Here is a 288358-nt window from a genome sequence, read left to right on the forward strand (position 1 = left end):
ACAGCAGGGCGCCTGGGTGGCTCAGTCAGTTAAGCATCCGACTCTTGATTTCAGCGCGGGTCATGATCTTGGGGTTGTGAGGCTGAGCCCCGAGTTGGGCTCTGCACTGGGTGTGGAGCCTGCGTAGGATTCTCTCTCTCCCTCTCCCTTTGCCCCTGCCTCCTCTAAAAAATTAAATAAATAATAAAATAAATAATAGGCACAGCTGTGAACATGGCGCTGCCAGCGGTGTGTGGAGCAGGCTGGCTGGGGCGGGCAGCCTCACCGGAGGCCTCCGCGCCCGCTGGGCCCTGCCTGCCTTGGCCCTGGGGGCTAAGGGCAGACGCCCACCGGACGCTGCGCACCGGCTGGGCTCCGCTCTCCCAGTGTAAATTCACAGACAAACATGAATGGATAACAATAGAAAAGGGTATTGGATCAGTGCGCACCAGCAGTTTTGCACAGGAGACTTTGGGATATGTTGTATACTGTAGTCTGCCTGAAGTTGGGACAAAACTGAACGAAAAGATGAGTTTGGTGCTTTGGAAAGTGTGAAAGCTGCTAGTGAACTCTCTTCTCCTCTATCAGGAGAAGTAACTGAAATTAATGGAACTCTTGCAGAAAATCCAGGACTTGTCAACAAATCTTGTTATGAAGATGGTTGGCTGATCAAGATAGCACTCAGTAATCCTTCAGACCTGGATGAATTAATGAGTGAAGAAGCATATGAGAAATACATTGAGGAGTCAAAATGGAACCCCTAAATAAACTAGTATATAACAACTTAATCTAGCATAGTTGTCTTAAATTAGTGGTACACAGAGGATTTAAAATAGCAACTGTTAGCAATACCAGTGGAAAAAGAAACTACTTACAACAATGCTAATGGAAGAAAATACCCCTGAACTTTATAACGAATGCAGAAAAACACAATATGCACCTGTTTTGCAACACCCTCTGATTTTTATGCTCCAGTTATGATATTCAGACTCCTGAAATGATCTGTGGTTAAAAACTAGCTATAAAAATTTTGTCATTCAGGGATGACATTGTTACCTTAAGCCTTGGGGACTATTGTAACTTGCTTACATCTATCCCTGGATGGGAGTCAAAATACTTAATTTTTCCATTGGAAATAACTGGCCGTAGAGAAATGTTTGTTAGTTGTATAGTGTCTGATAAAAAAACAATACTACCTTGGGCGCCTGGGTGGCTCAGATGGTTAAGCGTCTGCCTTCGGCTCAGGTCATGATCCCAGGTCCTGGGATCGAGTCCCGCATCGGGCTTCCTGCTCCTTGGGAGCCTGTTTCTCCCTCTGCTTCTCTCTCTCTCTCTCTCTCTCTGTCTCTCATGAATAAATAAATAAAATCTTAAAAAAAAAAACAATACTACCTTAATTTTGCAATATACTGCACTTGCTGGTGCTATTTTTATACAATGAAGCAACAGCTTTGCAGGAAGATAAATAGTTTAATAATAAAACCTTCAACTTCTTTGCTAAAAATAGTAATAATAAAAAATAAAATAAATAAAAATATGCATAGCAAACGTTTATTAAGAAATGTATCAGAAGTTACCTATACTCTCTCTTTTTTTTAGAGAGAGAGAGTGAGAGAGAGAGCAGGGGGAGGAGAGGCAGAGGGAGAGAGAGAATCTTAAGCAGACTCCTCACTGAGCACAGAGCCTGAGGCAGGTCTTGATCCTGTGACCCTGAGATCATGAACCTGAGCTGAAATCAAAAGTTGGACAATTAACTGACTGAGCCACACAGGCGCCCCCAGTTTTAGAACATTTTTATCACCTCAGAAAGAAACCCTATACTCATTAGCATTTATTTTCCATTGTCCCCCAAACTCCCACACTCCGGAGCCCGAGGAAACCATGAATCTACATGTCTCTGTAGATTTGCCTATTCTGGATATTTCATATAAATGGAATCACACAAAATGTGGTCTTTTGAGACTGGCTTCTTTCACACAGCATTATGTTTCTGAGGTTCATCCATGTAGGAGCACATATCTGTACTTCATTGCTTTCTATTGTTGAATAATACTCCATTGTACAGACATGCCACATTTTCTGTATCCATTCATCAGTTGATGGATCTGGGGTTGTTTTCATCTTTTGACAGTTATAAAGAATGTTACTATGTGCATTCATGTACGTGCTTTTGTATGGATATGTTTTAATTTCTCTTGGGTATATACCTAAGAAGTGCTAAGAATGGTAACTCTATGTTGTATATTTTGAATGACTGCCAAATTGTTTTCCACAGTGACTGTACAATTTTAATTCTCACCAGCAATGTACTAAGGTTCCAATTTCTTCACTTCCTTGTCTCACTCGTTATTGTCCATTTTGTTTATTATAGCCATCCTAGTAGGTGTGAAGTGGTATCTTATGGTGGTTTTGATTTGAATTTCCCTCCCTTTTTAAAGATTTATTTATTTATTTGAGAGAGAAGGGGGTGGGGGGCAAAGAGAGAGAGGGAGAATCTTAAGCAGACTCCCCACTGCCCAATATGGGGCTCAGTCTCACAACCCTGGAATCACGGCCTGAGCTGAAACCAAGAGTCAGATGCTTAACTGACTGTGCCACCCAGGTGCCCTGATTTGAATTTTCCTGATGACTAATGCTGTTGAGCATATTTTCATGATGTGATATTCATGGGTGATCTGTATATCTTCTTTGGGGGAATGTCTATTCAGACCGTTTGCCCATTTATAATTGGGTTAGTTTTTTTTTTTATTATTGAGTTGCAAAAGTTCTTTATATATTTTGAATACAAGTCTCTCTCTCTCTTTTTAAAGATTTTATTGATTTATTAGACAGAGAGAGACACAGCGAGAGAGGGAACACAAGCAGGGGGAGTGGGGAGGGAGAAGCAGGCCTCCTGTGGAGCAGGGAGCCCGATGTGGGGCTCGATCCCAGGACCCTGGGATCATGACCTGAGCTGAAGGCAGATGCTTACCAACTGAGACACCCAGGCGCCCCTGAATACAAGTCTCTTATGGAATTTGTGATTTAAAAGATTTTCTTGGGCTAACTGCCTCCTAGATTAGCTCTGATGTAAAAAATGTAATAGCTGCTATCACTACCCACATTTCTAGGGTAATCTGTGAGTTTTTTTCTCACAACAATTCTGTCACCAAATGCTTGGGTTTTCCCCCAATACCAGTGAATTCTCCAACTCTCTGGACACCAAGTTGGTGTCCTACAGTTCAATTCAGTTCTGCCACGAATCACCCAGAGTCCCACAGGTTAAGGACTCGGTCCCACAAGTCTGCCCTCACTCTAGCTTGTCACCTATACTTCTGACCAATCAGCTATAGATGGGAAGTTCTTTTTTTTAAAAGATTTTATTTATTTATTTGAGAGAGAGAGAGAGTAGGGTGGGGGCAGAGGGAGAGGGAGAGAAAGAATCTCAAACAGACTCTGCACTCAGCATGGAGTCCCACACAGGGCTCAATCTCACAAGGCTGAGCTCATGACCTGAGCTGAAATCAAGATTTGGACACTTAACTGACAGAGCCATCCAGGCGCCCCTAGATGGGAGGTTCTAACGACCCCTTCCTCAGGCTCAGTTAATTTGCTAGAGCAGCTCACAGAACTCAAAGAAATATTTTACTTACTAGATTACTGGTTTATTATGAAAGGATATAACTCCGGAGCGGCCAGATGGAAGAGATGCATAGGGCAAGGTGTGGGGAAAGGGTGTGGAGCTTCCGTTCCTCTTTGGAGCATACCACTCTCCCTGATCTCCGTGTGTTCAACAACCTGAAAACTCTCCAAACTCCAACTTTTTGGGTTTTTATGGAAGCTTCGTTATCTGGGCATGATTGATTAGATCATTGGCCATAGGTGATTACCTCAACCCCCAGCCTCTCTCCCCGCCCTGGAGTTTGGAAGTGGGACTGAAAGTTCCAAACCCTCAAATCAAGTCTTGGCCTGAAGCTATGGAGGGGCCCACCAAAAGTCATTTCATCAGACAAAAGGGGTGACTCCTACTACTCAGGAAATTCTAAAGGATTTAGAAGCTCTGTTTCAGGAACTGGGGACAAAGACCAAATATATATCTTAGCGTAACACAGACCTAGATTGGATTGAAGAGGAGTGGAAGAAAGAAAACAGATTCCAGGTTGATTATCAATTCAATTTAATTCATTTCCCATATTAACAACAATTATCTGTGTGAAAGCTACTCTCAGTGTAGGGAAACCTCAAGAAGCTTATGGTCAGGACATAAATGAGTGGAATGGTGACTGCTAAAACTGTGAAATACTAGAAGCAGAAGGGTCTCCAAGGTCTAGCAAGTGTTTGGCACAGGAGTGGCTCCACAAACATTTGCTCAATATAACTGAACTGAGGAGGTAAGAACAGAACTAAAAGATATGGCAGAATGTAGAAAGTGACACAAAAGTACGGTCATCTCCTGCTATGGCTATGTCAGTCCTTGAGTTTTAATTGGGGCAGAAAATGGAAAAAGTGAAGGCAAATGTGAAAGAAATAAAGATAATTGAGAAGAAAGACTTTAAGAACAGATCAAGGAGACCAGTGGTCGGGAAGAAAACCTGGAGGGGAAAGCCTGTAGGTACCTGCCCTAAAAATTTAGAATTTTTAAAAGCACTCCCCTAAGAGCTAATCAGGCTGAGCTCTTTCTGCATCAACCATTAAGGCTTCAGTAGATTTGAAATTTTTACATCAGCTGCACTGTTCTGTGCCACACAATGTGTGAAATAGAGCCAAGAACAGGGAACACCGAGGGGTATAAAGGGCCGAAATAGCTGAAGGGAAAGCAGCAGAAACCACGCCGCAAAGTGAGAACAAAAGTATTTAGGTAATTTTTAGTTATATTTTCTTTTCTGCTCCCATGAGTGAGGGGTGGACACGCTTAGGTCCCCTGGGATTTTCTGATCGTGGCCAACTTTGCATGCATTACAGTATTTGCTTGATGTAATTTCCTTTTTTTATTTTTAAAGATTTTATTTATTTATTTGACAGAGAGAGACAGCGAGAGAAGGAACACAAGCAGGGGGAGTGGGAGAGGGAGAAGAAGGCTTCCTGCTGGGCAGATAACCTGATGTGGGGCTCGATCCCAGGACCTTGGGATCATGACCTGAGCTGAAGGCAGACGCTTAATGGCTGAGCCACCCAGGTGCCCCTTTATTTATTTTTTTTAAAAGACCTTATTTATTTATTTGACAGAGAGCGAGAGAGTACAAGCAGGGGGAGCAGCAGAGGGAGAGACAGAAGCAGGCTTTCTGCTGAGCTGGGAGCCTGATGCGGGACTCGATCTCAGGACCCCGAGATCATGACCTGAGCCGAAGGCAAACGCTTAACCAACTGAGCCACCCAGGTGCCTCAAGGATATTACAATTTCAACAAAAATCCACCTCCTGTGGAGGTCTGGGGAATGGCAGACATAACTAAATGAACGAATGGGTAAACATCCTATGTGCTGATCCACGCTTTGAAGATGGGAATGGGCAAGGGGTAGAGGAGAGGGAGACCCACTGTGGAGTAACCAGAGACCTGCAGGACAGGCGACAGTGGTCCCCTGAGCTGTATCCAGTAGAGACCAGAGTGGCAGAGCAGAGCTGCCCGGGGACAGTGGATGAGGGTCAGTGGAGAAGCCAGGCATAAGCATTTAACATCGTTTCCATTAACCCAACACATTTCCTATTCCCAGCTTCCTTTCTGTTTTATTTTATGCTTTCTGTGATACGTTTTATTGATAGGTTTGAGCTTTCCAACCACGTACTAGTATGTTTGTAATTCCTCCAACATGCTGTATTTTGAAGAGATGACTTGCATTTTCCATGGAAGTCTGGCCCTCTAAATCTCGTGCCACAGATTCAGATTTTTTAAAAAAAATTATTCTTTTAGGAAAAGCGATTCAAAGATGTGTAGTAGCTACCATGTGGCCTAGCACTTCGACTTGTAGGTATATATTCAAAATAATGAGAACGCAAATCCACACAAAAACTTGTACCTGAACATTTATAGCAGCATTCTTCGTGTTAGCCCCAAATGTCCTAACCTAGATGTCCATCAGCTGATGAAAGAATAAACAAAACCTTGTACCCACCGTCTTAAAAAAATTGAAAATGCAGAATGGAACTTCATAAAACATACGAAAGCAATCAGTTGTTTGCAATAAATGTCAAAAACTTGTTTTCTCGCCGCAGAGTAGTCCAAGGGTAGATGTACCTCCTTACATGACGGCAGCCTTCCAGGAGGCAGGACATGCAAGCTGCCAGTCCTCTAAAAGTCTAGGAATTGAGACAATGTTGCTTCCCTGTATTTTAGTTGTTAACGCAGTCATAGGCCAGCCCAGATTCAAGGGTGTGCAGAAATAGACTCTACCCTTGATAGGGCAACAGCATGTGAGTACAGGAAGGGAAGAATTGGAGATAAGCTATCATAAAGATAGAATTGGTTGGGAACTAGAAAACAGATTTAAAATGTCAGAAGCCACTAACAACTAAAGAGCAATCTACATTTTAAGTAATTAAAATTCAGATAATATACACTTGTCTGATGCCGAGTAAACTTCTCTTGTCTCTTGACTTTGGGCTTAGGCATGTGTCTTATTTATCTATTGTTGCATACCAAAGGCCTCTGCTCACATGATCTCTAGCTACGTTTGAAACAGCTGCTTACACCCTCCTTCTTGAAATCTTCTGTATTGCTCTTCTCTCACTTTCCATTGCTTTTCCTCCTACCTCAAGGCTACTCCTTCTTTGTCTCCTCGCTCAGTCATCTTCCTTTTCCCAACTTCTACATTCCGCAAAATCCCAATGCCTTGGCCTCCGGCCTCCTCTCTTCTCCACCCTTACTTACTCCTTAGGGGATCTCGTCTTCGTGGCTTTAAGTTCCAGGCACACACTGATGACTCCAAAAATCATGTCTCCCTAGAAAAAGAGATGAATGTATTTTAGTGCCTACGCAAAATCGTCATTATATGTTGACTAGGCATCACAAATTTAACTCCCCCAAAGTAAAACCCTTGATTCTTCTTCAACTCCACCTGGAGAACTTTCTACCTCATCCTTTCGTTGCTCCTCTTGGCCCCCCTGCAATTTATTCTCTGCACAGCAACGTGAGTGATCCCTTTCAATCATAGATCTGTTCCTGACACTCATCTGCTCTCTTTCTCTGGGTCTTCTCAACTATGAGAGTAACATCCAAACTTCTAATCTTGGTGTATGATGCCTTCCGGAGTCCAGTCTTTTTCTGGCCACCTTTCCCCTTAATTTCACTCATTACCCTTGCTCCTGCCATGTTGGCTCCCTTGCCCCTCGGCTACAGGGCCTTTGTGCTTGTCCTGTCTTTTCTCTCTGCCTGGAGTACTTTTTCTTCAAAGATATGCATGCTCCGTTCCCTCCCTTCTATTATGGTTTCTGCCCCTGAGTGCCCCTGACTCTACAAGGTTTTCCCTGGCTTTCTCACCTTAAATAGCACGTTTTCCCTGCTCTACCCCATTATTCATTGTTCTTTTTCTACAGACCATTCATTGTTACAGAAAGCAAAGAATATATTTATCTCTGTTGTTCTATCTTCCTTTCTCTGGTATGTTCCACAAGGACAGAAATTTTGTCTGTTTAGGTCACTGCTATATCTTCAGCTCTCAGAACAGTTTCTGGCACATCAGGGGATGCACTAAATACGTATTATTTGAATGAGTGAACAAATAAGGAGAGAGAGTTGCAATAGAAAAGAGGAGGAAGAACAGAGACATTTTGTGAGCAGGGGGCATTGCGAGAGACAAGCGAGCCTAGAGTGAGGTAGGGTGTTGTAGGCAATGGCAGCAAATAGTCAAAATCCCTCACATTTACTAGGCTGTCTAAAGCCAGGAATGACTCTACATACTTCACACATGTTAGTTTATGTAATCTTCCCAAAAAGTATGATTTGAGAAATACTACCCTTTCCTTTTACATGCAAAGAAACTGAGCATAGGGAGGTTAAGAAACTAGCCCAAGGTCACAGCTCATAAATGTAGAACCAGAATTGAAACAGGTTAGCTATCTCTGGAGTCTTGTTCTCCACTGCTGTATTACATAGCCTCTCAGACAAGCCGAGTATGAGGCCACTGAATTTACACTTTACTGACTTCACAATATTGCTCAGAGTCAATCCTACCTACAGTCTTGGTGTCTTTCCTACAGGTATTGTAGAAGAAATACATCTAATTTTGCCAAACTTTTCTACCACTTGGCATATCCTTGATAGACTCTCTGGCTTTGTTGTTCTTAGGACTCATGATTGCACATGGTGTGAAGAGATGAGATTAGCACTTGACTGGGATGCTAGAAGTTTGGCCTTTAATTACTCTCAGTCTGTAGTTGCCAGCTCTGTGGTTTTGGGCAAATCCTATCACCTCCGAGAGTTTGCACTTAATTCTCTGAAAAATGAAGGGGAGAGGAAGAGGAGGAAATAAATCCAAAGATACCTCCCGGCTCCAAAATTCTTTGATCACATTGACTGCTGGGCAGGCAAAAAGACTTCTGGGCCTTCTGTCTCCCAAGCTCCCCATTTAGTCAGTTGAGTTAACAAGAAAGAGGTGAAACATCCCCTGGTGGCAGCACTACTCTATTATGATCCTTATCTACACCCGCTGGCTGATTGCCTGCTCATGGGCCCTCTTAGGAAATCAAGGCTTCTTTTGTTGTTTTTTGTTTGTTTGTTTGTTTTTTAAAGATTTTATTTATTGAGAGAGCAAGAATGAGAGAGAGAGAGAGTACATGAGAGGGGAGAGGGTTAGAGGGAGAAGCAGGCTCCTCACTGAGCAGGGAGCCCGATGCGGGACTCGATCCAGGGACTCCAGGATCATGACCTGAGCCGAAGGCAGTTGCTTAACCAACTGAGCCACCCAGGCGCCCCGGAAATCAAGGCTTCTTTTGGAATAAAACTTTCTACACCAGTCACTCAAAAGCAGACTGAAAGTAAATTCAGCTAATTCCAGTGTAGCAAGCCAACATTGCAAAATGGATGATTTCTGTTTCATGCTTTCCTTCCCAATCAGAGCCCTTGCCAGCTGGCTGGTCTTAAGTAAATTCACCCCTCAGGTTCAATTTATATTCTACTTTAACTGCTCATTTTCTCCCCCTTCAGTGCCTCAGAGTGATGTGTTCTCCCCTTGTACTTTCTCTGAACATGGAAGGCCCCCAGCAGATGATACTATATAATCTCTACCTGGTGAAACAGAAAATGCTCTTTTTCTTCCCCCATTCTTTCCATTTATTTTAGCTGTAATCTCTGTTCTTTCCTAGTGCATGAAGTTGAGTCAGAAATTTATTAGTCAGAAATTTAGGCTCATAGGTACAGTGTATTTCACTTGTGGAACACATCAAAACAGAAAACTAATTTTTGTTAAGCAATTGGCAAAGCCAGTTTTTGATAAAATAATTTAGTTTTCAAAACAGAGATGGGTAGGAACATATTTAACACATCGATGAACTACGTACAGACAGACCGAAGGGAAGGGGATATGCTTTGAAGACTGAGGGTCCTGGGTTCAAATTCCTGCTATCCCACTCAATATTGTGTGGCCAAGGGCAAGTCATTAACCTTTCTGTGCCTCAAAATTTACTCATCTGTAAAATAGGGATAACGTTACATACACCAAAGGGCTGTTGTGTGGAAATACCTGAGTTTTCTGTAAAAGTTGAAATCTAACAGATGTTATGGCAGGGAAACAGATGTTTATGGGGCTGGTGGGAAGAACATGGAAGGCATCAATGAGTTCTGCTTTCACTTTCTTTTTCTTTGTTTTTAAAGATTTTATTTATTTATTTGACACAGAGAGAGACACAGCGAGAGAGGGAACACAAGCAGGGGGAGTGGGAGAGGGAGAAGCAGGCTTCCCGCTGAGCAGGGAGCCCGATGCAGGGCTGGATCCCAGGACCCTGGGACCATGACCTGAGCCGAAGGCAGACGCTTAACGACTGAGCCACCCAGGTGCCCCCATTTTCTTTTTCTTGAGAGGTAAATCATAGAGCAGTTAAGAACAAACTTTGGAGCCATGTTCACAAGGATTCAAGTTCCAGTACTGTCATTTATAAGCTGATCTCAAGCAAGTTACTTAATCTCTCTGTGCCTCATCTGTAAAATGGGGATGATAACAGTAACCCTACCTCATAGGGTTGTTAAGATTAAGTGAGTTAATATGTGGAAAGCATTTAAAACAGTTCCTGGACAGGGGCGCCTGGGTGGCTCAGTTGGTTAAGCGACTGCCTTCAGCTCAGGTCATGATCCTGGAGTCCCGGGATCGAGTCCTGCATCGGGCTCCCTGCTCAGCGGGGAGTCTGCTTTTCCCTCTGACCCTCTTCCCTCTCATGCTCTCTATCTCTCATTCTCTCTCTCTCAAATAAATAAATAAAATCTTTAAAAATAAATAAATAAAACAGTTCCTGGACAGAATAAACATTTGCACGGGTGAGTGCGATGGTTAATTTCATGTGTCAGTTGGACTAGGAAACCAGATATTTGGTCAAATATCACATCTCCATGTCTCTGTTGAAGGTATTTTTAAATGGGATTAACGTTTGGTTTTTTTTAAAGATTTTAATTTATTTATTGAGAGAGAGAGAGAGAGAATGGTAGAGAGCATGAGAGGGAAGAAGGTCAGAGGGAGAAGCAGACCCCCTGCCGAGCAGGGAGCCCAATGCGGGACTCGATCCTGGGACTCCAGGATCATGACCTGAGCCGAAGGCAGTTGCTTAACCAACTGAGCCACCAAGGCGCCCGGGATTAACATTTAAATCAGTAGAATTTGAGTAAAGCAGATTCCTCTCCATAATGTGGGGGGCCTTATCCAATCAGTTAAAGGTCTTGAGGAAGAAAGACTGACATCCCCTAAGGAAGAAGGAACTCTGCCTCTAGACTGCCTTGAGTCTTGTGCTGCAACATTACTTCTTCCCTGGGTCTCCAGCTGCCACTCTGCCACAGGACCTTGGTTCTTAATCTTTCCTCTGCCCTGAATACTTTTCCTTCACATGTATCCATGGTCTGCTCCCTCCCTTCAGATTTGGACTTGCCAGCCCTCACATCATGTGAGCCAATTTCTTAAATCTCAGTCTCTCTCTCTCTCTCTCTCTCCACACACAGACATGCACACACACACCCCTTATTGGTTGTTTCTCTGGAGAAACTTTATACAGTTAGCGATAATGATTTGTGTTTGTAGCCTGAAGTGATCCTTTAAACTGGTTCTTCAGTGAGAGTAAATCACAGGGCAATCTTTCACTTTAATCCTCCCACTTCTGAAGATTTAAGAAAACTAAGCGGAGAAAATAAAGGTTTGCCTTTTAAAAAGACGAGGAAACAAGGGGGCAAGAATGCTCATGGCAGGTTTAGAAAATGATGTGTTTGGGGGGAATAAGGGTCCACTTAGTGAAGTGGTCGGTCATAAGTTTGGAGCAGCCCAGGGAAAAGTCTGAATACCAGCCTTGGAAACTCAGGATTTCTTTCCCTCTAGTGGAAATGGAGAGCTACTCAAGCTTTGTGAAAACAGTGCGGTAAGATGAAAACACCCATCAGTGGTGTAGGATTCGTCAGGAGGAGGGAGAAACCAGGGAAAGAAAGAACAGGTGGAAAATATTATGTGACCTTGCCTTATGCAGTTATATATATTTCATCTTCAAAGAGCGTTAAGCCTCTGTTTCCGTACTGTTTTCATTGGGTCACATTTTAGGCCATATGGTGGTTCCTCATGTGAGCAGGCTGATGTCCCTCTCTTGGTCCCCTTCCTTTTTCCCTTTGCTATAACTCTGCTTCCTCCCAAGTCCCAGCTTCCTGCATGTTTCCTGGTCTATGTGAAGGTAGGGTGGCCATAGGGAATGCCATTTTTGTTGTCCTTTCTGACCTCTGGAAATCTTTCCTGGTTTCAACCTGGGAAGAGGAGTGTGAATTCCTATTTTCTTCATATTAAAGCTCTTCAAGAAAACAGATGTCTTTTGTTTTCTTTCTATAGCAGAACCATTATATGCTATTAGTTTATTTGAGTTTGAAAAACTTTTCCTGGAGGATTTTTGTATGTAAAATCTGGATCACCCAAAGCCAAAGTAACCTTTTAGTGGTAAATGCTAACCCTGGTTTGAAAGTCTATATTTAACACTGCCAGGGAAAGAAATGCAGTCCGGTACTTTCCCAGGGTATGCTAATTAGCTGAAAAAAGAATACTTTCTTTTGCTGCCATTGGTAGAGAAACTGACCAATAGAAGAGCAGTTCAGCACCTACACCCACTCTGTACAAAATAAGGAGGTGTGTTTGTACATGCCACTAACTCATGCTTTTGGTTGCCTCACAACCAGTGACAAGTGTGCCTTTCATCATCTCTTACAATGTTACCTTCAGAGTCTGAACTTTAAATGAGACTCAGAAAAGACGAATGAGTTTAGGAAATTAGATATCATTTCTAATAGGTTAAAAGCATACAGACTTCTGACATTATAGATTTTAAAAACAATGGCAGTTTTTCTCAATACTGCATGCATTTTCCTGCTTATCCACTTGTATAATTCTAGTTATTTGTATGTTCACTTCATTCCACTGACAAGAAATGTATTGAATGTTCTTTATGAAGATTACAAGGGAAGTTCTGGCCTGTTTCAGCCATATCCTAATAGTACATTAGCAGATATTACTCAGCAATAAACACTGAGTTTTAGATTCTTAAAGGTATAATTTTCACTGCATTAATCTGTACCATTTTCCACAGCTCGACGGGTGCCATGTTAATTTGTTTATATGTTGCTTTATAGGTGGACCAAGTGTTTTCATTATTTTTTTTAGACTGGCTGTTTATAGGCTCCTCCAATGCACTGTAAAGTCTTCAGAGTAATAACATTGTTTATTTTTAAGGGACACTTACATTCTCTACCTAATTTAATTCTTGCTGCAATTATGTAAGTTGGCCAGGACAGGTGCTATTTTATATCTAATGAAACAGGGGCCCAGTGAAGTTAGCTAGTTATCTGAGGCCACACAGTGATCAAAAGCAATGCTGGAGTCTAGGCTCAGGACGCATGCAAGGTACATTTTATTTGATTACAAGATAGGCTCAAGACCCAAGCAAGGTACAATTTATTTGATCACAAGATTCCTCTCAAGAGTTGGAAATTTGTTTTTTCTTTCTTATTCTTTCTAGGTAGCCTTGTATAATATTCAGCAACTGAATATCCCTAACTTAAAAGGGAGACAGAGACAGAAAGGAGAAGATGAGCCACAGGACTCCTAGGATAATATTTAGAGAATGCCATACCTTTTTTTTTTTTTTTAAGTAGGCTCCATTCCCAGCCTAATGTGGGGCTTGAACTCACGACCATGAGATCAACACCTGAGCTGAAATCAAGAGTTGGACGCTTAACTGACTGAGCCACCCAGATGCCCCATACTTTTCTAATTATAGCATTCATTATACTTAGATACATGCATACTGTTTACTCTCCCACCTCCCAATTTTCGTAAGAGCAGAGATCATGTTTATATTGTTCATTCATTGCTATAAACCCAGAGTCTAACATATATGTATTTGACATACAGCAGGAACTTCACAAAGTTATTGAAAAAGGAACAAAAATTTCACTGCCCCAAGAAAAACTCAAGCTCTGTGCTCAGCAAGGAGTCTGCTTATGATTTTCTCTCTTCCTCTCCCTCTGCCCCTCCCTTCTCTCTTTAATAATAAATGAATAAATCTTTAAAACATTATTTGTGTCAGTGTTTTGGAAATTATTCTGGTGACACAGAGAAAGGACATCTGGGCTAGCAATTCTGGAGAGAATAGGCTGAAGTATGGAAAAAATCTATGCTAGTATTCCAGGCCCCTGTTTAGGTATGAGGCCAAAAGTAGCATACAGATACTCACCTGGAAAATTACTGATACAAATTAACAAGAAAAAAAAGTTGTGTGTGTGTGTGTGTGTGTGTGTGTGTGTGGTGGCATTAATGCCTTAGTAACTCTAGCAAATCAAAACCTAAGTCTATATTGCCCGAAGGTTAAGAAATAAAAACCTAAGAACAACCAATCACAAACAGCGAATCAGACTTTCCCAAATAAAGTAGCTGCTTAAGTTAGAGTTAGATAATTTCCTTGCTTTGCTTTCCTCTCTTATCTATAAAGTCTTGCCTCTAGCTCCTATCCGTGGAGCACTCCAAACAATTTCTGGTTTGGGGATGTCCAATTCCAATTGATTTTTGCCCAAATAAACTCTTAAAATGTTTAATATGCCTCCGCTTACCTTTTAACAGTTCCATTTTGGTGGTTCATTAGCCCAAATCTCAAATGGCTTACTCAAGACTCACATGTTCTCACTATATTTAATAAGCCCCCATGCCACCCACTTGCCCAAAGTCTCATAACCTGTCTTGGGCATAATTTCCTAATAGTCACTACTATCAAACCATTGAATTCTTTAAAATATAAAGTGAAATACAAAAGAGCTCAACTTAAAGAAGACATGGAGTGTTGATCCTTTTGGACATTATGGAATGATCCCTCATGCTGAGTACATGTACATTTGTACTACATTTAGCTTCAGAGATTCAAACAGCCTAAGTATATAATTCAAAAGAATTCAATTCTTTTGAATTGTATTCTGTGAATCCAATTCACAGAATGGAATAAAATTCAAAACCACTGGCGTTACCAACTGTGGTAAGATATGGAGTGGTATGGTATTTATTTATTTATTTATTTATTTATTTATTTATTTATTTAAGAGAGAGAGCATGAACAGGGGGAGGGGCAGAGGGAGGGGGAGAAACAGGCTTCCCCCTGAGCAAGGAGTCCTATGGGGAGCTCAGTCCTAGGAGCCTGGGATCATGACCTGAGCCAGAGGCAGATGCTTAACTGACTGAGTCACCCAAGATGCCCCAGTGGTATGGTTTTCAAATGTAATTCCAAGGACTGCAATAACATTAAACATATGCATATTCTTCAGGGCCATCTAACTGATCTTGTTTATCATATGACTGTGGGCTATAGTCTATTAGAATAAGAGGATATAGCATGGTCATGATGTTCTCAAATGCTGGGCATGCAGTTTTCAAGAACTTAAAAAGAAGGTCAAAATGCCAAGCATAATTCAAAATGTTTTAGGCTTCCAAACTTAAAATTTCCCACATCAACAGTTCTTGTTGTTGCCAAAAGTGTTCACATTTGTGAGAGCAAAGTCCTTCATTATCTGGTCCAAATATTTGAGATATTGCAAAACAGGGTACTACATTATTGATGAACGGTCAAAAGTGACTTAATTGTTGGGGTGCCTGGGTGGCTCAGTTGGTTAAGTGTCTGCCTTTGGCTCAGGTCATGATCCCAGGATTCTGGGATCGAGCCCTTCATCGGGCTCCCTGCTCAGTGGGGAGTCTGCTTCTCCCTCTCCCTCTCCCTCTGTCTGCCGCTCCCCTTGCTTGTATTCTCTCTGTCAAATAAATGAATAAAATATTTTTTTTAAAAAAAGTAACTTAATTGTATTTAAACCCCAGCCACCAAAATGCTCCATCAACATAAAAGGCCAAAACATGTACTAGAATGTACATAGTAGCACTATGGGTCCTAGCTCCAAACTGGAAACTACTCTAATGTCTTTTGAAAGAATGAATTTATAAATTGTGGTATAGTCACAGAATGGAATAAAATGAATGATCTACAACTACACGCAACAATATGGAAGAATCTCATAAGTATAAAGTTGAGTAAAGAAGCCAAACACAAAAGAATGCATACTCTATGGGGCACCTGGGTGGCTCAGATGGTTAAGCGTCTGCCTTCGGCTCAGGTCATGATCCCAGAGTCCTGGGATCAAGTCCCGCATCGGGCTCCCTGCTCCTTGGGAGCCTGCTTCTCCCTCTGCCTCTCTCTCTCTCTCTCTCATGAATAAATAAATAAAATCTTTAAAAAAAAAGAATGCATACTCTATGATTTTATATATGTCAAATACAAAGACAGGCAAAACTAAGTCTGTGTTGTTGACATTCAGGATAGGCAATGACTGGAAGGCATGATGGAGTTCCTGGGTGTTAATAATGTTCTGTTTTTTGTTCTGTGTTGGATACAAAGGTGTGTTCGGAATGTGAAAAGTCATTGAGGTGTATATGCAGCTTAGAATGTGTGTACTTTTCTGCATATATATTATTGCTTCAATAAAAAGTTAACGAAAGAAAATTCTAGGAAGCCCACGAAAATTGAATCTCAACCCAGCATAATAATCCTCCATGTCATTACCAGAATTTGTGGGTCATCAGTGTGAGAATCAGTCTCTAAATCGAGTAGTCAATGAACTGGATCCAGAACAGTTGTCCCAGGAGCAGGATACTTGATATGTCAAAACAGGCTAATAATTTCCCTTTAAAATCTCCAGTCTCTCTGCTTTTCCCTTCCTTCAGTGATATCACCATAGGCTTCAGCCAGGTCATCTCCCACCCTGAATTTAATCTGAGAACAGTCTCCTCACCAGTTTCCCAATAGCCTATTCTACTGGTTCTCTCTACACATTAACCAAAGTGATGTAAAGTCTAAACTAGATCCTTTTATTTCTTGCTTAAAATGCCTCAATAAAGTCCCATTACATTTAAAACGTAAAGCAAACTCCAAGACTTATGTATGTGGTTTGGCCTCAGTCTACCTCACTCATCTCATGTCATGCTGCTCTCCCCCGCCCTCTGTGCTAGAGCCATACTGGTCTTCTTCTGTTCTTCCAAAATGTCAAATTGTCGCACCTCAGGACCTTTGTCCACTCTCTGCCCAGAACAATCATCGCTTTACAGGTTCCTTGGCTGACTGATTTCATTCTCACTCTTCAAGTCTCCGATTAAATGGCATCTTATAAAGTTCTCTTATAACAACCCTCCCTATCTAATGGCAACCCCCTATTATTCTTTATATCCACACTTTGTCTATTTCCGTCCTTGACGTGATTCTTGTTTCATTTGCTTGTTTACCTGTTTGTTTGCTCCCTTTTCCTCATAAGACTTGTAAGTTCCATGAAGGCAGAAATCACGTGTATTTGTGTCAGGATTGCAGCGCCAATGCCTAGCACAGTGTCTGGCATACAAAAGGTCCTCCATAAACATAGAAATACTTGTCGAACGAATGAATCGACATTCCCAAGGGATCACAAGATGCCTGTTCAGTCACGAAGAACATTGCACTGTGAGTTTTCCAAAGAATAGCAGTGAAACCAGATGCCTTTCAAGCCCTTCTGCCCAGGCAAAGTGTTGGTATTCGCTCTCGGTTTCCTAGTTGTCATAACGACTGCCCCCTAGCCACAAGGGACACACACCCCTCCTCGACAGGCTGGCGATTTACCCAATCTCTCGATCCCACCCACCTCCCAGGCGCCCCTTCATTGGCCCTAGCGGCAAGGCATTCGGGGGGGGCGGGATGTCACCTCGAGCCGCTACTGGCTCGGGTCGACGTCCCTCTACCGCGAGCTGCTAAAAGTCAGCCAAACCAAATTGCAGTTGCGGGGAGGCTCGTTCCTGTTGGACTCTATGATTGGCTACGACCGAGGGCCTGGGAGGCCGACGCCCCGCCTCTCCGAGCGCGGTTTGGCCAGAGCTGCCGTCAGTCAGCGGGAACAGACTTCCCTCTCCATCTGGCTCACTGCAGGCGAAAAATTCTCGAGATTTTCCAGCAGAAGAGCCAGTGGCTGTTCTAGCTGCTCGCTCCCGAAACCAGAAATATCGGGGAAGGCAATCTTATTTACCCAGCAGGAAAGTCCCTTCCCCGCCCTCCGTTGATTAATTAGAAAATTTCCAGGACGTAACCATTGCGAGGTAAGAGCCTAGAGAGTGCACTTCATTTATTTCTAACAGTTTATGATATTATTTATAGGCAGGGTCGCATGCCAGCGCTCAGGGTCTGCGGAATGGAGAGTAAACGGAGAGTTCGTCAGGGAGGGAAGGGGAAATGTAGGTTTAAATCCCCCAGCCCCACAGTCAGCGTCTGGGTTCTCTGTGCGCCGCTTTTTTCTCTTTGGAGGTCATGAGTAGCGTGTCCTGTCGCGGCCCACCCCGGCTGCGCTGCAGGCAGTGGGCGTTTCCCGCCGAGACCCCCGCACTCGGCCTTGAACTTGACTGCAGGCTGGGGGCGTCACCATTGCGAGTGGAGTGGGCCGGGGTTGGAAGGCAGGAGGGACCATGGACTGGATGGTGGAAAGGCCGGGGGCCGCTCGTTCGCATTTCTCCGTAGGGAGGATCCGGGTGGTCCTGCTCGCACCCCGGACGTCACCGCCCCAGATGCAACCGGATTGAGGGAGACGTGGCGACACCCGAGATCTGTGCGGGGAGAGGGTGGTTGGGAGGCGGAGACCGGGCGGCGGAAGGTGCTGGAGGGAATCCAGCCATCTGCAGTGCTGCGCGGGCGGGAGGGTGTGCTTCCTGCAGTCTACCACACTGGCTACTCATCTGTCACAGCCAGCGAGGACAGCCCGGGATCCTGAACTGTCCGAGGGCGAGCGTTTCAGGGGACAGGAATAGAGCAGGATGCAGAGCCCTGGTTGGTGTCTATCTGAGGGTGTGGGTTTTGCTTTGCCAAGAGAGGTCTTGTGGCTGGTGATGGTTTTTTTTTTTAGCAACCGCTCGTGTAGATGAGAGATTTCGCAGGAGACGACAAAGACGAGATTCCGGGTGGAAATAGCCGGGGAATTTGGAGTCCCTAAAGCTCCACTGGCCTTCCTGAGCTTCATATTGAAAATGTGCAGCAAGGCCTCTTAAGCCCTTTGCACCCATCCTCCACCATCCTCAAGAATGAGATTGTCGCCGGTTTCAGAATGAGTGACAAGTGACGGATTATAATGGTCTTGAAGAAGAGTAGTGATGTCATGGTATTAGAGGAAGAGAACAGATGCACCACTGGGTAATAAAATAGTTATATTTTTGAGTAGTGAGTTCTTGCTAATGATTTTTTTCTTGCTACCAGAGTCACTTTCTATTGATGATCGACACAGGCACCTCCCTTGACTAGAATCTTAAGAGGGGAGAGGTGCTGTTGATGTAGTGTAGAATGTCAAGGAAAACCCTTAAAGAAGTATAAAGGTACAGGTTTGGAATGTGGTCTGTGAGTTGTATCCACATTAACAAAGATGTTTTAAAAGATATCTATGGACATAGAACAATGAATACTTTTCAGGACTTTCATTCCTCTATTCACACATCTAAACATGTTCACATCAAACCCAAGGGGACTCATTTGGGGTTTTTATTGTTGTTCTTTCCCTCATGTAGACTATTAAAATTTGTTTCCCTTCCTCCCAGCAGAGTACTGATAAGATACTGGAGTCCACATTTCCTGAAATACTTTTGGGAGGTTTCCATACCATTTGAATTTACTTGATGCACTGGTTGTCTTTTAAAAAGTTGATAAAGAAATATTTGCTTTGAGGGCGCCTGGGTGCTCAGTCGTTAAGCGGCTGCCTTCGGCTCAGGTCATGATCCCAGGGTCCTGGGATCAAGTCCCGCATCGGGCTCCCTCCTCGGCAGGAAGCCTGCTTCTCCCTCTCCCACTCCCGCTGCTTGTGTTCCTGCTCTCGCCATCTCTGTCTGTCAAATAAATAAATAAATAAATAATCTTAAAAAAAATTTGCTTTGAGAATATTAAAATTATCTGTTGTTTTCTTTGCGGGAGTTACTGATGTAAAGATACCCGAGTGCTGCTTTATAATGGGCAAATATGAATATTTTCTTAAATATTTTTGCTGGAGAGATCAATCTAAGAAGTTTTCTGTAGCAGTGAACCGTAGAGTGCCTGAATAATTTTGGCATGCACTTAAAATTACAACAAAAATTTGCCCTTTTGACCTTTCAGCAGTCAACAGTTTAACTCAAATCCCAAGTGTATCCTCCTGACAGAGACAGTGAGTGACTCTCTTATCCAAAAATAAATTTGGACAGCTCTGAGATATTTAAACCATTGAGGGATTATAAAATGGGAGTGGTATGAAGATGCAAAATTGGCATAGCAATCTTGTAGCTGTAAATTGTGGCTTTTCTTCACCACCTTTTATTTTTAAATCAAGTATGTACTTCAAAAGTTCACTACAAACCAAATGCATTTTTTCCCCTTCCTGATGCATTTCACCTGAGATTTCCTACTCTCAGGATGTGGGTTTTCAGCAGTGCCCTCACGCAGAATCTGTGCTTACTCTTGTGGGCTATGAGCTTACTCCCAATTTAACCCTCTTTGCTGAGAATCCCTCCCGCTAGTCAGAATTGTTAAACCAGGTGCCAACATTTTTCGCTGGTCAAGAGTTCTGTGTCAGGACTTTCAAGTATCATATTAAACTGTTAAAACATTAAGGAAGAAGATGGAGAAGGCCTGGTCACAATCAGTGTGAAAATGATGAAAAAGAAAGATATTTTCAGGCACTCACTTATTGACAGTATGTAGAATATATAGGGGTTTCTGTGTGTGTATATATATGTGTGCATACTCACACATTTTTTTATTTTAAAAGATTTTATTTATTTGACAGAGACAGAGACAGCGAGAGCAGGAACACAAGCAGGGGGAGTGGGAGAGGGAGAAGCAGGCTTCCCGCTGAGCAGGGAGCCCGATGCGGGGCTCGATCCTAGGACCCTGGGATTATGACCTGAGCTGAAGGCAGCTGCTTAACGACTGAGCCACCCAGGCACCCCATACTCACATTTTTTAAAATTCATGTGATTAAAGTAAATTTGTGGGTCCTGCATTTTTATTATGATTGGGAAATAAAAAGGGATTTGGAAAAGTTTAGAAGGAAGATTGTCCATTTTCTTTTTCCTTTTGGTATATGACTATCAATATAGTTTAGATTGCTGATATAAATAACCTGTTCTGTCACTAGGATTCTAGCCAAGTTCTTTATCTTTATTTTCTTGCTTAGCATAGTTTTTGCATTTTATTTTTGTTAGTTGAATGTGGTGTGTTGGTAATGTGTTCTTGTGCTCTTAGTTGATTTAACTCTTGCTCTGCCATTTTTGTGTCTTCAAATGGCTTTCAAGCAGAATTACTTCTGCCCTTTGACTCTTTTGGATGACTTTTACTTTCAAAGCTTGAATATAAATGTTAAAATGGTTTATAAAAATAAGCTAGCCTTGGGGTGCCTGGGTGGCTCAGTCATTAAGCGTCTGCCTTCGGCTCAGGTCATGGTCCCAGGGTCCTGGGATCGAGCCCCACATCGGGCTCCCTGCTCAGCAGGAAGACTGCTTCTCCCTCTCCCATTCCCTCTACCTGTGTTCCCTCTCTCTCTGTGTCAAAAAATAAATAAAATCTTTAAAAAAAAAAAAGCTAGCCTTGATTTCTGACTGAGATAGATATTGACATAAAGGATTCCTGAATAAACTTTTTTTTTTTTTGCAGAATGATCACATGCCAATTTATAATTGCTGAACTGACAAATAATAAAAACATCTCCTAGGCGTTTGTCAGTTTGTTCTCCACTCTTTTTGTTATGAAGAACACTGATGTGTTGTTATTTTTTCTCCCACAGGCTTTGGGGTTTTTTTCTACGTCATAAATTATACTCTCTTGTCTGCTAGTCAGTGTGTAGTCATATCTATGGGCATTTTGGAGAACTGGGGGCAGGTAATGACTAGATTCCTAGCTTGAATCTCTGGAGGAAACTTTTCTTGATGTGCAGGTTTAATTCAAAGTAGTTATTGAGCTTGGGAACACAGGTCCTCTTTGAATTGTTTCCCCAGAGAATGTGGAGATTAATATGATTTAGTTATATTACATTGGAAATATACAAAGTCACCTGCTTGCGTAAGTGGTGCTGATCTAGTTTTGTAATTTAGCTATATATCTGGCTCACATTTCATCTAGGCCAAAAGTATTCCCTAAAGTAAATGTTTTCCTATGACTACTCTGCTTACTTTCTGAGGTGATTGTGCAGATAATAAATGAGGAGGGAGGCCAGGTTGATGATTGATTTTAGTCCAGCGAAGCTTTTAAAGAAACTGTCCAACTTGCATTTTATTTCATTCTTTTTTTTTAAAGATTTATTTATTTATTTCAGGGAGAGAGAGAGAGAGAGAGAGCTGGAGTGTGAGGAGGAAGGGGCCAGGGGGAAAGAATCTCCAGTAGACTCTGGGCTGAGCACAGAGCCCAACGGTGGGGCTGGAGCCCACAACCCATGAGAGCAGGACAGTGAGCCGAAACCGAGAGTCCAGTGCTCACCCGACTGAGCCATCCAGATGCCCCATTTTATTTCATTCTTAAATAATGTTTCCAATGGATATTTGTTTCCTGCTAAAAATGCAGCTCTGACACTGTGAATTTTGTAAGATGGATGAATCACAGACCTGTAACCCCTGAAACAAATAATATATTATATGTTAATTAAAAAAATAATAATAAAATGTGGCTCTGGAGGGTTTTTTTGTTTATTTGGTTGGGTTTTTTTTTTTTTTGGAGGAGAGAGTGAGAGAGAAGAAAGAGTGCCCTAAAAGAGCTGCAAAAAATTTACTCAATATTTATTTGCTTCTAATTCTAGAACACTTGTTTAAAGTAGGTGAACGACTGCAAAATGGCCCAAGGCTGAATATAGCCTTCATGATTTCAGATTGAAGCCAAAAGAATAGTACTTTGCTTATACAAAAACAGACTCATTATATTGTGCCCCTGAAACTAAAAAAATGTTGTATTGTCAGCTATAGCTAGGTTTAAAAGAAGAAAGAATCATACTTCACTAATTTCTGGTGCACTCTTCAAATATTAATGGTTTCTAATAAATGTATCTTGAAAGTTTTATTTTTTTCTTTATGGTATAAAGTTGCTCTGTAAATTATCTCCATCAATAATCAGTACTTAGTTCCCTAGTGTAGACTGTATTATAGTTTGAAATTTCTTCACAAGTCCTTACCTTTATTTAACATAGTTATTGTTGCTGAATGAAAATATCACAGAAGCAAAGGAATAAACAACTTTTTTTGGTAATTTAATGTGTTGCTTCTCTTTCATACTTGATAACCAGAGATACTATGTCTCCTCCACTCCTAATATTGTCATAGAAGTGAGTTTCAATCTTTTATACATGATATTAGCTAAAAGGCCAAGAAAGAATGGCCTCCTAAGTCTTTCATGATACATTAATTCTTTGGGAGGCCTTCTTTATACTAAATTCTATGAAGGCAGGGCGCATATGTTTTTCATTGCATAGATATCTAAGGGAGTTCTTTGGAATTTCATCTTTTCTTTCTACTGTTTTATTTACTGTTCATACACAGGGCTAGACTGATTTCCAAAGATTTATTTGAAATCTGCAATGCATTTACTTACGGGTTCACTCAAGTTGGGCTTTGTATGTGTGTGTATGTGGCTTTTGCTGAGATATTTTTTCAAGTCCACTTTGTATCATGAAATAATTCAAACATGCAATTGAGAGTAATATAATACCTGTATACCCTCCACCAGCATTATGAGTCTTGACATGCTATCTTTTCCAGTTGGTTTTTAATACATAAAGTAACAACAGAACAAGGTACCGTGGAGTTGAATTTTTGCTTAGAACCTTATTTATATGGAAAACTGCCAGAAACACAGCCCTTCCTGCAGGGGTGTAGGAATTCCCCCTGACAACACCCAGGGGAGGATTCAGCTTTGGGGCAGAGTCCAGAAATGGGGGTGCAGAGTAATAGTTTCAAAGAAATGTGGTCTGGGCTCAGGCGCTAGCTCCTAGTCTGCAGGGCACGCAAGGGCTGGGCTGCTGGGCTGGGGTAGATGGAGACCAGCAGTTGTTAATGTAAATGCATAGATCAGTTGCTCATAAGTCACAAAGGTGGTGCCCCCTAATCCAGTGATCACACACATCGGAACTGGCTCATCCTTGTGCCTGTGGGAGTGTTTGCACGAACCATTCTACATTAACCATAGTAATGAAATATGTGAAGGTTGTTAAGTTGACAAATCTTAAAAGAAAACAGAATTTAGATCCTAGATTGTGTCTTTGCTAAAACTTGGGCCCTCTGAGTACAGAACTGTCCTATTAACCAATTACTTTTCTTATTTCTTTCTCCCTTAAGAGACTTTGATACTGTCAACATTTGCCCCGACCCTTTCTTTAGAGCAATGGAGTTAATGAAGGGAAGAATATTTATTTACACCTGTATTTTATATTATTGCTATGCAAAATATGGGCCTGCTGGATCAGCAGTTTGCTGTCACCAGGGAATTGGCTCGAAACGCAGAATCTCAGGCTCCACCCCAGGCAGACTGAATCAGAATCTGCTTTTTAACAAGTTCCCCGGGTGACTGTAGGTTAAAGTTTGAGAAACACTTGTTCTATATGATATATACACATTGTCACATCTTTATAGAATTTAAACACTGTGAAAGGGGTAGGTAAATCAGTTTTGGTTTTGATCCACTATTCTTAGAAGTAGGCTGTTAGATGCCACATTCTTTATGGCCTTACGTTTTGGTAATATCTAATGATAACATCAGTTATATGTGGAATTACTGACGGAATCTCTCTCTTTCTCTCCCCAGTCACATCATTTTTCTTGAAGACATTCCATTATTGTTCTATTGACCTTTCCCTCATTCCTGAGTCCTTTGGAGTTATGTCCACAGCTGCCTTAATTACTTTGGTTAGAAGTGGTGGGAACCAGGTGAGAAGGAGAGTGCTGCTAAGCTCCCGCCTACTGCAGGACGACAAGCGGCTGACGCCCGCCTGCCACAGCTCCACTTCAGAGGCTAGGTGTTCTCGGTTTGACCCGGATGGTAGTGGGCGTCCGGCCACTTGGGATAATTTTGGGATCTGGGATAACCGCATCGATGAGCCCATTCTGCTGCCGCCCAGCATTAAGTACGGCAAGCCAATTCCCAAAATCAGCCTGGAAAACGTAGGCTGCGCCTCGCATATTGGCAAACGGAAAGAGAACGAAGACCGATTTGACAGCGCTCAGCTAACAGATGAGGTCCTGTACTTTGCCGTGTACGACGGGCACGGCGGACCTGCAGCTGCTGATTTCTGCCACACCCACATGGAGAAATGCATCATGTATGTACAATGACTTTTCGCTCTTGACTTTGCAGTTTACCTTATACTTCATGTTTAAACTTTAACCTTTTGGCCGAGATGATGTTCACTGGTTCCATACTGTTGTTTTACGAACAAGCAGTGGCTTAAGCATGCCCTTTATTACTGGTAGTTACCACCATTCCGCAGTGTATGTTTTGACAACTCACCTGGTGAAAGCATTGACCAGGATCAACAACACTTTGATTTGTGATCGTATCAAGCTATATAGTACAGGATCTCATGTATTAGGAAAAGCATTTACTCCAGTGCAGGGCATATAGTACTTCAATAAATGGTAATTCTTTCAAGGGGTATGAATGGCTTTAGATGATTGACAGTAGGATGGGGAGAATGCATTTAATGAGGGTGTTTTGGAGCTCTTTAAAAAGTTTATTTACTGCAGTAATTACTAACGTATTTTGGGGATCATATGACTTGAATTAAAAGAGGGGGAGAACATATGACTATTTCTGGTCTTCCTGTAGTTATTCATGCTGTTCATCAGTTGATTTATTCATATTTTGAACTTAGTGGTGTACATTTATTTGAAGGAATTTTGACCTCCCAGGGTTGTGGATAGAGTATTAATCTTTAAGGACGGAAACTTGGACTTTTATTTTATTGTTCTTAAAGGCTTATCTCCTTGTCTAGTTATTTCCTAATTTGAATTGTTAATCTGTGGATTTTAAGCATCTGAAAGGCAAACCATGGCGGTCCATTGTATGGAGTAGCAGCTAGCCAGAGGGACCTAGATGAAGAAGAGAAACCTATTATAAAATGATTGTTTGGGACTCTCTTTTCCTCTCCACAAAGGGATTTGCTTCCTAAGGAGAAGAACTTGGAAACTCTGTTGACCTTGGCTTTTCTAGAAATAGATAAAGCCTTTGCAAGGCATGCCCACCTGTCTGCTGATGGTAAGTAAAACAATCACATTCCTTAGGGTATTGGGGTATGTCTAATGAAAGGAAACAATTTAAGCCCTTTAGGGGTGGGAATGCAAGTTTATTTGTGAGGATGCTTATATTGAAAGTGATTTTATATAAGAAATAACCTTAAATGCTGTTTGGAATCCAGTGTAGTGTTAGTACCTCATTTTTAAATGAAATATATTGGACATGAAAAATATATTTTTCAAAAATTGAAGCTCTAAAATGGTTCTGATATTGAATTTAAATTTTAAAAAGATTAAAAAATTTTTTAAATTTGCTCTTTATGTGGACAGGAGGTCCATAGTATGGGAGGGTTTACTGTTTTGGTTTTTTAGATGAATCTGTTGAGTAAGTACTGAAATAGACTATAGGGTAATCTCATTTAGCCACATAGTAATTGTTCAGACAAGAAGATTGCTAACTGGTCCTAAATAAGAAAAGACAATGGGGGGCGCCTGGGTGGCTCAGTCGTTAAGCGTCTGCCGTCAGCTCAGGTCATGATCCCAGGGTCCTGGGATCGAGCCCCACATCGGGCTCCCTGCTTGGTGGGAAGTCTGCTTCTCCCTCTCCCATTCCCCCTGCTTGTGTTCCCTCTCTCACTGTGTCTCTGTCAAATAAATAAATAAAATCTTAAAAAAAAAAAAAAAGACAATGGGTAACATGCACTACTCTGTTTAATCTTCAGAAGGAAGATATGTTTTCTCCCACTTCTAAAAGACTTTGGTCTTGCAGCTTTGTGGTAACTAGTGATATTTTTGTTTTTATTTGTTAAACACAAGGACATGTCAGCTGAATTTTAAAATTTACGTATTGTATGTCCTTAAATTTTGAAAGTAAAATGTTTCTGATTTTGACTAAATTTATCAAAAGCATTCAGAAAAATGTAGTTGGTGTTTTCTAGTTAGCTGACCCCCAAATCTTTTGTTCCTAAAGGTAATCTTGAAAACTTCTGCAGTGACCATTTAAATGTATGCATACAGACCTCGTAACTGATTTGAAAGTGAATCATGCAATATTAATCCGTGTTTGGTTCATCTTTTTATTTAAAGGAAGTCAAAGCACCACAGAAATAACATTTCACAATTTTCAGTTGAGAGCATAGGGATGGAAATTCTCATTTCACTGATAAGGCCAGTTGCAGAGTGAGGGCTGGGATTTTCCTGGCACCCACAGTGGCCTCTCTCACGGGCATGTTTACTGATGAGGATTATAGAAGATGACTAGGATGGCTCTATTCGCCATCTTATAAGATTTTTCCTGCCCTTTTTTGAGAACCTTACTGTCATCATACTTTTTGGAAAAGCATTAGAGTCCACTCTCTTTGTTCAGGGATTTGTTTTCTTGTTTGTAGATCATTCGGCCCATTTTCTCTTCTCCTTCATTCCTTTGGACTTTTTTCCTTCCAGCTGGCTCCTCACCTTTGAAAATAGAGGTTGAGAGAAGGTAAATTGTAGTATAAGATTGAGCTCTTGCTCCTAATGGGTAAAATATAGGAGGTAGAAGAGAACAGTCAAACACCTTCTTGTAGTTTCATTTTTATGACTCTGAATATTAGCATGCTCTGGTTTCATCCATAACCAGGTTGGCTGTATCTCACACCATGGTGTTTATTGGCTCTAATGCCGGTGGTGTTCCCCAGCTGTCCTGTAGACAGGTAGAACCTACCTGTCAGAAGAAAACACTCAAGTTTATCATGGGGAATGTGCAGGCCAACAGTCAAAACATTAGCCCTTCATGGGTGCAGTCAGCCCTTTGGTAAAGGATCTAATCAATGAAAATGCTGAAAACTGAGATTTGGCCTAAAATATGAGAGGACCCCTTTCATTTTATTAAATAATAAATTATAATTCAAGGGAATTTTGAAGTTAGGGAAAAAATTTGTTTAACTGGCCCACCTTAAAAGAAACTTCCTAAAGGTGCCTTACTCAGAGACAATTGTACAAAGAAAGTAATCATAAAAATATAATTAATTTCTAATAATAAATTTAAACTGTATTTAACTTAGTTCATCTGTCATACACCTTGAGCTAATGATCTCAGAACTTTCATAAGCTATTCTAAAATTCACTTTCCATTTAATGGCCATTTGTTTACAAGTATAGTGGAGTACGGCAGAACCATACCTAGTGTGCTACCAAAAGAAAGGGCTGCACTATGACATTGTTGTTCTTAAATCTTGTTTTGTATGTATTCTTACAGATTGCTTGGTCTGTGTGTGTTTTTAAATAAGTATTTTGGGAACAACTTTTAAAATTTATTCTTAGTAAGTTGCCAAGGCTTTCAACATTGCTAAAAATTGCCTTTTGATATTTGGGGCCTATTTTATCAAATATATTAAGGCCACTGAAGATAGATGCTGTAAGTTGTTTAACTTTTTTGTGGATTAAAAAAACATGTTTCAGATTTCAAAGTTATTTAAATTAAAAACTTTTTTTTTTTTTTTTTTTTGGTTTTTAGTAAGAACTGAAGCCGTATCAGTATTATAAGAATGCATAATATTATTTTTGGTATAGCTATAGGTAGGACCCAGGCCAGTTAAAAAAAATTGTGAAGTAAGTGCAGTTTGCCCTTTCCAGGTTTTTTGTGTGTGTGTTTTTTTTTTTAACCTTTTCTATCAGCATCAGTCCCATTTTGCCTCCTTGAACCCTTTCAGTGAGGGGCTTAAAGGTAGTCACCATGCTTATTCATTTTGAATCTCCAGCACTCAGCCCCCTGTATAGACTCTGGAAGGCCCTCAATAATGATTTGGACTGACCTGATCTCCATGCATATTCTTTCTCACCAAAGTTATTACAATTTATTCTTTGATTATCCTAGAGCTGATTTAATCAAATTATTACCATAATGTATGTGTTTTAATGAGTTATCACTCCTGTGTGGATTTGAATTTTAGGTAGGGGAAGCCTGAAAAGAGATTGGTTAAACCATAGGAATGAATCAGTAATGGTAGAATTTGGGGTATAAATGGGAAGAATACCCCTCAGTTATACTATATTAGCTTTCTTGAGAGAAAGTGAAAAAAATAAAGTGAACATAAAACATTTTCCTCTTCAAGAATTTAGTCCAAAACTGTCACATCTGCATAAAGTGCTTCAAATTATCTTGTTGGCATTTAAAACAGTTACTATTTCAGTTTAAAATGGGGTGGTTTGAGGAGAAGAAAATCAGAGTGCCACTTACCAAAAACAGCAAGAATCTTGCCCTTACGAAATTGTTGGCTATTTTTATTGATTTGTTGTTGACACATTTTGAAATTACCCTTATTTATGAAGCTAATTTCATCATCCTCTTTAAATATTTTTGTATTCAATTCATGCCAGTTGTGTATTTTTACAATTAATGAAACCAGCCAGCAAATTCAAATGATATCCCATTACTCTCCTGTTTATGAACAAACCTCACTTAAAACAAATGGGGTGGTAGAAAACTGAGATTACTATCCTTTACATTCTATAAACTCTTCCAAGTGTTTCTAGATTGCTTAAGGCTTGAAAGCAGCAAAGCTCCCCAAGAGACAGATGGATCAAAAAGAGAAGACTTGCTCTGATGTTCAGGGCGTGAGATGTTGGTGGCAGCATTGTGAGTTCCATCGGAAACGTCCATGCGCTTCACATTACCTGATCTCTACGAAACAACCAGTGTTAGAAAGGCAGTGTTTTTGAGTCTTCTTATATTGGGCGCAGCCAAAAGAAAAGAACAATAGACAGGACATTGAAGAGATACTAATTGTGCTGTTACCGCTTCAGCTCATTACTTGGATTTCGGTGTTCATGAGTCCTACGTGTCTGGAACACCTGTGTTTAATAAATATTGAAAACCATTTTGGTTTATACATATTATTGTTTACATGGTAAACAATAACTACTGGGGCGGGGGGTTATACTTTGAAAAGTACAGCTTTTACTCGTATGTTGCCATTCAGAAACTTGATCATTTTTCTTTTGATATGTCGACCTGCAACACTAGGGAAAGGAGAGAGCTGCAGAAATACCCATTTTGTGAATCCCATAAACTTATAAACATGCACTAGAGCTCAAGAGCCTTACTAGCCTATATTTAAACAATCAATTTAAATTAATCAGTCTATTAAAAAAATGCATTAAGCATCATTAACAAATATGTTACTTCTTGTATCTGGTATAGGAGGTGCTTTAATTTCTTTTAATATGTATTTGAATCCCAGTAATTTGGTGGTATACTGTAGTGCACATCCTTTCTAACTACGTACTGCTTGTCAGATACAAATTACTCACTGCTGTACCCATGAATTTTCCCGTTAGTTATTGGGACAATTCTGATATTGGTACCAATCAAATTGACAGTGCCTTTTTTCCCGCTCCTAGAGGTATTGATTTACTTCTCAGGACTAACTGTTAAAGTGTGTGTGAGTGGTGTGCGCATGTGAAAGAGAGAGAATGAGTGTATAGATGTGTGTCTGTGGTATACTGCATATATGTTTTGTATGCCTGCATTTGTATATAGTTTTCCGAACCGTGGGAAGCTATGAAACTAAGAAGTTTTACTCTGTGATGAAAAAATGGATTCAACTACAAAATACCATCAATTTTGGGCAAACTGAATCCTGAATTCATTGATACGGCACCTCCTGGAATATTATGTAATTTGCTAGTGAAATTTTCACCAAAATAAAAACCTTCCCCTTATTTTGCAGCTCTTTTCTCTGCCCTCCCCTGTGTTGCAGGTTTGTAATGTTTGAGCACAATTCCTGGGTGAATTTCCTATTTGCCTCTGTGCGTGTTATTTGTGGCAGAGAACTGTGCCCGGTCAGCAGCTCTAGACCTGGAGCCCGTGGACACTATATGCTGGGCTTCAGTGGAAAGAGAGATCTGCTTAATTTTGTCCCAGGTGAAGGAGTCCAGCGGTTCCTAGCCTGGACTACTGGAAGGTTCCCACATCCTCTTTGCCCCATTAGTTGAGATGACTTGCAGTAGGAAATGTCCAGTGAGTGTTAAGACCTTATTGAAAGATGTCTTAGTTTTATAGTTTATGTTGTTAGGGCAAAAAGTGAGAATTTTTACTTCCATGTTAAATGTTAAATGAAATAAATGCTTATTTAATCTTTATTTATTAGATGCTTAGCAAACCAGAATCAACAGTTAGTTTTGAAAACTTTCCCATAAATCCTGGGATTTTGGAACTGTGAAGTTGGGTTGGTTAAAACTCAAGCTCTTTTAAATTCCTGGGTGGCAGAGGTGGCCATGAATGACAATAGAATCCTGAACAGCGAAACTTGGAAGTGTTAGTTTACGAATTTTTAACTCTTTTGATGAAGCTAATTAAAACCACTTTTAAAAAAAGCTGCTGCTGACCATTTAAGCAAAGGAGAGGAATACTAAATTCCCTGGACAGGTAGCATCTGAGTGAATGCCTGTACTCTCTTGCCTGGCGCTTCCTATCATTGGAAAAAGTCACAGTGGGGTTAAACTGTGAACGTCCCACCATATAATGTTTTGGGCAACTCAAAAGTTAACTTTTGTAATACGAACACCACTGGTTCTTATGCTAAAACATTTATGTTATACAATGACAAATATGTAATATGTTTTAGCATTGCTGAGATACTACCTTGCACAACAGTTCCAAAATCAAAAGATTAATGGGAAGATAGTGCAACTATAAATGCTATTTCTCAATAAATTAGACTCAGCATGGACATAAAAGATTAAGTAGGATTTATTAATGTTTTTTTCATTTTACTTTTCTGATTAAAGCAGGCATTTTAATATACCAATTGGAAAATAGATTTTTATATCTATATATATCCATCCAAAATGTATTACTGATGAAATTTTTTAAAGTGTCTTTTTGGGGAAAAAAAATTGGAAAGACTGAGCCTCAGTCAAATCAGTAGCACTTCATTTTTCCTAAATCTACCTTTAAAGAAGAAATCATCTTTGGATGATCACCTGAATATTTTATTTAGATGCTTTAAAGAATGAACCATGTTACTGAAGACAATACCTGCTTTAAATAAGTTATCTTTTTCAGTTTCTTCCAGTTTGCTTTACTTTGTAGCCCTTAATTTCATAGTATTCTCACTTTTGGCAAGGCTCAATGCACCTTCAAAATTTTTAACAAATAGTAAAGAAGATAGATGCGGTTTTAGTAAATGAAAGAAAGATGCGAAAATTCAGTTTGGACTGGATGAAGGGAATAGTGGCAACCTCAAGCCAAGTGACATTTAATTTTGTTATTGTTCAGAGAAAATTAAATGTGAACTACATTAAGCATTTGGGAAACTAGAATGAACTTCATTCTCCATCCCCCATATTTTCCTAATATAACAATGGCTGTAACTTTGTTTCATGTCTGGGGAGGACAAAGATAAATAGAAAAGAATGTGAACCTTTAACCATTTTAGGATTTTTTGGGTGAACATTTGTAAAAATAAAACAATTGTAGAAGGAAAGAATATAAAATATAGCACTTGAAGAGCAAATGATATGCCCTTGGCATCCTTGCTTAGCTTATTAACTGATAATACTGTCATAGGATAGGAATGAAGAAATGGAAGAGAAAGCCTTCTGACTGCATAGAAATTTTAGAAGAGTCAGCTTGCCTGAATGAGCTCAGTAGACCTAAAGGTCATCCTGTCATTTTAGCTAATCTAATTAAAATGTAATACTTTTAATACTGACACCTGATGTACACACAAGGGTGTCATAAATATCAGTTCAAGTCAGCTCTAGTTCATATGAATAGAGGCCATGTGGAGACAGTGATGCACTTTTTACCAAATTAGGTTAGCAACTTTTTCTATTTGCATGGAGCCTTGTTACTGAATTAGATACTTCTTTCTCTGCATGCTCTTACTTACATAGTTCATTTGCATTTTATTTGCATAGCTCTAGTTAGATTAGAATGATGCATTTCAGCATTAGTTTAACATGCCTGTGTTTTATTTTGTAATAAAAATTCCATATCCAATCATTTGTCACTGACTTATACTCTTTTTCATAATGTTTGCAGCAACCCTTCTGACCTCTGGGACTACTGCAACAGTAGCCCTCGTGAGAGATGGTATTGAACTGGTTGTAGCCAGTGTTGGGGATAGCAGGGCTATTTTGTGTAGAAAAGGAAAACCCATGAAGCTGACCATTGACCATACTCCAGAAAGAAAAGATGAAAAAGAAAGGTACCACCTCCACTGATCGTTCTATGAGGATGCTGTTTATATAGTTCAAGATAGAAATGAAACCTTGCATTTTATTTATTTTTTTAAAGATTTTATTTATTTTTTTGAGAGAGAGAGAAAGAGTGCATGCTTCGGAAGGGGGAGGGGCAGAGGAAGAGGGAGAAATGGAGCCCGACTCGGGGCTTGATCCCAGGACTCCGAGATCATGACCTGAGCCGAAGGCAGAAGCCTAACCGACTGAGCCACCCAGGCACCCCGAAACCTTGCCTTTTAAACTGATTTCATCTTAAGTTTAACCGTGCCTTCATTTCCTGGGTATCATGTCATAGTCTTTTTTTCTTGGACCAGGATCAAGAAATGTGGTGGTTTTGTGGCTTGGAATAGTTTGGGACAGCCTCACGTGAATGGCAGACTTGCAATGACAAGGAGTCTTGGAGATTTGGATCTTAAAACCAGTGGTGTGATAGCAGAACCAGAAACAAAGAGGGTTAAGGTAACAATCTGCAACAGCTGCTACGCATGCAAGGAATGAAAGCAGGATTTTTTCCAGCTACAGGCTTTCTTAGAAGCCTTAATTAAAGCTAACATGATTTTTAAAGTTTATGGAAGGATAGATGAACTTTTCAGATAAAATAAAATACTGTCCTACTGTAGGATGAAGTGCCTGTTTTTTGCTTTACCCTGCTTGCTGGAATTTGCCTGGTAAAATGGCTCTAGTGCCCTTCCTCACCAACACCTGATCACCCAGTGTCACCACAACTCGGAATCAGACCTTTACCTCCCTTTTGCACCAAGCTAAATAATTGCCCTCCTGCCTTTCTCTGACATCTTTTGCATGCTACCTATCAGTGCCCCAGTTACACTACACTTCCCTCAACACACCCTCAACACACACCCAGTTGTGAGCTGACACTTCCCTCTCTGCAAGTGCTGGTACCTAGTACTAGGTAATAGAGGCTCCCAACGGTGGCAGCAGGGGATTGTTCATTGAATGATTTCCAGTCTTACAGCTACCCCACTTATATTCATTGTGTCTAACAAATACTTAAATAGGGTTTACTGTGGGCCAGGCTCTGTCCAGAAGAGCTACTACCACCCCATTTTACAGAGAAAACAAATCCAGAGCATCGGTGAACTCACCTATGTTTGCCTAGCCAAAAAGTAGAGGCAGATTTCAAACCCAGGAAGCCTGGCTCCAGAGACCGTGCTCTCTACCATTACAGCGTGCTTGCCTCTCATCATTTGGCTGTCTAGCTTCTTCCTTTGTGGTGTTACTAAGGACATGTTGGGTTCGTTCTTGATGGTTGATGCTAAATGTTGCTAATTTTGCCCAAAATCTAGGTCTTCCATTTTCACCGTTAAGCTTTTAAACACAGATGACCACTCAGCAAACCGATAAAATCTTTGAATTTTGAAGACTATTCAGAGGCTGAGTCTGTGTATTTGGTTCTGATTACAGCTCCATCATGCCGATGACAGCTTCCTGGTCCTCACTACAGATGGAATTAACTTCATGGTGAATAGTCAAGAGATCTGTGACTTTGTCAATCAGTGCCATGATCCCAATGAAGCAGCCCATGCAGTGATTGAGCAGGTGACAGAGCAGAGCTTCTGCTAGAAAAGTCCCGATTTAGGGTGGTGTGGGTGTCGGGGGTGGAGAGAAGAACACCCAGGTGCAGGTCTTGGTACAGCCTGGAGGGGCTACTACGCGCTTGAGATTTCTTTGAAATCTTGTGTTTGAGCCTTCAGTATTACAGGGAATTTTACACTTGACTCCATAATATTCCCAGTTTACAAAATGTTTACAATTCTCCCAAGTAGTTAAATAAAACCTGTGTGCCAGGGAATGTGCTATGTTTATTTTTTGGATTTGTACACACCTTGATATGATAGTAATAGCAACAGGAAATTATAATAATAGTTAATTGTAGTATCACTTATGTGCCAGACACTCTTCTAGTCACATATAATATAACTCATGTAATCATCACAATAACCTTCTGAGGTTATAGCTAGTATTACGCCTTTCCACAGATGAGGAAAACCGAGGCACAGAGGCTGAGAAGTTAACTAACTTATTCAAGATTACAAACTTTTAAGTTGCAGAACTAGGCTTCAAACCCAGACAGCCAAGCTCCCAGATTCAACCACTAGACCATTAAACTAGACAGCTCCAAGTAAATATCCGGTATAGGAACACTATAGCATAGTCCACATCTGGTTTTTAAGAAAGGGTGTGTGAGGGGCGCCTGGGTGGCTCAGTCGTTAAGCGTTTGCCTTCAACTCAGGTCATGATCCCAGGGTCCTGGGATCGAGCCCTACATCGGGCTTCCTGCTCGGCGGGAAGCCTGCTTCTCCCTCTCCCACTCCCCCTGCTTGTGTTCCCTCTCTTGCTGTGTCTCTCTCTGTCAAATAAATAAAAATCTTAAAAAAAAAAAAAGAAAGGGTATGTGAAAAAAAAATTCAGAAAGATGTATGGATATGTTATGTATGAGTATGTCTCTCAGAGATAAAATTGGGAATACCCAGTAAAAATGTAAAATTTCCATGTGCTCTTTAATATTCTATTAGATATTATCTATAACTTTGAAGATACCTAAGAGATAGCTCTTCGAAGTTATAGCCATCGCTGATCATTAGAGTCATGCTTTAATTTAACAGCTACTTCTGCATTTCCCAATTTTTACATTTGCAACTGGGAAGGCAAATTTAGCCCAAACTTTTAAGTGCTAATATTTGTAATTAAGACTTAAGACCTCACTTAAAAAGCATTATTTGTTTGAAAATAGATGCGTAAGCATGAAGTATTCCCTTGGTTACTAAGTGTGTTCATGAGATTACAGAAATGGGCCCAATCCTGTGGATGATCACTTCTTTTCTCATTTCACCTCCCTGTCTCAGATATGTGTGTTCTCATTCACACAGGCAATGATATTTTAATGACTGCATGGTATTCTGCTATATTTGTGTACCATAATTCTTTTACTGGTTCCCCTAATCAGCAAATTTAGTTTATGTTCACTTTTCCATATTATAGGGAGGGAGAGCACTGTATAAACGTTCCTGTGTCTACTTGTGCATGTCTATTTCCTTCATATATTATTTTCTCAGGTAAAGTTCTTAGAAAATTGCTAGATAAAAGGATACACTGTATTCTAAAACTTTTTAAAAAAATATTTTATTTATGTATTAAAAAGGAGAGAGAAAGAGATCATGAGCAGGTGGGAAGGGTAGAGGGAGAAACAGGCTCCGCGTTGAGCAGGGAGCCCGATGTAGGAATCGATCCCAGGATCCCGGGATCATGACCTGAGCTGAAGGCAGACACTTAACCAACTGAGCCACCCAGGCTCCCTATTCTAAAACTTTTAATAAGCTTGCCAAATTGCCCTCCAGAAATGCTATTCCAAGTTACACTTCTCTCTAGCATGTTTAAAAATTTCTGTTTCGGGGGGCGCCTGGGTGGCTCAGTCGTTAAGCGTCTGCCTTCGGCTCGGGTCATGATCCCAGGGTCCTGGGATCGAGCCCCTCATCGGGCTCCCTGCTCCGCGGGAAGCCTGCTTCTCCCTCTCCCACTCCCCCTGCTTGTGTTCCTTCTCTAGCTGTGTCTCTGTCAAATAAATAAAATTAAAAAAAAAAAAATTCTGTTTCGGGCTCCTGGGTGGCTCAGTCGTTAAGCGTCTGCCTTTGGCCCAGGTCATGGTCCCAGGGCCCTGGGGTCGAGTCCCACGTCTCGGGCTCCCTGCTCTGCAGAGAGCCTGCTTCTCCCTCTCCCGCTCCCCCTCCTTCTGTTCCCTCTCTCACTGTGTCTCTCTCTGTCAAATAAATAAATAAAATCTTAAAAAAATAAAAAATAAATAAAAAATAAAAATTTGTTTCTCCAAATGCTTATTATAGTTTTTTGCCAGTTTGATAGGTAGAAAAAATCAAATTTTAGTGTTTTAAATTTGCATCTTTTTTCTTTGTTGGTGGAATTAACCATTTGCACAGGTTCGTTAGACCCTTGTATTTCTTGTCTGTGTATAGTGTTTTCCCATTTTTTTATAGGCATATTTGTCTTTTTCATGGTTATTGTAACAACTTCCTATATGTTAAATATGTTAGTACTTTGATGTTGCGAACTTTTTTTTGGTCTTTCAATTTGTAAAACTTTTTTATATTTTGATGCTTTTTATTTTTTTTAAATTTTTTGAAAAGATTTTATTTATTTATTTGTCAGAGAGAGGGGGGGAACACAAGCAGGGGGAGCAGCACGCAGAAGCAGACTCCCCACTGAGCAAGGAGCCCGATGTGGGGCTCTATCTCAGGACCCTGGGATCATGACCTGAGCCGAAGGCAGACACTTAATGACTGAGCCACCCAGGTGTACCAATATTTTTTTTAAGATTTTATTTATTTATTTGAGAGAGCGATTGAGAGAGAGAGAGAGAGCATGAGAGGGGGTTGGGTCAGAGGGAGAAGCAGACTCCCTGCTGATCAGGGAGCCCGATGCGGGACTTGATCCCGGGACTCCAGGATCATGACCTGAGCCGAAGGCAGTTGCTTAACCAACTGAGCCACCCAGGCGCCCCCAGGTGTACCAATATTTTGATGCTTTTTATATTAGATATTTTTATTAACCTTTTCCCTCACAGTTTTGGCCTCAGGCTATTAATTCTTTTGAAATACATTTGCTGTTGCATATAATCCCGAGCACTTCTTACAATGCTGACTATGTCATTTGCTATTTGTTTTTTGTTTTGTTTTGTGTTTTTAAAAGATTTTATTTGTTTATTTGACAGATAGATTGAGAGAGAGCACAAGCAGGGGGAGTGGCAGAGGGAGAGGCAGGCTCCCCGCTGAGCAGGGAGCCCAATGTGGGACTCGATCCCAGGACCCTGAGATCATGACCTGAGCTGAAGGCAGACGCTTGACCGACTGAGTCACCCAGACGCCCTGTCATTTGCTATTTGAATTAGTTCTTAAAATTGATTTACAGTTCTCCTACTGTAGAAATTTAGTTTATGCCACTTTTCCATTTTGTAGGGAGCATAATAAACCTTATTGTTGTTATATCTTATACACTTTCATTTCCTTAGGTTATTACTTTTTACCTTGTATTAGTCCCTGTGCTAAATGCTTTATTTTCTTCTTCCAGAGCATATCTTGATCTTAGTCCACTGGTATTTCTGTTGCCAAAATTGCTACAGTGGAATATAGTTAATATGGTTGTTTTTTTTGGGGGGGTCCTCTGTTATTCTATGTACAATCTAATAAACTGTGTGGACCTTGATGCATGTTGAATGAATGCGAAGTAACTGGGTTAGTAACTATTTTGAATGAGATTATAGCCTTCCAGAGGAATGGTGATTTTTCTTTGTACGGACTCTGATTTCCCGTGTTTTCTTCTTCCTTCTGCCAAACCTTGCAGGCAATACAATATGGTACTGAAGATAATAGTACTGCAGTAGTAGTGCCTTTTGGTGCCTGGGGAAAGTACAAGAACTCTGAAATCAACTTCTCATTCAGCAGAAGCTTTGCCTCCAGTGGACGATGGGCCTGAATGCTTGCTGGGACTTCGAATTTCTGTGAAACAGTTTTTCACCAAGTATGTCAAGAAACTTACTAGATCAAACTCAAAAGTCACCCAACACAGGGTGACTCTGTGACTCACTAGATTAGTACACAGTGTAAATGTCAGTGTAAGTCAGTGTAAATGTCCTAACCATTTACACTGTAGTTTTTCATAAATATCTGTTATATTTATGTTTAGCTGTACATACTCAGTATAAATATGTGTGTAATTCAGTTACTGTGAGTCTCGAAGTTGAGTGAGCAAATGAAAAGTGGTTTTCACACACTTGCTGAGTGTTACATTTCTAATTTTTAAAACTCTTAGGCAGCTATGAGTTTCTTTTGATCATTTTTGTTCTTTATTCATTTGAACGGATTCTCACCTTCAAGTTTTTCAACATTAGTAGGTATTTTGACAGCTCTGCAATGTGTTAGCTGCAAGAGTTTGTTTTTAATAGTTCTACCAAAGAGTAAGTGTGAAAACAGAGTTCTGTGTGACTATATTTTGTATTCTGGACCACTTACTATTAAATTTCACAATGCAAAAGACATTAATTCAGATAATATGACATTGCTAAAGTATGTGCGTATTTACAACAATGCACTTTCGTATTTCAGCTGTGTCCCTTGGTCTCCATTCTTCTTTTTTCTGTAGCTAAGAATGCTATACAGATACACAGACTACTCCTTTATATCAGAAAAATATGCACAGGCTGTGTCTTTTGGTCAAAGCTATACAAACTTAAATACTGACAGCATCAGGTATTTTGTATGAGGTTTCCATTTGTTATCTCTAACTTTGTGTTTTGTGTATTGTATATAGTATGCTTATATCACTTCTTGTATAGAGTAGGCAAGTTGGATAATGCATCAGTAAAAATAATACCACACTGACTGACAATGCTACATAGTGTGAGGTTTATGTCTCCTTTTCGCTTATTTCTATGATTCATAACAATAAATCTAGAACATTATTCTATATTTCAGCTTGCTAATGTAACTTAGGAATGTAAAACTATACTTCTTTATATCTGCATGTACGTTTGCTGTTAAAATGTGAATCTCTACGTGCGTGTTTGGAATTATATCTGCAGTTTATTTTGGCAGACAATGTAAATTTCTTATATGTGTGGGTGTATGTACATATGTAAATTTTGGAGTAATAGAGAGTTAAAGGGAACAATCCTGCATAGCTCCTTCACCAGTTAGCTTTAAATTATTGATAATGTTTATCCCCAAGGACTCTTGACAAACAGAGGGCAGTTTTATAGCAGAGAATCAACGGTTATTGGCAGGTGAGGAAGTGAATTTAAAATGGCCGTAGGAGATATTTTATGGTGGCTAATTCCTGTGGAATACACAGAAGCAGACTAGCATGTTGAAGCTACATTGCTATATGGTAATTTGCAAATAAAATAATAGGATGTGAGGAAAATACTGAGTGTTAAGAATGATACGGAGTTTTGTTGTAGAAACAAACAAAAAAAGAAACCAAGAAGATAAAGTTGGTGAGGTGTATACCTTCCACTCTCAGTTTTCATGGTCAACTTGTTTTCTGTCTTTATGTTTTTATTTAAAGGTTTGTTAGAAGGAAGATGGCTCGATATAAATATTCACATTTTCTTATCTTTTGGGGAATGGAAGAATATGAATCTTGAGTTTTCCTGCATTTATTAATCAGAAATTTTCCTTTGATAAAAAAATTGGCAAAGAAATATTTCATTTTCACGGGGCACCCGGGTGGCTCAGTCGTTAAGAGTCCGCCTTCGGCTCAGGTCATGATCCCAGGGTCCTGGGATCGAGCCCTGCATGGGGCTCCCTGCTCCGCGGGAAGCCTGCTTCTCCTGCTCCTGCTCCTGCTGCTTGTGTTCCCTCTCTCGCTGTCTCTCTCTCTGTGTCAAATAAATAAATAAAATCTTTTAAAAAAAAAGAAATATTTCAATTTTTTTTCCCAAGGAAGCTTAGTGAAAGTAAAAAATATTACAGGAAAGAAAATAGTCTCTTGTTCATTGTCTGGGAAGTGAGGAACCAAAGGTAGGCTAAGAAAGCTGGAAAGCTTTCTTGCTCTTTCTGACATATGTTTAGGTCCCAGAACCTACATATAGAAGCTTCACTTAGGAGTATGGAGAATTTCCAAACTAACAAGCAAATGAAAACTCTGAAGCACAAAATGACATTCTGAAAATGTAGGTTTCATTTTTTATCTGAATTCTTCACAGGGTGGGAGGGATGTTGTCAAGCTCAAAAGTCACTGATGCACTAAGGCAGATTGCCAGGTTTAACAAAGAGGAATCTGTAGGGTTGTCTAGGCCTTGGTTTGGGGTGGACTTTGCTCTGCTTCACCTGAAAAGCTTTTAAAACTCGAAATCAATCAACTTTGACTAAAGCATAAAAACATATTGGTGTTTGTTTTTTAAGCCACAATGTTGAAGTATAATTTGTAGGTTATTGTAATCCACAAAAGATAATAAGCCTACAAGGAATATGCAAATAGTAGGGGAAAAAGGGACTATTCTAAATATAGTTTTTTAGCTATAACTGTGAATTTGCCATGTGGCTGTTACCATGTGGGTGTACGTATAGTGTAGATTATATATTAATGTAATTAAACCAAATCCGTTATAATTTACACTTGCCTTCATTTATATGTAGTATATAAATCATCTTTATCAAATGTGTTGCCAAACTATTTGCCAACACTGACTTGGCAAAATATTCTTTTTTTTTTTTTTAAAGATTTTTATTTATTTATTTGACAGAGAGAGATAGCAAGAGCAGGAACACAAGCAGGGGGAGTGGGAGAGGGAGAAGCAGGCTTCCTGCCGAGCAGGGAGCCCGATGCGGGGCTCGATCCCAGGGCCCTGGGATCATGACCTGAGCCGAAGGCAGACGCTTAACGACTGAGCCACCCAGGCACCCTTGGCAAAATATTCTTAAAATCATTGTGATTTTTCACAAGTATAAGTTCTTAAGTACCTAGTATATTCAAAAGTAAATGCTGTCCTGCTCTCCATCAACTGTTTATTTGTTGTAGATTTTTGTGTTTAAGTGCTTCAAAGTCTTATGCATTTTTCTTCTGAAAAAAAAAAATTGTTTTGAAGGAAACAGTTTTGAATCTCTGCACTCTATAATGTGAACTGTTCTCAAGTTCCAAAATTAGAAAGAAATTACTTGCTTTGAAGAATTAGCACATAATCTGAATTAAAATTATTTTTTCAAAGAGGAATTTGATTTTTTTTTTTTTTTATTAAGAATACTGGCAGAGAATGATTTAGGTCTATGCTAACTCCTCAATGTCAGACAGGACATTTAGTTTCTAAGAATGGACAAGCATTTAATTTCAAGGTAATATGATAGTAGGAAAATGCTTCAAGGCGGGGGAAGGCGTGGTTAAAGTTTAGCATCAAACAGTCAAATACAAACATGGATTTGTATTTAGCATTTCGTTTTTTCACATACTCTTATCCATGGAAAGTGACATAAAATTTTGGTTGGATTACATTTTATTGTACTTACTAGATTCACTTACCTGGATGACTTAAGCAGAAATAAAATGCCGTTTCTTTGCAAGCCAAATTCTGATGACTTCCCTGTTGCTTTTGGTATCTGGAATGAGACCCATGGACTTGGGCAGCTCCCACTGGTTGTTAGGTGGCTCAGCTGGTCCACTGATGGTCAGTTGAGTATTCTGGGCTGTGAAACAATAGAGTTCTTCCCCCCTCCAAGAATGACTCATCTAGTACATTGGATTCCAGTACAAAACTTAGCAGCTTAATATGTCCCAAGTTAATTTAATTTCTGCTGAAGTTCTCCTGTGTACACTGTTTTACAATTTAACCAAAGTGCTACTTGGGTGTACTTTGTACTTTTTCCTAGTGAGTTGATGTAATTGCTGCTTTGACCATTGTTTTAAATGTATGTATTAGAGTAACTGTGAACAGACTAAAATCATATATCTCTGTGTTCAAAACACCATTTTAATAAAGTACATCCATTAAACACTTTTTAAAAATCCAAGTGTGTTTATTTGGAATCCAGACTCCCAATATTTATTATGTGATCCTGTGAATACTGATATACAAGAGCCAATGAATGGTTGGGAATTTAGTAGCCAAAATCAGGATGTTTGCAAAATTAGTTTGAAGATTATTTGAAAAAAAAATGTATACACTTATCTATTCAAATTTTTTTGATTTGATCTGAAAGAAAATTTGTCTTTTTATTTCCCTCTTCCAAAATATTTGTTGGTACATCAGAGGAAAGTGGTCATGATGATTTTCTAATATTTTGCATGTAGTATATTTCACTGTAGCATTTCTACATATTTAAAAAATAGAAATAGGGGTTTGGCAGTGATCCTGCAGATCTCAGCATTATGCATTTAACATAAGCAATTTTTAATGTCCTGTTGTTACTTGAATAGTTGCATTCCATTGGTGCAAGGATCTCTTCTATATTGTATTCCCTGAAGGTAACTTGGTAAAACTCCACGGCAGTAGAGATCTGTCTGTCCTGTTTTGTTCAAACTCCATACCTAGCACTCTTTATAGGTTTAGCAATGAGGAGAAAATGTTGAATCATTGATCATTAATGTTTGTTGAGTAGGTTAATGCATTGAATTATACTTTTATTGATTTTATTTTAGTGGGGAAATGGACATTAGATATCTTAAGTATTAAGCCAAACATAGTATTTAATGGTGAAGGAATGACTTGTCACCCCTTTTGGTGTTTCCTTAGACCATGATCAGTTATGCCTTTGTGTATATATGGTTCAGAATCTTGTTCTGAACAAAAATCTACAAGAGCAGTGCGGCATGAATGACTCTAACCTTGCTTTTTTGAAGATTGAGAAGGGGAGATGAACATTAAGGGTCTCTTCTGCATATACCATCTCATTTATTCTTTACAACAATCACACAGGGAAGCCTTTCTAATTACCGTTTTTACAGATGAGGAAATGGAGCCTTTGTCAGCTCATAATGGCAAGATCCAATTCAGACCCCTTTTGGCTTCAAAGTCTATGTTCCTTCTAGTCTACCATAGCCTCCTTTTGTGCATTAGCAAAAGCAAAACCAATTCACTACTGTCAAACATCTATGAACATCTATTTGCAGAAGGTTCTCTGGTGCACATGAAAAATAATTACAAGAAATGATCCAGAAACTCTGAGCAGATAGATGAGTGTAGTAGAGATAGTAACTGAGCATCTATCACAAAGATAAATTAGGGCAGAGAATCAAATTATGTCCAAGCCAAGTAAGTATAACTGGGGAGTGACTGAATGAATGAACAGAATTACTGCTTTAAACAGTAGAGGATTTAGATGATTTCTTATGGAAGTCTAATAAGTCAGTTTATCAATGATAAGCATTTACTGAGAACCTACTGCATAGGTCTGTAAATGACACCAGCTTGGGCCTAGCAGGGCTTGGGGAAGGTAATGGTTGATTATCTCCCTAGAAGAACTTTGTCAGAAGGCAGAGAAGTGAGGAAAGTGAGTTATACCAGAGAGTGTTCACCTGGACAGGTAAAGCAAAGATGCTTGGAGCCAAAAGAGATCTAACCAATGAAGTCATTAAGCCTTTGGCCACATGTCAAGGGTAGGTTCTTTAAAGGACCAGAAGACCTATATCATGTCTAAGGAGGCAAGTGGCCAAGGGCAGAACCAGTTACATACTTTGTGCAAAATGAAAACACCAGGCCCTTGTTCAAAACTGATGAAGAATTTTGGAGACAGCAACTGCACAACACTAAACCAAGTGTGGGACCCTTTTAAGAACTGGGTCTCATGCAGCTACACAGGTTATGCACCCATGAAGTTGGCCTTGACCTGAGTGAAAATACTCTTAAAGAGCAAATTTTGCAAGTTAATGCAGAGCACAGGAAAAAGGAGCACAATGTCAGCAAGGCAAGAATAGTTCCCTATAGGGGTGCCTGGGTGGCTCAGTTGTTGAGTGTCTGCCTTCGGCTCAGCTCATGATCTCAGGGTCCTGGGATCAAGTCCTGCATCAGGCTCCCTGCTCCACGGGAAGCCTGCTTCTCCCTCTCCCACTCCCCCTGCTTGTGTTCCCTCTCTTGCTGTCTCTCTGTCGAATAAATAAATAAAATCTTAAAAAAAAAAAAAAAGAGAGGGGCTCCTGGGTGGCTCAGTTGGTTAAACGACTGCCTTCAGCTCAGGTCATGATCCTGGAGTCCCAGGATCGAGTCCCACATCGGGCTCCCTGCTGAGCAGGGAGTCTGCTTCTTCCTCTGAACCTCTTCCCTCTCATGCGCTCTATCTCTCATTCCCTCTCTCTCTCAAATAAATAAATAAAATCTTAAAAAAAAAAAGAATAGTTCCCTATAACACAAAATGTATACAAGCTAGGAGGGCACAAAGCCTTGATAGAAGTGATAGAAAACTTTTCATAAGAGCCAAAAGGACTAACCTTCAATAAACGTGTCCCTGGAGTCGTCCTAGGCACCTTTACTTACAATGTCTTATTTATTGCTTTCTAAAATATTGCAAAGTGGGGTAAGTTATTGCTACAGATTGCATTGCCTGGGAAGCAGGCTCTGAGACAGAGATTAGATTCGAAGTTTATTAGGGAATGCACTTGGCAACAACACATGTGACAGGGATGGGAAATATGCAGGAATGGGCAGAAGGAGAAGTTGGGTTGTGATGCAAAGACCCATGTCCCTCCACAGGAAGCTCTGAAATTGGGATGCCCCTTTAGAGTTGTTTTGTTTGATTTTTGGCTTAAATAAAATGAGGCCTTTATTATTGCACAAACCAAAGCAAGGTGAGGCAGTCAGTTCATGAGTCACACAGGTTGGTGATGTGGAGGCTGGAAAAATGCATCATGAGCATCACTGAAGAACAACAATGTCCATGAAGGTGAATCTCCTCTACAAGTGACCAGCAGAACTGAGATAAGGTCCTTTAGGATACAACTGGGTCAGGGATGTGCCCTAATTAGAGAAAAAGGAACAGGTCCCCATAAAGGCTCACACTGCTCATTATTTTCTCTAGAGAGAGCACAGGTATCTACTCTTCTGAACAGGTTGGGAGTCACTAATGCACACCATGGAGACCTGGCAGGTGGTAGAGCTGAGATTACTTGTGCCACAGTAACCGGCAGTGACAATTTTGGCAAGTGCCCCAAGCAAGTTAGGAAGTACAAAACAACTGCTGGAAGCTTCCCACATATCTGGAACTTATGGGGGGGGGCGGGTTTCTCCACTGTATATATTCGGATATATGAGTTTCAACTTCAGGAACATGTCTCCCTCATAAAGGTTCTCCTTCAGTGTCATTATACTGAACAAGGAGAGAGCATGTCTATGGCTTTGCTTCATGTGAACTTTCCTGTGCCCAGGAAATGAATTAGCTGAAGGCTTTCTCAGATTTACTGCACTTATCTTAAAGCTTATCTGCTTTGTGAATTTTTTTTTTAGGGTTTATTTATTTATTTGAGAGAGTGTGTGTGTGCATGCTTGGCCTGAGTGGGGGGGAGGGGCAGAAGGAGAGGAAAAATCCTCAAGCAGACTCCCTGCTGAGAGCAGAGCCCATCAGGGGGTTCCGTCCTAGGACCCCGAGATCATGACCCTAGCTGAAACCAGGGGCCAGAAGCACAACCACCTGAGCCACGCAGATGTCTGCCCCTGCTTTGTGAAGTTTCTAGTACTGAATCAGAGCATACCATTGGCTGAAGACTTTCCTGCATTTGCCCAGCACAAGATGCCTTCTTGTATGGTGGTGAACTTTCTGGTGCTGAATGAGGTTAAACCTTCAGCTGAAAGCTTGCTCATATTTGTTGCACTGGTGAAGCCTTTCTCTGGTGTGAATTTTTTGGTGCTGAGCAAATTGGACTCTAAAGAATTTCCCACATTCCCTGCACTCATGAGGTCTTTCTCCCATGTGAACTCTTCTGTGTTGAATGAAGTCACAATCAGCAGTGCAGAGTTTCCCATATACCCTGCACTCACAATGCCTTGCTCCAGTGTGAACTCTTCTGTACAATTAGGCTGGAGCTTTGGCCAAAGAATTTCCCACATTTGCAGCACTTAACAAGGCTTTGCCTCAATGTGAATTCTCTGGTGTTGAAGGAAAATGGAAATGTGAGGGAAGAATTTTCCACAATGGTTGCGTTTATAAGGCTTTTTCGCAGTATGGACTTTATTTTACTTTTTAAAGATTTTATTTATTTATTTGAGAGAGGGAGAGAGCTTGGGTGGGGAGGAGCAGAGGGAAAAGGAGGGAGAGAAGCAGATCCCCCGCTGAGCAGGGAGCCTGAGGTGGGCTCTATTGGAGGACCCAGAAATCATGCCAGATTAGCACCTGAGCCCAGGGCAAACCCTTAACCCACAGAGTCACCCAGCTTCCCCCCCCCCCCCCCCCCGCAGTGTGGACCTTCTGATGCCGAAAGAAGTTAAACCTTTCAGGGAAGGCTTTCCCACATTCACTGCACTCCTAAGACCTTTCGAAACCGCTATAGAAACGTAAAAATAGATGGAAATTAAGATCTACACACTAATGCTTCAGTAAGGCTTGACTTTGAACATTTTGTTTTCTCTTCCTCATTCTTGAAGCCTCCCCCCTCCCCTTCACCTGTTTTTCTGTAGAACCCTTTGTTCCAGAAACTTGGTATCAATGTTGACATCTCACCGACCTCGATGTATACTTAGTAATGAGGCTGAGATGTCCAATACCAGCGCGGGTCGTGAGGCCACCCTGAAGACACAACGAACAAGGCTGGCAGCACTTACCAGGTTCCTATAGAAAGGACCCAGGACCTGTATTTTCCTGTAAAATCCCTCAGCCTTTTATCCCCAGCAGTCTGCAGTTTTGACGTTTATCCCCAGCGGGTCTGTGTTCTAATACGACCCAGAAGCCCAGAGGTCGGTTTTCCACAACGCCTTGTCCAGCCCGGACTCTGGTGCCTGGCTCTGAGGGGCTGCCGAGGCGGTACTGCTGCGGGGATCCGCGGTTTCTGCCCCCGCGCGGGGCGTCGGGCCGGGCAGCCTGCCTGCGGGGACCCAGACCCGAGGAGCGCGAGGACTCGTTTCCTTCACTCCCTTGGCATTTCCCGGACAGCTAGTTGCCTCTTTCCTCCTCCTTTCTCTTGTATGTCCTTTTCTAGTTCCTTCCTTCCTTTCTTTCCCCCGCGGCGGCCGCTTCCAACTGACACAGAACCGGCGTCAGAGCCCACACTGAAGCGGAGGGACAGCCGGCGTACGCGGCTCCGCGGCTCCGCCTCCTCCCGCCGCGGGAGCCGGTCTTTACAGCCCGGCCGAGAGCAGCCGGGGGATGCAGACGGTCTTTGGAAGAGGCCACTGTCGGCAGGGAGGCTCTCCCCTCCCTAGAGAAGTACTCGGGGAGGATGGCCCGGCTCCCAGAGGCTGGGGGAATAGTTTCTTCAGCCCTGAAGGTAGGTTGTGGCAGCAGAACACAGTATCCACTAAGTATTAACAACACTTCGCGGAGAAGGCTGCAAAGATCGAGGGATTTGTTCAAGGTCCCGTGGGGGTTTCTGTACAGTTCAAACCCTCATTCCCAGGAACCGGCCCAATTCATAACTTGTTAAAACTTTTGGCCTGGGTGGCTCTGTTTGCACCAACAGACACTTCTTGCGATTTGGACGACATCCTGGACAGTCGATCCTTAACTAGTCAACAACCAATCAGATTCTCTCTACACAACCTACACAGTATTTAGGGATGGATGGGTTCTCTAACTGCATCATGGGAGGAGCTAGGATCGTGAGATCATGCCAAGCTGACGAAGCCATTCCTAGGTCATGTGAGCATGTAGAGAGGATACTTGCCCAGAGCTGGACAGAGAAGTGGAGGGAGGAGCTGTCTCCAACCCTGCAGAGCTCCCATTCCAACCCATGGCTCATTGGTTGGGATTTCTATACAGACCCAAACTCCTGCATAATAAAATACAAAAAGCAACTACTTGAGGGTGCTGGCTAGGGATTCTAATCCAGCCCTATTTCATCCCAAAGTGAATTATTTTCCCGAAATATTAAGTACGAATATATTAGTAATTAGACGGCGGAAAAATTCATAAGGAACCTGAGAATGCTGCAGCTGTTTACGGAAAACCAGGAAGAATGGAATAATGGGAAAACTGTCAGAAGAAAGGAGATAATAAAAGCACACTGAGACCGCGACAAAAGTTAACCAACCTCCTACAATGCATTCCTGACTACAATTGAGGCTCCTACTACCCAATATTATAACACTATGTTTCCTTCCTTTCTTCACCTTTAGATTGTGAATTCCTCCAGGGCAGGGACTTTCTATATAATCCTAACAACAGTCTGGCACATCGTAGGTGTTCAAAAAAGTTTGGAATGCATGAAAGACATAATTCAAATAGGGAAGAGTTATTATCTCATTCCTGAGCCTTATTTTAAAACTTGAGAGTACACCCTTCCCAAAAGATGAATCATGGAAAGAAGATCACTGTGTTACTAAGAAGAGTGAAGTCCTCAGGTTTCTTCAATTACAACCAGATTGAATAGGTGGGCCCAGCACTATTGTTTTAAGATCTTGTTCAATCGGTGTTAACAAGTTGCGCTGGCACAGCTGAGAAAGTATGACCGTGGTGCTTGAAGTCAGAAACAATAATAATGTAAGAAGATAAAAATCTAGGAGCCTTCTTAGGTGTTGCCTGGAAGATCTTTCCACTGTGATACACTCTGATGCTAAATCTGCTTTTAAGGATCAAAGAAATGTGAGAGGCATTTCTAACGCCAAAGCTTAAAGCCGAAGTCATGAGAGAATTCCTGCCTTAAAGTTCCAATTTAGAAACCAAGAGAAGGGGCGCCTGGGTGGCTCAGTTGGTTAAGCGACTGCCTTCGGCTCAGGTCATGATCCTGGAGTCCCGGGATCCAGTCCCACATCGGGCTCCCTGCTCAGCGGGGAGTCTGCTTCTCCCTCTGACCCTCTTCCCTCTCGTGCTTTCTATCTCTCATTCTCTCTCTCTCTCAAATAAATAAATAAAATCTTAAAAAAAAAAAAGAAACCAAGAGAAAATAAGAATCAGGGCTTTTAATCTTAACCTCTTGTGTTCAAGAGGTTTGTTAGATGTCAAACCAGGGACTGGCTTCTAGGCTGTATCCCAGAGGTCACTGTGCAGTTCTTTGAGGACAGGGGCTAGGTAACTTTACTCAGCTTCGTTCATCTGCTGAATGAAGGAGGGAATGAATGAATGTGCTCTACCCTAGTGGTGTAGATGAAAGGGAAGAGCACTGTCATTTCTCTAAAGATGGAAAGCTTTAGAATTTGGGGGAGAGGAAAATAAATATTTATTTCAAAAATAAACTTTATCAAAACAAAGGCAGAAAAAATGTTTTGGATGTCAGAAAGATCTATTTTAGGGGCACCTCGGTGGCTGAATAGGTTAAGCTTTCGACTCTTTTTTTTTTTAAGATTTTATTTATTTATTTGAGAGTAAGGGAGTGAGAGAGAGTACAAGCTGGGGAAGGGGCAGAGGCAGAGGGAGAAGCAGACTCCCTGCTGAGCAGGGAACATGCCCTGAGCTGAAGGCCCACTCTTAACCGCTTAACCAACTGAGCCACCCAGGGGCCCCAAACATTCAACTCTTGATCTCAGCTCAGGTCTTGATCTCAGGGTCATGAGTTCAAGACCCATGTTGGGTGCCGCGTTGGGCAGGGAGCCTATGTTAAAAATAAAGATCTATGTTATGTTGTGGAATCATTTGTCACTAATTTCAAGGGTTGATTGAAAATTATCTTCTGAAACGTTGACATGTCTGCATCAGAAACATCAGGACAAAATGCTTGAGTGTGAAGTCTGAGTTGCCTTGAGTCCTCTCCTACTCACCTAAATAACCCAGGAAGTTATTCAACCCATGCTGTGAGTCAATTTCGTCATTTGCAAAATGGGGCTAATAACAGCATACAGGTTGTTGTGAGACATAAATAGTTAAATAGTTAATACACAACCTACGCAGTCCTATATCCCATTTTCTGCCACTAATTCCTATCTCTCTAGGTGTCAGTTTTGCTTTTGGTAAATGTTTCTCTCTGTGTTTGGGTTGTTTTTTTCCCCCCTCCCCGTGTGTGCCTTTCTTTTCCCCTCCCTACCTTTCTACTTTTTCTCTTTTTTCATTATTTCTCTCTCTGCCCGACTGGATTTCTTCTTAATAGTCTAATACCACTCCGTTACTTAAAAAGTGACTGATGGCTATGAATTTTAGTAAATCTACAGAACAAGAGACTTAATAATAACTGTTAAAACTCTGTTTTCTTTTTTCCAAACTAATTTCTGATCTCTGCCATGATCATACATCTTTTTTTTTTTTTACATTTTAAAGTCAGTGACTACATTCATGTTATTTTAGTTCTGATTTTCTTCAATTGATACAATTTTATATTGAAGGAGATCAGTGTATGCCACTTTGACATAAGGATTATTTTGAGCTGAAGGAAACTGAGAATCAACAGATGCAGAAAGAAGCCTTCTTGGTGCCTCTGTTATCTCATTAAAAGCAGAAACTTCTGAAAAATGAGGCTGTCATAAATCCCTCTTCAGGATGGGTCTACTCCTAGAAGAGAGAACAAGAGTAATCCTACCATAAATCAAATTGTTCATGGCCATGAAGAAGATAGAAAAGACCACTCACACATTCATAAACAGATATTATCACAAACTTTTTTTAAATCTCCAGTTTGTTCTTCTAAAAACCCATTTGTCTTTCCTAAAGAAACTTATTTTTTCTTCCCATAAAAGCCTTACCTCCACTCTCCTCATTCCCCTACTAAGTTAGGTAGGTAAGTCTCTGACTTACATATGAATAAACCTTTTTTCTCCTGTCAATCTGTCATTTGTCAGTTTAATTTGCAGGTCCCCAGGAACTATATCTAAGAGCAAAAAGTTTTACTCCCTAGACAGTTCATATGCCATGCATCCAGATAGGCCATATCCTTGCTAATTTTTGTGATTGTGCTATCATATACCATAGTTTATGTTGCATTCCCCTGTTGTGAGGCACATTGTTTCTAACTTTGCACTATTTTGAACTCTTTCCTTCCCTTACGCCACTTTCCCTTGCCTTCTCTGCCATGGACGATATACACAAACATACAAATGCATGATTATGTAAAAATATATAAAATTTGCTGTATTTGTTGTCCAGATCTTTAGCTTTGTGAAGAAAAGGAAAAATCAGGCGGTGCTGCCCTCTAGAGTATCTCTCTTCTCTATGGAGTTGATCTAGAGCCCAGTCATAAACTTTATTGTACCTATATTTCTCAGATTGTAAATATTTACTAACAGTTGCACAAACGTACCAGGCAATAAAGAGAGGTGTGGTTGGTCTGCCTAATAAAAATACTTCCTTTGATTTGAGCTTTCCTCTTCCAGAGCTTCTTGTGTCTCTCTTTTTTTTTTTAAAGATTTTATTTATTTATTTGAGAGAGAGAATGAGATAGAGAGAGAGAGCATGAGAGGGGGGAGGGTCCGAGGGAGAAGCAGACTCTCCACTAAGCAGGGAGCCGGATGCGGGACTCGATCCCAGGACTCCAGGATCATGACCTGAGCCGAAGGCAGTTGCTTAACCAACTGAGCCACCCAGGCGCCCCTTCTTGTGTCTCTTGTTCAGTAAATAACAAGTATGAAGAGTTAATAAGGACAGTTTGTCATAGTTACTAATTTTTTCTTGTCCTGTATGGCTTTTAATATTTGGAAGCAGCCACTGAAGCAGATTTGGCATTTCAAAGTTCTGCTACAAGTGTGATTTTATTTTAGGTCATGTTTATAGCTCTGTTTATATTATCATTTGGTTCATAATGCTGATTATAAAGCCTTGATTAAATAACTGCTGTTTGAACAGCACCATACTGTCGGACTACAAAAGCCTAGAATGAGGCCCTTAACTCTCAGAAGTTTATAACTGGCAAAATGAGAAACCAAAGCTACAAGTGCTGAGGAACTTGTAAATAATCATTGTGAGTCTTGATAATAAAGATATGGAACACAGATTTTTTGACTCTTATTAAACAATTGCTAAGTCTTGGTTTGCTTCTAAGCCTTAAAGGAAATTCAGAGCAACTTTTCCATACTCTGGAACATAGGAATAGATTATCACAAATTTCTTTGGGTTCATTCTAGAGAATTCTGAAGACACCATTATAAACCAATACAAGATAGAAAACAAAAGATTGGGATACCAGAAAAGGCCCTTTCATAATTTTCTTTTTTTATAAAGATTTTTTTTTTTAATTTATTTATTAGAGAGAGAGAGCACAAGCACAGGGAGCGGCAGAAGCAGACTCCCCGCTGAGCAGGGAGCCCGACATGGGGCTCTATCTCAGGACCCTGGGGTCATGACCCAAGCCAAAAGCAGACCCTTAAACAACTGAGCCACCCAGGTGCCACAACCCTTTCACAATTTCAATGGCTAAGCAAGGAAGTGTTCTCTGTTACTGCCTCTCAGAGGCCTGAGGAATGGTTAAAGACGGGGGGAAATAAGACTGGCAAAATATTTATCTGTGGACTCTACTTCCCTACCTTGTTAATTTGGAGTGGATTCCTCTCCACAGCCAAGCTACTGATTCTGATTAAAAAAAATCACTAGCTAAAAGACTTCTACTTTGAAGTAGGGGATAATGTTGGCTGTTTCAAACCTTTCTCACTCTCCAGTTCCAAGGACTGGAACCTGTAAAAATATTTACAGGTAAATATTTAATATTTAAATATTTAATTATTTTTAATTTAATTTAAAATTAAATACAATTAATTTAATTTAATTTAATTTAAAATAATTAAATATTTAAATATTTAAATACCTGCTTCAACAAGTTTGGGGATTAAATTCCATCTACATTCTTAGGGATATACATTTTTTGAAAGAACTAACAGAGATCTCCAAGAATTAATATACATGACTTTTGTTACAACTTGTCACCTTTGGCACAGCATTGCCCTTATAAGAAACAAGGGACCTTCACTGGCCTTTTGCCTCTATAAAGAAATAGCAGGGGATTTCACAGAGGTTCTAGGAGTGGTTGGTTTGCTCCTAGTTGTTTGCAATGAGATAGTGTGCTAAGTCAATAGAAGGACTTTCATTCAATAAGCTTTTGTCCCATGTGTTCTACCTTATTTGGCTTTCAGCCAGAGATTTTCACATCTTGTTCATAGAAGCCAGGAGGTCCTCAGGCATTTTATTCTAACTTTTTAGAATTTTTTTTTTTTTGGTTGCGATTGGTGATTATCTTTGATTATTAAATATATACAAAAATACATGGATATATTCTTGGGAAAACTTGTGACTTTATTAGTACATTTTATTAAGCATCTAGTGGTATACTAGGCACAAATTCTAGGGACTAAGGATTTATTCATGAACAAAGCAAATAAAAAGCCATGCCCTCGTAGAGCTTACATAGCTATTGGAAGGAGAAAAGCAAATATAATAAATAGGGAAATTACATGTGCCAAAAGGCGATAAGTGCTCTCAACAAAAATAAGATGAGGCAGATCAAGAATGCTAGTAGAAGGAACTACAATTTTAATTTGGGCAGTCAGGGTAGGCCTCACTGAGAAGTTACCATTTGAAGAAAAACTGGAAGGAAGTGAAGGAATGAGCCATATATATAAATAGGGGAAGATCGTTCTGGGCAAAGGGAAGAGCTAGTGCAAAGACCCTGAGGTGGGTCAGTGTATGTACATTTGAGATACAGCAAGGAGATAGGTCTGGCTACATTACAGTTAGCAAAGGGGAGAGTGAGACCAGAGAAGTAGGGGTGGGAGATATAAAGGTCTTTGGCTTTTACTCTAAGAGAAATAGGAAAATATATGGGAAATCTTTAAACAACAGAGATATATGTTGTCAACAAAGCATCCCTACCTCCTAATCCCATACTACCTAGAGATTGCTGCCATTTTGGGTCATGTTTTTTCAGAAGTTTTTTCTATGTGATTATATACATAGATGGGTATATATAAAAACATGTCGGGGCGCGTGGGTGGCTCAGTCGTTAAGCATCTGCCTTCGGCTCAGGTCGTGATCCCGGGGTCCTGGGATCAAGCCCCGCATTGGGCTCCCTGCTCGGCGGGAAGCCTGCTTCTCCCTCTCCCACTCCCCCTGCTTGTGTTCCCTCTCTCTCTCTGTCTCTCTCTGTCAAATAAATAAAATCTTTTAAAAAAAAATGTCTTTTTGTTTTGTGAGGGTGTGCACGTGTTAGTTAGCAACTTGCTTTTTACAATTAATATATCTTGGAGATCTTTCTTGGTCAAGACAGTACCTATATTTCTACCTCGCTCTTTTGAACTGTTGCAGAATATTGCACTGTATGCCTGTGCTACATCCAACCCTATCCTTACGGGTAAACACTTAGGTTCTAATTCCATTGCTCCGTTCCTACTTTTCTTCTCCTACTCCCTCCTTTGACCTCTCTCTTCCTTGTGACCTTCCTTCCTTTCTTCTTTTCTTTTTTTTGCTGCATTACTATTGTCTTACTATGACATTTAACAACATAAAATTACATTACATGAAACATGGGAGAAAATTTGAAAGTAAAAGTTTGTGTTACCTTCTGTCAGAAAAGCAATATGTGTTTCCTTAAATTGGAATCACTTAGATTTGCCTCGGTGGAAGAGAGGCTTTAGTTATTCTTAAGCAAAGATTTATCTAATGCTTATTGTTCTGGAACACAGGGGAGTCATGAGAGCTTGAGCCCAATTACTCGGAACCTTGCTACGGGTTCACTGGGTCATCTTAGCCAAGTCGGCAATGGGTCTACATCAGTAGGAAGTGAGGATCCAGGATCTATAATCTATGCTGGGTTCTCCTTTCTCCCCTACCTACCGCCTGAACCAATATGGTATTCGGCCAGCTCTCCTGTTAGGTCATGTATGTTAGTCTTGTCTACCCAACCCGTGGGGGGCAGGTATTGTGTCATACATTCCCTTTTTCCCCCAACAGTGTCTAGCTGATTCTTAGAATCGTGGTTATTTATTTTTAATGCATGTCTTAATTATCTTTAAAATTGTATTTGTGAAGTTAGCTCTATTTGGTTTAGAATAAACCTTGGAAATGGCAAAATGGAACTAGAGGGTATTATGCTAAGCAAAATAAGTCAATCAGAGAAAGACAAGTGTCATATGATCTCACAGATATGTGGAATTTAAGAAACAAAACAGAGGATCGTAGGGGAAGAGAGGAAAAAATAAAACAAGATGGAACCAGAGAGGGAGACAAACCAGAAGAGATTCTTAATCATAGGAAAAAAACAGGGTTGTTGGAGGGGAGGGAGGTAGGGGGATAAGGTAACTGGGTGAATAAAACTTCCGCATCCCTATGGATTTAAATGTACCATTGAGGGGCGCCTGGGTGGCTCAGCTGGTTAAGCGTCTGCCTTCAGCTCAGGTCATGGTCCCACGGTCCTGGGATCAAGCCCTGCATCAGGCTCCCTGTTCAGCTGAGAGCCCGCTTCTCCTTCTCCCTCTGCCTGCCGCTCCCCCTGTTTGTGCTCTCTCTTTCTGTGAAACAAACAAACAAACAAACTCTTTAAATAAATAAATAAATAAATAAATATACCATTGATTAGGAAGTTTGTAACTTTGCACTGGTTGCTTTTTACCTTTAGGCCTTGCTTAATACAGATTAATTGCACTACTAGTAGAATGCACACATGCCTTGCTTAATTACATTCCAGGCAACATACAGGTACCTCTGCATTGCCCATATGCTTACATCACAGCAAAATGGTCAACTGTGCAATAACTAGGAAAATTATCACACAGGATCACAGTAATATCACATAAATAATTTTTCACCCTATTACTGTCCTATTATTTCACTTGACATCATCATGTTTTCAGAATATGAAATACCTAGTTAGTATGGTCTTACCTTCCTATTGTATTTCTGGATTAGAAAAGCTAACATTGGGGGCGCCTGGGTGGCTCAGTCAGTTGGGCAACTGCCTTCCGCTCAGGTCGTGATCCTGGAGTCCTGGGATCAAGTCCCATGTCGGGCTCCCTGCTCAGCGGGGAGTCTGCTGCTTCCTCTGACCCTCCCCCCTCTCATGCGCTTTCTCTGTCTCTCATTCTCTCTCTCGAATAAATAAATAAAATCTTTTTTTTTAAAAAAAGCTAACATTGGAAGGCTAGCATGTTCTAAATATAGCTGCTCTCTCCTCTTCCAATCTCTGGTGGGTCTTTGCCCTGAAACCTAAGGCTGTCTTGTTTTGGTTTCTTTCACTTCCTTTCAAATGTGATCTCTTCCTGCTGGCACTTTTTTTTTTTTTTTTGCCAGAAGGCAGGGCCTATGAGAGGAGACCCCCGATTTCGTCAGAGCTAGCGAGAGACAGGAAGTTTACACAGAACAGAACTATTTGCTAGGATTGGTTTTGATCTTTCCTCAAGTTGTTGCTAGTGTTGGAGATGCTGTCATCAGGATTCTGTTGCACAGAGAAAGATAAAAATACCTCTCCAACGCGTGCCTTTTTCTCCCTTTCCCATCCCCTTGCCAGGAACGCCGCAAAAGGATCCCAGGCGGATTGGAGGCATTAGGTCGTCGGTTTGAATCTCAGTGGTCGAGAAAGAAGTGTGGGTAATGCCCGGCTCATGGGGGAGAAGAAAGGAACATATGGAGATAGGAGAACTGTTCATTTCCCCCTGGCCATTTCCTCAAGGCTAGTTTCTTTGGAAAGCCTTTCCTTCTGGTCGTTGCAGGAGCTCGCTGAGGGGCTGCATTTCCTCTCTGATTCTTTCTCTTGCCTCAGAGGGCCGGCAAAAGGAAGCTCCTGGAACTTTAAGGGACATGGATCTGGGGCTGAAGTCTCTATAGGAAAACCTACAAGGATAGAAATCTCTGCATCACCCTGCCCCTCGGCCAAGGCTGGGGGCTCTTTCCTTCCAGCATCACACGTCGTAATTGAAGTGAGTTGTCTTTTTATTTTTTCAAGTGTTCTGAGTAGAGAATCTTGGTTCTTTTTTGGTGTGCTCTTTAACAAATGTGTCACTTAAACCAGTACTAATCATCCTTTACTGTGAATATGAATCACTTGGACATTTAGTTAAAAAGGTAGCAGAATTCCGTGGGCCTGAGACTCTGCATTTCTGACAGGCTTGCAGGCAGCCTCAGATCTGCTGGTCAATGAACCATGCCGTGAGTAATAAGGGCTTCAATCCTCTAGGTTTTTTTTTGCTTTGGGGGGAAAAGGATTGGGGGATGCTGGTGGAATGAAGGTATTAACCAAGTCTGTGATTTATGAAGAGCACCCGAAAAGAAAATCAGTCACCATCCCTGCCCTGGTTGTATCTGCTTAATGGACTATCTAAAATTTGGGGTTTCTGTTCAACAGTTCCTAGATGTGGTAAGCCAAGTCACCCCAAGTGAGAGAGAATGTTGGGCCACTCCTTACACTGCATGGGTCACTTTGAGCAGAGGCAGAAATCTTTTTTTAATTTTGCAGTTTAGGGGATTAAGTGTCATATCACACCTCAACCGGTAGAGCTAGTGGTCACTTTGAACATTTTTGTTTCAATTTAAAATTATACATGCTCAAAAAATAACTGGTGTCTTCCACCTACCATTTCGAGGTATAAAGATTATAAGGCATATGAATCTATTACATGGTTGAACGTCAGTTCAAGTAAGGAATATAATCACCATGTTTTGTTTTCTTAGGAGAGGCCTTTAAACTCTCCTGGGAGTAGCTCCCTCTCTTAAATGATTCACATTTATCTGAAAGTTGCTTTTAATCCAAAAGAGACAAGCTAAGAGGAAAAAAATGAATAGACAGGAAGTCTACCTATTCTGTCTGTAGTTGAGGGGAGAAAATAGCAATGGGAAAAAAGGGGGGGAAAAAAAGAGTGTGGTGGCCTGGGATGTCCTCGCTTCGCGAAATGAATGAAAGAAACCCCAGCACAGAAATAGAATTCTTACCCACACACGCTGGGAATCCTTCCAGAATAGTAGCTCATGGCTTCGTCAGCCGGAGAAATATGCTTGAAACAGAATAAATTATAAATTGGGTTGTTGGTGATGAATGAACATGCTGAAACTATTTGTCATTAAGTTGAAGAGTTGCACTGGGGTCAAAGGTCCAGGGAATGCACAGGCCTGGTGAAGCACAGTAGGAACCCATTAAACCATCCCAGAGAGAGGAGAATTGCTTCTGTTTGAAATAAGCTTCAAATAACATTCCTTTCTATCATGGGGTATCACCAGAGGTGTTACTTAAAAATTTAACAACCTGTGTGGCACAAACCTTGACCAATCAGTACAGAAGTTGTTGTAAACGGCCCACACAACAGCAACTGCTAGGCAGTAAGTATGTCCGGGACTGAACATTGGCCGAAGCTGTTAATAGGTTTTTTCTTTTTTCTTATAAAGCTTTTTTTTTTTGAAGATTTTATTTATTTGACAGAGAGAGAGAGAGAGAGAGAGAGACAGCCAGAGAAGGGAACACAAGCAGGGGAAGTGGGAGAGGGAGAAGCAGGCTTCCTGCAGAGCAGGGAGCCAGATGTGGGGCTCGATCCCAGGACCCTGGGATCAGGACCTGAGCCGAAGGCAGACACTTAATGACTGAGCTACCTAGGCGCCCCTGTTATAGGTTTTAATTAAACTTTTCTGGGGGAGAAATGGTAAAGCCACAGATGAGTTCAGGGATATTAATGGTATTCCTACCATCATCTGCCAAAGCTCTGGCACCATTTTCTCAGGTGAGGCTACTTTCCTCTGTTCTCTCCTATCAAGCCCAGAGCAACCTCTCATTCCAGCTGTGTATCTCTTGCAACCTACACTAAAGAGAAATCTCTTGAGTCACTGGAAGACTCAAAATCCTATCCATTTCCTTTGTAGAAGGGAAGATGCATATATTCTGTTGTAAGGAGTTACAGCAAGAAACCTGATCACCATGTTATCCTTCCATACAAAGCATCATCGCATACGTTATCGCACATGATTTTCACAACCATCACAGGGTGCGGCTCAAGGGGCTTATTATTCTAACGTGTTAGTGAAGAAATTGAGACTCTGGTTAAGCAATTTCTTACAAGGCACAGAGTTGGTTAGTGGGAGTTCTGGATTTGAACCCCAGCCCAATTGCTCCAAGGTCAGGTTTATCCTGTAGTTTCTTCATCCTCTCAGGACCTTTGGCAACATATAGTGTTTTGTATTAGGTCTGTTTTCTTTTTATGTCATACTTCGAAAACTTTGTATGTTAAAAAGAATTTGTATGTTAAAAAGAATTCTATTTCTACTAATTTGTCAAAATTATTCTCATGCTTGTCTTAAGCTTTGTCTCCATTAAGGCTTTTACTCTGCAGGAATAAATGTTTTAGAGCAGTGGGTCTCAAACTTTATCATGCTTAAAAATCACCCGGGGAGCTTGCTAAAACTCAGATACCTGGGCCCCACCTCCAGAGATTCTGATTCAGTGGGTCAGGTCCCAGGCATAGAATTTGCATTTACACTTGTAATTTACATTATAATTACATGTGCTGGGCTATCTCTGTACGTGTTTGCTCCTTTATTACTAGGTCTTGCTCAATTCATAATTATATTTCATAATAGAAACACGAACAACAAGAATTCACCCAGATAGCAAATACCCTTCTTTGATGTAGGTGTTACGCAGGGCTTAATCATGAGTCAAACATGCTCTTATGTGGGTTTGTGTGAGTCGATGTCCCAGGTCGTCAGCTAGCACTTCCCATCAAGGGGAGAGAGAGCAGATGATGCTGAGAAGTTGGCAAGGGTCTGGTCACTCAGGGTTCCAAGGGTTTGGACTGAACAGTGATATAGTGATAGTTTGAAGCTGGGGAGTGCAATCACAATTACATTTTAGGAATTTTCTTGCTGCAGTGTGGGGCCTAGTTTAGAAGAAGGTGAGGCTATAGGCAGAAGCTTTTTGACTGAACTGTTGCACTCATCCTGGAGACAATAAAGGCTTGAACTAAAAGTAGGGTAAAGCTCAGAGCAGCTCCCATGGCTCAAGTGAGGGAGTAGAGCATATGTCATGATGCAGGAAATATGATCTGTATTTTTTTTTAAAGATTTTATTTATTTATTTGAGAGAGAGAGAATGAGAGATAGAGAGCACGAGAGGGAAGAGGGTCAGAGGGAGAAGCAGACTCCCCGCCGAGCAGGGAGCCCGATGTGGGACTCGATCCCGGGACTCCAGGATCATGACCTGAGCCGAAGGCAGTCGCTTAACCAACTGAGCCACGCAGGCGCCCGAAAATATGATCTGTATTAAAACTCCTTACCTTACACATCTTCTCTATATCAAAACTCCAGGGAGGCCGAGGACTGAGCCTTGTAGCCCCAGCCCCTAGCTCCCGGTAGGTCCCTGATGGATGTTTGGTGAGTGAATGAGTGAGAGAGAATAAATCAAATCCCCCTCGTGGTCTACAAGTTTCTGTCATCTGGCCCTTACTTACCTCTCCAACCTCAGCTCCCTCCTCTCTCAACTTTATTTTGGTCACACTGGCCTTCCTTCAAGCCTTTGAAAATGCACAACTGTGACCTAGTCCAAAGAGTGTCAAAATACTGCCTTTGGGGCAAATCTGTCCTGTTACCAATTAAGATAAAGTTTTATTGGGACACAGCCATTTGATTATGTACTGTTTATAGGTACTTTAGTGCCATAATAGCAGGGTGGAGTAATTGTGACAGAGATCACATGGCCTCTGAAGCCCCAGATATTTACTATTTGGCCCTTTACAGAAAAAGTTTGCGGATCCCTACTCTGGTTCTTCGAAATTGCTGTGACCTCTGATTTAGAACTCTAACCTCAATGAAATTATAGTAATCAAAAACCTGTGGTAATGGCATAAAGAAAAACATAGAGACTAATGAAATAGAATAGAGAGCCTCCAAATTAACTCTCATGTATGCGGTCAAATGATTTTTGACAAGGGTGCCAAGACCTTTATCTTATACCATATACAAAAATTAAGTCAAAATGAACCAAAGACCTAAACACAACAGCTAAAAGTATAAAACTCTTAGATGAAAACATAGGGGAAAAGCCTCATGACATTGAATTTGGCAGTGATTTCTCAGATATAGCACCAAAAGCACAGGCAGCAAAAGAAAAACTAGATACATTGAACTTTTTCAAAATTAAAAACTTGCATGTCTCAAAGGACATTTATTAAGAAAGTGAAAAGACAGCCTACAGAATGGCAGAAAATATTTGCAAATCATATATCTGATAAAGAGTTAATATCTAGAATATATAAAGAATTCCTACAGCTCAACAACAAAAGCCAAACAACCCAATTATAAAAGGCCAAAGGACTTGAATAGACATTTTTCCCAAGATGATATAAAAATGGGCAATAAGTATATGAAAAGATGCTTAACATCACTAATCATGAGGGAAATATAAATCAAAATCATAATGAGATACCACTTCATACTCACTAGGATGACCATAATAAGAAAAAAAAAAAAAGGAAAATAACAAGAGTTGGCGTGCATATAAACTGGGACCTTTGTGCTTTGCTGGTAGGAATGTAAAGTGGTGTAGCTGCTATGGAAAATAGTTTGGTAGTTCCTCAAAGATTAAACATGGTGTTACCATCCGATCCAGCAATTCCACTTCCGGGTATATACTAAAAGAATTGAAAGCAGGCACTCAAATAGAGATTTGTATACTTTTATTCATATCAGCATTATTCACAGCAGCCAAAAGATGAAAGTAATTCAAGTGTCTATCAATAGAAGAACACCACAAAATGTGGTATATGTTTATATTGGAATATTCGTTTTTAAAAATTCTGACACATGGCTGAATCTTGATGACATTATGCTAAGTGAAATATGCTAGTCATCAAAGGACAAATACTGTATGCCAAATACACTTAAATGACGTACCTACAGGAGTCAAATTCATAGAAACAGAAAGTGGAATAGTGGTTGCCACTGGGGTGGGGGTGGTGAGGAGTGATTGTTTAGCAGGTACAGAGTTTCAGTTTGGGGAAATGAAAAAGTTCTGGAGAAGGGTGGTGGTGGTGGTTACACAACTCTACTTAATAACTCTACTCAAAAATGGTAAATTTTATGTTATAGATATTTTACCACAGTGAAAGAAAAAACAAACAAACAGGTCTTTGCATGGCTAGTTCTTATTCTTCAGTTTTTGGCTCAAATGTTATTTCCTTAAGGAAGGCTCCCATGACTCTATGTAACTTCCTTATTTGACATATCACTTTCTGAAATGATCGTCTATCTATCTATCTATTAATCTATCTATCTATCTATCTATCATCTGTCTTCATTAGAATGTAAGCTTCCTGAGGAGAGAGTCTTTGTCTAATTCAAAGCTATATCCTAACACTTACTTCTTGGCACATGGTAGATGCTCAGTAAACACTTTGTGGGCTAAACTACAGTTGACCCTTGAACAACATGGGTTTGAACTGTGTGTGTCCACTAATACATGGATTTTTCCAATAAATATATTGGAAAATTTTTTGGAGATTTGCAACAATTTAAAAAAACTCACGGATGAACTGATAGCCTAGATATATCAAGAAAATTAAGAAGTCAGATATGTCATGAATGCATAAAATATATGTAGGTACTATTTTGTCATTTACTACCATAAAATATACACAAATCTATTATAAAAAGTTAAAATTTATCAAAGTGTATGTGCACAGGGGTGCCTGGGTGGCTCAGTTGGGTAAGCATCCGACTCTTGGTTTTGGCTCAGGTCGTGGTCTCAGGGTCAGAGATTGAGCCCTGCGTCCAGCCCCGCACTCAGCATGGAGTCTGCTTGAGACTCCCTCTCCTCCTCTCCCTCTGCCCCTACCCCCTCCAACTCTCTCTCTCAAAAAAATAAATTAAAAAAAAAAAGTATGTGCAGGGACGTAGACCGTACACAATACATTTGTGGTCAAGAGAAATGTAAACAAATGCAAACATGCAGTATTAAATCATAACTACAGCAAATTAACTGTAGTACATACTATACACTGCAAGAATTTTGTAGCCACCCCTCCTACCCTGACGGTGAGCTCAAGTGTTGCCAGGATCCACTTAAAACGCCGTGGTACAGTAATAATCTCTGTATGACCCGTTTGTCTCTCCAGGATATTGTGTATCACAGTAAAATGTGTTCTTTCCCAGTTCTCCCATATTTTTCACCATGCTTTGTGCAACACTATAAACCTTGAATAACACCATGGGATCCATAGGAGGTGCCACTAGTGATGCTCAAAGTGCTTGCAAGAAACAGAGGAAAGTCATGACATTACAAGAAAAAGCTGAGTTGCTTGATATGTGCTGTAGATTGAGGTCTGCAGTGTGGTTGCCTGCCATTTCAAGTTAAATGAATCCAGCACATGGAGCATTAAAAAAAAAGAAAAGAAAGAAAAGGAAAGGAAATTTCTGAAACTGTCACTGTAGCTACACCAATGGGGGTGAAAACTTTGCACTTTTTTGCAAAATACCTTTTTATCTCATATTGAAAATGCAGCTTTTATTTGGGTACAGGATTAGTATAAGAAAGGCATACCTATATTCTAGAAAAAGTGAGGTCATTATATGACAGTTTAAAGCAAAAAGAAGATGAGAGATCTAAAGCTGGAGAACTTAATGCCAGCAAAGGATGGTTTGTTGATTTTAGCAAGAACTTTGGCTTAAAAAATGTCAATAGGAGAAGTAGCTTCTGCCAACAAAGAGGCAGCCAGATAAGTTCTCAGACCCATTAAGAACATCATTGAGGAGAAAGGATATCTGCCTTAACAGGTTTTTAATGCAGACCAAAGTGCCCTTTTCTGGAAAAAAAAAAAGTGTCACAAAGGACATTTATTAGTAAGGAAGAAAAGCAAACACCAGGATTTAAGGCAGGAAGTGATAGGCTAACTCTGCCCTTTTGTGCAAATGCAGTTGGATTTATGATCTGGACTGCCTTATCTATAAAGCTGCTAACCCCTGAGCTGTGAAGGGGAAAGATAAACACCAGCTGCCACGGTTTTGGTTGTACAGCAAGAGAGCCTGGACAGGGAGAACCCTTTTTCTGGATTGGTTCCATCAAAGCTTTGTTTCTGAAGTCAGGAAGTACCTTGCCAGTAAGGGACTGCTTTTTAACATTCTGTTGATTTTGGACAATGCTCCTGTCCACCCAGGACCCCATGAGTTCAACACCAAAGGTGTTGAAGTGGTCTTCTTGCCCTCAAACACAATGTGTCTAATTCAACCTTTAGCTCATGGGGTCATAAGGACCTTTAAGGCTCATTACACACAGTACTTTAAGGAAAGGATTGTCAACACTATGAAAGAGAACTGCAATAGACAGGACATCATGAAAGTCTGGAAGGATCACACCATTGGAGATGCCATTGTTGTTATAGAAAAAGCCATGAAAGCCATCAAGCCCCAAACAATACATTCCTGCTGGAAAAGCTGTGCCTGGATGTTGTGCATGACTCCACAGGATTTACAATAGAGCCAATCAAGGAAATCATGAACGAGATTATGGATATGGAGCAAAAAAAAAGTGGAAGGTGGTTGTGGTGAAGGGTTTCAAGATACGGACCTTGGAGAAATGTAAGAGCTAATATAGACACCACACCAGACGAATTAACAGGAGATGACCAGATGGAGATGAGTGCTTCCAAATCAGTGCCAGACAATGAAGAGGAAGATGAAGAAGCAGTGCCAGAAGACAAACTGACAGACGATCTGGCAGAGGGGTTCTGATTATTCAAGACTGCTTTTGTTTTGTTTTTTAAAGATTTTATTTATTTATTTGACAGAGAGAGACACAGCGAGAGAGGGAACACAAGCAGGGGGAGTGGGAGAGGGAGAAGCAGGCCCCCCGCCGAGCAGGGAGCCCAATGTGGGGCTCGATCCCAGGACCCTGGGATCATGACCTGAGCCGAAGGCAGACGTTTAACAACTGAGCCACCCAGGTGCCCCTCAAGACTGCTTTTGAGTTCTTTTTTTTTTTTTTTTGATAATTTATTTGACAGACACAGCGAGAGGGGGAACACAAGCAGGGGGAGAGGGAGAGGGAGAAGCAGGCTTCCTGCTGAGCAGGGAGCCCAATGTGGGGATCGATCCCAGGACCGTGGGATTATGACCTGAGCCGAAGGCAGACGCTTAGCGACTGAGCCACCCAGGCGCCCCTGGTTTTGAGTTCTTTTACAACATGGACACTGAAACAAAAGCAAATGGTGGAAGGATTGGTACTGTTTAGAAACATATGTAGAGAAAAGAAAAAGCAAAAAAAGTCAGACAGAAATTACATGTATTTCTGTAAAGTGACACCAAGTGTGCCGGCCTCTCCTGCCTCCCCTTCCACGTCCTCCACCTCTGCCGCCCCAAGACAGCAAGACCAACCCCTCCCCTTCAAGACCAACCCCTCCCCTTCTTCCTCCTCAGTCTACTCAACATGAAGATGACAAGGAAGACCTCTGTGATGGTTCACTTCCACTTAAGGAATAGTAAATAGTCATCATGCCGTGCAGTTAATGAACAGCTGTTGTGTATATGTGCAAGAGTCTTTGTGCAAAAATCTAATAACTGTACAAGAGCTGTACTGAGACTTTGTGTCATTATCAGCATCATTGCCTGAGTATTCATCTTGTAGAACATTGTGTGCAAGAATTGTATGGAAGTATCCTTACACAGGCATAAAGTGAGTGATATTTAATGTAAATTTAATATTGTGGTAGTTCTATTTTTCTTTTTTTTTTTTAAGATTTTATTTTTTTGAGAGAGAGAGAACACAAGCTGGGGGAGAGGCAGAGGGAGAAGCAGACTCCTTGCTGAGCAGGGAGCCAGATGTGGGGCTTGATCCCGGGACGCTGGGATCATGACCTGAGCTGAAGGCAGATATTCAACCTACTGAGCCACCCAGGTGCCCCTATCTTTTCATTTTTCAAGTCTAGTTTTAGTAATACATAGAACATCTATAGTGTTTTGTTTCATATAAGACAATATTGAGGTACAACCACTCTGGAAAAGGTTTTGGAGGTTCCTCAAAAGTTAAAAATAGAACTACCCTATGACCCAGCAATTGCACTACTAGATGTTTACCCAAAGGATACAAAATTACTGATTTGAAGGGATACATGCACCCTGATGTTTATAGCAGCATTGTCAACAATAGCCAAATTATAGAAAGAGCACAAATATCCATCAACTGATGAATGGATAAAGAAGATGTGGTGTGTGTGTGTGTGTGTGTATATATATATATATATATATATATATATATATATATATATATATATGGAATATTACTCAGCCATCAAAAAGAATGAAATCTTGCCATTTTAAACGATGTGGATAGAGCTAGAGAGTATAATACTAAGTGAAATAAGTCAGTCAGAGAAAGACAAATACCATATGACTTCACTCCTATGTGGAATTTAAGAAACAAAACAAATGAGCAATGGGGTAAAGAGAGAGAGACAAGCCAAGAAACAGATTCTTAACTATAGAGAACAAAATGATGGTTACCAGAGGGGTGGTGGGTAGGGGGGAGGGGTTAAATAGGTGATGCGGATGAAGGAGACTACTTGTGATGAGCACTGGGTGCTGTACGGAAGTGCTGAATCACTGTATTGTACATCTGAAACTAATATTCCACTGTATGCTAACTGGAATTTAAATAACTTGAAAAGACCATATTGATGTAGGCACTGAGAGATGATCTTGTAATCAGACAATGGAAACTTATAGTATCAATAACAGTGCAGTGCTATAAATGTATTATCTCTTATGGTTTTCATAACATTTTCTTTAGTTCACATTATTCTAAGAATACAGTATATAGTACGTATAAATGTATGAAATATGTGTTACTTGACTGTTTCTTGTAAGCTTCTGGTCAGCAGTAGGCTATTAGTAGTTAAGTTTTTAGGGAGTCAAAAGTTGGATTTTGGACGGCACTGGTGGTTGGTACCCCCAACTCTGGAGTCCTTCAAGGGTCAACTGTAATAAAAACAGCTTAATGAGAAAAGAGAAAGGGCTCCACCTGGAGGTTTTATGAGTAAGTGTATTCTGTGGCAGTTGTAAATGTACCATACTCAAAAGTCAAAGCCAAGGCAAAGTGTAACTTCCATAATATTAGCTGTGATGGTGGAGTGAGAAGGCATGAGGAAGAAATGAATCAAACACACTTGTATAAAATATTTCCATATGAACTCCTTTCTCAGCCTCCCAATTCCCAGGACTTGAGCAATTCCTTTCCTCCCTCTCCATGTAGCACCCATTCATTTACTTATGGCCGACGGTGGCTTTTATGCTACGATACCAGAATGTAGTGGGTGCTGCAGTAACTGCATGGCCCACAGTCCTAAAGTATTTACTCTCTAGCCTTTTACAGAAAAAGCTTGCCAACTTATCCCTGATGGGAAGATAATAGACTGGAGATATTTTTTACTATTCCCCAAGAACTTTCACGATACTCATTCAAGCCAATCTAGAAATATTTGTTGAGCACCTACTATGTTTCAGGCACTGTCCTAGGCATCAAGGATAGAACAGTGAATAAAGTAGAACCTGCTATTGTAAAGCTCACCTTCTAGTGGGAGAAGACAGATAAAAACAATAACCAAATAATATAGTATGTGAGAAGGGCTGGAGAGAAAAGCATAGTAAGAGAACGGGTAATTAGGAAGGCAAAGGGAGGTTTCACAATTTATTTATTTATTTATTGAGAGCACACATGCGCACACAAGCAGTGAGGGAGGGGCAGAGGGAGACATAATCTTTTTTTTTTAATTTTATTTATTTATTTGAGAGAGAGAGAGAGAGAGAGCATGCACGAGATGGGGGGAAGGGCAGAGAGCGAGGGAGAAGCAGACTCTCTGCTGAGCAGGGATCCCAACTCGGGGCTCAATTCCAGAACCCCGAGATCATGACCTGAGCAAAAGGCAGACACTTAACTGAGCCACTCAGAGAGAATCCTCAGTAGGCTCCACACTCAGTGTGGTGCCCAAAGCCGGGCTTGATCTCATGACCCCGAGATCATGACCTGAGCTGAAATCAAGAGTCAGATGCTTAACCAACTGAGCCACCTAGGCGCCCCAGGTTTTGCAACTTTAAGTAGAGTGGAGAAAAGCATTTATGTAGAGGAAATGGAGGCAGGAGAATGTCTAGCATGTCAGTGAAACACCTAGGAGGCCAGTGTGGATGGAGGAACCATTCCTTTCCATGGTTCCCACCCCCATGAACTCTGGCTCTGTGCAATATAGGCTGCCGGTTTATGGCATACATCCTTAGCTGTAGGCCAACATCCTAGCATTACATGGTGTCCTGGCTGGCACTACAATTGAGCCTTCAATAGGCCAGATCACTGTTCTGTCAAGCCAGCTGCTTCTGTAAGATGGAAGTATGTGGTGGACTTTGAAAGCATGAGCCCATCTCTAAACCTGTTTGTTCATAACATATGTCTATGGTCAGGGACAGTGATGTGGGGTACCACAGCAATGGCTGAGACATTCTGTAACTTTGTGATAATAGTGTTGGCAGAAGCTCTGCAGGCAGAGAAAGCACATTTTTACCCAGAATATGCAGCTATCCCTGAGAGCATAAAGAACGGTTCCCTTTATGATGGGATGAGTTCATTATGATCAGCTGCCATTAAGTAGCCACCTGTCACCCTGGACAGTGGTGCCATATCAGTGCCTTAGTATTGGCTTCTGCTGTTGGCAGATTGGGCACTCAGCAGTAGTTTTAGGCAGAACAATCTTGGGGAGGTGAAAACCATGTTATTAGCTCACACTTCCCTCTACGCTGCTCTGGCTGTGTTGGGTATGGACATGTTGAGCAAGAATTGGGTGGGATGCCTGGAGAAGGCTTCCTTACATTTGCAAAATAGATCCTCTTGATCATCTGATTTTTGACAGCCTCCACCATAATGGATACTCCCTATTGGATATATACATGGCAATTAAATATTCTCTTGCCCCAAGAGGTCCATACACAGTCCATCTTGTCACCAATTTTTCGGTTAGTTCTTTCCTAGCTCCCCACTGGCCATCCAATCCAGTAGCCACTGCCCATAAATAAGTATAGGGCTTTGTACCTCATACCATAAAATGAACAACCAGATATATCCCTCCAAGTTCTGTCCGCTTGGAGGATTCCCTTCCTCATGGTCTTCTGTGGTCATGCCTGAGTGGGTGGTGGTGGTGCGGTGGACATCCACTCTTGTCAGTGTGGTATCAGCTTTAGCTCCATCTGAGGATTAGACCTATGCGTCATTCTCTTCTGTGAAATGCTCCTTGGGAATTCCCTAAGAGGACTCCCATATAGGTTGAGGAAAATGTAAACAAGTGATGGAAAAGATATCTTGGTAGCTGGAACTAACTGGTTGTAGATATTCCTTGTGCTTCTGGTCCTGCCCAGACCTGGTCTCCTCTCTATTACTTCCGTATTGCAGTGGAAATGTCACTGGGTACATGCAGCTTTGTGGTTCGTGATGGGAAGTTCAGGTTGTGTAGCCAGTTGGTACTGTGTGGTAATGTGTTCAGTCTCAAAAACTAGGGCCAGTTGCCAGCCAGGAGCTGCTTTTCAAGGGGAGAATATTTGTTATCAGAGGAGGTGCGGCCTTACCAAATGCCCAGAGGTCTGTGCTGAGACAGTCCTACTGGCACCTACCTCAAGCTATATATATATATAATTTCTCTCTGCACCAGAAGACTTTTTTTTTTTTAAAGATTTTATTTATTTATTTGACAGAGAGACACAGCGAGAGAGGGAACACAAGCAGGGGGAGTGGGAGAGGGAGAAGCAGGCTTCCTGCTGAGCAGGGAGCCCGATGTGGGGCTCGATCCCAGGACCCTGGGATCATGACCTGAGCCGAAGGCAGACGCTTAACGACTGAGCCACCCAGGCGCCCCTGCACCAGAAGACTTCTAATACCATTTGGTCTGTCAGGTCATAGGGCCCAAGTGTCAGGACAGCTTCTTTTGAAGCCCTGACACCTTTCTTGGATCTGGTCCCACCCAAAAATCGTAGCTGTAGAAGTTATCAAGTGAATGCTTTGGAGTAGCATGCTAAAAAGGCGTATGCTGCCTCCAAATTTGAAAGAAGCAAGTATGGTGGGTTTTGGGGTTTTTTTTCTTCCTTTCTGGTGAGAAGTGCAAGATACAGCAACTTGTGTCTCCTTTTAGAAGAGCTGTCGTAATGTTCCCCAGATGCTGGAGCCTCTACAAATAACACTGATGGTGTAGACCTATTAAGTTTTATAGGATTTAACTCCCCCCGCCCTTTGACACCCAAATATGTAAATGAGGTATTTTTGATACTTGTTTCTTTCTGCTTGCCAGATCCAGTTGGCATAATGACATTAATATACAGGATTGGCATGATGTTCCCTGGGATATCAAGACAGTCAAGGTTCCTCTCAACTAAATTATGTTGGAAGGAGAGAGGACAAAGCCCTGGGACATGAACATAAATGTATACTGTTGTTCCTGCTATGTAAATAAGTACAAATTGTGTTTGATTTTCCTTACTGATTAGAAAGGAAAAGAAAGAATTTGAATAAATCAAGAGTTGCATACCAGGTCCCAGATGCTGTGTTAATTGTCTCCACTAAAGATACATCTTGAATGGCTGCTGAGATTGGAATCACCACCTGGTTAAGATCATAATAATCTGGGGCAACTGGATGGTTCGTTTGGTTAAGTGTCTCTTGATTTCAGCTCAGGTCATGATCTTAGGTCCTTGGGATTGAGCCCCATATCGGGCTCCGCATTTGGTGCAGTGTCTGCTTGTGATTTTTCTCTCCCCCTCTCCCTTTGCCCTTCCCCCTACTCATGCTTTCTGTCTTTCTCTAAAATAAATAAATAAAATCTTAAAAAAAATCATAATAATCTAATGTCATTCTGTACGATCCATTTGACTTTTGTACCAGCGAAAGAGGTGAGTTACTTAGGAAGGTCGGAGGAATCCCCATCACAGTATCATACATCTCTGTTGTTGGTATCGATCCCTGCAATTCTCTCAGGGACGTGGTGTTACTTTTTGGTTTATGTCTTGCTACACAGGAAAGCGGGAGTGGGAGGGCAGTTCCAGGAGATTCTGTCTGATGCTTTCTGCCATCATAGCTGTTACTCCATGTGGGGCCCATTGTTAGACTACCTTAGGCCAAACTCCATCTAACTGCTCATCTCCATTAAGTTGCTAGTCTGAATTTTTGAACTTGGTGGCATTTTGTGTTCCTGGGAGTCAATGTCGTTTCAGAAGCAGTATCTAATAGTTCCCAGAATCATTGGGTATTTTCTTTCCCCTAGTGTATAGTCACCAAGCAAATCTCTTTGAGGCAATACTATTTAAGATGTCTCCCTGGACCAGTGACCATTTGCTTCACTTAGAAACTCATTAAAAATGAAAATTCAGGGGCGCCTGGGTGGCTCAGTCAGTTAAGCGTCTGCCTTCAGCTCAGGTCATGATCCCAGGGTCCTGGGATTGAGCCCCATATTGGGCTTCCTGCTCAGTGGAGAGTCTGCTTCTCCCTCTCCCTCTGCCTGTCGCTCCCCCTGCTTGTGCTTTCTTTCTCTCTCTCTCTCTATCAAATAAGTAAATAAATAAAATCTAAAAAGAATTTTTTTTTAATGAAAATTCAGGGGCACCTCGGTGGCTCAGTCAGTTAAGCGTCTGCCCACAGCTCAGGTCTTGATCTCGGGGTCCTGGGATGGAGCCCCGTGTCGGGCTCCCTGCTCAGTGGGGAGCCTGCTTCTCCCTCTCCCTCTCCTCTTCCCTGTGCTCGTTCTCTCTCTCTCTCTCTCTCTCAAATAAATAAAATCTTTAAAAAAAAAAGAAAATTCAGAGACATTACCCTAGTCCCACTAAGTCAGAATCCCTGGAAGTGGACCTCAAGAATCAGTGTTATAGTGAGTTCTCAGCACATTTAAAGAGGCTCTGGCTTAGTTCTACAAAAAGTGATTTTGTCCCACAGGTTAGGGTTGACAAATAACATATAGGGATCCCAGTTAAATTTGAATTTCAGGTGAGGAACAAGTAATTTTTTTTGGTATAAATATACCCCATGCAATAGTTTGAATCTGAAATTCAATTTAATCTGTGTTTTTATTTGCTAAACCTGGTAACCCTACTCTCCAGAGGATATTTGGTAATGTTTTGGCAAACATTTTGTTTGTCACACTGGAGAAAAGGTTATGTGTGTGTGCTACTGGCATGTTGTGGGTAGAAACTAGATATGCTGCCAACATTCTACAATGTACAGAATAACCCTCCCCCACACCAAAGAAATACCCAGGCCAAAATGTCAGCAGTACAGAGGTTGAGAAATGCTGGCTTGGAGGAAGATTTATGGTATACCATGCCAATGGCTGTGTTACAGGATCTTTTCTCAGAATCTCCCAGATTTTCCTTCTCACTGGGGCTCTTAGTCTCTGAACTGACTTAGGTCTCCGTATTGGGTACAAGGCATCCTTTGGCAACTTGAGTTGGGTTCTGCCTAGCAGACTTACATTTTTTTGTTTTGTTTTGTTTTTTGTTTTTGTTTTTTGAAGATTTTATTTATCTATTTGAAAGAAAAAGAGAGCACAAGCTGGGGAGAGGGGCAAAGGGAGAGGGAGAAGCAGCCTCCCCGCCCCGGGATCATGACCCTAGCCGAAGGCAGACGCTTAACCAACTGAGTCACCCAGGTGCCCCTAGATTTTTTCTCTATATACATAAGTCAAGCAGCATCTTAGTATGCTGTTGGTTTACCATTTCTTGGAACCCCCAAATCAATTGGCCATTGACACAAAGCACAGAAGGTCAAAACACTGATTACGTGCCCCATCTGTGGCTTGTTGTAGTCACTGCCCCATATATTCTCAAACAGTCCAGCTCTATGCAGGGCCTTTACCATGCTGAATCCCTATATTCCCACTGAAATAAGGGCGTACATTTTCACTGCAGCCTCATCTGCCAATATCTCTGACCTGCAGAGCTCCTCAGAGATGCTGGTGCCTGCCTCACTATTGCATTTCCTAATGTCTGGGTGAAAAGAGTGTCTGTTAGACCTCAGCGGGGTCTAGTCAGGAGGTGGCTGAGGAGATTGCTCATAATGGATCCATTCCTATTTTCCCAAAACTTGCATTCCTTTGCTTACAGTATGCTAGAGAATTTCTGGCATTTCAACCTCATTAACTTCTGTGTTATTGTGGAGTCCTGGCTTTCCTTGGCTGACCTTTTCAAACTGTTAGCACTATTTCAGCCAGCATGTGATATTCCAAACCCTGGAAGAGTGCGCCCATGCCAGTGATTTTGGCTTGATTGAGTATATTTTATCCCCATAGGCTTAACACTTTCAGAATCTATACCTTCAGCTGCTCCCTAGACTCCTGCTGATACATGTTGGCAAAATCATGCAACTCTGTTAGGGAATAGGCTGCCTCCTCCTAGGGCAGGCTGCTGCTGTTCTCTTAGAGGTGTGTTCCAGTTGCTATTGGTGCATCACAAAACTCTCTAAAACAGCAATTAAATGGATTTGAGAGGGAACGGGAGAGGGATTGCAGAAGCGAGTATAGAGAATTCCTTTGAAGAGTTTTGTTGTAAAAGAGGGCAGAGCAATATAGCAGCGGTCGTAAGGTGTGAGATGAAGAGAGACGTTGAAGATGAAAGAAGTAAAAAAAGGCATGGTTGCATGCTGTTGGGAATGATCCAGTAGTAAGAGATCAATACAGTTAGATATCTAGATGTATATAGTATATAGATCTATAGAATACTATCTATATCTACGTATCTATATACCATATCCATATCTATATGTGATGATGTTTAAGAGATTTTAAGGGATTTACTGCAAAATGGAGACATTGGCTTAGGTCTTAGACCGGAGCATGGACATTCATCAGAGTAATAAGAGCCAGAGTAATAAGGGGGAAGGCAACGTATGCTGGTAGGTGGGCAGATATGGTAGAGAGAATCTAGAAGTCTCTTTTGCTTGCTTCAATTTTCTCAGTAAAGTAGGAAATAAGGTTATCAGCTGAGGATGACTATGGGAGAAGGTACTGAGTAGGAAGAAGACATTGTGACCTATTGAAATAAGAAAAAAGAAGAGTGAATGGTCTAGGGGACTATAGTATGAGGTGCTGGCACTATTGAGTGTCCCAGCATTAAGCTGTTTTTTTTTTTTTTTAAGTAAGCTCCATGCCCAACGTGGAGCCCAATGTGGGGCCTCAACCAATGACCCTGAGATCAAGAACTGAGCAGAAATCAAGAATCGGTTGCTTAACCAACTGAGCCACCCTGGCACCTCCCAGCATTAAGATTCTTGATCATGAATTTAAAATCAGAAGAACCATTATTCTTATGTGTTTTCCTCTACCCACATTCAGTGGTAGGGACGTAGGCACAGAGTGAGGGAGATGTGCATTTAAGGGAGAGTTTATAGTTTGGTCAAGCAAATGACAATGCAAAAGAAGAGCAAGGGAGAGTGAAATAAGTCAATCAGAGAAAGACATGTATCATATGACCTCGCTGATATGAAGAATTTTCAACCTCAGGAAACAAACTGAAGGTTGCTGGAGTGGTGGGGGGTGGGAAGGATGGGGTGGCTGGGTGATAGACATTGGGGAGGGTATGTGCTATGGTGAGCGCTGTGAATTGTGCAAGACTGTTGAATCACAGATCTGTACTTCTGAAACAAATAATGCAATATATGTTAAGAAAAAAAAAAAGAAGAAGAAGTTAGCAGGAGGGGAAGAATGAAGGGGAGTTAGTCAGAGGGGGAGACGAACCATGAGAGATGATGGACTCTGAAAAACAAACTGAGGGTTCTGGAGGGGAGGGGGGTGGGGGGATGGGTTAGCCCGGTGATGGGTATTAAAGAGGGCACGTTCTGCGTGGAGCACTGGGTGTTATGCACAGACAATGAATCATGGAACACTACATCAAAAACTAATGATGTCATGTATGGTGATTAACATAACAATAAAAATTTTAAAAAAAGAAGAGCAAGGGGGTCGGAGGGTGTTTTCTAGGGTATTATTATACTGTATAATCACAGAATTTCATCTGGTATGGAGACTAAAGTGAACAGTAGGGGATGAGGCACAGTGAAATATTAGCAAAATTAATGGATTCTACGTTCTTATGGGGGGTCAAAGGCTTGTTGGAGTTGGGTTACTAAAAGGAGCTGGGTGGAAAGATGGGATTTGGTGGTCAGAGAGCAAGATACAGAAGATGATACTAGTAATAACAGTTTCTATGGTGTGACCTGGGAGTACACAATTGGGGAATAAGGACTTCGGAGGAGAGAAGGTCAAGGTAGTCAAAGGCCGGCATGTTGGGAAAAGCACCTGTGTGTGTATTGAATTCACCATGAAGCAAGACACAAGTGGTGTTAGAGAGAGTGATGGTGTACCAGGAACTAAAGTTACTCATAAGTGGTGCAGGAGAGTCCTGGAGTCTAAAGTTAGCATCAACTCTAAGAGGCAGGCAGTGATAAAGTCTGATGACATGAAATTCAAAGCTGAGATCTTAGTGGGGAAATTAGTAGTAGATGATCCACTTTGGCATGGTCACATTTTGTGGTGGTTTCTCCTCCCAGAATAAGCAATTTCAGAATGTGAAATTCCCCAATGTCTCCTTAAGGAAAATACATGTCCATAAAGACTTTTCACACTTTAAACACGAGAGGGTGCCAGAGTCTAGCAAGGGATTATTTTTGCTTTTCAGCTAAAGCTAGGACAACCGTAGTTACTTTTGAGAGTGAAAGGGGACACAAGGGGCGAGGAAAAACTCAGTATATTGCAAATACCATATTCTCCTGAATCTAAAATTCATCGTTTTATTATTATTTTATATACCAACAATACAATCCCTGTTAATCAAACTGAAAAAAAAAAGTTTCCCCTTTACTTAGAATTTTATTTTCTACTTATTGAATTTTGATTAGAGGTTTTTGGAGGTTTTTGTTTTTTTAATCGTATGTTACTTTGTGCATGCCAAAAAAGAAAAATAAAAAAATAAAAGTAATTGGGGGCGCCTGGGTGGCTCAGTCGTTAAGCGTCTGCCTTCAGCTCAGGTCATGATCCCAGGGTCCTGGGATGGAGCCCCGCATCGGGCTCCCTGCTCGGCAGGAAGCCTGCTTCTCCCTCTCCCACTCCCCCTGCTTGTGTTCCCTCTCTCGCTGTGTCTCTCTCTGTCAAAAAAAAAAAAAAAAAAAAATTTAAAAAATAAAAGTAATTGGTTAAGTTATTCCTAAAACTTCACTTTCACAGACTAAGTCTTCTGAATCACTTTTGACACAGTCATGGATGTCTTTGGTCGTTCACACAATAGTGGCCTCTGTCCCTTCGAGGATATTGGGGATACAGCTACTTAAAAGAATCCATAAAGGAACTGAAAGCCATTGTTGCTGGGCTGGGCAGCGGTTTTTCAATTATATAGAGCTGGCTCACACTAAACACCCAGGGACATTGCTAAATATATCACACTCCGTCCTTCTGAGGATTATATGATTCCTAGAGGGAAAGAGTGGTCCACTACTCTTTCAGCAATTTTCATCCAAATTACTGATAACCATTTTTTAAGTTTTGATCAATAAGTTTTTGATACTTTTAACATTCAGGCCTGCACAGGCAATGACAACTGTGCCATGATTGCCACCTGGCCAACAGGAATTGTAAGATGCCACTGATGAAAAACTCATCGTGATTTTAGTGACGTTAAGATGGAAGAAAAAGGCGCATCTTAGAATCAACAAATAGGGTAGATGGTTTTTATTAAGGCCTGACTTAAGCCTCTGTTTCTGTCTTTCCCAGGAAGCACGAGAATTTCCAAACTGTTAAAAGTAGAAATAAATATTGTAATGGGCAAATGAAAACCAAGGCAGAAAAGGAAAGAGTAAGAGAACACTAAACAAAAAATGATGATGATCTCTAAACGTAAATGCTACCTTCCCTGTGAAGCTTCCACCCCTCACCTCTGCTCACTAGGAGGGAGAAGAGAAGAAGCATGGGCTCTCAGTTCTGGGACTTCCTAGCTGTTAGTCCCACAGAAATTTACCAAATGTCTTTGATCTTGATTCCTTCCCTATAAAATAGGAATAACGGTGTTCACCTTTCCTAGTGTTCGTGAGGGTTAAATGTGATTCTATCTCAACAAAGTTTCTTTTTCTTTTCCTTTGAACTGCTAAGCTTGTGTGTATCATTCATGAGGCATATATTTCACCTAACATCTTCGCTTGTGTACTTTTATCTTTTTCTCTCTTTAGATTATAAATTCCTGGAGAATAAGAACTGCCGCACTCCACAATGCTTTGTATATTGCAGGGACCCAAATTAGATTTGCTGAGTTAATGAATTAAACATATCCCAGTGTGCCAAAATAATTTTTATATGTGATCACAGAACCACTGTGTAATCAAGGCCTTCAGCAAAAACTCAGTTTTCAGGAACAAGCCCCTCACGTCTGATGCTGGATTGTGTTTACTGGTTTGTCTCTTCGGCTTGTACTTCAAGTTTGCCCTGTTCAGGGTGTTGGTTCTCATGCTTACTCTTTGCCTATCACCCCCCAGCATCTCAACCATGTTGAAATTATCCAGCACCTCCCCTCCCCCAAAGACCTGTGCCTCTGAGTTCCAACACCTAGTTTATTGTGACTGTCTGTTAGTACAGCCTCTCAGTGTAGCGCCCTCTACAGCTTGATCAGCTGTCTGTGTCTTGTGTGAGTCCTATTCACTTGCTGGACAAAGCAAGGTGTTCTCAGTGATCTAGAAAGAAGAACCAGGAAACTAGAAATGGACAGGTGTCAAAACTGGAATTCAGATTTAGTTAAGACATTTGAAGGGTGGGTATGACAAGAGAGGATGACGTAGTATCTGGACCTCAGCAGGACTTTCTAGGCTAGGTCGGAACCTTAGGGAAAAAAGACCTATGAGTAAAAGCTGATGGTCTGTGTTTATGAGTGACGTGTAAGACTTGGGTATGATACATTAAGAAATATATATTATGTCTTTGTCCGTGGTTCCTGACACAGCTTCTAAAACTCTTGCAATTTCCTGACTGATAAGGGTGATAGAAGTATTTTTTGTGTGTGTTTCATAACAAGCCCTTTTCATTCATGTCTGAGTTTATGTAATAAGATGACTTTTGGTAGGCCCAAGAGAATTTCAGGATGGAGGCTGGCTGCCCAAGAAACTAACCATGTGATTAGAGGGTTGGAACTTGTAGTCTCACCCCCAGCCTCCAGGGAGGGGAGAGGGACTGGAAATTGACTGTGGTCACCGACAACCAGTGGTTTAATCAATCATGCCTACATAACGGAACCCCTATAAAAACCGCTAAATGATGGGGTTTCCAGTTGGTGAACACCTCACGGTACTGAGAGGACAGCATGCCCAGAGAGGGTGTGGAAGCTCTGTGCCACTTCTTCCAGACCTTGCCCTCTGCATCTCTTCTATTCGGCTGTTCCTGAGTTGGATCCTTCACAGCAAACTGGTAAATAAACTGTTGTCCTGAGTTCTGTGAGCTGTTCTAGCAAATTATCAAACCCGAGGAGAGGACTGTGGGAACCCCTGGTTTATAGCTGGTTGGAAAGACGTACAAGGACTTGAAACTGGCCTCTGTAGTGGGAGCAGTTTTATGGGACTGACCCTTAACCTGTGTAGCCTATGGTAATTCTTGGTAGTTGGTGTCAGAATTGAATTTAGTTGTAGGACACTCAGTTCACATCTGAAGAGTCAGAGAATTGGTTGGTGTGAGGAAAAAAAGACCCTGCATATTTGGTGTCTGGTGTTTTGAGTAACAAACAAGGTATGGTGTCTCCCTCCACTTCTGTGGGTCATGCAGTGTTCTGGCACAGTGGGGGCTGTAGAGAATGAAGCCTTGTTCTGACACTTTCAGGACTTCCATTCAGATTTTGGAGCCCTGGAAGACAAGCACCGCTGCTAGTGAGTGTCACTTTTTCATGTAAGTCAGCTGCAGTAGTGAAGTTCTACTGTCAACTGCTTCATGGATGCAACATGGAGGAGGCCCCAGTAGAAGGGCGTTAGGAGATTTATATCAGAATGGGATCCCAGGGGCGCCTGTGTGGCTCAGTTGGTGACCAGCTCAGGTCATGATCCCAGGGTCCTGGGATGGAGTCCCACATTGGGCTCCCTGCTCAGCAGGGAGCCTGCTTCTCCCTCTGCCTGCAGCTCCCCCTGCTTGTGCTCTCCCTCTCTTTGACAAATAAATAATAAAATATTAAAAAAAAAAAAGAATGTGATCCCAGAAAGTGTATTTGGAAGCTGGAGGTCCTGCATCATGGAGATAGGGGCATAGATCAGCGATATTCAAGTAATCACCATTCATGTGTTCATTTTTACCCCAAAGCCGGTGCTTCTTGGAGAAATTTCAAGTTATGCCAATAACCAAGAGTACATGGTCCAAGCAACAAAGCTGATAGGCTTGGCTTGTCAGAATTCTGAAATGGTTACTGAAGAGATGGTAGTAGGCATATGGGCACACAGAAAGAATGACTAGGAGAAAGATCGTAAGAACCACTTATACCAAATTAGTTGTACTTCTTTTCAGAATAGTGGTTTTACCTTATTAAAGGAGTTTAATCTGGAGTATAGTTTCCATAGAATACCAAAGCGACAACCCCAAAACAGTGAGTGATGTTGGAAATAAAATACAAAGTTATGGGGGCATTTTCTCCTCTTAATATAGTTAAAATTTATGTAAAATTACTGAAAAAATCAAATGCAATCATTCATTAATGGTTTCTTCTCTAGAGGGTGCCTTTGGAAAGGCTTGACTTTGAGGTTTGCTAGTGAAAATAGATGCATTTCATTTCCTGCTGGCTAATGCTTTGGGAAATTGCACCTGGTTTTTTTTGACCTAGCCATGGGCACACTAAGCTTAAATAAATATGACTTATTTACAAAATGATGACAGTTGGCATTCCTGTACAGATTGAGGCATGACCGAATACTTTATTTCTGTTTCCCACCTCTACCCTTTCCTGACCAACATGGAGATTTCTTTTTCTCTTCCCTCATTCCAGTTAAGAGTGAATTTAATTTCTCCTCTCTATGTAGCCCACACATATTCACCATTTGATGTTGAAATCCTTTTATGGATGTTAAGGAAACCAGGCCATACAAGGCCAAGTCAGTTATTTTCTCAGGAATCAATTTGGGGCACACCTTAGCACACTATAGAGGAGGGAAATATTGATCAAGTCTACCTTGTCTTACCCCTACACATTGCTTCTCAAGGTGTGGACCACAGATTACCTTATCAGAATCAGAATCACCTGGTGGTGTTTGTTTAAATCTAGATTTCTCTCTCTCTCTCTCTCTTTTTTAAGTAATCTCTACACACAACGTGGGGCTCAAACTCACAACCCTGAGATCAGGAGTCACTCCCAACTGAGCCAGCCAGGCGCCCCTGTTTAAATCTAGATTTCTGACTTATTATCTACTGAATGAGAATCTCATTCGGGGATGTGTTTGTTTAAGACTCTTTATTTTTGAAAAGCACCCCAAGTGATTCTGATGTGCCCTGAGCCAGTTGTTATGGTTTTATAATTAGTTGTATCAGTTTAAATTTAGTTAGTGTGCCTATAGTTATATTTAAGAATTTAAATATAAATATAAGAGGGGGCGCCTGGGTGACTCAGTCGTTAAGCGTCTGCCTTCGGCTCAGGTCCTGATGGGATCGAGCCCCACATCGGGCTCCCTGCTCGGCGGGAAGCCTGCTTCTCCCTCTCCCACTCCCCCTGCTTGTGTTCCTGCTCTCGCTGTGTCTCTCTCTGTCAAATAAATAAATAAAATCTTAAAAAAAAAAAAAAAGAATTTGCCAAAAGAGGCAAAGAGCACAGTCTAGGGGATTTTGACCCAGCATTTTTTTTTCTTCCAAGCAGTCTATATTAATTGCTAGGATCACAGAAGCAGGTCTATAATGCTCTGTTTTAACTTACAAATTTTTTGTTCGTTAAAGGGCGCCTGGGTGGCTCGGTCGTTAAGTGTCCGCCTTTGGCTCAGGTCATGATCCCAGGGTCCTGGGATCGAGCCCCGCATTGGGCTCCCTGCTCTGCAGGAGGCCTGCTTCTCCCTCTCCTACTCCCCCTGCTTGTGTTCCCTCTCTTGCTGTGTCTTTCTCTGTCAAATAGATAAATAAAATCGTAAAAAAAAAAATATTTTTTGTTTACACTTGTAATTTAAAATATTGCAGCTTGCTAGTGAAATTACAAGTTTGAACGAACAGCAAAATGAATAAATAATGAATACATTGCTAATTAAAATATCTACATATTATTAGTCGCTAGATCTAGATTTTCCAGTTATTGGACATAAATCAGTTAATTTTTTTGTATGCCTAAGATAACAATTTTTATTTTAGAATATATGATATTGAGAATTCTTCCTGATAACAAATAGATAGCAAGACTATGTATTGAAACCACCTAAAACAATAAAATTATCTTCTCTTTAAAAAAAACAAAAACCGGGGCACCTGGGTAACTCAGTCGGTTACGTGTCTGCCTTCGGCTCAGGTCATGATCCTGGGGTCCTGGGATCGAGCCCCGCATCGGGCTCCCTGCTCAGTGGGGAGCCTGCTTCTCCCTCTCCCTCTGCCTGCCACTCCCCCTGCTTGTGCTCACATTCTCTCTCAAATAAATAAATGAAATCTTTTAAAAAACAACAACAATAACAACAAAGAGATGTTACTATATTACCTGTTAGAAAGGCCAAAATCCAAAACACTGACAACACCAAAGGCTGACCAGGATACGAAGAAACAAGAACTCTCATTCATTTCTGCAAACTGCAGATTTGTAGAAAGCAAATGCAAATTGGCACAGCCACTTTGGAAAACAGTTTGGCAGTTCCTTACATAACTAAACACACTCTTACCATAGAATCCAGAAATCGTATTCTCTATTATTTACCCAAATGAGTTGGAAAACTGTCCTCACAAAAACCTGAATGTGGATGTTTATAGCAGCTTATTCATGATTGTTAAAACCTGAAAGCAACCAAGATGGCCTTCAGTAGGTGAATGGATAAACTGTGGTGCATCTGGACAATGGCATATTATTCAGTGCTAAAAAGAAATGAGCTATCACGCTATGAAAAGAACTTGAGGAAACTTAATGTTTTAATTACTAAGTAAAGAAGGCAATCTGGAAAGGCTACATACTGTATGATTCCAGCAATATGACATTTAGGAAAAGGCAAAACTATGCAGATAGTAAAAAGATTAGTGGTGCCAGTAGGAGTGAGGAAGTGTGGAACGCAGAGGATTTTTAGGGCAGAAAAACTATTTTGTATGATATTACAATGGTGGAGACATGTCATTATACATTTGTCAAAATCCATAGAATGTATAACACCAAGAGTGAACCTCATTTAAATGATCAGCTTTGGGGTGATTATGATGTGTCAATGTAGGTTCATCAGTTGATCAACAAATGCGCCACTCTGGTGGGTCACGTTAATAGTGGAGGAGAGGGGCACCTGGGTGGCTCAGTTGGTTAAGCGACTGCCTTCGGCTCAGGTCATGATCCTGGAGTCCCGGGATCGAGTCCCGCATTGGGCTCCCTGCTCAGCGGGGAGTCTGCTTCTCCCTCTGACCCTCTTCCCTCTCGTGCTATCTCTTATTCTCTCTCTCTCAAATAAATAAATAAAATCTTTAAAAAAAAAATAGTGGAGGAGAGTGTGTTTGTGAAGTAGAGAATATAGGGGAAATATCTGTACCGGCATACCTTGGAGATACTGGGAGTTCCACACCACCACAATTAAGTAAATATCACAATAAAGCAACTTAAATGAATTTTTTTGTTTCCCAGTGCATATAAAAGTTACGTTTATATTACACTGTAGTCTATTACGTGTGCAAAAGGATTATGTCTTAAAAAAAAACACAGCAAAGTACATATCTTAATTATTATTATCTTTTTGTTGTTGTTGTTGTTGCAAAAAGGTGGTTTTACTAAAGCACAGGGGCAGGACCTGTGGGCAGAAAGAGCTGCTCAGTACGTAACGTAATTACAAATACTTTATTGCTGGCACACCTGGGTGGCGCCGTTGGTTGAGCATCTGACTCTTGGTTTTGGCTTAGGTGGTGATCTCAGGGTCATGAGATTGAGCCCCGAATCAGGCTCCATACTCAGCACGGAATCTCCTTGGAACTCTCTCTCCCTCTCCCCCCGCCCCTTCCTCCTACTTCCTCGCTCTAAAATAAATAAATCTTTGAAAAAAATACTTTGTTGCTAAAAAGTGCTAATCAGCATCTGAGCTTTCAGCAAGTCATAATCTTTTTGCTGGTGGAGGGTCTTGCCTCAGTGTTGATGGCCGTTGACTGATCAGGGTGGTAATTGCTGAAGTTTGGGGTAGCCCTGGCAATTTCTTAAAATAAGACAACAGTGAAGTTTGCTGCCTCAGTCTGACTCTTCCTTTCATTAAAGATTTCTCTGTGGCATGCAAAGCTGTTTGATAACATTTTACCCGTAATAGAACTTCTTTCAAAATTGGAGTTAATCCTCTCAAACCCTGCTTGCTGCTTTATCAAATAAGTTTAGGTAATATTCTAAATCCTTTGTGGTCATTTCAGCAATCTTCACAGCATCTTCACCAGGAGTAGATTCCATCTCAAGAAAACCATCTTTGCTCATCTATAAGAAGCAACTCTTTATCTACTCAAATTTTATCATGAGATTGTAGCAGTTCAGACACATCTTCAGGCTCCACTTCTGATTCTAGTTCTCTTGCAATTTCCATCACATCTGCAGTTAACTTCCTTCACTGAAGTCTTGAACTTCTCAAAGTCATCCATGAGGATGAGAATCAACTTTTAAACTCCTGTTAATGTTGGAATTTTGACCTCTTCCCATGAATCACAAATGTTTTTAATGGCATCTAGAATGGTGAATCCTTTCCAGAAGGTTTTTAATTGACTTTGCCCAGATCCATCATTTTTAGCTGGATTTAAAGTGAGAGATGTGTGACTCTTTCTTTCCCTTGAACACATAGAGGCCATTGTAGGGTCATCAATTGGCCTCATTTCAATTATTGTTGTGTCTTAGAATAGAGAGGTCCAAAGAGAGGGAGAGAGATGGAGGAAGAGTTGGTTGGTGGAGCAGTCAGAACCCCACAACATTTATTGATTAAGTTCATTGTTTTATATGGGCATGGTTCATGGTGCCCCCAAACAATTGCAGAGTTTTATCAAAGATCATTGATCACAGATCACCACAACAAACATAATAATGATGAAAAAGTTTGAAATATTCTGAGAATTACCTAAATATGATATAGAAACACGAAGTAAGCAAATGCTGTTGGGAAAGTAGTGTGCTGGTAGACTTGCTTGACATCGGGTTGCCATAAACCTCCAATTTGTAAAAATGTAATACCTGCAAAGCACAATAAAATGAGCCTGTAACTTCCACTGAATTTTCTTGTGAACCTAAAACTGCTCTAAAAAATAAAGTCTATTTTTAAAAATACAAAAGAAGGAAAAAGATTACTTTGAAAATTGTGACCACATAGATAAAACTATAAACATATATCCATATTCAATCTGATATCCTTTTTGTAGTAAAAAAAGTGTGGTCCTAAAAGCAAAAATGTGAAAGAATAAAGAATTTATTAAATTTAAAAGCTTTAAATATAGACCAAAATGACAATTACATTAAGGTTACCTCCCACAATTAAAAAAAAAAACAGCATTCTATCAGTGCTGGAGTAAATTGCAGACTTTGGTCGGCAATTGGCAGAATTAGCTAATACATGATGTAAATGCAGGGATAACACAATAACTCATTGTGTAACTTGAAGTTACCTAATCAATTACAAATTAGGGCCAGGGCAAGAAATCAATCTGCAAAAATATCTGGTTTCCAAATTATGTTACATCAACTAGTTGCTAGGATATCTGCTGACAGCGCTCAGGGTAACATAGTTTTCTTAGTGTTAAAGAATCTTTCACTTGAAAAGAATTTGGAATTAATCAAAGAAATGTTTACGATAATCAAATCAATTTCAATGCTTTTATATTAAAGAATTTTCACCTTTTTTATTTTATTATTTAATATAATATGGCCTATTAAAGTATGAGACTAATTTTGTCAATCTAATTTTATTTATTTTATTTATTTATTTTTTATTTTTTAAAGATTTTTTTTATTTGACAGAGAGAGACAGTGAGAGCAGGAACACAAGCAGAGGGAGTGGGAGAGGGAGAAGCAGGCTTCCTGCTGAGCAGGGAGCCCGATGTGGGACTCGATCCCAGGACCCTGGGATCATGACCCGAGCCGAAGGCAGACGCCCAACGACTGAGCCACCCAGGCGCCCTGTCAATCTAATTTTAAATGTGTAATTAAATAAGTGATTTAAGATTTTTGATTTAAAATTGAAATCTTACTAAGTTTTTAGAAAATAATGGGACATTCAAAGAACTAAGGCTAACTATGTTATGACTTTTATGCAGTCTGTTATGCACTGTGGTTTCAGATGTGCAATAATTTGCACAAGGGTCTATTCCCAAGTATGCCTTAACCAGAACAAATTTTTTTTCTATATAGCTCCTTGCCTTAATAAATATGTAATATAAATTTAAGCAAACCTCTATTTTGTATATTTGTAAACTACAAAGTAAAAAAATGAACATTTTGTGGAGTTTATATTTTGCATACTCAAGGTGAGAATTAAGTTTCAAATAAACCTGTAATATATTAAAAAAAAAAGATTTTGGTTAAAAAGAAGTAGCCTACAATCCAACTCTGATTATACCGCTTGGTAGTACACCATATGACATCTTGTAGAATCTGTTACCAATGGTGATATTAAAACGTGATTTCTGTAAAAGTATCAGTAGGTAGGAAGTCCAGTTGAGTTCATGCAAGAGCTGGTAACTCTATACTGTTAAAGACCCAGGAAAAGCTAATAAAAACCAGCCCTTTAATATTATTTAGTATACTTGGCAAATTTCTCCATTGGATGAAGAGTGTGGCAGGGGTCTCTAGTAGAATAGTCATACCTAAAACCTACTTGTTGTGCATTAAAAAACAACACTACAGTATAAAGAGAAAATAGGGATTTTCTCCCCATACCTAGCATAGTATCTGGCATTTAGTAAACCTAGTATATATTTGTTGATGAATAGAGGAACTCTTGTTTAGCTGAGGGATTGAGATGTAAACATCTCAAAGTTAAAATGATGAGACTGTGGTTCTGGAGGCATGTAAGAAGCAGTAAGTGATAAATTGCCAAGTGAATGGAAGTGAGAGTTAAGTGTTAAGAGCTCAAAGTATGGAGAGACCACTGTAGGCTGTAGTGGTCAAGGAAGGCTTCATGGAGAAAGTTAGTTTTAGGAAATCTTTGCTTTAAAAATATTTTGGGGCGCCTGGGTGGCTCAGTTGGTTGAGCGACTGCCTTCGGCTCAGGTCATGATCCTGGAGTCCCGGGATTGAGTCCCACATCGGGCTCCCTGCTGAGCAGGGAGTCTGCTTCTCCCTCTGACCCTCTCCCCTCTCATGCTCTCTCTCTATCTCATTCTCTCTCTCAAATAAATAAATAAAATCTTTAAAAATAAAAATAAATAAATAAAAATAAAAATATTTTGGATTTGAAGGTATAAGAGTGGGGAATGGCATGAGATGCAAGAGTGTGAGCAAAGGAACGGAAGTGAGAAAATAAAAGGCATGATTTTGAGATGCATGTTGACCCTCTAGCATGGCAGCCTAGCTGTCTTAGAAAAGAAGAGGAGGGAAAGGTCTCTTAACACCAGGTTGTGGTGGTCATGCTTCTCAGGCTCAGGAGTTTGGACCCGATTCTTTTAGTAAAGAGAAGAATGAATGGTTTTTCAACAGGTAATGGTATAAAGAAAGACTTTGGTGGTTCTAGAATAAAGGTAATACTGGGGACAAGGTGTAGGATGGCGTGGGCTGGATTAGAGGAGTCAGTGTTGTTGACAGAGAATAGTTAGAAAACAGATATAAGGTAATAAAGGGCTAAGCCATGGTAAGATCAGAGGTTATGGAAAAAGACAGACTCCTTCAACATTGTAAAGGAAGAAGTAATGGCACTGGTGACCACATACAAAGGAAGGATAAGAGTATCTTTATGAAAGTGGAAGACAAGGGTAAATTTTCAGAAAGAAGTATATGTCTGTAGGTTGTTTATATTTTTAGTTTAGTTTTATTGTTGTTTATACCAAGTGAGTTGGAATCAGTAGCTATATCAGAAGATAGTGTGGAGAAAAGTTTACTTTTTCAAGAGAGAAAAGAACTTTTTGCAACTCAAAGTATAACTGGAATGCATTACTCCTAGGGGTTTAACTCTTAGGTATTTTAATATTAGAATCTTGGCTTTTCCAAATAAATCTGGTAAGAGTTAAGCAACACATACCTAGAGGGAAAATGTATATACTGATGAGCTGGAATGTTGCAGTCTGCTGGCCTCTTTGGGAGACTTTTGAACCATTTCATAGAGAAGAGCCAAGACACAAACAGGTTGTGCTTCAGGAAGGAGGACAGGAAGTCAAGTTCTCTGCCAGTGCACTTGAAGGGAACAACTACAGGAATTTTTTTTTTCATGTTTTTTAATGTGTCACTGCTGGTAAATATGCTTCAGGAGAGGATGAACAACTCTTGGCCAAGGAGGAAGCAGCTTTAAAGAAAGCCAAAACAAAGAATTGGCAGGACTCTTCAGAAGCTGGGTAGTATTGTTCAGGCCAGCCTGGCCTTCCTGTTTCATGGGATTCTCAAAACATTTTTTGTTTTTAACTGACAAATATTGTAGCAGCTTAGGACCTGGATCTCATGTCTCTTTCCATGCGGAACCCACTACTCTAATTCTGAAATCAAGTGCTCTTATTAGCACCCTAATCCTCCCAGCCAATGCCTCTAAAACAATGAAATGAATTCCTCTCTGAAGGAGACAATAATGAGTCCACTTCACCAGAAACAACCAGAGTCCTTTATTCCTTTAAAGCACTTTCAAAACTATTCCCCTTTATTTGTAGGCAACAGAACAAATAAAATGGAGCTATCTTGCTCAGCCATGTGAGGACAAATGATCCAGAGCCTAAAATATGCTGAAGATGTGCAGCACTTTCACACACACAGACCCATGTGGCAACTGTGGGTGAGCAAATTCCTGCTCAGGCTGTTGACTGTTGAATATCTATAGCAAAATTATTCTGTGTCCAAATGCTACGCTAAGCAAATATAGTCAATTTTACATATCTGTATTCCCGTAGCAGGGGAATGCTCTGCTTAAATTCTTTGGGGAGGGGGCAGTGGTTTTGTTGGCTCTTTTATTTTTTTAAAGCTTTTATTTATTTGAGAGGGAGAGTGAGGGAGAGAGCACGAGTCGGGTGAGGGGCAGCGGGAGAAGCAGCCTCCCTGATGATTGTGACCTGAGCCAAAGACAGACACTTAACTGACTGAGCCCACCTAGGCGCCCCAATGTTGGCTCTTTTAGAAGAAACTTCCCACTTGAAGAGAAGAAAACTAGAGAAATAGAGAAGAGGAAAGAGAAGATTTGCAAAGTGATTGAAAGAAAAACAATTGTATTTAGAGGGTTTGCAACGAAACCTTCTTTCAGGTTTGGAACTAAAACTCCTTTGGTGTAGCTGCTGTTTTAAGACTTTCTGGTGTGAAAATAGACGGTAAGTATCTCAGGGTAATCTGTAAAAATTAACCTTGTGCCAATGGGATCAAATTTTATTTTGATACCATCAATAACATCTAGCTGTCCTTCTTTCTCAAGTTTAAAGAAAACCTGGTTTCTTAAGTGTAGCTCTCAAGTTATTTTGGAGCTCCAGTTGTGAAACACTCTGATTAAGCCACTTTGAAGCAATAGTCCAACAAGTTGTTAACTACAACCTTATACCGGGAACCAGCCATGGTTGTCAGTTAGCTGCAGCCCCAGATCATTGAATCCAGGCGCTAGAAGCCAGTTGTCATTAACAGTTTACAAAATCTAAAAGAAGGGGCCCCTGGGTGGCTCAGTTGTTGGGCGTCTGCCTTCAGCTCAGGTCATGATCCCGGGGTCCTGGGATCGAGCCCCGCATCGGGCTCCCTGCTCTGCGGGAAGCCTGCTTCTCCCTCTTCTACTCCCCCTGCTTGTGTTCCCTCTCTCGCTGTCTGTCTCTGTCAAATAAATAAATAAAGCCTTTATTTTTTTAAATTTTTAAATTTTTTTAAGGATTTTATTTATTTATTTGACCTGAGCCGAAGGCAGATGCCCAATGACTGAGCCATCCAGGTGCCCCAATAAATAAAACCTTTAAAAAAAAAACCTAAAAGAACAGGATTGCTTTCCCTCAGCAATTTCATCTCTTCATCGTCTATTCAATTCCATCCCTCATTCTGTTCTCATGTCTCTAGTTCTTGAATAATCTGCTATACAACCTTTTGAATCACCCTTAGTGTTTTCATTGGTTATAGATGGAATCTCACTTTATTGGTGTTTTGCTGAACACCAGTTTCATTAAAATGATATTTAAATGGAATTTAATTTGGGTGGGAGTAAAAGAGAAAAGGGAAACTAAGGGGGATTTTATGCTACTAAACTACTGAAACAAACAATTCTAAAGGTATAATCTCTTAAACTTATTGGGGAGGTTAATGGACATTTTCCATTTAGTAGCATGTTGGGGGCACCCCATGGAATATTGCAGTTGATAAGACCCTGTGAGATAAACATGATAGTACTGCACCTATAGTCATGTTGTGATCTTAGCTTCTAAATTTTTTTATTTTTTGAGAAGTTCTCAATCCTTAATGTCCGTATAAATCACCTGAGGATCTTGATAAAAATGCAGATTCTAACTCTGTAGATCTAGGGTGGAGCACAAGATTCTGCATTTCTAACCAGCTTCCCAGGTAACACCCATACCACTTCTTCCCTGACCCCTCAGTAGCAGGGGAGAGATTAGACAGATGGTCCAGGTCAAACCTGGGTCCAGACACAATCATCTGGGGAATTTGGTAAAACAGCAAAGGCTTAGACCTCTTCCTGCTTCAGAGAAACTGGGCCTCCATGATTCTTGTTAGTTTCCAGGTTATTCTGATGCAGGTTAAGACCCAAGAACCGCTGGTCTAGATCGCTGTCTAACCATTGCCCTGCCTGTCCAAACTTTCTTGTTTCCTTTCCTGTACCTTCTGAAATCCTAGAATACAAGTACCCGAAGAAATTAAAAAATCTAAAATAATGGGTTTTAATGTAGTCTAACATTGGGTGTACAAAATACATTTCTCAATTCGAAAAAAAAAAAAGCACAGATTGTGTGGCCTGCCCAACAACCCTGTCCAAAGAGATTTGCAAAATCTCATTTTGACTCGTGGCATGCAATAATCTTTATCTCCCTCAATGTTCAGTCTTATATCTCCACAACTTGAAGCTCAATCTTATATATATGGTGTTTCTGCATATTTTAAGGATGACTCTACTTAAAACTGTAACAGTATCACCAAATAGCCTTATTGAATTAAGTATATTAAAGAAATTATCTGGGGCGCCTGGGTGGCTCAGTCGTTAAGCGTCTGCCTTCAGCTCAGGTCATGATCCCAGGGTCCTGGGATCGAGCCCCGCATCGGACTCCCTGCTCGGCAGGAAGCCTGCTTCTCCCTCTCCCCCTCCCCCTGCTTGTGTCCCCTCTCTTGCTGTGTCTCTCTCTGTCAAATAAAATAAAATCTTTTAAAAAAAAAGAAATTATCTGGTCTGTAGATCATATTTTGTCATAATATGCTGTTTTCTTTTTTTTTAAGATTTTATTTATTTATTCGAGAGAGAGAGAATGAGAGATAGAGAGCACGAGAGGGAAGAGGGTCAGAGGGAGAAACAGACTCCTCGCTGAGCAGGGAGCCCGATGTGGGACTCGATCCCGGGACTCCAGGATCATGACCTGAGCCAAAGGCAGTCGCCTAACCAACTGAGCCACCCAGGCGCCCAATAGTCTACCGTATCTTAGGGTCCATACTTGTGGTACCTTAAGAAAATCTGCATACACACACACACAAAAAAAAAAAAGAAAAGAAAAAGAAAGAAAGAAAGAAAGAAAAGAAAATCTGTATATACTTTTTCCCCTAGCAGACAGCTATGATGTCTCCTGGCATGGTGGGCTTTATAAAATATTGTGTTGATTTTTTTGTTCTTTTAATATTAATAATAGTTCACATTTACCGTGTACTTACTAACTGCCAGATGCTTTTCTAAACACTTCATTTAAGTGGGTTAACTCATGTTGGCCTCCCAGCAACCTCAGAGATGGGTGTCCTTTTTTTGACAGATGAGGAAACCAAGAAGTTGGCCAAAGTGACAAACTATGATAGAGTAGGGCTGGGAGCTGAAGCCTGGCAGTCTCGTTGCATAATTTCTGCATCATACTAGTTTTAGGGTGTTTGTTTACCTGCACATGTCTCTTCGTTAGGTGCTTGTATGTCTAACTTTCTCTTTGAATAGGATTTATTTTTTTGGAGAAGTTTTAGATTCACAGCAAAATGGGACAAAGAGTGCAGAGAGTTCCCACATAACCCCTGCCCCCACATGTCACAGCCTCCCGCACTAGCGATATACCCATCCAGAGTGGTACATCTCTTACAAGTGATGAACATACCTTGATAGCATTATCACTTATGATCCAAAGTCCTTATTTATCTCAGGGTTCACTCTTGGTGTTGAAAGTTCTATGGATTTTGACAAATGTACAGTGATGTGTATCCACTATTATAGTATCATACAGAATAGTTTCACTGCCCTAAAAATCCTCTGTACCTTAACTATTGCCCTCCCTCTGGCAATCACTGATCTTTTAACTGTCTGTGCAGTTTTGCCTTTTCCTGAATTTCATATAGTTGGAATCATACAGTATGTAGCCTTTCTAGATTAGCTTCTTTTACCTGGTAACAGGCATTTAAGTTTCCTCCACGTCTTCTCATGGCTTGATAGCTCTTTTTTTTTTTTAGTGCTAAAAAATACCCCATTTTCCAGATGTACCACAGTTTATTTATCCATTCACCTGCTGAAGGACATCTTGGTGGAGGCTTCCAAGTTTAGGCATTGTGACTAGAGCTGCTATAAATATCTGTGTTCAGATTGTGAGGATATATGTTTTCAGCTCATTTAGATAAATGTCAAGGAACATGATTACTGGACCTGTGGTAAGAGTATGTTTAGTTTTTTAAGAAACTGCCAAACTGTCTTTCAAAGTGGCTGTGCCAATTTGCATTCCCACCAGCAACGAATGAGAGCATTTGGTGTCATCTTTATTTTAGATTCTGGCCTTTTAATAGGTGTGTAGTGGTGTCTTATTCTTGTTTTAATTTGCAATTCCATAAAGACATATGACGTGGAGCATCTTTTCATATGCTTATTTGCCATCTTCATATCTTGTATCAAGGGTTTTGGCCCATTTTCAAATTGGGTTGTTTGTTTTCTTACTGTTGAAGCTTTAAGAGTTCTTCATATATATATATTTTGAGGCCTTATCAGATGTGACTTTTGCAAATATTCTCTCCCCAGTCTGTGGCTTGTCTTCTCAGTCCCTTCACAGTATCTTTTGTAGAGCAGAAGTTTTTGTTTTTAATAAAGCCCAGCTTATCAGTGATTTCTTTCATAGGTCTTGTTTTTGGTGTTACATCTAAAAGTCATCACCATACTCAAGGTCACCTACATTTTCTCCTATCTTCTTTTTTTTTTTAATTTTATTTATTTATTTGACAGAGAGAGACACAGCAAGAGAGGGAACACAAGCAGGGGGAGTGGGAGAGGGAGAAGCAGGCTTCCCGCTGAGCAGAGAGCCTGATGCGGGGCTCGATCCCAGGACCCTGGGATCATGACCTGAGCTGAAAGCAGATGTTTAATGACTGAGCCACCCAGACGCCCCTCTCCTATCTTCTAAGAGGTTTTTAGTTTTGCACTTTCCATTCAGGTCTGTGATCCATTTTGAGTTAATTTTTGTGAAGGGTGTAGGTCTGTGTCTAGATTCATTTTTTTTGCATGTGGATGTCTATTTGTTCTAGCACCATTGGTTGGAGACTACTTTTGCTCCACTGTACTGACTTTCTTTCTTTGTCAAAGATAGGTTGACTATGTGGGTCTCTTTCTAGGTCCTCTATTTGACTATTTTTTCTCCAATACCACACTGTCTTGATTACTGTAGACTTATAGTAAGTCTTGAAGCCAGGTAGTGTCAGTCCTCCGACTTCGCTCTTCTTCAATATTATGTTAGCTGTTCTGGGTCTTTTGCCTCTCTAATAAAACTTGAGAATCAGTTTGTCAATATCCATAAAATAACTTACTTGAATTTTAATTGTGATTGCATTGATCAAGTTGAGAAGAACTGACATCTTGATAGTATTGGGTCTCTGTATCCATGAACATGGAATATCTCTCCATTTAGTTACTCCTAGATATTGTTCATCAGACTTGGTAGTTTTCCTCATATAGATCTTGTTCATATTTGTGAGATTTATACCTAAGTATTTCATTTTTGGGGTGCTAATGTAAATGACATTGTGGGGTTTTTTTGGCATTGTGTTTTTAATTTCTTTTTTTTTTAAAGATTTTTATTTATTTATTTGAGAGAGAGAGAGAATGAGAGGCAGAGAGCACGAGAGGGAAGAGGGTCAGAGGGAGAAGCAGACTCCCTGCTGAGCAGGGAGCCCGATGTGGGACTCGATCCCGGGACTCCAGGATCATGACCTGAGCCGAAGGCAGTCGCCCAACCAACTGAGCCACCCAGGCGCCCCGTGTTTTTAATTTCAAATTCAACTTGTTCATTGCTGGTATATAGGGAAGTGGTTCACTTTTGTAGATTAACCTTGTATCTTGCAACTTTGCTATATCACTTATTAGTTCTAGGAGTTTTTGTTATTGTTGACTCTTGCATTTTTTTCAATCATGTGACATGATGACATGATGACAATCATGTCATCTGCAAACAAAGATAGTTTTATTTCTTCCTTTCCAATTGTTTTAAATTTTTATCCCTTTCTTGTCTTATTGCTTTGCTAGGACTTCCAACACAGTGTTGAAAAGGAGTGGTAAAAGGGGATACCCTTGCCTAGTTCCTGATCCTAGTGAGAAAGCTTCTAGTTTCTCATGATTAAGTGTAAGATTAGCTGTAGACTTTTTGTGGATTTTTTTAATCAAGTTGAGCAAGTTCTGTATTCCTAGGTTGCTGAGAGTTTATAATCATGACTTGGTGGGCGCCTGGGTGGCTCAGTTGGTTAAGCGACTGCCTTCGACTCAGGTCATGATCCTGGAGTCCCAGGATCGAGTCCCCTTTCAGGCTCCCTGCTCAGCAGGGAGTCTGCTTCTCCCTCTGACCCTCTTCCCTCTCGTGCTCTCTATCTCTCATTCTCTTTCTCTCAAATAAATAAATAAAAAAAAATCTTTAAAAAAAATCATGACTTGGTGTTGGATTTTGTCAAAAGCTTTTTGTGTCTCTATTGATGTGATCATGTGACTTTTCCTTTTTAGCTTATTGATATGATAGATGATATTATCCAAATGTATATAATTCTTTTTATACATTGTTAGATTCAGTTTGTTAATATTTTGTTGAAGATTTTTGCATCTATATTCATGAGAGATATTGGTCTTTTTTTTCTTGTTTTGTCTTTTCTTATAATGTTTTCTTTTCTTGTAATGTCTTTGTCTAGATTTGGTAATAGGGTAATGTTGGCCTCATAGACTGAGTTAGGAAGTACAGTTGACCCTTGAACAACATGGGCCAAAGGGTGCCAACTCTCTGCACAGTTGAAAATCTGCATATAACTTTTATTTTTTTATTATTTTTTTATTTTTAAAGATTTTTATTTATTTATTTAATTGACAGAGAGAGAGAGAGAGAGAGAGAGAGATAGCGTGAGAGGGAACACAAGCAGGGGGAGTGGGAGAGGGAGAAGCAGGCTTCCCGCTGAGCAGGGAGCCTGATGCGGGGCTCGATCCCAGGACCCTGGGATCATGACCTGAGCCGAAGGCAGTTGCTTAACCATCTGAGCCACCCAGGCGCCCCTGCATATAACTTTTAACTCTTTAAGAACTTAACTACTAATAGCCTATTGTTGACTGGAAGCCTTATTGATTTTATAACATATTATGCTGTATTATACCATTTTTAACATTTTATACCATATTCTTACAGTAAAGTCAGCTAGAGAAGAAAATGTTATTAAAATCACAAGGAAGAGAAGATACATTTATTGTACTGTATTTATTTATTTTTTATTTTTTTTTAAGATTTTATTTATTTATTTGAGAGAGAGAATGAGAGAGAGAGAGAGCGCGCGCGCACATGAGAGGGGGAGGGGCAGGGGGAGGGGCAGAGGGAGAAGCAGGCTCCCCACCGAGCAGGGAGACCGATGCGGGACTCGATCCCAGGACCCTGGGATCATGACCTGAGCCGAAGGCAGTTGCCCAACCAACTGAGCCACCCAGGCGCCCTATTGTACTGTATTTATTGAAAATAATCCATGTACAAGTAGCCCCCTGCAGTTCAAACCCATGTTGTTCAAAGGTTAACTGTATTCTCTTGGCTTCTGTCTTCTGAAAGAAATTGTAGGGAATGGGTATAATTTCTTCCTTAAATATTTCATGGAATTACCCAGTGACCCCATTGGGCCTGGTGCTTTCTGCTTTGGAAAGTTATTAGTTATTGATTTAATGTTTCTAAAGATATAGGACTATTCAGATTGTGTATTTCTTCTTGTGTGAGTTTGGGGAGATTGTGTCTTTCATTGGTCCATTTCATCTAGATTATCAAATTGTGGGCACAGAGGTGTTTATGGTATCTTTTCTATTTACTTAATGTCCACGGGTTCTGTAGTAATGTTCACACTTTCCTTTCTGATATATTAATATCAGTATTAACTTTGTGTCATTTCTCTTTATTTTTATCTCTTAGTTAGCTTATCTAGAGGCTTATCAACTATGTTGTTCTTTTAAAAGAACAAGCTTTTTATCCTTCATTAATTTTCTCTGCCGGTTTCCTGTTTTCAGTTTCATTATTTGTGCTATAATTTTATTATTTCTCTACTTTTTCTTACTTTACATTTAATTTTCTCATCTTTTTCTAATTTCCTAAGGTTGAGACCCAGATGACTGATTTTAGATCTTTTTTTCTTTTTTAACATATATGTTTAATGCTGGAAATTTTCATCTAAGCACTGTTTTTGCTGCATTTCATATGTTTTGATAAGTTGTATTCTCATTTTCATTTAGCTCAAAATGTTATTAAATTTCTCTTGAGATTTCTTCTTTGACCCATATGTAATTTGAAAGTGTATTTAATCTTCAAATATTTGGGGATTTTCCAGTTATCTTTATTAATTTCTAGTTTAAATCCATTATGATCTGAGAGCATACATTGTATGACTTTTTTTCTTGAAAAATTTTAAAGATGTGGTCTATCTTGGTGTTTGGTCCATGTCAGCCTGCGAAGAATGTGTAATCTGCTATTGTTGGAAGAAGTAGTTAATAGATGTCAATTATACTCAGTTGATGGATGGTGCTGTTGAGTTCAACTATGTTCTTACTTATTTTCTACATGGTGGATATGTCCATTTCTGATAGAAGGGTATTACAGTCTCTAACTATAATTGCAGATTCGTCTACTCCTCCTTGCAGTTCTGTCAGCTTTTCCTCATGTATTTAATGCTCTGTTGTTAGGTGCATCCTCATTAAAGATTATTATGTCTTCTTGGAGAATTGACCCCTTTATCATTTTTTTTTTTAAAGATTTTATTTATTTATTTGAGAGAGAGAGAATGAGAGATAGAGAGTACGAGAGGGAAGAGGGTCAGAGGGAGAAGCAGACTCCCTGCCGAGCAGGGAGCCCGATGTGGGACTCGATCCCGGGACTCCAGGATCATGACCTGAGCCGAAGGCAGTCGCTTAACCAACTGAGCCACCCAGGCGCCCCCCCTTTATCATTATTTAATGATCCTCTTTATCCTGATAATTTTCCTTGCTTTGAATGCTGCTCTGTTTGAAATCAATATAAGTAATCTAACTTTCTTTTGATTAGTATTAGCAAGGTATATCTTTCTTTGTCCATTCGTTTTTAACTATACGTGTGCTTATATTTAAAGTGGGGTTTTTGTGATGCCTGGGTGTCTTAGTCGGTTGGGCTTCTGCCTTTGGCTCAGGTCATGGTCCCAGGGTCCTGGGGTCAAGTCCCACATTGCTCAGGGAGCCTGCTTCTCCCTTTGTGTGCCACTCCCCCTGCTTCTGCTCTCTCTCTCTCTCCCTCTGACAAATAAATAAATGAAATCTTTAAAAAATAAAAATAAATGAAAATAAAGTAGGGTTTTTTTTTTTTTTAAAGATTTTATTCATCCATTTGACAGAGAGCACAAGCAGGGGGAGCAGCAGAGGCGGAGGGAGAAGCAGGCTCCCCACTGAGCAAGGGAGCCTGACACGGGGCACGATCCCAGGACTCCGGGATCATGACCTGAGCTGAAGGCAGCTGCTTAACTGAGCCACCCAGGCACCGCAAAGTGGGGTTTTTTTTTAGACACTGTGTAGTTCTTTTGACCCAGTTTGACTATTTTTGTCTTTTAATTATTGTATTTGGGCCATTGATGTTTAAAATGATTATTAATGTATTTGGATTAATATATATCTTGTTACTGTTTTCTCTTTATTGCCTTGTTCTTTTTTTTTTAAGATTTTATATATTTATTTGAGAGAGAGAGAGCGAATGAGAGAGAAAGCATGAGCATGGGGAGGGCAGAGGGAGTGTGAAGAATCAGACTCCCCACTGAGCAGGGAGCCCATGGAAGGCCTTAATCCCAGGACCCTGGGATCACGACCTGAGCTGAAGGCAGATGGTTAACTGACTAAGCCACCTAGGCGCCCCGTTGCCTTGTTCTTTGTTCCTATTTTTGTCTTCCACCTTTTTTCCCCTACCATTTATGGCACTTATTGTTTTAATGAAGCATTTTATATGATTCTATTTTCTCTCCTTTGTTAATATATAAATTGTCTTTTTTTTTTTTACTTTTTTTAATGGTTGCCTTCAAATTTCTGACCTATGTTAGTTTCCTTTTCTCTAATGTTAGTTTCCTTTTCTCTAAAGAACTTCTTTTAACGTTTCTTGCAAGGAAGGTAAATAGGCAACAAATTGCCTCAATGTTTGTTTGAGAAAATATTTCTTCTTCACCTCTAGGTTAGTGTTTTGGGTTTTTTCTCTCTCAGTACTTTATTTTTTTTAAGATTGTATTTATTTATTTGAGAGAGAGTGAAGGAGAGAAGGAGCAGGGGGAGGGGCAGAGATAGAGGGAGAAGCAGATTCCCTGCTGAGCAGGGAGCCCAACGGTGGGCTCAATCCTGGGACTCTGGGATCATGACCTGAGCTGAAGGCAGATGCTTAACTGACTGAGCCACCCAGGTTCCCTTCTCTCAATACTTTAAATATATCACTCCACCCCCTTCTTGTTCACATGGTTTTAGAGAAATTGGACGTAATTTTTATCTTTGCTCCTCTATAGATAAAAAGATTTTTCCTTCTGACTTTTTCTTTGTCTTTTATTTTTACAAGACTTTTTCTTACAAGACTTTGTCTTTTATTTTCTGCAGCTTGAATATGATATGCTTAGGTGTAATTTATTTGGTATTTATCCTGCCTGGTGTTCTCTGAGTTTCTTGTGGTTTTGTGATGTTATAGGCTGAGTGTGTTCCCCTTGGTATTAAGAGGTGGGAGTCTTTAGGAGGTGATTAGGCCATAAGAGTAGAGCCTTTATGAATGGGGATTAGTGTTTTTATAAAAAGGTACATGAGAGCTTGCTCTGACTCAGTCATGTGAGGATGCAGTAAGGAGAGAGCCATCTACAAACCAGGATGCTGCCTCTTACCAGAACCAAATCTGCCAGCACCTTGATCTTGTATTTCTCTGCCTCCAGAACGCTGAGAAATAATTTCTGCTGTTTAAGTCACCCAGTCTATAGTAATTTGTTGTAGTAGACAGCTAAGACATGTGGTTTGTGTCTGACCTTAATTCGGGGGAAATTCCCAGTCATTATTGCTTCAAGTGTTGCTTTTGTATCATTGTCTCTTTCTTCTCCTTTTGGTATTCTCATTATGTATATGCTATGCTTTTTATAGTTGTACCACAGTTCTTGGATATTCTGTCCCCTTTTTTTATTCAGTCTTTTTTCTCTTTACTTTGTTTCCATTGACATATTCTCATGATCAAGAGATTCTTTCCTCAGTTATGTTCAGCCTACCAATAAGCCCATGAAAAGCATTCTTCATTTCTGTTACAGTGTTTTTATTCCCTAACATTTTTTCTGGACTCCTAGAATTTTCATCTGTTTACATTACCTATCTATTCTTTCAAGTTTACTTTTTTTTTAAAAAAAGATTTTATTTATTTATTTGAGAGAGAGAGAGAGAGCACAAGCAGGGGGAGCAGCACAGGGAGAGGGAGAAGCAGGCTCCCCGCTGAGCAAGGAGCCCGATGTGGGGCTCGATCCCAGGACCCTGGGATCATGACCTGAGCCAAAGGCAGAAGCTTAACTAACTGAGCCACCCAGGCACCCCATGAATGGTTTTAAATACCAGTTTTTGTCCTCAACAGTCATAGCAAACACACTTTTTTGTTTGTTTCTATGCCTCAATTAGTTCTCAAATGATTAATTGATCTCAAATTATCAAGTACTTGGTAAGCAGTACTGACATAAGATCAACCTAGTTAAGAGGCTGGGCCTCACCTATGTGGATCTAGAAACTGGATCTTTTTCAGTTACTTGTGCTGATGGCCTCATAGTAACTGATTCATAATAAGCTCACAAGAAATTGAGGTATGAATTAGGATGATAATTGATTTTCTCATGGGACATTCCTTTCTTTTTAAATATTTATTTATTGGAGGGGGAGGGGCAGAGGGAGAGGGAGAGAGTATCTTAGGTGACTCCATGCTGAGCCCAGAGCCCGATGTTGGGCTCAATCCCACAATCCTGAGATCATGACCTGAGCCAAAACCGAGAGGCAGATGCTTAACCGACTGTGCCACCCAGGTGCCCCTGGGACATTTCTTTCTATGATTTAGATGTTCAAGTATCCTAAGTGGGTACTTCCAGACTTCCAAGTATGAGAGTAGAAAAAAGCTTAAGAGTTTTGTCATCCAAGTAATGGAAAATGCTTGTGGGTGGAGCTGTCTCCACCCACAATAGAGAAAAACCTCTCTAGGGACTGGAAATTTCATACCATTCTGATCCAATGTTAAAAGATCCAATGTTATTATTAGTCTAATAATTGTGACTACTACTAATAAAGACACCATATATGGGATGATTCTTTGTGCCCAGAACTGTGCTAAGCATTTAATCCTCAGAAAATCTTCAGAGATAAAGATAATTACACTTTGGTAGATTAGGAAGGTTAAATGATTTAATCAAGATCACCCACCCACTTAAGAGAACCCTGAGGCAGGATTCAAAAGCGGAGCTCTCTGAGCCTACCAGTATACTATATGGACTCTAAACCATTCTTGGACTATTTTTTAGTTTCTATTTAAACCAAACTCTTTGTGTTAAACACATTCTTTATTATGATAGGTTATTGTAAATAAAGTTATACATGATTCAGTTTTAGCTTTGGCCAGTTAATAAGGGTGATTGTGAAAAGTTTTCTATGAAATTTATAACCTAGAATATATTAAGCATATAAAAGAAGTGTAGAGAATATGTAATAAATGCTTACGCACCCACTGTGAGGATTCTTGTACATTAGCATCAGTCTCTTCTTTATAAAGAGGTTCTTTTCTTTAAAAAAATTAATGATCATTTATTTATTTTAGAGAGAGAGAGTGCACATGAGTGGAGGGAGAGGGAGAGAATCCTCAAGCAGATCCCCTGCCAAGTTTGGAGCCCGGGACTCAATCCCAAAACCACGAGATCATGACCTGAGCTGAAACCAAGAGTTGGCCGCCTAACCTACTGAGCCACCCGGGTGCCCCAGAGATTCTTTTAAAATATAAATCAATCAGGTCACTTTTCTTCTTGAAACCCTGTGATGGCCTTACCACATCTAAATACATCCTCGGGCGCCTGGGTGGCTCAGTTGGTTAAGCGTCTGCCTTCGGCTCAGGTCATGATCGCAGGGTCCTGGGATCGAGCCCCACATCGGGCTCCCTGCTCAGCAGGGAGTCTGCTTCTCTCTCTGACCCTCTTCCCTCTTGTGCTCTCTATCGCTCATTCTCTCTCTCTCAAATAAATAAATAAAATCTTTAAATAAATAAATAAATAAATAAATAAATATGTCCTCAAAGTACCAACGAACCACTAAGCCCTACACAATCTCTGACCATTTTCCCTCTAGTTATTCACACCCCAGCCACGCTCACCTTGCTGTGCCTTGACGGTGTCAAGCATTTCCTGTCTCAGAGCCTTTGTGCTTAACTCTCCCTCCATCTGCACCACTCTGATCTCAGTATACTCAGGATTAAGTTTAGTTTACAAACAGTGGCATAAACAATATAGATACTTATTCATCCCTCATGTTCCAGACATCTTGAGCTAGGCATTCCAGAGGTAGTATAAAGTCCACGGTTTCAAAGAACCCACATTCCTTCTATCTTGTTGCTTTGTCATGTGTGGCTTCCATTGTCAGACTCACCTCCCAGCCCCGATCAGCCATAGGGATTCCAGTCATCATGTTGGAGCTCTAGCCAACAGGAAAGAGGAAGAAGGAAAGAGCACTCTCTGTTTCTATGAAATGTTGGATAAAGGAGGAAACAGAACACCTCATTTTTTAAAAAAAAGTTTTTCTGAAGTTAAACCTTGCTGTCTAAGGACAATCCCATCTACCTTCATGGCAGCCTTAGAGGGCAATTATAAGGTGCTTTTTTAAAACTGAACTTGTTTCTAATCACCCTGCTAGGGAAAGTCTAGTTGACCTTGAGCTTTTCGTGCCACCTATGGTCCAGGAGTATTCAGATTTCTTTTGTTTTAGCAAAAGAAACCTTTTTAAAAATTAAAAATAAGTGCTATAAATATTTTTATATAATCTTGTATTAACTGGTCAAAGCTAAAACTGAATCATTTGTTAAGATTTTTATTTATTTATTTGTCAGAGAGAGAGAGAGCACAAGCAGGGGGAGTGGCAGGCAGAGGGAGAAGCAGACTCCCCGCTGAGCAAAGACCCCCCCCCCCCCCCGCCGCCCCTGAGGTGGAACTTGATCCCAGGACCCTGGGATCATGACCTGAGCTGAAGGCAGACGCTTAACCGACTGAGCCACCCAGGCACCCCTAAAACTGAATCATTTATAAATAGTTTTATAATAACTTATCAGAATAATGAATGTGTTTAACACAAACAGGTTGGTCTAAATAGAAACTAAACAACAGATAATCCAAGAATTGTTGAGAGTCCATATAGTATTTATAAAATAAACTCCAATATATACAAAATATATTTGTTATTTATATATTAAAATTTATAGCATTCACTTATTATGAAGTTAGTCAATGGAAACAGTATTTTTGATGAGCACAAAAATGTTGTAAAAAGGGTTTATTATAGTTGTAGAAAGCCTCTGAAATAAACCTATTTCTACATTTGTTTTGGTTGTACGGTATTAAGAAAAATATGATTTATAGACTAGTAGTCAGAAATGGTTTCAGGTTTTTGCATTGTTTGGGTTATCTTTATGATTTTTCTTCGATTAAACAGAGATGACAAGAGAGGATGTATTCTGAACTACACATAAGCATCCACAAATTAGCACACAGACTTCCAGCATGTTAAACTTTGGTCGATAGTGTATGAAAGAGCACTGCATGTTTTTGTACAATTTCTTAAATGTTTTGAATAAGTAAGGAAATACTTCTCCCTATATTTAGGATAAACACATTGTTTATTGGCTTTTTAAAAAACTGCTTTGTTGAAATTTAAATGCTGTAAATTTTAAGTATAAAATCCAATGAATTTAGTAAATTTATAGACTTGTGTAACCGTTACTAATCCAGTTTTAGAACCTTTCGATCGCCTCAGAAACCTAGCTGCAAACTTATGCTTCCTGCACCCCCTGCACCTCCTTCTCTTATTTCCCAAACTTCCAGGGAGAAGGGTAGTTGGTCTCCTTCCTGGAAGCTGATGTGTTCGTGTCTGTGTAAAAATATGCATGGTCTATGTTCCTGTAAAAAGTGTTCAAAATAGGGATGCCTGGGTGGCTCAGTCAGTTAAGTGGCTGCCCTGGACTCAGGTCATGATCTTGGGGTCCTGGGATCGAGCCCCCATCGGGCTCCTTGCTCAGTGGGGAGCCTGCTTCTCCCTCTGCCTGCTGCCACCCCAGCTGTGCACTCTCTCTCACACACAAATAAATAAATAAATAAAATCATTTAAAAAAGTGTCTAATATAGGTATAGAACTTGTAGTGAAAGGTAAAAGCTAAAAGTGATTTTGTCATCGGGAGGCCTGTGAGCAAATTCATTTTATGCACTGTGTAATAATGTATAATTGGTATCAAAGTGTGTAACATGTTGACCTGGAATGTTCCTATGGTATCAGAGGACAGTTCTGATGTCCAGCGTTTTCACCGTCTAATGATATCTTATTGATTGGCAAGTTGCAGGTGACATTGTCTGTGGCCTTTGATGCGTACCAGAAGGGAGACTTACAATCCCAACAAAATTGAGGACATACTTCCATGATATTGACACTTCTGTTAGCGGTTTCACACACAGAATCCCATGTGTAGTCAAAGAATAACTGCTGTCTTTCACAAACTCCAGTAGTGTTTGTTTCTGAGAGAACACTTGTTGCTCGTATAAAACTGCTGGAAAAGTTGGCCTTTGTGTCCCTCAGTAAAAGAGGCAACACTACCCAGGACTTTCGGCACGTTGACTTCATGAGATTTAAAATTCCCTTTTTGTGGAGCTGTTAAGGTGACAAGGCTCTTTCAGAAAAATACAGGTGACACCTGTCTGGTAGACTGACTAAGCAAGTATGGAAAAGTAGACCTTATTCATGAAGTGTTTGCTGACAATGGGCAGCTGGTTATATTGAAATGTACCATGGCCTACTAGTATAGTAGGTTGGAAAGAAGTCATGTAAAGGATAGGTTTGGGTAGAAGCTTCTTCCTCACTTAGCAAATGAGGAAGCCCTGCCAGTTGTCCGGGAGGGCCAGGAGTGGAGATCACATGGTTCTCCATGGCTGACCCCATGTTGCAAGACCATATTGCTGAAACAGGGGGACCAAGAGGAAAGACCCCCTTGCTGAGATCTGTGCGGTATGGACTGCTGTTACCTGATGTGTTCAGTACCACCTCCTATCCAGACCTTTTATCCTTTCAGGAACAAACAGGCCTAGATTCTTTTTTTTTTTTATTAAAGATTTTATTTATTTGACAGAGAGACACAGCGAGAGAGGGAACACAAGCAGGGGGAGAGGGAAAGGGAGAAGCAGGCTTCCCGCCGAGCAGGGAGCCCGATGTGGGGCTCGATCCCAGGACCGCAGGATCACGACCTGAGCCAAAGGCAGACGCTTAACGACTGAGCCACCCAGGTGCCCCAAACAGGCCTAGATTCTTAATGTGCCACTGATTTGTTGCTGGCCCAGCCACGAGCTTTACTCCTTGCATTGCACCCGAACCATGCATACCCCCACCCCAACCCCCAGGGTCTTAGCCCACATGGGAGGGCCTCAGGGCGGGGGGGGGCCAGCCTGGGCTCGGGAGCCTGAGGCTGTGTGCTCAACCCTGGTTCAGATCTCTGAAACTGGCGGGCTAATGCCCTCTGGCGCAGCCCTGATGAGGCCAAACAGCCCTGGGCGAGTCCATAACATCAGCTTTGCTGGCTGCACCACAAGGCAAATCCTTGATCCCCAGACCTACAGGCTCTTCGCACACTGTCAAGTTTTGTCCCCTGCCCCACCACGCTCTGACCTTCTCACTAAGCACTTCAGGCAGAGAAAGACCTGGAAACTTTGAAGGCATGTGAGCTACCCAACCATTGTACCTGCAAGCACCAGGACCACCCCCCTTGTCCCCTTGGGGTGGGGCATGCTGATGGCATCATCACCACAGGATCGACTAAGACAGCTAATACCCAGGTTACTTAGGGACAGTTGGTATGTAGCATTACCACTTGAAGAGGAACCAAAGCTTCTGCCCAACTGTTGACCTTGATAAACAATTAATATTGATTAGTGACGAACAGATGTAAGCAGGTAAATGCTGCCAAAAACAAGATGGGAACTGCTGCTCTCACTGATGTGGTACAATCGGGCTACTGCAAAGTTCTGGAGAAAGGAAAGCTCCCAAAGCAGCCCAGCGTCGGGAGGGCCAAATTCTTCAGCAGAGGCGTTAAGAAGATTAAGCGTCTGTGTGGGGGAGCTTGGAGGAGGGGCAGCTGCTGCTCTGGTAGCTTGAAGCCACATGGAGGGAGGTTCTAAATGCTAACAAATGCTTTAAAAAAAAAAAAAAGAATGAATGGGCCTGGGGCAGGGGTTCACACCCCCTTCTCTTGCTGGCACTGATCAAAGGGTGTTGAGAACTTGATGGCACTTAAAACTGTCAGTCCTTAATGACAATGGGGCACAAGTTACCATGGTTCCTAGAGTCTCCCGTCTGCATAGTCAAAATCTGCTTTGGATTTGGAAACAAATCTCAAGTTGGTGAGTATATGGCTGAGCTCTTTTGAGCCAATATACAGAAGATGTAACTGAGAATGCTGAATGCATTATAGGAAGTATATTTTTTAAAAAAAATCCTCAAGCCAATTTGTAGTCATTCCCCGTTCCCAGCCCAAGCCCCCGACAACCACTAATCTATTTTCTGACTTGACAGCTTTGCCTTCTCTAGGCATTTTGCTAAATGGAATCCTACAATCTTTTTTTGCTTGGCATCTCTCATTGAGCATGTTTTTGAGGTTCATCTGTCTTATAGCATGAATCATTCATTTTTATTCCTGAATAGTATTCTATTGTATGGATATACCAAATTTTGTTTATCTTCTTGCCAGTTGACAGACATTCGGGTTGTTTCCAATTTTTGGCTATTGTGAATAATGCTACTCTTAACATTTGTTTACAGGTTTTGTGTGGATATCCGTTATTATTTCTTTCGCATAGATTCCTAGGAGTGAAGTCGCTGAGTTATATGGTAAATTTATGTTTCACTTTTTAAAGAAACTGCCGAATTATTTTTCCAAAGTAATTGTACCATTTTACATTCCTACCAGCATTGTATGGGGATTCCAGTTTTTCCACATTCTCTCACTAACCCTTGTTAATTGTGTCTTTTTGACTATAGCCATTTTAGTGGTATCAAGTGGTATCTCACTGTGACTTTAATTTATATTTCCATAATGACCAATGATGTTGAACATCTCTTCATGTGCTTATTGGTCATTCATATATTTTTGCTGAAATGTCTATATAAATCTTTGGCCCATTTTTAAAACTAGGTTATTTTTTTGATATTGTGTTGTAAGTGTTCCTTATAAATTCTGGATACAAATTGTTCTTCTATACTACACTTTTAAAAAAAAGGCATATGCAGTATTTACATTTTTAACTTCACTACGGAATGGAACCAAAAATGTATGAATGTTATTTATTTATTTGGGGAAAAAATATCCATGCTATGATACAAGTTGTTTATCAGTTATATGACTTGCAAATAATTTCTCTAAATGGCTAAACTATCTTAAAAACAACATTTACATAAAAAGTTTACGGAGTCCCTGAAGCCTCCCTTTGGTACCCTAGGATTATCAGACCACACTAGAAACCCACAGCTAGTGAGCATTTCAATGGCATTTAAACTCAGCAAATTGAGCAACTCATCTCCAGCTGAATCAAAGGGACTTTACAATTAACAAAATGCCCTTCTAATTTTCTAAATGAACTCAAATTACTTACTTGCAATGCAAGGTTTTTTGGAGCACTGGAGGCAGAGCTTAAATTGAGGATAAACAAAACCATCAGGAGTCATCGAGTTCAGGTAAGGCAAGAGAACAAAGAGAGAAAATCATTATTTCCTGATAAGATTGGGGTTTTATTTGCTGGCTCTTGATAAAGGAATTTAAACATCAAAGAGAAGTGAGGAAGAACTGAACTATGTAGAAACCCGGCTTTAATAATAGAAGTCCATCTCAAGGACTGTTGTTTTAAATAACAACAACAACAACAACAACAACAACAACAAAACTCATGCTGTTAAGAAGGGAATTGGATTGTGTTCAGTGTATAAGGGCCAACTTTGCACATTTCCCTCAAACCACCCCCTGCTTCCTTTGCCTTTATGATTTAGATACATTTCTTTTTGTATACCCCATTAAACTTACTCTCATTTGTTCATTTAACAATGAATTTGCTGGGGCGCCTGGGTGGCTCAGTCGTTAAGCGTCTGCCTTCAGCTCAGGTCATGATCCCAGGGTCCTGGGATCCAGCCCCGCATCGGGCTCCTGCTCAGCCAGGAGCCTGCTTCTCCCTCTCCCACTCCCGCTCCCGCTCCCGCTGCTTGTGTTCCCTCTCTAGCTGTCTCTCTCTCTGTGTCAAAAGATAAATAAAATCTTTAAAAAAAAAAGCCTTAACAATGAATTTACTAAGTACCTATTATAAAGTTAGAAACTGGCCTTAAGGGGCGCCTGGGTGGCTCAGACGGTTAAGCATCTGCCTTCGGCTCAGGTCATAATCCTAGGGTCCTGGAATCGAGCCCCGCATCTGGCTCCCTGCTCCGCGGGAGGCCTGCTTCTCCCTCTCCCACTGTCCCTGCTTGTGTTCCCTCTCGCTGTCTCTCTCTGTCAAATAAATAAAATCTTTAAAAAAAAAAAGAAAAAGAAACTGGCCTTAAAATGTAATTCACACCCTTTTAAGGAAAATACTTAAGTAAGCAGTTATAAAATCATGGACTAAGTACTAAGACATACTTTATTAAGTGTGTATATTTATAAGTATAAAAATAATACCGTGAAACCAAAAATTGTTTCTTTGAAAAGATCAACAAAACTGATAGACCTTTAATTACATTGACTAAGGACAAAGAGAGAAGACTCAAATTACTAACATCAGTTGGGACATTACTACTGATTTTTTAGAAATACACGTCATAAAAGAAAACTGTGAACAATTGTCCATCAACAAATTAGATAACCTAGGGGCGCCTGGGTGGCTCAGTCGTTAAGCGTCTGCCTTTGGCTCAGGTCATGATCCATTGGGCTCCCTGCTCAGCGGGAAGCCTGCTTCTCCCTCTCCCGCTCCTCCTGCTTGTGTTCCCTCTCTCGCTGTGTCTCTCTCTGTCAAATAAATAAAATCTTAAAAAAAAATAGATAACCTAATTAAGAGGGACAAATTCCCAGAAACATACAATCTGCCAAATGAACTCATGAAGAAATAGAAAAGTTGAGGGGCACCTGGCTGGCTCAGTTGATGGTGTGTGTTACTCTTGATCTTGGAGTCGTGAGTTTGAGCCCCACATTGGGTGTAGAGGCTACTTAAAAATAAAATCTTAAGGCAACCCTCTTGGGTCCCCTCCCTCTTTGGGAGCTTTGTACTGTTGCTCAATAAACTTTGCTACCCACCAAAAAAATTTTTTTTAATTTAAAAAATGAAAAAATAAAATCTTAAAAAAAAAAAAAGAAATAGAAAACCTGAATAGACCTACAACTGGCAAGGAGGGATTAAATCAGTAATAAAAACCTCCCAGCAAAGAAAAGTAATGGACCAAGTGGCTTCACGGGTAGATTCTACCAAATATTTAAAGAACTAACACCAATCTGTCTCAAACGCTTCCAAAAAATTAAAGAGAAGGGAACACTTCCTAACTCGTTCTGTGAAATCAGCATTCCCTGATACCAAAACTACATAAAGACACTATAAGGAAAAAAGAACTATGAACTACTATCCTTTGTGAATAAAGATGCAAAAATTCTTAACATAATACTAGCAAATCTAATCCAGCAACTTATTAAAAGGATTATAAGCCATGACCAGGTGGGATTTAACCCTGGAATGTGAGGATGGTTCAACTTATGAAAAACAATCAATACCACATTATTAGAATGAAGGGGAAAAATTACATGATCATCTCGTGTAGCAAAGATATTTGCAGAAAAGATATTTCAACACCCTTTTATGATAAAAAATACTCAATAAACTGGGAATAGAAGGAAACTTTCTCAACATGATAGAGGTCGTATATGAAAGATTCACAGCTAACATACTTAGTGGTGAAAGACTGAAAACTTTACCCTTAAAATCAGATACAAGACAAAGATGCCTTCTTTTCCCACTTACATTCAATACGGTATTGGAAATTCCAGCCAGAGCAATTAGGCAAGAGAAAGACATGCATCCAAATTGGAAAGTAAGTAAAATTATCTCTGTTCATAGATGGTATGATTTTTTTTTTTTTTATGAGAGAGAGAGAGTGCGCACACATGAGGGTGCAGGAGATTGGGGCGGTAGAGGGAGAGGGACAGAGAGAATCCCAAGCAGGCTCCACTCTCAGCATAGAGCCTGTCACAGGGCTCAATCTCATAACCTCGAGATCATAACCTGAGCTGAAATTAGAGTTGGAGCTTAACCAAATGAGCCACCCAGGCACCCGATGGTATGATCATATACGTAGAAAACCCAAAAGATTCCACACACACACAGAAATTGTTAGCTAATGAATGAATTCAGCAAAGTTGCAGGCCACAAAATCAACATGCTGAAATCACTTGCTTTTCTATACCACATCAATGAACAATCTGAAAAGAAAATTAAGAAAACAATTTCATTTACAATAGTATAAAAAACAATGAAATACTTAGCAATAAATTTAATCAGGAAGGTGAGGGGCGCCTGGGTGGCTCAGATGGTTAAGCGTCTGCCTTTGGCTCAGGTCATGATCCCAGGGTCCTGGGATGGAGCCCCGCATCGGGCTCCCTGCTCAGCGGGGGGCCTGCTTCTCCCCCTCCTTCTGCTTCTCCCCTTGCTCATATTCTCTCTCTCTCTCTGTACCTCTGTGTCTCGAATGAATAAATAAAAAAACCTTTAAAAATAAAAAATAAAAATAAAGAAGGTGAAAGACTTGTACACTGAAAACTATAAAACATTGCTGAAAGGAATTAAAGAAAACTTAAGTGGAAAGACATCCTATGTTCATGGATTGGAATATTTAATATTGTTAAGATGATAGTGCCACCCAAAATGCTTTATAGATTGAATATAATTAAAAAAATCCCAATGGCATTTTTTGCAAAAATAGAAAAACCCATCCTAAAATGCATCTGAATCTCAAGGGACCCTGGATAGCCAAAATAATCTTGAAAATGAAGAACAAAGTTAGAAGTCTGACACTTTCTGAGTCTAAAACTTACTACCAAGCTAGTATAATCACAACAGTATGGTACTGGCATAAGGACAGGCATATAGACCAATGGAATAGAATAAAGATCTCCAAAATAACTCCATGCCTATATGGTCAATTGATTTTCAACAAGGGTACAAAGATCATTTAATGGGAAAAGGATAGTCTTTTCAAGAAATTGTTCTGGGAAAACCGTATATCCACATGCAAAAGAATGAAGTTGGATCTTTTCTTTACACCATGGACCGAAAACACTCAAAATGGATCAAAGACCTAAAGGTAAGAGCTAAAACTGGAAAATCCTTAGAAGAACACATAGGTGAAAATCATTATGACACTGTATTGGCAATGATTTCTTGGATATGACACTGTTGCTTATTTTACGGGATGCTTTCCATCCTTGGCTCATGACCATGACATGACAATAACAACCCTCAAATATTATGACCACAAAAAGGCTACTGGACATTTGCAAACATCCTCTGTGTGTCGGGGGGGAGGCATTATGAAAGTATTTGTGAAATACATATGAAAATATTTATGAATAAAATTATTTGCTTTCTGAAATTTGTTTCAAAATAATTTGTGGGAGGGCGCCTGGGTGGCTCAGTCAGTTAAGCGTCTGCCTTCGGCTCAGGTCATGATCCTGGGGTCCTGGGATGGAGCCCCCTGCTTCTCCCTCTCCCTCTGCCCCTCCCACCCAACTCGTGCTCTCTCTCTCTCTCTTTCTCAAATAAATAAATAAAAACTTGAAAGCATTTTTTTTAAGATTTTATTTATTTGACAGAGACACAGCGAGAGAGGGAACACAAGCAGGGGGAATGGGAGAGGGAGAGGGAGAGGGAGAAGCAGGCTTCCCGCAGAGCAGGGAGCCTGATGTGGGGCTCGATCTCAGGACCTTGGGATCATGACCTGAGCCGAAGGCAGATGCCCAATGACTGAGCCACCCAGGCGCCCCAAACTTGAAAGCATTCTTTTTTTTTTTAAGATTTTATTTATTTATTTGAGAGAGAGAGAATGGGAGACAGCACGAGAGGGAAGAGGGTCAGAGGGAGAAGCAGACTCCCCGCTGAGCAGGGAGCCCGATACGGGACTCGATCCCAGGACTCCAGGATCATGACCTGAGCCGAAGGCAGTCGCTTAACCGACTGAGCCACCCAGGCGCCCAACTTGAAAGCATTCTTAAGGAAAATAATTTGTGGGAAAGGGAGAGAAAAGGGAAATATGAGTAAAATTAAGACTGGCCACTAGTTGCTGATCAGTCCATTGGGGCTCATCATATTTTTTTTCTACTTGTGAAATGTTTGTAATTTTCCATAATAACACAAAAAAGTAAAAAAGGTGACAGATATATTTGAGGACTCTTGTTTTCAGCGCTTTTGCAGCATTAGAGACTCTGAAACTACCCAGCTACATAATATCTAAAAATACTTCATTAATATATGTGCTGCCGAAGCGAGCACTAAAAAGACTTCATTAAATATTAAAACCTACTTTTAGATGATTGAGTCCACTAGGATCCGTAATGGAGCAAAGACCAAGCAGGTAAGCTAATGCTTGAAGTCCCTGGCTATCTGGGATATACAGTGGTCTTTGTTATCTGAACTGCATTGCACAGAGGGGATGGGGTCAAAGCCTTGAGTTTGCATAAAATGGAAGCATAATGCCTAGACCCAGAAGTATACCCTCAGAAAGGGCAAACCAGAAAGGAAATCCACCCTGCAAAGGTAGGCCACAAGAAAACGTTGCTATCTTGACCTACACTATGAATAGACATTTTAAAAAGAAGAAAAAAAAAGTCCCCTGAGAATTTGTAGTCACTGGCCAAATCTTATGCTATTTGGGAGCTGAATCTATATTCTTTACCTGATCCAAAAACACGAGCCTATAATTTAATTATGAGGATGGGTAATATCTCCAGGTGTCTGAGAGAAGGAAATCCAGACTTTTCCAGATGAATGTACCCTCAACTAGGCCTCAAAGAATTCCTACAGGTATGCTGCCCAAAAAACTTAAAAAATTATAAAACAGACATCAATGAGCAAGCCATAGATAACAGAACCAGAACCACAAAGACTTCAGATATTATAATTATCAGAATTAAGATGAAAAGTAATTCTGTTAAGGTGCATTAAAATGTAAAAAAAAAAAGATACTGAAAACATGATCAAGAATAGGAGACTATCAAATAATTAGGCCAGTTTGAAGAACAAAGTATTAGTTTTAGAAATGAAAAGGATCCCTAATCACTGGTTTTTTTTTTTTTAAGATTTTTTATTTATTTATCTGAGAGAGAGAGAATGAGAGATTAGAGAGCACGAGAGGGAAGAGGGTCAGAGGGAGAAGCAGACTCCCCGCTGAGCAGGGAGCCCGATGCGGGACTCGATCCTGGGACTCCAGGATCATGACCTGAGCCGAAGGCAGTCGCTCAACCAACTGAGCCACCCAGGCGCCCTGAAGTTAAGAATTTGGATAAAAGGTAAATACAATTGTATAGAGAATAGAGAAGATGTATCTGAAGAAATTATCTAAGATACACACAGAGAGATAAAGATGTGGAAAATATGTGAGGGCTGAGTCGTAGAGGAGTAGTAAGAAGGCCCATCAGAGTGCACCTGTGTCTTCCTGTTTGCTGTGAAGGGAGAAGCTACATCCCTAGCCAGAACTTAGTAGTGACTATTTTTAGGATTAGCATGATTTAATTCATTATCAATCTTTTTTTTTAAAGATTTTATTTATTTATTTGAGAGAGAGAGAATGAGAGATAGAGAGCACGAGAGGGAAGAGGGTCAGAGGGAGAAGCAGACTCCCTGCTGAGCAGGGAGCCCGATGTGGGACTTGATCCCAGGACTCCAGGATCATGACCTGAGCTGAAGGCAGTCGCTTAACCAACTGAGCCACCCAGGCGCCCTCAATCTTTTTTTTTTAAAAGATTTTATTGATTTATTTGACAGAGAGCACAAGCAGGGGGAGTGGCAAGCAGAGGAAGAGGGAGAAGCAGGCTCCCTGCTGAGCAGGGAGCCCAACATGGGGCTTGATCCCAGGACCCCGGGATCATGACCTGAGTGGAAGGCAGACGCCTGAGCCACCCAGGTGCCCCCATTATCAGTCATAAATTGCTGAGGTTGGGAAGGCCAGGATAGTAGCTTGAATCTCACACACTTTTGTTGAGGACAAATGTAATTTAGGGAAACCCTATTACTGAGCAGGGATCGGTGGAAGCACAGAGCTTATCCAGCACTGTTGAATACCTTCCCAAAAGCAGCTGGTGAGACCAGGCACTTCACAGCCAAAGGTCCACTCCAGTGGTTCCCAGTGCCCACTGCCCCCTTACAGAGAGGAGGCATAGAGACCTCTAGAGGCACTAGGGAGGCAGGATGGGCTGGGGGGGCTTCCCCACCAAAGTGCTGTGTCTCTGCCTCAGTATCCCCATTCACACAACACAGCCAGCCACACATCCCTAGGCAGAGCTGAACAGCGCTGTCTCTCACTACCTCCACTCTTTAAGTGGCCAGCCTCATCCCAGCCTTAGGCATCAGACAGTGAGAACCAGAACTCTGGTTCTCTGCTTTGTGTGGTTTGAGTTCCTTTTATTTGGCCAAACTCCTTACCACCATTCCCTTCTTTTCTTTTCTTGTAAAGATTTTATTTATTTGATTGAGAGAGAGAGAGAGAGAGCACAAGAGGGGGTAGGGTCAAAGGGAGAAACAGACTCCTTGCTGAGCAGGCAGCCTGATGCGGGACTGGATCCTGGGAATCCGAGATCAGGACCTGAGGCGAAGGCAGTCGCTTAACCGACTGAGCCACCCAGGCGCCCCATTCCCTGCTTTTCTAGACCTAAGTCCCTCAACCTGCAAACTTTAGTTAAATTCTTACCATTTGGGGTTTCTTTCCTGGAGTTACCTATCTTGGATTTGCAACTGCCTAGACTTTCTTGTTTTTCTTCTTTTATGTTGATATGCATGGCTCAGGGGGATTTTGAAGGGTGAACAAATTCATTCTACCTTCTTTGTCCAAATTTTTTTTTCTTAGTTTCTACAGGAAATAATGGTGTCATTATTTCTATATCAGCACTAATGTAGAGCCAAAATGTGAGCCGAAGTTTTTTACTAGCTGTATCACCTGGGTTAAATTGCTTAATCTCATTATGATTCAGTTTCATCTGCAACATAGAGATTTTAACAGAATTCACCTAAGGGCATTGTTGTGAAGATAAAGCGAGGTTTAAAAAAAAAAAGCCTCATAAAACTGAAAGGCACTTAGAACAGTACTTAATAAATATTAGCTGTTATGATTGGCGTTGGCTAAAAATCGAAGTTACCTTATGTTTTCCAAATACACATGATTTTATTCTTATTTTTATAAAATATACCCTGTGACATGGATATTATCACCCCTAATGTGAGGAAAGAAATTGAGGCACAAAAGGGTCAAATAGCAAAAACTCTCGAGGTGAGATAAAATTTGAGTCCATCTAAATTGGCTATGGCTTTGTCACACATAGAATAATGGATGTATGTTTCCTGGTCTGATACGGGTTCTGGGCGAAGTTATACGTGTTTGGCTTTGCTGACATTATCTATCATAATATTACGCATGATGGCCAGATGTGAAAAAATTCTAAGTGTAATGAATCATGTGTCATTTAATGCTCATTACACTTTGACTTCATTCACAACCAAGAACAAATTCTTCCCTCTGCAGGCAATAATGTGTTTATAGTAGTCAGTAATGGGTCATGTGAAAGAGGTCAGTCACAGATGAAACCCTCTCCCATTTTTATAGCATGGCAGATTCAGGTAAGGGTGGAGAGGCGCCTGAATTGCATATGATAAACTTGCTTTTATTATTCAGTCAATAAACTTTTATCAATTATCTGTTGTGTTCAAGGCCCTGAGAGAGGCAATATTTAGGACATACAGGAAGGGGGAAGGCATTACATTCTCACAATTTCCATCACTGACACCATAAGGTTTTCAGCTTCGCAGGTTCAAGATCTTGAAGTCAGCTCTAGCTGTCTTTCACCTTCAATGTTCTATCGGTTACCAGGTACTATAAACTCCTCCTTCACAATGTTTCCCTCATTACCCTTCCCTCAAAGTTTTTTCCACCATTGTTTTAGTTCAAGTCTTTATTTTGTTCATTTCCAAATTGATTTCTGCCGTCCCATATCCCCCATCCATTCTATATGTGGACAGATCAATCTTGTTAATGCTGCTTTGACAATGTCATCCCTCTACACTAAACTTTCATTAATTTCTCACTCTCAAGATAAGTTTAAAGTCCTTAGCTTGGCATTTGAGGCGTCCACAATTTGGCCCCAGGAAATTTTCCCATATATCTTTTAGTATGTTACCGAGAATACAACCTTTGAGATGCTTCTTGGGGGATAGTTTCCATGAGTAAATGCTGTATACATGTTGTGCGATGATGAAATCTACTTAATTAACTTGTTTTAATCTGGCACTTCTCCATCCTTCTATTCCTCATATATCCATAAAGTCTTTTGTTTAAGTAAACTTTTTTTTAAAAAGTTTATTTATTTAAGTAATCTCTATACCCAGTGTGGGGCTTGAACTTGCAACGTCGACATCAAGAGTTGCATGCTCTACTGACTGAGCCAGCCAGGCGCCCCATGTTTAAGTAAGCTTTTATTTTTTTAAGATTTTTTATTTATTTATTTATCTGTCAGAGAGAAAGAGAGAGAGCACAAACAGGGGGAGTGGCAGGCAGAGGGAGAAGCAGGCTCCCTGCTAAGCAAGGATCCTGTTGCGGGGCTCAATCCCAAGACCCTGGGATCATGACCTGAGCGGAAGGCTGATGCATAACCAACTGAGCCACCCAGGCGCCCCTAAGTAAACTTTTTAAATTGGAGTGTAACATAGATCCAGAATAAGTACAGAACATCTACATGAACAGCTTACTGTATAGTTATAAAGTGAACATACCTGTATATCTGCCGCCCAGATCAAACACATATATATACATATATATGTATGCACATTTGTTTAGTATCAATAACCCCAAGTCTCCATGCTCCACATCAGTCATTGTCCCTTCCAGAGGTAACTACTCTTTTGACTTCTATCACTGTACATGAGTTTTATCTGTTTTTTATTTGTTTTTATGGAGATATAACTGACATATAACATACATATGTATTTGATATGGGTGGCAGATACACAGGTGTTTTCACTTTGTAACTACACATCAAGCTGTTTACTGAGATTTTCCATACTTGCTCTGGATGTGTGTTATACTACAATTAAAAAGCTTACTTAAACAAAAGACTTTATGGATTTGTGAAATTTATTTGCAGCACTTTCAACATTGTTTTTAAAGCTTTTATTGATTTTAGAGAAAGAGGGCAAGAGAGACAGCACGAGCAGGAGAGGCAGAGGGAGAAGTAGAGAGAATCCCAAGCAGACTCTGTGCTGAGCATGAAGTCCCACATGGGGCTCGATCCCATAACCCTGAGATGATGACCTTAGCCAAAATCAAGAGTCAGATGCTTAACTGCTCAACTGACTGTGCCACCCAGGTGCCCCATGAACTCTCAACATTTAACCTTTTAGCCTATTTTGAAGGGATGAATGTTACATCCTCTATGCCACTTTCTGATTCTGCAGGTTCATTATCAGTACCTAATCATGCCTGTTTTTTCCCTTGCTGCTTATTTTTTAGGGCTTTGTTACCTTTGTGAACTTTATAACCAAATGAATTATTTCTTGTTTGGTCTCTTGTCTGCTATATAAAGCAAATTACATGAATCCAGGTAGTCTGGCTCCACATCTGGGCCCTCAACACCTCTACCCCGCCAACACACACACACACACACACACACACACACACACACACAGTCTCTTTCTGTATTAATGCCTCCTTCTGTTCTCTTCTCCATGACTTTAAGACTTTGACAACTGGTTTGGGCATTTCCCTTCTCTCTAAGTTGGTCACTACCTTGGCAAAGTCTGTGTTTATTTATTTATTTTTATTTATTTTAAAAAATATTTGTGTATTTATTTGAGAGAGAGAGAACACACACAGCAAGGTGGGGCAGAGAGAGGGGGAGAGAGAATCTGAAGTACACTCCGTGCTGAGTGTGGAGCCTGATGGGAGACTCGATCTCAGGACGCTGAGATCATGACCTGAGCCGAAACCAAGAGTTGGACGTTTAACTGACTGTGCCACCCAGGCACCCCTATTTACTTATTTTTAAGATTTTATTTTCAAGTAATCTCTACACCCAACATGGGGCTCAAACTCACAACCCTGAGATCAAGAGTTGCAGGCTCCACCAAACGAGCCAGCAGGTGCCCCCAAATCTGGGTTTATTAAGATGATCGGCCTGTCACCCTAGCTTTTGTGCTCTTTGATCTTCTCAACTTCACCTTGAGGGTAGGCAGAATTTTAAAGATTCCTTTCTTCCCTAAACCCCAAGATTCCAGTTCATTTACTGGTTATTTAACCAGACATCATTCTAGGTTCTACTCTGTGGACTTTTGAAGTTGTAATTAAAATCCCAAATTGGGGCGCCTGGGTGGCTCAGTCATTAAGCATCTGCCTTCTGCTCAGGTCATGATCCCAGGGTCCTGGGATCGAGCCCAGCATCGGGCTCCCTGCTCAGCGGGAAGCCTGCTTCTCCCTCTCCCACTCCCCCTGCTTGTGTTCCCTCTCTCTCTGTCTCTCTGTCAAGTAAATAAAAATCTTAAAAAAAAAAAGTCCCAAATCAGTTGAGTCTAAAATAGTGAGATTATCAAGGTGTGCCTGATTTAATTACATGAACCCTTTAAAAGGTAGAAGGAGAAGTCTGAGAGATTTGAAGTTTGAGAAGGACCTACTTTAAAGATGAAGGGAGTCACGCAAGAAGGAATGTGGGCAGCCTGGAGGAGATGGATGATGGCAAGGAAACAGGGACCTCAGTCCTAAAGCTGCAAAGAATTGGATTCTGCCAGTAACCCGACCTTAGCAGCAGATTCTTCAGAGAAGAGCCTTCCTTAGGTAGGAGCCCATCTGGCTGACACTTTGATTTGGCCCCGTGATACACAGAACAGAGCCTGCCCTAGCCGCCCTAGATTTCTGACCTCCAGAATTGTGAGATAATAAATGAATGTTGTTTTAAGATGCTAAATTGGTAGAAGACGAAGGTACCTCCCTTCCACCTCCATAATCCTACTGTCTAAACCCTGTGACCTTTTCAAAACCTGGAATGCCAGCCTGAAATGCCAATTTCCTGTTCAGTGACCTCACCCTCGTGTTTCAGCTCCTCGGCCTCCCCTCCATAGGTTTCCTTTCAACCTGTCTCTTCCTGGCTTCATTTTGCACACTCAGCTCCTTGCTCCATTTTTCTATGCCTTATCCACCCAGCAAAACCACATTCTCGAATTTATTCAACCTTCTAACCTTCTCTATATTTATGAATGGGAATTCTCTGTGAATGGGAATACTTTGTGAATTCACCTGTGGCTCTGATGCTGCTACATTTATAGAAGTCAGTCTTACGGATCCTTGGTGTTGCTATGCAGTCTCTCTAGGTCCCTTATTACTATTGGGAGGACAAATTTTTCCTCCACCAATTCAGATCCCGTGGGGTGGGGGAGGAACTGAAAGTTAACTGACAACAGATTAAAGTAGAAAAGATAAGGTTTAGGAAAGACAAATGAGCTTTTAGAGAAATAAATGAAAGTATGACAGTTTGTGATGACGCTTGTTTATGCAATTTCTTATCCAGATGTGAGTGGTGGGTCTTTTTCCTGGCAGCGAAGCTTCCCTAAGAAAGGATTTATGGCTGTTTTACTCTCTGAAGGCTTTGCCTTTTAGTCAGATAAGGGAAGCTCCAAGAAGGCTTCTTTCAGCATCAGTTGTATCTCAAATGTCTTCAGTTTAAAATAATATTCAAACCAACTTGGTGGAGCTGGGTGGTAATGTGGGGAACAAAGGCAAAAAGAAATGTAGATAAAATTAAATTTTCTTGTAACTGGCCTCCCATTGACAAATACTTGAGGCAGGTGAGTACAACAGTCCTCCAGGAACTCCCATGTGAATGCCTTGCTAGAGGGAAAAACAACCTTAGTTTGACAATAGCTAGGACTTCAGGATTCTGTGAGTCTTCTTTAGTGTATGAAAATCCTTTTGGAAACTTCCCTTGGCTTTACCTCCCCTAATTCCATAGTATATAATCAGTTGTTCCTCACAATCCCTGGGCAGTCCTTTCTGTCCATGGGTCCTGTCCCCATGCCTTAATAAAAATACCTTTTTGCACCCAAGACATCTCAAGAATTTTTTCATGGCCTTTGGCTCTGAACCCCAACATTTCCACATCAGGTATTAGCATCCTCTTTGTTTCCTTAGGGCCTTGTGGTAGGAAGAATAATGGCCTCCCAAAGATGCCATGTCGTAATAGTCAGAAGGTAAATGTGTTAGTTTGCCTGCCAAAGGAGAATTAAGGTTGCCAGTGAAATTAAGGTTGCTAATCAAATGACTTTGAAATAGAAAGATTATCAGGGCTTATCCACTGTGTCTAATGTGATCATAAGAGTCCTTCAAAGTAGAAGAGGGAAGCAGAACAAAGAGATATGATAACAGAAGCAGGGTCAGAGTGATGCTCTGCTGTTGGCTTGGAAGCTAGAGGGATGCGACCATGAGCCAAGGGATGCGGGTGGCCCCTAGAACCTGGAAAAAGTTCCAGAAAGGAATGTAGACCTGATGACATCTTTGATTTTAGCCCAGTCAGGCCCAGTTTGGACTTCTGACCTATGGAAATATAGACTAATACATTCTTGTTGTATTAAGCCATTAAGTTTGTGGGAATTAGTTATGGCAACCATAGGAAACTAATACAGGTCTATTCCAGGGTTTAGCATTTTCTCAAATACCTGTCTTTGCTTTCACACAATACCTTCAGCAGATCCTCCAACTTCAGAGAGAATGTACATTTCTTTCAATTTTCTTTCTTTCCCTAATTAAAACATTTATCTGCATGAGGACTCATCCTCACTCCCTTCCCTTCTGCCATAATTAAAAAAAAAGTTTCCTTTTCTAGTGCTAATTCCTCTGGATTCCATTTCCATTCCCTTCTAAGGGACCTGATTATACCAGTTAACCACCTTTTTTTCTTTATGACTTGTCCTCTTGGCATGCACACATATTCCAGCCTGCCTAACTTAACCAAATAAGAAATATATTCTTTGAACCCCAAGATGGTTTTAAGAGATACTCCTTTCTCTTACCTTCTTGTTATAGTGAAACCTTTGGTAAGAGTTATCTACACCCTGTTTCCACTCCTTCACTTACTCATCAGTGTTCAAGCCCTTTGTAGACCGACCTTTCTCTCGTGGAGTTCATCAAAGGTCTCTGGTATCTCTGAAAAGAGCCATGTGGGAACACAGTGACTACAGCCTCTTGCACTGTTTTTTATTTGCTTTTTTATTGTTTTTTATTTGGGAGTAGTAAAAATAAATATACCTGGACGCATTACAGATGTTATATACATAACCCAAATGCCCCCAGGTCCATAATAAGCCCTGTCTGAAACCTGGACTTGCAAGGGGAAAATTGACCCTGAGAAGTTTACCGCTTGGAGTAAGCACTAAGGAAGGTACTGAGTCCTTACCAGCTCCTTACACTTGGTGGCTAGGCTGGTGAATAGACTGAGAGCTTGGGGCAGCTGGGAAAGGCTAGGAAAGTATTAAAAGTCCTATGAGAAAGATGAAGAGAGCTTCTCATAGTTCTATATGGGAGCTTTGAGAGTAGAGCAACTGATTCATGGAGTTACAGGCCCAGAAGTTTGTTGCTTTAATGAGAATACTGTTTTTGATTTTGCTTTGGTTGCCATTCTTATAATAAGCCATACCGTTTATTAGCATTAAATGAATTTGTATCCTTTGACTGTGTCTGTTGCTGACATTCCGCCAAGCACTAATACCCTGGTGAAGACCATACAGGCAAGTCCCTCACTGGTGTGATTGTTGAAAAGGCAAATTACCAACACCCTCCTCCCCAGAAAAAAGAAAAACTTCCCATTATTTTTGGAGTTTTCCAAAAGTGAGGTTTAATTGATTTTATGAATGAGTCTGTCTGCTCCCTTCACCTGAGGTCATCTTCCCTATTTGTCTGTTTATGTCCATACATACTGCCTACAAAAGCACATGGTGACACCTCACCCCTGCCAGTGCCCATTTAAGATCTTCAGTGTGTGTTTCATAGGTTTAGACTCCAGATGGCCCCAAAACTTTCAATTAGGATTGTAAAGAAATCCTACTTTGGATAATTCTGTGGTTTGATTGCAAGACTCGTAAAATATGACAGTGACTTCAACTAGCTTGGAGAGAGCCCAGCAGATCAATGTTCATCAGGGATCCAGTCTCCTGTGTCCTTGTTCTGCAACCTAAGAAATCAGTAGAGAGAAATGGGAAAAGGCCTTACATAGGAAATTTATGAATTAACCACAAATGATCATTAAACATTAAAAAAGTTTACTCTCACTAAGTCAAGACATGTACATTGAAATATTGCCGTTTGTTATCAGATTCAAAGAGATTAAAATTATTATTTTATCCAGTATTTGTGAGAGCTCAGATGAACAAGCGACCTTTTAAATTGTTAGGAGACTATGAATTTGGCATGGATTATTTTGTGGGAAATCTGGCTATATGTATTAACAGTTGTTTGTTTTTTTGTATTAAATTTTTTTTTAAAGATTTTAGTGATTTATTTGACAGAGAGAGAGAGCAAACAAGCAGGGAGGACAGCAGAGGGAGAGGGAGAAGCAGGCTTCCCGCTGAGCAGGGAGCCCTATGTGGGGCTCAATCACAGACCCTGAGATCATGACCTGAGCCGAAGGCAGTCGCTTAACCAACTGAGCCACCCAGGAGCCCCTATAGGGATGTTTTGTGAATAATAGGAAAACTAGTTAAATTAATTATGGTATATAACAAACCATTGAATACCATGCAACAATTCATTTTAAAGTTGTAGAAAGATACCCAATGACAGGGAACCATGTTTGCAGTTTACAATGTAGCAGTTTACAAAATAATAATAGTTGTCATCTATTGAGTGCTAACCAGTGTTAATAATTCTGTTCAGGGTTTTATACACATTATCTCAATCTTTCTAACTCTCCCGAGAGATTGTTTCCCCTGATTACCAATAACCATCTAAAGACCAAGTAATTAGTACAAGTGCAAATCTTCAGGGTTGTAAGACCCAGGATACCGATGCAGGCTGACTTCAGCGATGATGACTTTTGTCCCTGTATTTATTGCATATAAGGCCATTTTTGTTTTTTTAAAAAAATACATATGCACAGGAAAAGACTAAAAGCAGATAGTATGTGGTTGCTGGGTTACAAGTCATTTTTATTTTCATCTTGCTTGATATTACAACAAGGGAGAGAAAAAAAGTTTAGTTAAATGGGAGAAAAAGTACCAGAATGAGAACACATTCAGCAGGAATCCTAATACTGGGCTCTGCAAATACTGGGCAGTTGCTCTTTTCTGGCAATATAAAAGAGCTTATGAGGTGGAGGGCAGAGAGCAGCAGTCTCAGAAGCTGTGAGCCCCCCCATTTATCTCCCTAACTTTCGACCTTGTGCAACTGGTCTCCTTTGGAACTGGTGACTCATCTGTAAATTAGGAAGGTCATCTTTAGGTTCCTCCTTCCCTCTCTTCTATACCCAAACACTAAAAGAGAAGACAGGGCATTTGAAGATGATTAGCCCTAAGTAAAATGCTAATTTATAAGCTAAAATGACTCATTCCTTAATAATACAATACATTCATGAAAGGCTGGCTTTAATCTGTATTTATCGAACAGAATTTGATAGCAATGATCAGCTTTAGCGAGTATTAGAGTGACATTAGGAATTAATGTAACTTTAGCAAGCATATACACTGATCTATCAGTATGAAAAAATCAAACTATTTAAAAAATTAGACTAGAAACAAGGTAGAAAGTTTTTTGTTTTAGCCATTTTTAGCCCTATTTTAGGTGAGGCTCTGTCTTTAAGCATTGTCGTGTGTCTTTTACTGACTAAAACACTGACATTTTATTGATTTACTTTTTTTAAAAGGTTTTATTTATTTATTTATAGGAGAGAGAGAGAGAGAGAGAGAGAGAGAGAACACAGCAGGGGGAGTGGCAGGCAGAGGGAGAAGCAGACTCCCCGCTGAGCAAGGAGCCCCTCGTTGGACTCCATTCCAGGACCCCGGGACCATGACTTGAGCCGAAGGCAGATGCTTAACCGACTGAGCCAACCAGGTGTCCCTTATTGATTTACTTTTAAACAAAATTCTTTTTTTCCAATATAAAAGTTGTATATCTGCATTAAAAAAAATTTAGAAAATTACACTAAAATAGAAGAAAAAAAAAGAACCATAATGTCACAACCCAGAAAAATAACATTTTCTTGTATTACAAGCTATTTTCTATGCATAAGTTTTTGGTTTGTTTACGTTTTACCTATTGCAGAATACTATATTCAACTTATCCAGGTTTTTTTTAATGTGCTTTTTATTGATTTTATGTGTATTTTTCCCCCATTATTGTAAGTCCCCTCTTGGAATTGCCTTTAGAATTTGCTGGCGATTTAAAAAGTCTTTACTGACATCAGTAAAGCTTTGTTCTTTAGAGGGTGTTTTTAAATTTTGCAGTTATTAAGAGCCATCTCTGAAAAATTTTTCTCAGTCTTGGCTTAAAGTGACAAATATATTCGTGTATGGGTCTTTAAGTGTCTTTAAATGAACTCAAAATTAATCCAAAAAACCAATTTCAGCCAAATGTTTGGGTGCATCATGGATATGTAATTTAAAATGCTTTAAGGGGCGCCTAGGTGGCTCAGTCGGCTAAGCTTCTGCCTTCGGCTCAGATCATGATCCCAGCCCTACATCCGGCTCCCTTGAGCTAACTGAATTTAAATTAAAAAAAAGAAAAAAGTATACAGTATGGTATTTTTAATATTCTAAAAAGTTAGATATAATTAATTTCTTAGTCAGGCTTCCTGGCTAAAACTTCTCCCTTTTAAAGTAGGCTCCACACCCAACATAGGACTTGAACTCACAACCCTGAAGTCAAGGGTCACACACTTTACCAAATAAGCCAGCCAGATGCCCCATGACTAAAGATTTCCTGTAACGGGTTAAGAATTAACAGTAATTCCTAGTGTTGCTTTAAATAACTTGATTTTTTTAAAAGATTTTATTTATTTGAGAGAGAGACAGTGACAGAGACAGCGAGAGAGAGCACAAGCGGGGAGGAGAGGGAGAAGCAGGCTCCCGCTGAGAGGGAGCCCGACGACGTGGGGCCCGATCCCAGGACCCTGAGATCATGACCTGAGCTGAAGGCAGACACTTAATTGACTGAGCCCCCCAGGTGCCCCTAAATAACTTGATTTTTGTTTGTAAATGGCAAACCAGAAAATAGATGCAGCAGGCAAATTTTGGGAAAGCCATACACACTCATAAAGCCTGACAACCAAACCTTTTCTTGAATATGCACACTTTCCAGCTTTTCTACACGAACAGTATTGCGAAGAAGTATTTATTACGAGTGTGCACAATACAATTAAACCGTTCATAGCAATATTGTCATTCAACTGCCCCCCCCCCCCCCCCGCGCCTCTTAGATTAAGTTCCTGAATTTATTGTCCTGGGACTTAAGCACCTAATTTCTCAGAAGCTCATTCAATAGAGACCTACTTGTTCTCGGGGTGGGCAACGTGTGTGACAGAAAAAACAACAACCCTCGGTGTCAGCGTCCCCCGGAGTATAGAGGCGCGGGACACGGTGACCAAATCCATCTAGGCTAGATCAGGTATTGATCAGCCCGGGTAGCGTCCTGTGATGACCAGGGCTAATCACTGCTGTCCCTTTCCTACAAGCCCTGGAGGCGGTAGTTTTGGGTTTGTCCATGTGGCGCTCCGGGAGAGTCATCTCCGTGACCTGGGCCCCGCAAGAGGGTGGCCGTCGATCCAATGCCCCACCAGGTCTCCGAGCAACCTATCCACGCGCTCCTCCCCGGCTCAGGGTGCTTTATCGCGACGAGACAGGCGGCGCTGCTCCTATCGTCCGCCTACGGGCTCGGACCCCGAGGGAGCCGCCGCCCTACGCTCTCCCGGCCTGCAGCCGGTGGATAGCGAGGCGAAGTCCGCGTCGGCGCTGCCTGCACTCGCCTCCTCGCCGCTCTGGCCGCCCTGGCCCGCGGCGGGCCGCTCCTGACCGTCACCGTGCCCCCGGGCGGGCGCCTTTGCAGGTCACTACCTGCGCATGTGAGTGCCGGCCCGCCGGGAGCGCGCGGACACCGTGGGTGGTGTCGGAGCCGAGCGCTTCGATCTAGGAAGGTGGTCCCGCGGGATGGGGCATAGGGGTCTGCCGCGCGCGCCAGCTGTGTCCTGAGTCCTGCGTCGTTAGAGATCGAGTCCACAGGGCGCAGGAGGCAAGAGGGAGTCCCGGACCGTCCCGCAGAGATTGGGAGTCGCAGGAAGGAAGCAGCCTGGAAAGGAGCCAGGAAGATTTTGGAAATGCTCTTCACAATTTAGAAAGCACAGTACAGATGCTTGATGCCATTGTTAGGAGCTTCTTCCTTAGGGTATGTTTGGGAGGTTTGGCTGACTCAGCTCCTCGTCTATATAAACGATTGTTAGTGCTCTGCCTCTGAGCACACGGACTCTGAGATCGAAGACCTCGGTTGAACTGAATCTCTTGTTAAGCTGAGTAAGTAAATGGTGAAAACCACGTGGGATGTTGTGTGGCTTGAAAGATTGGTGGGTATTGCATGGACGTTTGGCAGAAAATAGAAAAACCTCAGTTGAGACGACTAGGTTTTAGTTAGTCCTTCCCAATTTCATTTGAGTGTAAAATCCAAATTGAGAATTCAGATTGGTTTTTCAGAAATCAATGCCCTGGTGCAAACTGATTTTGTGTCTGGTGGTATGTGTTAAGAACCAGTTGGTAAAACTTCTGCCTTTCTCCAAATGTATGAAATAAGAGTTGATAGATAGTAGATGGATAAAAATTTACTGAGCACGGGAGTCACTACAAGGTAGGAGAGAAATTTGTTAATATTAGTACTTTTAAAGGGATTAACCAGTATATTTTAGGTCTTTTTTCTTAGCTCCAGGACATAGATTTTTGTCCACAACTTTGGATGGCTTGCTAAAAAGTTAGTGATCTCCCTTTTGTAATTTTTTTTGTGTGTGTGTGTGTGGATAGTTGGTTTTTAAATGGTTGACTTCAGAAATTTTTAACCAGCTTGGGCCCCTGGGTGGCTCAGTTGGTTAAGCGACTGCCTTTGGCTCAGGTCATGATCCTGGAGTCCCGGGATCGAGTCCCACATCGGGCTCCCTGCTCAGCGAGGAGTCTGCTTCTCCCTCTGACCCTCTTCCCTCTCGTGCTCACTATCTCTCATTCTCTCTCTCTCAAACAAATAAATAAAATCTTTAAAAAAAATTTAACCAGCTTATTACAATTATTATTTAAAAATAGGACTTAAGCAGGGCACCTGGATGATTCAGTCGGTTAAGCATCTGCGTGTGGCTCAGGTCATGATGCCAGTGTCCTGCTCAGCGGAGAGCCTGCTTCGCTCTCTCCCCTCCTGCCCCCACGCATGCTCTTTCTCTCTCAAATAAATAAAATCTTTAAAAAAAATAGTACTGAAGAAGTTAGAACAATACAGAAAAATATAAGACCAAAAAAATTAGATTGTAATTTTACAGTTACAAATATAACTGTAATGTTGCCCAGTTTTATTTTTTTGCTCAATAGTGGAAATATAAAAGCTCATTCCATTTTTAGAAAAAAAATAGGTTTATAGAAACAAATGTGTTATCAGTTATCTTTGTTCCAGACCCTGAGCATTCAGCAAGAACTCCCTTAGGAAACACATTCTTTTGTGTTAAGAAGTTGTTAAAATACACTTACAGCTAAAATCTACTTCTGCATTTATTTTTATTAAGCATCCATGAAACATTTGAGGTGAGCATAAGTATTCCAAGTGGAAAATAAAATACAACCACGTATAAAGGGAAGCACATTAAAATGGACTTGGACAGATACTGTGCAAATTAAAGTTGCGTTCTGGAAGCCATAATAAAAAGGGATGATTCGTCACACAATTCAATGAGGATAAAGGGGGAAACACACCGGCTCCATAGAAAAGCTTTTCCTGGCATTTACAAAAGATGCAGAGGAGACTATAAATCCCATGGGCCCATCCATGTAGTACGTGCAGTAGTGCATTTTCTAGGACTGTTCGCTGTAGTGGCAATTTTCCTTATCCTAAGGGTTATAAGAAACCCTTGTTGGATGCTGAGACGCTATGGTCACACATGCTACTGTTTGATGGTTTGGGGTTTATTCGGGGATAAATCTGGATTTTTTTAGATGGGTGGTTGGATCTCATGTTATTTAAATACCCTATATTTCTCTGTCAGGAGCTTTTGATAGAAGTTTGGCAGCAGTTAAAGGTTGTATCAAGAGGGAAGGCTTAATCTGTGTTGCTTACTGGGGTAATAGGTTAGGGTTGAGATTTTTTAGTGAAAATTAAAGAACCTGAATGACCATCATCTCTATAGGAATAGGATATATGGCTCTACCTACAGGAAGCTAAAGGTTATCCTTTAAAATATCAGTTCCCAGGTCACGAACAGTATCTTGATGGTTGGGCTTCATTTTACGCCCCCCCCCCCAACACAGCTTTATGAGACAGCTCACATATCCTACGGTTCACCTACTTAAAGTGCAGTTTGTAGAACCATCACATTTCATCATCCTCTCCCCTCAAAGTCTACTAGCAACTACTCCCCCTTCTTATGATAGCCACCCCCCCCACCCCTGCCGTTTTTTGAAGCAGGTATTCTACTTCACGGAGAGACTGTTAGAAAGTGGATATCTAATTTTTGAGCCACACCATTAGCTTATTCATAGAGATAGATATTCATTCAGAGAATCATAACATTGAAAGTTAGTAGTGTACTGGTTGTTTAAAAACCCACGTGGGTGGGTATGACTAAAGCAAAAGTGCTGTTCTCATCATGATTCCAGTGAAGTTTTGTTTTTGACAGAGGAGTGGAGTAAAATCTTGGCAAGGTCTGAAACCCCATTGAATGAGGTTTCTTGCACTTTACTGGTCACTAGCCCAATCTCTTTGGGTTTGCAACTGAAAAAATCTTACTGCTCTTTAGACAGGAGCTGGCTGGAAATTAGAACTTGGGGTCAGGTAGCATTAGGTAGTTGTCATTTCACTGGTATTAAGTTCTTCGAGTTATCTGGAAGAATAAAATTGGAAGTCTGTTCCCTGGAGCTACAGACAACCCCTTCTGTTCTGACTCATAGGTAGATACATATCTCCCCACCCCTCAGGGAGATGTGTTTGATCTTACCTCCGAGAATGCCATCCCAACCCAGAGGCAAATTGAAGTGTTTTGAATTTTTCAACAAAAAGCAAATAGCTATGTTTTTCTCCCTTCACTATTTCCACCTATCCACTATTTCCACATATCACCATATAAGTGATATGGTTTTGAAATGTAGGTGAGGTTTGCTGGGGTGAGGTTCGGAGCCGACGACCAAGAAAGAATTCCTGAGATGTCTTTGGTCCAAAATGGTGGTTTTATGAAAGCATGGGGACAGGACCTGGGGGCAGACAGAGCTGCTGCACGGGGGTTGGGAGGTACAGTTGATTTTGTACTATGGGGTTGGGGGAGGTAAGGAAAAAGGGAGGTTTTCAAAAGAACTTTCATATGCTAAAGAGGACCTACAAGATCCTGGAGGCCTTGCCATTGTCAAGTTAAGGTGGTTTTTCCCTCTAGCAAGGCATAAAATAGTTGGGACCCTCCTGGAAGAATGTCACACATATCCCGCCTGGGAGTGTGTGTGTGTGTGTAGGGGGGGGTGGTGGAGGGGGGGTTGCAGGGTGTCAGCTTGTGCTTTGTCCTCAGCTTGCCTTCTGCTCCCTCATCATAAGGAAGAGGGGCAAATCACTTCTGGAGAAGTTTACAAAAGGTAAGCTTCCTGCTGTTCCTTCCTTTTCAGTGTAATAGAGTTAGCCCGGAAAGCTTGGCTTTTAGGAGGATCTCACAACTCTCATATCATTTGAATTTCAGCTAATATGCCAGAGTAAGAAGGAAAAGATGTTATTGTTGTGTTATTCTTTATAAAACAATGCTTTTCAGAATGCATATAGCGGTGACTGGGTTTGTATAGCTCTTGATGAAGTTTTCAAGAGCACAGATGGCATTTTCTTTTTAAAGATTTATTTATTTGAGAGAGAAAGAGAGAGAACAAGAGAGCACAAGCGGGAGAAACAGAGGGAGAGGGAGAGAGACTCTCAAGCTGACTCTTTGCGAGTGTAGAGCCTGACGCGGGTCTCGATCTCATGACTCTGAGATCATGACCTGAGCTGAAACCAAGATCCGGACACTTAATCGACTGAGCCACCCAGGTGCCTGCCCCAAAGGTGGCATTTTAAGTCTGACATTATGTTTTCATTATAAATATTGAAAAAATGTTGGAGTCCTTTCATTATTGATTTTAATTTGCTGTTTTGAAGTAATTTTTAGGCTAACTGAAAAGTTGCAGAAAAATAGAGTACAGAGAGTTCCCATAACATCTTGTGTTAATTGTAGTAAAATTGTCAAAACTAAGAGATTCATCTTGGTGCGATATTATAATACTGTTATCGATGCTATAGACTTATTTGGATTTCACTGGCTTTTCACTGTCCTTTTTCTGTTCAGGATCCAGTCTATGACCTCGTGAAGAGTACTGGTCAGTTATTTTGTAGACTGTTCCTCAATTAGTACTTGAGGTTTTCTCATGATTAGATTGAAGTGATGTATTTTGGGAAAAAATAGCAGAAGGAATCTCAGTGCATCACGTCCGGGACATATGACGTCTTTTTGCTGATGTAAACCTTGATTAAGGTGCTGTTTGCCTGGTCCCCAGCGGAAAGTTATTTTTCTGTTTGTAATTAGTAGATAGCTTGGAAGAACAACTTGGGCTGTGCAAATATCCTGTTTCTCCATAAACTTTAATTCAGTAATTTTCTCATCCATTGGTGGAACTTGATGTACATTGTACTATATTGTTCTTATTTATTTATTTAAAAGATTTTATTTATTTTTTTGAGAGAGAGAGCACAAGCGGGGAGGGGCAGAGGGAGAGGAGAGAGACCATTTGAAGCAGACTCTGCGCTGAGCGTGAAGCCCGACATGGGGCTCGATCCCGCAACTGAGAGATCACAACCCGAGCTGAAACCGAGTCAGGCACTTAACCGACTGAGCCACCCAGGTGCCCCTGTACTGTATTGTTCTGATTAAACATTTTTTCCCCTCATTTCTTCTATGTTTACTGATTAGAATTCTTCTTCCCCATTTATTTATTCAACTGTTTGTATCAGTATGGATTCATGGATATTTGTTATTTTATGGGTTTTTATTTAACTTGCTGCTCAAACTGTTCCAGCTTTGGCCACTAGAACTTTCTTTAGGTTGGCCTCTGTGCCCTTTTAACATACCACTTGCCCCCTTGCCCCCCACTCTAAAGCTTTATCCTTACTTTCTGGTACCACAGAATGCTCCAGGCTCGTTTTATATTTTCCATGTCCCAACCCTGGAATCACCCATTTCTCCAAAACATTCTGGCTCCTTTTTTTGAGAAACCAAGATCTGGGCACAAAGTATGTTACTCTGGACTTTTTAAGTTTAATAAGTTTTGTGGCCTAGGAAGTGCATTTCTACAAGAGGGATAATGCTTTAAATTTCAAACGTTATAGAGGACCTCATTTGTAGTTGCCAGTTTAGGTTTAGTTTTTTATGGGAAATAAATAAAATTGTCAGGGTGTAGTTTAAAAGTTCTCAGTTTTTCTCAAATAATGACCTGTAAGTGCTTACAAAACAAACAGAATGAACACACAAACTTTTATTTTTTAGGCTCTAATAAGAAAGCGGGAATTTTATTGTTGTTAAGTGGCTTAACTAAATTATATCCTGACTAATGGCTGAATATATGTGAAGGGGACATATACATAGGTCCTATCTTTGTGATGTGCAAAATGTCTTCAAATTATAAGGAGAGTAGAGGGTTAACTATGTGGGAACAGGGGGAGTCCTAGGGGTGTTGTCCTGTGATAAATAGAGGGAGTGGGCTAGAATGATAGGAGATGGATAAAAGATGAAAAATTAGTTGGGTGAGAAGGCAGTGTAGTGCCTTTACACTTCCAAGGTTGTGCGTATGCAGGACTTAGATAGTAGGGAGCACAAGATCAAGGGGCTGAGGAGGAGGCAGGCCAAGGACAAAGATCTATTTGGAGGGCGCCTGGGTGGCTCAGTTGGTTAAGCAACTGCCTTCGGCTCAGGTCATGATCCTGGAGTCCCGGGATCGAGTCCCACATCGGGCTCCCTGCTCGGCAGGGAGTCTGCTTCTCCCTGTGACGCTCTTTCCTCTCGTGCTCTCTATCTCTCATTCTCTCTCTCTCAAATAAATAAATAAAATCTTAAAAAAAAAAAGATCTATTTGGATTTTGAAATTCCCTGTAGCTGCCAAGATCCTAAACTTTACAATTGTGTGTGACAGTGTAAATCCATCAGTGCCTCTTGGAAAAAGCTTACACTTGGATGCTCAATCAAATGTGGGTCTGTAGTGTTTTTTAAAGAATCAAAAAGCAATACATTATTGCATAAGGAAGACCCCAAGAGGGTGGGGTGGTTTGCCATCCACAAGTCTTGTTTATCGTTCTCAGTTTTTAACCAAAGATCTCTCTCTCTCTCTCTCTCTCAGATGTCTTACAGACATCTAAAACTTACCATGTTGGAAGTGAGTCCTTGATTTTTTGATGTCCCCTCTGTCATTACTGAGGCTCATCCCCTTGTCCAAGCAGGTCTCACCTGCTTGCTTCTAAATGGCCCTTGCTGCTTGCTTGCCATACACCTGCCAGAGTGGTCATTTAAAAACATAGTTAAGATCAGAAGTCCTGCCTAAAAGGCCTCAGTGGCTTCTCACTGATTGTACATACCTTCCATGATGGGGTCTCTGCGGCTCTGTCTGGCTGACCTTGTCCTTCACTCCGTGTTTCCCAGATCACTCTGCTGCCATGCTGGGGGTGCCTAGACTCCCAGACTGGGCTTGTTTCATTGTCCTACTTCAGCGGTCTGATTCCAACTCTTGTTACTGAGTGGCCTTTAGACCTGAATATGGTGTCAACGTTGGATGCTTCAAGGTGGATCTGTTAAATCATAGATAATGTGAAAACCTGCTGATTGATAGAGGACTTTTGAAATGCAAGGGATAATTTATGGAAGTTAAAATTCAGATTTTAAGTTCCCTTTCTAACAATGCTCAATATTCTTCCTGCTTCTGTTTTCTGTCCATAAGTGATTACCATAATCACCTGACAGTGACTTGAGACCCACTCTCCCCCAACTTCTTGTCAGGATTGTAATCTCTTGGCATCGTAGTAAACAGTTGAAGGAGATATGCTTACGCAGCCTGTCGTGACTGCAAGGCAGCGCTGAAAATCTCCATTTACTAGTGTTAGCACTAAGGAAAGAATGTTAAGAGGAAGGCACTGAATTCTTGACCTGGGACTACCCTGGCTTCTCCTAGCATGGGCAATAGTTATAATTGTGGGCAGGTGTCCAGCTGAGGACTTTAGAATTAACCTGTGAATTTTTCTTATCTATGTGCAGTTTACATTGTATTATGCATTCCGTTTACAGTAGACTCTCAAATTATAAGTATGGTGAAGAGTAAAATAGAGAAGGGCATTTTAAATGCAGGTTATCATTCTTATAATAGATATGCCAACATCTATGGCAGAAGACTGTTCACACTTCTTTAAAAAGTAAAAATGTGGCTTCACTAGTAGAAAACAAGAGAGGAAAGGTGGTGACGTTGGTCCGATCACCCAGAATAGGGACTGCTGGAAAGAGGAAAAGAATGTTATTATTTAAAGCCCCTCAGTCCTGCTTGAAAGGATTTTTCCAGCTGGCTAAGAGATATAATCAGGCCAGATAATAGAGTAGTCTGGGTTCAAGTGAGTTGTGAAGCTATTTGGATGCTTCCTTTTTTTTTTTTTTTTTAAGATTTTATTTATTTATTTGACAGAGACACAGTGAGAGAGGGAACACAAGCAGGGGGAGTGGGAGGGAGAAGCAGGCTTTCCGCCGAGCAGGGAGCCCGATGCGGGGCTCCATCCCAGGACCCTGGGAGCATGACCTGAGCCGAAAGCAGACGCCCAACAGTTGAGCCATCCCAGCGCCCCTGGATGCTTCATTTATCTTTATTATGTTATTGTACCCATTATCAACAGTGTATTCGTAATTCATCTTTTGTGTATCTGATTATAAATTTTATAGCATCTAATTTGACCATATAAATCCATTTGATTTGAATGTGGTGGCGTGTGTGTGTGTGTTTGTGCTGTGTGTACACTTTAGTTCCATCGGTCTTGGGAAACCGACTCTACAAATATATATAGACATAAATATATAAGGGTTATTTTTTTGCAAAGTGATACATACATGCCTCTTATTTATTAAATCACCGGCTTCAATGTTATGTAAAGATATTTGTAGGGGAGCCTGGGTGGCTCAGTCGTCTGCTTCGGCTCAGGTCATGATCCCAGGGTCCTGGGATCGAGCCCCACATCGGCTCCCTGCTCCGTGGGAGGCCTGCTTCTTCTTCCCCCACTCCCCCTGCTTGTGTTCCCTCTCTCGCTGTGTCTCTGTCAAATAAATAAATAAAATCTTAAAAAAATATATTTGTAGACCAATTTCAGAATGGAGTTAAAATATTGTAAAAATTGCAGCTTAGTAAATGTTTTTGGGGACATCTGGGTGGTGCAGTTGATTGAGCATCCAACTCCTGGTTTCAGCTCCGGTCATGATCTCAGGGTCGTGAGATTGAGACCCGCATCAGGCTCCACACTCAGCATGGAGTCTGTTTGGATCTCACTCTCCCTCTCTGCCCTCCCTGCCACGCTGTCTCTCTCTCTTTCTCTCTCTAATAAATAAATAAATCTTTAAAAATAAGTGTTTTTGCAGTAGGTCTAGGATACAGAAAGGGATAAGAATGCAATTAGGACCAGCAGATGCTCTGGAAGGAAGGAAGCAGCAATAAGGTGAGAATGTGATTTTTGTGATAGGGAAATCTAGATGTGATTTAGGTTGTTTTTTATATACTAAAGAAGATAATGCTAATCCAGTGGTAGCAACACATATGTCCAGAAAGCTTCTAACCATAGGGAAAGATTAATGTTTACTTAGAGGCAGTTACTTTTGGTGACCCCTCTAAACCCAGTATACAGTCTTAACTGGAGATCAAGCACTTTGAGGTTAATATGGTGCTGAGGTTGTTGTATTTTCTTTATTTTATAATTACTACTATATATTTTTTGTTTTGTCTTGGAGTAATGCATTGTTCCATATTGGTGTTAGGAATAAAAAGTTTGTTGTCTTTTTTTTGTGTGTATGGGCATAGTATGCTTTAGCTGGATGGTGTGCCTTAGTTATACCTGTCTAATCTCTCGATGTGTGACTCACGAATTTCTGAAGCCCTGCTGTCTCCCAGAGGAAGATTTTGGAATCCTAGTGAAGAACTGTGCAGGTTCTACGCAGTGTGAATCACAGACTTAATCCCATCACAATGAGGACACTCTTTGTATGCACACACTTCTAAAATGTGATTGTATTGGTAAATTTTAGCCATCTTCCTTGCATGGGCATGGGTGGTCTTTGGGGCACTTTAGTTCCAGTTGGTGCCTTTTATTAGCAGAAAATCTCACAAAAAAATCTCTTAGAGATTTTCATCTTGAGCCAATGTCCTATTTAAATTTGGTATGTTGGGGCGCCTGGGTGGCTCAGTTGGTTGAGCGACTGCCTTCGGCTTGGGTCATGATCCTGGAGTCCCGGGATCGAGTCCCACATCGGGCTTCCTGCTCAGCGGGGAGTCTGCTTCTCCCTCTGACCCTCTTCCCTCTCGTGCTTTCTATCTCTCATTCTCTCTCTCTCAAATAAATAAATAAGATCTTTAAAAAAAAATAAATTTGGTATGTTATTTGATTCTCTTTATAAGTCTTAGGAAAAGATTAGTGGCCTTCTCAGTGCTAAACCTCAAATGGGGATGGTAATAGAAGTGATTGCTGGCATTAGAACTGGCATATTTTGGCTTCTGAAGACATGGAGAGATACCTCAAGAGATTTATTAAGTCAAGATGTAAGGGTTATAAATTACTTGTACCTTGTATTTTTGTTTTCACTGCTTTCACCAATTTAAGGAAATAGGATTTTGGCTAATTATTACCATTCATTGTGTTCACAGGTTAAAACTAAGCTATTTAGGGGTGCCTGGGTGGCTCAGTCAGTTAAGCAGCTACCTTCGGCTCAGGTCATGATCCCGGAGTCCCGGGATCTAGCCCCACATCGGGCTCCTTGCTCAGCGAGGAGTCTGCTTCTCCCTCTGCTCCTCACCCCGCTCTTGTCCTCTCTCTCACTTTCTGTCTCTCTCAAATAAATAAATAAAATCTTAAAAAAAAAAAAACCTAAGCTATTTACCTTTAATTTTCTTGGTGCCAATCTTTAGGTGGTTCCTACTTCTCCAGTTTCTAAAATTGAATAGAGTGTTATACCTGTGATAGCAATAGAGCAGGTTTTGGGTAGAGAAACATTACTTAGCTATTACTTTGGTTTCTAGCAGCTTTACTACAATATCCCCAGGTGTGGTTTTCTTTTATTTATCCTGCTTTGATGTTCCTAGAGCCTCTTCAGTATGTGGCTTAATAACTTCATCAGTTTTAGAAAATGCGTGGTCGGTATTTCTTTTCTTTTTCTAAAGATTTTATTTATTTATTAGAGAGCGAGCAAGAGAGAAACAGCATGAGAGGGGAGAGGGTCAGAGGGAGAAAAAGGCTCCCCGCTGAGCCAGGAGCCCGATGTGGGACTCAATCCCAGGACTCCGGGATCATGACCTGAGCTGAAGGCAGTCGCCTAACCAACTGAGCTACCCAGGCACCCGTGGTCAGTATTTCTTAAAATGTTGATTCTGCTTCGGTTTTTCCACTCCCAGGTCTCTAGTTACATGTATGCCAGAACGTTTTCATCATATCCCTTATGTTTCTTAGGCTCCTTTATTTTTTTTTTTTTTTGGAAGATTTATTTATTTGTTTTAGAGAGAGAGAAAGAGAGAGCATGAGCAGGAGGGTGCAGAGGAGAGAGTCTCAAGCAGACTCCATGCTGGGCATGGAGCCCAACATGGGGCTCAATCTCATGACCCTGAGATCATGACCTGATCCAAAACCAATAGTTGGATGCTTAACTGACTGCGCTACCCAGGCACCCCTTTTAGACTCTTTTATGTAATTTTCATCCTTTTCAGTCTGGAGGACCACCCCCCCATGTTGATAATTGTCATCCATGCTTCAATCTGGATATTTTCTGCATACTAGTCTACCAGTTCCACTAATTTTGTTTTCCAATCTGTGCCTAAACTGCTATTAAACTCATCTGTTGATTTTTGTTTTGTTTTAAATATAGATTCTAGTTCTTTGGTGACTATCTTTTCATTCAGTTTCTTAAAGATAAAGATATTATATATCTATAACGATATGGCAATGTCTGATGACTCTAGTCTGCATTACCTGTGGGTCTATTTCTATTTTCTTGTTTTTGGAACATCAGGATCTATTTTCTGGCATGTCTGGTAATTTTTGATTGAAAATTTGGATGATGATATCTTTCAGAGTGGATTTAACTTTCTTCTTGCACGCAAATCAAGTATAAATGGATCACTTTGAGTAGAAGTTGATCTGTTTCTGGGTTGTCTGTATTCTCAGAGCATAGCCCTTCTGGGACCTCGAAAGCTTAAGGTTTCCAACTGCTAACTTGCAACTCCAAATTTTACCTCTGTAGCCCTAGGAGGTGTTGATGCAAAATGAACAAACCTTTTTAAAAATTTGAAGGAGAGTCTTTGTCTGGTTTTGGAATCAGGATAATGCTGGCCTCATAGAATGAGTTTGGAAGTTTTCCTTCCATTTATATTTTTTGAAATAGCTTGAGAAGAATAGGCATTAACTCATTTAAATGTTGAGTAGAATTCCCCTGTGAGGCCACATGAAACCATGCTCAATTTCTTGGCATATAATATTTTGTAATAGTTTGAGAAGGATAGGTATTAACTCTTATTTAAATGTTTGGTAGAATTCTCCTGTGAAGCCGTATGAAGCCATGCTCAATTTGTTGGCATATAATTTTTCATAATATTCTCTTATAATTGTTTGCATTTTTGTGGTGTTGGTTTTTATTTCTCCTCTCTCATTTGTGATTTTAGTTATTTGGGTCCTTTCTCTTCTTTTTGATTAGTTTGACTACAGGTTTATCGATTTTATTAATTTTTTCAAAGAACCAGCTCCTGGTTTCATTGATCTGTTCTCCTGTTTTGTTTTTTTCTTTGTTTCTGTATCATTTATTTCTGCTTTGATCTTTATTATTTCCCTTCTTCTGCAGGCTTTATGCTTTATTTGTTCTTTTTCAAGCTCCTTTGGGTGTAAAGTTAGGTTGCATATTTGAGATTTTTCTTGAGGTAGGCCTGTATTGCGATGTACTTCCCTCTTATGACTGCTTTTGCTGCATCCCAGGGGTTTTGGAGTGTCATGTGTTCGTTTTCATTTGTTTCCATGTATTTTTTTCTTTCTTCTTTAATTTTCTGGTTGATCCATTCATTCTTTAGTTGAATGTTCTTTAGCCTCCACGTATTTGTGGTCTTTCCAAATTTTTTCTTGTGATTGACTTCAAGTTTCATAGCATTGTGGTCTGAAAATATGCATGGTCTTTTTTGTACTTGGTGAGGCCTGATTTATGACCTAGTATTTGATCTATTCTGGAGAATGTCCCATGAGCCCTTTAAAAGAATGTGTATTCTGCTGCTTTAGGATGAAATGTTCTGAATATATCTGTTAAGCCCATCTGGTCCAGTGTGTCATTCAAAGCCATTGTTTCTTTGCTGATTTTCTGCTTAGATGATCTGTCCATTGATGTAAATGGGGTGTTAAAGTCCCCTATTATTATTATATTATTATCGATGAGTTCCTTTATGTTTGTTAATTGTTTTATATATTTGGGTGCTCCCAAGTTGGGGGCATAAATATTTACAATTGTTAGATCTTCCTGTTAGATAGACCCCTTTATTATGATATAATGCCCTTTTTCATCTCTTGTTACAGTCTTCAGTTTAAAATCTAGTTTATCCGGGCGCCTGGGTGGCTCAGATGGTTGGGCGTCTGCCTTCGGCTTGGGTCATGATCCCGAGGTCCTGGGATCGAGTCCCGCATCGGGCTCCCTGCTCCTTGGGAGCCTGCTTCTCCCTCTGCTTCTCTCTCTCTCTCCCCCCCCCGTCTCTCATGAATAAATAAATAAAATCTTTAAAAAAAAAATAAATAAAATCTAGTTTATCCACTAAAAAGAGAACTACAAGCCAATATCTCTGATGAACATGGATTCAAAAATTCTCAACAAAATACTAGCAAATTGGATCCAACAGTACACTAGAAGAATCATTCACCACAGTCAAGTGGGATTTATTCCTGGGCTGCAAGGGTGGTTCAGTATTTGCAAATCAATGAGCCTGATACACCACATTAATAAATGCAAGAATAAGAACCATATGATCCTCCCAATAGATGCAGAAAGTACAAAGTACAGCATCCCTTCTTAATAAAAACCCTCAACAAAGTAGGGATAGAGGGAATATACCTCAACATTAAAGGCCATATATGAAAAACCCACAGCTAAAATAATCCTCAATGAGGAAAAACTGATAGCTTTTCTTCTATGGCCAGGAACAAGACAAGGATGTCCACTTCCACCACTGTGATTTAACATAGTCCTGGAAAGTCTAGCCTCAGCAATCAGACAACAAAAGGAAATAAAAGGCACCCAAATTGGCAAGGAAGAAGTCAAATTTTCACTATTTGCAGATAGCATACTCTATGTAGAAAACCCAAGACTCCACCAAAAAATTGCTAGAACTGATACACAAATTCATTAAAGTTGCAGGATACAAAATCAATGTACAGAAATCTGTTGCATTTCTCTACACCAATAATGAAGCAGCAGAAAGAAAAATCAAGGAATTGATCCCATTTACAGTTGCACCAAAAACCATAAGATACCTAGGAATAAACCTAATCAAAGAGCTAAAAGATCTATACTTTGAATATTATAGAACACTTACGGAAGAAATTGAAGATGACACAAAGAAATGGAAAAACAGTCAATGCTCATGGATTGGAAGAACAAATATTGTTGAAATGTCTATATTATCCTAAGCAGTCTACACATTTACTGCAATCCCCTTCAAAATACCAACAGCATTTTTCACAGAGCTAGAACAAACAATCCTAAAATTTGTATGGAACTACAAAAGACCCTGAATAGCCATAGTAATCCTGAAAAAGAAAAGCCAAGCTGGAGGCTCCATGATTCCGGACTTCCATGTTATATTACAAGGGGGTAGTGATCAAAACAGTTTGGTACTGGCACAAAAACAGACACAGAGATCCATGGAACAGAATAGAAAACCGAGAAATGGACTCGTAACTATATGGTCAACTAATCTCTGACAAAGTAGGAAAGAATATCCAATGGCAGAAAGTCTCTTCAACAAATGGTGTTGGGTAAACTGGACACCAACATGCAGAAGAATGAAACTGGACCACTTACTTACACCAGACACAAAAATAAATTCAAAATGGATGAAAGACAAAACGTGAGACAGGAAACCATCAAAATCCTTGAGGAGAACACAGGTGGTCACCTCTTTGCATTGACCATAGCAACTTCTTACTAGATATGTCTCCTGAGGCAAGGGAAACACAAGCAAAAATAAACTATTGGGACTTCACCAAAAGCTTCTGCACAGTGAAGGAAACAATCAAAAACACTAAAAGCAACCTTCAGAATAGGAGCATATATTTGCAAATGACATATCTGATAAAGGGTTAGTATCTAAAATAAATAAAGAACTTACCAAACTCAACACCCCAAAAAAACAAATAATCCAGGTAAAATATGGGCAGAAGACATGACTAGACATTTTCCCAAAGAAGACATCCAAATGGCTAACAGACACATGAAAAGAAAATTTCAAAGAGAAAGGAAAAGAGTTTTATTCAAGCCCAAGTTAGGACAGCTGCCTGGGATGCATAATCTTCACAAAGAGAGAGTGCTTCGGGGAAGGAACATTTGGTGCAGGGTTATATATGGTTTTTACATAAAGGGAAACAAATCATGGTGATGAAGGACATTCCTTGAATGTCACAGATTTTATTTTATGTTTTTAGCGTGTACAAGCTGTATGACTTTAATCTTATGGGAATTGTGGAGGTTTGTTTTGTTTTTCTTACCTTTATGTTTGGAATACTCCTTTGTAATTTTTTGAATGAAGCAGATACACAGTGTGTGCTCTAGGCAGAAAGAGAGCCTATGCTGTATGGTTTTGCTGAGTCATTTTGACCTTGGTGGGAAATGTTAAAGTGTAGCTTCCTGGAAGCCTAAGAGCAGGGCCCACAAACATTAAAAGGTGAAAATTTCCTTTATCATTTCCCCCTTAAAAAAAAATTTTTTTTTTAAGTAAACTCTACACTCATTGTGGGGCTTGAACTCATGACCTCAAGATCTAGAGTCATATGGTCTATTGGCTAAGCCAGCCATGTACCCTACATTTCCTCCTTTTGATCAATATTCTTTCCCTAGGAAGCACTGATGATCAGCTTTATGTTTTTGTTTCTTAGTGCCAGGGTGACTGGCTTGTCTGTCCTGGGTCCCTTAAGTCCCTTGTTGCTAGGTATGAAAAAAATTTTCATATATATATATATATATATATATATATATATATATATTTTTTTTTTTTTTTACCTAGGGGTTCTTTCTTTTTTTTTTTTTTTATTTGACAGAGAGAGACACAGCGAGAAAGGGAACACAAGCAGGGGGAGTGGGAGAGGGAGAAGCAGGCTTCCCACTGAGCAGGGAACCTGATGCGGGGCTCAATCCCAGGACCCTGGGACCATGACCTGAGCCGAAGGCAGACGCTTAACCGACTGAGCCACCAGGCGCCCCTATGTAGGGGTTCTTAATGCGGGGAACTTATTGTAATGTAAGTGGTGGGAAGCTTAAAATTTATATATGTTCTCTATTAAGTCCAGTTGACAAGCAAACGTAGTACGTGTGCTTGGCTTAGGTTGTCTGGTTTTGCATTTGGCATAGCGTTTATAACAAAGATACACGGACAGTAAAAGAATTCCACGAAGTACAATTTGAAGGAACCAGTGTGACACTGGACAGGAGAAAAACCCAAAGAATCCTTTACATACATCTTGATAAAAGGGTAGGGAAATTTATGATTATTTACAAGGAAAGATGGAACATGTGCACTGAGCAAACATATATGTAACATATATTCCCATGTTTACTTTGGGGGTGGACAGTTAACATCAGAACGAGGGAAAATTCTGTCCACGACCAAGAGGGTATCTTAGGGCTCTGAAAGCTGGTATATAACCTGGCTGGGCTCATTGTCTCAGGTATGGAATTCAGGGCCTTGCTGTTCACAGGCTGGAACCATATCAGTTGACGTGGAGTCGAGCCTTCTGCAGAGACAGCTAGTGAGTTTGTTAGTGGGGTCTGAAAAGACACAACATCTGATTAGGGGGAAACAGTTCTCTGAAAAACAAGCTTTAAACTTTCTGCTAGTTTTAACTTCATTAACCCTGGGGGGCACAGTTTCAATTCTCCCTTGAATTGTGGTCATTTCTCAACCTTGGATTGGGATGATGAACTGTCTGGGTACTTTATCTCCTCAGGTGAAGTAGGTTTCCGATAAGGAGCAATTTTTGTAAATCTTAGCTGTAATATGCCTATGTGCAGGGTTAAGCAGAAGTTTTTTTGTTGTGTTGTTTTGTTTTAACCTATAGGTAACAATAGCAAGAGAAATAGAAGCAATAGGAGTCAGACAGGCTAAGTTTTTCTCTGTTATAATTCCCCATTGTCAATGTTTTGTTTCATTTTTCTGGAGCAAGGGCAGAGGTCTGTCTTCTGTAACTGTTTCAGACTGATTTAGGGCACAGTGGGGCTTTGGAATAAAAGGATTTTGACATGGTGGGATGTAACTTTTGGTCCCTTGTTTTAATGGAGGGCGTATCAGAGGTAGTTGCTCATCTGAGAACTTGGATATTTTCCTACATAGTTTGGCACTATACAACATCATTAACTTTATCCTGAAGTATATTCCAAGCAATAGCAATAGTATAGTTAAACCCAATTTTTTCATTCCCTCTAAAATTGATCTGATACCAATGGTTATCCAAGAGAATATCACTAAACCAGTCCCAGCCACCTTGAAAAGAAAAGTAGGGGGAGTGTGGTGGTCAAGAGCCTATTGTAGCCAAGTGGTTCACTGTTTGATTTTATTTATATGGGTTCTTATTTCAGAGGAGGAGTTAATATGGGTGTGGCAGGGGTATCTGCTGTCATATAGACTTCGCCTTGTTCAGCAGGCAATCAGGTAAATTACTAAGAGGCATTTCTTTGGAAACCAGAGAAAAACCAGGTTAATGGTTGGAACAAATTATAAACCCAGGATCTGAGTTCTGAAGGCTGCCAGTGAGGTTTCTAGATGTCAGGCTCAAGTGGAATGGGAGCGGGCAGCAGCAATCTGATGGATTTTTCTGCTTTGTTGTTAGCATGTCTCTCTCTGGTGATCCTTCTGAGTGATAGGCACTAAGACGGTCTATATATATTATAGTGTATATATTATACTATATAAATAGAGCAGTTTCTCTAAAGTTTATCTCAAGTTGTCTGGCCTCGGTTTGTAAGGCTTTAGGAAAAAGGGCAGTTTTCATTCTTAATGATTTTAAGATAAGAGAATGGGAGAAGATTAGAAACCTTGGTTTAGAGAGTTATAGCCAGATACTGGAGGAAATCAGAAGAATTCAGGATCCAACCCAGTTTTATAGGCAAACAACACACACTCAAAGATAATTAATCAGAGCTAAACCTAATATCCACAAAGGTGTGTTGTTAAGTTACAATCTTTCTCTCAAAAGTGACCCTCATTCCTGTCAAAGATAGAAATTAAGACTAATTTGTTTGTAAAATAAGTCCAGTTTTAACAAACTTGGCCTAATTATTTACACAGGTACAGCAAGAATAATAATTAAACATATAGGTTCTTTTAAAATCTGCTTTTTTGGAACTTTTATAAGGAATTTCAGATTGCACCTTTAATACTTTTTAAGGCCAAGAGCCAAACCAAATATTTGCCATCAGATACTACTGCAATATCTATAGATGTCAATGAGTTCCTCTCTTCTTGAGGTCCTCCAAATATCCTGAGGTTTCCTGCATCTGCCAGAAGTGACATTCTTGACTCACCTAGTAAGGCTGCTGGGAGCTCTGTAAGCGAGGTATCAGGCCAACATCTCCAAGGGGCTTTATTGGTTCCATTCAGTCAACCATACTTCCTTAAAGCTGTCTGGTCATATCTGAGTCTATGTATGTCTCTCTCAAATATGACATTCCAACCAAAGCCTTGGTAATACAACCAGTGTTTCCAATAGTGTCCTGTAACAAGGGGAACAGATTCTAATTGAACTTACATAAATAATTGCCATGAAAGCAAGAATAACCACTGAGCGTTTCTAAATTCTGAAGTTTTCAGGTAGGGAGAAAAGATAAATGTTTTAATATGTTCAAAAAGGAATATTTTATCATATTTTTGTAAGCCATAGATATCTTAAAGAGAAGTTTCCTTAAATCTGAAAGAGCAGAGAACCAACAGTTTTAAACCAGAGTTATAAAAACTGTAATTCTTTTTTCTTAATTCACTTAGTCCCATGTAATTAATTTCAGTTTTGTTAAGAGTGCCGTTTCTTTGTTAGTGCTGGAAATTCTTAGTTGAGTTTTGTGATCTTCAGGGTATCAGAAACCTGTATTTGTCAAAAGTCCTTTTTGTGAATTTCCTTGAAGTTGAAACACATTCTGCAAGAGCATCAGAATAATAACTGTAAATGACAAAAGACTAAAAAATGGACATGGTTAAAGATCTGATGAGAGTTCATTATAATGCGGTTGACAAGGAAATCTGGTTATTTCTGTGATACACAACATTTTAACATTTCAGTAATTAGAATTTTAAGTGATGACACTCACTATACTGGGGCATATTAAAACTTTAGGAATTTTATATAATTTCTGGAATAGTTATGTAGCATTTACCCACATAATATAACCTAAGAAGGTTTATCATATTTGTTTGACAGTGTTTCCCATGTAACCTGACATACAAATAAACAAGCCTAATTAGTCAACAAACTTTTATTTAGAATTTAAAGTTTTGGGAAGTTTGTTAAGAATATGAAAAAGATTTTAAAGCACATGCCTAAATAGATTAGAGATCATTGCAAAACTTAAAATTTAGTAATCTGTTTAAAGTGGCAGTAAGAGATTCTTACCTAGTTCTTAGCAAACCTCAGCTCCTTTAATATTGACACATTTTAGTATTAAGTAATTAAAGACCTGATAAAAACAAATATAGAAACTTTGTTTTACTGATAAAGAAAAGATAAAGAAAAAACACTTTGTAATTTCTTATCAAGAGCAGACCAACAATCCAAGGAAACCTTGTCTTTTTTAAGAGAGAAAAACCACATTTTCATTTCATACCAGTGTACTTTTTTTTTTCAGTTTAAGTTTTTATTTCATTTCCAGTTAGTTAACTTACAGTGTTATATTAGTTTCAGGTGTACAATATAGTGATTCAACACTTCCATACAACCGCCTGGTGCTCATTACAAGTACACTCTTTAATCCCCATCACCTATTTAACCCCTCCCCCCAGCCTTTATCCCTTTGGTAACCATTAGTTTGTTCTCTATAATTAAGATTTTATTTTTAAGTAATCTCTACACCCAACGTAGGGCTTAAACTCACAAGCCTGAGATCAAGAGTTGCACACTCCACTGACTGAGCCAGCCAGGAGCCCCAAGATTTATCTATTTATTTGAGAGAGAGAGCAAGAGAGAGCACGAGTACAAGCTGGGAAAGGGGTGGAGGGAGAGAATATCCAAGCCGACTCCCGCTGAGCGCTGAGCCAAGAGTTGGACACTTAACAGACTGAGCCACCCAGGCGCCCAAGAGTCTATTTCTTGATTTCTCGCTCTCATTTTTTCCCTTTGCTCCTTTGTTTTATTTTTTAAATTCCACATATGAGTGAAATCATATGGTATTTGTCTTTCTCTGACTTATTTTGCTTAACAAAGTACTCTCTAGCTCCATGTCATTGCAAATGACAAGATTTCATTTTTTATTGCTGAAGAATATTTTATTGTATACATATACCACTTCTTCTTTATCCATTCATCAATTGATGGATACTAGGGCTGCTTCCATATCTTGGCTACTGTAAATAATGCTGCTATAAACATAGGGGTGCATGTATCCCTTTGAATTAGTGTTTTTGGATTTGAGTAAATACCCAGTAGTGCAGTTACTGGATCATAGGGTACTTCCATTTTTAACTTTTGAGGAACCTGCATACTGTCTTCCAGGGTGGCTGCACCAGTTTGCATTCCCACCAACAGTGCACAAGGGTTCCTTTTTCTCCATTTCCTTGCCCAAACCTGTTGTTTCTTCTGTTGTTGAGTTTGACCATTCTGACAGGTGTGAGGTGATTTGCATCTCCCCGATGGTAAGTGATGATGAACATCTTTTCATGTGTCTGTTGGCCATCTGTATGTCTTCTTTGGAGAAATGTCTGTTCCTGTCTTCTGCCTATTTTTAAATTGCATTATTTGTTTTTTGGGTGTTGAGTTTTATCAGTTCTTTATATATTTTGGATACCAACCCTTTATTAGATATGTCATTTGCAAATATCTTCACGCATTGTAGGGTTGCCTTTAGGTTTGTTGATTATTTCCTTTGCAGAAGCTTTTTATTTTGATGTAGCCCCAATAGTTTATTTTTGTTTGTTTCCCTTGCCTCAGGAGACATATCTTAGAAAAATGTTGCTATGGCCAATGTCAAAAGAGGTTACTGTCTGTGTTCTCCTCTAGGATTTCTATGGTTTTGGGTCTCTCATTTAGGTCTTTCATCCATTTTGAATTTATTTTTGTGTCTGGTGTAAGTAAGTGGTCCAGTTTCATTCTTTTGCACATTGCTATTCAGTTTACCCAACACCATTTGTTGAAGAGAGTGTCTTTTTGCCATTGGATATTGTTTCCTGCTTTGTTGCAGATTAATGAACCATATAGTTGTGGTTTCATTTCTGGGTTTTCTGTTCCATTCTGTTGACCTATGTGTCTTAATTTTGTGCCAGTATCATACTGTTTGATTACCACTGCTTTGTAATATAACTTGAAGTCTGAATCCTGATGCCTCCAGCTTTGCTTTTCTTTTTCAAGATTCCTTGGGCTATTCAGGGTCTTTTGTGGTACCATACAAATTTTAGGATTCTTTGTTCTAGTTCTGTGAAAAATGCTGCTGGTGTTTTGATAGGGCTTGCGTTTTTAAAGGCCAGAGGCAGATTCCGAGTTTGGACTAACTTTCCTTTATCTCCATCTCCTGTCTCTCCCTCCTGCGAAACAGGCTTCTTCCTGGGTTGCTTCTCAGCACCCTGGAGGAGGGCGGGAGCAGCCAGTGGGTTGGGCAGTGGTTCTGCTATTTGTGTCTGGCCAGGTGGTTGTAGGATTTCCAGTGGCTGCCTTTCTCCCTTCCCCATTTCCTCATTATTTTGACTGTTGGGAAGGGGGTCAGGTGTCTTAAATTTTTGTCTATTCTTATCTCTTTGGATCATCAATTGGGTTCCTTCCTGTGAGGCATCTTTGTTTTTGAGTAACATAAAAGCCTGAATGTAAGGAATTTTATCCCAGATCATGTGAACCTGAAAAACATTTGAGTTATTTTTATCTTTGAGTTTTAGAATGCCCAATTTCTACAAGCTCTTGCCTTTAAACTTAATTAAATAGAGCTCCTTTACAAATTAATTTTAGCAATACCATCTGGAGGTAGAGAAAATATCTCATTTGTAACGCATATGGATACATATACACAAATGAGATGCAAACCAAATTTAGCCTCTGTTTCAGTAATATTTGTGGAGAGGATATGAAAGACCCACTTTCCAGATATCTTCCTTTTATTAAAGCAAATCTGATTGTAAAATAGCGTTATAATTTATGGATCCATTAAATAGTTATTTTCCATTGCCAGTTAGAACATGATCAGTTTTATCCACAGATAGCAACAAAGAAGCCAGGTGAAGCCCAGAGTACCTTCTTGAGCTTTGGTTCCTCCCCAGAAGCCAGGAGCTTCACTGGTTAAATCAAACAGCTTCCTAGTTTCTGACTGCTTAGTTTTACAGCTGGCTTTCTTTAACTGTGTACACAAGAAAACTAATCCAGGGGCGCCTGGGTGGCTCAGATGGTTGAGCGTCTGCCTTCGGTTTGGGTCATGATCCCAGGGTTCTGGGATCGAGCCCCACATGGGGCTCCTGGCTCTCCCGGGGAGCCTGCTTCTCCCTCTCCCTCTGCCTCTCCACCAGCTCATGCTCTCTGTCTCTGTATCTCTGTCTCAAGTGAATGAACAAAATCTTTAACAAGACAAAAAACAAAAAACAAAAAAACAAACTAATCCGGTCCAAAGAACTGCATTTGGGATCTGAGACTCAGGTTATCCTTAAATATTCCCATTAGTAAGCACTTGTAAGTATATGCTCCATATGTATTCTACATATAGCCTGTCAGAGTTTTCTGTGGGTGGTGGTTGTTTTTCTAGGGGCTGTTCAGCTTTTGAAGCATGGTTCCCCATTCCTTTTGGTTTCAGTTTTCTTTTTAGAATAAGGCTTGAATAAGATCTTTGAGGTTTTGCTGAGTCATTTTGACCTTGGTGGGAGATATTAAAGCATAACTTCCTGAGAGCCCAGTAGCAGGGCCCACAAACGTTAAAAGTTGAAAATTTCCTTTATCATTGGCTGCTTAAATATTTCTTTTTGTAAAGATTTTACTTATTTATTTGACAGAGAGAGACAAAGCGAGAGAGGGAACACAAGCAGGGGGAGTGGGAGAGGGAGAAGCAGGCTTCCCGCGGAGCAGGGAGTCCGATTCGGGGCTGGATCCCAGGACCCTGGGATCATGACCTGAGCCGAAGGCAGACGCTCAACGACTGAGACACCCAGGCATCCTTGGCTGCTTAAATATTTGCTCAGTTTTTTAGCCTCTAGCAACTTCTTTCTGCCTGGTTTTTCTGAATTTTGCCCCACCCATGTCTGCGGAAAAGGCACAGAATGCTAGGTTTACCTCTGTGTTCCCTGCTTTCCAGGAATTTGGCCCTGCAAGTTCTGCTTTGGTTACTCTCATCAGAGAGAACTTTTCAAATAATTGCCCCTTACATTTTATCTATTTTCATGGTTGTTCTTAGGAGAATGCTTGGTTTGGAAAAGTTAGTCCATCATAGCCAGATAGAAAGTTCTTCATGGATAACTTTGATTTTTAAAAATTAAAGCTAGGATTGTCAACTATACTTCAATTAAAAAAAAAAAAACAAACCAAAAACAAAAAACTAAGTTTATGGACATTTCATATTTCAAACCTAGTTCACAAGCTATTAAATATGTTAATCTAAATCTTTTTAATCTAAATCTTCTATAACTTGTCTAATGAAGCATTTTTAAACTCCTTTTATAAATTTAATACTCAGTTTTTGGTTTAAATTCTTTACCTGATTCACTATTAGTTTGGTTTTCTAAATCATTTTTATAGCTAATTCTAAATCTTCCTGGAATTTAAATATAGTCACCCATTATGGAAGGGATTGTGTCATCCCAAAAAGTTTTGTTGGAGTTTATTTTCTTGGCTAATTGAGGGAGCATAACAACCAAGGGTATAAAGTCTGGAGCTATATCAGAGAAACTTCTCTTGTCCCTGACTGCCAGAATTAACCCCCTTTTTTGTAATAACTATGTCATAAACTCCAAAATAAAACAAAAACAAAAGCAGGGTGATGGTGATCATGTGGTCTGCCCCTAATCTTGAGTTGTCTCATAATCTGGTTTTCAAACCAGGCAAGTCTTTCTCCCATTCATCTTTCTTCTGCTTCATGAATTTTGATTAATTTTCATATTCTTTATTTACTTTCTAAATGTTTAATTGACAGCTAATTGGAATTTATGCATTCAGAGTTGTGTCTGCCTCCCTAATATAGTTCCCATGGTTGTTCTTATCACTGCAATATGGCCTATTCATTGGAAATGGAACTATATATTGCGTTCCAGTTTAAAACAGACTTGTTTTTAAAAAAATGCTTGGGTGCCTGGATGGCTCAGTCATTAAGCGTCTGCCTTTGGCTCAGGTCATGATCCCAGGGTCCTGGGATCGAGTCCCACATCGGGCACCCTGCTCTGCAGGAAGCCTGCTTCTCCCTCTCCTACTGCCCCTGCTTGTGTTCCCTCTCTCTTGCTGTGTCTCTCTCTGTCAAATAAATAAATAAAATCTTTAAAAAAATTGAAAAAATAAAAAATGCTTAATATATTTTATTGAATCTACCATATCTCAAAAAAATTTTTTTTAAGATTTTATTTATTTATTTATTTATTTATTTGAGAGAGAGAGTGTGAGCACACACATGGGAGGGGCAGAGGGTGAGGGAGAAGGAGAGAGAATCTGAAGCAGACTCTGCGCTGAGCACGGAGCCCATTGGACTCCATCCCAGGGCCACAAGGTCATGACCTGAGCCAGAATTAGGAGTCAGATGCTTAACTGTCTGAGCCACCCAGGTGCCCCCAAAATATTTTTTAAAAATTTTATTTATTTATTTTTATTATTAACATATAATGTATTATTTGTTTCAGGGGTACAGGTCTGTGATTCATCAGTCTTACACAGTACACAGTGCTCACCACAACACATACCCTCCCCAATGTCTTATCACCCAGCCACCCAGCCACCCCATCCCTCCCACCCCACTCCACTCCAGCAACCCTCAGTTTGTTTCCTGAGATTAAGAGTCTCTTATGGTTTGTCTCCCTCTCTGGTTTCTTCTTGTTCATCTTCTTTATCCATTCATCTGCTAATGGACATCTTTCTATGGTGCCAATTTATGATAACATTATCTGTTTTTATGGAGACAGAAAAGTCTATTCCACTTACTGCTGGATATAATATAATAGTCAACAGCTATTACTTGAAACTATCTTCAGTATTATAACCCTATTTTATATATGCATAAGCATAAAGTATCTTTTGTTCTAAGGCAAAAAATTTTTAAATCAACTTATGTGTGTAGCACTCACATAAATGTTCATTTGATTGAACATCTTCTTTTTCCATTCAACTGTTGTTGGACATCTGGGCTCTTTCCATAGTTTGGCTATTGTGGACATTGCTGCTATAAACATTGGGGTGCAGGCACCCCTATGGATTAAATACATTTGTATATTTGGGGTAAATACCCAGTAGTGCAATTGCTGGGTCATAGGGTAGCTCTATTTTCAGCTTTTTGAGGAAACTCCATACTGTTTTCCAGAGTGGCTGCACCGGCTTGCATTCCCACCAACAGTGTAGGAGGGTTTCCCTTTCTCCACATCCTTGCCAACATCTGTCATTTCCTGACTTGTTAATTTTAGCCATTCTGATTGGTGTGAAGTGGTATCTTATTGTGGTTTAGATTTGTATTTCCCTGATGCCAAGCGATGTTGAGCACTTTTTCATGTGTCTGTTGGCTATTTGGATGTCTTCTTTGCAGAAATGTCTGTTCATGTCTTCTGCCCATTTCTTGATTGGATTATTTGTTCCTTAGGTGTTGAGTTTGATAAGTTCTTTATAGATTTTGGATACTAGCCCTTTATCTGATACGTCATTTGCAAATATCTTCTCCCATTCTGTCAGTTGTCTTTTGGTTTGGTTGACTGTTTCCTTTGCCGCTTTTTGGGCCCCTGCTCACAGAGAACTGGCCCAACTATGCCGCCGATCAGGGTTTATGGCAACCCCGAGCTGAGAGCCCATTCCTCGGCTCACTCTTTGTGGCTGGCTTTCCTGGTCTGATACCTGGGAGCTCTGTTACACTCAGGCACCCCCAGTCTTTCTGTGACCCCAAGGGTCCTGGGACCACACTGTCCCAGCGAGGGTTCCACCCCCCACTTAGCCACTGGAGCGACGTCCCTCAGCGGAGCCGACTTCTAAAAGTTTGGACCTTGTGCTCTGCTGCTCTATCACTTGCTGGTAGTGGCTGACGGAGGCCCCCTCCCCCGCCGTCTATCTTCCCAAATACCTCCTCGGATTCACTTCTCCGCACGTCCTACCTTCCAGAAAGTGGTTGCTTTTCTGTTCAAAGAGTTGCTGCTATTCTTTTCTTTGATATCCTGTGAGTTCGTAGGTGTTCAGAACGGTTTGATCCCTATCCAGCTGAATTCCTGGGACCAGACGAAATGCAGATCTCCTACTCCTCTGCCATCTCGGACCATGTCTGCCCCCAAAATATTTTTATTTAAGCATGTAATCAGTATAAAAATGACTAATGAGGTATTTTACATTCTTTTAAAGTTAGAGCTTCATTTTTATTTTTTTTAATTGAGATATAATTGACATATACCATTATGTTAGTTTCAGGTGTGCAACATAATGATTTAATATTGTGTATATTGTGAAATGATCACCACAAAAAGTCTAGTTAACATCTATCACACACAAAGTCACATTCTTTTTTCTTTTTTTCCTTTTTTTAGATTTTATTTATTTATTTGACAGAGAGAAACACAGCGAGAGAGGGAACACAAGCAGGGGGAGTGGGAGAGGGAGAAGCAGGCTTCCCGTGGAGCAGGGAGCCTGATGCGGGGCTCGATCCCAGGACCCTGGGATCATGACCTGAGCCAAAGGCAGACGCTTAATGACTGAGCCACCCAGGCACCCCTCACATTCTTTTTTCTTGTGATGAGAACTTTCAAGATCTGCTGTTTTAACAACTTTCAAATATACAGTGCAGTGTTGTTATCTGTAGCCACCATGCTGTACATTATATTCCCAGGACTTACGTATTTTATAATTGGAAATGTGTACCAAAATGGACTTGTTTTAAGTGTACTCTTATTGGTGTTTACAATCTCATTTATCTGGACTATCAACTTACTGTTGCTTTTCCCTCTACAGAAAGGCCAAAACTCTCCAGATGTCTTCCAATAATGATCAAGTTTTTATCCCAATGTCACGAAGAAACACCAGTGACCTCTCCAGGATGACCTCCAACAACCCGAAGACATTTACTGAAGTAGCCGTGTTAAGTTTTCATAACATTTGCTATCGAGTAAAAGTGAAGAGTGGCTTTCTTCTTGGTCGAAAAACAGTTGAGAAAGAAATCCTGACAAATGTCAAGTATGTGCATGAATTTGTATTAAAATAGTTTATTGACATACAGTGAGCTTTACAGGTTTTTGCTTATTGCAAATAAAGGTGTTACAAACATTTGTGTGCAAGTCTAATCAGACATATAGACACATGCTTTTATTTCGTGTGGCTAACTTGGAGTGAAATGGCTGGGTCACATATTAGGTATATGGTTAGCTTTAAAGGAACTGCCAAACTGTTTTTATTTATTTTATTGAAAAAATTTTTAAAAGATTTTATTTACTTATTTGAGAGAGAGAGAGAGATCACAAGCAGGGGGAACGGCAGGCAGAGGGAGAGGGAGAGGGAGAAGCAGACTCCCTGCTGAGCAGGGAGCCTGACATGGGGCTCGATCCCAGGACCCTGGGATCATGACCTGAGCCGAAGGCAGATGTGTAACAGACTAAGTCACCCCAGGCACCCCTGCCAAACTGTTTTTAAAGTGGTTGTTCCATGTGCATCAACTTTAGTTTGAGAAACTGAACAATTAATGTGTCATTTAGTTTTTTTCTGGGTATGCCCTGGGGTTCACTAGCAAGCGACTGGCTGTATGTATGATTTACTAGTTCTTGGTCATGGGGATATAATTGTCATCTCTGGAGCTTTAGTTTTCTGATCTTTGAAACAGAGAAGATGTGCGGCTGTACCTTATGAGCCAGACACTTTTAGGTACTTATGCACTTTATGTCCTTTATGTTCTAGATGCTAGAGTCAGGTAGTTGAAATGACAGTATGCTGTAAAAGTACTTTGGTTTTCAAATACACTTGTTTTAAATGAGTGGTCGGTTTATTTTTATTTTTTATTTATTTTTATTTTTTTTAAAGATTTTATTTATTTATTTGACAGAGAGAGAGATAGCGAGAGCAGGAACACAAGCAGGGGGAGTGGGGGAGGAAGAAGCAAGCTTCCTGCTGAGCAGGGAGCCCGATGCGATGCGGGGCTGGATCCCAGGACCCTGGGATCATGACCACAGCCGAAGGCAGCCGCTTAACAACTGAACCACTCAGGCGCCCCTATTATCATTATTGTTGATACTCTCATTGTTTCTGATTCGGTTAGTGGGAGACCTTTGCTTTTTTTAACTCATTCTTTTGACCTGTCCTCTCATTTGAGTATTTTTTGACACAGCAAGAAGTTTCAGACTCCCTGAATACTTACCCTGCTTCAGACCTGGAATCAGCTGTTGTTCCTTTTTGTGGAGGATGGTATTTACAAACCACGATCTGGGTGTTTGGGATATTTGTTGCTGTTGGGATGTCCTATGTGCTATGCCTTCTCAGTGGGTAGACCCAGGGAGCACATACCTGTATATATGTATACACACATGTACCTATACGTGTGTCTAAAACTTGCTATATCTACCTGTGTATATAGATTAAAACCTAGGACTTCTCATTAATACCTCCAATTGTAATCTAATACCCCAGCATTCTTTCCACATTTCTGTTTGTAAAACATCTCAAAAAGTGAAAACCGTGGCTCTCATTATCCTTGATACACTTACTGATTTGCTCACTTTTCTCTTTCTTTAATACAAGTAAATAGCCCACCCTTCAGCTGTCACCTCGCTTCCTCCCATGTCCCTTCACAGCCTGTGTTCTGTTACAGCTATTGAGTTTTTCCTACTTCTTGACGTTTTTTTTTTGCAAACTTGTCTTTTTTTTTTTACTGTAAGTAATTGTTATTTATAAAAATGCAGAGACTCACTTATTCAACAAATTTTAGACATCTGCTAGGTGCTTGACATCGTGCAAGATGCTAGTGACATAGATATATCCTCTGTTCTCAGAAACCTTCTAGTCTAATGATGGATTCAGACAAGTAAAGCATATCACTGTGTTATGCTACCGTGATGGAGGGATGGGAAGGCCCTGTGGAAGCCCCTAAACTTAAATTGGAGGGCCGGGGGCATGAGAGAGAAAGTGAAGAGTGTGTTATAGTGTGTGTGTGTGTGTGTGTGTGTGTGTGTGTGTGTGTGTGTGTGTGTGTGTGTGTGTGTAGAGCAGGGTAGGCAGGGATGGTGCTCCAAGCAGTGGGAGTGGCATGGACTTCTTCATAAAATGAGACCAGAGGATTAACCATTATGCACTAAAATGTAATCGATGTGACATGAGTCCTTCAGCTAGGTTTCACTTGATGTGTTCAGCATTTAGTGATCTACCCATTGTATACCACTGGCTGCATGCTATGGTGGGGTGGGTAGTAACACGAGATGACACCAATATTGTTTTTGTTTTTTAAGATTTTATTTATTTATTTGACAGAGAGATAGCGAGAGCAGGGAACACAAGCAGGGGGGGTGGGAGAGGGAGAAGCAGGCTTCCCGCAGAGCAGGGAGCCCGATGCAGGGCTTGATCCCAGGACCCTGGGACCATGACCTGAGCTGAAGGCAGATGTGTAACCGACGGAATCCCCCAGGGGCCCGAGATGACACCGTCTTGTTGACAGGGTTTTACAGTACAGTGAGGGACACTTTCCTGCACGCAAAGGCTGTAAAGCAGTAAATAAGGGTGGGAACTGAGTTTTGAGGGATGATAGTAGCGTGGAGAGCGGGGTGAGGAAACAAGGGAATTGTAGGCCATAAACCAGAACAGGGGTCAACAGCCTTTCTGTAAAGGACCTGCTAGTAAATATTTTCAGCTTTATGGGCCATACATCTGTGCTGCAACTACTCAGTTCTGTCACTGTAGCGTGAAGGCAGCTGTGGATGTAAATGAAAGAGTGTGGCTCTGTTCCAGTAACACTTTATGAAAACAGAGAACAGGTGACTAGCTCTTATCTTCTGATCCCTGGACTAGAGTGCAAACTCCACGTGGCCTAGGGATTTGTTTTATTCTCAGCTCTGTCCCATGTCCTAGAAGAGGGTCTTGTCATCCATAGTAGTCACTGGATAATTGTGTTGAATGAATGGAAGGAGAATTAGCCACTGCTCCCAACTGGAACTCTTTCTTGCATTTGTGATTGTACGTTATGGTTGTTTTCTGTAATGTTAGGGTTTAATGCCAAAGTAAACCCAACTCGGGGACCTGAAAGATTGTCCTAGAGTGTTCACATTCAGTTTTGGGTTAATCATTTAGGATTGGTTGGTTCTTATTTGAGAAGGTATTTTATTTTTTTATTTTTTTTTTAAATTGGAACTATATTTAATAAAATGTAACTTTTTATATTAAAATTACTTCAATAAGGCTTTAAATAATTTTCTCTAAAAATTGAAAATAAAAGAGATTACAGTTCAAAACAATTTACCATGGGAAGTTTCATGATTAAATGTAAAAATTCCCATGTCCTTTCTCCAAAATACATAAAGAAAAAGAAAATGTATGAAATAAAAAATGCATAAAAACATTTATAAGTGATATAGAAAATAAACTCATAATTTGAAAAGTCATATATGACAGGAGCTTCAGGCATCACAGTATAATTCACATATGCTATAAGTCATTTCAGTAAAGAAAAAAAAAACAGTGAGCTTTTCTTTTACATAGTCCCAATCAATACACAGACTTCAAACTTTCTGAGGAGACTTTCATTAATCCACCATCACGCTCCTTTTATTCTCAGTTTCCACTGCTTTCAAAAAACATGAAGTCAACGAGAAAACATGCACCGAGCATCACAGCTTTCATTTTCACATCAAGGTCTAAAGGGAACTGGATGCCAAAGTTATCAGCATCTGTAAATGCTTCTCTCATGAAACCAGTCCACTGCTTGGAAATCTTTCCAACCACATTTTCTTCATCAAGAGATCTAATCTCAAAATCAACATCTGCACAACAGCTGCATAGAAGACATGGAGCAATAATTTTTAGTACATCCTCTCTCCTCTCATTTTGAATTGTAAACCTTGGCAGGCACGGATGCCAGATCTGCGTAACATAACCTATAGGTACACCAGGAGGAGCATAGATTGCTATCTCCTGAAGACAGCAGGGGCAACAACAGCTGCCACACCTTAGTGGTCTCTCCAGAGTTATAACTTCTCGGCCCATATTATCAAGAATCCTCATGGTAAAAGGCCTAGAAGCCCCACAGCAATTTCGGGTACAGAAATCCGTATCCTCTGCTGCAAAGTAAATCCTTTGTCCAAAGCTGTTCTTAATTTCATATCTGTTATTACTTTCAAAACCTGTTAAGACTTCCAGAAGCTCAGTTTGCTGATGAATCAGTATCTGATCTATCTGACTTAAATATTCCAATCCAGGTGGACAGTCTAATGGAGGTGGTGGTTCTGGCATGCATGGTACCCCTGCAGGTCCACCTGGCTGATTATACACTGGCTGGTGTTGGACAGGAAAGCCTACTGGGCCAGCACCTGAATAATCAGCTGGCGGAATTGAGTAGCCAGCCTGAGGGCCAGGATAGCCAGCCTGAGGGCCAGGGTAGCCAACCTGGGGGCCAGGGTAGCCAACCTGGGGGCCAGGGTAGCCAGTATGTTCTGGAGGTCCTTGGAATGCTGCTGAAGGATATTCAGGGAGATGTCCAGGAGGTAAATTTGTTCCTGGATGAGGAGCATTCATTTGCCCACTTTGTTTTTCCATGATTTAAAGAGCTGGATCAGGTTCTTGCCAGGTTCTTCAGCGCGGCCGGAGAGGTGTACTGTACTAAGGGGGCACTGAGCCTGCAAGGAGGTTTCGGGCAGGAGACACCTGCCGGGCCAAAGAGGCTTGAGAAGGTATTTTAAAAACCTGGAAAAGTTTTCTGACAATGACATCTTAGTGAATAACAAGCTTATTTCTGGTTATTTAAGGAGAAGTTACTGGGTATCTATTTATGAAGAAGATGCATCAAGAGTTACAGATAAATGCATCTTGAGAGTTCACTCAACCAGTTTGTCTTTTTACATTTGGGGGCAGGGGAAGACATCACTGAAAGAATAAGAGATCTTTCTTTCTGTTCTACAGCTTGTTCCTGGTTTATCAAACTCATTGTATTTGTCCAGTGTTTCAGTGAGAGACACCTCAGTTCATGAGCAGAGTGAAAGCTACCTTTCACCCTAGCATCCACCAGCCATTTTATAGTTGTGACAATTTAAGCACAATAGTCAGTAAATGCTGAGGTCCTCCTTGGTTGAGGCACTGTGGTACAATTGCTTCGTGAAGTTTATCACTCATGGTTATATAGCCATAGATTGGCTTATGTGAAAATCATTACCTGGGAATGAGGTAGATTTCAGCTTTGGAACAGATACTGTTTTTTCTGTGGAATAAATTTTGATTTATCAGTTCCAATACAGATTGGGCATAGACACCAAGGTTTTGAAAGGGCTTTTTCAAGGTCTTTATTTTATCACACCTGTTTAACTGGAGAGGCCCTACTGTTTTCTTTTTCTTTCTTTCTTTTTAAATATATTTTTAAGAGATTTTATTTGTCTATTTTAGAGGGGAGGGAGGGGCAGAGCCAGAGGGAGAAGGAGTCTTAAGCAGATTCCGCATGGAGCCCGGAGCCCAACACCGGGCTCAATCCCAATACCCTGAGATTAGGCCCTGAGCCAAAAACAAGAGTCGGACATTTAACTGACTCTACCACCTGGGTGCCCCTGGAGAGGGCCTACTTTTAATTCTCCTTTCTCCAGTCCATTCTCCTTATCAGTCTACTGGTTGCCTTCAGGATAAAATTCAAACTACTTGCCTTCTTCTTCAGTCTGAGCACAGTAAACCCTGCCTTAATTTTTTCCAACTTTTTGCTCTCTTGAATATTCACTACCCTTAAACATCTACTTAGCTTGTTTGGGACGTGCTTTGTGTACTCCATGTCTATATATCCTTAAAGGTTGTTCCTTATAGAAAGTGGCATCTACCACTTCTATGCTGAGAATTTTCCAGTCCACTTACCTGATACTTTATAGGGAAGAAAATGATATATCCTGAGGGTGCATGTTTTACTTTCTTTTTTTAGAAAATATTTTATGTATTTATTTGACAGAAAGAGAGGCAGCCAGAAAGGGAACACAAGCAGGGGGGAGTGGGAGAGGGAGAAGCAGGCTTCCCGCTGAGCAGGGAGCCCGACGCGGGGCTCGATCCCAGGACCTCGGGATCAAGACCCGAGCCGAAGGCAGGTGCTTAACCAACTGAGCCACCCAGGCGCTCCCATGTTTTACTTTTCTAATTCAGTAAAAATTTTGTGAGGGTTAAGAATTGGTGTTTCGTTTTTTACCCCAGAGGTGCTTTATTCTTAGCCATTGAATTTCTACTTCACATATATTGTTTCTTAATCTGACTAGTTTTAAGTGGTGAGGACACTACTGGTAATTCTAGAAATCCATTGATTTATTAATTGTGTAGAACCTGACTAGGTAGCAACTGAGGTGATTTGAAGTAAATCAGTTAATGTCATCAAACATTAGTTAAGACTTGCTGCGTTCTTCACACTGGGTTAAGAGGGTGAATGTAACAGAGATGTTTAACCAGAATCTGTTACTTTAAGGAAACTTGAAATTTCAAAAAATATAAATGGTTTAGAGAAGAAGTAAAAGGAGTTTAGAGGGACCCAAGCCATTTTTCTTACAGGTCTTGACTAGTGATTAAGATCCTTTGTTTGCTGGACTTATGTTAATTGACATTTCAGTGTCTTTTTCATTTAAGCATTGGTTTGTGCTTGTTTTCTGTTTATAGTTTACTCACTTTCATTGAGTGTATTAGAAGCAGACCGTAAATTTATAGAACCGGTTTTGAAGCGGGCCTATAAATTGATATGTTCTGTGTTTACAGTGGCATCATGAGACCTGGCCTCAATGCCATTCTGGGACCCACAGGTGGCGGCAAATCTTCGTGAGTATAATAGCATAAGTCAGCTTTTTCTTTGCAGTTTTAATGTGCTTTTCAAGATGACTTTTATGTGAGTAGGTGTGTGTCGAGCATTCGCTGCATGTCTAGTGTGGTTCTAGGCGCTGTGGATAACATGCATGATGCTAGCTTGTGGTGGTCCCAAGAACTGGGAGATCTTACTTGGTCAGCTTACTAACAGGACACGATAACAGGACATGATTGGCATACAGCTGTTGGCTATGATTTGAGCTAATGGGGAGGGAAAGGAGAGAGAAAAAAATTCAAAGTGGGGAGATGGAGCCAAAGGGCTAAGTGAAGACTTGTGTCTTAGACAAAGGAGCACATCGTCTGACTTGAGACCCCCAAGGTCACACGACCTGGAAGGCTGTTTGGGAAGTCTGTGCTGGATCAGCCAGCGGGGACTTGTTCCGTGTTTCTGAGTTATATTGTAGTATATACTAAAAAAGGGAAGGTGAGAATTCAAAAATGTACGTAATTTTATGATGAATCACTAAATTCTACTCCTGAAACCAATTTTATCATGTAAGTTAATTAACTAGAATTTAAATAAAAATTGAACTTGAGGAAGTACCTGAAAAAAATATACATAATTTTAGGTGATCCGTGGACTTTCTTGATCGGTTAATATTCTAACTTAAGCAGAATTTGGATTTAGAGTAGCTGAGAGTTGGAGAAAAACAACAATGTATATGTCCTCTCACAGGTTGTTAGATATCTTAGCTGCAAGGAAAGATCCGAATGGATTATCTGGAGATGTTTTGATAAATGGAGCACCTCGACCTGCCAATTTCAAATGTAATTCAGGTTATGTGGTACAAGTAAGTATTTGTGGATTTGTATTTTAGCTTTCTTCTATTTCTATATGAGCGAGTGCCTTGGCTGATAGTTCAGTGTACTTCCAGCTGACCAAATGACATATTCGTGGAACCAATTTTCTTCACACCAGCCTCTCATAATCTCCTGTTAAGATTCAGAGTGGTGTTAAATGAAGAGGCAGGAGAATCTGGAATATAACTGCTATACGGGCAATGATATCCATTCTAGTTATCATTTCCACAAGACACTATTTTCCCCTTTTGCCCTTCCCCTAGCTTAGAAAGCTGTTTTGCTAAATCCTGTATAAAGCAGTCTGGACATGTCTGCTAGGAGTAATCATAATTACTTGTGTCGGTTTGGATGTACAGATAGGGAATGAAAATTAGGCCATCCGGCTTTTTCAGCTGTCGGTGTTTGGAGTTGCTGTCATTTGTCTAACTGCAAGTTCATCATTAGCTAGGACTTTGTGTTGGATATGTTATTCTTGTGGATTAAGTTACACGTACTTAAGGGTGATGGTATTAAAAAAGATCTAATATGTCTTGTTAAAAATGCCATTTTGCTTTAAGGATGATGTCGTGATGGGAACTCTGACAGTGAGAGAAAATTTACAGTTCTCAGCAGCTCTCCGGCTTCCGACAACTATGACGAGTCATGAAAAAAATGAGCAAATTAACAAGGTCATTCAGCAGTTAGGTCTGGATAAAGTGGCAGATTCCAAGGTAATGTGGAAAAACCAGACAGGATCATAGCCAGCAAATAGGATCTCACCTGTGCGGATACTCTAACTCTTCTTCAGAAGTTTTCTATAATATGTGTGGTCAATAGTGGCTGCTGTCTGTAATGATGAGAAACAGGACTTGTTACATAATATGAAGATGGAAATTAACGAGAAAAAAAAATCTAAAAATATCTGAATCCTGGAAATGAAGTGTTTGGCAGGCTGGTCTAGTATATAGAAGAACATGAGGCCCTTTCCGTGTGACTACAGCTCTTGATGTTCTCCCACACTGTTTGTCATGTCTCAGCCACTGTCTTCCCACTAACTTTCCTTCTTCCTGTTTTCTTTCCCCTTTTAGCTCTCCTTCCTCTTCCTCCAGGAGACTTTGTTCCCTTGCTTTTGAGGTATATTTCTAGAATTTTTAAATGACAAAAATCCAAGGGTTCTGGCTCTGTGTTTCACTTTGCTATAATTTGGCTTTCAAAATAATATTTAGTCAAAGTAGGGTTTCTTTCTTTCTTTCTTTCTTTTTTAAGATTTTATTTGTTTGAGAGAGACAGACAGATAGTAAGAGAGAGCACAGCACGGGGGAGAGGGAGAAGCAGGCTCCTGGGCAGGGAGCCCGCCGTGGGACTCCATCCCAGAACCCTGGGATCATGACCTGAGCCGAAGACAGACGTTTAATCAACTGAGCCCACCAGGTGCCCCTATTTCTAACTTGTGTAGCATCTGAGTTGTTTTTCTGTAGCCTTTCTTTTGGCACTTTGGTCTCTTATTTCTTCCTCCCTCCCTTCCTATCTTCTTTTCTTCTGCCAGTACTTATTTACAGACTGGTGTGTTATGTGTTGGGCTCTTGGGTTTTAGAGATAACAGCTGTGGGCAAGAGAGACAAAAATAACTCCTTTTGTGGTTGGGCAGAGTCAGGAGGAAGAGGTGAGATAAACAAGGGAATTTTATAGTTGATGACTAAGGATGAAAGATTTGCTGGGAAGACATTTGAAGCTTTGGGTGAAGATGAGCTTTTTTTAGATTATGGTGGCTATAGTTCAGCTTTGTTTTTAGATTTTATTTTTCAGTAATCTCTACACCCAAGCTGGGGCTTGAACTTACAACCCTGAGATCAAGAGTCGCATCCTCTACTGACTGAGCCTGTGATGGCAGTAGTTTCCCCTGGATATATATATCCCTTACTTAGAGATAATGAAGAATGGGGCTATTCTGCTGGCTGCTGCTTCATGTCATACTGTCTGACATTCTAGAAAATTGTAGAATGTATTTTGCTTGTATTTCATTTGAAAGCATGACTCTGAGAAGCCACCATTTACCACTTATTTTTGTTTTAGGAGTTTATGAGTTTGGGTTTCCTTTGCCTTGGCTCTGTTTATTTGATTTTGTCTTTTTAGTAAGGTTCTTTCCAATCTTTGCCTTTAGGTACAAGTTCTTTACCAACAGGCAGTCATTGCCCTAACTTCCTTGCATGTAATTCCAGGGAATATGAGCTGAAGGTATAGTTTTTGACTTCTTGGACTTTATTTATCTAATTAATTGAAAATACATTTAAAAATTTTTACTTTTTATGAAATTTTAAATATAACAGAAATGTAGAGAGAATAGTCTAATTACTATCGTAATCACGGTTGTGGTGTAATTAATATAATGGTTTGATTACTAATAATATTGACCTAGATTTCCCAGTTGTTAACATCTTATCCCATACTTCCTTCAGCTTTTTTTTTCTGAAATATTTTAAAGAAAGTTGTAAATATCATATTTTACTCCTGAATACTGATTATGCGTCTTAAGAAAAAAGACATTTGCCTACATTACCACAGTACCATGATTAACCAACAGAATCAACGGTATCTTACTATCAGCTATGTTAAGCCATATTCATTCACATTTTCCCAGTTGTCTCCAAAATGTCTGCTATAGCTCAATTGTTACAAGATCCAGTCAAGGGCATGAGTAGCACTTGATTATTATCTCTTTGAAGACTCTTAATAAAGGAATTATTTCCTACCTCCTGCTTCTCCCAAAACCTTCTGGCTTCCCCCACTCCCCTGCCCTCCACACACAGTGACGTTGACTCGCTGAAAAGACTGGGCCAGTTGCCCTGTAGAATATTCTGCCTTCTGGATTTGTCTGAATGAGTCAGGAATTCTGTAGTGAGTTGGGATATAGGCAGGGTCAATTTGGGAAGCCTTATGGTGATTGAAGAGGTACTTATGTGGTGTTGATAGAAAGTGAACTTTCCCATTTGCCAAGCCCACTGAGGACTTTTGGAGGAGTGGGGAGAGAGGGTCTAAGAAGACTAATAAATTATAGATGCTTTCCCCTTTTCCTCTTCCACCTTAATCTCTCTTTTGCTTTGTGATTTCACAATACCAGGGCCATATGTTTTAGGGTTCTAACTTAACTATCTTAAAACTAAATATTTCACTTGATAGGGAACATGAAGTACCGTTAAGCATGGTATTCATATCAGGCTTAGCCACTTACCTGACTTGAGCCTCAGTTTGCTCATCTTACTAAAGAGAAAACCACCTCTTCTCCCATGTTCCCATATTTGGAATAAATGAGGATAATGAGATAAAGTGCCCTGTAAGGGGTTGGCACATTGTAGGACCTCAACAAATGGTAGTAGCTGTGGTTGTAATTGTTAATAGTGATATTTGTGTTTTAGGTTGGAACTCAATTTATACGTGGTGTGTCTGGAGGAGAAAGAAAAAGGACTAGTATTGGAATGGAGCTTATTACCGATCCAGCCATCTTGTTCCTGGATGAGCCCACAACTGGCTTAGACTCAAGCACGGCAAATGCTGTTCTTTTGCTCCTGAAGAGGTAAATGCGATGGGAACATTACTCTTTCATTCATCCAGTATCTGGTCACCTGCTGTATACCAGGATTATTCTCAGTGCAGGGAATTCGAGAGTAAGCACAATATACAAAAATTTCTTCCTTCTTTGTTGGAGGGAAATAGTCAACTGACAAATGTAAGTGTTTCAAGAAAAGTGAGGCAGGGTAAGGGTGTAGCAAAAGATGGCTGTGGTGAGGGTAGGGGTGCTCTATTATATAGCAGGATGGTCAGGGAAGACCTCAATGATGTGACATGTGAGCTGGGAGCAAGTGAGTGAGACCTGGATCTCTGGGGGACGAGAGTCCTAGCTGGAGGCAAGAGGCAGTGGGTCCTAAGGCAGAGCATGCCTGATGTGTTTGGAAACATCAAAAAGGCCAGAAGGACTGGACCCCAGTGAACTAAGGGGAATGGAGATTGCTTACTGATTAGTTTGCTGGGGCTGCCATAACGTAGTACCACAGACTGGGTGACTTTAACAATAGAAGTTCAGTTTTTCACATTCTTGGGAGGCTAGAAGTCTAAGATAAGAGCGTCCGCAGGATTATTTCTTCTGCGGTCTCTCTCCTTGGCCTGCAGGGAGCTGTCTTCAGTCTGTGTCTTTATTTCATTTTCCCTTGGTGCATCTGGGTCCTCATCTCGTCTTCTTATAAGGACACTGGTCCTTATTAGATTAAGGCCCACTCATACGACCTTATTTAACCATAATTACCTCTTTAAAGACCCTATCCCCAAATACAGCTATATTCTGAAGTACTAGGGGTTAGGACTTCAACATGAATTTGAGGGGGACACAGTTCAGTCCATAGCAACTGGAATAGGACATGAGATTGAATGAGTGGGTGGCAGATTATACAGGCTTTGTAGGCCACTGCAAGAACTATGGCTTTTATGGTCTCTAGGTGACATGGGGACTTTTAGAGAGTTCTAGAACAGAGGAGTGTCAGCCGTGTAGAGAAAAGACTGTATAACTGGGCAAGGTGAGTACAAGGAAACCAGTCAGAAGGCTGTTTGTATTAGTTCAGTTGAGATAATGATGCTGGCTTTGAGTAGGATGGTAGTGGTGAGGTGGTGAGAAGTCGTGGATTCTGGATCTATTTTGAACATAGAACCAACAGGATTAGACTAGTTCATGAACTGGACACGGTGTGTGGTTATTGAGAGACCCAACTTTCTAAAATTTAGGGCCCGAGAAATGGAAGAATGGAGAAAAGAGTTGCATTTACTTTTATTCTTCCAGTGGGAGGAATATGTTTATAGGAGAAATTTCAGAAGGTAGATTTTGGACATCTAAAGAAAATTTTAAAAAATTTTAACCTTACAGAAGAGTTACAAGACTAGTACAAAGAAATCTTATGTCCTCTTACCTAGACTCCGCAACTGTTACCATTTATCTGCATTTGCTCTTCCTCCAACCCTCCACCCCACATAGTCTTTTCCTGACATCATGTACCTTCACCCCTAAATACTCTGGAGTGTAACTACAAGAAACAAGGATGCTCCTCCTACATCATTACCACCTTCTACACCTCCCAGTCGGGAAATCTACATTGCTGCCATCACCACTATCCAACCCAGAGACTCCAGTTGGACTTCACCAGTTGTCCCAGAAGTGTCTCTTTCTCCTTTTTGACTCAGGATGTTTTCCAGAAACACTTGTTTAAATCTTTTCTAATCCTGAACAGTTTTTCAGTCTTTCTTGGGTCTCACATCCTTGTCTTGTCTTCAAGAGTACATTTCGTAGAGTGGCCCTCAACTTGGATGCATCCAGTGTTTCCTTATGACCAGACTCAGGCCATGAAATCTTGGCAGGGGTACCACAGAAGTAATGCTGTGTTCTTCTGCATAAATGAGGAGCTGCCTGATTTTGACTTCTCCCACCATGGGTGATGTTCATGGCCATCACCTGGTCATGTTGGTGTCTGCTGGGTTTACCTGCTGTGAAGTAACTCTTATACCCTTTGTAATTGGTTAGTATTTGAGATAATTGGATATAATGTCCATACCCCGTTCCTCATCAAATTTCCACCCACCAGTTTTATCATATACTAGCAGTTTCTGCCTCCATCAGTTACTGGTGCAATGGTTGCCAAGTGATTTTCTATTTACATCATTCTTTCTACATATATTAGTTGGCATTCTACTGTAAAGAACTTTTCCTCCTCCTCTATTCATTTATGTTTTCTCATATTCTTATTTTAGTCAATGGATCAATGGATTATATAATGTTATTCTTACTTATTTTTATGATTAAATTAACCCTGATTTGGCCATCAGAAGCCCCTTCAGTCTGACTTTTGTGTCCTTTTGACATGTCCCCTAATCATACTTTAAGCAGTTCTTTACTTATGGTCAACAAGATGTTCCAGGCTCATCTTGTCCTTTTCCCACGTCAGGTATTTCTCTAGGGAGTCCCGGTACCTTCTGATGTAGTCAGAATTTAGAAACCAAGATCTGATTAGTGTGCTCGCTGCTACTGCAGTTTCGTTGCTTCCAGACCAACTTAGCAGACATACGAGGAAATACTTGTGTACCTGTGTGTGCATATGTAACACAGAAATATATTTCTATATTTTTTTATTAAAGATTTTAAGTAATCTCTACACCCACCGTGGGGCTTGAACTCACAACCCTGAGATCAAGAGTCGCATGCTCCACAGACTGAGCCAGGCAGGTGCCCCTATTTCTATATTTTTATATGGAAGATATATGGAATATTAATTATTTATATATGTATATATATAGTTTGAATAGAACGATACATGCAAACATACATCTGTAACTATCGCTCTGTTAGCATGTGTATATTAAAAAACCCACGAGTGCATAATATTTCCAGTGCAGTCTAACGCCTGAATGTTCTTTTTAGTCTTTGCCTTTTCCATGTTTGTAAATGATTTTTTAGACAGGCAAAAACTTAGCTGTCATTATTTCAATACATTTACTTACTTGCTAAGCCAAGTAACTTAATTGTTAAATATAACTAATCTCCTAGTCACTCTGGCCATTTTCTTTGCCCACCACTTCTGGGACTGCTCCCTACCACCCCAAGTTTTTTTCTTTTCTAAGATTTTATTTGACAGAGAGAGGCACAGCGAGAGAGGGAACACAAGCAGGGGGAATGGGAGAGGGAGAAGCAGGCTCCCCGCCGAGCAGGGAGCCCGATGCGGGGCTTGATCCCAGGACCCCGGGATCACAACCTGAGCCGAAGACAGATGCTTAACCCACTGAGCCACCCGGGCGCCCCACCACCCCAATTTTTTTTTAAAAGCTACCACACACATCATCTTCATATGACATCCCCTCCTTGTCATTACCTTGCTTCTTCAGATGCTCTTGCCTCATAAGCAAGTCTCTGTGCTAGGATAAGAAGAAATGGGAAGATTTTAGACATCTTAAGTTTGAGATGGCAGTTGCACATTTAAATGAAGATGCCAGGTAATGGGTCTAGGGTTCAGGTTTTGTTAGGGAATGCATGATACTTTGTTGATCTGTAAGTGTGTTAACAGTGTTCATTAGAGAATGGTGGATTGATGTGGAATACTGGACTATGTTGTGTTTTATCCTGTTTTGCACTAGTTGGCACACAAGCATCTTTCCTTGCACCGGAGGGCTCTAACCTAGAATTTCTCACACTCCACTGTGCACACTAATCACTGGGGTCTTGTTAACATCAGATTCTGTTTCCACGGCTCTGAGATGGAGTCCGAGTCTACATGTCTCCTGGGAGTTACTGATCCTGTTGCCGTTGTTCCTCAGACCACAAGGCTGTTGCAACGAAGCACTTCCCTACTTCCAGTCCTTCACTGGCTCTTTCTTGCCCTCTGATGAAAGCTGCAGCTTCTGAGTGAACCGACTCATCATAGGCTTGATTTTTGGGGCGGTCTCTTTTCCTAGCTTCTTCCCCTCCCCTCCCCCACCCCGCCCCAGTCCCCGCACACACATCCAGGCTCTGCAATGACACGGAAGTACTTGTAGTCTCCTTAGGTAGACCTGTTATTGCACACTTTGTTGCCATCTTCCTTCCCCGTGACTACATTTTCTCTTCTTGGCTTACTCTGGTTGGCCCCTTTGATGCACTACTTACGTTATCTTCAGACCGGGTTATGGTCTTCCATTTTGCTTATAAGGAACCCTCAGCTTCTTTTATTCCACGCTGTACTGAAATGGTTGGATCTGCTGGCCTGATCCCCTTTGAGGCAGAGCAAGCTTGAACCCACTGCCAACATGTAGTAAGTGCTTAGAAAATGCTTAAATTGACACGATACCTCTCACAAAATATTTTCAATAATGACAGGTTTTCAGCAGTGATTTTGGCCTTTGTTTCTTCTATCCATGAGTAGTACTTCTTGTGTAAAGGTAGTTTAGCAATGTTTTGGCCTTGGAATCAGACCAGGGATCAAATCCCAGGCCCACTCCTTACTAACTGTGACACTTAGGGCCGGTCGCTCAGCCATCTAAGTCTTATCCGTAACATAAAGGTAATAATATTGGTACTGCCTTGTAACAGTATTGTGAGAATTGAGAAAAGTATGAAAGTATATAGCAAAGGCATAGTAAGTACTCAGTAATGTTAATTGTACCGTTAGGGCAAAAGAATGAAAACCAATTCCTAAAGAGCCAGGGGATTTCAATGATCAGTGAGAATGGGGCATCCAACCATCATTTTAATATTTAGTCCATGATATGTTTTCCAAGCTTGAGTGTACTTATAGATTACATGGGTGCTTGTTAGAAATATGGATTCACTTGCCCAGTAGGTCTGAGAAGACTGTCCAGGGATCTGCATTTTTCATTAATACCCTGGATGATGGTGACTGCCCATGGACCACACTTTAGAAACCCTAGTGTTTCATAAAAGCGCTGAATTTAGGTCTCCTAACTATCAGATAATATGAAATGAGAAGTTAGTAAGAGAAAATCAAGTCAAACTAAGAACAGATGATCTGAAGGCAGGAATAAAGTTGCCATGATGTTCACGTTTCAGATGTTTAATGACTTTTATTTTTTCGCTTTTAACTTAGGATGTCTGAACAGGGACGAACAATCATCTTCTCCATTCATCAGCCTCGTTATTCTATCTTCAAGTTGTTTGATAGCCTCACCTTGTTGGCCTCAGGAAGACTAATGTTCCATGGGCCTGCCCAGGAGGCCTTGGGGTACTTTGCATCAGTGGGTATGCTTGACTTTTTCACACAGTAAGATCCTTTATTAATAGAATCCTGAAAGAGAGCAAAGGAGGGCTCTTAGGAGTGCTGTTTGGTCTTTGAGTAGACATCCTATGGCTTCTGCCACTCCAGAACATCTTTGGTTAGTTTGGTGCTAGAGGTTTTCTTCACTTTACGGTGCTAGCTTGTTCTTTAGATCTCTTTCCTGTCCTATTTGACTACGCCTGCCTATGTATGAATATTTCTACTGGGTCTGTATCTGATTCTCTTCCCAGTTCTCGCAACCTTTCCCTAACAGTTCAGTAAATATGTTGGCCTCATAACCAGTTATCTCTCAGGCGAACATTTTTTAAAAGGCTTAATAATATCCCCAAATAGTTTGTCTTCTTGTCCAGATTATGGATCAGGCTTTCTCATTTTATTCCCTTGTATGGGATGTTGGTCTGCTTTGGTGGGGGTTCATGAAGATGCTACTTAAAATTTTCTAGTAACATTAAATTACAGATTTAGGCCTTGAAGGGGTATGGGTGACTTACCAGTCAATAGAATGACTCATTGTGAGTCTTTGAAGGGCTCACACTTCTGACAGTTTTGAGCTGCCTGGTTCTATTTAGAATGGAAATATATAATTTTTGTTTTATGACTCATGCAGTAGTGTTTCACTTTAGAGATATTTGGATAGGATTATAGACGGCGCTCAATGACTCCAAATATAGTTTTAGATGTTCATTAGCCATCTTTTTAAAATTTTTGTTTAATCTTTCTCATTTAAAGTTAACAGGCACACACAGGTCTAGGGCGTTTAGAGGAGATGAGCCTAATAGACTACAGGCCAAATTGAGTTCAGAGGATCATGCTACAGAAGTTGAGATAAGCATTTACTTGTGTGGTGCCAGTCATATTCTCTTGGGAGTGCTGCTCTGGGGATTTGTTCTCTATTATTGGAATTATGACAGCACAACAAATGATCATTTGGCAGTCCCCTGGTGAACTGGGAGAACAGAATACACCCCCTGGCCTTTCCCAAGTGCCATTTTGCTGTGCCTTAGCATTCTTTGCTTCTTGCCTTGCTTTGAGGAGCGTTAGTCCTAGCTACAGCTTTTTTTTTTTTAACTCAATTTTTTCCCCTTGGACCTATATTTAGATTTTTGAAGCGGTTCTGATAAGCATCAGAGCATACTGTTAGCTGTTTCAGGTCTCATGAATTATAATTGGTAAGGACCAGATATTAACTTAAGATATTTTGGGAGTTCAAGGTTGGTTTTGAGTATGTTGTTTTTCTGGAAGACAGAGCGTTGTTGAAATGTCATGTGATTGAATACATAAAAAGGAAGGATAAATCAGTGAAAGAAGAGGAAAAAAGATGAGGGAGAAGTTGATTCTCTTCCCCTGCCTCACCTCTCTCACCCCTGAAAGTGAGTTTTTACTTTCCAAGACCATCAAGTTTATATACCTGAGTTGCCTTCTTTTTGTAGGTTACCATTGTGAGCCTTATAATAACCCCGCAGACTTCTTCCTGGATGTCATTAATGGAGACTCTTCTGCTGTGATATTAAACAGAGAGGACCAAGACGGTGAAGGTATGTGAATCTATTGAGAGTCACAGATTATTGCCGAACTGAATTGGCTGAAGTTTAGCCATGTGGCAGCTCAGTAAAACATGGCTTTGTGAATTTATATTAATGCTGAACTCTGATAACAGTTGTCTTAGTCTGTTTGGGCTGCCGTAACAAAGATACCTTAGACTAGGTGGCTTAAACAATAATCATTTATTTCTCACAGTTCTGGAGCTGGAAGTCCAAGGTGTAGGGTGAAGGTACCTACAGACTTGGTGTCTGTTGAGAACCCGCTTCCTGGTTCAAAGATGGGTGACCGTCTTCTCTGCCTCCTCACATGATGGAAGTGAAGAGGGGCCTCTTTTGTAAGGGTTCTAATCTCATTCATGAGGGCTGCACTCTCATGACTTAATCACCCTTCAAATATCATCACCTTGGGGATTGGGTTTCAGCATATAAATCTTGAGGGAACACGAACATTCACTCTATAGTATTGGTCAACATAGATTTTGTTTTCCATGGTTGCTATGTTTTTTATTTAATGTATAAATGAGTATTTATGTGATAGTGTCACTTCTAAGGGGAAGTTTCATTTAAAAAAAATGCCCATTGTTTATATAATGTTGTGAAATAAGAAACTTGGCAATTTATATATTTGCATATAGAAGAAAAAAAGGACCAGGTTTGTATATTAGGAATTGTAACTCCCTATGGTAAGAAGTTTATTTTAAAAAAATTAGGGTTCAAATGTTGTAGTTAGGAAAAGATCAGTAGGTTTGCTGTATTCATAAATTTACGGAAGCCGTCGGCCAATTAACTATATTTTTCTAATGTTGTAAAGCAATGACAGATCTAATAATTTTTTATACTCAAGTGTTAGAATTAAGATGTCAGGGAAGAATCTAAGCAAGGGGTTACAGAAAAATGGGCTAAATCAGTTGTTATTTTATTAATAATGTTTCCGTTCTTTATCTACTTTTGTTCCAAAGTCAAGGAGACTGAAGAGCCTTCCAAGAGAAGATCTCCACTCATAGAAAAAATAGCTGAGTTTTATGGCAACTCTGACTTTTGCAGAAAAACGAAAGATGAGTTAGATCGACTCATAAAGGGTCATAAGAGGACGAGCTCAACCTTTAAGGAGATCACCTATGCCACCTCCTTCTGTCATCAACTCAGATGGATTTCCAAGCGTTCATTCAAAAACTTACTGGGCAATCCCCAGGCCTCTATAGCTCAGGTAACCTGACAGATTCTTCTGATTATTCTGGGACATACTCATGTGGGAACATTAGGTTCTGGTATAATCTGTTTTGGGATTATGCTTATCTTCTGCCCAAGCTTCCATTTATTTATCCCCACTCCATTTGGAATATAAAAACAGCCAACAGAACAAGTGAAACACCATGAAATTTTTACTATGGAAAACTTTTTTTGGTGTGTGTGGTTTTTTTTTTTCTTTTGACTACTTAATTAAGACTTTTTGTTGATTTAAACTAGCTGGAATGGGCAATCTTTGTTGAAAAATCTTTTCTTCAAAAATTGTGAAATAAAGGAAATGTTTAGCCACATTTAGGATTTTCTGGTGGCTGCATGCATCCATTTCCTGACTCATTCAGCAAATTCTCATTGACCGTGTGTGGCATTTTGGGAGCTTGTATACAGTGGTGAACAAAATGGGCGAAAATAAAACCCCTGTTCTCATAGAGCTTGTTTTCCTATGAGGTGTGACAGATGACAAATTCATACAGTAATGAACTAGATAGCAAGTCATATGGTAGAAGGAGCTATGGAGAAAGTTTAAGCACAGTCGGGGAGAAAGGAAGAGAAGAGAGAAGGAAAGGAGAATGGGAGAGAGGGAGAGAGCAGAAAGGAGTTGATTGCATTTGAAGTCAGGCGGTCAGGGAAGCCTCCATCTAGATTCACTGAATGCACCTGAAGGTCACAGGGGTCAGCTGCTGTCTCAGGGAAGAGCCTGTGTGCAAGCGCTCTTCCCCATCATTGACCTTCTTCATTTTAGGGTTCTCATCTTAGGAAAGCACTAGGTACCTAAAACAGTTGGCAGTTAACACAACGTAGTAAGCAGGCTTGAATCCTGTTAAATAAGACTATTCACTGTCAGATTAACTTTTCTTTTGATGAAGAGGGAATCGTGTTCTTTGCCTCATTTGGCTGGCTCTATTGGTAGTTGTTGATTAATACCCCTTTACTGTTCTGTATTCTCAGGTGCTCTGTCCTACAAAACCCTAGTATTCCCAGTTCATTGGTCCAACCTTTCTAAGGAAATCAGTTTAGCCAGTTATTTTGGGGGTGGTTGATTTTATTCATTATCAGTCATTGAATCTCTGTTGAGTACCAAAAGATGGCATGTTGTTGGCACTAATAAGATATTACTGACTTCTTGGGGCACCTGGGTGGCATAGTCAGTTGAGCGGCTGACTCTTGGTTTCAGCTTGGGCTGTGATCTCACAGTTGGGAGATTGAGCCTCGAGTTGGGCTCACATGTTCAGTGTAGAGTCTGCTTAAGACTCTCTCTCCCTCTGGCCCCCCATCCTGCCCCATGCATGTGTGAGATCTCTCTCTCTCTCTCAAATAAATAAATCTTAAAAATAAAAGATATGATTGACTTCTTACCACATGCACCAGAATTTTCATACTTCAGTACTGTTGCCTTTTAAGTATTAGTACCAAGAATCTCTGTCCCTCTGTGAGACATACTGCTAATTGCTCCAAACATTTTTGCTGCTATTATTTTGTATTTCTGTCAGAATATGAACACTTCTGTGTGCTATCAATCAAAGTTAAATTTTTATTCTTTTAGATTTGATATCATTTGGAAACAAGTTTGATAAATAAGTCAACCTTGTTTACCCATTGTTTCAACAGTGAGATAATGTAATGGAGTTGATTCTTTAGCGTGATTTATACATTATATATTTTTACTTTGAAAATAATGTAAAATTCTCCTTTTTCTGAAAGTGGCTTATAAGTGTCTTGTCCAAGTCACATATATAGTAATTCTGGGCAGGATGTGATTAGAATGTGGAGTTCTTTCTTTCTTTTTTTTTTTTTTTAAGTTTTTATTTAAATTCTAGTTAGTTAAGGGCACCTGGGTGGCTCAGTTGGTTAAGCGACTGCCTTCGGCTCAGGTCATGATCCCAGGGTCCCAGGATCGAGTCCCACATCAGGCTCCCAGCTTAGCGGGGGGCCTGCTTCTCCCTCTGACCTTCTTCCCTCTCATGCTTGCTCTCTCTCTCAAATAAATAAATAAATCTTTTAAAAAAATAAATTCTAGTTAGGTAATATACAGTGTATTATTAGTTTCAGATGTGCAATATAGTGATTCAACACTTCCATACAACACCCTGTACTCATCGCAAGTGCCCTCCTTCATCCCCATCACCTATTTTACCCATTCCCCTCCCATCTCCCCTCTGGTAACCATCACTTTGTTCCCTATAGTTAAGAGTCTGTTTCTTGGTTTGCCTCTCTCTGTTTTCCCCTATGATTTTGTTTCTTAAATTCCACATATGAGTGAAATCATATGGTATTTGTCTTTCTCTGACTATTTTATTTCGCTTAGCATAATACTCTCTAGCTCCATCTATGTTGTGCAAATGGCAAGATTTCATTCTTTTTTAGGATGAGTAATATTCCATTGTATATACCACATCTTCTTTATCCATTCTTCAGTCGATGGACACTTGGGCTCTTTCCATAATTTGGCTATAGTAGATAATGCTGCTATAAACATAGGGTTGCATGCATCCCTTTGAATTAGTGTTTTTGTATTCTTTGGGTAAATAATAATAACAATGGTGCAGTTGCTGGGTCATAAGGTAGTTCTATTTTTAACTTTTTGAGGACCGCCATACTGTCTTCCAGAGTGGCTGTACCAGTTTGCATTCCCACCAACAGAGCAAGAGGGTTCCCCCTTCTAGAATGTGGAGCTATTTCTAACACAGCATGATTCTGCACCTTTTGTTGCTAGGCTTTCTTCAGGTGCAGACCCAGGCCTAGTGCCTCCAAGTTGCATGTTCACCCTGCTTGCCTCCTCAGTGAACTCAGTTCCACAAAATGAGTCCTAATAATGCTCAGATTCATGGCAATGTTGTAGAACAAAGATAGAATACGGCATCTCTCTGAGCATTACCTATTCATATTTGTACATACTGGAATGTTAACTTAGGGCAGGAGCAGGCAAACCTTTTTTGTAAAGGGCTAGATAGTGTATACTTTTGGCTTTGCTGGCCGGGTGGTCTTTGTCTCAGGTACTCTGAGACAACTCTGCCATTTTAGCAAGAAAGGAGCTATAGTTAATACATAAACAAATGAACATAGCTATGTTCCAATAAAACTTTACCGATGGACACAAATTAGAATTTCATTTAAATTTCATGTGGCAAGAAATAGTCTTCTTCTCTCACTCTTTTTTCCCCCAACCATTAAAAAGGTAGTAAAACCTGTTCTTAGCTGGAGGGCTAAACAGAAATAGGTGACAGGCGATGTTTGGCCTGTGGACCCTAGCTGGCTGACCTTTGGTTTAGTGTTTTCAATCTTGCATGTATGTTGTTTACTTCTTTAAGTGTTTGAATGTGAGGCTATTAAACTGCTTTATGGCTTCCTGCTGATAAAGCTCGTATTGGTAATATTACAGCCATACTTAGATTTCAGCTAGTCATTTATGTGATTCAGACTTTGCTTCTGATAATACCATTTAACCAAAGGTTGTATTCGGATGATCCTGGAGTAAATGGATCATCGGTATAAAAGGATTTAATGTTCATTTAAAGTGCCATGGGTTTTTCTGATCAAATCTATTTGGAACACTCTGTTATAACTCTTAGAGATTAATTTTTCTTTTCTTTTTTTAAGATTTTATTTATTTATTTGACAGAGAGAGACACAGCGAGAGAGGGAACACAAGCAGGGGGAGTGGGAGAGGGAGAAGCAGGCTTCCCGCGGAGCAGGGAGCCCGATGCGGGGCTCGATCCCAGGACCCTGGGATCAAGACCTGAGCCGAAGGCAGACGCTCAACGACTGAGCCACCCAGGTGCCCTGAGATTAATTTTTCCATTGGTGTATTTAACATTTGACTAAGGATTAGTTTTTTGAGTGATGGCCATAATTATCCCTCAGAACTCACCTTGAGATAATATTGCTAAACACATTTGAACAAGAAAGAATAACATATTTCGGGAATTTTTTTCCCCTTCTGTTAAGAGACCAGGTGCACAGAACTCACAGATAGTGTCTTTGTGCACTCTGTTGAGCAATGTTTAGCTTGCTTGTTTTTTTTCTTTTCTGTAATGCAAGAAAGAATAACCTAGATGCCCCTTGTGAAAGCATGACAAAATTACGAGATTAATCATTTTGTCAATGTGTTTGAAAGCTGACTTGAACATTCTTTTAGAACTTTGAAACCTTTAGTAAACATCCTAATGATGAGACTGACAGTCCAGTCTGTTACTATAGGAAATCAAATATTTGAATACAAAAGAAACAAGCATGTAGATTGTCCAGTTTAAAAAGTCTGAACATTCCGGCGTGCCTGGGTGCTCAGATGGTTAAGCGTCTGCCTTCGGCTCAGGTCATGATCCCGGGGTCCTGGGATCGAGCCCCGCATCAGGCTCCCTGCTAGGCGGGAAGCCTGCTTCTCCCTCTCCCACTCCCCCCGCTTGTGTTCCTGTTCTCGCTGTATCTCTCTCTGTCAAATAAACAAATAAAATCTTAAAAAATAAAATAAAATAAAAAGTCTGAACATTCCTAAAGTTCTATTGTCTGAAAGTAGACTTGTGTATATACACATGCACACATGGTAATGGAGTCATCATTGTTTATTTTGGAAGTTTGAACTGTTGGCATAAAGTGCAGTATGTTCTGAGGGTAATGAAAATTATACCAAGGCAATAGATTTTTTTCCAAATTTCTGACTGTCTTATTAGCACAGGAATTTTGAAGACATCTCAGATCATACTTTTTTCCAGACTGTGGTCTTCACAAACTAGCCTTCACAGATCATTATCCTCTTTTCCAGTTTGGTTTGCTTCATGCCAGAATAGACTTGTAAAAAATTTCAAGTCTTAATACCATTACACTGTTGTAGTACTGAGATTTTTTTTTTTTAACTTTGAAGTTTCCAAGGTACATGGTGGGGTATTTTGTTTTCTTTCTTTCTTTTTTTTTTAAGATTTTATTTATTTATTTGACAGAGAGAGACAGCGAGAGCAGGAACACAAGCAGGGGGAGTGGGAGAGGGAGAAGCAGGCTTCCTGCTGAGCAGGGAGCCCGATGTGGGACTCGATCCCAGGACCCTGGGATCATGACCTGAGCCGAAGGCAGACGCTTAATGACTAAGCCACCCAGGCGCCCTTTTGTTGTCTTTAGATAACCATTCCTTCTATTTTTATATTCAATGCAATATAAAAGTACAATAAGTAGAATTTTCTTTTCTAAAGACTTTATTTATTTATTTGACAGAAAGAGAGACACAGCGAGAGAGGGAACACAAGCAGTGGGAGTGGGAGGGGGAGAAGCAGGCTTCCCGCGGAGGAGGGAGCCCGATGCGGGTCTGGATCCCAGGACCCTGGGACCATGACCTGAGCCGAAGGCAGACCCTTAACAACTGAGCCACCCAGAAGCCCCAATAAATAGAATTTTAATTAATTTTAAATAAATTCTATCACAGTACAACCCTTAATCCTTTGCTTAGAAGTGTCCTTAAGAGACAATTTTATGAATCTTAAAAACAAAAGTGATGTTTATGTAGTCTTCTTAGGAGTCCCCAAACAGATCGAGGAAGCGGATGTAGGTAAGAGTGGCAAAGAATTGGCAGCTTAGTTGTACACTGTTGTCTGTAGGACCTTGGATGGAGGTTGTTAGAGAAGCTGTGACAAGAGAATGGGTAGTGGAAGCATTTGAGTACCTTCAGAAAGAGCTGGTTGAATGCTTCGGTGGAGGTGACATTGCGCTTTTCCAGTGCAGGCCTGCCCTGCCCCCTGGGTCAGGTCGGCGGTCAGCTTACCCCTGCTTCCTCATCACGCAGAATAAATTGTTAGAATTTTTTTATGTGTGTTTGAAAATTTTTATTTATTTATAATGGTAAGAGTAAAGATACCCTGTTTTTATTTGAACCTCTTGAAATATAAAACTGCATGTTCATGGGGCGCCTGGGTGGCTCAGTTGGTTAAGCGTCTGCCTTCGGCTCAGGTCATGATCCTGGAGTCCCAGGATCGAGTCCCGCATCAGGCTGCCTGCTCAGCGGGGAGACTGCTTCTCCCTCTGACCCTTCCCCCCTCATGTGCTTTCTCTCTCTCTCATTCTCTCTCTCTCAAATAAATAAAATCTTAAAAAAACAAAACAAAACTGCATGTTCACTAGCACAAAAGGTTGAGAGTCCAGGTCAGAACTCTTATCCATTTGGACTTTATTCCTTAAATGACCTAGCCAGGCGCTTGCATTGTTCCCCTATTGTATATGGCCCTCCCAGGCCTGGTGGCCTGAATTGGACCTTGAACTGGCCTGGTGAATCACTGGGAGGAACCTTAGCATTCCAGGGGTCTACTGTGTTCTATCAGCCTCCCAACACACAAATCAATTATTTTTTACTTTAGAAAGCAGTCTAATAACATACACTGTTTTATATTCATTCAAGGACTTTGTCTGAACCACTTGAAGTATCTATCTCAATGAAGAGATTTTATTATGTAGACTTATGTCTTATAATAATAAATGGTATGTTAAGTTTTAACACTTATTTTTCTTTTTCTTTTTGGAAAGATAATTGTAACAGTCATCCTGGGATTTGTTATTGGTGCTATTTTCTATGATCTAAAAAATGATCCTACAGGAATCCAGAATAGGTAAGTAAATTTGGATCTTGATTTTGAGAAAGTGCTGTTACAACTTTCTAGCTAATGAAAATCCATTAAGAATTTGAATTTGAGACAAGTACAGGATAAACTGAGGAGGGGGATAAGTCAATGAACTGCAAGCTGAATGCGTGTGTGTGTGTGTGTGTGTGTGTGTGTGTGTGTGTGTGTGTGTATGGTGGTAATTTATACAGACTCTACAGGTAATTAATTTTTACCTTCTTTTTTTTATTTTTTTTAAAGATTTTATTTATTTATTTGAGAGAGAGAGAATGAGAGATAGAGAGCACGAGAGGGAAGAGGGTCAGAGGGAGAAGCAGACTCACTGCCGAGCAGGGAGCCCGATGTGGGACTCGATCCCGGGACTCCAGGATCATGACCTGAGCTGAAGGCAGTCGCTTAACCAACTGAGCCACCCAGGCGCCCTAATTTTTACCTTCTTAACCAGTTTTAAGCATACAGTTCAGTGATATTAAATACATTCACATTATTTTTTTAAAGATCTTATTTATTTAGAGAGAGAGAGCATGCGAACGGGGGGAGGGGTAGAGGGAGAGAGAGAATTTCGAGCAGACTCTGCACTGAGTGCAGAGCCTCACTTGGAGCTTGATCTCATGACCCTGAGATCATGACCTGAGCCAAAATCAAGAGTCAGATATTTAACTGACTGAGCCACCCAGGATCCCCAGTACGTTCATGTTATCGTGTAACTATCACAACCATCCAACTCCAGAACTTTTCATCTTCCCAAACTGCATCTCTGTACCTATTGAACAAAAATTCCTCATTCTCACTTTCTTTAGTGCCTGGAAGCCACCATTATACTTACTGTCTCTGAATTTGACTACTCAAGGTACTCATATAAGTGGAATCATACAGTATTTGTCTGTTGGTGACTGGCTTATTTTCCTTAGCATAGTATCTTCAACGTTCATCCATGTTGTAGCATATGTCAGGATATCTTTTCTTTTAAAGGCTGAATAATATTCCATTGCATGGATATACCATATTTTGTTTATGCATTTCTCTGTCCTTGGACACGGGTTATTTCTACCTTTTGGCTGTTGTGAATGTTGGGGAGGAAGAATTTCCTCTGTCATTCAGAGTCCTTCTAGTAGGACTGAGAATCACATTGACATGAGACAAATTAACAGGAGAAAACCGAGTTTAATAGCATATATAGAGGGAATCCACACAGACATGCAAATTCCAAAAGCAGTGAGACAACATGATACTTATACGAGCTAAGGAGAAGGCTGGGTAGGGTAAGGGGAGAAAGATTTTAGCAGGAAGGTGGGAGATGATGTTTGGAAAACAAAGGTTGCCCTCTTATGCAGATAAGTTTCTTAGGCAAAGAGGCATCTTTCTTAATAGCTCTCTTCTTAAAAGGCTCTCCTTTCCAATTTAAATTTAGGCAGTTGTGGGGGAGATAAGAAGCTTTTTTTAAAAATTTTATTTATTTGACAGAGAGAGAAAAAGAGAGAGCAAGAGCACAAGCAGGGGGAGCAGGAGACAGAGGGAAAGGGAGAAGCAGACTTCCCACCAAGCAGGGAGCCCGACGCAGGGCTTGATCCCAGGACCCCAGGACCATGACCTCAGCTGAAGGCAGATGCCTAACTGACTGAGCCACCCAGGTGCCGTGAGATAAAAAGCTTTTCCTGAGTCTGCCGGGTCCTGATGGCTTTTAACTCAAAATAATTTTCATGTCAAAGTGACCCATCTTGGAGTGGCCTGCCCTTTACTCCTAATTGAGCAATGTTGCTATGAATGTGGATGTACAAATATCTGTTTGAATCTCTGCTTTAAATTCTTTTGGATTTTTACCCAGAAGTAGAACTCCTGGATTATTTGGTAATTCTATGAAATATTCTATCTTCCACAGCAGCTGTATCATTTTGCATTCCTACCAGCGGGGCACAAGGGTTTCAATTCCTCTACAACATTACCAAATGTTATTTTCTGTTTGTTTGTTTTTTTTTTCTTTTAAGTAATAATAACCATCCCAATTGGTGTCAGGTGATAGCTCATGTGGTTTTTGATTTGCATTCCCCTAATGATTAGTGATGTTGAGAACCTTCTCATGTGCTTATTGGCCATTTGTGTATCTTCTTTGGAGAAATGTCTATTCAAATCCTTTGCCCATTTTTTAATTGGATTTTTAAATTGTTGAACTGTAAGTGTTCTTTATATATTCTGGATATTAACCCCTTATCAGGTATAAATTTGCAAGTATTTTCTGACCTTCTGTGGGTCATCTTTTCACTGTTGAGAGTGTCCTTTGATACACAAAAGTTTTAAAATTTTGATGTAGTCGAGGTTATCTGTTTTTTGCTTTTGTTGCTTGTGAATAAGTTTTCCTTTATATTTTTTGATTTGTTTGCCATGGGGAGGTGGATGACACTCGGTTTTTTCTGTTATATGGTTAGCACTTATGTTAGTTTACCTTACCAAGTTTTAGTCATCATGTGCCCTTACAAATATTTTTTCATGATGAGACTTAGTAATGGGCTCTAGCATGCTCTGAATGTATATGCTCAGTACTGTCAAAGACTGCAGAGTTCTCCTTATAGAGAGCTGTTCTGTGTAGAAAGCTGTTCTGTGCCAGGCACTGTGCTCTGTGTTTTAAACCATGGATGCAGACTTCTGCCTCAAAAAGTGGGGTGGTATTATCCCCATTTTACCATAAGGATATGAGGAAAGTTGCAGTAGCTTAAGTCGAATCTGTTTTGATGTCTGATTGTTTATGAAAGAAAGAATAAGCATAAAAGTCAATTCCTCACTCAAGTAAAATAAATTATCTCCTGTATGGAATCAGATAGTGTTACTCTGTGTTATGATTATTATGGCAGCTTATTTCCAGAGTTATGTCACTGTTTTTCTTTTTACTTTCCCTGAAGGGTGTGGTGGCCTCTCACTTGTTTCCAAGCTTGCTAGTAATTGATGATTTGTACCCATTATAGGTGGCATATTTTTACCAAGCACAGAATATAGGTCACAGGATCTATTGCCCATGGACCTTTTGTGTTGTGCAGTGGGAAGTATTTGGAAAAAGTATTGGAAAACCTGTCTGCAACTGGAATTTTAAAGAGGAATTGGATATCTAACCATTACAATTCTTGGTAGAAGAATCCAGAGAAGTAAAGAAGAGGTTTAGCAGTTTCTTCAAATGTTTTCTGGAGAAATAGGGCATTGGATTTATTTTAATTTGTATTTTTGACATAAACGTGTTGCCACTTTTTCATCATTTGAAATTGCTCAGGAGGCCAGTGGTTTTGTTCTCTTCTTCGTGAAAGAATTATCCCAAAGAGGTGCTCTCTGCTTTTTCTCTAACCTGTGTAACTAACAATCTGGGTTTTATTTATATGTAGAGTAGGAGCTTCTATGACCTAATAGTTACCTTACAGGGCTGTGGTGATAGCTAAACAAATTAATATATATTAAGAGAAAAGATATTTTAAAAAATATTTGGATCAGTAAGTAGATATTACAGACATGGATTACCAGCTTGAAAAGAATTAGAGGGGCGCCTGGGTGGCTCGGTTGTTGAGCATCTGCCTTCGGCTGAGGTCATGATCCCAGGGTCCTGGGATCGAGCCCCATGTCGGGCTCTCTGCTCAGTGGGGAGTCTGCCTCTCCCTCTCCCACTCCCCCTGCTTGTGTTCCCTCTCTTGCTGTCTCTCTCTCTGAGTCAAAAATAAATAAATAAAACCTTAAAAAAAAAAAGAATTAGAATACCTTAAATTCTTTAGCAATAAAACTGTATTTACTATAAATCATATGATTTAGAAGTAATGTCAGTGTCTACTAGTTCAGAATCATGATGAACATAACAGTATTGTTAGATATAAGGCTTAACAAATTGAGCTGAATTGTTGCATGTCCCATCTTTCTTTCTTTCTTCCTTTCTTCCTTCCTTCCTTCCTTCCTTCCTTCCTTCCTTTCTTCCTTTCTTTCTTCCTTCCTTCCTTCCTTCCTTCCTTCCTTCCTTCCTTCCTTCCTTCCTTCCTTCCTTCCTTCTTTCTTTCTTTCTTTCTTTCTTTCTTTCTTTCTTTCTTTCTTTCTTTCTTTCTTTCCTTCTTTCTTTCTTTCCTTCTTTCTTTCTTTCTTTTCTTTCTTTTCTTTCTTTTCTCTCTCTCTCCCCCCCCTTCCTTTCTTCTTCTTCTTGTTCTTTTTTTTTTTTGCATGTCCCATATTTCTGAAATTAGCTTTTATTTTGCTAGTAGGCTGACTTGTGTGGAAATAGTTACATAGCTGCCTGTGTACCAGGTCTGGCTATTTTCCATTCATTAATTATTGTATAAGCACTTACTTATAAAACAGTCTGTTCTTTAAGTTATTTTTTGGTGTTAAAAACAATTACTAAGTGTCTATGAACTTTTTTTGTTTTGAGGGGCTTTACACTTGGGTTTATATTTTTAAAAATGTTCTCTCTCATTCTTGTGTCATTTATTTTTTATTTTTAAATATTTATTTATTTGAGAGAGAGAGTGAGAGAGAGAGAGCACATGAGAGTGGGGAGGGTCAGAGGGAGAAGCAGACTCCCTGCTGAGCAGGAGCCCGATGCGGGACTCGATCCCGGGACTCCAGGATCATGACCTGAGCCGAAGGCAGTTGCTTAACCAACTGAGCCACCCAGGCGCCCATTCTTGTGTCATTTAAATGATGGTCACTTCAGCTCTTTCAGTGTCAACTCACATCCTCCATGTGAATTAAGTGGTTTGATTATGAAGGGAAGCCCGACACTTTTAACATTCATTTCAGGAATGTTGGCATGCTTTCATAAAATGCGTGTATCTATCAAAGTGTAGATTAACTGTGACTTTCCTTTTAAAGTCTTAATTATTTTACTGAGAAAAAAGCAATAGTAGTCTTCCTTTTCTTACAGGTACACAAATAAATTTTTCCTTTAACAACATCATTTTGTTTTTTTTTGAGCACGTTGGAAACCATTTTGGTGATGGCTTGTCAAGGACAGTATCAAGGCTCTACTCCCAGTTGTGTGGTGGATATATATAATGTGTCAATTGAAGTTTTCCTCCACTGTCCTTTTGCCTCTTCATGTCTTAGTTTCTTCTTTCCTTTAAAAAGGAGGCGAATAGAGGTTTTTAGCTTTGCAGACTTTATTTGGTTCACTATTTCTCTGTTCAGACATTAGGAATGATACTTGTTGTTTTTGTTAGTTAAAATTCAAGATGATGGGACGACTGGGTGGCTCAGTCGTGAAGCTTCTGCCTTTGGCTCAGGTCATGATCCCAGGTCTCCTGGGATCGAGCCCCGCGTCGGGCTCCCTGCTCCGCGGGAAGCCTGCTTCTCCCTCTCCCACTCCCCCTGCTCGTGTTCCCTCTCTCGCTGTGTCTCTCTCTGGCAAATAAATAAAAATCTTAAAAAAATAATAATAAAAAAATTAAAAAAATTAAAAAAATAAAAAATATTCAAGATGATAGTATTTTTATGTCCTTCATATTCATCAGCACACACTGCCATTACAGAGAACCATAGGCTGGGTGGCTTAAACAACAGTCTAAACGACAATTTCTTATACTTCTAGAGAACCAGGTGCATCCATGGTCAGGTTTCCAGGAGAGCCTGTCTTCCTGGCTCACAGGTGGCTCTCTTTTTGCTGTGTCTTCACATGGCAGAGAGAGAGTGTGCACGCTGATGTCTCTCCCTTTCCTTTTAAGGACACTAATCCCATTGTGAGGGCTCTATCCTCATGAGCTCATCTAAATCTAATTACCTCCCAAATATACTGTCTCTAAATATCATCACATTGAAGGTTCGGGCTTCAACACTGGAATTTGGGGAGGACACATTTCGATCCATAGCAATCCGGGACCTTGACTTCCAAACTGTGCTCTGTGGAGTCCTAGGGGTACCACTGTGGATACACAGAGATGGTGGGGAGAAAGCTGATGGGGCACATACTTCCCTCTGTTTTAACCAGAACAGTTTCTATTTCATGTTATAAGGTATCGTTTGAGGAGAGAGTTTTGTAGTTAGAAAATTGATTTAAGAATGTTTAATCGACTGCAGTGCTCCCCCCCCCCCTTTCTCTCATTGCAGATCAGGAGTGCTCTTCTTCCTGACGACCAACCAGTGTTTCAGCAGTGTGTCAGCTGTGGAGCTCTTTGTGGTTGAAAAGAAGCTCTTTATGTGAGTAGGTCTCTGTTCCAGGAAGGGGGCTATCCGATATCAGGGGCTGTTGGTCAAACTGGTCATATCCAGTATTGGGCCACAGCTTGGTTCCTGGGGATTGCCAATGTTAATTGAGAAAAAGCAGCCAGAGGCTGGAAGGATGATCATGAGCATCTGGGGCTTGATACCAAGGGAAAAAGGAATTCAAGAATCGGGCAGAGCCAGCAAATCCAAATGCTGCAGAAAAAGCAAGCGATAAAGGGGCTAAAAGGGATCTTTTTTTTTAAGCAAATGAGAAGTCATAATGGTCCTTACAGGAAAAGTTAGAGAGGCTTGGTAGAGAGAAAGTAGCGGGTTGAGCAGTAAATATAAGGTGTGGAGGTCAAATTGACAAAGAATGTGGACCCAGCTTAGCCCTCAGTGGGAGGGGAATGGAAGGAACCAAAAAGGGCAGCCTTAAAATAAAGTAGGGGCTGTTTTGTTTCTTGTGTTTTTCAAAGTTGGATGAGATTTGCCCATATTTACATGCTGAGGAAAGGAATCATTCCCGAGGGAACGAAAGATATTGGTGGAGGAGTTTGGAATTATAGGAGGAAGATGTCAGGAAGAGGAAGGGATCTAGAACTGGAGAGGGAAGGAAACAGGATTTGCTGGCTGACAGGGATGTGTGGTTGAAAGTTGAAAGGTATGATTGTTGAAGGAAGAAGTGCCATTTTCTTTTTTATCATGAGAGTGGAAGAAGTGATCCAAGGTGCATTAGGAAGCTCGGAGGATAGCAGAGCCACCTACTTCATAATCAGAAGTGGGGAGAAAGTAAAGCCTCTACCATAACTGAACTCAGCTACTGGAGCGCTGTTCTTCAAGGAGAGCCAGTGTGGGAAGAGAGGGAGGAGATGCAGATCTGCTCACCGGGAGTGGGTGCTCAGGGGGCAGAATGGATGGCATCCAGAGGGAGTTCTATAACGAGAAGAGGGGTATTGCACAGACTCATGTGGGGGAGACATCACAGGGGAGGCTCACACCTAAGATGGTGCCTGATGCTGACAGGATGGTGGCGGGGGTTTGCCTCAAGGATGTGAGAAGCTGTAGTCATTAGACCCCTGGTGGCGGCGAAGTCTGTAGGTAAGCAAGCAGCCCAATCTGGTCTCTGCCTTCCTAAACTAATGTAGGACAATTTTTTCCTTTTTAGACATGAATATATCAGTGGATACTACAGAGTGTCATCTTATTTCTTTGGAAAACTGTTATCTGATTTATTACCCATGAGGATGTTACCAAGTATTATATTTACTTGTATAATATACTTCTTGTTAGGTAAGCAATATGACAAAAGGTTTGTGTCTTTAGTTTTGGATATGAGGGCAAGCCGATTTCTTTTTACCAACTTGTTTTTGGTTCTCAGACTCTAAACCAAGCCAGTGAGAGAAGGAGACATCTATCCATTGTGCGTGCTATGAAATAACTGTTCTCTGAGGACATTTTTGTCAAGACTTGTCCCAAACTAACTTAAAACTATTTATAAAACTGTATTTTACTGAAAGATGCTGTGTGTCATTTATAAACATGGAAAGAATTCACAAAACTATTTGAGACTATGCTGGAGGAGCTGGGGTAGTTACTATTTATGTTTGTTTGTGTTTTTTCCCCCAAAGATTTTATTTTTTATTTATTTGACAGAGACACAGCGAGAGAGGGAACACAAGCTGGGGGAGTGGGAGAGGGAGAAGCAGGCTTCCCGCCGAGCAGGGAGCCTGATGCGGGGCTCCATCCCGGCACCCGGGATCGTGACCTGAGCCAAAGGCAGATGCTTAACCATCTGAGCCACCCAGGCGACCCCTACTTATTTATATTTTTATTCATGTGTGTGTCTGTGTGTTTATATGTAAACATAGTGAAAGACAGTGACTTTCAGGGCTTCCTGCTTTAATACAAATACTTGCTTGATAGGTGTAGTTAGATTTATTTCTGCATTGTGTTTAGGCTTTACCCCAGGCTCACTGTATCAGAATTTCCATATATTTTACTGATACACAAAACACACGCACACATCAGAAATATATATTTTAATTAAAAAATATATAAGTAAAGCACTCTAGAGGAACATCAACTGATTGAGTTTAAACTTCCATTTTATATATAAGAGGTGTGTCATAAAGAATTAGGTGTAGAACCTAGATCCTCAGACTCTTGACTGGTGGTCTTACTCCAAAACCTTCAGATTGTGTGACCCATAATATTAGTCCATTATAGTTTGTAAAGTAGTTTTATGAAACTTATTTAACCCCACCCTCAATCCCAGAATTATATGGTGCTTTGTCTTGGGCGACTTGGACTGTGGAGATGTTCCCCAGATACTGAAACCACTGAGAGGTCATGTAATCTTCTTCCCAGTTTATTTACTTATGCAGTTATAGCAAACAGCCATGTGGTGATGTTTGGGTAAAACACATATGCTATTGACGAGTTTCCTTCTTAGAAGAAAAGGCGGTAGAATGGGGGCCAGTTGTGTTGCCTGGAGCTCTCCATCTCAGGCACTCAGAAATTGTTAATAATTACAAATAAAGGAGCAGAGATGTTATACAGAAATGTGCTTATGCCACAAGTATAAAAAAGAAACTGTATGATAACTTTGTACAGTAACATGGGGGAACTGGTAATGAAATTGGTGACCCAAGGTGGTTGGATAGAGGATGAATTTTCTTCATTCTGGTATTAGTTTCTCAAAATATTAAGTGCTTTGCACAGTAAGCAATCCCAAATACACAGTTACCCAGGCAGTTGGATTCAACCCCCTCTTTTCTTCCCAACTAAGGCTTGAAACCAGTTGTGGAGGCCTTCTTCATCATGATGTTTACCCTTATGATGGTGGCTTATTCGGCCAGTTCTATGGCACTGGCCATAGCAGCAGGCCAGAGTGTGGTATCCATAGCAACACTTCTCATGACCATCTCCTTTGTGTTTATGATGGTGAGTAGGAATTGTGCTTCTCTGAGAAGTAATTATTTCCCCTTATTCCTTCCCACAAATTTACCTGTTACCTAAAACCTGCTTTGAGGATTCTGTAAATGGGATTCTCTTCTTTAAGGAGACCATGTATTGAGGTACAGCTTAGAGAATGTACAGGTTTTTCTTGACATTACCCAGCATTTTTGGCTACTGTTCTAATATAATTGCTATAACTTCAGTTAACGTTTTGTTACAAATTAGTTTTTAAAAGATGTTTCTTGGTGACAGATAGTGAAACCTTGATAAACTGGAACTTCAAAAGCCAAACTAGACTTTAAACCAAAGACTGTAACAAGAGATGAAGAAGGGCACTATATCATAATAACGGGGACAGTAGTACAACAAGAAGATCTAACAATTGTAAATATTTATGCCCCCAATATGGGAGCATCCAAATATATAAAACAATAACAGACATAAAGGAACTTATTGATAATAATTCAATAATAGTAGGGGACTTTAACACCCTACTTGAAGCAATGGACAGATCCATCTAATCAGAAAATCAACAAGGAAACAATGGCTTTGAATGACACACTCGACCAGATGGACTCAACAGATATATTCAGAACATTTCATCCTAAAGCAACAGAATACATAGTCTTTTCAAGTGAACATGGGACTTCTCCAGAATAGGTCACATACTAGGTTACAAATCAGTCCTCAATAAGTACAAAAAGGTTGAGATCATACCATACATATTTTCTGACCACAACACTGTGAAACTTGAAGTCAACCACAAGAAAAGATTTGGAAAGATCACAAATACATGGAGGTTAAACAGCATTCTACTAAACAATGAATGGGTCAACCAGGAAATCAATAAATTAAAAAAATACATGAAACAAACGAAAATGAAAACACAATGGTCCAAAACCTATGGGATGCAGCAAAAACAGTCCCAAGAGGGAAGTATATAGCAATACAGGCCTACCTCAAGAAGGAAGAAAAATCTCAAACAACCATAACCTTATACCTAAAGGAGCTAGAAAAAGAACAACAAACGAAGCCTAAAGCAAGCAGAAGGAAGGAAATATTAAAGATTAGAGCAGAAATAAATGATATAGAAACTTAAAAAAAAAATCCCAATAGAATAAATCAATGAAATCAGGAGCTGGTTCTTTGAAAAAATTAGTAAAATTGATAAACCTATAGCCAGACTTATCAAAAAGGAAAGAGAAAGGATCCAAATAAATAAAATCACAAATGAGAGAGGAGAAATAACAAGCAACACCACAGAAATACAAACAATTATAAGAGAGTATTTTGAAAAATTATATGCCAACAAATTGGACAGTCTGGAAGAATGGACAAATTCCTAGAAACATATAAACTACCAGAACTGAAACAGGAAAAAATAGAAAACTTGAACAGAATAATAACCAGTAAAGAAATTGAATCAGTAATCAAAAATCTCCCAACAAATAAAAGTCCAGAGCCAGATGACTTCACAGGGGAATGCTACCAAACATTTAAAGAAGAGTTAACACTTATCCTCAAACTATTCCAAAAAATAGAAATGGAAGGAAAACTTCCAAACTTATTCTATAAGGCCAGCATCACCCTGATTCCAAAACCAGACAAAGACTCCACTGAAAAAGAGAACTACAGGCCAATATCCCTGATGAACATGGTTGCAAAAATGCTCAGTTCAATATTCACATACCAAAAAAAAAAAAATATTCGCATACTGAATCCAACAGTACATTAAAAGAATCATTCATCACGATCACGTGGGATTTATTCCTGAGCTGCAAGTTTGGTTCAGTATTTGCAAATCAGTCAACATGATTCACCACATTAATAAAGGCAAGGATAAGATTTATATGATCCTCTCAATAGATGCAGAAAAAGCATTTGACAAAGTACAGCATCCCTTCTTGATAAAAACCCTCAACAAAGTAGAGATAGAGGGAACATACCTCAATATCATAAAGGCCATATACAATAAACCCACAGCCAGTATCATCCTCAGTGGGGAAAAACAGAGCTTTTTCCCTGTGGTCGGGAACAAGACAAGGATGTCCACACTCAACCACTGTTACTTAACATAGTACTGGAAGTCCTAGCCTCAGCAATCAAGACAACAAAAAGAAATAAAAGGCATCTAATCGGTAAAGAAGAAGTAAAACTTTTACTATTTGCAGATGACATGATACTCTAGAGTAAACTCAAAAGACTCCACCCCAAAACTGCTAGAATCGACACACAAATTCATTAAAGTCATAGGATACAAAGTCAATGTATAGAAATCTGTTGCATTTCTATACACCAATAATGAAGCAGCAGAAAGAGAAATCAAGGAATCGATCCCATTTACAGTTGCACCAAGAACCATAACCATCCAGTAATTGCACTACTAGGCTAGGTATTTACCCAGAGGGGGGAAAATACTGATTCGAAGGGATACATGCACCCCTATGTTTATAGCAGCATTATCAACAATAGCCAAATTATGGAAAGCACTCAAATGTCAATTGACCGATGAATGGATAAAAAAGATGTGGTATGTATACAGAATGGAATATTACTTGGCCATCAAAAAGAATGAAATCTTGCTATTTGCAGTGATGTGGAAGGAGCTAGACAGTATTAGGCTAAGCGAAATAAGTCAGTCAGAGAAAGAAAAATACCATATGATTTCACTCATATGTGGAACTTAAACAAAACAAATGATCATAGGGGAAAAAAGGGAGAGGCAAACCAAGAAACAGACTTAACTACAGAGAGCAAACTGATAGTTGCCAGAGGAGAGGTGGTTAGGGGGTTGGGTTAAATAGATGATGGGCATGAAGGAGGGCACTTGTGATGAGCACCAGCTATCGTATGGAAGTGTTGAATCACTAAATTGTACACCTGAAACTAATCTTAAGAGTGTAAACTAATTGGAATTTAAACAAAAACTTATAAAAAAACACCCACAAAAACCAGAAAAATTTTGATTATAAGATTCCCTCATAAAAATGACAGGTTAATTACCCAACTTCTGTGCTAGTGTTAGAGAACCATTGACTTAAGTAGTAACTTAATGGTTTGGTTGGATCTACTCCTCCCCAAGGGAATAGCTAAGCTCCATGAGAAATAGAACAGTTTGCAGTGTGGGTAGTCTATCCTGGGTCCCTCCTATATTTTAAAAAGGGGTGTTTTAAAAAGTTCCAAAGCCCACACAGTACTGTGTCTCCTCCTTTCTGGGTTCCTGACTTTCTCTTATACCAATATATTTCTGTTTACCTTTTTTTTTTTAAATGGTTACTGAAGCCTAACCTTACATGTCCCTTAATTTTACCTGTACCTAGATGAATCAGTAGGTGAATCAGCTAGTTACCACCTTGCTCCGTTAACTACATCAAGTGAACAGGAACGTTTAGCCTGTTTCCTTAATACACGTTTTTTCTGCTAAGATGTCTTTAAAAGGAGCATAATTAGCACAACTTTTTGCCAAAGTTTAAGTCCTCCATTTCTGAGTCTGACATCCACCAATCTAAACATTATTGAGGAAGTGATAAACCTTGTGTGTATTTTCTATCATGTTATCCAATAAATAATGTGTCATCGATTTATAAAAATAGATATATTTGTGTGATATATTAGATGCTTCACCTTATTATTATTTAAAAGTTTGTATTATAGATCCTTTATAACCAGTCATAAAACCATATTTTACTCAGAGATGCTGTGTGTCCTCTGTTTGGCACCTGGTTAAGTCAAGTTCAAAAATATGTAGTCACTCCAGCAAGATTGTCATTGTTAGGTCTATCCCAGCATACCTCCTGCCAGTTAGAAGTTTTAGATGAGCCTCTTCTCACGTAGCCATCTGTTGCTGGAGTAATCCACCCCAGGATCTTCACTGTAAGCCTGCTCTTTGGTAGCTTTAAATGAAGGTATTCACCATATTTTATGTTGTACTTCCCCGTGTTATTCTGTATATCAGTTCCAGGCTTTGGGTTATTTTAGCATGCATCCTGAACCCCAGATTATTTCTGGAGTCATGCAGAGCGCAAGCCCTTGTAAATAACAAATCTTACCGTGTTAGGGAAATAGAGAGGGGCATGAGATGTTCAGGATCTGTTCTGGTATGTTTACTGGTGTGAACATATAATGGTTGTATCATTAGAACAGTCAGTACTTTATTGACCTTTCATTGTGGGCAGTTACCAAAAGTAAAATCCTTGACAATGAAGGGTCTTCCAATTAAATGGCATAGGTATTATTAGATATATTGTCATTCCTTTAGAACCATAAACAGCCTCAGCTCTAGAGAGGCATACGTATGCAGAGTGGAGAGGTCTTAGAAGAAATGTTTGTAAGGGTTGTCAGGGACTCAGAGATTATTCTCTGTAATTCTCCACGAAATCCCTTCACCAGGTCTGATTCTTGGCATTTGCTTTTTGTAGATATTTTCAGGGCTGTTGGTAAATCTCAGAACTGTTGGGCCTTGGCTCTCCTGGCTTCAGTACTTCAGCATTCCTCGATATGGCTATGTGGTAAGTTTTCCTCACATGTCCTTGTGACTGCTTCATTGTTCCCAAGCTAGAACCAACCAGAATAAAGCCTAACAACTTCGTGGCCCCAGCCATAAACTGTGAAAGTCTCCCAGGGGTTTCATTTTCAGAGTGATGAAGAAGAGTTTCACCTTGATCATCACCTGAGGTTTCCCCAGTCACCCTGCTGCCGAGGGAGGTTAGGGGTGGAGAGAGAATTCCTCATGAAGGAGAAAGATTGACTAATGGATATAAAAACATGTAGTTGCATTTCAGTTCCATACGAAAATAGAGGATGGGAACCTAGAGTACATATTTTATATATTAAAATTAGAAGATACTTTACTTCCATTGTTTTAGGAGCCAGAATCCCAACATAGGCCACTCAATTGCCAGGGAAAAGAATTTTAGTTGCTCTGGTGTGACCGAGACCGTGAATGTGAAGCTTGGTTTGTTTTTAGAAATAGCAGTAAAGATTAAACTAGGAGGACCTGATCATTCTTTGGAGACTTTTTGAAATTTAAAATTGTTTACCTTGTCCCATCTACCCTTGTGTTACAGGCTTTGCAGTATAATGAATTTTTGGGACAAAACTTCTGCCCAGGAGTCAATGTAACAGGGAATAATACCTGTAGCTATGCGATGTAAGTTTGTACTCAGTGTCAGAATGGATTTGCTTACTCTTGTGGTATCATGTAGCAAGGCCACTGGGCCACGTGGCTGGTGTGGGTCCTTTCTCTGAGTTGTTGTACACCAATGCACATCTCCTTGACATTCTACTTTGGTCAAAGTTATATTTAAGTTGGGGAAATGTTTCTGATATGTTGTTCATTTGGGGCCTTTTAAAACGCTGTTTTGATTGTGGGTTTTAGCTTTTATTTTCAGAACATTTGAGTTTGATATTTTAGCGAAGCCTTAGGATATTGGAATTGTATGGATTATGGGAAGTGTACAGATCCATGAACTTAAGGCTTCCTGTAAGCCCAACCCATGGCCAGGAGCAAGAGATTGAAAGGCAGCTAGAGCAGAACGGAGTGACTATTTCCCGGGCGCGCTTGTGGCACGTACCTCTTCCTCCTGCACTTAAATGGGATACATTATGAAATCGAAGTCTACACGGCTATTTTTTTTTCTTTTAAAATGACTTGGAATATCCTTATTAAAGCATGTACCCTCTAAAGAAGGAAACACATTTCAGTCAGCTGAGAAAGAAGTCCCATTTATTGCACAATGTCAATGAAACAAATGCAGATTTTCATAAAATCAGAGGATATTGTTTTAAAAATTGAATAACACTTTCCTTATTGATGATTGTTGCTAACGGTTTGATTCTGATACATTAACTAATGAAAGAAGAGAGAATGCTGGTATCCAAATCTCATGAACCTTCATGAAATAATAGTAACAGGAGAGAGTGCTGTTTTGAAGTATTTCTAGAAAACCTCTATAAAGAGTTTTCTTTATCCTGCCCGCTCCTCTCTTTTGTCTGGGCTTAACACTTTTTTGGGGGGACTGCTAGATTTCAAGAGCTGCACAAAGGTGGGATAACAGGTAATAATTAAGGCTGTACCAGGTGTTTTGAGTGCCAGGTGCTTTTCTAAACGGTGGCAGGGCTACTCCACCCTTGTGTTTCGGCTGCTGCTGAGGCTTTCATCTGATTTTTTTTTTTTTTTAAAGATTTTATTTATTTGAGAGAGAGAATGAGACAGAGAGAGCGCATGAGAGGGGAGAGGGTCAGAGGGAGAAGCAGACTCCCCGCCGAGCAGGGAGCCCGATGTGGGACTCGATCCCAGGACTCCGGGATCATGACCTGAGCCGAAGGCAGTCGCCTAACCGACTGAGCCACCCAGGCGCCCGAGGCTTTCACCTGGTTAAGTGGGCCTGCTGGCGATGGCATGTTGCAGAGCCTCTGCAGTGCTCAGACCGGGCTTGGTGCAAGAGCTGAGGGAACGCGACGGTGCCAGGAAGGCCGTGCTCACCTCTTTTCCCAGTTTCAAAATTCTTAGCCTGTGTTCGTTTGTATGGCTGATTTGTGGGTGATGAGTTCTAGAAAGAGCTTTGATCATCTCGGTAAGGACCTTTGATGTCATCTGTTAAAATTGAGGTTTTCCCCATCAGGAGTGAGGGCAAAATTACTTGATAAATGTTTCTGCCCTTTAAAGAGAGCAGCATCATAGATCTGGAAACAAATGAATTTGCAGAGACTAGCAGTTTTGGTTCACAGTGTGAGTCTGTGGACTTGGACAAGTTCCTTAAACCTTAGCCTCTTCATCTTTTAAATGTATGTACTAACCCCCATTGGGTTGTTTTAGGGATTAACTAAACTGTTTGCTATGCTAAGCAGATTGCTTAGCATAGTATCTAATGGATTCGTAAGCACTCATCTGTTACACATGAAGGCATAGTTATTTAAGCCTTGGTAACCTATGGGAGGAGTGATTTAAATGAGTAAAATTTGACAAATGCTAAGAATGAAGTCATATTCTTTTTCTGTTGAATTTCAGATGTACTGGCGAAGAATTTTTGCTAAACCAGGGCATCGATCTCTCCCCTTGGGGCCTGTGGAAGAATCACGTAGCCTTGGCATGTATGATTGTTATCTTCCTTATAATTGCCTACCTGAAGTTGTTATTTCTTAAAAAATATTCTTAAATTCCTCTTTAATTTACATGATTGATCCACACATTAAAAAGGGAGGATCTTGATTTTTTTTAAATATTCCGAAGTGTTTTTGTTGTCTTTTCTTTTGGCATCATACTGTTCAGCAAGAATTATTTTCAGCAAAGACATTCACAGAAACCGTGATGAACTGAATTACACACGAAAGAACCCAAGTCATAAACTAATGCTCTTATCAACTGCGTATTAGTTCATCTAGTCGTACAGTAACCCTGGGGGAGGCATCTAGTTTAATTTATTGACCTAAAAAAGAATTGAATTCTAGGAACTTGTGACAAGTTCTGAACATCTCTGATAGCAGTTTCCTCATCTTTAAAAGGAGTAGAGGGTTTGTTGCCCTCCAGCTCCAGTATCATATGAATCTACGATCTGCCATTATTTAGTAAATAATAACAACAACTATACAGATGCAGTAGTGGAAGTACGAAACCTAAACCATGTTGGAAAAACCCGGTGTGATTCATAGGTTAAAAAAAGCCATTCTGAGAGAAGAAGCTTTGCTGGGCCTTTTAAGGTTATTAGAACTTACTGAGATTTCTCTGTTGTGGACTCAGAACACCACAGGGGGTCTGCTGGCCTCTGGACGAGGTGTGGAGGGTGCTTAGCTGCGCTGGGGCATTCAGGGGTCTGTGGTCTGGATGCGCGTCACAACCTCCCGGGGCACTTGGCTCCAATGCACAGTGCGCCTGGCTGCGTCAGCATCTCCAGGGCTGCTTCAGAAAGAATGGGCCACGCCAGGACCCGGGAACTACCAAGATGCTTCCTGGCTCTGAACACTTAGATCTGTGATACTGTAACTGTCACAACTGCCCCCATACAGACGTCTTCGCTCCTACATAGACATCTCTTATTCACAGATTTTCTCTTCGTTCTAACCTTTATCGGAACTAGGGAACTATTTCTTAACTTCTTTTTTTTATTTAAGGGTAATGCAGGGGAAAGTCTAGTCCAGTGAATTATCATAAAAGGAACATGCCGGTGTAACTACCGACTTAGGGGCAGAAACAGGACATGACCAGCACATGGGAGCCCCCCTGGTGCCCGCTCCCCATCACTACTTCCTTCTCTCTGGGTTGTTTCTGAAATGACGCTTGCATAACTCCTCTCTGTTGCTGTTATCACACATCACAACAGCTGAGTTTTGTGTTCCCGTGTGCATAGATAACATCCTGAAAATTTAAGTCCCTCCCGCCCCCTTTTAATGAAGTATTTATTAATACGGAAAAGTTGCAAAGACAGTATTTGCCCAACTTTCCTTAACAGGAAATTGTTAACATTTATAGGCCACGGTACATGTCAGAAGTAAGAGATTAACACTGTACATTAAACTATGCACTTTATTCAGATTTCACCACTTTCACACTAACATGCTTTATTCCAGGATCCATTTCGGGAGATCACATTGCAATTAATCCCCCCTTTTATAAAAGTAAACACTTTTCAGTATTAATAGGAATTAAGTGAGCCTGAGGATCACCAGTGTAGACTCCTTGTGACTGCTTATCTTGGAGTATCATTTAGTGTCAGTGGGTGCCCTGCCATTTTGGTGTGACATCAGTCATGGGACATAGCATTATATTTTTAAGAAACTTTTTTTAGATGACATTGGATTAATGCATCCTCTTGTAACGTGTTATCACACACTCTTTTTACCTGATTATTATGTGACCATCAGGGTTAATCAGTTTTTCCTGTTCTTGGTATATAACCCTGGCTTCCTTAGAGTTCTCTGTATACACTCTTCCCTCATTATATATATATGTATATATATATGTAAAGTGTGTATACACACACACACTTTACACACAACATACACTTAAAGAAGAAACAAAACAGCCAAATATATTAATACCTACTTTTGAAAAGAATTTAAATATATCCTGTTATACTTACCATCCCTTTATATTAGAATATCCTTTTTTACACAATTGTTTTTAATTATTATGGTAAGAAACACATAACATAAAATTTGCCATCTTCATCATTTTTGAGTTAAGGAATGTTTTTTAAAGTATAAGTAAATATAAGTCCTATAAAGTAGAAAATGTTAATTTATAGAAATTTACTTCATACTATGTCTATATGCTTTTGAATTTTGTTTTTATTTTCTTGGATGTCAAAAGAACCAATCTATAATGGAGAGGATGAATTAATTTGGTTTAAAATAAAAGAAACCTCAGGAATAAATGAAAAGTGTTAGCTACTACTATATTCCTTCCATTGCTCTCATGGTGGCTTGAAGTGAGTTGTTGAAGAGGCAGCGTATGCACTCATCTCTTTTCTCCATCTTGGAAGCCATTCTTCATGGTCTTTAGATTTGAACTGTATTAACCTCAGTACCTCAATATCTACATATATTTGAAAAGTGGCATTATTCATATTTATGACATCTTTAGACCACCCCAGTGCCTGCTCAATGGGCCTCAGATGAGATGAGTTGAGGTAGCTGGGACAGATACCATTCATGGGTCCAAGAGCTTGGCTCTCACCAACACTGATGTATTAGCGGCCCCTACGGATGCCTGAGCTGTCTGAGCTCTCCATATGGTCCTGTCCTTTGACGAGAGCAGCAGGCCACTTGGTGACAAGTTGATAATATACAATAACTTTATGGTTGTCCCAGAAATCTGTGAGGATCAGTGTCTTAGAGTATGAGTCCACTGGAGGCTTTAAATTTGTAGAAATTCTGTACTTTGTGTTTTATTTTGCATTCCCTCATGGAAGAACTGTATAGTGTTTTATGATACCTGTTGCTCTACTGTGTCTAAGGAATTTTCCTTTTGGCTGTAGCAGTAGAATTATTAGAAAGTCATCAGCTTGAGAGTACTTCCAAGTCATTGCAATGTTAAAACTTTTGGCTAGTATCCATGGTAAAAAGTATATTTCATTTTAACAACACATTGCTTGTGTGCACACAGGTAATCCAAACAGGTTTCATGGGGTGCATTTCGAAAGTTATTTTTGAAAATAGAGTTTGAGTAAAATGATTTTATAGGCCCACCGGTATAATACAGTGAATATGTAATCAATAAATATTTTCAAAGTTATACAATTTTATATGCCCTTTACTTATTTTTAGTGTCCTGGTTTGATCAATTATATGTTTATGATGGTAATATTGCTTTACCTCCTTCAGAAAGAATTCATAAAGATTAAGTAATTCTTGATACTTATTTTTCATTTTGTTTTTTTTGTTTTCATACCTCCTTACATTCTCTGAATTCCTTCTTGCATTTGTAAAATGAGAATTTCTTTTAGCTTTAGCGTTTTTTTTTAAAGATTTTATTTATTTGACAGATAGAGACATAGCAAGAGAGGGAACACAAGCAGGCTTCCCGTGGAGCAGGGAGCCCGATGCAGGGCTTGATCCTAGGACCCTGGGACCATGACCTGAGCCGAAGGCAGACGCTTAACGACTGAGCCACCCAGGTGCCCCTAGCTTTAGCATTTTAGGTTACATGGTTGTTTATATTGAATTGCCCATTTTTCAACTAGCTTCAAGAAGAGCAGCCACCCAGCTTGACTTTTCAACTTCAGCTATGTGCTTTTGGTATAATCCTGTAATTTCTTTCATTAGAATTGTTATCAAAATAACTGGAATCTTATTTATGCAGATTTAGACTCAGAGTTGCTAAAATCAAGGAGGACCCTCTCTGTTTGAAAGACTGGCCTTTGACTTGTACATCTGGTTAGTTTTAAGTATTTTCTTTTTACATTCCACTTTGGTTGGTAGGGGTAGGACCGAGCAGAGTTCTTTCTTCCTGTAGACCAGGGGTTGACAGACTTTATCTGTGAAGGGATCCAAGAAATATTTTGTAGTCTTTCCCTGTTTTTTTCTTTTTAAATGACCTCTTAAAAATGTAAAAATCATTCTTGAAAAATGTAAAAACTATTCTTAGCTTGATGCTATACAACTCAGTGTGAGTCAGATTTGGCCCACAGGCCATAGTTTGCAGAGACCCTTGGTGTAAACAGTTGTCACTCCTGCTTCATGTGAAACCATACTTAAAATGTTGGTGAACCAGATTTCTAAGAAATTTGCTGGTAATTTTACTAAGATATTTTTCAAGGTATTATATTGAAACCCTGTTTCTGCATAATAGAACAAATATATTGCTTCCTAATACTTGACTCTTCCTTAAGAGATCTGGCTACCACTTGAGGTCAGGCCTCATGGGGTTTGTGGGAGAGCCTGCTTTGCATGTTCAGGAATTGGACTTTTTTTTTTCCCCCAGTGCTTGTAAGGGGCATTGCTATGCTCTGAGGAATTAGTTCAAACCAGCCATCCTCAGAAGGGCATTGGTAAGCCAGAGCACTGATTCACTAATTTAAACAGTAAAATGTTACAATAGCCATTTACTTGTGACATTCTCTCAGGTGTGAAACTAAGATCAGAGGATTCCTTGATAAAGACAAAATTAGGATTTCAGATTAATTCAGACGAGATCGAGCGTGTTCAGGGTGGTATGGCTGTAGACTCAGATTAATTCAAATAATGTCTACTACAACATCCATAGGAATTTGTGTCAAGCTAAGCTGAATAGTTGCAAGAGCTCATCATCACCAAGCCAGTGTAGGAGATGATCAGTACCATCCTCACCCTCACAGGTTTGGGTTTATTCTCTGTGGAATAAAGATACCAAAGGAAAGAAAACCCGGAGCCCCACCAAACCTAGTTCTACCATCTTGCTGTACCTCCTGGCCTTCTGTCTCATGGTATATACATTTAAAAAAAACAGGTGACTCACATGTTGCAGCCTACTTTTTGTCCCCACCGAGCACTATGAACACAAGATAACTTACATTCTAAGTTGAAGTAACTCTTGTTTTCTAGACTGTGAGCTTCCACATTTCTTTGCTGTTATCTAGGGTTTCCCAAGCTTCCCTGGTAAGAATCAATGATCAGCTCCTGCTTATGTGAGGAAGGAAGGCAAGGAAAGCCTTTTTTTTTTCCCTCCATCTGTTGAGAAATCTCTGAGGACTGAGTCTGGGAATTCCAGGTGATTCTTTGGGATACACTGATTTAGGATTGTAATAACCAGGTAAGGCCATTTTAATTTCATTATAATTTGATCTTGATCCAATCACTGTGACAACTGCATTTCAAAGCCATATATTTTGTACGCGCCAACACATTGGAATCACATTTAGAACTAAGTGAGCTCGTTAACATCACCCGATCTTCAAACCCTTTCTAACCTGCGGGATCGTTCTTCCCCTGGCAGCCCCACATGACAGCACTGTGGGTCTCTGAGAGGTGATAGTTGGCAGAGCTGCCGCTCCACTCAAGTGAGGGTTTGGCCTCCTTTCCTTGCCAGGCAGCAGAAGCCCAGGCATCATCTCAGGAACAGAGGGCTTGGCGATACAACGTTTTTGAAAACCTCAAGCTGCTCCATCTTTTTCATTTTGCAAATGAGGAAACGAGTTTCAGAGGCAGTGACCCGCCAAAGGCCACAGGCTATTTTCTTTCTAAGATTTGGAACATACTGCACTATTCCTAGGGTAACTTGACAAATCACCTGTGGCGGGTCACTTGGGCAAATGTGCAGAAGCCAAGATGGGCACAGTGGTCTCCAGTAGAAACCAGGGAGTTGTACTTTAAAAAAGTGTTTCAGGAGCTGTGAAGCAAATATGGGGTCTTTTTATTTCTACAGTTACTCAGGCAGATGTCCCCCCTCCCCTCTTTGTCATGTTGTCATGTTCCACTCACCAGGTTTGTGGCCTTGATTAACTTACTTAGCTTCATCTGTATGTAACTTAGTCTCTTAGGCATGAAATAGGGACTCTATTAGTATCGCCCTCTGTGGAGGTGTGACGATGAAATAAGGCAACGCATGTAAAGTGCCTGGAAGTACCTGGCTTATAGGATGCTCTCAATACATTTTAGCTATTACTGCTACATCCCACAGGACATCAACACAGGTTATTAGCATCATCCTAGTGCCAGTTCATGGATGACACCCTTGGCCAGGATGAGAACACCATCCTTCCAAACCAGGGTTTGGCAAACTATGGCCTGCAGGCCAAATCCGGCCCACTGCCTGGTTTTGTAAATAAAACTTTATTGGAACATAGTCACACGCATTTGTATTTGTATTGTCTATGGCTGCTTTTGTATTATGATGGCCAAGGAGTTGTGACAGAGACCATTATGGCCCATAAAGCCTAAAATATTTACTATCTGGCCCTTTATGGAAAGTTTGCAAGCCCCTGTAGTAAACCAAGAGTTCTTGTTCCCAGCAGTGACAGTATACAGTTATAGTATACAGGTCTACACGCCAGTGATCTTGGCCTCTCTCAGTATCATTCCCTTTAACCCAGTTGCAGAATCGATGTGTCCTGTCCGCAGCTGTTGGCTCTACTGCAGTGGGGCTCCCAGATCCTCAAGAGTCGGGGGGTGTGTGCGTGTGCACGTGCACGTGCACACACACACACACACACACACACCTGATAATACAGTGAGGGTTCCACTGAGCCTGAAACTGTCTGCCACATACACACTTTGAGATTTGCACACTGGGGAAAGAAAGCAGGGATCGCACTGGTTATCTGTGTTAGGAGAGGCTAGACTTTACTGCTGCCTAATGGGGCAGGGAATTCACAGAAGTAGTAACCTGGTGTCTCCATGCTCAGTGGTTACCCTCAGCAGGCGGGCAGAACCACCACAGCCTGATAATGGACGAGGGCTTTGAGCCCTCAGCAATGAGGGTGTGAGCACTGTACCAAACCGGCAACGCAGCACAGCTGAAGTATTGGCCAAGATTGAGGAAACTCTAGAAAGGATGGGAGCGGAGATAAGAAATCGTTATGGCTTTGTGAGCAGCCCCAGCAATGGGGACTAGCAAGTTCCACTAACCCTCCTGAATTATACTCTCTAGAGATGCTAGCTGGCCTCCCTCAAAAAGTCCAGAGTGGACTTAATGTGGGCATGAGTGGATCTGAGTGGTACCAAGGGTGGATGAAGGAGGTGCGTTTGGTGCTCTGTGGCCCATCTCCTCTGCACCTCTGATTTTGGCGGCAGCTGTGGTGGCCAGTTCCACGTGAGCTTGGATCATGATGACAGCATCCCACCTCAAGCCTGCACCACAGATCTCTTCGCTTTGCTGCTGTGAGGTCCTCCAAAGCTGAAAGAACCTGCTTGGCCCAAGTGCAAGCATAGCCTGAAAGTGTGGGGGTGTCTAGCCCTCCAACAGGGACCAGGGCCGATGGATGAAACTGTGGCCTTACGTTATTCAGACGGAATTATGGGAGGCATTCTGTACTGTCCTCAGAGGTGGAACTGAGCTCCCGTTGCCTCCAGAGGCATCTTCCATAACACACCTGTGTACTGGCATTTCCTCCTCTCCTAGCTCACTCTCCATCTCCGGCTCCAGTTGCCTAATATCACCTCCCAAATAAACTATCTGGATTCAAGTCTTTGTTTTGGCTTTTCTCTCAGGACACTGAAACACATTCCCATTAATACCAGAAACAAAATAAGCATGTCTACTCTCACTGCTACTCTCCAACACAGTACTGTCCTTACTTACAAATGAGCTCCTCCTCTTCCCAGAAAACGCAAAGAACCAATACAGAATCTATTAGAGTTAGTAAAGGAGTTCAACATGTGTGATATATGTAAGATTAATTTATAGAACATTTGTAATTTCCCTTTATTTCAGCAATAACCAACTAGAAAATAGATTCTGTTCACAGTACCAATAAAACTATATTAAAAATGCATAAGAGGGAGGTGGGGGGATGGGTTAGCCTGGTGATGGGTATTAAAGAGGGCACGTTCTGCACGGAGCACTGGGTGTTATAACAATGAATCATGGAACTACATCAAAAACTAATGATGTAATGTATGGTGATTAACATAACATAATAAAATAAAAAATAAAAATAAAATCTAAAAAAAAAGAAGATAGCAGGAAGGGTAAAATGAAGGGGGGGGAATCAGAGGGGGAGACGAACCATGAGAGACTATGGACTCTGAGAAACAAACTGAGGGTTCTAGAGGGGAGGGGGGTGGGGGGATGGTTAGCCTGGTGATGGGTATTAAAGAGGGCACGTTCTGCGTGGAGCACTGGGTGTTATACACAAACAATGAATCATGGAACACTACATCAAAAACTAATGATGTACTGTATGGTGATTAACATAACATTAAAAAAATAATAAAAAAATGCATGTCTTTAAGAAATTTTAAGAAACACTTAAAGGACATTAAGGAAGTTCTGAATAAAGGAAGAATTGTTTCTGATAGTGTTAAGATGTCAGTTCTCCCTAAACTTATCAGTAAATTCAATGCAATTCCAATAAAATTCCAGTGGGACCTTTTTCTCTCTGTCCACTCCTGCCCCTATAGGAACCCACTAAATTTGTTTGGACACTTGCATGGAAAAATAAAGTTTCACAAAAATAGCATAGTCAATTTAGGGGGAAAAAAAAAGACCTTACCACATACTGAACACATACTATAAAGTCATAATAATAGAAGTTGTGCAAGAACATTCATAGATTAGTATGTAAAAGGCTAAAGAGTTAAAAAAAAACAGACATTTATACATGAAACGGAAATGACATCATAAACTAATAAGGTAAAGTGACTTATTTAATAGAGAATATTGGCAAAACTGGCTGACTGTGTGGAGAAAATACCTGTGGGCCTTACACAAGGTTACTCTCACACAGGGTATTAAATGTGAAAGGTAAAACTGTAAGTTTAATAAATAAAAGTTTTTGACCATACAAAGGTCTCAAAACCCCAAACACAATAAGGCAAAATAAATCAATGGATTCTTTTATATAAAAACCAAGGAAATATTGACAGACTTATCAGTTGGATGAGAGATACTAACAAGAGTCCAAACTGATAAGGGATTAATACTTAAACCATACAAGGAACTTGATTTGTTCATTCGCAAATCAACAAAAAAGGCCATGACCCAGTAGAAAAATAAGCAATGAACAAAAACATACGTGTTTCCCAGTAGATCAAAGTGTAAGATTTTAAAGGTTTGGACAGGCAACTTACCAAAAGGGAAACCCAAATGTTGAACAATTATATGAGGGGATGTCCAACCTTAGGAATTAGGAATCAGAGAAATGCAAAATAAGATGAAACCTTACTTTCAAACCATGCCATTAACAGAGTAGGCAGCTGCGTGGTACTGATGCTGGTGGGGATGTGCATAAGACTGGTGATCTCACGCACGCAGTGGGGCTGCAGACCGGTGCGGTTTTCCTGGAGGGCAATCTGACAGTTCTGAATCAAACTAAATATTCAGAGGGGCGCCTGGGTGGCTCAGGCGGTTAAGTGTCCAACTTGATTTCGGCTCGGGTCATGATCTCAGGGTCCTGGGATCAAGCCCCACCATTGGGCTCAGTGCGGAGTCTGCTTGAGATTCTCTCTCTCTGCCCCTCCCCCCTGCTCACACACACTCTCTCTGTAAAATAAGTAAAATTAAAAAAATTTAAATATTTATAAACCTGGCATTCAGCACTCTGACTCCTGTTATATACCCATGGAGGAACTCATGAAAAGCCAACGAGGGAATTATGTTCAAAGATTTTGAGATAACAGAACTATTAGAGCCAGCTCTTCACTTTAGAAAACTATAAGTAAAATGTGGTGGCTGCACAGTAGGAAACTCTACACAATCCTCAGAATAACCTCCTAGAGGTACATATTGCAGAAGAAGTAATGTGTCAATTATATTGTTCTTTGGACATAAAAAAAGAAGATGCCTTTTTCAAAGTGTAAGTCTTTACTAATGAGTCTCATGATAACAAATTGCCCAGCTCCTTCTCCTTAGGAAATAGACAACTATAACATCTGTTGTTATCCCAAGTCTTTATTGAGAAGTAAAGAGCTCAATATTACACATTAATGAAATTCTCGATTGTCAAGAGCCTTGCATATGTAACATCTTCTTAATAATACAAAAATAGAGGGGAAGGTGACAGGACAGGGATGAGAAGGAGTTCTCCATGACTAAAGAGAAAAAATGTAACTTATGGGTAAAAAAAGAATGTTGTAAAGTCTTCCAGGTGGAATGAGAAACAGTATAATAATAAGTATACAGAAAGACTTTCTAGTGACCATAATTGATATATGGCACGTGGTCAATACACATGGATACCACATAATGGCTGCACTTCAAATTGAAGTTTGTTTACAGGTAACAACACGGTACACAAATATAAATACATACACTCAATATCCCTGGAATGCAAACTGTAGTACCTAGTAATAAAGAACTTTGTGTAGCATATTCAAAAGAAAGTAAAGATGGAAAGAAAGCCGTGAGAAATACTGTGAAAGAAACCCAATGTGTACCAGTTCTATCGAAGCCAGCTTAAAAAGTTCATTTGCTCGTGTTTTCATTGAAGATTTGACTGACATATTCTACCAATTACATGAACAACATGTGAATTCAGAACAAGGCACTAAAACACAGGCCTCTCTTCTATTGTTCTCCGAGTAAGAGTTAATTCACCAACACTGCATTCTCCCTTGCTCATCCCATTAGCTCTCAAAAGGTTACCTCATTCAACACTTTTGAAAAATAAGATCAAATTGAGAAATAGATTTCTTCTCCATAAATTTGGTGAGACCCTCTCCTAAAAAAACATCTGCTGCAAATTCAAACTTTGGCTGATACATTCTGATAATGAATTTTCAATACCAGAAACTCCTTTTGATTAAACTGAGCTCCATTTAGATTATAAATTCTAGTTTTGAAATGCAGGATCAAGAGTATCTGAGTTCTCAGAGTGCCTGGGTGGCTCAGCTGGTTAAGTCTCCAACTCTTGATTTCGGCTCAGGCCATGATCTCAGGGTCAAGAGATCGAGCCTCATGTTGGGCTCTGTGCTGAGCATGGAGCCTGCTTAAGGTTGTCTCTCTCCCTCTTCCTCTGCCCCTCCCTCTCATAAAAAAAAAAAAGTATTTGAGTTCTATATTCTCAAAACGGCATAAAACTCAAACTTTAGTCTCACAATATTTATATGTGAATTTCAAAACTTTAAATTCTTGTGTAAAATGAACATATTTGCTGAGTTAAAACCTTCAGTACATACTTAAAACATTTAGTAAGTTGGCCTTCCCAGATTAGTTACATTAAAATCAGTTGCAAATAAGTTGGGCCACCTGGGAAGAGAATATATGGACAAATCTTTATACTAAACTAATTATTAGAGTAAGTCAAACTCAGTGATAGGGCTCCTTCCAATTTTCCCATGTTATGGTTGGAGATGACATTTTAATCCACAATCAATCTTTGGTGGCTTCATGCAGTTCAGAGCAAAAATAGTGTGAATTAAGTGAAACAGTTATTCCCACAGACATTAGATATGATACAATACCCAAAGAAAAGCACAGTATCCAACATTTATCTTAACCATTCATACAAATTCTAGCATAATGACTACATACCCATTCTATGGTTTGGAGTTCTTTTCGAGTTTATCTTTTAGAAAAGTTTACCCCGGGGAAGGTAGTTGAAACAAAAGGCTCCTTTCTTAAAAGAAAGCTATGTATTATATCCATGAGCTCAGCCTGCATGGGAAGGAATGCCCCTACTTTCCCTTCACACACTGGGCAAAAATGACAATACTGATTTTCATGATTGGAAATAAAACTCAGAAGCCTTTTGACGCTTCTCTCCTCACTTTAAAGGCTACTTCATTGTCAACTGAGAAGACTCATCCATGGTAGCAAGTGGGCATACCACTCCATATACTTTACAAAGACTTTTTTTCTAGACTCAATATTTACACCTAGATTTCTTACATGAGAAAAAAAAAATCTTCTTTGATCCATGGGCAAGGTTTATCTAAAATAAATTAAAGTGCAGAAGACTTAATGGCTGGTCACAAAGACCGGCATCCTACGGTGGTCAGGGCATATAAAGAGTGTACCTGCCCTGGCAATGCAGGACACGTCAGCCCCTTTCTCACCGATTAGGAACACATACTAGCACACATCCTAGACGTGGATATTGGAACTCCCGTTTGCACCTACACCTTCCATTCCTTCTGTAGACTGGGAGGAAGAAGGGCGGGAGCTTCTGGGGCGAGCTTGACCGTTCAGTCCCACGGGTGTGCCTAGACCATGACTAGTTTGGGAAGCTGCATCATCGGATTCGCAGCGCCCCAGTTCCTCCCGTACTAGCCGCTCCATCTGCTCCCTGTGGATTTCACTGTCACGACCCAGTCTTTCATCCTAATAAAGGAAAAAGAGACCATGATGTTGGGGGTCAGGCGAGGTATACTTCTGTACTTAGAAGTTGCCCTAGGAAATTAAGGGGCCAAATTATCTGTAAGTGACTCTGGCGATTTATAGCATATACAGCAATTCTCTGAGCTACTGGAGTAACTTTTTTGCTTAATTGTACCATTCAGTTGAAGGCCGAAACATCAGTGCATGCAGTATTACATAACACCTCCAGATTATCATCTGATGGCACGGATCTGCAGTTACACAGACATTTTCAAAAAACGTCTCAGATTTAAGGTTATAAAATATGACTACCCTGATATTTTACTGAGTCAGTGTTTCTGTGTCAGATGACCACTTACCTCCGCCACCCCATCCAGCAGCCTTCCCAACACTTCCCTTCTCTTCAGTTTGGCCCGCTCCATGATCTCCAGCTTCACGATCACAGCGTCAATCTTGGACACGATGCTGCCGATGGAGTGCTCCATGCGGTCCACTCGTCTCACCAGCCTGTTGGAAACCGCAGGTGAGAGGGGTCAAAGCCACCTTGTGCAGTTGGTTGCCTTTTCAGCCCAACTGGCTTTTCAAACGGAAGTGCTAAGATTTTTTTTCTTAAACAATATGATAATCTGAAACACATTCTAAGTAGTCTCAAACTTCAGCGATAAACTCATATATTGCTGATGGGAATGCTAACTGGCACAACTTCTCTGCAAGTCAACATTGTATTACAAGTCTTAAAAACATATGCTTGGCTTTTATTCAGATATTCCATTTTTTGAAAAATTTCTAAGGGAAATATGTATATGTGTGATTTTTTGGGCTACCAGCATACTCATTAGAGTTCTGCTTATTAATAGTGGTTCATTGAAAAATGGTCACATTAGGGGTGCCTGGGTGGCTCAGTTGGTTAAGCGTCTGCCTTGGGACTCAGGTCATGATCTTGGGGTCCTGGGGTCGAGCCCTGCATTGGGCTCCTTGTTCAGTGGGGAGCCTGCTTCTCCCTCTCCCCCTCCCCCGGCCTGTACTCTCTTTCTCTCGTTCTCTCAAATAAATGAATGTTTTTTAAAAAAAGAAAAATGGTTATTTTTATAATTAACAGAAAATTATTCAAATATGTTATTGTTCATCTATATAATGGAATTCCAAGGAGACACCAGAAATTATATGGTGATGGAATATTTAATGAAATAGTAATGTTCACAATATATTAAGTAAATAAAGTAGTTAGAAAACACTGCTCACTAATGAGTGAATGTTTTGAATAAAATAATTTTGAATAAAATTATTCAAATAATTTTGAATAAAAAATTATGTAAATGCTTTAAAAACACAGAAATGGGAGACAACCTCTGGGATGGTGGTTTGAGGGCTCTGTAGGCACTCTCCCCAGAGAAACAACCATAACTGTTAAAAATTATTTAAAAATTTTTTTAAAAATTCTATAAATCTTTTTTTTTCAAAGATTTTATTTATTTATTTGACAGAGAGAGAGAGAGAGACAGCACAAGCAGGGGGAGCAGCAGGGAGAGGGAGAAGCAGGCTCCTGCGGGGCTCGATCCCAGGGCCCCGGGATCATGACCTGACTTGAAAGCAGATGCTTAACCAACTGAGCCAGCCAGGCACCCCAATTCTGTAAATCTTCTTAAGAGTATACAGCAAATGAAGAAGCATTTATTTAAGAAAATTCACTGGATTTTAGTAAGAAGAGTGAGAGTCTATGACATGTGAGCTACGGTCTGCTCCCTGTCTCCCCTAGCTCATTGTGACAGAAGGGTCACTCCAGTTGGGTTCGGCAATGGACCTAGGGCCCCCACTCCCTCCAGCTCCCAGTGGGGGCCTATGGTATCTCCCAGGGAGGAGTGGGCTGCTGCATTTCTCATCTCTATGTCTCCACCTCCAAACCCATGTTGCAGAGGATCTAATCCAGGCAAGAGTGGCTGGGAGGAATGATGTTTTCCTCCACCCAGCTGCCCACTGTAGGCTGGAGTTTCCATGCCAGGAGAGGAAAACTGAGAAGACTGAAGGCTGCCCTCCTAGTCCAGTGGCTTATTCATGAAACAGGGGTAACACGTGGGTAAGTAGACCACTGTCCCTGCACCTAGCTCTGAAGGAGTGGCACAGAGGTTTTGCCCGGGAGGAGAGTCAGGCCACAGGACAGAGAGCTCCAAGGCTTCCTCCAAGAGAACTGGCTTTATTTGGAACAAAGTGATAAGCCTAAGAGTGCTCCTCAGAACAACGGGGATTGTGGTGATAAGCCGTTAAGACAAGGCCGGTCACCTCATGAGACAAAAAAGATAAACTGTTTCCAGCTAGTTTATCAGAAAGAACCAGGAAAAGAGACAGCTAAGAAGACTGCTAAAGACTGGCTTCAAAAACTACCCCTGCAAAGGGGCATGAATTGAATTGGATCAGAGTGTGGAACAGTTTATATCCCGAGGCTTTACTGAAAACAACAGACCCATCAGCCAACAATTAGTGGAAGCCAAGAGGTGGAAGTAATATCAACAGAGGCGGAAGGCTTCCCAGAGAGAACGGGGAAAGACAATGAGAGCCCTGCTAAGAGCACTGTCTTTTCAAAGTGACTGTGGTGGTCACGTGGTCATGTGGTCAGGCCCGTGGCCTCTGAGAAGCAGAATCAGAGGCTTCACAATGCGGGGGAAACAGACTTCATTAAAAAACAAGCATGCAAACAGCAAACAGAACAAGCCTGGGGGATAGGGGAGGAAGAAAATTAGTATTCTAAATTGCTATAATATTTATTTAATATCTCCAGTTTTCAATAAAAAAATATGAGACATGCAAAAACACCAGAAAAAAATGTGACCCATAACACATAGAGAAAAAGGAGGCAACAGAACCTGCCTTTGAGGGGGCCCTGAGAGATTTAGTAGACAAAAAGCTCAAAGTAGCTATTATAAATATATTCAAAGAACTAAAGAAAATCAGGCTTTAAAAGATATAGGAGAGTATGAGGACACTGTCTCATCACATAGAGAATATCAAGAAAGAGATGCAGATTATTTCAAAGAACCTAAGAGAAATTCTGGAGTTGGAAAGTACAATGAATGAAAGGAAAAAGTCCCTAACAGGGTCTCAACAGCAGATTTGAGCTGGCAGGAGAAAGAATCAGCACACTTGAAGACAGATGGACAGAAACTATGCAATCTGAAGAGCAGAGAGAAAAAAGAGTGAAGAAAGATGTGGGATATCAGTAAGCACCCCAACATATCTAGGATAGGAGTCCCAGAAGGAAAGGAGAGAAAGCAGCAAAAAAATATTTGAGGACATAATAGTTGAAAACTTCCCAAACTTGATGAAAATATTATATATCCCAGCAGCTTAATGAACTCCAGCTAGGATGACTGCAAAGAAATCCACATCCAGACAGATCATGGTCAAAATACTGAAACACAAAGACAAAGAAAATATCTTGCAAGCAGCAAGAGAAAAGTGACCCATCACATACAAGGGAACTTAAGTAAGATTAACAGCTATCTTCTCATCAGAAATAGTGGAGACAAGAAAAAAATGAAGGAAAAATAAAAATATTCCTAGATAAAGAAAAACAGGGAATTCAAGCTAGCGGGCCTGCTTTATTTTTTATTTTTATTGTTAAAGATTTTATTTATTTATTTGAGAGAGAGAGAGCGTGCACAGGCTGGGGGGAGGGGTGGAGGGAGAGGGAGACGCAGACTCCCCGCTGAGCAGGGAGCCTGACATGGGGCTTGACCTGAGATCATGACCTGAGCTGAAGGCAGATGCCTAACCGACTGAGCCACCCAGGTGCCCCAGCAGGCCTGCTTCTATTAGAAGAGATACTAGAGGAAGTTCTTCAGGCTGAAAGCAAGTGATCCAGATAGTAATTGGAATCCACATGGAAAAAACAAATAGCACTGGAACATGTTATTATGTAACTGCAAAAGACAATACAAATGTATTGTCCTTTTTTTCTCTTCACTGATTTCAAAAGCAACTGCGTAAGACCATATGTACACAATTGTATTGTTGGGCCTATAACACATAGAAATGTAATAATATATTTGACAATAGCAGGACAAAGGAGGTGGGTAAGATCAAAGTTGTATTGGAATACGGAAATGACACCAGATGGTAACTTGAATCCACAGGAACAAATGAGAAGCAGAAATGGTAAGAAAAAGAATATGCTGAATTCTATAAATATATACTTTCTCTTCTTTCTTGTCTCAGCTCTTTTAAGAGACAAAATTATTGAAGTGATCATTATAACATTGTGATACTGGATTTGTAACATATAATAATGGCACAAAAAGGGGAGGAGTTAACAGAGTTATATAGGAATGATATTTCTGTATCTCCTTGGATTAAATTAATATAAATCTGAGGTAGATTTTGATAAATTTCTTTGTATATGTTAAGTCCTAGAGCAACCACTAAAAACATAACTGAAAAATGTAATGAAAAAAAACTATTAAAGGAATTAAAATGTTACATTAGAAAATACCCATTTTATTTTTTTTAAAGATTTTATTTATTTGACAGAGAGAGACACAGCAAGACAGGGAACACAAGCAGGGGGAGTGGGCTTCTGCCGAGCAGGGAGCCTGATGTGCGGCCCAATCCCAGGACCCTGGGATTGTGACCTGAGCCAAAGGCAGACGCTTAACGACTAAGCCCTGAAAAGTATCCATTTTATGTAAAAGAAAGCAATAAAGGAGAAAAGGAGGAACAAAAAAGACATGAGACCTATAGAAAATGAAAAATAAAATGGTAGATATAAGTCCAACTATATCAATGATAACATTAAATGTAAATGAAGTAAACATTCTAATCAAAAGGCAGAGACTATTAGACTGGATAAAAAGACCAGATCCAACTAAATGGTGTCTACAGGTGACACACGTGAGATTCAAGGATACAAATAGGTTGGAAATGAAAGAATGGAAAAAGATGTATCATGCGAAAAGGAACAATAAAAACGCTGGAGTTGCTATAGTAATATCAGACAAAAAAAGACTTTAAAACAAAAAAAATCTTACTAGAGATAAAGTAGGACATTTTATAATGAAAACAGGGTCAATCTATTAGGAAGATGTATCAATTATAAACATATATACACCTAGCAGCAGAGTGCCAAAATACACAAAGCAAAACCTTACAGAAAGGAAGGAACAGACAATTTAATAATAATAGTTGGAGACTTTAATATCCCACTTCCAAAAGCAGAAAGAACAAATAGGCAGGATGACAGGAAATAGATTTAAATAACACTATAAACCAACCAGACCTAATAAATACCTATAGAACACTCCACTTAACAACAACAAAACATATATTCGTCTCAGGTATATCTTAGGATATACCATGTGCTAAGGCCATAAAAGCATAAAAAAAAAATAAACACATGTAAATGGAGATACAAACACCAAAATGTTAATTGGCATTTTGGTTTAGTGGGAATGGGAGAGATCTTAATGTTTTGTTTTTCTTTATTTGCTGATTTTCCTATAAGGAATATAATACTTTTATCAAAAGAAAAAAGCACCATTAAAAGTTATAAAAAAAAAAAGAACTGATGATTAGTAATGGAAAGGATCAAATTGTGAGAGGTAGAAGTGGCTTGGTCTCATTTGAACTCATCAGCCCCAATTCTGCCAATTCCTTAATACTTACACTTGAAATTCTTCATAAGAAACCCCACTGGAGATGCTTCCCCTCCTTCTGGAGCTATGCCCACTGTCTTCATCATCATCCTCCTCAGAATCATCCAGGCTTCGTGGGAAACTTCGGCTACTCATGGGACGTGGTAAAGAGCTGTGGTCCAGATCCAGGTCCTCCTGAAGAACATGGGGTCACTGAGTGAGGAGCAAGAACACCTAGTCCCCACAGAACTTCACTGTGGGCTTGGGCAGATGGGAAATGGGCATGTACCATTTAACACCGACTGTGATTCCCACACTTCTAAATTTCATGGACTGGCAAATTTTCAAAACAGATTTTAATGACCAGCAAGGAATTGCTAACTTGTTTGGACAAGAAAGAACATTAAAAATAGAACAACAACAAAAAAAGTAAATGAAGAAATATATTCTCACCTTTTCATAAAAAAACACATTTAATAACTACAAAGTAGGAAGAATATAATCTTAGAAGAAATACAGACTTGTGTAAGGTGATTTTACTCACTGTCTTCTTGTTCACATTTCACTATACCTGGTAAAGTTTCCCACCTACCGACACAGTTCTGTGCAGTTTAGCGACCACTGTTCTCTACTATCTCCTTATAGAAAAGAGATTTTTGTAGAGTATTCACCTATATTCTCTACCTCAGTTACCAGGGATATTTTTTGGTTTGTTTAACCATTTATTTTTAAAGTTAATGTCAAAAGCTTTTAATTATCCTTTCTGATTATAAAAGACCATTTCATAAGTATTCAAATGGAAGGCAGCTGCTAGTTTTGTTTTACTATAAATGTTAATTTATAGAGCAACTAACTTTATATCCCCTGAGAAATCTTTTCCCCATTCTCATGGACACTGTGAAGTGTGTAACTCCTAGGTTTCCCTTTTCAAGCTGATGACCAAAAAGCTTAGGGCCACATTTGTAGCTCAGTCTTTAACAAGCATGTATATATTTTTATGGAATGCATTTTTAGCTTCACAGTCTATTTTATATTTCACTTTTGTTTTACCTCATTTTTTCATTTTGATTTTTTTACATTTATGCCAATATATATGTATTTTTACATATTGTTGTTATATATCCTTTTTGGAATATGCTGGGTACTACTACATAAATTGACGGAGACAGAGACAGAGAAAGAAGCAGAAAGACAGAGAGAGACTCTCAGTAATCCACTACTTAGCATGGTGTCTGAAACACAGGCTGAATCAAATCACGTTCTCCTACACTAGACCCACCCTCTCTTTTTCCAAGTCGTCTCTCATCTGCTGATGTTCATGTTCGGTCAGTTCTTGATCTCCATCTTGGTCATATTTTGTGAATATTGCCTCGATCTCTGCATCAGTATGGCCCTTCCTGAAATTATTGAGAGGTTACAGATGAAATCATTCATACACATGGTCTAGTGCAAACACAGAGACATCAAGATGCAGGAAGAAAGGAGAAACTGCTGAATCATCCCTCCTCTTGGGATATGTTCCAGAAAGACACCTCCTCTGAAAAAATAGTGTCTCTCTGAGTACTTAGGCCAGAAATATCCTTATCACCAAGAACTTATCTTTACATAGGAATTTCACAGGGTCTCAGAAAGTGATTCTCACCCTTTGAGATCTTGTCGAAGTTCATCAAAGTTTAACTTGCCTCCCCCTTGCCTCAGACTCTCAGAAATGTCATCCACAGCATTTTTTTTCAGTTTTAGTTTGACCAAGGCTTTATGGTAGCCCTGTTGAAAAGAAAAGATTGGGTTTAGTTTACTCTCTTTTTAGTTAGTCTCTTTTTGTATGTGTTTACCATCCATTTACACGGTAGTGCAGGGCTGTCAAAATGACCTTGCAAGCCCGAACTGTGCAAGTGATGTTAATAATCAACAGGAAAAATTATGATTGCTCTGCGACCTTTAAAACATCTTATCAGGGGCGCCTGTCTGACTCAGTCAGAAAAGCATGTGACTCTTGATCTTGAGGTCATGAGTCGGAGCCCATGTTAGGTGCAGAGATTACTTAAATAAACTTAAAAAAAAAAACCTTTTAATCAAAGCATTAAAAACTCCCTTGGTATTGGTTATAAATTTACAGGGAAGTTTAAAAAAACAGTAAAATGAATATTTATTTGTAAAAATTTTATCCAGGGTAGTTTGAATAGTGCTTCTCTTCTTCTTGTATAATGGATATGGAGGAAGCCTCTTTTCTATGTCTTGAGGAACTTTGATAATCCTTTCTTTATATGGATCAGCTCCAACATTTTATCCTTTGCCCTTCCAATGCTGTAAAATATTCCCAGAGTTCCTTGAATGTGACGTTGTTTGCCAGCGTCACTTCCTTGGAGACACTGTCGGTACTTTCCATCACAACCACTACCCTCATTCATGTTGATAAACTTGCCTTCACTAAGTTCTTTGACTGCATATCTATCTTTCCACAGATATTCAAGATCTTGAAGGGTAACAGCGCCGACATTCCCACGGCCATCTACCTATTCTAGAACTCTTACATTTGTTTTGAACTTCACTTTCAGTGTTATCAGTCTTTGTTTCTTTGCTCAGCTTTCATCTTTGCTGGCCCATTCTCCCTTTCAGATATGCACTCTTGTGACACGTCATGTGGGGGTTTCTCACAGGGAGAGAGAGAAGCAACACAACTACATGTTTTGTGTCTGCACTAAACAGCGGGTGCTCGGTGACCTAACCTAGACTCTGTAAGAAGGGATGTTATTGCTCACGGGTCAGGGTACACATCAGTTATTTATGTAACGATTTATAGCCTGAAGAGCTAGCGTGAAGTTTATATGTTATGCTATTACAGTTAATATACTGTGATAACTGAAATGTTCTGTGACAACTGGAAGTTTGTACTTTATATTCTTTTTTTTTAAAGATTTTATTTATTTATTTGAGAGAGAGAGAATGAGAGATAGAAAGCCCGAGAGGGAAGAGGGTCAGAGGGAGAAGCAGACTCCCTGCTGGGCAGGGAGCCCGATGTGGGACTCAATCCCGGGACTCCAGGATCATGACCTGAGCTGAAGGCAGTCGCTTAACCAACTGAGCCACCCAGATTATTCTTAGTCAAGATACTGTGACAACTGAAATAGGAACTGTGTGGAGAGGCTGGTGTTATTTAACATGAAATAACTGAAATCTGTGCATCTCAGAACCAAAGTGCAATGTAAGGATTGCTTGTATACACCTTGGAGATTTGCTAACATGTAAGAAACTGTTTTGCAAAATTCAGGATAACCCAAATCTTAAGGCCCCATCCAAGGGTTTTTTTTTCCTTTAAATTTTTTATTGTTATGTTAATCACCATACATTCCATCATTAGTTTTGGATACAGCGTTCCATGATTCATTGTTTGTGCATAACACCCCGTGCTCCACGCAGAACGTGCCCTCTTGAATACCCATCACCGGGCTAACCCATCCCCCCACCCCCCTCCCCCCAAGGGGTTTTGTTTTAAGAACTGGAAGTTCTCTGTTCCTACATGATTCACAGACAACAGTCTTAGGACTTGAACCAACAGAAAAAGATCACACAGTCAAGGAGCCACCGGTATCTTAGTAAAATGATGTTAGGGAACAGGCTGTGTACTTTAGATGTAGTTATTTGTTGTTGCTTAAGTTTTATACTTTAAACCAAATAAAGAAGTCACATGGAGAAGAACAAAGCTACCCAACTTTCCTGTCCTGCCCTTCCATTTATTTAACAACTTCCTGAGAAGGTGCGTAAGTGAAAGTTCTCAGGCCCTTACTCTGTGGCCTTTTTCCTTTGACTATTTTAAAACTTCCTTGGAAGGACAAGGATAAAGGGTGAACTACAAAATATTTGCTTCTAAAACTTTTTTTTTCTTTTTTAAAATTGTATTTGAGATAGAAAAAATGGAAATGTCTTTATATTCTTCCCTTTCAGTTTATTCTGAACTCTGGATCTCCAAGTGGCAGCCCACTAGCGGTGTCCTCAAAATAAGTAAAGGTAAAACCAGCAGCTCAGCTCTTAAGAGTCAAAAGAGATTGTGGAGAATTTAATTCTAGGGCATTAAATGATTTCCAGAATTGAAGTCCAGGCTAGCAACATACCCATCTCTAGCTCTAAGACAGAGAACATTTAAATTATTCCTGAAATGTAGCAATCTACTCTTTACACCGTAACAGTGGATCAGTGTTGATGTGTAAATCTGGCTGAAACAATGCTCACTTTATGTAGAAAATAAAACAATTCTGAGAATTAGGGCTTGTCATACCTTTTTGATAAGATCTGAGAGTTCCATTTCAGCTTTCTGCTGGGCCAAATCAGATTTAACTTCAGAGTAAGTATCATTGATGATGGCCAAAAACATATTCTGTTTGTAAATCAAAGGAAAGTTGAGATTAAAGAAGAAACCTAAATATACTTCCTAAACATCAACCCGAAATTTGACATACGCATTTTTGTTCATTTTTTTTAATGATCTGATTTCTTAAGAAGACATAAATTAATAGTTTTGCTACTATACTCTTTGGGAAAGTTATTTTTTTCATTAAATCATGCCAAAGGAAAAGGCAATATATTTTCTTATTTACAAACCATATATTGTGATATATTTTGCAAAAAGAGACAAGAATGAAATACAACAAAATATTGATGTATTTACCTATGGATGGTGGGATTATTTTATTTTATTATTTTTGTTTGTCTACACTTTTTTCATTTGACAGAAATTATTAGAAGTGTAGAACTCTACATAGCTCTTCAAATTTCAACAGTCAATACAGACAAGTGGAATTCTATGCTTCTTCCAAATATTGCTATACAATATTATTTGAGATTTACAGGAGCATATTTTGAAGAGTTGAAAAGATCTCTGCAAATGGGAATACAGTAGGCTTCACAGAAGATAGTCAAGAGAAGCTTAGTGAAAAGACAGACTTTGGAGTCAAGCATACTTGGGTTTCAGTCTTAGCACTGCCAAGACTACATTGTTTAAATGTTCTAATCTTTATTTTAAAATTTATTTGTTCTTACATTAACAAAATGGGAGAAATAGTAGTTCCTCCCCTACAGATTTGTTGTAAGAATTAATGAGATAATCTATGTTAAGTGCTTAGGACAGGGCCTCATGCATGGTTAAGTGCTACATAATTTATAGCTATTATCATTCAGTAAAGGTTAGTTCATTTTCCTAACTTACCCCTCCCCAAGATAATGGTTTGTATTTCCAACACCTGTTTCCCACAGGTTTTTTGTTTTTTTTTTTTAAGATTTTATTTCTTTATTTGACAGAGAGAGACACAGTGAGAGAGGGAACACAAGCAGGGGGAGGGGGAGAGGGAGAGGACCCTGGGATCATGACCTGAGTCGAAGGTAGACACTTAATGACTGAGCCACCCAGGTGCGGCCCCCTCCTCCCAGGTTTTCTTGAAACGCCACACCCAACTGATCAGGTCCTTTAACACATTCCTTTCTGGCATATAGCTCTGGTTTCTGACTACAATTATGTATTTTTTTTAAGATTTTATTTATTTATTTGAGAGAGAGACAGAGCACAAGCAGGGGGAGTGGAAGAGGGAGAGGGATGAGCAGGCTACCCGCTGAGCAGGGAGCCGAATACGGGGCTGGATCCCAGGACCCTGAGATCATGACCCGAGCCAAAGGCAGACGCTTAACTGACTGAGCTACCCAGGCGCCCCCAGAGTTATGTATTTGATTATGTCTGTTTTCCCCACAAGTTTGTGGAACCTCTCTGAGGGCAGGGCTGGTCTGGACCCCCAGTACCTAGCACCTTGCCTGGAATATAGTGGTTCAGTAAATATTTATTGAATGATGGGGGAATGAACAAAAAGAGAGCTCTATTATTTTATTTTATTTATTTTTTTAAAGATTTTATTTATTTATTTGAGAGAGAGAGAATGAGAGATAGAGAGCACGAGAGGGAAGAGGGTCAGAGGGAGAAGCAGACTCCCTGCCGAGCAGGGAGCCCGATGTGGGACTCAATCCCAGGACTCCAGGATCATGACCTGAGCCGAAGGCAGTCGCTTAACCAACTGGGCCACCCAGGCGCCCGAGCTCTATTATTTTAATGGGCTATTAAATTGCTACAAATTAAGGAGGAATACTATTTAAGATTCTGTAGCAGAAATGAGAATAAAATATAAAACGCATGTAAGTTCCTGGCTTAATGCTCAATTCCAAGCACAGCTGGAGTAACATCTCCCACTTTCTCCCTCCCAACCCAGGCAATTACTGTTCTCTTTTTAAGTTCCCAAATGGCTGGTAGCTAACGCCTGCTAGTATCTTAGTTGTAGGATTAAAGTGTGGGTCCTCTGAAGAGATTTAAAAAAATTAAAAGTGGCTGAGAAAGGCTACTGAGGATGTGGGGAGAGGAAGCTCCCCCTCCTTCTCTCCATTCTGTCTCAGAAGGTTCGCTTGATTGTGTAATTGGAGGTCTTTCCCTGGTGATGATGGGCTTTTGCTTCCTGGCTCCACTGGACCACCTCACATTACTGCGGCTTCTTTTAAAGCCAGGACAGGGCCGCCTGGGTGGCTCAGTCGGTTAAGCGTCTGACTCTTGATTTCGGCTCAGGTCGTGATCTCAGAGTTGTGAGATCAGGCTCTGCGGTCGGCGTGGAGCCTGCTTGGGATTCTCTCTCCCTCTCCCTCTGTTCCTCCTCCCATTCGTGGGCGCGCGCTCTCTCTCTATCTGTACATAATAATAAATTGTAAAAAAATAAATAAAAATAATAAAAAAAATAAGGTCGGGGCAATAAATTAACACCTGGCAGTCTTCTCAGACAAGTGGCCAACGCTGTACTTGGCTTGTCATTTCTTTAAAGAAAAGTTTGTATTGACAGTAGCTTCCTCCTCTCTCTCTGTGGGGTGCAGAGAGACCATTTCCTTTTTGTGTAATAGCACAAAAATTTACTTTAGTATAAAGACAGAAGCTAAAAGCTTCTTTTCATGTTCTAGTGATTGATTTGATGAAATGACTGAGTAGTTTCAGGCACTGTCTACTAAAAAACAACCTTCAAACAAGTCCACATTTGACCATTTCAAATTGCCACCAGGTCTGTCCCTCATTCGGCAGACGGACACACAAAGAAAACTTAGGCGACCTGCAGCTAACTAAAGGGTCTGCTGCAGGGCTCTCAATTCCTGGTGTTTGTTTTCCTAGTAGAGATGCAGGGATTCAGGTGCTCCAGAATCCAAAGTACTACCAATATTAAAGATGAAAAAGGCTTACTGTTCCCTCTATGTTTTCCTTAACATATGACAGGAAAAAGAAACTAGAGAGGCTTAACTTTAAAACTAATGATACAGGGGCGCCTGGGTGGCTCAGTCGGTTGAGCGTCTGACTCTTGGTTTTGGCTCAGATCATGATCTCAGGGGCATGTGATGGAGCCCTGTGTTGGGCTCCAGTGCTCAGTGAGGAGTCTGCTTGAGATTCTCTCTCTCCCTCTGCCCCTCCCCCTGCTCGTACTCTCTCCCCCTCTTTCTAAAATAAATAAATAAATCCTTAAAAAACCCAATAAAACTAATGATACATATGTATAAGATACAAACAGACTTGTTTGATATTCCTGACTCTTTCAATCCTACTAAAGTATATCTAATACTCAATCTGTAAATACTATATACATAACCACTAAATACTTGGACCACCTTTGGGGATATTACACTGAATTACTGAACTTTACAGAAAGGATCTTATAACATCTATTGAAAATGGAGACAATTTTGTTTTCTTACGATCATGATTGATGTAAGGAAAGACTTAAATTAAGTATTAGTGTTTAGATAAAAAATACCCACTGCCTAGGTTACGTTAACTTAATTGAATAATTTCTTGGTAGACAAATAAATGTGTAAATGTTAAGATGAAGAACAAAATGCCTTCTAAAAAATCTCAATTAACTTAGGGTGAGAATGTTAAAAATGTTAATTTGTACCAGATCAAGAGAATGAAAAAGTATTTTGAAAGTAATTTTTTTTTAAGATTTTATTTATTTATTTGACAGAGAGAGACACAGCAGAGAGGGAACACAAGCAGGGGAGTGGGAGAGGGAGAAGCAGGCTTCCCGCAGAGCAGGGAGCCTGACGCGAGGCTCGATCCTAGGACCCTGGGATCATGACCCGAGCCGAAGGCAGACGCTTAACGACTGAGCCACCCAGGCGCCCCGAAAGTAATTTTTAAAGCAATTTCCACTCATGGTTAGATTTAGTTTTATTTTGTATTTTTTGGAGATTTTATTTATTTATTTAGAGAAAGAGCAAGAGCGGGGGTTGGCGGGGGAGAATCTCAGAATCTCAAGTATACACTGAGTGTGGAGCCTGACACAGGGCTTGATCTCACGACCTTGAGATCATGACCTGAGCTGAAATCAAGAGTTGGATGCTTGTATAACACAAATTATATGACTGAACCACCCAGGTGTCCCTACATTTAGCTTTAAATTTAAAATCTGAATGTTCTTTGTAGGTAGTCTCTAGATGTGTTAAATATGAGTAAGTTAAAACAAAAATATCTTAATCTTCACAAGCAATAATTCACCCACATATTACTCTTGACATCCTGGATCTAGCTTGCTTTGTCAGGTCCAATTTTTTTTTTTTTTTTAAAGAAAAGAAGAAAAAGAGGAATGAAAAGTCATGCTAGCAAGTGATCATAAAAGTGCCAACATCTGTGTTAAACAAGCATGTAAACACGTAAGCATTCTACTTTTTCGGCAAAGCACTATTTTAGGTGACTTTATAAATCTGCATGTGAACTAATTTTTTTTTTTTTTTTACATTGAAGAGACACATATATATGGATAAATGAAAGACCATGGAAAAGATATTTGGTGAAGACTTAAAACTGAATCAGTGAGAAGTAAAATATGTCTTCTGGTATCTACAGTTATTCCTGGGTCTTTTAAAAAATGATAGAGCGTGAGAGAAAAAGGAAGATGGTGATTTTATGATGGTGATTTATGAAGTTTAAATCACCTCACTATAAACAAGTGTACATACCAAAAGAATGAAGAACATAAAGAACACAAATGTAGTGAAATAAATTGGTCCCAAAACTCGATTAGCTTCCTCAATCTCTGCGAAGTTGATATCACCCAAAATGATACGGAATTGAGTGAAACTATAAAAACAAAACAAAACAAAACACCACAATACAAAAACAAAGAATGTCCAGCATTGATGTAACATTCCTTAAAGATGATTTCACACTTTTGGACCTTTTATTCAGTACAGATAGCTGCCAAATAGTAGAAAATTGTCAATCCCTTTGGAAAATTCTTGCTACTTATACGACCAATTGAAAGTTCTGGAATAAAAATAACATGTTTTCATGCTAAATATGTTATTTCCACTTGGTTAAAAAGAAAATATAATAATATTATTAGATGACATAAAGCAATTAGCTATAGGAATTTAACACATAATCTGGCTAAAACATGGTTAACTCTAAACTTCACAACGGTTACCCTCTTAAAAAACCTCTTAAAAAAGACTTGAAGGATAGCCAAACTTGTATGCATTCAAAGATCCAATATCCTCACATGCACTCAAAGTGGTGTTGAGTGGCCATGTCTTGCCAACTCTGGGTCTTAATTAGTAAAATCATTTCCGTTCCTGACTTCCATCAGTGACATTAATTAGCTGTCCTTCAGTACAAAGCCTTTTTAACTTCTATTATCATAATTCTCTTCTTTCCTAACTCCTTTCTAAATGGCATGGAAATCTAATACTGGTTATTATTATTTTTTTTTAGTCTTCATATCATATCTGAGAACTTTGGAAAAGACTGAAAATTCCTGTACTGATTTGAATTTCTCTTAGAATATTAGAAATATTATTTTTTCTTAGAAAATAACTCCGAGTTTAAAACATGTGGCAACAATACTGAATAAGAATGAAAATACAGGCAAACGTCTCTTAAAAGCTGCCATGTGCACTGAGTGCTAAGAAGCCCTCTGTCTTTGTAACAGTATTGCTTTACTACAGCTGTTCTACTATGTCTCATTAATCTAGAGCTGCTATCTTAAGCTTATCAGCATTATGCATTACCCTCTTTGCATCGGTGGGTCATCGCTTCTGGGAAAGATAATTAATTCTTATTTTTAAATAACTATTTTAAAATACTTGTTGATTAAATAGCAACTGTGAAGACTTCTCTATCCTTAAGAAGGCAGTCACATCTCTAATTAAATTTTTCTTTTTAATTTCATATATACTTACATACACTCTTGGAAAGTACTGAAGTCATCAACTTGAGTGCCAAAGACGAGGTAGGCCAACTGAGCATACGCTAAGAAAATAATGAAGAACATAATTGCAAAGCCAAAGAGGTCTTTGGCACACCGAGACATGGTTGTGGAGAGCTGACTCATGGTCCTGTTAAAGTTGATGAATTTGAAGAGCTGTAACAGAGGGAAGATATCAACAGATGAATGGGTGAACAAAACGTGGTAGATACGCACAATGAAATGTTATCCAGCCTTACCAAGGAATGAAATTTTGATATAGGCCACAACATGGATGAACCCTGAAAACATTATGCTAAGTGAAATAAGCCAGACACACACACACAAAACAACTATTATATGATTGCACTAATATGGAGTAGCTAGAATATGGAAATTCATTGAGATAGACGAGGTTACCAGGGCCTGGGGTGAGGGGGGAATTTGGAGTTAGTGTTTACCGGATGCAGAGTTCAGCTGGGATGATGAAAAAGTTCTGGAAATGCATATGGTGATTGTTGGACAACAATGTGAATGTAATTAATGTCACTGACTTGTACACTTAAAAATAGTGAAAGTTATAAATTTTATGTTATGTGTATTTTACAACAACATTTTTAGCAGAGAGAGAATAATGACTTGCTTTTTTCCCTAAACCCAGCAACTTCTATTTTCTCATTCAAAGAGTATTTGTTGAGTGCCTACCATGTGCCAGGCCCTGTTCTTGGAGCTGGGAACAGCAGAGAACAGAACAAAGCTCCTGTTCTGATGTTGCTAAAATTTTACGTGATGGTTGCAATACAGTAAAAACAGGTTCAAATCATAATTAAGAGGATTAGGGATATTCTTCCCCCAAGAAAGATTAAAATAAAAGAGGGGGGAAAAAAAGCCACAAATGAAAACTAGTGAAGAAAAACAAAAAAAAAACCCTCCAGGAAATACTTACTGCATGTTATTCACTGTCATTCATTGTTTAGCGACTATGTGCCAGGCATTATGGGAAGGGCTATGTACACTGACTCAGATCTTTGCAATGAGATTGAAATATTGGTGTCCTGCCCTCAGGAGGCAGCCAGGGCTCAGAGCCAGCAGCTGAACTCCGTTTTGTCTGACAGCAAAGCCATACTGAACATTTCTATAGGCAACACACTAAGGATGGCTGTTCAGGTTGCTCATCCCAGCCCAGACGCATGACAACCTGCATAGCTCTAGCTCAAAGTCCCGATGGAAAACCATTAGGGGGATACATCAGAAGTCAAGTCACAGTCCCTGCCCTAAAGAACTTTAATGGTTCTTTAAGTTTCGGAAGCAGAATAGTTACAAGGAAAACACTAAATAAAACACTCAGCCTGAGGCACAAATTGAAAGGAAATCTCTAGAATTTACTCTTATACACTGTTTTGGGCCACAATAAACGTTTTTTTGAGGGTTGTTGTAATCACATTACTTAATTCCTATTGGATTTGGATTATTTATTACTATTTTATGATAAAGGTTTGGTGTGTGAGTGGTGGTTTTTCCTGACCAAGCATGTAACTAAATAAATAGCAAGAGAGATATAGGATGAGGCCTACACCCTCTGATAAATCTCAGGCCTTCCAGGTGTGAGTACCAATTCAGGAAAAAAAATAACTGTTGGTGAGTAGCTTCTAGAACAGTGCTGTTTAATAAAACTTTCTGTGACGATGGAAATGTTCTTTATTTCCACTGTCCAGTACAGTAGCCATCAGCCACATACAGACATTGAGGCCTTAAAATGTGGCTAGAGGGACAGAAAAACTGAATGTTCAATGGCATGTAATTTGATTAATTAAAATTTCAATTTCAACAGCCACCTGGGGCTGGTGGTTACCATCTGGATAGCAGAGTGACATGCGGGTAGCTGCCTCATTATTACTAAAATTTCCTGCATCTCCAGAATTGAGGCTCATTTGTATATGAAATGCCCTAACCTTTCACATACATGGAAATGTACACTATGTTTCAGAAAAGAAGGAAACAAATAATTAAGGTACTACTTGGAAGAGTATGGATCTGTCCCAACCTTAATTCTAGGTAAAGTTTCCGTATGGCCTCCACCCAGAAAAGAGGCAATCCTTCTATAGATCATTTCCAATACATCTTTCCATCCCTTCCCATCCGCACCCCTCATTCTTGGTTCCTCTTCCTTGACCTGGTCACACCATAACAGGTGAAACCCAGACCGGTCCTTGTGTTAGTGTAGCCGAGGGCCCCAGGCCCAAATGACATTGATAAGGGCTCTTAAGTGCATTTGGTAAACAAACCTGCAGGGACAGATCTTGCAAGAGTGCAGGTCAGGTCATAGGAAGCACCATTCACACTGAGAGGAAGGATCACATGGGTCCTGCTAGTTTACTTACAAAATATGAAGCGGCTATGGCTGGCTATTTGAATTTGGCCACAAAAATCAAACTCAAGTCCTCCAGCATTTTGTGTGACTCATGTTAGTAAAAAGAAGAGAAAAATATTAAAAATCCAGACCATGAAATTTGTAAATTACCTTAATCCAGACAAAAAATACGATGACAGCAGCTATATTGTTGAACTGTATTTGCCAGTATGCCAGATGCTCAAAGTTGGGGAAAGTATTTTGATCTTCTCGAAACTGTAGTAGCACCTCCACATTGGATGTTCTATATATGTTAATTCCTATAGCTACCACTGACAGCTGGAAAACAAAAGATTTATATATTATTACAGTGTTTTAGAAACATGTAACTTACCTTAAAACGACTATTTTTCCTTACTCATGTATTACTCCTAGGGCTCACCAATCTACTTATCTAAATCACTCATACAAATGACAAGTGTTGAGCACATCCATAAAACAGGTATAACAATAAACCACTTGCATTCCCTTAGCTAGGAAGAGAAATCCAGTGAGTACATGTGTACGGGTGTGCACGCATGCATGCGTACACACACACACACACACACACAGATATGTTGCTATATTACAAAGTCAAACTCAAACAGGAATGCCTTCTTTTCCTGCCACCCTCATTTAAATCACTTTCCACACTTTCTCAGCCTCATCTTGCTTTGTTTTTGTTTTTTTTTCAATTGCCAGCCATACATTCTTTCTACTATTCAACAAATACGAGCGGATGTCTATGTATACAGTACTGTGCCAGGGGCTAAGAGGAACAAGTAGAAGTAAAATGCACAAATTCTGTTCTCAAGAAACTTATACTCTGGTTCAAGACCAGATATACACACAAAAATAACTAGTAACACAAAAACCTAGTAAGGAGTTGGCATCATACAACATAAGGTGAAGGATGAACAAGACATATCTAAAAAGAGTGCTCTTAAGAGGAAAGAAGATGCTTGGTCTTAAAAGATGGTATGGATGAGGGTCAGAGAGGGCTCAAGAAGACTTGCAGTGGGAATATATGTGAGCCAAGGGCTTCCCTCCTGCTCGTTTCTGTCCCTTAACTCATGACCATGCAACTTTTCACATCAGCTTCAGTTCTGGGCTCTAAAACCAGATCTGAGGAGAACATTGGGCCCTACTTGCATCCATCATCACTGGATTAAGGCGTAGGTGTGGAAAGTGCCAGAGGTTAACCATTACAACCTGGGCCTCCTGTGGGGTCTGAAGCCACAGCAGGTGGGTTGTCACAGGTGCTGAGACCTTTGCTGTCCATTCCCTTTCTCTTCCCATGCATGATAGTCAAAGACCACTTCATTAGCCCTTCTTAAGATGGCTGTCCTGATCACGGCTCCAGGTGATTATCATAGCAAAGACCTGCCTGGCTACCAACCACAGCTGAAAAAGCCAACGTCACCACCTTTTCTTTGTCTGTGAAGGATTTCCAGAACAAATCTTGTATTTTTGTGCTGGTGGTGGGAATATTTTCTTTGAGTTCTCTGGAATACACTGAAAAATATGTCTCTATGTTGACTTAGTTGAGAGGGAAAGGTTGACTGACTGAACAGTAACTCTTTACCCAACTCTCACTAAGGACAATTGCTTTGTACCCAGGGTGTGGTCGTTTATACAATGTCAATATCATATCAATACACTGAATTTCCTAGAGAATTTTTCTTGAGTGAGAGAAAAGAGATGAGGGAAAGAGATTTTGTAAGCACTTGAGTTATGTTCTCCTGAGTTTTCTTTGGGATTCTCATCCCCATCTACAAAAGAACTTTCCTTCCTTAATGTAAGCTTCATAAAGGCAGGGGTTTGGGTTGTTTTGTTCAGTCCTATATCCCCAGTGCTTAGAACAATGCCAGGCACATAGCAGGTGCTCAGAAAATATTTCTTGAATAAATAAATTAATCATTTTCACCCTTGAAACCTACCAATCAACAAAATTATTTGAATTCAGACTTCTTTTTCTTTTAAGATTTTATTTATTTGAGCGAGTGAGAGAGTGAGAGCCAGAGAGCAAGAGCATGAGTGGGGGGAGGAGCAGAGGGAGAGGGAGAAGCAGGTTCCCCATCGAGCAGGGAGCCTGATACGGGGCTCGATCCCTGGACTCTGGGATCATAACCTGAGCTGAAGGCAGACGCTCAACCAACTGAGCCACAAGGCGTCCTGAATTTAGACTCCTTAACAGTCTTCTTTTTATCAGTAATTCTGCTAGAAAGACTGTTTAGGTCAAATAGGTTGACTAAAGCAAGCCCATAGATTTCAGAGTCTTCATTAAAGAAACAAAAGGAAAACAGGGAAAATAATTTCAAAGTGATTCCAAGATGTTGTATTTATATTTAGGGTAGAATTACTTTTCAAGTTTCAGGTGTGCCTTAGTCCGATAAAAATGCCTTTGCTTTTTTTCATGGCACTGAAGGTCCCATGGAGCATAGGGCTTATTTTGGAGGGTGAGCAGAAGGTGTGCCCTCATTTCTGCTGGGTCAGAGAAAGTTTCAAAGGAGAAGAATGATTCCAGTAGCCCTTCCTTATTCTTTACAAAAGCACACTGTCTGAATTGTTGTCTTGGCAGTACTTAGAGTTAAAAAAAAATAAGAACAATAGCACAATGAAGCAAGTTTTCAAAGAAATACTTGCAAAATGTTGTGGCTGCTGAGCCAAAGAAACCATCCTCAATTTCCATGATATCAACAGCTATTTTCTCCGAACTGGGTACAAGGCCATTCCCTGGGGTGTGGAAATAAAATATGAAAATTTCTATCCAAGTGAAAAGAAAGTATTAGAATTCTATTTGTATTTTTTAACCCAATCTTTCAAATTCTCTGTTGTGTATGTTTTAACAAATGTACCTATTATGCCCCCCCCACACACTCACACAGAGTTTATAAATAAATGGACTATATTAGGGTGTGTTGTTAAAGTTTTCACTGATAGGTGTACATAATCCAAGAGGTTGATTGCCACTGACTATTCTTTTGCTGATAATGAAGGTATTTGGTTAAAATCCAAACAAACCTGCCATTAATGGGCATAATATCACACTCACACTCACCTTTTTACCGCTATTCTCAATGACTTAACTATAAATATATCCATATAAACTAAAAAGGCAGGGTTTGCAACCTTAGAGTTCCAAACAATAATTGTTTTCTAGAATAATTTTCAATGTATATGGACCCACACTCTTCCGTCATGCAGTTCAGAAATATTTTGAAAAATTACTTCCAGTATCCTTCCCTTTCCTGCCTCCTAAATGGTGAAATTCCTTTGTTACTGTTATTAATATACTGAGAATTTGGGGATCCACAGTTTGCCTACAGGCATTGTGTGATGTTACACAGTCATCGTGAAAGAAGGGATGCACTTCTAAATGCATCAGGGTCGAAAGGGTTCCACCCCGAATTCTATAGGGATTTTTATTTGAGGTAAAAGCTCTTTCTGAATTACATATGCATGTAGCCTGAGAGGCAATGGCAGAGTGGCTAAGGTTAGCTAAGGTTACCGTGAGAACTGAACGTACGTCTGGATATGAGAGGCACTCGGAACTGTGTCTGACACACATGATTTCTAAAGCTTTAGCAATTATATTATTGATCCAGTTAATATTATTGTCATGCAGTATAGATCTATATAGTTCTTTTCAATGTCTTAAGCATTCTTTTAGTCACATATGAATAACATTTTTCTGTATTTAAAACATCTTAATATTTTCTATATTTTGCCAACTAATTGTAGTGATGATCTGATAATGACTTGATGTAAATGCTTCACGAAGCCCAAATGAACTTTTGGTTGTTATGGGCAGGGGAAGAATAATGGCCAAGAAGTAGGGTAACGGAAGAGAGAATGCTGATACGGTAATGCACCACCTACTGAGATTTCAGCAGGGGCTCTGTCAGCAGGCAATGGGCAGTGGAAAGGATGGGCTTTTAGGCACGTAACAATTAAGCTGCTCTTACATGCTTTGATGTGTAACAGGACTCAGCAAAAGATCATGCATTCTTGCTGAAGGGGGAAAAATTGGCCAAAATGCGTTTCTCCAGGGAGGCCCCTGAAAGGAAGTGATGAGGATGAGGTGGAAGGGAAACCATTTGAACAAGTGTAAAAATTATAACAGAGTCAAGGGCAGGCAGGGGGTCTACAAGGTGTCATAGTCTTGACTCTATCCTCACTGCCTTCTGATTTCTTGCACCTGATACAGAAAACCTTGATGGTCCCTCACTGGTATTTTGTCTTTTTTTTTTTTTAAGATTTTATTTATTTATCTGAGAGAGAGAGAGAGAGAGAGATCACAAGCAGGGGTAGAGGGAGAAGCAGGCTCCCCACTGAGCAGGGAACCCAATGCGGGGCTCCATCCCAGAAGTCCTGGGATCACAACCTAAGCCAAAGGCAGACGATTAACCAACTGAGCCACCCAGATACCCCCTCACTAGTATTTTGTACACGGAACTATTTGCAGGAAATTTTAAACTGCTACCCCAAATATTTTCAAGATGTTTCTTCTTGCTGTAACTTTACACATGTGCAGAAAAATACAAAATAATTTTTGCTAGTAGTTGAAGACAAATACCATTAACAATAACAAAAAAAGAATAAACAAAACATTCTTTTCTCCCTCATGTCTCATATGGCATGCCAAAGCCAAATATGAATTACTAAGTTATTCTTTTTTTTTTTTTATGTCTTGGAACTCTTGCTGTATCAGCACAGATGGATCTCTTTCATTTTTTTAAAAAAATTATTTATTTATTTTTAAGTAATCTCTACACCCAACGTGGGGCTCAAACTCATGACCCCGAGATCAAGAGTCACATGCACTTCCAACTGAGCCAGCCAGGTGCCCCACTAAGTTTTTCTTGTTAGTAGTGTGGCTAATTGATAGCTTATCATAAATACCTCTCTACTTCTATATTCAGAAGGGTTACTCATGCAAAATGAGATATCGATTAGTAACACTGAAGTTGAAATAGCAGAGGAGAATGTTTAGATTCTCCTTCAGGAATATCAGAATCCACAATACTGAGGAGATAGATCAAGGACTCTAATTAACACGTTTTTATAACAGAGTAGGGAATTTGGTGTTGTTCTCAAACCTACCACAATGATCACAACATCCAGACAATTCCAGAAACTCCTGAAATAGTGTAGCTTGTGAATGCGAATTTCCAGTATCTCTTCCACCACATAGTAAAGGATAAAAAAACAAAAGATAATCTCACAGGCTGCCAGGAAGAAATCAAAAGTTGTGACATATCGGATCAGCTTTACAGGCTGAAATTGCCAAGATGGAATCACACCGCCTGTTGCTGGGAATTCAACCAATAACCTGCGTTGCAATAAGAACAATTAAAACAGTAACAACAACAACACATGGATGCAGCCAGGAAGGACATCCATCTATTCTGTCCCTGCACTAATAAGGGATTAAAACGGCAAGCAGAGTATTCTTTATCACAGCTAGTAACTACATACTTGTACAATTCTGTGCCCGCAAAAGGAACAAGGCTTCCCAAGTCCTCCTAAAGAGATTACTCCTCCTCAGTCTCCCCTTTACTTTTCCAGTATTTATCCTGCTCAAAATGCTCTATAGTTTTGTTTTGTTTAATGTAGAAGTTAATCAACAAATAAGTCTTTCTAGGACTTCTATTAAATGCAAGTAATTCAAATAGGCAATGAAGAACATAAGAAATATAACTCATGCATTCAAACATGTATGGCCTGTCGAGAAGTAGGATGTGTGTGTACGTATATATATGTGTATGTGTATATATGTATGTGTATATATACACAAACTGGGTTTCTCATTCATTCATTTGGTATCACCTAACTAGCACTGAATAATTTGCCCTAGGGGCTATTCTTGCTACCCTTCCCAGAGCCTACAGTTAATAGGTGTTCAGTATATGTCTGACAGTCTAAAACAGTAACATATATTTTTTTACATTCACACTGATGGCACTGATGTTTAGTGTTTTAGCGTAAGTGAAGTGAGGATGCTTCTTGCCTAACTCCCATTTCATAGGTGTCACGGTGAGAAAATTAAATGATTCGTTTAATGGTACAACTTTCCTATCAAACTAGTAATAGAATACCTAGCTCCTTAACTTTAAGACTTTTAAAAAACCTTCAGTCAACTATTAGGTATAACTATCTGTCCCTTTCCAGGATCGGTAGCCACACCTAGAGCCTGAGCGTCTAGGACTCAAGCAAGAGCAATAATCAGGTCCAGGCAGAAACTATGGCAAATTAGAATTGGCCAAAGAAGAGTGAAAATTCTTCCTTCCTGTTCACTGTCAATCTCCTGTTTTTTGTTTGTTTTTTGTTTTCTTCCCATTCGATGTGTTGGAGAGTATGGGTAAGAACCAAAAACCCAGGAGAGCAATACTGAAATGAGGCGCCTCGTCACAGCTTCAGTGTGAACTTGGAAGGGCAGAAAGTAGCCTCTGTGCTCTATGTGTTAAAAGTCTCTCTGTCCTGCTCTGGCCCTGCATCTGTCAACCCTCCAGAAACGTAGACAGCAGCATAGAGAAATGAAATAATCGCCTTGACAATATTCACTCGTAAAGTATGGGGAGGAAGTAAAAGACATGCTCAAGGCCTTCTATAGATACTCCCTTCAATGTCAATCAGAGTTGAGTGCCTGTATTTATCCCCTCTCTATCCACGCTGAAATCATTAGGAAAAGTTCAATAATAACTGCAATCGATTTTCATTCATTTCTAGTAATAATTCATTTGATTCATGTGATATTATTTCCTTCAAAAGTTGTTAAATACATGGTCTGGAAGAATCTAACTGGCCATGTAAAGCTGACATGCATTGAGCCTCAAAAACGATCACAAAATGAGGATATTATGAGAATTTATCTCTCTTATTTGGCTGGTAAGTATATATGCAAGTAATTCATGCCAGTGATGCCTGGGTGTTGCTGACATGTTCACCAGGAGGATTAAAGGGGGTGAACTCTGGATCCCCCTTGCCTTGTTTTACTTTTTCTTTTTTATAGTACATATTACCTTCTAATATACTATTTAATTAATTTGTTTCTTTCACTTATTGTTTATCGTCTATCATCTGTCTCCTCCTGGTTGAGTGCAAGCTCTGCAAGAGCAAGGATCTTTATTTTATTCACTTATGTCCCAAGAGCCAAGAACAGTGCCTGGTACATATTAAGTGTCCAATAAATGTTTGCTGAATAAATGAATGTATGAACAAAACGCCCCAAACAAGCCCATAGGATTTTTGTCATTTTTCTCCCTGCTAACCAAGTGATCATGATGGCAATGTCACAGGATCTCAGAAGGAACTTTATGTGCCTTTGGTGAATCTTGTGTGTAAGCAGATGCCTGGGTATTCTGAACCCAGGCATAGCCCCTGACTGCCGTGCTTGTGTTCTTAAATAGCATGGGCCTCATCTGAGAGTGGGAAACTCAGGGAAATGAGTCAAGATTTGATGGCCAGAGGCCTTGGTAACAAAGCATATAGCACTGATCATTGTTATAATGAGTAAGAATAGATGTTAGCAAAATACAGTGCTTTTTCTGGGAAGGTTCCAGCTTTGGGATAAACTTGGACCAGACTTAAGTTTCTTCCCAACTCATAATATTCTAGGATCCTAACTCCCTTTCACCAAATATACTTATCCCATTAAGCCTTTGGTTTTCACCCTTCCCTTGCTATCGGCTCTGATCCTCGGCACTCTCTTTTAGCCAACTGCAGCGATGGTCTCCTGGTCTCTCTCAAGACTAGGATGTACCTACAAATACACAGACATGGGAGGGATCAGTGCCCTTGGTACACACCTGATCACACAGAACAGGTTAATGTTGGCGTTGTATACTGAAAAGTCAATAAAAGTTGCCCTGGTTCCTCGGTCCAGCCAGCCATTTTTCTTGAGGCTAGCAACCTGAGCAGCTGTCTCCTCTCTTGTTCTTGACAAATCCAGGTAATAGCCAGCTCCACTATAGGTTGCAATCATTCCCCAGTGGCTACTCCCATTCAAGTCTTTTTCACTTGTGTAGATCCAACTAATTAAAAAACAAAATGAGAAAACAAACAGATAAAATCAGTGGAACTCTTATGGCAAATACAAAGGCAGTTGGTTCCTGGTAAGACAGAGTATGTAATAAATCAATTTAAGTCTTATCAAGCTGGGTAATGTGCTTGGTGTGGTGCTTCGTGTTTTCTTATTTAATTCTCATATACTTATTATCCCCATTTTAGGAACGAGGGCCCTGAAGCTTAGTGAGGTCAACTCAGTCTCAAAGCTTTTGAGGTTACTGTCAGGAACCTACACCAGGACTGCCTGTCTCTAGAATCTGTGCTATTAGCCCTTAGTTTATACGGTTGCCTTCCCTGGGTAACTATACTCAGCGGCTAGATGACTCAAGGCTCTCAAGAGAAAACTGCAGTTAAGAGGTACAAGTTCATCAAGTACCACTGTCGGCAACTGAACTAAACAAGACTCCACAGGGCATCTGGGAATTAATTAATTGATTAATTAACTTGAGAGGGGGGAGAGACAGACAGTGGGGGGGAGCAGAGGGAGAGGGAGAGAGAGCGAAAGGGAAAAAATCTTAAGCAGGCTCCATGACTAGTGCAGATCCCAACGTGGGGCTCAATCTCAGGACCTTGAGATCATGACCTGAGCCGAAATCAAGAGTTTGACACTAACTGACTGAGCCACCCAGGCACCTCAGGGCATTTGGGAATTTAATCCACAAATACTGACAGAGGTTCTCTTAGGAACCAGATGCCTCTTTGGCATTAATTAGGATATAAAGATATAAAGGGAAAGAACCAAGTTCCTTTCCTTCTCTAATTTACAGTAAATAGGGAGAGAAGAGTCATGAAACAATTAAAATACAAGGTAGATGGATGATATCCAATGGAGAAGTAAGAGAAATTTCTCAGGCAGATCAGAGGAAAGCTATCCTCATCCAGGGGTCCAGTGACAGGGAAGGTGCATCCGAGAAAGCTTCTGGAAGAAGCCGCAGTGGACCCGGGCTGTGAAAGGTAAATAGGATTCAGGCAGGCACCAGTGGATGCGAAGGGCATTTTCAAGCCTGGGCCTGGCGGGGCCGGAGAAGTACAAGGCACCCAGCTAGCCGCTGAGTTCAGCTCACATATGATCAAGAAAGAAGGCTGAAAGGTAGACTGTGATCAGATTGCGAAGAGCAAGCAGGAAGGGGTCACTGAGGGAAGGTTTCTGAGAGGCATGGAACAGGGTTCCTCCGGTGGCTGCAGGAAAGACTGGAGTGGTGAGAACAGGAGCCTCACATGTAGAAAAAAGTGGCCACAGCGGGTCCGAGACCGCCTTTCCTTAGGAAGGCCTGCTTGCAAGGTCGCAAGGTTGCGCCTTGGCTGCCATCTGGAACTTGACTGCTAAATAGCTCCCTACGCTGATATAAAACTTGTCTGGCTGCTTCTCTCCCTCCCTCTGCCTCACCTCCCCCCACCCCCACCCCCTCAGCCCTGCTCACATGTGCCTACTCTCAAATAAATAACATCTTTAAAAAAAAACCCAACAAAAATGTTGTGTGACTGGGAAGAGTGGCTGTCTGTACAAACACGTGGCTTATGCCCAACACCTGCTTTCCTTCTGGACTGACTACCTTGGGCACTGAGTCTCTAACGAGCCTCTCTGACAGACAACATTTCATACATGTTGTTATGGTCTGTTACAGGTTGTAGCCTGTCATGGGGCCTGTGTGACTCCCACTGGGAGAGCACTTTTGGGAGCCTGCATTTTTTTTTTCCTCCAAACTCTACCCCATGTGCCTGTACCCTCTGCTGCATCTGCTTTTATCCTTCCGTTGCATTGAAGCTTAGCCATGAACACGACTGGGTTACGAATCTTGTGAATCCTTCCAGAACATCACTGAACCTGGGAGTGGCCCTGTGGGCTCTGACACAGCTCAGTTAGCAGTGCCTGCAATAACCCAGAGGTGATGATGAGGCCTGAACCAGAGCAATGATAGGAAGACAGGAAGACAGACAGGAAGGATGGACAGAGGACATTGCAGTGACTGTCAGCAGAACGTGGCCTCTGGTTCGGAAGTTGGAGCGAGGGAGAAGGGACATCTGAAAAATGACTGGAGACTCTTTTTGGATAATGCAAAGGAGCTGGTAGGACACAGGTAGGATCTGGATTTGTTTTTTGTTTCCTATCACTAGAACATAAGCTCTGTGAAGACAGTGGATTTGTTTCTATTTTGTTTCCTGCTGCTTTGTTACCCCAGCCAGCACCAAGGGTGTTTCTAGAAGAGGGAGACTTCACTGAGAAAATGCTGGCACATGTTAACACTCTGTATATTTGTTGAAGAAATGATAAATTATTAAGCAGACATGAGAGAGGAAGCCACTGGAATGCCAAGGGAAAGAATGTAAAGAAAGAAAAGCTAGAGACCTGAATATAGAACCTAGGAATAAGAGAGAAGTGGGAGTTAAGAGGAAGATTACAGAATGAAGGGAACCCCAAGTTTAGTGTCTCTCTCAGAAGTCAAAAGAATGAGCAATCAACACAGCTGGGTTCTGCAGAGGTTGAATGGGATGAAGATCAAGAATTGGTCACTGGGTTGGCAAACTCAACAAATCCACTGGTGGCTTCCAAGAGAGACGTCAGAAGCACAGGGCTTAAGCTTTAAGGGGTGAATCAATGGTAAGGGAATGGAAGTGGCAAGCGAAGGCTAATCTTTCCTAAAGCTTGTGGAGTTCAAGGGAAGGAGAAATGGGAGTAACTTGAGAATAGGGCAGCATCAGGGAGTGGTTTAGTTACATGGCAGTCCATCCCATAGTGGAAATCACCCATTCATCCATGCCTGTGGTTGATCTTTACTGAGCAGCTTTACATACCATGTATGGTATGTAAACGGAGATGACATGTATTTCAGGTTGTTTTGTGAAAGCAGATGAGATAATGCATGAAATCACTTCTTAAATACCATCTGGTAGTGGCTGCATCCACTTCTCTTATTAATGATATGAGATAGAGTAAAATATTAAACCAGGTACTACAGTTTAAGGGCATGTTTATGCTGTGCAGGAACTAGAAAAAGGAGTAGAGCAAAATCATCATCAAAGCCAGACAAAATGTCTTTTGGGATGATTCAATCCCTTTATGCTAAATCTTCTGATCTTTACCTAGTGTGTTCCTTATGGACCCTGGTACTAAGTAAGGTATGCACTGGATGACAGACAAAGAATCTGATCATGGGAAGGCTGTCTGCCCCCACTATATATTAACAAATCTGGAGTCTGGGTGTCTCAGTTCAAGACAGGGATCTAGATGAACTGACAATTAGCTTAGTAAAGTCTAGAAGACAATTCTAACCATAGTGACTCACCCAGGGGCAGTGACCCTAAGAGGCCCACCTTGGGACAGCTTGAGAACTCTTCTTACTTCTTTATAATAACTATAGTAATTCTAAAAGTAATGATTATCCTCCCCCCCCTTTTTTTTTAAGATTTTATTTATTTATTTGACAGAGAGAGAAAGCACGAGCAGGGGGAGCGGGAGAGGGAGAAGGAGGCTCCCCACCAGGGAGGGAGCCCGATGCAGGACTCCATCCCAGGACCCTGGGATCATGACCTGAGCTGAAGGCAGACGCTTAACGACGGAGCCACCCAGGCGCCCGACTATCCTCCCTTAATACATAGGATGTTTTAAGTATAGTTACGAAAGAACACCAAAAATCCCTGCAAATATGCACATGGACAATAACATACTCAAAATCATAAACCCACACTTGAGAGGACAGTCTTTAAAGCAGATATGAAACTGCCTCACAAGCTTATTACACACTTTAAATACCTGTGCTTTGAACCAAAATGTATTTGTAAATGCTAGTAAAATGAGAATTTCTGTACCAGAATAGTTCTCAGTAACAACCTAGAGAATGATGTCACTGGATCTAGAAAAAAAGGATCCAGCCATCTTCAAAAAAACCTCCAAAGGCCCAGGTCACTACTTTCTGGTGGGCCATGTGATCAATAATTTAGCCTTTTGAAAAATATGTATGCAGAAGCTGAAGGGGGTAAAAAGTAGAAAAAACTTGAGAGACCAAAGGCCAATTTGGCCACGGTCTTAACTCTAAGCACTGAAGATTCATTTAAAGCATCTTTTCCTTGGTTAAGGGGTTAGAGGATGAATGAATGAATGAAATGAGTGAATGAGAAGTCAGGGCGCGCATGGCCACTGGGGGCACAGACACTTACGCAGTTCCATTTCTTGGACCGAAAGGAGCTCTGTCTTCACTACTGACTGAGTAGACATCATAGCATTCTTTAATCTCATCTCTCAAGTCCTGGGGGATAGAACAGGATCCATTTCTGACTTTGAGTTGCCGGATACGTGGCACCCCTAACAGGAGGTTCTCGTAGTAGATGAAGCTTCGGTTGTCAGCTTCAGTTCTGTTGCTGGGCTGTGTCTTCCAGTACAGCCCATCCAATAAGGCACCTTCTGTGAACTGAAAGCAAAGGAAACATTTTTTAAAAAATTTTTGAAAAGCCCGAAGCTTAGCTTAGTAGCTGCTTTGCTCTTTCCTGGAATGTTTGCATGACCAACAGTTTGGCAACTCTGTAAACATGATAGAGTAACAAGGGTGGGTATTGCTGTCAGAAAGATTTGGGTTGGATCTTGCTCCGTCACCTGTTCGCTGTGAGGCCTTGAGCAGGATCCAACTTTGAGCCAAGGTTCCTGCACCTATAATATCCATCCTTTGCATGGCTGCTACCCTGGTACCCAGTGGGTCCTTAATAAATGGCAACTCTGATTTTTGGCCTAGGACTAAAGGTCAGGGGTGTGGTTCACGTAAATCCACAACCATGATCAATTTTACTTGCCCTTTTTGAAACAGCATCCCACATAAATCATGGTTCCAAACTTGTTTGGAGAGGGAACATCTAGTTTTGATTACCAGTCTGCCATCTGGTGGATCTTTTAAGTGTCTGGATTATTTTGGCATATGGTGAACTCTGTAACTGACCCCACCCCTGCCACTGCCCCTGCTTTTAGAGATTGGCATTCATTACCACGGAATTGTGTATATGGGAGCAGTCTCTCACTAGTTTGCCTATAGGGAAGAAGAAGCTGTTTCTCAGTGTCAGCTTATTAGACAATCAGTAGAGATGGACTGATTTGCTCTGTTGAGGAGGGGAGAGATTCCTACTTTACAAGCATGGTTTTGGATGCCAGGTATTTTTAGGCATGAATATTAATGGGTTCATATGGTCCAGCTTCCTCTATCTTTACAACCACCAACTCTGACCCCGGGGTTTAATAAGAGTTTTAGAAAGCAGCTCCGCAGGAAGAAAAAAGTCTTTCCTCTCCGGTTTCCCTTTCAGTTTTCTTAGGTTCTGAGCACCATACCTCCCAGATCAGTTTAACATTTCTCCTATGGTATCACTCATAGCTTATCCTCAGTTACTATGTTGGCTTTTGTGACAATCTGGGAAGGGGCTGGGTTGAATTTTACATTAGAGATCTCTGAAAGAATGTGCCTGCCTTGTATCAGGCGCTGCTCTAGGGCACATGCCATCATTAACAAAGAGACAAAAGACAAAAAAACAAAGCAAGACAAAACAACCAAATCTTCCCCTTATGGGCCATATATATCCTAGGAGATACTCAACAGACATTCAGTGAATCATGAATGACTGAGTGAATTATAGACAAGGGTGAGGAAGTGTTTGTCAGGCTAGAAACAAGTCCATTTTTCTTACTCCCTAACCGTGTGTAAGCATGCTGATTCTTCGTCTCATCTGCCACCCGGGTGTAATATTTGTTAGCCCTTACCTCATATGGTTACTATGGGATTAAAAAAGGGAAGGTATGAAACACTCTGCACAGTGCAAGGCACATACAAGGTTCTCAATAGAACCATAACTTCTAACAACTCACCATAGCCTACACCTCATACAGTGTCAAGCACAAAGTGGATCCTATAGATACCGCTGACTTGAATTTATGAAACCAAATGAACAATTTCCAATGGTAAAGAGGTACTTTGAAAGTCATTTGCAATACCTTCCAGAAGTCTTCCACTGAAGAAAGAGTTTTAAAGTTTGTTTTCTCTGTTTTGGACACTGGGGTGTCTAGGAAGAGTTGTGACATTATCCGGGTATAGTAGTACACACTGGAGCTCATCATCCCATAGGTCACTGGAACACAGAGAAAGCCACATGAACCTCGTGGGGGAACCCATGCACTCACTCACACACTCCCAGTGGATGGGCAGGTAGCCACAAACATTCTTTACCATTCTTCTAAGATCTCTCCCTAGCTCTTGGGCCTATAAAAGAAATAAATTCACATTGGCTTATGTGAACCCAAACTGGCTTACTACAGAGTATCAAGTGAAGATCAAGCGCCTTTACTTGACATCGGGGACATGCCTATTTAACCTAACCCCCCTCCCGCCATCAGCCCCTCCACACAGTGAGGCCGCTCCTGGATTAGTCCCTCCAAGCAGTGAGGCTGCTCGGCACAGGCCCCTACAGAGGCCAGGCCGCACTGCCCGTCCTGTGGCTGGGCACGCGCTGTCACTCTCCGTACGATAACATGGGCAGGCCGTTCTCTCTTCCATATCAGTTCTCCATTCTTCTCTGCTCTGCACCATGAGGCCGACTTCTACAGACTGTACCACATGGGCTCCCTTGCCCTTTGATTTCCCATGCATTTGGCCCAGGGGAGGCTGAACAGGAAATCTGGGGGCCTGAGGAAAGAGAGGTTCGGTTTGCTCCCACCACCCTTACTCCATTCCTTCACCACCTGGATGCAGCTTGGCAGGGCACCCTCTAACCTTGGCCATAGCTGCTGGGAGAATCTCCCTTCCCACAGCCACACTGGGTTGATGCCATGCCATTCCCTCCCCTTGTCCCCTCAGGTCTGGAGGTGGCATCTGTTCCGAGGGCCTCACTCCCCTTGCGGGTTCCCATAACCCTCCCCACTTGTGGAAATAGGCCCTTCATTAAATGTTCTTTAAATTTTGAGTTTTGAGTTTTCCATCTCTTTCCTTCCAGAATGCACCCATCTGCCTCCCATTTACCTGTCAAATCTTCTAGGGAATCCTCTAAACCCAAGCTACAACCCTCCCAGGAAGATTTGCTGATTATATCAGCCCATTCTGAATGGTCTTAGAGGGAGCTGGGAAGATAATTTATAGGCTTAGTAGGTTATAGGAGATGAGAGGTTGAATCTTGGCCATGCCTGCTACTTACAATGTGACCTGTGCAAGTTGCTCAAACTTTTTCTTTTCTTTTTTTTTAAGTTGGGGCTTGAACTCACAACCCTGAGATCAAGACCTGATCTGAAATCAAGAGTCAGATGCTTAAGTGACTGAGCCACCCAGGTGCCCCAAGCTGCTTAAACTTTTTTAGCTTCAGTTTCCTTTTCTGTAGGATGGGAATAATTAGCTATCCCATAGGAATCTTTGGTGCTTACATAAAAATAGTAACTAGGGGCGCCTGGGTGGCTGAGTTGGTTAAGCATCCGCCTTCGGCTCAGGTCATGATCCTGGAGTCCTGGGATCGAGTCCCACATTGGGCTCCTTGCTCAGCGGGGAGTCTGCTTCTCCCTCTGCCTGCCGCTCCCCCTGCTTGTGCACGCTCTCTGTCTCTGACAAATAAATAAATATTTAAAAAAAACAGTAACTAAAAATTACCCAGTACAGTGGCTGAAACTTAAATGCCCAATAATGATGTTCTTCCTCCTTAATCGACTTGCTATAACAAATCTATTAAAAATTTCAGTACTTAATGAGAGCTGTCTTACACTGGACTCTAATGACTGCATGTGCAATACGCTATAATTCTTACAACTGACAAAAAGCTTCAAGGGGAAACACTTCTCTCTCTTTTTTTTTAAGATTTTATTTATTTGACCGAGAGAGACACAGTGAAAGAGGGAACGCAAGTAGGGGGAATGGGAGAGGGAGAAGCAGGCTTCCCGTGGAGCAGCGAGCCGGATGCGGGGCTCGATCCCAGGACCAGTCCTGGGATCATGACCTGACCCGAAGGCAGACGCTTAACAACTGAGCCACCCAGGTGCCCCTCTTTTACGCTTCTTTTGACTACAGAAGTTTTTCACTTCTTTTAGTCATGGTTCTCAATATCCAGCAGGTGATTAATACTCAGCTGACTCTAATAATCTTCAGGCATCACAAAATGCATTTAAAACCTGGTATTAAATGATTTGGGGATTAAGTGCTATTTAGTAAAATCTCGTCCTCATATAGCCCCCTTCCCCACCTGAGCAGCATAGAAAATTAAGATTAGTTAAAAAGAGGAGTATATAATGACTATTTGTTTCAGAGGTACAGGTCTGTGATTCAACAGTCTTACACAATTCACAGCGCTCACCAGAGCACATACCCTCCCCAATGTCTATCACCCAGCCACCCCATCCCTCCCACCCACCACCACTCCAGCAACCCTCAGTTTGTTTCCTGAGATTAAGAATTCCTCGTATCAGTGAGATCATATGATACATGTTAAAAAAAAAAAGAAGATAGAAGGAAGGGAAAGATGAAGGGGGGGAAATCAGAGGGAGAGACAAACCATGAGAGACTATGGACTCTGAGAAACAAACTGAGGGTTCTAGAAGGGAGGGGGGTGGGGGGATGGGTTAGCCTGGTGATGGGTATTAAAGGGGGCGCGTACTGAATGGGGCACCGGGTGTTATACGCAAACAATGAATCATGGAACACTACATCAAAAACTAATGATGTAATGTATGGTGATTAACATAATAAAATATTTTTCATAAATGTACAATAAAAGTGAATTTTTTCATAGGGCATTCAGTACCTGTTTGGTCCCACAATTAGTCCTTACAACAATTCTGTTAATTAGATACTACTAACCTCAAAACAAGTACTTCTAATCTTCAGTTTAATGACCAAGCATTATTTAGCATCTATTTTCTGAGAAGCTGTCTGCTAAATACCAACTCTGTGAGGGGCAAGGAACAAAACACTTGATAGTATTCCAGTATAGCGGGCCATGGCTTAAAATGAATACAACACTTTTTTCTATTGATCCTTCCTACTCCAGTATTGTCTTGACTTTTGCACAGCCACAGATATTGAAATAAACTGTTAAAGATTAAAAAAAAAAGAGTAGATAACAGTGATTCAAACACAAGTGTGTTTTAAAGTCCACCTCAAGCAGTCAATGGATCAATAAATACACAGAGTTACGAGGCTTATGTGCTCTATCTGGAGGGGAAGGAACGTTTTTCCCATCCCCTGAGTTAGGCTCCCTCACCTGTCCTCTACGACCCACAAATTAGCATAAGAAATTCCTCTTCAAGTGTTACATGACCTGCCACCTCTCAAAACTATATTGGGCCAGAGTTAAGGGTTTAGACTTTTAATCCATTCATATTTATGGGACAAAGTGCTTATGAAGACAAGCAAGGTGTGATCTCTGTCAAGAAGAAAAGCCAGTAAGTTTCCCTGAGAACAGCACTGCCCACTCAACTCCTACAGAGGAATGGACAAGGTACTATGAGCTCTAGGAAAGCTTTCTGTGGATCCAGAGACAGCTGAGGAAACAAAGCTGATACGATGCTAGAGGAGTAGTGAAGGAGTCCCCAGAACCTAATAAATAATTATGAAGCTGATTTTTTCAATTAACTTGAAATTAGAATTTGCTTTGGATTAATTAATATAGATCATTCTAAATTTTTCACCTGTGGGTTTTTTTTTTGTTTAAAAAGAATTATAACAAATGATTTAAATGTTTTGATTTATAAATATGCTAGTTCTATATGCATACATATAAAAATTTTAGCCACTGATTAAAAATTTAACTCTTAAACAAACCATGAGAGACTCTGGACTTCAGGAAACAAACTGAGGGTTACAGAAGATGGGTATTAAGGAGGGCACGTGTTGTGATGAGCACTGGGTATTATACACAGCTAAAGAATCGAACGATACATCAAAAACTAATGATGTACTATATGTTGGCTAATTGAACATAATAAAAAAATAAAATAAGATAAATTGTAACTCTTTTGTTTTCCTATATTTTTAATATCGATTGCTTTTGAAATTCTCAGGACCTGTATGAAATTTCATGGCTTCACTAAAAGGGAAGTGATGCATTCCCTTAGCTATTTAGCACCATCTGTTGGACATCCAGAGAAACAACATCATCTAGCTTTGAAGGGATGATTATTCTAACACATTCAATCAGCAAATATTAACTCAGTCCCTCCCTTGGGCCAGGCCCTGGGCTAGTCCATGGGATATCTTTGAGTGGTAGCTCCTTACACTCCCGGAATCACCTACACCATGAGTCCACCTAGGTTGTAGCTAAAGGACCCCTGGGATTTGGAAGCAGAATGATTTGGGTTTGAGTTTCAGCTTTGCTTCACCTAGAATGTCTGCCTCCGTGGTCATGATAGTGGGTCTTGGTGTCTTGGGATCTCAGACAAATACTTATCTGAGCTTGAGTTTCATCAACAAGAAAGTGGGTATAATAACATCTAGAGCGGGATGCCTGGGTGGCTCAGTCGGTTAAGCAGCTGCCTTCGGCTCAGGTCATGATCCCAGGGTCCTGGGATTGAGTCCTGCATTGCATCGGGCTCTTTGCTCAGCAGGGAGCCTGCTTCTCCCTCTGCCTCTGCTGTTCCCCCTACTTATGTGCTCTCTCTCTGACAAATAAATAAATAAATGAAATCTTAAAAATAACATCTAGGGCTTCTGCATAGTTCAGTGGGAGAAATGTATGTGAAGACATTCTGCTCCATGTCAAATGCAATAGAAATACAAGACTGTATCATCATTTTCTCTTCAGTCCCTGATGGAGAAAGCCCACTTGGAAGGTAGCATTCATTCTTTAAATGAGCTGAATCATAAAGAAAAAAACTACAGGATTAAACAGATAACCTTAAATGAGGAACAGAAAGGAGAATGTTAAAAAATATGAGGTAAAGGACAGGTATATGTCTGTGTATATATTTCTTCTACTATATAGTCCTTGTCTTAACTTCCAAGTTCCCTTTTCCACAAAATAAGCCAGAATAAAAAATATTATCACAGCATCACCAACTAATCAGCATGAAATATATATAAAGCTATCTTAAAAACACTCATTTTAAAATGGAAATGGATACTATTTTATCCTTAATATTGTTGAAAAAATGTAGGCTCAAAGACTAAAAACAAATAAAGATGACTGTACTATAAAATCTCCAAATTGTTAGAATAAAAAGCAAAGAATTTTCCAATGTAACAAGACAAACAGAAACACAGAAAATAACAAAAAATCCCCCATAAAAACCAAAGAAGCAATATTTTAAAAACCACAAATGTAGAAAATTAAATTTTTTTTTTAAGATTTTATTTATTTGACAGAGAGAGAGTTAGCGAGAGCAGGAACACAAGCAGTGGGAGTGGGGGAGGGAGAAGCAGGCTTCCCACTGAGCAGGGAGCCCGATGCGGGGCTCGATCCCAGGACCCTGGGATCATGACCGGAGCCAAAGGCAGATGCTTAACGGCCGAGCCACCCAGGCGCACCCAGAAAATTAATTTTAAAAGGATTAAGCAAACACAGATAAAACCAAGCCATCTCAAAATGAAAAATTGTTTTTCCTTTTCATAACTCTTGGGCCAAAGAGGAAATCAAAGCTGTCACACAAATATAAATACCAGATGTAAAGAGAGTAGAATCCAGTATTCCAAGGCCATCTGCCACAAAGGAAAGCCATCATCCTGACCAGGAAGTCGAACTCCTTTGCAGGCTCTGTGCTGTCCCACATCCTCACAGAAACAAGGTAGAGATAAAATAAGATCAGATATTTGAATAGACTCTATAAATGAAAAGTGCCAAATGCAAAGCGATACACATAAATCAAAGAATGATTAGGCTTGAACTCTTCGAGTTGGCACACTAGGAATAGTTCTGGGTTAGTGAGCAAGAAGTACTAGTCAACAGAGAATGAGAATGGGCGAAGCTGTCAACATTTAGTAAGAACATCTATGTGGCATCTCTGAGATGTGCCCAACAGCACCCCTTTCTCCCTCCCTGTGCTGAGGGACACGGATGCATGAACTAGTCTGACAATCCAGGGTGAGGAGTGCAGTGACTGAGGTGGGCCCGGGACCTCAGCAGAGCTCAGGGGAAGGGTTGGTGGATAAAGGCTTCTCGATGGATCTGCCTCTTGAGCTGATCTTGAGCGTTGAGGAAGAACTGAACAGACCAAGAAGAGGTGACAGCCTAGGCCAAGGCCTTTTTGAGACTCACAGTGGCTTGATGTGGTTGAAATAACAGGTGTTCATAGGGAGTGGCAGGTCTGAAGAAGTAAGCAAAGACGGAGTAATGAAGTGCACTTTATTATGTAACGATTTTAAACTTAATCTTGAAAGTGAGGTGATGATAGTATGTTAAATGGGAGAGTGAGCTGGGTTAATCTGGTTTCAGAGCAGCCTGGAGGCAGTGCCTGGGAGTACTACTAAAAGATCTAAAAAGATTCCAACCAATATGTGGTCTAATGGCGTTTGAGTCATCTTAAAATTTAAATAAATCTTGTCACTCCCCTACTTAAAATCCCAGCCTCCCCCTCTAAACCCCTAACCAAAGCCTACCAGACCTATAGGGTCTGGCCCCTGACCACCTTTCCATCCTCATCTGATGGCACTCTCTCTAGTAATTGTCTTCACTCAGCTTCCGGAATGTTCTGAGCTCTTTCCTGCCTCAGAAACTTCACTCATGCAGTTCTCTTCATCTGACGGACTCCCACTCTTGATTTAGGCCTCAGAGAGGCCTTCTCTGTAGGGGAATCCTCGTCCCCATCTGTTTTCTTTCATATCACTTCCACATTTCAGGGCAGGGCCTAAATCTGTTTTTAATTAACTTACTGAACAGTTGAATGTATGAATAAATGAATAATCCAGGATAGAGATGATAAAGGTTAAAATAGGGAAAAGAGCAATATATGAAGGAAGACAGATATGAGAGGCACCAAAGAGGAAGAAGTAGGTGGAATGACCATGCGAGAAGAATGAGGGAAAGCATCTAGAGTGATGCCCAGCTTTGGAGAGAGGCATCATGTGGGTGATGTTAACATGAGCCCAGAGAGAGAACATGAATGAAGCAAGTTTGGATGGGAAGGAAGATGAGTGTGGGGTTAGGAACGTTAAGGATGAGATGCCTGGGAGATACACCAGTGGAGATGCCTGGTAGAGGTTGGCACAAGGTTTGTAGTTCATGAGCTAGGTCTGGGGGCACTTGGAGTCACCAGCATCAAGTACCAGTTGAAGCTGTGGAAAAGATGACCTGAAGAGAAAACCGAAGACTCAATCACGGAGAATACACTGGCTAAACACGTTTCATAAAGAAAAAAACTAAGAAAGTGAATAGAGCAAGAAGAAACACAGGAAGAGAGGGAGCCCTGGAAGCCAAAGAGAAGCTTCTAGAAAGCCAAATGCCATAGGAGCAAATGCCAGAGAAAGTCTGAAAAGAGCCCATAACATTTAGCAATTAAGAGGACCCTAAGCAACTCTGGTGAGGCCTTTCAAGAGGTAGAAGTGAGACAGCAGAATAAACAAGAGAGGTGAATTAAAGTTATTAAAACCTCCAAATATTTTAATCTAGTTTTGGTTAAAATTTGAAGGAAATTATAAGTAACACTGTGATGGAAATCTTTGAGGGATAAAGTCTGTTGACACAAGTGCTTTTGTGAGTGCCCATACTGAGCTGGTTATTACTTTGTCATCTGAAACAAGAGAGAAAGATGTGTAATATTTATATATGTTATCACAAAGATATAAAGAAGAGAAAGCTATGCACATGGAACGCAGGCCATGTTTAAATTAGTATTTATGCAAGAACATATATTTCTTGTCATTGTAGTTTTGTTCTATTGAAAAGGACAGAGAGCTTTCCAGCCACAGGCAGTCTTTAAAAGTTACTTTCCGTGGGCTGCAAGCTGTGATCTTCAGACTGAATGTGTTTGCTGTGGCAAGCTGTTGGAATGTTTGCCACCGGAAATTGAATTAGCTTCCCACCAATGTGATGATTAACCCACGGACTTTGACTTCCCTGATCTAGTTATCAACAGTTCATCTGCATGAATTCTCTTGCAATTAGGAAAACTATCTTTAGATTAGATAACCATCTTTGCAAGGTTTTTACAAGTAAAATAAAATATTCATTTTTTATTGAGATATAATTGACTTGTCATATTTTATAAGTTTAAGGTATACAACATGTTGATTTGATACTATTCATTTCTTTTTTAGAATACAAAGCAAAGCCTTCTTCCAGAGATAAAGAGATGGAGACACATGGACTTCTTCATATAAGAGCTCTTCCTATCCTAGGACACATCATGCTGTATTATGATTGTGTTGTTCATTTCTCCAGTTTCATGAGTTCTTTGGACACTGGTGAGTTTAAAGTTAAAGACTTTCTTAATCTAATTGATGACATTTTCTACTCTGTGAAATACGTTATATTTTCTACTCCGTAAAATATTTACTGAGGCCTTGGTATTTTTCCCAGTGCTTTGTGGGTTATATATGGGTTAAAATATTAAACCTTTGTAATGTTTCTTCTAAGTATTCTTGAGAATTTTCTGCCTTTTAATCTTGTCTGTTTTTTTTTGACATATAGAAATACCAAATTTCTATGATGCTAACTCTACCAACTTTTCTTTATGATTTCCATTATTATGTTTAAACAGGAAACTTGAGAAATTTTAATGGAGAGAGCAGAAAAAAGAAGAGGCAATTGTATTTTTATCATAGATTCACCAAAGATTTCATTTGGTTTTTCCAAAGATCTTTAACAATACCATTAATCCCCTTCTTTAAGTTCAGCATCTAAGTCACACAAAGAAATTCTGTGGCTCTTTATAACTAACCCATAATATAAGTACGTACTTTGATGGTGGATTCATAGCAACCTTAGGTTTCAAGTGAGAATAAATTCTAAATTATAGAGAAAGTGGGATTACCTAGTTCCCATGTCATTTCTCTCCTCTGGGTTAAGTAGACTAATTTTAAAGACACAGGGGCTGAGAACTAACACTGATAAGATAGAAAATAGGTCTTGATGGGCACTTAGTTGCTTCAAATGAATGTCCAAACAATTCGAACCTATAGTTTTTAGAACGTACTGATGAAACAACTCAACCATTGTCAACTATCTCTGGGAAGAATTTTGCTCTTACTATTCTTTACATGACAGACAGTATCCTAGGATTTTTTGGTATATTAATCCCAATCATCAGAAAATATTTCTTTTTTTTTTTAAGATTTTATTTATTTATTTGAGAGAGAGAGAATGAGTGAGAGCACGGGCAGGGGGAGGAGAAGAGGCAGAGGGAGAGGGAGATGCAGACTCCCCGCTGAGCAGGGAGCCCGACAACTCAGGGCTCGATCCCAGGACCCTGAGATCATGACCTGAGCTGAAGGCAGACCCAGGTCATGGGTGATTGAGCCGCCCAGGCGTTCCACAAAATCTTTCAAAATAAGTATTTCACAGATGAGAAAACAAGGGCTCAGAAAGGCTAAATAACTTGCTCAAGCTTACCTAGTATACAAGTAGTGGAGCTGGGATTTGAACTCAGATCTCTGCTGACGCAAAAAAATCTATACTTTTCCTACTATGCCAACTGCCTTCCAGAACCCTATCTACTTCATATCAAGAGCTTCCAATATGCAAGGCATACGGCTAAGTACATTATCTCATTTACCCACAGAGTGATACGCTTGATATTATTGGTCATTTGATATTGATATTGCTGGCAAGATTTTAAAACTAGTAGTTAAAAAGATGGTTTTTGAGCAATGGGAAAGGGCTCAATCACTAGGAGCCAGTAAGGCTTTGTTAGGAGTAAATCATGTCCGCTTATCCTCATAATGTTCATTTTTAATTCGGTCACCAGCTAAGAGCAGAGGAATGGTGGAGTTATTCTGACAGGCATTTGAAAAAGTCTTTCTTATTATCCTATTTCTTTCTTTTTTTTTTTTAAAGATTTTATTTATTCATTTGACAGCCAGAGAGACAGCAAGAGAGGGAACACAAGCAGGGGGAGTGGGAGAGGGAGAAGCAGGCTTCCCGCTGAGCAGGGAGCCCGATGCGGGGCTCGATCCCAGGACCCCAGGATCATGACCTGAGCCGAAGGCAGACGCTTAACGACGAAGCCATCCAGGCGTTATTTCCTATTTATTATCCTTATTATCCTATTTCTTGAACAGTCTGAGCTAGATGATAATATAATTCAGTGAACTCAGAGAACTCTTGACTAATGGAAGATGTTGTTAGACCAATCTTTTTTGATTTATTAATTAATCAGGATAAGGACATGGATGGTATCAACTCTGTTGATCCAGTGAAGAAGCCAAGAGGAACAACTGATATGTAAGATGAATGAATCTAGATCCAAAAAAATTTCAACAGATGAACTGAATGAGATGAAATTTAACACAGCTGAAAGGGAAGTTCTCTACTATGTTCCAGGAAAAAGTGTTCATGTATTAGTTGGGGGACACATTGCTTTATAGTTTTTTGTGAAGAGACTGAAGAATCATTTATGTGAAGAATCAGGTAATGGGAGGAGGCATGAGCCACCGCTGTGTATCTGACTGAGGACACCTATGGTGCCACTTTCCCACTCTTTCATCATGAGGCCCCTACTGTGCCTTCAAAGGGACCTGATAAACGGAACATGTGCTGGAGGGAGTTTCTATCACATGGGGACTCAAATGCATGTCTCCAATTACATGATCAACAGTGAAAGAAACCAGAAAGGTTTAACCTGGAGAAGACTTAAGGAAGACTGAATGTCTGTCTCCAAACTTCTGATGGGCTAAATTGGAGAAGAACATGGAAAAGGTACTTGGTATAGGTGGGCTTGGAGGGGGAGAGCTAGGGGAGGAAATCTGACAGGTTAGACTTGGCGTCATATAAGGAAGAACTTTCTAACATAGCCATAGAGAAACAGAATGAACTATTTCAAAGAAGTCAGTCCTTTAACCTGGAACTCTTGCTCAATCAGACACAGGAGGACTGACCATTTGAGAGGGATGCTGCAGGGGGAATTTTAGCATTCCATGGAGGTTTGATCATATGGTTGCTAAGATCCCTTCCTAGCCAGAGATTCTACAGTTTCTGAAAATAAAACTTGGCCTCTGTAAAATATGCAGCTACTGATATAAGAAAAAAGTGGTTAGTGTGAAAAAGAACAGAAAGCATTAAATTCCAAAATCAATAAGAAAACACTAATTATATGACTTAAGTAAGGCATGTTTCCTAGAACTCTAGCTATTCAGTTTATTTATCTGGCCTAGTTCCCAAACTTGTCAGTGCATAGGAACACTCGCTTCCCTGGGCCACCTCTGGAAGGCTCGGATTTAGCAGATCTGGGCAAACTGTAATTTAAAAAAAATTCTCTTGGTAATTCTGATGCTCAAGCAATTTGGGGGGGCCACCGAAAACCTAAACGTACTTATAGGGGTACTTATATTTTGCATAAGAAATATATACGTATGTATGTGTCTGTGTCATGCTTGAAAAAATCTTAATAATGATTCTAATCAATCTGTTAATATTTAAGGCCAGTGTAGTTTAATATTTAAGCGCCTATGCAGGGAGCAAACTCTACTTCAGTATTCTAAGCTCTAACAGCTTAGAACATAAAAAAAATATCACATCTCTGGCTTTACAACTTTTAACATAATGAATAGATCTTTTCTACTTTTTCAGCATTTCTATCTTAGATAGAATGTTGTAAAAAGTAATGACATTCCCTCTTAAACAAATAACAGAAAAAAAATAAAGAAAGTGGACATTACTCACACATACATACATTCTAGCTTAAATATCTTTTTTTTCCTTAAGTTCCCACGTGGATTGGCAAAGTCTCAGAAAATGCAAAAAGTCGTCATTCCCTGTTAAAGCTCATTAAGAGCTTACAAGTATTAATAAAAAACTGTGTGTGGGGATAGTAAACAAATCAATATTCAATTTCTTAAAATTATAAATATGGAAATGTGTTTCCTCAATCCTTTATGTTCAACTTACAAGTTTAAAAAAATTTTTTTTATAAATCTAATAAATTTTAAAAATGTTTTTCAGAGAGCTTTTTGTACCTAGTCAGTTAAATTCAAGGTGGTCAATTTTAATGTAATGAGAATGGCCTTATTAAATCATTGATAAATTTTGATTCTCTCCATAAACAAAGAAGGGGACTCTTTTTAAGATGTGGTGTTAGTTTTTTAAGCCTTTCTAAGTGTACACTATATGAAGGAAGTCCTTTCCCAGGAGTATCGTAAGAGGTCCTGGTTGTCATAAAGCTGCTTCCTTGCCTGTTCTCAAAAAGACCTTTCGAGAGAAGAGGACAGAACTCCCATCACCCAGTACCCTTTGATTCAGAACATCAATCCGTTGTCTAAGACTTTCTGGACTTCAAAGCAAATGATTTTTAAGACTTGTCCTGGCTAAGGCTTGAGTCCCCTCCCCTCCCAGGGGATGCACAGACATACTGAAAGAAGAGAGGAAGAAGAAACAGATGAGTCTGCCCTAAGTTTCCTGTAGAGTACAAGGCCGGTGATTACCGAAGATTTGGAAGACATTAGGAATTAGAATGAAGGAACCCACACAGGAAACACATCCAGATCCAAAAGAATGGGACTTATATATATATATATCCATAAAAGCAATATTAGGAGACATTATTTGTATTTCCTGAACGTTAAACTTTGAACGTCATTTTGCTGAAAATAATTTCTACATTAGATAGATAGACTTCACGTTAATTGATGTAAAAATAGTGACAGTGTATTTTTCAGAAAATCTTTTTTTTTTCTTAAAGATTTTATTTATTTATTTGACAGAGAGAGACAGCGAGAGAGGGAACACAAGCAGGGAGAGTGGGAGAGGGAGAAGCAGGCTGCCCGCCGAGCAGCGAGCCCAATGTGGGGCTTGATCCTAGGACCCCGAGATCATGACCTGAGCTGAAGGCAGACACTTAATGACCGAGCCACCCAGGCGCCCCTTTATCAGGAAATCTAATAAAAAAAATCCTTTTACTTGGTTTTTTGATATCTGGCAGGTTGCCACATGCATCTCATAGTGAAAATGGTCATGGCTGACAATGAACTGGTCAATCAGATAACGCTGAATTTTAATGAATTTTTACCAGAGGAGAGAGGAGAGCTTTACCAAATTCTAAACTGAAATTGAAAACAGAGAGCTTCTGAATGAACCCTTCTGATGCATATACAATTCCTTTCAATTATGGTTTTGACAGGTCAAATATTTTCAAAACTTTTCCTTTAGTAGGAAGAAATGTTCTACTTACAAATGCACAAGACTATGAGAAAAAGGAGGTATGTGGCCAGCTCCCGTAAAACACTTTTAAGATACTTCTCTCGGTTAGTGTTGCTTTCTTCCATGAGTCTTGTTCCCCAGAGACCTTTAAAATAATAATGAAAAGTATGACACTTTATTTTTAAAAATCTCATGAATGGCAAAGAAGAAACATTAAATAGTATAACCTTTAGGGGGAATTCTGTGTATATATATATATATGTGTGTATATATATATATTTATATATATATATATTTTTTTTTTTTAGCATGCTCTGAATGTAACTAAGAAATTGTTTTAGCAGGAGTGCCTTTTATTTAAGAATACATCAGCCTCTACTGTCCCCCCCAGATGTACAAAACACAAGGTGACAATCTGATCATTGTCTAAACTCCAAATCCCATCAGAAAATGTCTTAGTAAAAATTTATAAAGAGAACAGGAAATGAGGGCACCCCAGAAGAACATATTAAATAACTGTGCACACACACATCTGCTCTTCCTGTGTGGGGGAGGACACAATCTGGCAATTATCCTCTTACTAAACCTAGTTAGGACATGATGTAACTCTATGGCACATGACACCTTTTGGATCACCCCTGATGAAAAGAAAGCCTGGATGGAGCATCATTTCACTATGGAAATGTCCGCTGGCACAAAATCTTGCTTCTCTGTACCATCTCTCTCCTTTAAGAAACTCAATGCTGACTGACTACTCTAAACATGCTTAGCTTAACAGATTTGAAAAATGCTAACTGACATATCGTCTTTAAGTTAAAAGCAACAATCGTCCAACTTCTTTCTCTCTTTGGAGAAAGAATAAAATCAGCAGCCATGTTCCATATTTTAGCAGATGGAAAAAGTGTTGGGCTGGCTGAGTGGGGATGACATAACCCTCCATGAGCTTGCTGGAGGCAGTGACCACAGTTTTGGACTCGCTCAGCAGACAGACATGGTGGCCATCCAAAACCCCCATTAATGAACAGTGTGGTAAAATCACATTGCTGGCTACTTGGAAGAGCCTTCACGTTTGCCAAAAAGGACAAACTTCTCAATCCTTTCAGTTAGATTAGGTCGGCTTGTGAATGGCAGCCAACCTGGCCCTGGCATTCTGCCTCACACGTTTATTCCACAGACTTCAATGCCATCAATCACTGAAACTCACATAGCCACTTAAGCCACCATCAAGCCACAGAGAGGACAGGGGAAAATGGCATCGAGGCTTTTACTTCACAGAAATGACTCCATCACCAGTGTTTATGTATTTTTTAAGTCTTATAATAATACATTAATTCTACTCTTAAATTTGGGTATTTCGTTTCCTTTTCTTTTTTTTCTCCCAAATTTCCCTTAGGAAAATCAGCATCTGAATTCAAAGACACTGTGTTACGTATCATAGGTTTCAGCACATGTAAAGTGGAGCATGACTTATGACCAGGTCTGCTTCTGCCAAGATCTGGTAGTGGTCAGGGAATTACTCACGCAGAAGAAATGCGGCAACCAGAATGTTTGTTCACTGAAACTCTATCATATTTAAAAATTATTACAAATTTAGATGACATGGAAAATTACAATCAGAATAACAAAGAGGCAGCCAAGTATTAGGCTCAGTAGCCCTGGATGCAATCACACTATTTCTTTGGTTATATTTCTTTTGGAGACCAGGCCTAAAACATACACGTAAGTGGAGATGACTAGTCTCTTTATCATCAGGAAAGACTGTTGTCTTGCCTCACTTAGTCAGTGATTTCACTCTTTCCCATGGTTTATAAACAATTATGCACTAAGGAGTAGTCATGGTTCTTAATATTTACAAATGGTATTGCTTGACCTATCAATAGAAAAACCAAACTCCCATCAAATTTTATTCAAGCTAAACGTGCAACGGTCTATGGCAATTTAATTCTAGCCCTCGAATGAAACATTTCAAGTAAAAAGAAACAAAGTTCCCTTATTTATATTTTTATATAATATACTTTATGATTTCATTGACTTTCTAAATTATCTACTTCCTCAAATATTTATCACCTTCAAAATTTCATCCAATTTCCCCACTGGGTGTATATGTAGGGTCTGTCTTAGGACACGGGGACCTCTTTACATTCTGCTGAGTGAGAAATAGCTATGTCTACAAATAGAAAAAATTGCTGTCCTATGGCTAACTACTTCCCATGTTTAGCAGAGCTGATGGAATTAGAATGGATACAAAATGGCAGCATGCTTCAAAATCAACTGTTGTCTTTTCCCACAACTGTCCTCACTGTGGAGGGAGTACATGCTCAGCATTTCAGGCACTCACACTCAGTACATAAAGTGTCTCCAGCTATTAGGGAGAACATGCTATGAGGGGGACACCAGACGACATCCAGCTTCTCTCATATTTAAGAGGGTGTTTGGTCAATGCCAGAGCCCAAAGTTGGAGTACTTCATCTAAACAGTGTATATTCCCATAGGCAGTGGTACTTATGAATATGAATATAGAGGGACTCTGAGATGGATAATCTGAAACACAAAAGATGTCTCAAACATAAATAATTGTGAAAAATGCCATTTTTGCAACTATCTTGTTCAAATACTTCCAAGACTATTTTGCAATACACAAAAAACATCACAGAGAGAATGATATAATGAATTCCTACGTATCTCTTGCCTGGCTTCAACAATTATCAACTCAACACCAACCCTGATTCATCTAAACCCTCACCCACTTCTTCTCAATTTTGAAACGAATTCCAGCTATCGTTATCATTTCATCCTGAATATTTTAGTTCCATGGTCAAAAGACTGCGTGTGGATCATTTGCCTCATACCAACCCTGTCTCATCTGATGTACACTAAATCCCCATGACTCATTGATCATGACAAGGTGCAATGTGGAATTTCGGAGTCAGCTGTGATCAACTGAGGGCTCAGTCACATATGAACAGTGGGACCTTATCGAACGTCATGAGCCTCCCTTTCCTCAGCTGACAATGGGATAAAAGTACCTCTTGGTGGGGTTCCTTGGGGAATTAGAAATATTATATGTAAAGCACATAAAGTACTTGGAAGAGGCTCGTCCACAGCTCCAGAAACAGGTGCAACTCTGAAAAATGTCCTACTTCTGACATCTAGTTGGTCTAAATCTCACAATAGTGTAAACACCCAAATCCATATGAACTTCGATTTTACTGTGAATAGCCTAACCAAATTCTCATTGTATTTCTATCATGAAAGAATTCGGGGTTTTTGTGCTCAGACACATGTGGGCCTTGTTTAGGAAGACAAATACAATCCTTCCAAATACTTATTTGAACTGCAGGCCCAACTTTACAAAGGGAAGTGACTTTTTACTACTATTGGCCCGTTTAATATAGAATATTCAGTTGCTTCCTTATATGTTATTGACTGCTGAATCTTAAATTCTCAGTCGGCCCTCTCCTGAGGTACTGACAAGCAGATGCCACAGCTTACAGTCAGTTCTACATGCATATTCCTCAGACAGTTAATACTAGCATGCCCCACACTGAGATTTTTTCTTTCTTTGTCTAGAAACCTACTTGCCCGGTATGGGTTAGTGGTACAAGCCAGAAACATGGGTTTCATCCTCGAACAGGCCCTTTTCTTAACCCTCACATGGAGCTGGTCCACAATTCTGATGGCTTCTGTCTGTCTCCAGTCCAGCTTCCTTCTAACCCAGTGCACATGCCCTGGTTGCAGTCCGTTGTTACCCCTGTCTCTTAGTTAGCCCTCTCCTAACCTAGTCTCCCACCAACCAGTACTATCTGCCTCACTCCATTCTCTGCATTCTTGCTAGAATCATCTTCAGCTTGATATGTGACCATATCAGCCCCCTTCTTGAGGCCTCCACGAGCTCTAACTTTCTAGGGGAAAAAGGACCAATAAGCGATAGGCTTGCATGGTCTTACTTCTGCTACTTTGCCCTCCTTAAATTCCCTCCTCATCCTTCAAAATGTTAACTCAAGTTTCACTTCCTCCGACCTCCTCCCATACAGCTGGTCCTCTCTTCTTTGGGTCCCTGCATTCCCGAGACCTCACGTTGCAGTTATTTACTTATACCTGTTTTCCCTACGAAGCTGAACTCCTTGAGAGTTGGGACCTTGTATTATTCATCTCTGTATCCCTAGCGTCCACCACAAAGGAGACTCTCACAAATGTTTGCTGACTGCACAAATTCTGTTACTAGCATAACCTTAACCACATACCTCACAGTAGCAACGCTACCTCAAAAAAATCCCCACAGCTACAGAAATACAAAATCTTGTTTGTTCAAAATCATAATGCAACCAAAAATGTGTTGCAGACATACAATGGAGCATTATTCATTTATCAAAGGGAACGAAATTTGGATATATGCTACAACATGGATAAACCTTGAAAAATTATGCTAAGTGAAATAGGCCAGACACTAAAGGACAAACACTATATGATTCCACTAATATAATGTACCTAGATTAGAAAAAGTCACAGAGACAGAAAGTAGAATAGAAGATACCAGGAGAAGGGGAACGTGGTAATGGGGAGAGTTTCTGTTTGAAATGATGAAGTTTCTGGAAATGGGCAGTGATGATACAACAAGTGAATGGGAGAGAAGGGATCTATTTGTTATAGCAGCCCAGCCCACCCTGACCAATACAGCCAGTACTTTAGGATTTCTCCAGGAAAACAAAACCCCCAAACCCCAAGCATAGATGTTTAAAATAACAGGAGATGACTTTACCACGTTGATACATCCATAGAACACATTCAATTCTGGAAATTCAGAAAATTTGATAACTTATGTAAAGTGTCAAATTTTATTTTTGCACTAAAAAGAGTTTGCTAAGAAAAAAGCAAACAAGATTATTGGGGATGTCTTTAAGTTTGAGGGCAGTCTTTACATCTTTTGGCCATCCTTCACTTTCTTTGGTCCAGACCTTCACCACTTCTTCACTGGCTGCCTGCTACATGGTCCTTCCGCCTCTCTGCCTCCCTGTGCGAGCTTTTCTGCACAGCACACTGCCTACCAACACTACCTTTCGGCATGTTTCTGGTCCTGTTAACAACTTGCAACTGCTTCCTAATATTTAGGGATAAATTCTCAGTTCCGTGGTTGGACACATGTTTCCCACAACCAGACCTCAAACGTTTCTTCTTTACCATCTTACTCCTGCTAAGGAGATAGATCTATCTACTGTACAAAGAGCAAAAAGGACCATTTGTTGTCCATCTTGGATTCATGTCATTAAAGAACATCACAGAGTATGTGGAAGCTAGAAAAGGCTTTGGAGATTAGGTTCAAGTCCTCCGTTTTATAAATGAGGAACAGAGGCTAGGGGAATCCTAGTGAGTTGTACAAAATCACGAAGGCAGGAGACCTCCAGGGAAGCTCCTGACCACTCCAAGCTTGAGTAATCTTTCCTACCTTTAGAAATTGCAAGTTACTTTTTGTTCTGATCCTAGGGTACTACTTACATAATGCATGTCAGATTTTTGTCACTGGTATCCCATGAGGGAAAAAAATCACAACTCGTTCATGGTTATTTATTTTACTTTTCTTGGTTTCTATCCATAGGAAAATGGTGATGGTGCTATTTTACCTCTTTTTTTTTTTTTTTTTGGTGGTGGTGGTGGGGGAGCACCTAGTTCAGTACTAATTTCATAGGAGGTGCTAATTATTCAATAAATGTCACTTATTTAATAAGTGACAAGTATATGTTTAATTTTTAATATATTTAATAAAATAAAATTTATTATAAAATTTTCTAAGATTAACATTTTCCTGCATCTCTTGCCCTACTAATTAGACCATTGATAAGGTTTGACTAGAAGTTCCCTATGAGACTATACATTGTAAATTTTTTGATAAAAAATTAGTGAAGAACTACACTTGTATATAAACTCATATAAGGATATGTATTTCATTTCATTATATTCCATTATTGAGTTTATTCAAAGAAGGTTAAAGGATCATGATTTATTATTATTCACTAACTTGTAAAAAACTTCTTTTACTTCAGTGAATATTTTTTAAAGCACACTTAAAACAATGTAAAATAATTTGTTTGGATACAGTTTTGAACCTTAAAAAGCTTTACTAATTTACTCACATAGGTTGTTCAAAAAGGGTCTTTTATGGAACACTACATCAAAAACTAATGATGTAACGTATGGTGATTAGCATAACAATAAAAAATTTAAAGAGGAAAAAAAAGGGTCTTTTGTTCCCCATCATGACATGAATCAAAGTAACAGATTAAGCACTTACATAAAAGAAGTACAAAAGTGCACACTGTTGAAAACTTATGATTCAATTTATATTTATGAAGCACTCACATGTCAGAGACATGCTACGCATTTCACATGTTTCACCTCATTTAATTCTCCCCACTCAAGAACAAAGTATTATGATTATCTCTTTTTAAGAAAAGCAAACATTGGGGATCAGAGAGATTAAGCAATGTGCCACTGTGTGGTAGAACTGGAATTTGGGTGTAGGGCTGACTTGGTCTTAATCACACTGCTATATAAAACCAGCTGGATTTTTTGTACAAGATTTGCAAAACTGACAGGGAGGAGCAGGGAAGGGAAACTTTCAAAAGAATGGAGAATGGAAACTCTTAAAAAAGTGGAGATTAAAATAATTCGAATGTGAGAGCAAATGCAACTCTTTTCCAAGGATGCCTTGGACAAAACTTCACAAAACAGGATCCTCTCTGCTCCTGGAAAATCTGGGTCCTCTAAATAGGCCCTGGCAAATTTGAAAATTCCTTTCCTGCCTCTGGAAAGTTGGGTGCACTGAACTCTGACACATGTACACACAGCTGGTATCTGGTGACTTCACTGTTTTGTTGGAATTTCAAAGAACATTAAGTTAGCTATTTAAAACCATACTACCGAGTTTTTTAAACAATGTTAACTTTTTCTTTGCAACTGTTTTAGAAAAACGCCTAGATTAGAAATGGCTAAATAACTGTCTTCATAGACACTATTTTATTCTATTTGTGGTGTTCTCAACAGCTCACTCTCCCCAAAACAACCACACACATCACCAAAACAACACCCGTGATAACTCAATGACCCTTCTCCCACAACTTGGATAACACTACAGTTACCCTTTCCAGAATGGAATGAGGGGTAAGAGGGCATCCAGACCAACGGAAGACCCGATATACAGGCGCAACTACCTTCAGTTGTATTAGAATATTCTTTCTTTTTTTCCCCCTACAAGAAAAAAAATCTTCAGAGGTACCCTTTCATTCTAATACGGCTTTCACTTATATACAGAGGTAAAAATATGCTGACCCATCTTCTTCTGTTAGAAGAAGGAGGTATCCCATAAATTTGCACAAACAAGGGCGCAGTGGAATTCCGCATGGGTACCGGAAGTAGAGCACAATTAGCAGAGGTGGGGTACGCGCTTGCAAGGGAGACGGAGACACAGGAGGGATGCGAGGTGGAGCCCCGGAAAGCTGCCCACAGCGGGCGATGGCTCCGGCCGGCGCCCGCAGCTCTGGTTTGTGCATCAGCAGCTGCGGGTCGCGCGCTCTTACCTCGCAGCCCACGAACCAGCCTCTCGGCCCAGGCCACTCGGGGCGGCTGCCCGTCCAGGGGGAGGTGGCGATGCAGCGGGTCCCCGCCGCCGGCCGGGCTGGGACTCGGCGGGCCCTGGTCCTCTCGCCGGCGCCGCCTCCCGCTCGGGTGGCCAGTGCCGTGGTAACCCCCCAGCCCCCGGCCCCGGGCGCCCACGGAGCTCACGGCGGAGGAGGCGGCCGACCTCCGGCTGCCCGGGCGCCACTCCACGTCCATCTCCACCACCATTCCTCCTTCCTCTCCTTCCACCTCCTCTTCCTCCTCCTCCTCCTCGGCCTCGAAGCCTGGGTTGTCACGGCTCCAAGCCTGCCGCGAGCACGACGAGAGCGGAGGAGAGGGGGACGCTGAGGCTCCGGCCGGGGGGTCCCGCGCTGCCGCCTGCCGGATACGCTCCATCTCGATCTCCAGGCCCCTCTGCTCGCGGAGGCCGCTTGGAGCCCCGAGGCCGGCGCCCACGGCCGCGCCGCCCGCCATCAGCCGGCCGGGGCCGGCCGCTCGGGACGCTGGCGACCGCTTCGGGGCCCCGGGCTGCTGCGGCTGCACGCGACTCGAGTTCACCATCGCGGTCACTGGCGCCCCGCGCGCCTTCGCCCTTCGCCGCGCTCGGCGCAGCGCGCTGCAGGAGCCATGTTCTTTTCTTCCCGGGGCCCGCCGCCTCCTGCTCCCCGCCCCCGACCTCCCCGCAGTCCCGCGTCCCTCGCCCGCCCCCTCGGCCCGCCTCCCCCTTGTCTCGCGTCTCCCAGCCGCCGCGGCGCGCTGCAGGGGGAGGTGCGAGGAATCCGCCCCCGCGGGCCGCGCGGTCGGCGAGCTGCGCCCAGGCTCGTGTTCCAAGTGAGGCGGGAGCCCGGGAGCCGGCGCCCACGTTCCATTCGGGTAGAGGGGCTCCGGCAGGGAGGGGTTCGCTGCCCCGCCCGTTCGTCTGCGGGGAAGGGGCTTGTGGAGCTGTCACTGCCTGCGTGACCCCGACAGAATGCTTGGGTCCCTGTTCACCGCCAGCCCCTTCTGCCTCTCCCAAAGTGCAGAGAGAGAGAGAGAGAGAGAGAAAACCATTTTGTGGGATGGTGTGTACTAGCGAAATCCAGCCTGCGCTGATATGCAGCAGGGGTAAAGAAATCTTAACTTCGTTTTGAAAACTACAACAACTAATGCTGACTTCTTTGGCCTTTGGCGGCCCCCTTGTTCCCGCTTCTGCTTTTTGGATGGTTTCTTCAGCCTCTGGTTGGCTCCTCTCTCCACACATTGTGGGGACCCCAAAGAGTCCGTCCTGGAACGTTCAGATCGCTGGTGCTCTGAGCTCGAGCTCATCCCCTCCCGTCCCCGCTGCCGCGGGCTCAGGCTCTGGCTTCCGAGTAACAGTCCCACGTCGGCCCCGGGGCCAGAACTTTATTCCCACTCTACGGTGAGCTCATCCAACTGGAGGATCTGCAATTGTCTCAGACTTAACCGATCCCAAATTAAATATCCATTCCCCTCCTCTTTTAAGCCTGCGTCACCTCCTGTTCCCCCAGTTGAAATTTGAGGCATGGCTGTCCTCCCTACTTCTCAAGCTATGCTTCTCCGTGATACCCTCTTCTGTCTGCTGTTCTCCTCCTACACCTCATCTCCCCAAATCTTGTTACTTTTGCCCCATAAATCTCTCTGATAGGACCTCTGTTTCTCATCCCTGTTGTCAGTGATTTCGCCCAGGGCCCTTGGTCTATGTTTTGTTTTATCCCTCATTGGAACAACTAACCTGTCAATTCCATCTCCATCCGCCACTCCAGGGTCCCCGCGTTCCCAAATTGTATTCAGAACCAAAACTGCTCCTGTCACATTGATGCTTAGATACTTCTGGGGGCTTCCTACAACTTAAAACATAAAATTTAATTTCCTTAGGTTAGGTTAGTAAATTTTCTTCATCTGCCCTTGTATTTATTTGTTTGCTAGGGCTGCCATAATGAAGTACCACAGACTGCGTGGCTTAAACAACAGAAATTTATTTTTTCACAATTCTAGAGGTTGAAAGTCAGATCAAGATGTTGGCAGGATTGGCTTCTCCTGAGGCTCCTTCCTTGGCTTGTAGATGGTGGTTTTCCGCTAGTGTCTTCACGTGGTGGGCTCTTTGGGGGTGTCTGTGTCCTAATCTCATTGGGACACCCGTCACATTGGATTAGGGCCTATTCTAGTGACCTCTCTTTAATTTAATTACCTTAAAAAACAAAACAAAACAACAACCCTGTCTCCAAATACAGTCACATTCTGTGTTGTTGGAGATTAGAACTTCAACAGATGAATTTTTGAGGGGGACACAACGTGCGCATAATATCCTGATTTTATTCAGGTAATCATGGCCACCTATCATCAATTCTACAGTTTACCTTGTTACTTACCTGTGTCCTTTTCCTAACTTTGAGCTTCTTAAAGACAGGGTGTGTTTTTCTTATCTACTACCTCAGCCCAAATTCCACTTAGAATTCTTATTAATTAACGCTCTCAAACATCTGTTTTCTTTATGCCGGTCAATTCCTCACAAATTTATTGTCTCTTTGTCTAAAAAATATGAAAACTGCCTGCCTTGGTCATTTGTTTAGGCCTCAGTTTCATTATTAGGCCTCTGTGTGCACAAGAGAAAACTTTGGGGGTTTTTTCCCCTTTTTAATCTGTCTTGTGTAAATTTAATTCTAAGTTCAGCTAGAAGATCTCGAAGGGTAGAGGAACAACTTCACTTCCCTACAATACTGAATTATATTCTCCCATCTGCTGTTATTTAGCCTTAAGGCATATTATCTCACCAATGAGATAACTCCCTGCAGTTATGTCCCAAGAGTATTTTGTTTTATCTTGTACGTTTTATTAAAATAATAATGTTACTTACTATGCATAGTGAAAGTGCAGAACTTGAACCCAATAAATAAATAGTAATCGAATTAATTCTATTATTCTATTATTCCTTGGTATTATTGTTTTTCCATTCAGTATTCTCTTCCTTATATCTCTGGACTATAGACTCGCTAGCAAAAAAAAAAAAGTAAGAACAAAGAAGAAATGGATAAACTAAGGAGTAATCTGCTATGTTCTAAACCTTGAGCTGTGGAAAATCAAAACATCCTTGGGAAACAAGTATCACAAAACTGAAAATAGCATTTTGAATAGTGACTAAATAATGGCTTCATGTGGGGAAACGGGGGGCTCAGTCGGTCAAACATCTGCCTTCAGCTCAGGTCATGATCTCCAGGTCCTAAGATCGAGCCCCGAGTTACTGGGCAGGGAGTCTACTTCTCCCTCTCCCTCTGCACCACCCTCCTGCTCATGTTCTCTCTCTCAGATAAATAAATAAAATCTTAAAAAAAAAATTGTTTTCTGTGTGCATAAGCTATTCCAAGGCCCTTGCACCTCAGAGGAGAAATGGTAGCACGTGAAGTTTAAAAAGGGCTCTACGTGAAGAATTAGGAGACCCCAGTCTTAACCAAAGATCTAACAGTATGATTATGACGCCTGACTAGGCTCATGCAGTCCCTCAACAATTCCACAGGGAATGAAAACTCCTTAAGGGCTGGGCTTTTTGCCTGTTGCAGTGATTGTGTTCTTTCATAGTGTTGTGCCCAGCACATAGCAGGTGCTCAACAAGTATTTGTTGTAGAATCCTCTGTGCTAGGTGGGGAGTGTCTGACCTTAAGAAGCTCATAATCCAAAAATTAAAAAAAAAAAAAAGAAGTAGAAGCTCATAATCCAGTTGTGACACTAAACAAAAACCACATAAGTTATTGTAATAGATGGAAATATTTAACATAATTAAGATAGAAGAGCATGGGGCACCTGGGTGGCTCAGTCAGTTAAGCATCCGACTCTTGATTTAAGCTCAGGTTATGATCTCAGGGTTTTTTTCTACAGCTTTTCTCAGCTTTAAAGTTCCTATCTCTGGTGATAAGGATATCTTTGTACTTCTTAGTATAGGAAGGGTACCTTTCATATGGGAAATTGATTTCTTGCTGGAGGGGGACGGAGGTGGTTCTGAGTATCCTTATACCAACTGTTTCTTAAGTAACTTTTATTTAAAATAATCAGTATGCTGAAGTGCACTTTTTGGGGTGGCTTGCCCTTGGCCTCTATGGCATCAAGTCAGTATGAAGTCTTTCAACACAAGAAGGGGTTGAGGAGAGAAACTACTCAGGCTGGCACGGGAGGAAAAGGTAGGGCTAGATCCTGGAAGCCCTGAGATGCATGTTAAAAAGTATAGCCTTTATTTAATAATAATAATAATAATAATGTACCTTCTTTGTCAATGATTTAAAACAAAATCTGAAGCATTCTTTTTAAGACTATACCATTGTCTCCAAAAGAATTTGGACTGACCAAAAATGTGTCCACACATACATAATTCAGAATTAAATGTGTGCTTACCCAAAGTTTTAATTACAAATCTTCACAGGTAATGTGATTTTTAAAAAATTCCGAGAAATATTTTTGTAACATTATGTGGATAGTATTTAATGCACCACATCCTAAATCTTACATTCCAAGAATTTCACTACCAGTTTCAATCTTAGTTTTCATAAACCCATCACCAGCCACGCAATATATTTCCTGTTCAAATACCTAGTCATTCTTTCTGGCTTCCTAATGTTCTCTCTTGTGCTTTTACCTTGGCATGTTTTCGCCTTGGGAGTGCCTCACTTTTCCTCAAGTAGGACTTGAAGCTGTAAATTTCTCTCCCTTCCCACAGAATTCCTTCCTTTAATATTCATCTTACAAACCTATTTCTCATAAGAAGTGTTCTCTTATTAAATAAATGAGATGCAAAATTCATATTCTTCTTCACCTGGTTGCCATAATCCTATGGCCATATTGCAAGTTTTGATAATCTACAGGGCCTGAAATACTGTGTGGGATAGATAACATAGCTGGATACTATTTGGTTTTATTTCATCTGTGTGGTTAGTTCTTCTGGAACATGCTACACAAACCCCACCTCTTTGTCTCAGTGCCATGGTGGATCCTCAGACAAGCCCTTCAAAAGGCAGCTTAAAAACAGTCCAGTCTGATTTAATACTTAGTATTCTCCACACTTCTGGCTTCTGTATTATTAGACTCGCCTGTTTGTTTCCTGTTTTGCTTTTATTTTCCCATGTGAACAGATGAAGCAGACACAAGCAGAAGGACCCATTGGTCCTGCAGATTCCACCTTCCGAAGGAATTCCAAAAGGGCTCTCTGGCTTGTGTGGTATTGCTTAGCAACCCACCCAAACAAACATGTTTCCCTCTCAATTTTTTCCCAGTCCTTATTTATTCAAGAACATTGTAAAATAAATTTTTACCACTTGACATCTGAAATCATTAGAAAAAGATTTGGTGTTTTGGACTTTATAAGAACTGCTAACCATACTAAAATTTTTACTTGTTTTTATTTCTCAATTTACTGCACTAATAATGCAAGGCTAGGATTTGTGATATTCTACCTTATGTCTAGAATTTGGTTTGGATGTGTCCCTGCCTCTGTGGGAATTACCTTGGCACCATTGTTGGCTGGCATGTGATTTTGATGACCTAACCTCTGGATCTCAGTTTTCTTCTGTGAATAATGTGGTTAAATATCTACCTTATAAATTCCCACATAATTTTTGCTGAATATATGATGAAGGAATATTAACAAATTCATCAAACACTTACAGAATGTCCACTAGACACCAGACTCCATGTTGGATTCCAGCGGGGCAAGAATAAGACACAATTCCTACCTGCAAGGGGATCAAATCTTGTAAGTCATCTCCAAGCCCTCTTCTACACCTCCTAAAGACTTAGAATCTTTCTAGACTCAGGCGTCATCTCCTTCTGGAAACTTACTTAGCTGCAATCCTGGCCCCTACCTTGAATTTACTTGCCTCTCTACCCTGTCAAATTTTATCACAACATTTATCTTTTTGTTCAAAAGGAAGGACATGTATTTATTTGAGAGAGAGTTTGTGAGTGAGTGGGAGGAGGGGCAGAGGGAGAGAATCTTAATCTTCAAGCAGACTCCCCACTGAGTGTAGAGCCCTATGAGGAGCTCGATCTCATGATCCATGAGATCGTGACCTGAGCCAAAAGCAAGAGTTGGGCGCTTAACCAACTGAGCCACCCAGGCGCCCCAACATTTATCATTTCATATTAAAAATATCTGTTAACAGAGTTGTCCTCCTGAGTAGAATGTAAGGCAGAGACCCTGGCTTATTTGGTTTGTTGTTTAGCAGTTCTGTAACCATTTCCCTTTCTTATCAAAACAATAATCAGATTTTCTTGGGGAACCCCCACCCCCGCCGTTCTGAGTCCCTGTGTGCCTCAGATGTGGCTAACACCACCACTAGTTCCCAAGTGGTGAGAGTGGAACTCAGGCGTGGCCAACCAGAGCATCATGAACCCTTGGCTCCTGTGAGTGGTATTTACGAACAGGCATGGGATCTGGTTCTGTTCAATGGAAATGAGGACAGAACTTTTTTTAAGTTGTGGAAAAGAAAAGCTTTTCTTCCTGCTAGATTTGGAGTCAAAGGATGTAAGTCTAGACAAGCTGGCAGCCAAAACGTTGATGCTCAGGGGGAAAAGGGAGCCAACAATATATATATAATGTGAGGACTGGAAGAATACCAAAATTGATCTGGTGGTAATGTTTGAGTGGCCATGCTATTCAAGAACATTGTGAAATACATTTTTATCATTTGACGTCTCCTGGTTTGGTCAATTGCAAATATGGTATTTATCATCTATATCTTTATTCAAGTTCAAAAGAATTTTGAACAATGCAGGGCCAAGAACAGAGGGCTTTGGAATACTGCTCTTTACTAACTCAAATTTATTCACTAATTCCATTTGGATGTAGTTGTTCAAAAACTCGAATCCAACTATATTTTCACTAGCTCAGATTTTCCAAAAGAATATCAGATTTTTTTTTCAAATGCCTTCTGATGCTTATAGCATTAAACTTACAGCATCCCTAGATCTACCAGACTTTCCAGAATACCTGTTTAATATCTATCGAGCACAATTTTAGATATGATTAGGGTGCAGAAGAAATTGTCCTTGCATGCAAGAAGCTTGTAATTAGCTTGCAAAGATAAGCTATACACAGATAAAGCAATTAACTGATGCTTTATGGCACTCATCTGGAAAGGGTTTTCTGTTGTTGGTTTTAAGATTCTGGAGTCTAACTCCTGGGGATTCTGACTTACTATACCTTAGGTGGGTCTTAGGAGATGAAGAAAGACTAGCTTCCGATGATATCATTTGAGCTCCCGAGCCAGCACTAATTGAAGGCAGATCTACCACTGTACTTCATTAGCCCTAACATTTCCTTTCTGGTTAATTTATTTTAGGTTAGGGTTTCTGTCCCTTGCAATTAAAATAGTACTAACAAATTTGAATAGAAGTGAATCCACAGACTGGTAAAAGTTGTGCTAGTTATGTGCATAAAATGCAATATGATCACAAGATCAGGTCCCCTTGTCTGGGCACATAGAGTGGCTGGTTTGGCCTCCCACTCTGCAAGAGTTAGGCGATTAGAGACTTTAGAGGACGCTGAACCTTACTTTTCTTTTCTCTTTTTTAAAGATTTTATTTATTTATTTGTCGGAGACAGAGAGAGCATAAGCAGGGGAAGTGGGAGAGGGAGAAGCCAGCTTCCCGCTGAGCAGGAAGCCGGATGCAGGACTCCATCCCAGGACCCTGGGATCATGACCTGAACCAAGGTAGACGCTTAACCGACTGAGCCACACAGGCATCCCTGAATCTTACTTTTCTTTTTTTTACATAATTAAATTACAGCTTTGAAATCTTTGCTGTAATAATCCAGAAATCCTTTTGAAAATGGACTCTCAGTAATTTTTAATAGCAGTTCTGAATTTTGATAAAGTTCAATTTATGAATTGTACATTTGGTGTCATATTTGTAAAAATCTTTGCTTCACCCAAGGCCCTGAACATTTTCTCCTATATTTTCTTCTAGAAGCTTTATAATTTCAGGTTTTATGTTTAGGCATATAATCCATTTTGAGATAATTTTAACATATGGTGGGAGGTATGAATCAAGTTTTTTTTTCTTACATATGAGTATCCAAGTGTTCTAGTATCATTAGTCGAAAAGACAATCCTTTCTCTCTTGAATCATCTTTGCACTATTTTTGAAAATCAATTGACCATATGTGTGTGAGTTTATTTCTGCATGTTGTATTCTTTTTTTTCTTTTATTTTTTAACCTTTTACTAATACCGTCCTACTTCGGTTACAGTAGCTTCCTTCATACTCTTGCTCACTGAATACATATTTTAAATTCGTAAATTTTAATGGTTTAATTTTATTTAATGACTCTGTCTGGTTATAGTCCTTACTTTGGCCTGACCTCTAAAGGGTTTCTCATCAATTTATTAGAGAGGATTAGTGAGCTATGTTGGGTTTCTGTTTGAATGTTATTTAGAAATTATTTACAAATGTAATTTTTAATATCAACATCAATTTTTTAAATTAAGCAAGCAATTGTTTTTTTAATCTGTCAATTTTTTCAGTAGGCTTTGACTCTTCTGAAAAATAAGGTATTAACAAATATGTACTCTCTACCAACACTTTTAAAAATTAATAACTTTGACATTGTCAAAGTCTATAAACTTTTATTTTCTTCTAAAATAATAAATATAATATTTCATTTTGTATTTAGATATATTCAGTACTCATTACCAACACTTTTAAAACATAGGTTCCCCTTCTCTGAGTTCTCTTAATTCAATCCTTTTGGGATAGATTTTTTATTAAATTTTCTTTTTTTCTTTTTTTAAAAGGACTCATTAATGCCTCATTACTCCCAGAGTGTGTACAAAATTGAGAGTGCCTTTCTGTTGCCATAAACATAAAACAAATGGGCATAATATTCTTGGCTCAATCTTGTCTTCCTTCTTTTCAAGATTCTGGACACATTCTTCCACCTTCCTCTGTCATTAAATGTTGCCATGGAGAAGGAGAGTTCAGATTAAACCCACTTTTTTCTCTCAGCTGTGGCAGATAAATTGATTTTTCTGCCCCAAAGTTCCCTGCTTAGTGAATTTTTTATTATCCTGCTCTAGAATACATCATTGTGTTGATTATTATGCATAATTATTTCTCTGGGAGAAATTTATGGGTTTAATCAGCAAATTCAATTTTTCATTTATTTTAGGAAAGTTTTCTTCTTTTGTAATTTTGGAATACTTTAAATTTTGCTTTCTTAATTCAGGAATACCAATTATGCATATGTTGGAGCTACTGTATTTCATTTCTATATTATCTTCTTTTTAATTATTTCTCTTTTTATCATTTTCTATTTTTTAACAGAATTTTTACAAATCCTGCCCTCCATGTTACTGTATCTTTCATTTTTTTTTTAAATGTACTTGGTGAGAAATAATGGAAATTAGCAACAGACTAAGTTGATGTTAATTATCCCTGGAAACAGAACATAGTGTTTCACAAGATCAGTGTAAAAAATCCATGCACATATTAATTTTTTAAATTATACATGCAAATATGGCCTTTAGAATCAGACTTTTTATTCTACAGGATGCTGCCTATATAAGGAAATGAGATTGGATGGGTGATAGAAATTAAATATATATAATTTTTAAATGCCTTAACTTAGGCACTCAAATGAATGTTATCTATGAAGCAAGGGCATACACTTACCTAAATGTTGTTATTGATTTGGAATATAGATATGGAATTCTTTTGGAATAAAAGTTATCTCTCCCACCCCTGAAAAAAAAAAAAGATTTTATTGCTTTATTTCAGAGGAGGGAGGGTAGAGCACAAGAACAGGGTGAGGAGGTGGAGGGGCAGAGGCAGAGGGAGAAGCAGGTAGCCCAATGCAGGGCTCATCCCAGGACCCCAAGAACATGACCTGAGCCACCTAAGGCAGAGGCTTAAACAACTGAGCCACCCAGGCACCCCTGTATCTTTTATTTTTATAGTTTTGAATGTGGCTTTTATTTCTCTAATTATTCATTTTAAATCCTTAATTCCTCCTGTGAATTTTGTCAGCTAACTTTTTATTTCTCTGTGGTCATATATTTTATTTGGTCTTTTTCATTATTTTTTTTTAAGATAACATTATTTTTAAAGGATTTCTGTTCCCAGCCCTGATGGAGCAACAGGGACAGATATACCCACTTACCCTCAATTAAAAAAAAAAAATACAGTCGAATTTTATAAAGAATGGTTTTCAAACATCAGACAACCAGCAGTGATGAACAGTAATCCTTGAAAGAAGATAAACAAATGAGATAAACAAAGGATGACAGTTCTATGGTTTCCCAATAATTCCCTAGAGAGGGCTCCCAGGCTATAGTGCAGTCCCTCAGGGTTGAGAAGACTAAGTTGAGAATTTGGGGAGGCCAGGGTGGTCAAGGAGACCAAGATGCAAGGGAGGCCAATGTGCAGACAGAGTACCAGAGAGGAGAGAACTGCAGAAAGAACTCCAGAGATCTCCAGAGTTGCCCTTAAGACTTCAGAGTGTGCCTGTGAGGAATCTGCCTGAGGACAGAACTCCCTGCTGGGAAATCTGCAGGGAAAGAACTACCTGAAAGGAGCAAGTGGGGAAATTTCTGATGCTCTCACAGAGCAGGAAAAGGTTCTAGTTCTCAACATTCCAAGTGCGGAAACTTTGTAATATATGGGGTGTTGAGTAGAAGACTCAGGAAGATAATGCTTCAGTTGTGGGGCCAAATTAGCCTAGAATAAAACCTGGTCTGTTCTATATAACTCCTAGGCAGATTGGCCAGTTGAATATGCCATCTCTTTCCTAATTGAATACAGGTGACCCTAAGTGGTATGCTACAATTTTTCACTACTGTTGTGGTTTTCTCCCCCCATATTTAAAGACTTTATTTTTTAAGAGCAGTTTTAGGTTCACACAAAATTGAGGGAAAGGTACAGAGGTTTTCCATGTGCCTTCTGCCCCCTTGCATGCATAGCTTTTCCCATTATCAACATTTCCCACCAGCGTGGGGGTGGGGGTACATTTGTTATATTTGATGAACCCACATGGACACAACATAATCACTCAAAGTCTACAGTTTACATTAGAGTTCACTCTTGGGGTTGCACCTCTGTGGGTTTGGACAAATGTGGACTGACATATACCCATTATTATAGTAACACTGGCCTTGTAAAATGAGTTTGGAAGTGTTCCCTTCTCTTCAATATTTTGGAAGAGTTTGAGAAAGATTGGCATTAATTTTTCTTTAAGTGTTTGGTAGAACTTGCCCATAGAGCCATCTGTGCCTGCTTTTTTTGTTTGTTTTTGTTTTTTTGGGGGGGGGATTTTTGATTACTGATTCAATGTCCTTACTTGTCATCGAACTGTTCACATTTTCTATTTCTTCACAAGTCAGCCTTGGTAGGTTGCATGTTTCTAAGAATTTATCCATTTCTTCTAGTTTATCCAATTCATTGGCATATAATTGTTGATAATAGTCTCTTATGATCTTTTACATTTATGTAGTTGTGATGTCCCCCTTCATTTATAATTTTATTTATTTGAGTCTTCTCTCTCTCTATCTCTCTCTCTCTGTCAGTCTAATGAAAGGTTTGTTGATTTTATCTTTTCAAAGAACCAATACAGTTTTGTTATCTTTTCTAGTGTCCACCTACTCATTATTTCATTTATTTCTGCTTTAATCTTTGTTGTTTCTTTTATTCAGCTAACTTTGGCTTAGTTTTTTCTAGTTCCTTGAGGTGTAAAGTTAGGTTGTTTATCTGAGAGCTTTCTTTTTTCTTAATCCAAGCATTTATTGTTATAACTTCCTACTTAGAATTGCTTTCATTGGATCCTATAAGTTTTGGCATGTTGTTATTCCTTTTCAAGATTCTTTCTGATTTCTCATTTAATTTCCTCTTTGACTCCTAAGTTGTGAGGAGTGTGATTTCCATATATTTGTAAATATTCCAACTTTCCTTCTGCTACTGATTTCTAGTTTTATACCGTTATGATCAGAAAAGTTTGATATAATTTCAGTCTTCCTAAATTTGTTAAGACTTGTATTGTGGCCCAACATACAAACCATCTAGAGAATGTGCTTGAAAAGAAGGTACATTCTGCTGCTGTTGAAAGTAATGTTCTATAATTGTCTGTTAGGTTCATTTGCTCTATGGTGTTAGACAAGCCCACCGTTTTCCTTATTGATTTTCCGTCTGATGATGTATCCATTGTTGAACATGGAGTGTGAAGTCCTCTACTATTGTTTTATGCTGTTTATTTGTCCTTTCATTTCTGTTCATATTTGTTTTATATGTTTAGGTGCTCCAGTGATGAGCGAATATTTACAATTGTTATATCTTTCTGATGAATCGATAGTGATTTTGGATAAATCACTTCCTTATCCCAACTTCCTTTGAATAAATACTTAGAAGTGGAATTGCTGGGTCATATGGTAGCTCTGTTTTTAATTTTTTGAGGAGCCTCCATACTGTTTTCCCTAGTCACTGCACCAATTTACATTTTTACTAATAGTGCACAAGAGTTCCCTTTTCTCCATATTCTTGCCAGCACTTGGTATCTCTTGTCTTTTTAATAATAGCCATTCTAACAGGTATGAGGTAATATCTCTTTGTAGTTTTGATTAGAATCCCATTGATAATTAGTCATGTTGAGCACCTTTTCATGTACCAGTTGGCCATCTCTATGTCTTCTTTGGAAGAATGTCTATTTATTCTCCTGTCCATTTTTTAATTGGATGGTTTGGGGGTTCTTGTTATTGCATGGTGTGAATCCCCAAGTATTTGGGTCTTTTTTTGTGTGTTTTTTTATCAGCATTTTGTAACTTTTATCATACAGATCTTACACATATTTTCTTAGATTTATACCTAAACATTTCATTTTTTAGCAAGTATAAATGACATCATTTTAATTTTGGTTTTAACTTGTTCTTTTTCAGTGTATAAGAATTCAAGTGATTTTTGTATGTTGATCTTGAATCCTACGATGTTATTGGACTCATTGTTTAGTTCTAGGAATGTTTTGTAGGTTTCTTGGAATTCTCTACATAGAAAATCATGATGTCTGAAAATAGTTTTATTTTTTCTTTTCAAATTTGTGTGCTCTTTTTAAATTTAATTTAATTTATTACTTCCTTATTGTAATGACTAGAACTTCCAGTGCTATGTTGGATAAAAGTGGTGAAAAGGGACATGGGGTTTGTTTTGCTCTTGTACGTCTAGTTTCTTGAGGTAGATTAGATCATTGATTTGACACCTCCAAAGGGGCTCTGGAGGCACTGCCAAGTAGAGTCTGCCTGTGTTTTGGTCCATCTCCAAATGCTTTGAGGCTGGAGGGTAGGTGCTATAGACCAACAGTTTGTGTGTCCCCCATCCTGCCCAAATTCATATGTTGAAATCCTAACCCCAACGTGATGGTATTAAGAAGCGGGGCTTTGGGGACATGGTTAGATCAATAGGGCACAGCCCAGAATGACTTTATAAAAGAGGCTCCAGAGGGATCACCAGTCCCTTTCACCACATGAGGACACAGCAAACAGATGGCTGTCTATGAACCAGAAAGTGAGATCTTACCAGACACCAAATCTTCTGGAGCCATGATCTTGGATTTCCCAGCCTTCAGAACTGTGAGAAATAAATTTCTGTTGTTTATAAACCATCCCATTTGTGGTATTTTTGTTATAGCAGCCCGAACAGACTAAGACAATGGGGGCCTTCTTTAGAAGAACATGTCAGGTCAGCACTTAATCCCCTTCCTCTCCACTGTTAGTATCTGGAATGAGGAAGAAGGTGATGTGGGGAGGGGGGAAGTCAGGTATTTGAGCTTTACTAGGGGTAGGTCTCCTCTCACCCTTTCACACATTCAAGAAATTGGATGTATTATTTTCATGCAAAACTTCTGTTCTTTTACTGAATAATTTCTTTTTTTTTTTTAAAGATTTTATTTATTTTTTAACAGAGACAGAGACAGTGAGAGAGGGAACACAAGCAGGGAGAGTGGGAGAGGGAGAAGCAGGCTTCCCGCGGAGCAGGGAGCCCGATGCGGGGCTCGATCCCAGGACCCTGGGATCATGACCTGAGCTGCAGGCAGACGCTTAATGACTGAGCCACCCAGGCGCCCTACTGAATAATTTCTAAATAATAACTTCGAAGTATCACCTTGATGTTATAAACGATGTTGGTAATAGTTAGGGTAACTTTAGGACCCTTCTTTTGGATTTTTCCCTTAAGTCTGCCCCACATTCTTTTGGTGGTTCCTCAGAGGGAATTGATCTTTTGTCTTTTCAGTTGCCAATCTATGCTTTCAATTTGACTAGATGAGTATGTTCAGCCACATAGGTCTCCCGGATTTATTTGTTTGCGTCTTGGGGGTGGGGACATCTATTATTGGAGATTGGGACTTATATGCAATATGTAGCTGCACTTTGGATTAAAATAGCCACATTAGATTAGTCAGACATGAGTCTTTATGGTATTTGGAATAAAAGAGGTTAAGTCAAAGAGATTGCATAGGAACAATACTGCAGTTGGGCACGTAACATGCTAGCGTGAGCTTTGGGTCTGGGTGTTGTAAGTGGAGAACATAGTTCATAATGCTTCAATATGGGAATTCACTAAATTGAGGAAGCATAAAAAACTGCCTCATGAAACTGCAGTAGAAGATAGTTTTTTCTTCAATCTCCACAAATAGGGTTTTTAAGTCCTTTTCTGAATGCTCAGTACGGATCAAGAACAGAATTGCTTATTTTAGTTACTTGCCTCTGCCCTGCTGCACAGGCATCACTGACTCGCGGGGAAGTTTTGTTGTTACCATTATAATTGCAATCAAACAGTCTTTGGAGCCACTGTTACTGGAAGCCTGAAATATCGCGTGTGGGAGAGAGGAAGAGGCAGTGCCAAGGACCAGTAAAAAAGGACTCCAAATCATGGTTAGGTCATACTAGTGACGTGGAAAAAGGATGAAAAGATTGTCAGATTGCAACTGAAGTGAGCGTCTAAGGGTCGTTAGGGATACATAGGAGATGGAACATAGTTTAAACACAGTTTTTTTTAGTTGTAAAATGTATTAATTCCTTTTCCTTGATTTTGTATAAGAAGTAAACCATGAAAGAATTGCTCTGAGACTTTTATATCAATTTTAAGACATATTTTAATTCATCATACATTTTTGTATTCTGCAGGTTCTTTCCTCCTACCCCCAATTTTGGGAACATTTCCGCACCTTGAGAAAAGTTGAAAGAATAATACATTTTGCCACATTGGTTTCTTTCTCCTCGTGTACCCGTGTGTGTTTTCTGAATCATCAGAAAGCAAATTATAAAAACCATGGCACATCACTCCTAAATATTTCATTATACATTTCTGAAGAATAAGGGCATTCATTTCATAAATATGATGCCATGTTCACACCTAAGAGAATTAACAGTAATTCTGCAATATCATCTAACATATGTGTATGTTCCAATTACCATAATTGTCCCTAAAATGTGTTTTATAGTCTTCTTTTTCAATCCAGGTGCCAATCAAAGTTCATGTTTTGCCCTTGGTTACACCTCTTTAGGCTTTTAATCTAGAATAGTATAAAGCCCTTTTTTTTCTAGGGTTTAAAGATTTAGAAAATAAAAATATAGGATGCTCAGTTAATTTGAATGTCAGATAAACAATGACTCATCCTTTAGTATAATATATACTATGCTTACACTAAAAGATGATTTTGTTGTTCATCTGACATTCAAATATAACAGTGTCCTGTATTTCATCTGGAATCTTTACTTTTTGGAAAGTTCAGGTCAGTCGTATCATCAAGTAACTCAATGTCTGGGTTTGCTTGTTTTCCTATGATTTGATTCTGTTAAACATCTTTTCACAAAAACGTTTCATGGGGGATGTTGTGTGCTTCTTATTGTGTGACATTAGGAAGCAAACGTCTGGTTGTCCCACTTGTGAAACTAAGTTTCACTCCTGGATGAAGATGGTGACCACCAAAACTCTCTAGTTAGAAGCATCTTCTTCTTTTGGAATTAGTAATTTGTGGGGTGATCTTCTAGGACGAGGTGAATATCCTGTTGCTAATAACCTTTTGTACAATTATTTTAACACTCATTAGTGATCATTTCCTGAGTCAATATTACACTGTGGTTGCAAACTGATTTTCTAGTTTTATCATTCCTTCTACATTTACTATTAGCTGGCGTTCATCTGTAAAGAAGACCTTTCCTTCTTTTATGCTTTCTCTTATAGTATCGCTATGTACCAATGAAACAAAAAAAATTTCAATTTGTTATAATTCATTATATATATTATATAAATATATATATATTTGTTATAATTCATTATTGCCATTATTCTTTTTATTCTCAAATCACTCCAGTTTTGGCGAATGGCAATTCCCTTCAATTTTGGTCTTCGGTCCCTTGGTTATGATCCCATTTTGTCTTTGAGGGCTTCCTTGCATTCTATCTTTAAAGAGATTTCCCAGGCTCATTTTTTACTGGTTTTGCCCCAGGAGCGGGAATCAGCTTTTTTTCCCCAAAGAGCCTGGGACAGCTCTCAGTTTACCGCTGTCCGGCTTTGCGGTACTGGAATTGGACCCTGTACCTACGGCCGACTGGCACGATGGCAAGCTTTGTCAGTAGGGGGCACTGGAGGGACGCCGCAGGAAACGGGCTCTCTTGCTGGCTTGTGTGCTAGCTTTCTGCTCCTCCGACAGAGCCGCGGCCAGCGCCGCGCAGGAACACCCAGGGTGCCTCGCTCTCCGGTGAGCTTTCCTGGCGCCTTGGCCTGCAGGGTTTTGCTCTGCAGTCGTGGTCCATGGTTTCCTGCTTGCCAGCCTCAGCTTCCTGGTACTCCAGCGGGAAGTGTCCTGTTTGCCGGCTTCAGCCCTCGCCAGGTCCGGATCGGCTGTGGCCCACGATAACGCAGCAAACTTCTCCGCCATCCCCTGGGCTACAACTCCATTCTCTCTCATGAAGCCTGAACCTTAGTTTTGGGGATTAACTGGATTAATTTGGTATGTTCTTGGATTTGAGCCCACTGTGGAGCTGCTTGCCAGGAGGAAATGGGATGCTTGTACTCTTATGGCGGGCAGGGACAGCACTATTAATAAAGCTATCACCTGCGGTTGATGGTGATGATGTGGCAAATGAAGCAAGTACAGAAATACCAAAAAGACCCCGGGCCTTGTAAACAACAGACATTTACTTCTCACTTCTGGAGGCTGGGAAATTCAAGATCGAGGCATCTGTAGAGTTGGTGAGGGCCTGCTTCCTGCTTCGTAGACAGCCATTTTCTCACTGGGTCCTCCCCTGGTGAAAGGGGCCAGCGAGCTCTCGGGGTCTCTTTTCCAAGGACACTGGTCCCATTCATGAGCACTCCACTCTCATGACCTAGTCACCTCCCAGAGGCCCCGACTCTAATACCCTTGTGTGGAGGATTAGGTTTCAACGTGTGAATTTTGGAGGGACACGAACATTTAGTTTATAGCAAGTGATACGAGATTGCGTCTTCTCACAGTTAGGAAAGGTTTCCCCACACCCAAGTTATAAAGTAACTCCCTCACGTGTTTGTCTCATGTTTTTATAGTTTCCTTTTAAATTGACTTCTCTGGTCTATTTGGAGATTATTCTGATGTATAGTGTGAGATATGGATCCAGTTTTATCTTTCTCCAAATGAATAGCCAGTCACTCAACACCACTTATTTAAAAGTCCATCTTTTCCCAGGTGATCTTAGATGCCCTCTAGTAATATCCGTCTGTACTTGGGCCTATTTTTGGATTTTCTATTCCCTTCCCACTCTGTTTGCCCATACCACAGTGTTTTTATTAGAGAGGCTTTATAATCTTATTTAGTACTTGTTAGGGCTAGCCCTCTCTTATTTTTATTTTTCAGGATTTTCCTTCCATTACTGTATGTTTATTTTTCCGTATGAACTTTAGAATTAGCTTGCATAACTCTAGGAAAAAGTTTACCTTTATTTTAATTGGAATCACATTTATACATAACTGGGGGGAGGATTGTCATCTTTATGGTGTTGAATTGTCCTCTATGAGAACAAATGATGTGTTTTGATCTCTTCAAGCCTTTTTTAGCTTGCAGAAGTGTTTTCCACCTCCTGAAGTTTTTCTAATATAGTTTTGGCACATTTCCTTAAGTATTTTATCCTTTTTTGGTTTCTATATTAAATGACATTGTATCTTTTAAATGGTTACTGCTTGCAGTTTTGTATATATGTTTCAGGTGAATTTTATATTATGGTACTTTACAGAAATTATTATCTTTAGTACTGATTCTTTGTTTTGTAGGTGTAATATTACATGATCTACATAGAGATATAATTTAATTCTTTCTCAAGGCTTAGGCACCTAAATGCTTATGATTATTAGCTTTTATCTCCAATACTTTGCTATATAGCAGCAGGGCAGAGGACATAACTGCTTTATCCTAATGAGAGTTGTTTCTCCATTAAGTGGGATGCTGGTTTTTGAGTTGAGGTATAAAATATTTCATCATGTTAAGAAAATATATCTTAATTTTTATTTTATTTTTCTGAAATTAAGAATGAGTGTTGAAATTTGTCAAAGGCTATGCTACATTTTACTATGTATTCTCAATTATTTCTTTTTTCCCTTCTATCATGATTTATTGTTGGGAGAGAATACTTTACCTGTACACTGATTATGGTTTTTAGCTTGTGACTTGCTTTAAACAATGGAATTTGATCAACAGTAGTAGCGTGACAAGTTCAGAGTCTGAAGCATCATATGTTTCTGCTTACCCCACTTGTGTTTCTGCCTCTACCATCAGAAAGACATGCCCTGGGTAGTTGCTGATCCCAAATGGAGAAGCATATGGAGTAGACCTGAATCCATCCTGCAGCCTGACGCATAAGCATCCCTGCCAACCCACAGACTGGTGAGTGGGAAGAAGGAAAATATTTGACATTGTAAGCCACTGAGATAGCGGGAGTGTTTGTTACTCACTATTTTCACCCTAATAATAGCTTACTAACACAAAGTCCTTTTTGTCATCTATACATCTAATCATATAACATCTTTCTTCTTAGATCTAACTACATGATGAACCATAGGAATGAATTTACTAATATTGAAGCATCATTGTCCAGGAATAAACCCCTCTTGATTATGATGCACTCTTTAGACATGTTTTTAGATTCTGTTTGCTGACATTTTATTTAGGATTGTTCCATTGCTAGTCATGAGTGAGACTAATTTATAGTTTCCGTGTGTGTGTGTGTGTGTGTGTGTGTTTGTAATCTTACCAGGTTTGGGTGTCAGAATTATAGTTGTTTCACAGAAATCATTTGAGAGTTTTCCTTCTGTGCTACAACTTAAATGGGATTTGGCTTATCTGGTCTTTGAAGATTTGATAGAATTCCCCTGTAAAATCATTTGGATCTAGTTTTTATAGTTCGTTCCTTGATAACTTTTTCTCTTTCCTCTATGGAAATCTGTTTATGCTTTCCATGTATAGCAAGGCCAGTTTTGATAAGTTGTATTTTCTTAGAAAATAATTCAATTTATCTAGGTTTTTCATTTTATTTGTATTGGATTGTGTAAAGTAGTCTCTTTCAATATTTAAAAATTTACCAGTGTCATTGGCTATCTCCTTGCTTGTATTTCTTATTTGTTTTTTTCTGCCTTTCTTCCCTTATTGGGTGAGTTAATGGTTTATCTATTTTGTTGTTGTTGTTGTTGTTTTTACAAGAAGCCAGCATTTTGATTTATTAGTTTCTACTATTTTTCTGTTCTCTATCTCATTACTTTTGCTTTTAAATTTATTATTTCCTTCCTTCTGCTTTCTTTTGTTTTACTTTGCTGTTCTTTTCTAATTTTTAAGATGGGAGCTCAATTTATTTTCATTTTTTGATTTTTTTTTTGCTGCAAGAATTTAAGGCTATGGCTTTTCTGTGATCACTGATTTAACTATATTCCATTGATTTTGTGTTTTCATTACAGTTCTTTTTTAGAAAAACTGCCCCTTTTGTCCTAAAAGTTACTTAATAGATAATTTTAAAATTTCCAAATGGCATTTCTAGTTTTAGAAAGAGCAGAATGAGCAAGACATGGAAGTAAAGATGCTTGCTCCACTTCAGGCTTCCAGAACTTTTAGTTTTGAATGAAATTGAAAATCTCAATTATTACCCGAAACTGCATTTAAAAATTTCCCAGTACAGGGGGACTGTTTATTATCTACAGGTGATCAAAATAGCTAGGGAAAAAAACTGCTATGGAACCTATCAGGTTTTCATCCGAGGGCAACAAAGCAATAAATTCACTGAACAAATTAATGGTGAGTGATGAGAAATAATAAAATTGATTTGTGATTACAGCTAGGCTTTCGTTAGCTTTTATATCAGCTTTGTGAAAATTAGAAAAAGGTGTCCCACTGGGTGTAAGAGTCCTGCATGGTTGAAGGATTTCTGGCTGAATAGCAACCCCAGCTTGAATTCTGTTTCTTTAACTAGGAACCTTAGCTCAACCAGAAGCTGTATGGTTGATCCAGAAGACCCTGGTTTGCTCTCTCCTAAGTGTAGCAGTTTCGTTAAAATAGCAACTGATTGCTAAGACAGTACATCTTGAATGCTCTCACCACAAAAAAGAAATGATGATTGTGTGATAGGATAGAGAAGGTGACAAGCTAGAGGTGTTAACTAATGCTATGGTGGTGATCATTTTGTAGTACAAGAGCAGATCAAATCATCATGTGGTACAACTCAACTTACACAATAGTATATGTCATATATAATTCAATAAAGCTGCGGGAAAAAAAAGAGAAGACAAAAAAGAAAAAGCTACCACCAAACTCATTATATTTGAGACATAAGATTTATTCACACACACAAAACAATCACAACCAAATATACACTAATTTAAAAAACAAAAGATTATAGTGACATAAAATTTTATATTCTCTTTTGTAAGTGTGTAAAAGTATTTGTTTGCTTCTACATAATTTCTATTCATAAAAGAATAGCAAACATTACAATGCAGTGATAGCTTGCATTTCTTATATGAAAAGAACATAGACCAAACCCTGAAGCTTTTAGTTTACAAGGGTGTTACCATGAAGCCACACACTAAACTAATGATCAAAACCAGTATCTATTTCCAGATCCATATACATATACATTCACCAACTAAGCTGAGAAATAAGCATTTCATATTCTCTCCCATCCTGCTACAATGTATTTTTTCTTTTTACTAAAAGCAGAGTAAGAAATTGCCTTTTCTCCTTTTAATTGACCTCAGAAGATGCACTATCTAATTCATGAGAAATGCGAAATTTCAGGTGTTTATCTTCTTCCACACTCTTGGAGTCTAGGACTCGTTCCTTTTCATGGCTTTGAACTATTTGGCTGACGAGTTCACTGCTGACCTCAGAATTTTCCTGACTACCGATCTCATGGGAATGCTTATTGCTCTCATCACTTGCTCTCAGCTTATACTCTCTGGTGTGCTTGTGGCTCTTTGTTTCCATACTGTGGTCATCCAGCTGACTTGTTTCCTGACTGTCTTTCGCGTGGCTGTCCCCGTCAGAAGTCCCCCGCACAGTCTGGGAAAGAAGGACGGCATTGAAATCATCTTCCGTACTCTCACTTTTCACAAGTGATGTCAAGTCCTCCTCTGTAGAATCAGGATACTGAATCACAGAACAAACGGAAGAAGAATTAAATGAAGAGCCAGGGATGGGAACATTGTAATTCTGCTCTCTAAATTTTAGGCCAATTTATACTGAAAATTGTCTAAATTTGGCTGAAGCAAAAAACAGGACTAGCATGTTACTTTGTTTTTTTACCGAACCTTTTCACATATTCATCTCCTTTAGTTTAATAGATACATCAATTATGCAAATGATAAAGACGATGATGTAGATCTCATGATCTCTGTTTTACATAAAGGGAAAGTGAATTGAAAGTTAAAAAGTAAAATGATTAGTAAGTGGCAAGGCTATGTGTCAAATTCAGATTCTTTGACTACAGATTAAGCATAATTTGCAACTCTATAATTCATCTTGGGTATTTAACTTTAAAACATGACCATTATATTGTGAAAATCATTGCTGTTTTCCAAAGTTTTTTTCTTTAATCTAAAAAAGTAAATAGAATAAATGCTTTATAGCCAGGATTTGGAAAAAGATCATTGTGATTGAGAGACAAAAGTAGGGAGAAATTGCATGGACTTACACATAAAATCACCAAGTGAAAAAAGGTTTTGTGTTCAATAGTCATAAATTAGGGGCACCTGGGTGGCTCAGTTGGTTGAGCGCCAGACTCTTGATTTTGGCTCAGGCCATGAGCTCAGGGTCGTGAGCTCAGCATGGAGTCTGCTTGTCCTTCCCCCTCTACCATTCCCCCTGTTCTTTCTCTCTCTAAAATAAATTTAAAAAATCTTAAAAAGTCATAAATTAATAATGTTTACTGAATGAATGAATGAATGAATGAATGAAGAAGTGAATGTGAATAGACACACTCTGGTTTCCTAGAATTGGGCTCTAATCATAAATATCTCATGTGTCTGTTTAAGGATTTACCTGGACTTCGTATCCGTGGGACTTCTTAGATCTGGACCTCAGTCCATGAGCCACACTGTCACCTCGGCCATCATTTGAGTCTCTTGTGGGGACAGCTGGAGTGAAAAACTGGGTTGCTGGAATGTCAGTGGGAAAATCAGTGACCAGTTCATCAGATTCATCAGACTGGTTAGAGTCGTCATCTACGTCATTGGAATCAATGGAATCCTGGCTATCCACATCGTCTCCGTCATCTTCATCCACATCCTCATGGCTTTCATTGGACTTGCTTGAGAGGGTCTAAAAAACAAGATGGCCAGAAAAATTTGGATAAGGGTTTTTATTTTCCCTTAGTCTTTACAGTGCATTAGTCTTTCAGACTAATTTGGTTTCAGAATCTTTGCATTCACAACAATGTATTCAGTGGCTTCTAGGAGTAAAAGTGAGTATCTTCCAATCTCTTTTTTAACACCAGGATAAATGGAATCATAATCTGAGGTATTTTTCTTGCTTCTCCATAAGTAATCACTTTCATAGACATTTTCAAGCCATATATGTGAGTATAACATTTCTATGGATAACATTGCTTTTCCTTGTTCATATTAGACATTATTTCATTTACCAAATTCAATGATGAAATAAATACAGATACATAATTGTGAGATTGCTTTTTATTTGAAATGAGAATTCTCAGGAGATTGGAACATCCATATATTAATGCAGGCACCAAAACGTAAGCCCCCGCCCATCGGCATGTGTAAGCCAAAGGTGACTCCATTATGCTTGTGTATAAACTGCAGCTCACATCTGTCAACCAGATTAACCACTGAATGTCTGATTAAACTTCTGATTAGCAAATATACTTGATTATTTATCTAACTTTCCCAGTTACAGTTTCTTAACGCATTCAAACAGATCTTAAGGAGAACAAATTTATCTCTTTGTTTAGCAAATATAACAATGCTCCTAATAAAATAAATCATTATGTTAGGAACAGAACTGTTACCCTGAGACAAAGTCTTGGCTTTCGTAGGCATTATTAGATGCTTATCAGATATTAGATAAGACATCTACAAAATACCTTAAATAAAATGTTAAGAGGCTCAGTATTTCAAATAACAGACATTAGTAAACATTTCCTGCCACACTAAACTTATCTGAAGAAACCTGGTATTTCTGACATTTAGTAAATACATGTTTTCTTCCTGAGCAAGTTTTAAATTGGCAATTTACTATAAAATTTGCTGATAGAATATTGTCAGAATCGAAGCTAGGCCATGTCATTAGGAGAAAGAGTGGCTTCTTTCATCTCTCCAAGGCATGGTCAGCTTCTGATTCATGGTGAGAACTCACCTTCTGTTGGAAGTCATTATTTTCTTGAGAGAGCACGGTATTCTGAAGAAGGAGGGACACATATCAGTTTACATCAAATATGTCTCATATTTTATTTCAAAAGTTAGCCTTTTCTATCCAAAGCAGCTCTTATTTTTCAGCCTCATAAGTGGGTGGCTTAAAGTGGGGAAAAGCCAACATAACCAGATCAATTGCTATCCTAAGCTCAAGTTTACCAACAGGCAGGAAGGATCCATTTAATTGGCCTGACTGGCCTCCGTGATGGCTACTTTTTGTTGTTGTTCTCTAAATGTGAGAAATTTAATTCTTAAAATTAGTTAAAATTAAAAATACCTGTAGTGCTAGGAAAGTCTGCTTCTGGGATGGGTCAGGCTTTAGCCATGTAGCTACAGCACCTGGGTATTTGTTGTAAAGCTACAAAAAATGTTGCATATTTATCATTATTAAAAAAAGAAACATAAGGATCTCTAAGTGATAAACTGAAAAAACAACTATACTTCACTGATCTTGATGGATAAGCATAATATGCCTCTGCATGGTCAGCCAGAGCCTTACATACCTCTTTTATCATTTCCTTTTTGTTGCAGATTCATTTAATATACTCTTACATAGCACTTACTTAGGTCAGGCATCCTTTCAAAGTGATTTACAAATATTTATTCATTTAATCCTCTCAACCCCCTGTGAGATAGGTATCATTATTATTCCCATTTTACAGACCAAGAGAAGCTGAGCCACAAAGAAGTTAAGTGGTAGTAAGTGGCAGAGCCAGGGTTCAAATTCAGGCAGACTGGGTCTTCACAGTGATGCATTCTGTGCATGCTGAATACTGTGCATTCCTGTCCTATGCGTACAAGCTGAAATTTCCCCTCAGATAAAGCACATCTAAAGCAGAGGTGCCCTTAGTTAGTGGTGATCTTCATTGTTTCCTCTATGGAAAGAGGAAGAACTCTCTAAGGCTGCATTGTCTGATACAATATCCTCTGGCCATATAACATGTGGTTACTTAATTTGATTAAAATGAAATATAATAAAAAATTGAGTTCTTCAATCGTACTAGCTACACTGTGAGTTCAGTAGCCACATGTGCCTAGTTGCTTTCTGGGTGGACCATGCAGAAATATAATATTATTATAATATTAACATCATCACACAAATGTTCTGTTGCTCCAAGGTGCCAGAGATGTGAATAGAACAGTCTTTCCTTTAGCCAAGTCATTTATCTGGAAAATGATTATCCTAGTGCAGAGGAGTGGAAATTGCTCTGAATAAGTGTCATCTGATGGGCTGTATCACCCAGAGCCAATCGCTTCCCTTCCCTGTCATTGAGAATGAGAACCCTGGCCGTTCCACGGGTCCCTTTCACAGCCAGCCACCGGGTGGGGGAAGGGCAGGGAGGCAACAAGTCAGTAGCACGTGGGGTTTCCCTCCAGAGCTGACTCCAACCAGAGCAGCTTCATATAAGGCTACTCTGAAAGCTTTTGCTGAAGGAAAGGGTTCCTTGCCTGAAAAAGATGTGAAACTACTGTTCTAGAGGAGTTCCAAGTTTCCCTACTTTTTTAAATTTAAAAATATATAAAGATATGTAAATATGTTATAATTTATATATATTTAATATATATATTTCCTGCTGCTACATGTAATATGGGCTCAGAGAGAAGGCATTTATAAGTTAAATTTATGATTTAAAACAAGGTAACGTGAAGACAATATAGATGAACAAAACAAACGGATTAAAACCTCCCTAATAGTCATAACACTCACAGATAACGAATGTTCATCTGCAGAGGGAAAGCCTTATGACTTTCACATATTTCCGACTAGCTCTAAATTTCTAGGATTCTGGAAGGTTGAGCTCTTCACTTATCTCCTAAATATAACTGAATATACTGTCATAGCTTTATGTGCCATATTTATTCATGAAAAAGTCACCAATTCTTGCCCAAATAGTGTGACCTCCATCTTTTCTGGAAGTGTTAATTTTTCTGGCCTATTATTGTGCTTCAATACTTGTTTTCTCAAATCAGTTGGAAAACAGATATGCCTATACCCACCTACTTGCGCACCCAAACACATGCAGCAAATACTTCTCCTAATGTCTTCATTAAGCAATCTATTTTCAGTGACCCCAGGCAGCTCTATACAGGCCTTTATTCTGTTCATCTGGGATTGAACTCTGTGTGCCTTCTAGTCTGAGCTCTCAGGACAATGCCCATTTGTTGTTTGGCTGGCACAGTTTCACGTATTTTGGAGGGGCATGTACATCTATGGTGCTGGTTAAAGAGTTATAATAAAGGGTTTGATTTGGTCTTATGTTTGGTTAGAAAGTTGTTATCTAAAGTCAGCTGACAAGCGTGATAGATCCAAACAGCTTAAGAACCTTTCTTTTTATAATGGGTTTCTTAGCAAGTATCTTAGGAGATATTATGAATATTATGGTCATGCAAACTGTCCAGTGTGTGAGACAAATTTTAAACTTAGTAAAGCAAAGGATGGGATTTTCTAGGTCTAGTACAGTATGTTGACTCATGGAAAGAAAAAGTCACATGACTTCATAGAATTTCTTTTACATAAATGATCATGGCCCAGAGCATTATTTTATTATATAAAAGAACTAGTTTGGTGTTAAGAGAATATATTTACTGAAGACTATACAACTCTTCTTCAACTTGCAATGGGTTACGTCCCAATAAACCCATTGAACGTTAAAAATACGGTAGGTCAAAGGTGCATTTAATACACCTGACCTACTGAGCATCATAGTATAGCTTGGCCTACCTTAAACATGCTCAGAATGCTTACATTAGCCTGCAGTTGGGCAAAAGCATCTAACACAAAGCCCATTTTATAATAAAGTGATGAATATCTCACTTAAAGTATTGAATACTATACTGAAAATGAAAAACAGAATGGTTGTATGGGTCTAGAATGGTTGAAAGCATATCGGTGTTGACCGTCGGGATGGCGTGGCTGACTGGGTCTGTGACTCACTACCGCTGCCCAGCAGAGAGTATTGTGCCATGCGTCGCTAGCCCAGGAAAAGATCAAAATTCAAAATTTGAAGTATGGTTTCTATTAAATGCACATGGCTTTCCCACCACCGTAAAGTTGAAAAATTGTAAATGGAACCATTGTAAGTCAGAGACCATCTGTAACTGTACTTAGCACTGGCCTAGGCTGAAAGCCGGCAGTCGATAAATACTTATCAATCAACAGCTTGACTATGATAATAAGTAAAATGGCAACAAATATGTTTGTGGTGACTCTCATACAGCTGCATAAATAATTTAACTACATGATAAACCTAAAAGATGCTTACCTGCTTTTCCTCAGAGCTCCCAGAATCGGCCTGCTTAATCTTTGAAACAGAAAAGATGAAGCAAGATTACAATGTGAATGTGTTCCTAGCACAGGGGAGCACACAATTCATTTATTTTGAGAAATTTCCTTTAAGATTCAGCTGTACTCACCGGAATGGCGTAGGCAATGCCCAAAAGGCAAAAGCAAATCACTGCAAGTCTCATGGTGATTTTTCCTGCAAAATATTTTATAAGGAATATTTGATTTCTTTGTAGGGTAAAACAGTGATACCTCTTTATGTTACCACATTACAAAATATTTACAAATAAATATATTTTCTGTAGAATATTTTCTACCTTTTGGAGAAAACTTTTGTTTCAATCACTATGGTCTTTTGAGTTACTATTTGTAATGCCGCCTCTCTACTCCATCTCTCACTATTAGGCAAGGGAGAGAGGAATTTCATGACTATATTCAACTTCAAAATTTAGCGTTCCAGGGGTTATATCATGACTACCTGATAGC

General features: G+C 40.2%; 5 protein-coding genes and 1 pseudogene across 10 annotated transcripts in view; 3 read left to right on the forward strand and 3 right to left on the reverse strand.

Moving 5' to 3' along the window:
* The first annotated feature begins 213 nt into the window (after positions 1 to 213).
* LOC148164894 (glycine cleavage system H protein, mitochondrial pseudogene) lies at positions 214 to 743 on the forward strand (annotated as a pseudogene).
* Positions 744 to 17596: 16853 nt separating this feature from the next.
* On the forward strand, positions 17597 to 41325 carry PPM1K (protein phosphatase, Mg2+/Mn2+ dependent 1K). Of its 2 annotated transcripts, XM_088021112.1 has the most exons (8): positions 17597 to 17761; positions 24453 to 24966; positions 25801 to 25905; positions 30619 to 30782; positions 32907 to 33072; positions 33421 to 33565; positions 34532 to 34666; positions 38480 to 41325. In XM_088021112.1, exons 2-8 carry the CDS (start codon positions 24527 to 24529, stop codon positions 38609 to 38611), a joined length of 1287 nt encoding a protein of 428 aa, XP_087877238.1. In that variant the 5' UTR covers positions 17597 to 17761; positions 24453 to 24526; the 3' UTR covers positions 38612 to 41325. The 2 variants fall into 2 exon arrangements, with proteins under 2 accessions (XP_087877238.1, XP_027973630.1); XM_028117829.2 differs by lacking the exon at positions 30619 to 30782 and having other exon boundaries at positions 25801 to 25901.
* Positions 41326 to 56979: 15654 nt separating this feature from the next.
* On the forward strand, positions 56980 to 195366 carry ABCG2 (ATP binding cassette subfamily G member 2 (JR blood group)). Of its 3 annotated transcripts, XM_028117754.1 has the most exons (17): positions 56980 to 57527; positions 106574 to 106642; positions 153020 to 153241; positions 159962 to 160021; positions 160743 to 160857; positions 161425 to 161577; positions 164260 to 164417; positions 169456 to 169607; positions 171075 to 171179; positions 172145 to 172392; positions 178932 to 179014; positions 185087 to 185176; positions 186348 to 186472; positions 187971 to 188125; positions 192559 to 192648; positions 193207 to 193289; positions 195150 to 195366. In XM_028117754.1, the coding sequence occupies exons 3-17, from the start codon at positions 153039 to 153041 to the stop codon at positions 195295 to 195297; spliced, it is 1968 nt and encodes a 655-aa protein (XP_027973555.1). In that variant the 5' UTR covers positions 56980 to 57527; positions 106574 to 106642; positions 153020 to 153038; the 3' UTR covers positions 195298 to 195366. The 3 variants fall into 3 exon arrangements, with proteins under 3 accessions (XP_027973555.1, XP_027973554.1, XP_027973556.1); XM_028117753.1 differs by lacking the exon at positions 106574 to 106642; XM_028117755.2 differs by lacking the exons at positions 56980 to 57527; positions 106574 to 106642 and adding an exon at positions 126027 to 126549.
* LOC114220090 (phospholipid scramblase 1-like) lies at positions 156576 to 157911 on the reverse strand. The gene has a single exon (XM_028117757.1). It carries the CDS (start codon positions 157790 to 157792, stop codon positions 156812 to 156814), a length of 981 nt encoding a protein of 326 aa, XP_027973558.1. The 5' UTR covers positions 157793 to 157911; the 3' UTR covers positions 156576 to 156811.
* Positions 195367 to 207296: 11930 nt separating the features above from the next.
* On the reverse strand, positions 207297 to 261250 carry PKD2 (polycystin 2, transient receptor potential cation channel). Of its 2 annotated transcripts, XM_028117792.2 has the most exons (15): positions 260650 to 261250; positions 253110 to 253223; positions 239820 to 239953; positions 238010 to 238260; positions 233596 to 233820; positions 230891 to 231119; positions 225917 to 226084; positions 223391 to 223572; positions 222170 to 222290; positions 217425 to 217523; positions 214794 to 214915; positions 214431 to 214548; positions 213183 to 213346; positions 207890 to 208037; positions 207297 to 207533 (listed from the first exon to the last, which is right to left on the reverse strand). In XM_028117792.2, exons 1-15 carry the CDS (start codon positions 261248 to 261250, stop codon positions 207297 to 207299), a joined length of 2913 nt encoding a protein of 970 aa, XP_027973593.1. The 2 variants fall into 2 exon arrangements, with proteins under 2 accessions (XP_027973593.1, XP_087876444.1); XM_088020318.1 differs by lacking the exon at positions 233596 to 233820.
* Positions 261251 to 281477: 20227 nt separating this feature from the next.
* SPP1 (secreted phosphoprotein 1) overlaps positions 281478 to 288358 on the reverse strand; it is a 7823-nt gene continuing 942 nt past the window's right edge. Inside the window, exons 2-7 of one of the 2 annotated variants that reach the window (XM_028117798.2) lie at positions 288004 to 288068; positions 287853 to 287891; positions 284867 to 284947; positions 284534 to 284575; positions 283202 to 283480; positions 281478 to 282310 (exon numbers count right to left, since the gene is read on the reverse strand). In XM_028117798.2, the coding sequence (XP_027973599.1) occupies positions 281906 to 282310; positions 283202 to 283480; positions 284534 to 284575; positions 284867 to 284947; positions 287853 to 287891; positions 288004 to 288057 (900 nt within the window). In that variant the 5' untranslated portion in view covers positions 288058 to 288068 and the 3' untranslated portion in view covers positions 281478 to 281905. The remainder of the gene's footprint in view (positions 282311 to 283201; positions 283481 to 284533; positions 284576 to 284866; positions 284948 to 287852; positions 287892 to 288003; positions 288069 to 288358) is intronic. The other variant, XM_028117799.2, reaches the window with a different exon arrangement.

Source organism: Eumetopias jubatus, unplaced genomic scaffold, assembly GCF_037043125.1.
Source record: "Eumetopias jubatus isolate StellerSeaLion01/CBP00866 unplaced genomic scaffold, mEumJub1_p1.0 scaffold_2, whole genome shotgun sequence".
NCBI lineage: Eukaryota > Metazoa > Chordata > Mammalia > Carnivora > Otariidae > Eumetopias > Eumetopias jubatus.

What these genes read in the sequence shown, in the direction of transcription:
- PPM1K (XM_088021112.1), top strand. Translation starts at nt 24,527, where the DNA reads ATGTCCACAGCTGCCTTAATTACTTTGGTTAGAAGTGGTGGGAACCAG. An exon ending in TCTGCTTAATTTTGTCCCAG is followed by an intron (nt 30,783 to 32,906) that starts GTGAAGGAGTCC and finishes TAATGTTTGCAG; the next exon opens with CAACCCTTCTGACCTCTGGG. An exon ending in CAGAAACAAAGAGGGTTAAG is followed by an intron (nt 33,566 to 34,531) that starts GTAACAATCTGC and finishes TTCTGATTACAG; the next exon opens with CTCCATCATGCCGATGACAG.
- ABCG2 (XM_028117754.1), top strand. Translation starts at nt 153,039, where the DNA reads ATGTCTTCCAATAATGATCAAGTTTTTATCCCAATGTCACGAAGAAAC. An exon ending in CCTACAGGAATCCAGAATAG is followed by an intron (nt 179,015 to 185,086) that starts GTAAGTAAATTT and finishes CTCTCATTGCAG; the next exon opens with ATCAGGAGTGCTCTTCTTCC. An exon ending in TATAATATACTTCTTGTTAG is followed by an intron (nt 186,473 to 187,970) that starts GTAAGCAATATG and finishes TTCCCAACTAAG; the next exon opens with GCTTGAAACCAGTTGTGGAG.
- LOC114220090 (XM_028117757.1), bottom strand. Translation starts at nt 157,792, where the DNA reads ATGGAAAAACAAAGTGGGCAAATGAATGCTCCTCATCCAGGAACAAAT.
- PKD2 (XM_028117792.2), bottom strand. Translation starts at nt 261,250, where the DNA reads ATGGTGAACTCGAGTCGCGTGCAGCCGCAGCAGCCCGGGGCCCCGAAG. An exon ending in GCTGGTTCGTGGGCTGCGAG is followed by an intron (nt 253,224 to 260,649) that starts GTAAGAGCGCGC and finishes ATTATTTTAAAG; the next exon opens with GTCTCTGGGGAACAAGACTC. An exon ending in GGTCCAAGAAATGGAACTGC is followed by an intron (nt 233,821 to 238,009) that starts GTAAGTGTCTGT and finishes TTTTTTAATTAG; the next exon opens with TTGGATCTACACAAGTGAAA.